General features: G+C 39.7%; 5 protein-coding genes across 8 annotated transcripts; 1 reads left to right on the top strand and 4 right to left on the bottom strand.

The window, feature by feature from the left end:
• Positions 1–2293: 2293 nt before the first annotated feature.
• On the bottom strand, positions 2294–16100 carry PIGA (phosphatidylinositol glycan anchor biosynthesis class A). 3 transcript variants are annotated; one of them, XM_016202961.2, is made up of 7 exons: positions 16053–16100; positions 13478–14253; positions 10796–10882; positions 8715–8847; positions 7818–7950; positions 7422–7628; positions 2294–4574 (listed from the first exon to the last, which is right to left on the bottom strand). In XM_016202961.2, exons 2-7 carry the CDS (start codon positions 14190–14192, stop codon positions 4308–4310), a joined length of 1542 nt encoding a protein of 513 aa, XP_016058447.1. In that variant the 5' UTR covers positions 14193–14253; positions 16053–16100; the 3' UTR covers positions 2294–4307. The 3 variants fall into 3 exon arrangements, with proteins under 3 accessions (XP_016058447.1, XP_016058446.1, XP_016058449.1); XM_016202960.2 differs by lacking the exon at positions 16053–16100 and having other exon boundaries at positions 13478–14414; XM_016202963.2 differs by lacking the exons at positions 10796–10882; positions 16053–16100 and having other exon boundaries at positions 13478–14406.
• Positions 16101–21460: 5360 nt separating this feature from the next.
• Positions 21461–50192, bottom strand: VEGFD (vascular endothelial growth factor D). Of its 2 annotated transcripts, XM_016202934.2 has the most exons (8): positions 49914–50192; positions 41023–41037; positions 37647–37848; positions 31345–31535; positions 28164–28312; positions 26849–26949; positions 22184–22379; positions 21461–21587 (listed from the first exon to the last, which is right to left on the bottom strand). In XM_016202934.2, the coding sequence occupies exons 1-8, from the start codon at positions 50004–50006 to the stop codon at positions 21461–21463; spliced, it is 1074 nt and encodes a 357-aa protein (XP_016058420.2). In that variant the 5' UTR covers positions 50007–50192. The 2 variants fall into 2 exon arrangements, with proteins under 2 accessions (XP_016058420.2, XP_087685538.1); XM_087829412.1 differs by lacking the exon at positions 41023–41037 and having other exon boundaries at positions 49908–50192.
• A 627-nt stretch (positions 50193–50819) lies between these two features.
• On the bottom strand, positions 50820–134566 carry PIR (pirin). Its single transcript, XM_016202966.2, has 10 exons — positions 134453–134566; positions 132986–133116; positions 122863–122955; positions 105255–105338; positions 103156–103362; positions 82893–82977; positions 72047–72091; positions 63447–63529; positions 55063–55129; positions 50820–51089 (listed from the first exon to the last, which is right to left on the bottom strand). The coding sequence occupies exons 2-10, from the start codon at positions 133079–133081 to the stop codon at positions 50977–50979; spliced, it is 873 nt and encodes a 290-aa protein (XP_016058452.2). The 5' UTR covers positions 133082–133116; positions 134453–134566; the 3' UTR covers positions 50820–50976.
• A 9187-nt stretch (positions 134567–143753) lies between these two features.
• On the top strand, positions 143754–186600 carry BMX (BMX non-receptor tyrosine kinase). The gene is made up of 19 exons (XM_016202935.2): positions 143754–143799; positions 151175–151321; positions 152175–152279; positions 154075–154156; positions 159107–159226; positions 161414–161478; positions 165613–165788; positions 168474–168545; positions 169253–169306; positions 169636–169690; positions 170960–171039; positions 172395–172522; positions 174747–174821; positions 175539–175710; positions 177635–177851; positions 178983–179047; positions 181139–181257; positions 183979–184136; positions 186165–186600. Exons 1-19 carry the CDS (start codon positions 143797–143799, stop codon positions 186237–186239), a joined length of 1968 nt encoding a protein of 655 aa, XP_016058421.1. The 5' UTR covers positions 143754–143796; the 3' UTR covers positions 186240–186600.
• Positions 186601–188542: 1942 nt separating this feature from the next.
• ACE2 (angiotensin converting enzyme 2) lies at positions 188543–228733 on the bottom strand. The gene is made up of 18 exons (XM_016202967.2): positions 228534–228733; positions 220241–220399; positions 216447–216540; positions 215867–216010; positions 214360–214472; positions 212312–212417; positions 209922–210019; positions 207618–207787; positions 204852–205078; positions 202675–202819; positions 200070–200168; positions 199219–199341; positions 198640–198809; positions 197695–197753; positions 195088–195188; positions 193562–193678; positions 191501–191695; positions 188543–189508 (listed from the first exon to the last, which is right to left on the bottom strand). Exons 1-18 carry the CDS (start codon positions 228717–228719, stop codon positions 189400–189402), a joined length of 2415 nt encoding a protein of 804 aa, XP_016058453.2. The 5' UTR covers positions 228720–228733; the 3' UTR covers positions 188543–189399.
• Positions 228734–230788: the final 2055 nt, after the last annotated feature.

Here is a 230788-nt window from a genome sequence, read left to right as displayed (position 1 = left end):
AGGCAGTACTGGACAGATAAACTTCTCAGATCCCACGGGGAACAAAGCAAGTTATCTGAAGTTCATACAAAGAAGTACAAATGCACCCTATGTTCTTGGTGGGAAGTACTAGCCCCTGGAACACTTCATTTTTCCTTCATTCTGAGGTTCAAGGGAGATAAAGCCCAAATCTAAACTATGAAGGGTTAAAAAAAGACCATTTACTCTAGGGCAGTATTTCTAACAGGCCCATCTTGGATGCCTCTCCAAGTACAAGTGTCGTACTGGAAGCGTTAGGCCACTTAGTAATCACTTCATCTGTGACAAGGTCCCCCTGTAAAGTTCCTGATGATTCACTTCCAATTTCAAGTGTCCCTAAAGGTGGTGCCTCTTTCTGGCGAATGTGGGCTATTCTTGATCATGGAAGAGTCCTAACAAATGGATGATGAAGCTGCCCTACGTTCTGGGTGAAGTACCCAGACTATTAATTGATACCTTCCCTAGTTGGTCAGCTGTAAGCCCAACTGTTCAACACGCGCCAGCTGGCCAATCTAAGTGAAAGGATTTATTTTTAATTTTCCACACCCAGGGAAATTAGGTGAGGAAAATCTAGATCTCCTCTTTCATGCTTGGCTATATTAGATTTCCTAAATTTCTACAACCAATTAGAAGAGACAAGCCAAAATAAAATCGTAAGAGCAGATGAAATAAATCTTATGTAATAAATGCTTCCTGCAAAAATACGGGAGTTTCTCCTAGCACTCAGACAAACTAGAATCGCTCCCTATGTAAGAACTGTTTCCCTATACTTTGTTAAAAGGCTGGTGCATGAGAATAGCCTGGAGTGACAAGACACAGCACATCATTTCAGTGTCCAAGGACCATAAAGACCTTGCGTCACTTCCATTCTCAAGAACAGGTATTAACATACAGGGTTGACTTTGCCAAGCGCCCACTGATACCTGGAAGAGTGCCGGTGTCTGAAAGTACGTGGATGAACACAAGTATTTTAGCTCTTTTCATGTCTTTCTTCAACTGTGCGCTATGAAAGTGATCATTTACTCACGTCAGCCAGCGATGTGTATTGTATTGTATAACATCATTCGATCTTGTTTTGGCCTTTTTATTTCAAACATGGCTGTACCTTCTGTTTTACATTCCAGAAAAGTTGGCCATGAGCAGCTCAACTTTTTTAAGCTTCAAACTATTTCTGAAAGACCATCTTTACATTTGAGATGGGCGTAAGACTCCTGAAGGAGTCAATTCACAGTATCTTTTACAGACAAACCCATCTGCAGTACCGGAGGCTCTCAGCCTCAACACTACTGACATTTTGAGCCAGATCATTCTTTGTTGTTGGGGGTGGGGGCCATCCGAAGGCACTGGAGGACACCTAGCAGCATCCCTGATCTCCACACATTCCCATCCAGTTGTAACAAGCAGAAATGTCTCCACTCACTGCCAGATGTTCCCACAGGGACAAAATCGCCACCCCTTTTCACCCCCACACCCAGCTGAGAACCACTGAGCCACAGCCAAACATAAATGATCAAGAAAAATGAACTCCCCAAAGTACTGATGACTACAAATCAAATTCTGTATAAAACTTTAACTTTCAGAATGTATTTTAAAAATCTAGCCACAGGATGATATAATATCTAGCCAATTCTTTTGGGAACACAGAAGAATAAAGAGGGCTTTAAAAATATTTCACAAAAGTAAACACAGGCCCATGATAACCTGACTGCCAAAAATAACTTTCGGGATAAGATAAATCAGAACGTACCAAGGTAGGTGACTGCTTTCCACTGTTTCCAGTAAAAGGGGTGGGAAAAGCTGCGTTTCTGTAAATAAAATCACAATTCAAATTTCTCTTAAAATAGCTTGCAAGACAATTATGTAGTTCACATACAGAACAGTTAATAGATGTATTCATTTGTCTCATGAGGTAACTCTAGTGCAGAGCAAAACAAGAATTTGTTTGGATCAGGAAACAAAGGCACAATTGAACTTGCTATCCCATGAGTAAAAGAATGTATTCTAGAAAAAAAAAAGATGACAGAGTAATTCATCATTGGAAGGATATTTCCTTTTTAACTAAGAGACCTAGCAACACATCAAATTGCACCGGAAAGATGGCGTATTATAGAACTGTACACCCAAAACCTATATAATTTTATTAACCAATGTCACCCCAATAAATTCACTAATTTTTTTTTTTTTTTTTTAAAGAAAGCACAGGAGGGAGGGGGTAGGGGAGCACTGTTCAACTAGTAAATAAAATTATAGTCATAAAAAAGACAAACTCAGAAAATTTTAAAAATTCATTTTGGTCTTTATTTTTATAGGATATGGAGCATGTTTTCATAAATCAGTTTTACGTGTGCAACTTTTTGTAACATCAAAAGAAATACATTTTTCATAAAATCCTCATTACTGAAAGTTCACTTTCAAATAAATGTAAGTTAGATGGTGGAACAATATGTTTCCACATATTGCCCAGTGCAACACTGACAGTTACAATTAAAGTATCCTGGAAGCCTGAAAATGAAGATCTATTAGAACAAGCAAATTTACTTCCATTCGTTTAAAAAAAAAAAAAAAAAAAGAATTTTAATTTGCAAATTACATATTTTACATGCAAGAAGAACTTTAATGCCTATGTCCCTCTGAAATAAATGACAATAATGATTTTGAAAAAAAGATGCGAAGAAACAAAAATATAAGAAAAAAATAGTATGCCTTTGAAAATTGCTGAATAAAACTAAATGTTACAGTTTCTCTTTTTTTCACAAATATTGGCACTGTTTATTCCATATTTATATAAGTCAGTTTCTGTGCATAAAAATCCTAATAGGATGTAATGGTTTGGGTCAGTCTATTTTTCTTTACTAAAGAACTCCTAACTTCTAGATTTTAAAAATTACGCTCTTGCATTTGTGTTTTAGTATGAAACACAAATATATTTCTTTATATCAGTGGCAACTGATTAACAGGCATGTTAAGATACTTTAAAAAAAGTCTTGTAAATATTATCATTTAAAAAAATCCTGCACACAATCACAATACTGCCAGGATCTATGTAGTGCACCCACACGTGCCTCTTTCTTTCTATTTCAGTCCTTTATCACAAAAACTTATTCGAAGGAGTTCAGTAAGACACACCATGTGGATAATCTGGGGTTTAAAAACCCATGGCTCTGGGCAACAATTACAGTTAATAACACATCCATCCTAAAATTTTCAGGCTCAATTCACCAGGAAAAAACATTCTGGGGTAACGACTTTTTTGCACACTGACAATACTTCTCAGACATCAGCTAGGCCACAAGTGAAGGGAAGTGACTTCTCTCAAAGGTACAGGGGAGCAGCTGAGTTTGAGATGGCACACCCCATACATTCTGCTCGGAAAACACGAAGGCATTCACAGAGAACTAAATTACGCGCTGAAAGATGTGGAAGGTTTGTCTCTGCACTCTCATCAACAGTGATATCGGTCCCTAGTAATTAAAAAGCAGAAAGCATTTTCATAAACACAACTGAAAAGGACGGCTCCACCCAGAATGCCCACCACAGGATCAAAAACGTGCTCGGAGCGGGCCGGCACCGTCGTCCTGGCATTAGAAGCGTGAGCATTTTTGGCATGCTGGATGTTTTGCCATTTCACGTCAAGTCACTACAATGAAGTGAGCCACTTGAGTGACAAACAGCAAATGCACCCTGGTCCTTCAGGGCAGGAAGTATCTAGCTCAATGTTCTACACATAGTAGGCGCTTAAAGCATGCTGGTAACTGACAGACCTTGTTACTCAAGAAACCTGCTGATTATATGTAACACTTACTGAGTGTACCCAAAAAAAAGGTTAAGAACATGACTTAACTATCTAATGAAGGTGCATGGACATGACTTAAAATAGTTCATAGAGTTGTGGTACTCCCCTAAAGGAAACTTGTAAACATCTGGTGAATACCTAATTAATGGCAGAACATTTAAATTGGCCAAAAAAAATGTCCAGAAAACGTTTGGCCCTTCAGCACCCAAAGCTCCCAAAATACGTGAAAACATCTCTGCTAGAGGAACTTCAGTAGTTTGAAAAATTTCATACCTGAGTGACTTAAATAGGTTCTCTCCTAAATTTTAAATAAGTGCAAGGAGTTTCTACACTCAGGAATTGCATAAGTTATTTTTCCTCAAAATAAAACATTGACTGATATAGAGGTAGCACAACTTACTAAATTAATTTTACGAAGGGAAAAAAGCAAGGTTATTTTCAATCATCTTAATAGAACTATTACAAATATTAAAAATCTTCCAATCTAGGCTTCCTTCTACCTGGTTTTGGGCATCTCATTATTCCTGCTCCCTTTTCTACTGCAAGGACACTGCTTAGTCCAGACACCCTTTGGCCCTGTGGCATCTATCGCAACATCAATGAGAGAATCCGGCATCATCCACCTCAGGAAGGTGAGGAAGAGAAAGTTGAATACAGCCAACAAAGCGAAAATGCAGCCTGTTACCGGGCCGCAGCGAGACATGAGCCTGTCCAGTCGCCTGTCCATCGGTAACACAGTTTCTCCTGCCACTCGGTTGTACACCTGGTGGGAGAGAAGCCAAGAATGAGGACCGTGATCTACAATAAACAGCGACCAGGAATGTTTTATAGATAGAAACAGAAGTCGCTTACGTGTCGTCGATGTTATAGGAATGATGTGGTTAATGAAATTCATTACAGTAACTTACTGTCTTTTGATTCAACACTCATGGAGGACTTATTCTGGACAAAACCCCAGGCCAGATGCCATGTGATACGGAGACGAATATGCCCCAGCTCCTGGCTCCCAGGGGATCACCACCGATTTTAACCCAGCTATGAGGACTCTAAAGCGCCGCGAGGTGAGAGGCGCTCCTCGGGTCCCGCTGCGCACCCATGTTTAACTCGGCAGGGGCTCCCCGAAGCAGGGCAGGCCTGCCGAGACCCTCTGCGCGGCTGAGCAGCTCTCCCCACTATCTGGCACGCATCAACCGCAATCAGAGTGACAATCTAGGGAGCTGCTTTCTGGGTACAGAGCAGCTCTTCTTTCCACAGCCATGGGAGACCATGCTGCTGAGCACGGATGGTGAGGAAATACAGAAACATTTCATGAATTCCAAATAAAAGGGGAAAAGAGATGGGGAAAATCTTAGTACATGGCATAGGGCAAACACTGGCAAAGAAAACAGAATTTACTGCTGAGAATTGGTAGTGGGTGGCTTGCTTTTTAAATCACTAAGCACTAAACTAGGAAATGTTTTTAAAAACAAAGATCTTTAAACATATTTCTTTTGAACACATCAAATGGGCCAGGATAATGTGAACTGCATTTGGGCATTGTGCCCATTCTCATGTATGAGATCTGTAAAGAATCTCCTTTTGAACTCAAGAAAGTTACAACGTGAAATACAAGTTCTGAAGGCTAATGGCCTTTGAAAGATACGGGATGTTTTCATCTAGCTTGTCTACCCCAAGGGTATTTGAAATACCTTTCAATCAGAATTATGTTGAGAATTATGCTGAAACTGATGAATCACATCTGTTCAATTTTCTAAAAAGCACAGTTAAACTAAGGAGGAGGGGTTGAAAGGGATCAAAATGTCCTGGGTGGGACAGGTAGAATTAAAAGAGCAACTACAAACCTATCTGTGTGTTCACCTTTATTTCTAGGTCAATTAATTTATGATCCTCATAATTTATGATCTTAAGCAACAAAGTAATTTACTACTATGAAGAGAACAACAGGTTAATCCATTATGGACAAAGATTAACTTTTTTTCTGAATGTATACTATAAATCACTATAGAGTATAAAATGAAAAAATACAGATGTTTCACTATTACTTTAAGCAAAACTAAAGGAACATTTGTGGTTTAAAAAAATCCTAATTAGCTCCTTTAACATATGTTGACATACTGTCACCAGAGTTCTTTGCCCCGAAATTAATATTTACAGTACCTCAGACTTCCAAGGTTCACAATGATGCGATCAAGAAAGTTAAGTCACAACTTACAGAGCTATGGTTATCAAGCAGAGTAAAGCATCACTGAAAAAAACCGTCTAACCAAACATCCCTAACCACCATTCCCAAATGCCACCTCTGCTCCTAAAGGGCCATATAAGAATCAAGGGGGCGGCTGGGGTGGGGTAGGCAGGGGGACAGGAGGATGCAATGGACAGCTCCTGAAAAGGCTTCCTACGTGATTCTGACGTGTGTTCCCGGCAGGTAATCAATGCTCCACTCCAACTCCCAAAGAAAAAGGTAGTTATTTCATATGGGTGGAGATATTGCAAAACTCCTAGAAGGCGAGAGTGCCTCAGAGACATTTCAGTCAAAACTGTTAACTCAAATATCTCACATTTCAATGGAAAGTGTATTATGACAATTTTTAGAGATAAGAGTTTTTCTGCACTTATATTCAAATGAGTTCATTTTATGGATGGAAATTTATAATTTAAACCAAATAAGACAGCCTTACAGTGGAAAGCTATTCTGCTCACTCAGCTGTTCCAACCTGCTCTCTATTTCTGGCTAGAAACTAGCTGCTCCACTGACTACAGTGAGAGCATAGAGTACTTGTCTAAACTACTATCTTCTCCATGCTCCCGAATGACTGAGCTTCTGGTTCACAATTTCTATATACCAAGCAGAGTGTTTCCATCCAGTGTGTTACGTGGCAATAAGAGGCATGAAGCAGATGAAGTTATGAGATTAAACAAAGGACAAAACCAAGTGGAATAAATGAAGTCCCTAAATTAAAACCAGGAATCATACTCTCCCACCTAAGGGTATTAATCTGTGTCCTATACCTGTCCTTTCGGAAATTCTCTATTGCTGCTTTTTGTGTATGATCATGCTTCCGACATCTGTCATGTGCATTTTGAATCCTAACTTACTATGTTTTGCCCAAAGATGCAAAAGTCCTTTTCCTGTAGAAAACCACAGTAGTTAGCAAGAGTGACAGTGTTTTAGGAAATAGCCTGAATTAAATATTTGCCAGTTGCTGCAATCAGACTAAGTAAAACCGTATCTTTTCTAACAGACCTATACACTTTAGAATTCTAAACAGTCTCAAGAAAATGTCTCACAGAAGATTTTAATATAACTTCTGCCTCTAATGGCTGTGACTTCTAGAAAATTCTGTAACTTCTTTATGCCCAGTTTAATGAAAGTGCAGACGGCACTACTGCTACTTTCAGATGTCAAATGCAACGATCTGACAAGAAATGTAATGTCTAGCACATACCACAAGCACACAGTTCACGTCTTTCATTTGGGAGAGACTTCACAAATAAACCTAAGCAATACAACAGAAATGGTAAACCTGTGTAAGAAAAAGCCAACGTGTACATGAAACATCAGGAATTCACACCCAATCTTCAAATACCCCTTTCTTGGCAGGTGACATACTTTTTCAGTTCTCTCTGCAACATTCCTCCAGGTGTAGAAAGTCTTTACTACGTTATGGATTTTTTCTGGAGCCGGCAGTGCTCCGGACTTCAGTTGGGAAATAGCTTTTTCCAGTCCCTCACACAAAGATTTTACAGAAGGCTCACATAAAATAATAAGATTTTCTGGAAGCACTTCGGGGATTCCACCAACCTTGGTACTTACAACCTTAAAAAGAAAAAAAAAGGAAAAAAAGAAAAAAGAAAAAAAAAAAACACAAAACATACGATCCAGTATAAGTCATATCTCAGACAAAGCAGCAAGACCAACTTAAAAAATTACTACAGAACGTGTCTGATCAGTTTTCAAAATATATGCACAGAAACCCCGACAATGTGAGCCCTCAAAGCTTTTTACCTGTAAACCACAACTGGCTGCTTCCACAATGGCCATGCAGAATGCTTCAGTAAGGGAAGTGTTAAGAAAAATATGTCCTTGAACTAAGACATTTCTAACATCCTTGTGTTCTAAGGCTCCCAAGAGACGCACTCTGATTTTTGAAATGAGAGAAGAAAGAGGACAGTGAAAATCATGCTACGGATGAAAGAAATATAATTTATAAGCCAAGCGTGCTATCCATTTTATGCTTAAATTCCTATTGGTTCTAATGCTTTCCATCTCAAAAAATTAATATTGCCAAATGCTGATCTAAAAGAAACAGTCTTACTGAGCTGGTTGGTTAAAATGCAGATAGCTACAATGGTTCTCACTTTCATCACACATATTAAATTTTACTGTTTCCAAAATGAGTTTGCATTGAATGAAAATATTCGTACCCTTTGATGAGTACATGTTAAATGCCATTCTTAAACAGGAGAACATCTCTTTTAAACTGATGTTCCATAGGCACACCCCTTGCATGTTACCTAAGTTACTGAGCAAGAGAAATGTTCACCTCTGTATGTGCAGAGCATGATCTGGGCCATGCTATTTGAATCACAACTCAGTATGGCTTGAAAATCTGTAACCATTTCCAATCAAAGCAGTTAGTTTTTCATGCCTTCCACAGTGCCTCCAATCACTGCCCCATAAAGTCAAGTAATATTGGGCCAACAGGAAAAAAATCAAATAAAATTGTGAGTTCTTTAACTAGGGTTTCCCACTTTATATAAATTTTTTAAAAATAGGCCTTACATTACATTTTACATCAGCTACATGTAGGAGAAGCAGCCCACTTAATGCAGGCATGTAGCCAAAACCAAATTTAGGTCATTGATATTTTCTCACCCAAGACAATATGGAATCCATCAATACCTGTCATGTAGCTGGTATCTTTCCCGCACTTCTTCCAAAATTATTCTCTTTGGTCCCTCTCCTCCAATTATAAAATTTAAATCTTGATATTTCTGACAGAGTTCAGGTATTATACCACTAAGCAAATCGGTCCCTGGAAACAGAAAATAAAGTTAAGTGTTGAAGACATTAATATTTAAACTTTAAAAAAAATCTACTGAGAATCCACTCACTTTGAAAAGTATTAGCTATGCCCTCCTTACATAAAGAAATGAATTCTCTAAAACCTTTCCTGGGAGGGTAGAATGGTTCACCCAAAAGCTGCGAATCCTGAAGACACACAGGCATGCACTGCTGCCTTCCATGCATCCAGTCTGTGCACTGTTCTGTTTCATTCCAGCATAACGTTCTTAAATTATTCACTCGTGTTTATGCATCTCCCACTTCTAGGAAAGGTATTTGAGGTAGCTAACATTTGAGTTCAAGTTTTCTACAGAGCAGGACGGCTGACTGGGGATCTAGATCCTGTCCCACCCTTTTAAGGAACAAGCTCTTTGACAATGGGAAAGTTTCCTGATGCAGAATATTAAGAGACCTATGTACCTAAAGTCCAAGGTCTGTTTCAGCTATCAAGTTCTGCTACCTACAGTTCCACTTCCTGCCACAGGAAAGGGCTACGCAACCAAGTATAACTGCTGTCTTCACTTTGTGCACAACGCAATTTATACCGAGGATTCTGTAGTCAATGCTATGGTATTAGCAAAATTTAAAAGACTAGTCCATCCAAGCTCGCTGTAGCCCACTTCCCCGAAGGAGAGTAAGTGAAGGTGGCAGGACCCATCAGCCAGACTGTTACATTCCAGAGAACAGAAAGATGCATCTTTGTACCCTTTTTCCTAATGAAATACTTTTCTTATAATATGTAAATACAACCTCAGGTAATGTAAAGCAATAAAATAAATCAGGCCCTCCTAGTCTGAAAGTAGCTATCCAAAGTGGTAACAATGTTGACACTATTTGAGAAGTTAATTCATTAACAATTATAAATTATATGCAGAATAAAAATGCGAAACATTCCAGGCAGTTTATTAAGAAATGAATACATACACACATACACCCCCCCGAGAATTGCACTATTGATCTCCCTAAATACAGGGTGTCCCCCAAAAATGTATACACACTTTAATAGCTGAGAGCTGTTACATGAAAATTAAATGTATTTTAATAAGCACTGCCTTTATAATTACTCAAAGTATGTGTCTACATTTTTGGGGGGACACCATATACAGGCAGATCAATTATAAAAAAGATGGTGGGACATATAATATACACAGGTCATTTTTATTGAAAAACTCAAAATAGAATTTAACTCTGCTAGTATTTTCAAAATGACCGTACTAGCAAACACAGTCATATGTGGCTTTTCTGAATTATGAAAGTTTCTCCTTAAAATCTTAGCTATCTTTGTTTCAAGTCTATTACCAAATCTATCAATAGGATTTCTAGTTAAACCAGAAGGTGGTTTAATCACTTTTAACATTTAGCCTCTTATAATTCTTTCATTTTATCTTTCCTTGCTTTTCCCTCTCCCCCTTCTAAAACAAGGTTAAGAACCCATTCTTCAGGTAAAAAAACAAAAACACACACAGAGTAATAATCATAACTGCTGATAATAGCTACCATTTACTGAGTGCTATATCAGGCAATGCACTTTAAATACAGCATGTCACTTAATCCTGACAAGTGCCTTATAAGAAATGGAACTGATTAATATAGTCAATTATCTATATTATTCTAAAAACAAAAGCCCCCCCCCCCCCCCCAACAACAATAAAAAATGTTCTGGTGCCTCTAAGAGTCAAACACAGTGGAACGTACAGAAGGACTTTCAATCTCCATAGTTACCCAAAATGGGCAAGGAAAATGCCTGATTCGAACTGCCTTTAAAGTTCAATTTAACAATATTTTAAAGAATCTTCTGAATCTATACCTAAGATAATGGTGACTGGGCTGGGGTGGAGGAAACAGGAAACTAACTCAGGAGGAGCTGAATTCACGTTTGTCATCTGTTACTTACTGTGTAACCTGAGCGAATTACTTACCCTCTCTGAGACTGTTTCTTTGTCTCTTACATGCAGAGAGCATATACCCTACAGCTGTTGGGTCAAGTGATGCACAGGCTCTATCAACTGCAGAACATAAATGTAAGCTGTCGTTACCACTACCGCCAGAACTGGGGCTCGCCTGCACATTCGCAGCAGCCCTGTGAACCCCAAACTGAACAAAAGGGGCTCAAGAGAAGAGGGAAGCAGCCAGCCAGGAGACCTGGGTGATAAGACTTTGGATTTATCCTGTCGCTTACTTAATACATTCCAGTGGGCCTTTCATATCTGGTCCAAATGAACACCTAAGAAAATTAATTTGTTAATCATTACTGGATCATTAACATAACTACTTGCTTTGGGGCTACAGATGTGGCCGTTCCTCCTCAGAATATTATTTTTTGCATGATCCCTGGCACATGGAGAGGGGTCGATAAGTATTTGTTAAATACTGAATTGATAACGGGAAAGGCTGTAACTTCACCCTGCTGGTAGTTAGCTCAGCTGGTTAAAATACCTGTTAGTGAAGTACAGGTAACAGGTTTAATTGTTGTACAAACAGTTAACACTTTGCTGACCAGGCACGAGTATACACGTGTTTTCGTGTCCGAACATTGCTGACCGATCACGAGATAACTCGTGTCTGCACTTACATTAAGTAATTTTAAACACCTTGCTGACTGGTCAGGACAGAATAGTCGGCCGCACAGGCGAGCTATGGCTCGAAATAGCCAGTCAACAAGTTAATTTTGCTCTGATCTTTCACCATGCATGCACCATACCTTCTTAGCTAGCTATCCCCAAAAGATTTACTATTTGATTAAGAAAACTTTTTAAACACATTTTCTAAGTTACAACAAACACATCAGCAATATCCCGAGGGATTCAGAATAGAGAATGCTGGTCCATTACATCTTCTTGGCTAGAGGATGACAGCAAGCCATTGCTTTCATCCCAGAAAATGCAGTTCAGTAAGTTTTATCACCAATCTCTGCTTAAGAGCCCAATCAACCACGGCTCTCCATTACAACGGCAAAGTGGACTTTAGGCCACTCCCTAGTACACTGGTACACTTCTGATCCCACCGCTAAGCTTCACACTTACCAAGAATCAGCTGTGTTGTCCCCAAATCTGTTCGATGCCAGCTGCACTTGTTACTGTGTTGGGTAATTTAATTAAAAGCACAGAAACTGACTTCCTATAAAACAAGCTGAGTGGTTTGAAGAATAAAGTCACAGGAAAAATCTCATCAGATTAGGGAGTATCCTAAACCACTGTATAAAATCAAAAACAAATGAAAATCTAGAAGCACGTTACTTCATATGCCTTTAAGTTCTCACCCCATTTAAAAGAAACCAAACTGGCAATTGTAAATGATGCTTTTTCAAGGTAACTGCAGGAAAGATGCAGCTCAAATCAGTGGACTAGTACTCTTAAGCCTGCAGGCCTACATCAAACTATTGGCAATTCAGTGCCCGTTAATATTTTGAATTGAACTCAAATATTTAAGGGGAGGTTATATATTACCTTTTTAATGATTCCTTACTTTAATTTTGATTACTGGATAAGTTTCCAAAGAGCATCCAGAACATTTATGTTTGGATTAAACAGGCTGTTTCAGACTTAGTAAATGAGGCTCTACAAATTCTATTGCAGCGACCATGAAGTGCTGCAGAGGCGCTAAAAAAGTCCTCCTTGCTCGGCCGGGCGTGGCTCAGCGGTTGAGCATCGACCTAGAATCCAGGCGATCGGGGTTCGATTCCCGGTCAGGGCACATGCCCAGGTTGCGGGCTGGATCCCCAGTCGGCGGCGTGCAGGAGGCAGCCGATCAATGACTCTCATCATTGATGTTTCTATCACTCTCCCTCTCCTTTCCTCTCTCTGAAATCAATAAAGATATTTAAAAAAAAAAAAAAGTCCTCCTTGACAACAGCACTCATCAAGTACAAACTGGCCTAAGGACTTCATAGGAACCATCACTGAACCCTCACAAGATTCCCACTGCTGCCCAAATTACACAAATGAAAAAACTGAGACTCAGAAATGTTATATAGCTTGTCCTCGATCACAGAATGGGACAGAGCCCGCCCTTTCCTTCATCACTTACCTGCCAATACATCACAAATGTCTCATCTATCATTAAATGAAATACGCAAGCTACAAAGTAATGTGCAGAATGAGCTCAATGATTGTGAATATTTGCACAAAAGACAGGAAAGCTATAAATTAAAATATTCACTAGTTATCCCTGAATAGTAACAGCTGATTTTAGTTTTCATCTTTGTGATTTTCTCAGTTTTCAATATTTGCAAAGACAAGACATTACTTTTGCAATTAGAAACCGGTGGTAGGCTTGGCCCTGTACGTCTTACCACATGTGCAGGCTTGTTTTAACTTTTAAAAACACCTGATGCTGATCTGTTACATGGCATCAGGTGGTTGTTTTTAAAGTGACTATTAAAACATCAAAGGTTGTGGGGGAGGTGGCATTCGCCACTGTTCCAAAAATTTTTTTGAATGTATAAAACAATATTCAACCTTTCTTTGCTATATTTAATGCAGTAGTCATAAAACCGTAATACAAAATAAAAAGGCAAACAATCATTATAAACAAGTATTCAACAGCTTTCTGTAGGAAAAAAAGTGTGCAGTGCAATTGTAGCTATCGTTTCATTTCATTACCTTTTCTGTAAACAAGTCTGCTGACAATAACAATAGTTATGCTATCATGCCTTCTAAATGGGTCTGGAGTGAAGTCAGTAGGATCTACAGCATTAGGAATGACGGACACTATTTCAGGATTCAATGCTGCTCTTAGCACAGTGTTTTCCTTACTAGTATAAGAGACACAAATTATGTGGTTTGTGTCACAAAGAGATACAGTTAGAAGCTTGTTTGTAAGCACCGAGCTGACATCAGCAAATCCAAAAAGGGAATGGTCCGTGAAGACTGTACGGAGCCCCATTGTCTTGGCGTGGAAGAGGGCGTCATGGGCCATGGCAGAAAAGGAGCTATGTGAGTGGACTATCGTGACTCTCTCCCGAACGAATATGTACCTGAGCAAAGGCAGACTGTGAAAGAGGGTCGTGGCTGTAGACTGGTTGTACATAACTTTCAGAGGCAAGTAATAGACTTTGAGGCCTTTGGTGAGGTAACGGATGCCTTTTCGATTTCCGTAAGCATGGGTGACAATTATGATCTTGTGTCCTCTTTCAATCAGGCACTGAGACAGCTGGTAAATGTGGCTTTCCACGCCTCCCATATTCGGGTAGAAAAAGTCCGACACCATGCATATATTATGAGCACGAGTTCTACATGTGAAAAATCTTCCAGGGCGTACAGAGTAGAGCGCAGCTGAGGGACCATGGCCATGCCCACCTCCTCCTCGACAGGCCATGTTGAGATGGTTTAGGCATTAGTCCTTTAGAGCAACCCAGTTAAGATATGTCATCTAGTACCTGAAAAAGAGAGTAAAAGAGGATCCCAGCTCAGAGAAATGCATTCCATATTCCAAATCTAGACAAAATATGGCTTTGACATTCATATAAATTTGTTAGCTTTTCCCCTAGAAATAAAACAAAGCATATCATGAATTTACTCGTTTGACATTTACCTGCTTAGCACTTGCTATGCGTCATACAACAAACTACACTCTGCAATGTCCTTATATCTTAATTTTGCTTTAAAAGACTGCTACACATAATTTCAAAAAAGAAGTTTGTTACACCATAGCATATAATAATTGGCCATGCTAGCAAATCAGTTCATTCTGATAATTACATATTAGGGCTCTTTACAGAAAAAGGGAGCCAACCCCACTCCAGAGCTTAGTCACTGATTCAGTGAATGTCATAAAGTTCTTCTAGTATTATGTTTGTGATTCACACTGAAATATACCTGGAGCTAGAGCTGTCTTTTTGAGAGCAGCTTTTTCAAGTGCCACTGGTAGCACATGCTGCAGACATCCGCATTTTCTCCTTCCTTACTCAAGGAAAGTGATGAAATCAAACTGTTCCCTTCATTTTCTTAACCTTTCTTTCAGTTTACTTGGGCCTTTCTGCCATGAGTGTCCCTCCCTTCAGTTTGGAGCCTGAAGATAAAGACTAAACTAGAGATGGGCTGAATCTGGGGCGATTTTCTACATCTAAAGTAGGAAATGTTTATCTCAAGGGGACTCCTAGATCCTTATCAGTGCAAAATGCCCACTCAATACTCAGTACTATTACAGACTTTTTAACTTTTAAAGCTAAAGAGCATTGGAAACCTACTGAAACTCTTCCTTAGCTTGACAAATGAGATTTCCATGGCTCCAGAAACTCCACTATACCATGGGAAGCCATCCTAACCGCCTCACTTTCCAATTTCATCTGTGAACTCAGAAAACGCAAATTAACTGCAGGTGAAAAGTCTTATCTATTCTCTCCAACAAATTCATCTATATTTTAAGTATATTCTCAGAAATACCCTACAAGTGTTTGTTGACCAGAATTTACTACTTAATAGTCAATATTATCAAATACTGAGATTCTTCAAGTTCGTACTTTTAAGTGGCTTCACTATTTTAACTGGTTTGTCACCTAAACCAGAATTTCAAGTTCTAGTCAATTTAAAAAGATCAATGATAACGAAAACAGTGAGTAATGAACCAAATGAAATCGGAGTTTTTCATCGACCTGTGAGTATGCCTACTTCCATCAGGTTCCATGGTGTAAAAGCTCAACAAACGGTACAACCACAAAATCTTAGATTTTAAAGCTAGAGAAACTAGAAGATCTAGTGATCTTACACCTCTTACTCTCCAAACGAAAAGCCTGATGAGTTGAGCGGTTTGTCCAAAGTCCTCACGTAGCCACTTAAGTGGCAAATGCGAGATGGCCGTAAATTCTCGACCCTGGCCAAGGAGTCCCTGGGCAGTCATGAGCAGCAGAGGTGCCCGAGGAGCCTTGGGGAGACCAAGCGGGGGCTCAGAGTCAAGAGGACGGTGCTTCCCCCCACCCCTGGGTACTGCCCCGGCTTAATTCACTGAGAGGACACTGGGGACCACCAGTGCCAAGGAACGGATGACCCTGTTCCACCGAGTCTGCTTTAGCGCATCCTCAGCCCTACTTGAGAACGGAGACCCTCGATCCCGGTTTCCAAGCCACAAGCCAGGCCAGCTTCGCCCCCTCCACCGCCAGCCAAGCTCCCACGGGGACAGCGCGGTGCCACCCGGAAACGGCCGACGGTGCCAGCTCAGGCAGGTCCGACGCGCACTTACCCGGGAGTCCTATGGCCGCCAGTGTCCGGACCTCCCGCGGCAGCAGCTGGAGTCCCACCCCTAGGCTCCCAAACACCAATCCTGGGCGTCCGCGCCCGAGCACCGCGCCCCCGGTGCGGCCAATGACAAAGTGGCCCCGGATCACGTGCGGAGAGGGCCTCAGTCCCCACTCATCAGCGTGCGTTGTAACAGCAGCGCGCAGGCGCATGTCTCCGCTCTGTTCCGGAAGAATTCTCCCTGTACTGAGAGCAGTAATCGTCGGCTTAACCTTTTATAAGAGTTCCTAACGCCGCGAACCTCTGAGAATCGGCCGCGGCGTCTTGTTGCACAAGCAACCCTCTAGGGCCCACCCGCACGTTATTGAGCCAAAATTCCCAGCGTGCCTCGCACGGACCCTTTCGCGCTGCCGGGAGTTGTAGTCCGGTGTCCTCTGAAGAAGAATCCGAATTTACAAAGCTAATTCCCAGAATGCCCGCAGTTCTAAACCTGGATCTTGCGCAGGGTCGGTCGAATGCTCGGGTGGGGTAGAACCTTCGTTGCCTAGTTACAGCGTCTCTTTTCTGGAAGCCTGTTTTCTCTGGCTTCGGATTGGAAAGACTCTGGTGGGAAGGTACAGAAAGGCGGGGCCGTGGTGGCGTTTTGTTTCTGATTATCTGTGCTACAGCAGAACCTTGCTGGCTCTCACCATTCTGGTAGCGTTTCCTGATGTAGCAAATGAAAACATACAAATAAATCAAATAAAGTCAGATTTTTTTTAAAAATTTGAATTTAACATCAATATTTTTTTTATATAAGTATATCCCAAATATTGGAAACTTTATAAAAAGTTATTCGTCGTTTATCTGAAATTCAAATTTAACTAGACATTTTGTGTTTTATCTTGCAACCATAGACTCTGGAGAAAAAAATCTGAGCTGAAATATCAACTACCACTCAAACTGGTTCAACTGGCTGTAGCGGTGCTTGGCCAAGAAGCGAATTCATCAGTGGGAGTGGTCTGATCCACCCTTCACTGTCAGTGCTTGAAGTTCCCCAGCCCTGCCCTGCATACTTTCAAGAATGAATGCCTTCCTTGACACCATCACCAGCGCCCCTTCGGAGCCTGTAGAAAACCTATTCATCCTGAAAATTTCAGCTGCTTTCTGATGCTCTCCCCGAACCTTCAGAGAGAAGCATATCCTCACTCTTTTGTCTTTTGATAGTACTTTGGCCATTTGCTGATACTGCTTTTATCAGGTGATATTCAAATTGTTTGCCTGGCTGCCGTCCCCCTTCCTCCTCAACCTGATCCTTGAAGATTTTTGTCGTCTTGGAATCTTACACGGACTTCTTTCTGAAAACTGACAATTGTATTTGCTTGTTAAATGTCTGCCTTCCCAGGCAGATAGTAAGCTGAGGCAGGGTCTGTTCCTGGTAATAGTGAATAAGTTTTAGTTGTATTAGTGAATTTCTTTATCCAATGCCAGCACAGTCCCTGACATATTATATACCCAATAAAATGTATTGAAAATATTTTGTAGAGCGTACCTCATAAAAATTACAGTGCAGTGATATAATTCAAATAGCGTTTTGGTTGTAGGATTTGAAGTGTATTAATGAGTTAACCTTAATGAGTAAGGCACAGGTAGGAATGGATATTCTGCTCTGTGTTATTGAAGCATCAGAGCATAAAAGTGATGAAGACTCAAGGATATTTATTCAAGCTTAATAATTTGCAGTTGGCTTCACAGATAACACCAATGCCAACAGATGGTATACAACATTGCTTTGGTCTCCTTTTCATTTTCGCAATAGGTTAAGACAAAGAGTGTGGGCAGACATCCTGAAAGGTATAAATGAAGGTTAAGCCTAATTTATTGAGCCCCTGGTTTGCCACTACAATAGTTCTGATCACAATACAATTTAGAAATTGTACCATGACTCTTTTAAGATCTCTATGCCAATACTCCTTCAAAAGAGTTATGATCTTTTTTCAAAGCAGAACAAATATTTTCAATCTTTATGATCAAACATTTACTGAGTGCCTAATCTGTAAAAGACTTTGTGGGGAATACAAGGAATATTAAACATAAGTCCCTATGTTTTAAAACTTTTTATCTTTCCTAGTTTTTATATACCTTTTACCAATAGTATAAAGGAATTCACTTTTCTTGAAAGGTTCTTTGTGTTTTAAATACTGTAGAACAGGCGGACCTTTATAAATAGATATTCATAAAGGCACACTGTTGCTGAGTCTCTGTTAGGGGAGGGGGTTGAGAAAACTTCAGGCTGTTCCAACAAAGTCTGAAAACATTGGACATTCATCATGCTCCAATATCTGACCTAGGCGCTGAGCACTAAAAGGCAAATAAATCATGATTCTGCACATGGTTCACAATCTCACGTGGGTGCAAGACTCCATTTATGATCAGCTAAACCTTAAGCAAAGGTCTCTATTTAAGGCTATTTTCTAAAAGTCAAAAGAACATTGTAGCAGCAAGATTAAGCTATAAATCTGGGGATAATTCTAATTACAGTATAATGTCCTGCCTGAGTGTATGGAATCAAGGTATGCCTTTAGAGAATTTTCTTAGAAACCACTAAAAGTAGACTGAAATACTTACGTGCAGTGTATTCAGATTACGCTTAATAAAATATGAGGGTAATCAGTAGTAGTTGTAATATAAAATGACCTATAAATGGAGAATGTGTAAAATAAATGCGGAGATCATCTTCCCTTGAATTCAGCTCTTTGTAAATACATATGTAAATTAGCTTCCTTGGATAATGTTGAAATGGAAAGGCAATGCAGTTGTATCGAAAGCCTGCTATCTGTGTCTAAGGCACAAGGCAAGGAACGTCTGGCATGAGCTTTACCACCAAGGAACCAAGACAGAGTTAAGGCATATGTAAATATCCATGATAAAAGGTGGGAAGTAATAAGTGCCATGAGAGAAATAAAAAACAAAACACTGGGAGTTCAGAGAGAAAGAGTATTTCTAGCTGCCAGCATTTAGCTAGTAGAAGTAAAGGTTATTTATGCATCTGTTGGGAGTAAGACCATTCCAAGAAAAAGATGATCAGGGTACAGAGACAGGTACTGTCTCTGACTGTCCAGTGGACACTGTTGTGTAATTATACAGGACAAGGGTAGGGGAAGGGCTCAGACAGGAGAAGGGTGGCATTTCCAGTGAAGATTGGAGCAAACTGTTAGAGGATCTTACTAAGAAAAGTGGACTTGATGTTGAGCCAGACTTCCAGCCAAGATGAGGTTTTCAATTAATATTTTGAGACTCCTCACTCACCATTCTGCTTTAAATGGAAAAATAAGAACTATAAGTGAGAAAATGAAAACATTACAGATATGATTTTATAAAGAACATAAACACTTCCATGTATCAGAAACAGAACCAAAATGCAAAATGGTAATGAGACCAAAGCCATGCAGATCCTGGACTCTATATGCGGAAGCAAGAAAACATGACCAGGATTCGGCTCTTGTAGAATAATAGACTAACAGGGCTCCATGTGTGGCCTTTGTGGGAGATTTACATTGGTGACCTGCAATGAACCACTTTCCAATACTCACACCCTTGTCTAAGCCCCTCCCACACTGACTCTGGGCTTGGCCATGTGACTTGCTTGGCCAATGGGGTATCAGTAAATGAGATACAGCAGAAACTTACTAAGTGCTTATGTACGGGGGCATGTCCTGTTGGAACCTTTCCACTTGAAAGCCAATAGCTAGGCTATGAAGCAGCTCTGGCAAGACACTTGAATGATGAAAAGCCAGATGGAGAGACCTTGGAGAATGAGAGTTCACCTTGGGTATTCCAGTGGCAGATGAGTTCCCATTCCCTGATCACAAAATCTATGAAATACTTCATTATGTATTAAATAATTATTAGGCACCTACTCTATGCAAAGCATTGTTCTCACCCTGAGAATTATGAGTAAATTAGACAAAGTCTAGCTCTCGTTGACCAAATCTATTAAGCTTACAATTTTAACCAGTCTATTACTTCCCTAAAAATCCTTAAAATGGATTATTTGTGTCATTTCCTTTATCAAGTATCTCAGATAGCATTTTAATCTCATCCAACCCTGGCCATTGTGCTGTTCAATCTGTTTCCATATCTAAATGGCCTCCCACCACATCACTTTAGTCACAGATTTATAATCTGAGCTGTCATATTAATAATTCTCTGGCCTTGTGTCTTAGATAATTAGGGATATCATACATCACTGGCATTTATTGTATTTGCTTTAAGCTCTTGGGGATTTTTTACATTTTGCAACAAGTTGAGAATTATCAGCCCACATACCAAAGCTATTAGTATGACAAATATTCCTGTATAATGACCAGTGAATTCTAATAAGGCAATAGGCCAGTTACCCCACCTCCACCCTGAGGAGCAGCCCCACCCCAGGTCAGACCTAGCCTCAGAACCCAAGTGCCAATCTCTTGGTGGTTATTGGGGATTGAGGAGGATACAGGGAGGGGTTTTAGAAGTGGAAAGCCAGATGGCAAATAGTTTTGCCCTAGCCCAGAATTCCTGAAAATAGCTCCACCTAAATGGCAATTAGCCAAAACATGGGTTGAGTTGGTTTGGGGATAGATCCAAAGATATCCAGGGGAGTCAGTGGGCTCTCCTTCCCCCTAGGATGTGGGTCAAGTTAAACTGAATCTCAAAGGAAAGATTGGTTTCCAGCTGATTCTTGGATCACATTTATTTAACCTTGTTTAGCATCTTAAGCCTTCTGAGAGCTACTCCTTAGGTTTTCCTAAACTGATGTCAAGTTTTGTTGAGCTTCTGTCTCTCCCCACATCCCCACTTCTAAATGCCTTTCTCTCTTCAAAACATTTTTTTCTTTAGCATAAAATTTAGAGTAAAGCAAATTAAATAACACACAATTCTATGGCTTGAATAATGGTGTTTATTTTCTTTAAATACACTTAAATATGAAACAACAGACAGGAGTTCGGTAAAGTCAAAACTACAAGCTGGACAGTAATGAGAAATTCAGTGCTGATCATACAAATCAAAATCTGCATAAAGAAGAAACAGAATAATTCACAAAAGAGTTGCAATTAGCAAAGAACTGAGAGACTATTCAAATTGCCTCATCTGCTGTGAGTAAATCAGTCACATGGCACTTGTCATTCCGTGATGATGGAACCTTTTTCATTCACCAAACAGAAAGGGTTACAGAGGCTCCTCTTCTCCACTCCTTGATGTGCAGAGGCACCTTCAGCTAAAAGACCTCAGCTGGTGTTTAATGGAAGGTTGTTCTGGATTCACCCGGTACTATGTGAAATTAATTTTTTCCAACACCAGGAAAAAAAACCAAAAAACAGTGACAGCAACTTGGCAAAGCGGCATGCTGTTTAAAATGACAGGGAGGGGGAACTTGGAAACAAAGCTGAATCAAGGATTTTCTTGACTGTGGAGCCCATGGGCAGGCCTTTTCTCCTTTGGAAAGCGGCAATGCTTTGCACAGGCTGGCTTCCCATTTGCACACATTCTGGTGTGAAAGGGGCATCCATCCTCACAGCTGTTGCAAAAGAAAATAAACATGAGAATTCAGAATCCAGGAGTATATTCAAAGGAATAACTCTGTTCTGATTTAATTAAGTTTTTAAGTAAATTTTCCAGATCTGTATTTAAAATGTCAATATAAAATCCTGAATGGTTATCCCACATGGATTCCCAGTCTATTAAAGTGCAGTCAGTAACCTCTAACTGTTCTAGTCATCAACAAATTTCTTGCTACATAAATCCAGTGACATCCCCTTCCTCAAAGAAAAAACAACCAAATAAACATATATGAACACTTATTGAGAGAGAGATTGAACCAAAGTCTACTGCTGTGAAACCCCCTACAAATAATTATTTACATCTCATCAATCTAGTTTTTTTGCTTAAGATCCATAAGCCAATAATATCAAGCGGGATTTTCTTGATTTCTCAATTAATCATCATTCTATATACTCTTGCTTATTTCTTAGTTGCCACACCTCTGTGTTACTATCAAAAAGGGGCTTGGGGGCTGAAAAAAAAAAGGCTTAATAAGGAATCCAACTAAATCAAAATGGCCTTTACATTAAGTGTCAATGAGTGGAGTTAGGCGAGAGGGAAAAAGCCATTCACCTGCAGGTGTCTGGGTGAAATACCTTGTGCTTCCGGCAGCAGCTCTCCAGGCTCTCTCTGCACTCGATGCAGCTGCAGTTCTCGGGGTGCTGGATGAGATTGCCCGGGCAGGGCGCTTTACACACGCACTCGCAACGATCCTCGTCGAACTTCATGTGTGGCCCACAGAGAGTCAGTTCCTGGAGGGGAGAGGGGTCTAAACAGAAACAAAAGTGTTGGTTGAATAGCTGTAGCATGGATAACGTGATCCCCAAAGTGTACACTTTACGTCATTCTCTATTAACTTGGATTCTCGAAATCTCCTTTCTTGTAGATTTTTCCCCCTAATCTTTGCACAGCGAAGGAGAGTCACCTCTAATTTCACAGTACGAATACAGAATTCATGTGGTCTCTTCAGTTTGTGATTAAAATGTTATAAACTGAATATTCTTGGTAACATTTTTTAGAGACTTTTAGGTTGGTGACTTGTTAAAAAGCTTATTACTCATACAACCAGGTATGAGTAATAAAATATAGGGTGTCTAAGGATTATGAGTCTAGTCCTTCCCAATTTTTAGGTGAAGATTAAAAGGAGAGAGGAACAGAAGTATCGACACTGTAGAAACACCCCTCAGACCTTCCAGGCTGTGGGTAGAAACAGTAATGTATTTCCTCACCACAGATCACAACACTGATACAAAAGATACAACAGTGACAATGAACTTGGAGTGCACAGACACCTGCTGGGAGATATGTTCAAGTGAGAGAGGAGGGCCTGAGAAGTTTTTGACACACTTAGCTGACAGACACTTCTAGAAAGTGTGCAATTGCTCCATGTCCAATTCTAAGCATTAAGATGAAATTCATTGCAAAAAGTGAAACTTTGGAATAACTTGACTAGATCACCTTAGCATTCTTGAAGGTTTTAGAGCAAGTAGAGGTTTACTTCCTTCCCCAGATCTGCTTCTCTCCAGTTTGCCTGATTTCAGGAGGGGGGCCATCACTCTTGACTCATCTGCCGTATTGAGCCTCATCAGGTCCACCCAGCTCTGAGCTCTACTCACCTGAACTTGTTCTTTCTTTTCCTTCCCCGCTACCACTGCCTCAATTCAGTGAGAACCTTGTACTTTTTGTGTACATGGCTGTCACTCACTGGCCAACACAAATTTTACCCCTTCGATCCATTCTCCATAAGGTTATCAAATGCAAATCTAGTCACTTCACTACTGCTTCAAGTACCTTAAAAGGTTGCCCTCTCTTTCAAAATAAGACAATTTCCCCACCAGGAATACAAGACCCTCTATGAACTGACATGAACCCTACACACCTCTCTCTCTCTCTCTCTCTCTCTCTCTCTCTCTCTCTTTCCCCTCCCCCCCTTATACATAGCCTATGTTCCATCCATAACAATTACAGTACTTTTTGTTCTCCTGATATGCCAGGGTCTCTCAGACCCATGCCGTTGGCCTTTGGTACTTCCCTCTGCTAGTAATTCTTTCCCCCAATATCTTTCTAAAACTCTGCAAGTTTAGCTAAGTGCCCTTGCCATGTGCATATTTCCACCCTGTCCATTTTTACATTTCCTACATTTGTCTGTTTATTTCTCTGTTTCCTCCATTAATAACAAAAAATCCTAAAGGTTATAGGAACCAGGTCTCATTGTTCTGGCATAAAATGGGCACTTGATAAATGTTTGTTGAGTTTATTTAGTATAATAAAAAGATCCCGAATGCAACCACATGTCATCCAATTTCATAGTTTTAACTGCTTGATAATTGATGATCTTGGAGGGATCATGTGAAATGGGTATTGGAAAGCTAGATCTGGGAGGACTCCACTCTGAATTGTGTGAAGAGGGAAAAGATGTGCTTTGTAAGCCATATGCCAAAGCAAATGCCACTTTGGAGCAAAATGCGAATAGCTTGTTAAAAGATAGTTAAAAGTGCTTACAGATTTGCATGGATCACAAGGTGGCAGTAGAGACTCATTCAGAACACTTCAGGCAAGAATAACACCATTCTTAGACCCATGGTTTAGGGAAACAACCCACTAGGTGTTCGCTGAACTGCAGCAAGGTAGTTAATAGAGGCTGCCTCAGTTCCTCTAGACAAGTTAAAGTAACGGAGATTGGAGATAGGAGAACTGAATGAAGCAGCAACGAGCTAAGGGTGATACCCTGAAGTCATATATGCATATATATGTGAAGTAATATTATTGTGGACACTATTACAAATGTCCCTCGTTTATGTCCACCTCCACCCAGCCCCTGATCCCCTCCTTCCCTGGCCTTCACGACCCTGTTGTCTGTGTCCATGGGCTATGCATATATGTTCTTTGGCTAATCCCTTCACCTTCTTTTACCCAGTTTCCCCAACCCCCCTCCCCTCTGACATCTGTCAGTCTGTTCCATGTATCCATGCCCCTAGTTCTATTTTGCTTATAAGATTCTACATATTAGTGAGATCTTATGGCATTTGTTTTTCTCTGACTCACTTATTTCACTTAGCACCATACTCTCCAGGTCTATTCATGTTCTGTTGCAAAGGATAAGATTTCCTTCTTTTTTACAACTGCGTAGTATTCCACGGTGTAAATGTCCCACAGCTTTTTATCCACTCATCTACTGAGGGGCACTTGGGCTGTTTCCAGACCTTAGATACTGTAAATTGCGCTTCTATGAACATAGGGGTGCATATATTCTTTCTGATTGGTGTTTCAGAATTCTTAGGATATATTCCCAGAATTGGGGTGGCTGAGTCAAAAGGCAGCTCCATTTTTAATTTTTGAGGAAACTCCATCCTGTTTCCCTGAGTGGCTGCCCCAGCCTGCATTCCTACCAGCGGTGCACTAGGGTTCCCTTTCTCCACATCTTCACTAGCACTTGTAGTTTGTTGATTTGTTGATGGAGCCATTCTGGCAGGTGTGAGATGACACCTCATTGTAGTTTTAATTTGCATCTCTGGTGATTAGTGATGTCGAACACTTTTTTCATATGTCTCTTGGCATCTGTATGTCCTCTTTGGAGAAGTGCCTATTCGGGTCCTTTGCCCCATTTTTTAATTGGATTGTTTGTCTTCCTGGTGTTGAGTCGTATAAGTTATTTATATATTTTGGAAATTAACCCTTTATCAGATGCATCCTTGGCAAATATGTTCTCCCATACAGTGGGTTCCCTTTTCATTTTGTTGATGGTTTCTTTTGCTGTACAGAACTTTTTAGTTTGATGTAGTCCCATTTGTTTATTTTTTCATTTGTTTCCCTTGCCCTAGGAGATATATTGGCAAAAATATTGCCTCAAGAAATGTCTGAGATTTTACTGCCTATGTTTCCTTCTAGGATTTTTATGGTTTCACCACTTACATTTAAGTCTTTATCCATTTTGAGTTTATTCTTGTGTATGCTGCAAATTGGTGGTTTAGTTTCATTTTTTTGCAGGTACCTGTCCAATTTTCCCAACACAATTTATTAAAGAGACAGTTTTTACTCCATTGTTTCTTTTGACCTTTTTAATGTGAGTACTATATAAAATGTAATTTATATATGTGACTCACTGTAATTCCATTGGACAGTAGTGCTCTGGAGAGAGAGATTTAGGTTCAATATAGTTTACTAGCAACTAGAGTGTGGCCAGAGTAGCTGCGCTGCCTTGGTCAGGGGTGACTTTTCCCATGACTGATGTGTAGTCTAGCAGAGGATGTCTGAGCACTTGGTAGGAAGGATGTAGATAACATTCAAGATCTTCATTGGCATTAAAACTACATGGACGTTAAGTTTCCCTTAAAACCTGGGTTGAGCTTTCATGCTGACAGACAGAAATATAGGAAGTAGGATGCTACTTATGGTTTCAAGGGACTGATTCCTTAGAGTTGAATCCTTACTGGTCTTGCTTGCAAGTCATAGTTTAAAACAAGCAAGGTTCAAATTGCATGATTCCTTGCATTTTTTTTTTCAGTGGAATCATATCAAGTTCTCTGGGAAATAAACAAAAACGCATTCATTTTCAGCCAAATATTCATCACCAAAAAGCATAGCATTATGAGATATGAACAGTGATGGTTGCCTATCTCATTTGGTTCCCAACTCTCCCTAGTCCAATAGCTGTGTTTTGCTTTTAGTTTGCTTTAGTTTCAGAAAAAGTTTCCTCTTTTCACCACCACTCCTTTTTTCAAATTATTGGCTTGTTTTCATATGACACAGTCAAAAGAAACCAAGAAATCCAAAATTACTTCATGTTCTGGTTAGACTTTTATACAAATACATTAGTAAAAATAATGTTTGACTGTTTAGTTCTAACGTGGCTTTCATTAAAGGTTACCATTCTCTTTCAAATTAAATGTTTCGGGATGCTCTAATTGCTTTGGGCTTTTCTTTAATATTAAAAAGCAGATGATGCATTAATGGGCTTACTATATAATTGAAGCACAGAGGGCTCTGGAATCTGACTGCTTCTCTCACTTTTAGCTGCGTGACCTTAAGAAAATTACTACACATCATGGTGTGTCCACTATGCAATTGTTAAAAGGGGGATAATAATAGTACATTATAGGATTATTGTGAGGATATAATGAGTTAATACATATAAAAGACTTACAACATTGCCTGGTCATATTAAGCACTCAATAAATGTTAGTTGCTATTGTTGTTATCTTTATTACTACTATTATTATTTCATACTGCTCTCATTACCTTCCATTCCAGAAAGTGGATTCTCCTCCTGTAAAACACATTTACATTTGTTGCTATCCCATAGCATGTCAATAGGACAGAGTTTCTTGGAATGGGGACAGCTAGGAAAAGAAATAAACCAGATTTAAAAGTTTTCAAGAGCAATCATACTTTTGGAACATTTTTTTTTTAATGTTGAATACATTTTTGAGTGGAGAATAGTTAAGAGTTTTAAAGAGATTAATTCATATTTATAAACTGCATGTTATTAGTAATTCTGTAATTACAAATATTCTATTTAGAAACCTTTAGAAGTAAAACTATAATTTTGGGAAATTATAATCTTTAAGAAGATTCGTGTTAAAACAATGGAAATTAACTGTCAACAGAGCCTACTTACCAAAAGTAAATATTGTTCTAACATAGTTCCTAAGCACTATCTTCTTTACAATAGAGATAAGAACATTGGCCACGACAGGAGGAACGTCTTGAGGATAAATGTCCCTTATATATGAGCTTTCCTTTCCTCTTAAGGGAGGTAGAGATGTTTTCTTGGCTCAGTGTTAACTAACAAGTAACCACCATCTCACTCCTTCACTTGCCACTCACACATGCGTTTACTGCTTTACCTTTGCAAGATCTAAGTATCCAACTTATTTACTTTATATTTTTATTCAGTGTTTGTAATTTGACCTTCATTTGTTTATCTTTTTTTCCAAATCAATGATTCTTATCCTTGATTCCAGAACACTTCAGGGTGTTAGAATTTGTGTCATAAAGAATCACCGAATACTCTTAAGAAAATTTCAAAGTCAAATTAATTTTAAGTCATTTTCATTTAAAATAAGAATTTTCCATTTGATAATCTCCAGAGGAAGGGTTAGAAAAATCTCCAAACTCAGATACAGATAATTTTGTCACTCTCCAACGACTCCAGGAATCTTTTCCCCACCCCTAATTTTGGGACTGAAATATATAAAAAGCCTAGAATGAGTTTTATTTAATGTTTGTTCTGGAATGAGGGAACATGTGCCAAACTTGAGGCTGGAAGAAAGTTTTACAACTGCATTAGACTATGTGTATTAAGAACAAAGGTACCCATCAGCAGACATACTGAGTTAATAACCACTGAGTTTTTTGACCCTACTGCAATACACATATAACACCTAATAAAAAATGTATTTGCCAAACAGTTATCACCAGTAGATCTGAGTTAGAAGCTAAAAAATGAAGAACCTGAAGATAAAGTGATGACTCTCTAATTAATGAAGTATTCCACACACACAGCTTTGGCAAAAGCAAGAACAAGTATTAATCATTTACAAGAAATGCTTACCGATCTTCTTCCGGGACCTCGATGGATCTTCTGATAATGGGGTATGGATGGCTGGGAGCCGTTGACAAGCACTTACAGCCTGTATGGTTGGCAACTTTAACAGGCACTAATTCAGGTACTGATGTCAAAGGTACTGATATTTCAAAGAGCTAGAGTAGAGAAAAATAACCACAATACATACACATTTAAAAGAATAATTTCTACAGTCTGCATTTTTGCCTTTGTCCTTTATGGTAGTAACTTTAGCAAAGTTTTCCATTGAGAATAGAACTAATAAGGATAAAGACTCACATGGTGGAAAGAATACTTGGCTGGGAGTCAGGAGACCAGGGGCTTATCCAACTTTACCAGGTATTTAAGCTTGGTTAAATCTCCTAATTTTTCTGTGTCACTGGTGTCTTTGTAAAATGGCACTATTAATCCCTGCTCCTGCTTTAAATCTGAGTGTAAATAGTAAGGATTAAATGAAATTATACCTACGAAGTTTCTTTGAGACCATGGTGAAGAGATTATTGTTCAAAACAATTTACTTATCACTTCTCATACTATCTCCATTGAAGGAATATAGTTTCCTGTTCTTTGACTTTGGACTTGGCCATGTGACTTGCTTAGTTAACAGGATGGTAGCAGACATGACACAACTACAAAACCAAACTGTGTATGCTTCGTAGGGCTTGTTTTCTCAAGTGTATGCAGTAGCCATGAGAAGAGCATGATCTAGCAGGCTTGCTGGTCCAAAGGATGAGAGGCACAGGGAACAGATCTAGGTTTAGCCTGTAGCTTGGAGTCAAACCCAATGGCAGCTACTCTAAACTAATTAAATCTCAGATACATGAGTAAGAATAAGTCTTTGTTGTTGAAGCCCCCGAGTTTTAGGATATTTATTATGCAGCATCACATAGTAATAACTGACTGATACACAATCATCATGCCCAACCACTTAATTAGAGGTAACATGAATGTCACTCTATGTTTCTATATGCCAGGCCCTGTTGTAAGCACTTTTATATTAATTCATTTACCCCTTATAACAAAATTATAGCATGGGTTTTTATTACCCTCCCCCACCCTCTATAGGTGAAGAAACAGATGTACAGAGAGGCTATATAACTTCCTAAGGCCACATAACTATTGATTGGAAGAGTGGGGATTTGAACTCAGGCAGTCTACTCTAGAACAAGAGGCGATACTGTTAAGAATATACTTTATTACATTTTGGAATGAAATTGCTGCAACCAGAAGGAGTAAGTTGGGATCTCGGCAAGTAGAATTTAGAGAAATGTCAGTTACTTTGTTTCTAGAGTGGTTCTGTGGTATAAGGATGCATCTGAACTTGACTTTAATGCTCTGTCCATTCAATCACCATTCCATGTAGCCTTGCTACAGAGAATTCATTTATTCACTTTGTTTCTAAGAGGTATTTCATGAAATAGTCCATAACTTTGAGATGAGAGATAGCTTTTTTTTTTTTTTAAAAAAAAGCACAATTAAAATGTTCAAGTATGCATATTTGGAAATAAAAACTGCTATACACTTACACTTAAGTACATTGTGTAAAACTAATCATTTGTTGAGTACAGCAGTCAAAATAAAGTACTTAACTATCTATTAAATGAAAACAATCCATTAAACTTGTGTTTATTCTGACCTTTCAATATGTAATGGAACTTCCATGAGTCTGAGTAAGAGAGTGTTTTTAGAGTGTTTACTTTGCATAAACTTTATCTTCTTGCGAAATTTTTCAGCTATGCTAGGGAATAACATGGTCATGAACTAAAGCCTTTTACATTAATGCAAGCTTTGTTTCTTCTGACAGCTGGTGCTTAGCCAGACATACTTATGTTATTTTTTTACCTGATTGTCAAATAGTAGAGGTCAGGATTTACAAGTTCCAAGATTCTCTAAAAGAATTTAGAAAAAGAAACTATACAGTTTAAGGGATATTTTAGGGAGTAGGGGAACAAATTTAACACATTGTATGAGGGAAACGTATTTATACGTTTTACTTTGACTGGTAGTAGAGCGCGCGATGAAAACTACCCGCAAACAATGTGTTAGGAATAAGTTAACTTATTGTCAAACAAATCAGCATCCCATTCTTCACATTAAATTAAGATAATTACCCAACATGGATATATTTGGTGCATATGTAATTTTATTATACTACTATTGTATATATATTGTACATATGTATGCAGAAGAAAAACTATATAGGCAAATGTGATAATTAAATGAATATATCAACATGCACAAGGAATTTGCAACATAGAGCCAAAAGGAATGGAGCTTGACTTCTAGTGTTTTAATATGTTTTCCTAAGTTTGTTATTACTGCTCTCCTATGCAACAATTATATTTTACAACAATATGATAGCAATGAAAAGAAAAACTTATCTACTGAGCAAAAAGGATTTTATAAGATGGAAAGGGAAGAATTATTTCTTTCATGGAGACTGCGGAATTCTTTTCAAAGGTCTTTTGTGCTGGATATTTTCCATTTGCTTTTCCAGAGATTCAGTCCTCTCGTTCCTTCCCCACTGGGCTCTGTGACCCAGGAGGCTGACCTCGTGGGCAGCATCTATAGGTCCTCTTGCCTCCTCCACGCCCTACCCGGCCCTGCTCCTTGCCAGGCTGAGGGGTGACAGTGGCCGCCATTCCTCCAGCCAGTCCCGCAGCCCTCTTCTTCACTTTCTCTCTGGGTCTCAGAGCTGCTCTTCACTCCAAGGGTGGGGGCAGGTCCCCCTTTTTGCTAGCTCTGGGCACTGCACCAGCCCTTCCTTCTTTCCCTCAGCCCATTAAACTCTTCTCAGTCACTTCATTTGAACAACATAGAGCCTAACTAATCAATAAGACAGTGCAGCCATCTTCATGCCTTTCGATGTCTATTCTAGTAACTTCCACCTGATTTTCTGATTCTTGACGTTATAGCATCAGAGAGACAATAACTGATACAAATCCAGGCTCTGGAGTCTCAGAGACCTGGATCTGAAGCCAGCTCTGCCCATAAGCTACTTCTCTGAGCCTGAGTTTTCTCATCTATAAAGGAAGATAACAAGATACCCTTTAGCTTGTTTCAAGGATTAAATGAGACAACGTGCATAGAGCATTTCGCACAGCGCTTGGCAAGAGCTCGGCGGCAGCTGTCAACACTGCGGGCCTCGGGGCCGCGCGGGGCCTCCTACCTGCTTGGAGACGTAGGAGGTGCTGGTGTTCATGCAGACGCCGCTCTCCTCGTTGCAGCAGCCGCCACAGCGGAACACGTTCACGCAGGGGGGCTTGAAGAACCTGTTGGTGCTGCTGCCCAGCTCGCTGGCCACCTCCACGCACGTCTCTCTCGGGCTGCACTGGGTTCTCTGCCATTCCTCATCTATAACTGCAGAGAGGGAGCTCATGGGGCCAGCAGAAGCAGCGGCCCTGGCGCGCACCGAGAGCCAGGGTTATGCTGGACACAGCTGTTTTCACATTGGCAGTGTTTGTTTGTTTTACTAGACGGATATGTTCTTTTTATCAGTCCTTTAACCAAAGATTGTTTTCAGAGAAATTAAAACCAAAATCTGTGTTCTTTCCCCCTTATACAATACCTAGGTAGAATATAATTTTATTTTTCTTTGGTGAAGAACACGATATCCTGTATACAACCACACTGGGTACATCTAGAGAAGCTGGCTAATTAGGGAGTAAATGGATGTGTGTACAGAAATAACAGGTAAATGTTATTTATTAAGCAACTCGCACAACACAGCTGACTCGCATTTATTCTACTTGAAGCCAGGAGTGGAGAGGTTTTAGCACTATTGAGGAATACGTTTTTTGTTGGTTGCTTAACTGGGTCCTGCCAACAACCACTAAGTGAACTAGAAGATACATCCTGCCCCAGCTGAATCTTGAGATGCCACCTGTGGTCCAAGCTGACACACTGACTGCATCCTCTGGAGAGGCCCAAGAGAGACACCCATCTAGGCCATGTGTGCGCCTATGACTCACAGAAACTGGGAGATTAAAAAATGTTGTTTTAAGCAGCTACGTTTTAGGGTAAGTGCTATGCAGCAATAGATAAACTCTTCTCCATTGTTACCCCGTCTTCAAAAACTGGTATTGGTCTCTCCCCAGCGTATTCTAAATTCCCATATATGTGAACATGTTTCCACTGGAAGAGACAGAAGAACTTCTGCTTAAAGCACACAAACATAATATTATTGTTGGAGATCCGACTATACTCTGTAAATTATTCCCTTAAAACATCTTTCCATATTCTTTCCCCCCCTAAATTTCAATTTTCCTCATATGTTGCTCCTTCAATCACTGAAAACACAAAATACAAGATGTTTGGCCAGCTGAGAAACATTGCATATACTAAACAACTTTCCTAAACTCTTGTTTTTTTTTTATAGTAAAATATTTTATCCTGATACCTTTTTAAATTTCTAATTTTGAATATCTATACAAAAAGCCTGAACTCTGTAAACATGAAAGGTAAATTGTCCAATTAGGTGTTAATATGGACATCACTTAATTCACTATTATTAATCATGAACCCTGGAAAAAACAAGTAATTAAGTTACGAAGATATTCCTATTAAATTATTAAAATTCTACTTAAATATTGTTTTCCATTTGATTTTTTATAAAACTTAAGTTTTGAAAGTTGGAGTGGTAAGGTTTTAATCAAAATTGAGTGGAACTATGACCAATGACACCGAGTAAAAGCTGCATAACTCCACTATTCTTTACTACTGCCCAGCAGGACTGTTCTGCCTCCAAGATTACCCTGAAATCCATGAGGGTAGAGTTGATAACAAATTACAAGTGATATACTACATCCATTTGATTATTTACTGCTTCGAAAAATAGTTTTACACTTTTATTGGTTTCCTCCTTAGGAAATGTCAATGTCACTGACTTGTTTTTAGATCACCTAATCTTGGTTTTATGGTAATGCTTGTCTACCTTGTCTTTTTTTTTCTTTTTTTTTCCCCCAGGCCTTTTACCCTCACATCAACCAGGTTTTATTTCTATTTTTTTAAAATTTATCTTTATTTTTGGAAGTATTACAGATGTCCCCCTTTTCCCCCCATTGATCCCCTCCATCCTGCATTCACCCCACTCCCAGGCCTTCCCCATAACAATGTCTGTGTCCATGGGTTATGCTTATAGACATGTAAGTACTCTGATTAATCTCTCTCTACCCACTCCCCCACCCCCACCTTCCCTCTGAGATCCCTCAGTCGGTTCCATGCTTCTATGTCTCTGGATCTATTTTGTTCATCAGTTTATTTTGTTTATTACATTCCACATATGAGTGAGATCATGTGGTACTTGTCTTTCTCTGACCGGCTTATTTCGCTAAGCATAGTACTCTCCAGGTCCCTCCATGCTGTCCCAAAGGATAAGTGATCCTTCTTTTGTACAGCTGCGTAGTATTCCATGGTGTAAATGTACCACAGCTTTTTTATCCACTCATCTACTGATGTGCACTTGAGAAGAATGTATATTCTGCAGCTTTGGGGTGGAATGTTCTGTAAATGTCAATTAAATCTACTTGATCTAGTGTGTCATTTAGGGTCACTGTTTCCTTTTTGATTTTTTGTCTAGAAGACCTATCCAGTGAAATCAATGGGATGTTAAAATTCCCTAGTATGACTATCTTGCTATTGATCTCTCGCTTAAAGTCCCCTAGAAGTTTTTTTAAACAAATTTAGGTGCTCCTATATTGGGTGCATATATGTTTATCAGGGTTATATCCTCTTGTTGGATCAAACCCTTTAGTATTATGTAGTGACCTTTCTTGTCTCTCATTATGGTCATTTTGAAGTCTATTTTGTCTGATATGAGTATTGCTACCCCAGCTTTTTTTTTTTTTTTCATTTCCATGTGCATGGGAAATTTTTTTCCATCCCTTCACTCTCATCCTGTGTGAGTTTTGTCCTGAGGTGGTCTCTTGTAGACAGCATATATTTGGGTCTTGTTTTCTTATCCATTCAGCCACCCTATGTCTTTTTATTGGAGTATTTAATCCATTTACATTTAAGGTTATTATTGATAGATACTTATCTATTGTCATTTTAATTCTTTATGCCTATGTTTCCTTTTCTCTCTATTTCTACTTCTAATTACAGCAGTCCCTTTAACATTTCCTGCAATGCTGGTTTGGTGGTGATAAACTCCTTTACCTTTTTTTTTTTGTCTGGGAAGCTCATTATGTCACCATCTATCTTGAATGACAGTCTTGCTGGATTGGGTAGTCTTGCTCTCAGATCCTTGTTTAGCATTACCTTGAATACTTCATGCCATTCCCTTCTGGCCTGTAGAGTTTCTGATGAGAAGTCAGCTGACAGCCTTATGGGAGCTCCTTTGTAGCAACAGCTTGCTTTTCTCTAGCTGCCTTTAATATTCTCTCTTTGCCTTGAATTCTTGGCATTTTAATTGTGATGTATCCAGGTGTGGGCCTCTTTGGGTTTGTCTCTCTTAAGACTTTCTGTGCCTCCTGAACTTGTGTGGCTTTTTCCTTCACCAGGTTAGGGAAGTTTTCTGCCATTATTTCTTTAAACAGGTTCTCTAACCCCTGCTGACTTTCGACCTATTCTGGCACTCTTATAATGTGAATATTATTATGTTTCATGTTGTCCCACAGCTCCCTTAAACGGTCCTCCTGTTTTTCAATTGTTTTTTCTTTCTGGATCTCTGACTGAGTGATTGTTTTCTATTCTGTCTTCTAATTCGTTGATCCAATCCTCAGCTACCTTTAATCTGCTGTTTATTCCTTCCAATGTATCCTTTATTTCTGCTATGTCATTCTTCATTTCCTCATAGTTTCCATATCTTTTTTCATGCAGTTGAGCATCCTTACATTCAGTATTCTGAACGCTATATCTGATAGATTGCTTATCTCCATTTCATTTAGCTCTTTTTCTAGAGACTTCTCTTGTTCTTTCATTTGGGGCTTGTTTTTTTGTCTCCCCATTTTGGCTGCCTGTTTGGGTTTGTTTCTATGTATTAGATAGATCTGCTAGGACTCTCAGTCCTTTTGGAGGGTCTCTTGTGCAGGCCAATGTCAGACACAGTTGTGACTGGCCCTGAGTACCCTGTTTGAAGTCTCCTCTGTTGGGGATGGCTGCTATTGGACAGGACCAAGATACACACCAAAGTCTGCTTTTCCAAGGCCTGGTTCCAGAAGCAGATCAGGCAAAGACTCACAGCACTCTGAGGTCTGCCCTTGCCTTCAAGTTGATTAATCTGATTCTGTTAATGAGCCTGAGGCTGTAGAAACTCCACAGGGTGGGGTGGCTTTTGTTATCAGTCTCTTGAGGAGCCTCAGGTTGTAGAAACTCCTCTGGGTAAAGTGAGAGGCTTTCCAGCAGGGTGGGGCAATTACCCCCCCCCCCCCCCCCCCCCCCCCCCCCCGCCCAGGCAAAAGCAGCAAATTGCCTGAGAAAAATGTCTTCTGCAGTATGGAGAAATGACTCGGCACAGGAATCCAGAGGAGTGCCTTCTGATCTAAATTTCCAGAGCCCACAACCCTAGATTCTCCTCACACAGCTCCAGTCCACTCTGCCCTACCTTTGCTGGAGCCCAAGGTGAGTGACTGCACACAAAACTTTGTGTGTTTCATCTTTAAGAGGGTGCCTGCATTTCCAGCCATCTCTCCCTGGAAGACAGAAACCCAGCTGCTTTTCACAGCCAGATGTTATGTGGGCACCTTTCTCAGTTCTGGTGCTCTAGGTTAGGAAGCCCAGTCTGGGGTTTAGGTTCTAGAGTCCTCAGTGGGAACCCCCACAGCTGAGATATCCCTCCAGACCTGCAGCTGCTGCTTGTGGGAGCCCAGACAGCCTTTTCGTGCCTCTGTACTTCCTACTAGTTTCTACGCAGTCTCCACTCTTCCTCCTTGGTTATGAGGGTGCTCTCCAGCTCGTCTTCAGTTGCAGTTGATTATTCAGGATGTTTTTTCTGTATTTTAGTTGTAATTCCAGTTTGGTCCCAGGAGAGTGTCAGTGTAGCTTCCACTCAGCCCGTTGCCATCTTTAATCCTTTTGTTTACCTCATCTTCAGAGAGTATCTCCAGGCTCACCTCAGGCCTTCATACAGGTAATCTGGTTAAGGCCTTGGATCTCAGGTGAGGTCTGACCACTTTGTTTTTATAAAGTCCAGGTTAATTTATTACATACAAACAACTAGAGCTTCAAACCTCTGGCTAAAGTGGGTTCTAGGCCATGGATCCAATGATCTCAACTCATTTAGACACACAGTCATACACGAACACAGAATCCTCTTCACACTCATGCCCACGATGCAGCCAAGGGATTTACCCCTATCTACGCAAAGCCTCCCCACAGCCAACAACAGCAGAGTGTGCAACTTCGTCATCTTTTTACAAATGGGGAAAAATAAAAATAACTCTAGAAAGAAAGAAAAGAATAATTTTGGCTTAGAGGTCAAATTGAATTATTGGATAGATATAATCCATTACCAGGTAATCATATCTTAATCAAATCTAAAATGCTAGGGCAAGAATGCCACAGCGGCTTCTTGCGTTGCTTTGACATGTCATAAAAAAAGTTAAATGCCTAATTGTAGGCCACACAATTTTATTTGGCACCCATTTTATTCATTACGGCACAGTACAGACAATGGATTTCTTATAAAGAACCACCACACCTTACTAGGGAACAATCATTCCATTTATTTCAAATGATGTTACTTTACGGTCTTGAGGTAAGATTATTTCATCTAGAGAATCCCCCCTCCATTATTCTCCTAGTAATACCAGTGTGCATTATTATAACTCAGCTTCCAACTTCTACTTTTCACTTTTCACTAAAAAAATAGGGCCCTGGCCGGTTTGGCTCAGTGGTTAGAGTGCTGGCCTGGGACTGAAGGATCCCAGGTTCGTTTCCAGCCAAGGACATGTACCTCGGTTGCAGGCTTGATCCCTGGCTCCAGTTGGGGCGAGTGTGGGAGGCAACCAAATGATGTGTGTCTCTCACATTAATGTTTCTCTCTGTATCTTTCTCTCTCCCTTCCATTCTCTGAAAAGCAATGGAAAAAATATCCTCTGGTGAGGATTAAAAAAAAATCATAGAAATTCAAATAAAAAAGTTATTAAGTTTATCCATGTACGTATAGCAGTAGAATGCTTCTTATTGATGAATACCTAGGTTGTTTTACTTTTTAAGTCAATGCAATGATTTTTTAAAAAAATTAAGAACCATCTTTCTAGTGTTGTTTTGCCCTCACATCTCTGAATTAAATATACTTCTATATTTTGAAGTGTTCTTTTGTGTTGATTTCTTATCTCAAAATCACACTGAATACATTTCTCTATGGAGTATATAAAGGAAACCAGGATTCTCCATTAACACCAAAGCTATGAGATCAGACCCCCTGTTCCTCTCCCTAACACAAGCTGCCCTGCTCAAACCGTGGGAGAGGTTGGTGCATTTATGACTGTGAGAAAGAGCAAGAACTGGCCTCCACGCACACACACCTACCTTTTAATGTTTCAATGTCATAGAAAGTTGCCGCAAACCTGGTGGACCGATGGGACGCTGAGCGAGAGTCCGGGCTGGTAAAACTCTTCAGCTTCAGTCTGCATCTCCACAGCTTCCAGTCCTCGAAGTGTGTGATCTGCAGAAGTTCTTCCAAACCAGAAGCCGCCCTAATCTGCTGTTCAGATTGTTCTAACATTGACTGCTTGGAAAAACAAACAAACAAACTACTGGTTTAAAGGCAAGTTACTCAAGTTTTACCTTGTCTGATAACATTCATTGCTAACACTTAAAAATGTAAACAGAGCTAAAAAGAAATTAGAGAGATGATTCAAATGTACAGCAGTACCTAGAGAAAAAACAAACTAGTATTTTGACTCACATTCTGCTCACTTATGATTGAATCAAAGGAATTACTTATTCCCCCTGGGTTCTCAGAATATTTAAAAACAGTGGTGGACTTCAAAATGATATGTCTACTTCCTAACCCCCAGAACCTATAAATGTGACTCTATTTGGGAAAAGGATTTTTGCAGATGTCATGAAGTTAAGGATCTTAAGATGAGGTCATCCTGAATTATCCAGGTGGGCCCTAAATCCAAAGACAAATGTCTTTATAAGAGACAGAATAGGGGAAGCCACAAACAGAAAGGGGAAGATTTTGTGGAGACAGAGGCAGAGATTAAAATAATGCAGCCACAGGCTAGGGATGGCCTGTAGCCACCAGAAGCTGGAAGAGGCAAGGAAGGGTTCTATCCAAGAGACTGTGGAGGGAGCAGAGCCCTGCTGACACCTAGTTTTCAGAATTTTGGATTCTAGAACTGAGAGACAATATATTTCTGTTGTTATAAACTACCAACTTTGTGGAAATTTGGTACAGCAGCCACAGGAAATTAATATATATTTTAAAATCATACTATTTTTGTGACAGGAGTCAATGACAATTGTTTTCACTTCTATTATTTGTTTGAGAAATTGACCCACAAAGTTCTGGGGACCCTGCCTACAGTCACACAGGAAAGAAGATTTTAAGATTCTAATAACTTGAATTTTCTGACTTCTAATCCTCTAAGCCTTTTTTCTTTTAAAACCTTTTTACTCTATGAAATCAATAAAAATATATTTTCAAAAAAATAAACCTGTTTACCATTTCAAAGATATGATGGTGGTTTTTCTCTGATAAAATACACTTCTACATATTATACTGAAAATTTCCTTTCCACACAGTTGCGTGAACTGTATTGATTGATATGATGCCTGGATTTGTGAGTAAAAATGATTCGGCCAATAAAAGATTTTCAATATGTAGTCTAATTGTTCAACATTAGGGGTGTGGTTATATAAATAATGATACATGCATACAATGAAATATTATGTGAGCACCAAATCCAATGATTTAGAGATATACTGAGAAAGAATGAATCTTCATTCAGCAGTGTTTTGAGTAGAATTTAATTTAGATATGACAATGGATACTGAGTGGTCCGGAAGTGGGTGCTCAGAAGAGCAAGCATGGTCCAAGCCATGCACAATTCAATTATATCTCTTTTAAAATTATTTACGTGTGTATAATGTGCATCATATATATAAACAATTAACCACTGCTAATTAGACTGGACTTTCTGTTTTCTTCACTCAAGTCATCTGATCAACTGTTTTCGGACCAGTTCTCAGCTTCCATGACTTTTCCAAGATTGAAGACGAACAATCTTGTTTTCCAGGCTAAACAGCCCAAAGTCGGCTGCCTCATGTGAGACCATTCCAGACGACAGAATAAACTGCTGCTCAATTTCCTAAGAAGCCCAAACAACTCATTTGTCAAAAACCGATTTAAAAATAATAGGTACCGCCTTAACCTAATGGAATTCAACAGGGAAGTGCAAATTATAATCCTTTTACAAGCTGGTCTGTAAAATATTTGGAAGAAGATATAAATGAGAATACAAACATGGACGCCAAGTGGAGGGAGCATGGCTTAGAGTACACGGCTGGCTTCCCATCTCGGCTCTGAGCCTTTCTTGGGCCATCCCAGTCCCATGTGGTTAAGAACCTTCTGTTCTGGACACGGAAAAGGAGATCAGCTTTGCAAGACTCCTCACTAGACCTCTTGAGAACCGTATCTCTGAGACTGTGTTTCCAAGCCTTTTACAAACTGTTGATGCTATTTTGTCAAACTGTGTTGGCAACATGTCTTCAGGAAGTTTGCTGGTAAGGGGGTGAGATGAATAGAATTTGTATACTTGGAAAATCCAGAAGCTTCCGTGTGAGCAATGGAAGGAACACATTTCACCTAACTTTCCCTAGGTTTGCTTAGGGATTTACAAGCATTGCCTGGGGCACAGTTCTTTGTAGTGGGTTTAGGGAGGCAGATCAGGTTGCAGCAGAAATAGTTCCTGTTCCCTCCACCTCTTAGCAACTTCCATTTCACTAGAAGCATTTTGCATTGCATCTTTAACTTGATGTTTAAGGCTTAGCCAGAACCACCAAATCTTCCCCGGTTTGGGGTCCAAGTTGTACCATCAGGTCCCCAGCTGTCCCCCCCCGCCCCTCTATTCCCATTTCTCACTCTCCCACCTGTCAAAAAATCTGTTCAGGTCATGTTAAACTTGTGAGTTCAAGTTGAAGTTTTGTGACTTTGCCTCCTGCAACTCCCAAGTGGAAATAACATCTCCCTAAAGGAAGCTTTGCCTAATACAATGAACCCCTCTGTCCTCTGGACATACAGCTATTGGGGAGGGGGGAGCATGGATTCGAAGTGTTCAAAACTGGCTTTGAATGCTACAGCACTCTGGAAAATGTGTGGGCAGTTGCTATGAAGTTCAACATACACTCACCATATGACCCAGAAGTCCCAGTCCTGGGAATTTATCCTTGAGAAATGAGGACTATGTTCACAGAAAAAACTTTACATGAATGTTTATAGTTTGGCTTTCTTTGTAATAGCCAAAATAAAATTGGAAACAACCCATATGTCATTCAGTGGGTGAATGGTCAAGCAAACTGTGCTACATCCATCCCACATAATACCACTCAGCAATGAAAAGGAATGGACTGTGGTACACGTAGCAACTTGGATGGCTCTCAAAGGCTTTGGGAGTGAAAGAAGCCAATCTCAAAAGGTTATTGATGGCACTATTCCATTTATGACAGTCTCAGAAAAACAAAATGATGGTGATGGAGAAGAGATCAGAGGTTGGGGGAGGGTGTGACTATAAAAAGCTAGCATAAACGAAAATTTTTCTGTATCTTGATTGTGGTGGTGATCACACAAATCTATGTGTTAAATTTCATAGAGCTGCACATAAAAATGGAATAATACTGATATTACTATATAGTAACTTTAAAAAAATTAACGAAACTGGCTTTGAATCCAAAAGGCACTGCTCCTTTTTAGCTGTTTGACTGAGGGTCAATTTTTGAACTTCCTTAAGCCTTGGTTTCCTCATTTGGAGATGGCAATGCTGATAACACCTCATAGAGCTGATGTGGCGATTATATGAGGTCATATGTGGGAAATGATCAGGTATAGAGTAGACACTCAATAATGTTCATTTCCTTTTTCAGGGGCAGGGCATCTGGCCCTGTGCTGGGGTTACAGATCTTTGTTTGATGGCCCTTGATTTTCCTTAGTAAAATCAGAGAGGTGGGTTTGAAAAGAGCAAGATGGGGCAACTCCGATTACAGTAAATAAAAACTCAAAAAAGAGAAAAATTTTCAAGGGTAAATCAAGAACACATTTCTTTCTTCTTTCTTTCTTTCTTTCTTTCTTTCTTTCTTTCTTTCTTTCTTTCTTTCTTTCTTTCTTTCTTTCTTTCTTTCTTCTCTCTTTCTCTCTCTCTCTCCCTCTCTCCCTCTCTCTCTCTTTCTCTCTCTTTCTCTCTCTCTTTCTTTCTTTCTTTCTTTCTTTCTTTCTCTCTCTCTCTTTCTTTCTTTCTTTCTTTCTTCTTCTTTCTTTCTTTCTTTCTTTCTTTCTTTCTTCTCTCTTTCTCTCTCTCCCCTCTCTCCCTCTCTCTCTCTTTCTCTCTCTTTCTCTCTCTCTCTTTCTTTCTTTCTTTCTTTCTCTCTCTCTCTCTTTCTTTCTTTCTTTCTTTCTTTCTTTCTTTCTTTCTTTCTTTCTTTCTTTCTTTCTTTCTTTCCTTCCTTCCTTCCTTCCTTCCTTCCTTCCTTCCTTCCTTCCTTTCTTTCTCTCTCCCTCTCTCTCTCTCTCTCTCTCCCTCTCTCCCTCTCTCCCTCTCTCCCTCTCTTTCCTTCTTTCTTTCTTTCTTTCTTTCTTTCTTTCTTTCTTTCTTTCTTTCTTTCTTTCTTTCTTTCTTTCTTTCTTTCTTTCTTTCTTTCTTCTTTCTTTCTTTCTTTCTTTCTTTCTTTCAGATAAAAAGGCCAATTTCAAAGTATCTACTCAGGCTTGACACATATCTTTTCTTCATAGACGGATGAAGGCAAAAATGACCCACTTCTTAAACCTTTATGTTTTCTTATATTAGGGTCTGGGCTTACCCACAAGAGATAGTATCTTAACAGTATGGGGCATACCTACTGTGGGCACTTGCTAATAATTACTGTTGTGGCTACAGCTGCTTCAGAGGCTCAGCTGGAACCAGCAGGAGGCCTGATCTCTGAAACCCACAAACCTGGCCATTTGGGAGGGGGCTGAGGGAGTGAGGGAGTGTGGGGGGACTCATGCTACCAGCAGCTCTTTTACTTATGCAGTTCTATATTGAAATGCGTATACAAGAGAAACCCAGGGTGTTTAATTAAACTTAGATTTAGGAAAGGAAGTATACACCCAGGGAAAATGTGTGAGTGTGAGTGTGTGTGTGTGTATGGTCATGTGCATACATATGCAAACATGCATTTCTGTGAGTGTGTCTGCATAGCTGTCTGGGTATTTTAAGAGGATACTAAAAGGCTAAATGCCTGCGACCTTCAAAGCCTCCAATTTGATGACTATTATTGGTGGCTTTCTCCCAACCATGTTGTCTAGCATTTGGGGAGATGTCTATGGCCCCCTATAAATGTTTTAAATCTGTGGTCTACTCAAATGCCTCTGCTCCCATTTGATGCATCTGTGCTTAGGAAATGTGGGGGCACACAAGTGTTGGATGAGTTTGAGTGGAAAAACTCTAAAAGGATGCTCTGAATAACCCCAAGAGAATATATATATATATATATATATATATATATATATATATATTCCTGAGTTACAGTGTTTATCACTGATCTCAAAGATGAAGGGTCCAATGTCTAAGGAAAAACCCAAAGCTTTATGGTAATTAGGTTATTATTAAAAGCAATTTCACTGCCTACCCCCCAAGGAAAGACTCTACTTCTCAGCCACATTGATGTTGGGACATGTGACCAGCTTTGACCAACAGGACAAGGCATGATACAAGCAGAGGACTGAAATGCACTTATGATTGCATGGTTCTCCTCTATTTCCGCCACCATCTCAAGCACCTGCCCCTGCTAGCCCACTGATCCGAGGAGGAGGAAAGACATATGGGGCAGTCCCACACTCAGCCTATGGCTTGAGTCTTGACTCCCAGCTGACCCACAGAAACATAAATGAGAAGAGATTTTTGATGTCTGAAGCCACTGAAATTTGGACTGGTTTGTTACAAAACATTACTGTGGCAATAATGAACTGCTACAATCCTATTTCATCCTACGTCTAACACAATCCATTGGGTGGGCAGAGGATCTGGATGCAAAAATGCATTGTCCTTTTCACAAGGCAGCCCTGTTGCGCTGCTGGCAGTCCAATATGCCCGCTTTCACCTTCCTTCCCAAAGATGCTCTCCTCCTCTTCCTCACCAAATCCTCTGCATTGTCTAACATGCCCCATGATCCCGAGTCTTGCTTTGATGGTGTAGTTAGGAACTAGCACACCATTACAAAGGCTGCTTTTACTTTATCATCCCACTCTGGTCTTTTTGGGGAGTCTCTTATTCAGGGTATTCATTCAACCAAAATTATACTCCTCCTAACTCCAAAATGAAACAGTACGCAACAATAAAATATTTGCCATAGCAATATTCAACACATGTCATTTTCTCTCTCCAGAAACAATTTTAGCCAAACCTAGATTTCAGGAAAGCAATACTTTTCTCCATGTGAATGTTATAACTATTTAGGTAACAATGAATGACAAAAAGAGACTCATTATAAAAAGTTACAGTGTTACTTAAAGGTTTCAGTATTAAAATGAGCCTTCCCACAGGCCAGATTGAACTCTTTGGCTGTTGGTAAGACACACAAATAACTAAGACCTCTTTAGTTTATAAAAAACATCACTTCCACTCATGTGCCTGGCACATAGAAGACATTCCACAAATGTTTACTGAACTGAATGTACAGCTTTCCTTTTTCAGGAAGAAGGAGTCTCCTGAGCAAAAGAAATAACCCTGAGTATCTTGCTTCAGCAATTCTATCCCAGTGTCCAGCATGGCTGTTTCCCATCTCAAAGATATGTTCAGAAACACTTAAAAGCAACTCAAGTTGTATGCATTAGTCATTAATACTGTTCACCAAATATTTGCAGGTCTCTACCTTCTGAGCACATGGAAGGATTGCACTTCTGGGCCCCTTGTGGTTGATAGGGTGGTGGTGAGTCAAGGGCCTATGACCGAAAGTGATGTGTGTTACTTCCAGACCAGAGCATTTAATTGTCAGGGCAACACTCTCCAGGGCTCTCCTTCCTTCTGTCATGGTGATTAATGACATTCAAGACGTGGATGCTCAGCCAGTTTCATCCTGACATGGAGTTGACCCTGGACAAACCAGGATGGTCATGTGGTATGAGCAATAAATAAAACTCTGTTGTTTGTGAGTCCTAAAGATTGAGTTTGTTATTGCAGCATATCCTGGCCTATCCTGACAAGGTATCTGACCAGAGTACTTTCCCATAATTTACCACACCTTCACAAACCAACTGGTGTAAGATAAAAACATGGATAACACTTCTCAAGAATCTCAAAGATGAAGTTGATCATCAGTGTGTCCAAGTTTTAATCAGATCTGTTGTGTGGTCAGATGCTGCTTTGCCCATCTCTCTTCCTGTGACTGCCAAGCTGGAATAATGGGTTAAGTTAACTTTCTTCTATAGCTGGCTCCTAGAAGTGAACACCTTATAGGATAGCTTATGGCTGCAAGGACAAGGAAGGGTTCTTTGATACTTCCACCCCAATCCTCTCTAATCCCCACAGGAAAATAGCCCAGGGTGAGTATATTGCCTTATAAAAAATGCTTTAGGATTTAAAAAAATGAAATCAGACAAATCATGATAAGAGTAGATGTTGGAGACTGTTTAATGCAGTAGTTCATAAACTGGGTATCTCAAAATCGTAGAAACCTAGTTCATTAGTCAGTCAATAAATACTTTTTTTAGTATCCACTCTATTACAGGCTTTGCACTAGGTTATTGGGACACTGAAGTAAACAAGACAATGACAAGTCCCTGTTCTCAAGAAGCTTTCATTCCCATAGAGGGTAACAAAGCAATAAGCTTAGATACAAGCAAATAAAAATGTCAGGTACTGATATATACTATGAAGGGGACAAAATAGTGTAATAATATAGATCAGTGTTGACAAACTAGGACCTGTGGGCCAAATCCAGCCGTCAGCCTCTTTTTGTATGGCCTATGAGCTAAAAATTATTTTTGACATTTTTAAATGGTTGAAACAAATGAAAAGAACATTTCCTGATGTATGAACATTATATACAATTCAAATGTCAGTGGCCGTAAAGTTTTACAGCAACACAGCCATACCCTAAATGATCTGCCCTGGCTACTTCTTCAACCTCAACAACTGCAGTGCTGACCTCCACTCTCCCTACTCTACTCACACTGGCCCTGACTAATACCCGAACACCCTAGTCACCTCCCTGCCCTCACCATGGCCATTGCACAGTGGTGGCCTCTGCCTCCCTTACTTCCTTCAGGAGTCTGCACAAAGGAAACCGAATTGGAGAAGCCTCCCTCATCCATTACTCTGCGTCTCCTTCCCCTGCTGGATTTTCTTCATGGCATTATCACCCCTGAGTTATTATAGACTCATGTATTGCCTGCCTCCACCTGCCACACTTGGAATATAAGTTACATTCCAATTGAATTGTCTTATTTCCTGCTGCATTTCCAGCACTGAGATCAGTACTAAGATATAGTAGGTACTGGACACACAAAAAAAGAATTGTCGAATACTGAAAAGTTCTAATGAGAGACAAGGGAGAAATCCTTTATGAACTAGGACATCACAACCACTCAAGGCTTTCATGATGCAGGGGGGAACCTCAGAGTGTTTTTGCTTTATGAAGTCCTAGTATCTTGGTAAAGACTACAACTAGTGGCAGAAAAGAGAAAAGTGGACTTGCTACCATAAATGCACCTGAAAAGGAAATGTCTCATCTCACCTCAACTCAACTGCTAATCTCAAGTGGTAGGAAAGAGCTGAACTTAGAAATGTGCTCAGAAACACATTTTACTGTCATTTTTTTTTCTGTCATTTGTGTCCCTATTTCTCTAGCACCTCTAGCCAATTGTGATAATAATAAATGTACCTGCGAGTTCCAGATCTTATTATGTCAAGTTCTACGTGGGAGCATCCATGTGTCCAAATACTATATTTTCATTCTATAAACTGTCTTTACAAGCCTGTCCCAAAAGGGGTTCCATAACGGAAGTTGTTCAATATTCAGCTTTAATGTTATTTTTTTCTAGAGCTCTTAGGGGTCTAAAGATTTATCTACAAGCTGAAATCAGGTTTTTAAACTAAAAAATAAGTCATACAAAGTACTATATTCAAGATATAAGATACAGGTGGTTCTATTATATGCTAAATACCAATAATATGCTAAGGTTCAACCACTAGTTAAAAGTGACTAACTAGGATAGAACAGGTCTGTGTATAGAAGCATGTAATTCAACACATTCAACTACAAGGTCATAAATGAAGAAGAAATTAATGGAAAGCATGTCAATGTCTTTTATGCCAAGGACTGTGCCTGATAGAAAAGTGGACAAGAGCTTGTGGGGCCATTTGACTAACAACAAAGTCAATGGACTTTCCTGGGCATGACTTTGGAAGTAGGAATAGGAAGGGGGGGTGGGGATGGGTCTGCTTCCCGAGTTAAATATGGAAAGTGCACCTCAGTCTTTGTTATTCAATTCACTTTAGAGACAATTTCAGGAGCAGGCAAGTGAAGCAAAGGTTATGAAGTGTTGTCAGCCACGTGGCTTTCTCAGGAAAGTTAGTTTTCCCACATTCCGGTGCACCTTGGACTTATTCCAGTCTCACACAGTGTTTGGATGACTCCAACACCCAGCAACAGTGTTCCACCAGTGAAGTTAAGAAAGAAGGGGCTAAAAGGAAGTGTGGTGAAGGAAACAAATTTTGCCAGAAAAGAGTTGGGCAAGCCTAAAATGACCTGGAATTATTTCTTCATCACTCTATTGATATGTCTGCATCAATGACTTTAAAAAGATTTATGGAGGATGGCTTCCCCTAGTAGCTTATCAAATAAACCAGAAATAGTGCTGGTCAGAAGATCAATATGAATGACAGGACAGTGAGGTTGCAGATATTTATTTACCAGATGCCCCAAGTGTCTATACTATTATACTCAGGACTCATATACAGATGTGAGTCTGTGTGGATGGAGCTTCCTAGAGCTGTGCAGTGCACACCCTGTGCACCTGTATATGAGTATCTTACCTTTACTTAGAAAGCTGAAGAAAACAGACACGGATGGTTAATCTGATTATATTATTGAATCAAAAATAGACAGTAGGTTAACCTTATTTCTAGAAGAAAATGTGTTCTGCTTAGATTGAGAAAGTTAGCAGCTAAACAGTACATACAGTAGATTTGAGTTGAGATTTTCAAAAATATTTATCTCAGTTCACAAATTCCATGCAGTTTACCCCAAACAGCTCCCGTGAGTACAAGTGGAAAGGCTAATGAAATTAGGATGCCTTACACTTAAATGGCATTAGCACAATTGTCCAAGGTATTAGTAGCTGTTTACATGGTTGGTACAGGAAAAAAAGTGTTCAGAGACTCATGTAACTATAGCAGAGGCAACTCTAGTCTAAGCTGAAAAAACAGGAGATTGTTCAAGGCTAGAAAGTGAGGACTACGGGGGAAGGTAATCTAGGGACAGAACTGGCATCGCCGTCCATCCTGAAAGAGGCGGTTAGAAGAGGTTAGGGTGGAGAGAAGAACCTTCTCATGGACCTACAACTAAGAAGGACCCCGAAAATGTCTTAAAATAAATAAAACATTTTCATGTCAAAAAGCAAAAAATAAAATTCATACCCCGGTGTCCAAACCACTACTATCCTGAATATGCTTTCATAGTAAATTTTAATTTAAACAAGAATAGCATCAACACTAAGAAACTTCTTAGATTTTTTTCTTAAGAAAAAGTTGGGAGCAAAAGGAAAAGCATTATAATCAATATGATAAACCTCCTTTCCCTCCTTTACCACTCAGTCACATCTATACCCAAGCTTCTGTTAACTATAGGCAACCTCTTCTTCACATCAGAGATATTTAATTTAGCTGGGGATTGGGTGGATATGTAGCTTTATTTTTAAAGGAAATTCTAATATGTATGAAGAAAATCACTAATAATATTACTAAACATATAATGCTGCACCTTCCATATGTAAGGACATGTTTTCTGTCACATGCAAATTCAGCTGCTTTCCTTCATTGCCCCATTAAATAAGTTTATGTGTTACCAGTAAATTTGAAACATTTAAAACTTCACTGTGCCGAAGACACCTAAAGAATTCTTGGTGTATGCACTCTTTAAGGGTTGAACAACCTCAAGAATAGTACTTAATTACAACAAATTAGTCTCTTCCTGTCCCATCAAATACAGTGATGTTTTCAAAGTATGATGGAAACATTTTTAAACTCCATGCAACAATCCTGGGGCAGGGGTGTGGGTGCAACTCCATGAACTCAGCACATCTAAACTCAGATGTGATAATAACTCAGGGGTGATAATGCCATGAAGAAAATCCAGCGAGGGAAGGAGACGCAGAGTAATGGATGAGGGAGGCTTCTCCAATTCGGTTTCAGATGTGCTGAGTTCATGGAGTTGCACCCACACCCCTGCCCCAGGATTGTTGAGCCTGAAAAGTCTTACTTGCTTCAAACAAGTCAGCTTTTTTTCCCCCTCCTGTTACAGATTCCCTCCTCAAAATCAGATTCCTTTTCACCTGTAACCTGGCATTGAGATCCAACACCCAGGTTGGTGGCAATGAAGGGGAACTGAGTAACTGTGACCTCTCTCCCATGTGCATTTGGAATCTGCAAAGTTAGAAAAGTGTAAACTGCTGGACAAGGTGACCCTCTACCCCTAACACAGAGTCCAGCCCTTACAGATAAATTGTATATCTCTTTAAGTTACTGCATGTTCATCTGTGCTTTCAGCCCCAAGGACCTATTTCCCCTGTTGGGGGCACTATCAACCCTGGTGAAAACGCACGTCTTAACAACAGCTACAAAAACTCAAGTCCATATTTGATTGTCGGCTCATAGCCAGAAATTCCTAAATCAATAATGATTTAGCACCACTTCACTCATAACAATTATATCAGAAACATTTTCAAAATAAAAAGTAGAAAAAAACCCAATATAATCTATGAAATACATAAAACTGGGTGAAATATTGCTCAGTCAGTAACATCCTGGTTAATTTTTTTTGCATTACTCTCAGTCTATTGGAGTAATGTTTGCTCACAGAACCAAAGATTTAACTACTGTTGATTTTACATGCTTCAAAGAGCAAAAAAACCAAATTAACTTTCGAGAAAATATTTTCCTAGATGGTATCAATGAGTAATTTGGAAAACTGGATAGAAAACTTCTGTGAAGAGCACATAGGTTTTCATTGACAGAAGTAATTAACTAACTAAATTAACTAACATATGCTGCTCACAAACGACCTGAAAATAAATGGCCCACAAAGTTACATGTGTCACAAAAATAAGTCAGTGGTTCATTAGAAAATCACTATGCCATCCACATATACAACTGAGGGGAAATTTCCCCATCTGAAAAGATTCCAGAATATATATTTATATTCTTTTATACCTCCAAAACACCCCTCAGCATTTTCAAACACTCAGAGCAAGAATCATAGGAAGACTAGGAAACAGAACACTCATTAACAAATGGAGGATGCAAAAAAGGAAAGTCCTCTGTGTAAGCCAATTAAAAAATCTGCATCATATTAAAAATTGAGCTCACCTACCTTCACTGGTTCATGTTCATTACTGGAGTCTTGCACCAACTGCAGGTAAAACATCATGAAAATATTCACCACTGCCCACTGTCTGTGCATTTTGAACATTTTAATATCCACTGATTACCAAGGAGTTGACATCAGGCAGCTAGAGAAAACTGTTTCAAAAGGCATTCTCCAGAAGGAAAGCTTGAAACCCCAAGATTTCACGTGGAAAAAACAATCAGTTGTGATCAAAATCCAATGAAATGACTTCAATTAGTCAAGGTATGTTTTTGCACAGTCTTATGCGGACAGAGAGATGAAAAAAAAAATTAAAATGTTCTCATGCTCCAAAAATAATCAGGAGGTGGACATGTTTTCCACTGGCAATGAGAAAGCACTTTAAATCCATTTCATAGCCAGCAAATGAAAAAAAATCTCTCTACCCTATGCCCCAGGTTCTAGCTCCTTTGTAAAGAGGTGGTGTGGCCACCAATGTTTGCAGCTACAGAAAAGCTGGAACCCAATTCTGGATTCCAACTCTTTTCACAACCCTCATGGAAGCTTGTGGGAGCATGTGTCTTAAATCTGACACAGATTTTGGCAGAAAATGCAGGGAGGTCTTGGCTGTAATCCTGTCACATCCCTACCAATAGCAGGGATGTTTTAAAAACTGACTCAAACACTCAGGACTGCTGTTATTTTAATGCAGATAACCTGTAATGTGAAACCTCTGCATGCACATAGGCATGACTGTGGATCGAAACTGCAGTGCTCAGGAAGGGACCTCGGATGCTCACACATCAACTGCCAGTGACACACAGAAGAAATCAAATATGCTTTAAAACCTCACACGTTCACAAAAATAACAAAATCTCCACACACACATGAAAAGCAAACAAACATAAAATAAAGAACACCGATTTTTAAAGAAGCAACAATTAGGTTTATTTGCATGTGCCAGGAAATACCTCACGTACATTTCTATAAAAACCATGTTGTCACTTTTGTGGAACCCTTTGGAAGCACTGGCTAAGTCAGCTTTGGAAACTGAATGCATTTCCAAAAGCTTCGAGACCAGCTCCTGGGCTCTTCACTAGTTTCCAATCTTTGACTTCCAGGTTTTGGCTCTTTCAAACCCATTTTTTGCATTTCTGAAATCAAGAATGGCCTGAGAAATCTCTTCATTGGTGTTCATCACAAATGGACCTAAGCAAGAAAGAGACATTCAGAAAGTTCTGGGTGATGATAACATTTTCTTCTATCCCTAGAAATGGTACGTGTTTCTGTAGTTCTTAACTTGAAACAATTCCAGGCATATCTGAACAGTAAAAGGTTATTTTTGCAGCACCCGATCACCAAGGATGGTAATACAAGTTTCTTGACTAGATAAAGGCAACTGCATCTCATTCATCCATTGCAGGTTGTCATCTTTACTCAAAACATTCTTAGGTTTAGTTCTATTACAACCATTTTGTAGTTGTTAGGCTTTTTTTTCATTCCTTATGTCTTGGAGATATAATTGACATGCAACATTGTATTAGTTTCAGGTATAAACATGATTTTATATTCGTATATATTGCAAAATGATCACCACAATAAATCTAGTTAATACCCATTTTTTATGATGAGAATTTTTGAAAAAAAATATTTTTATTGATTTCCGAGAGAGGAAGGGAGAGGGAGAGAGAGAGACAAAAACATCAATGATGAGAGTCATTGATCGGCTGCCTCCTGCACGCCCCTCGCTGGGATCGAGCCCGCAGCCTGGGCATGTGCCCCAACTGGGAATCGAACCATGATCTCCTGGGTCATAGGTCAATGCTCAACTGCTGAGCCACGCCAGCCAGGCCAATGAGAGCTTTTACTGTAGTGCTAGCTTTGTACCACTAGCTACTGTCAAGAACTGAACCAATTTGGTACAAAGAATTGACAAATCTCATCCTAATTTGGTGCCTACATAGTATATGAGACTGTGTATTTAGATGACTGGTCTAAGTCATTTTTGAAGATTAATAATGGTTCATTGAGAATAAACAGGAAATTACAAAAATTTCAAGTCAAGAAAGTGTCATATTTTGGATTCTCTAAGGGCTGGCCAACTTTCAGTAAAGAGCCATGTAGTATATTTTTTAGATTTTGCGATTCAATAGTCTTTCTCAACTACTCAACTCTTTCATTGAAGCACAAAAAGAGCCACAGGCAATATGAAAATGAATAGGCATGGCCGCATTCCAATAAAACTTTCTTTATAAAAAGATGCAGTGGACGGATTTGACCCCGGGGTCAGAGTTTGTTGGTCCCTTTGCCTAATTCCTAGGTTTGAATTAGGGTTTTGCTAAAAGTGCAGAAGTCTGTAGCGCCTGTTTCTTCCCTTTTCTTCACATATTACAGGGGCAAAGGGACACTGTCCTGGACTGTACACTACCAAGATCTATTGGATAAAGAAGGCCAGCTCCTGTATGGCATTTGAAGTGTCTCAAAAGCAGTTGACAGATTTGTCCATTCAGTATATTTCTTCTTCCAGTATGCAGAGGTTCCTGACATTCCTTTTATAAAAGCTCATCTAAGAGGCTTTCTCAGAGAGAACCAAATTAAAATAGAACTGTATTACTTAGAAGAAATCACACATTAGAATTTCTTAACAACTGTTAGCATATCAGGGCTTTGGCACTCACTATAATATGCTTTGATGATGTTGAGGCCTTTTGGGATGTTGCATGGAATAGGGTGACTGTACAAAGTGAAACAGGCAGAAAGCCTCTGAATTCATTCATTAAATTACCTATCTATTGAGTATTTATTGAGTGCCTATTAAAGGACAAACATTGTGCTAGGAGCTAGAGACAAATGACACACTCTCTTCTCCCAAGGACCTCAAATCTATCACACAGACAGATATGAAAACAAATTATTACAGGCAGTGTGATACATGAAATGATAAAAGTATGTAAAATGTATGGAGTCCGTACAGAAAGGGGAAGAAGGGTCCAGAAAAGGCGTTTTGGGATCAGCATGCTGGAGGGATTGAGAATGGGGCACAGTGTCTCAAGGAGGGATGGGAGTAGAAGAAAGAATGGAGGGAGGGATCTGATGTGTAGGAAGAGGCGAGACCCCTCTGGGCTTTGGATTCCATCTACTGAAAGACGTTTGGACATAATTCTGCAAGTGATCAGGAATCACAGAAGAGTTAAGTAGAAAATAACGTGATCTGATTTGCGGCGTTTGAAGACTTCGGCATCAGGATAGAGAAGATGTCTGATGTGGGAGGCTGGCTGATGGTGGAATTGTTAAGGGTAATTGAGATACAAGCCTTGGGGGGCTGTAGGTAGAGCAAGGACTTCAGTTCTGGATATTCTGACATGAAGGTGCTGGAGACAATAAAATGGCTTCCTGCCAGAGGTGCTTAGTACAGTGTTGGAAATATTCATCTGGGGCTCATGGGAGAATTTCATCTGGAAGTGGAGGTTTGGATGTTATCAGATAGGAAAAAGGGAGAGAGCCTTCATGTGCGAAATAAATAATAAACCCAAGAGGGCACCCTGGAGAAGCCAACTTTTTAAAGGACACATGGAAGAAAGGGAATAGAACTTGGAAAATGAGAGTAAGTACTGAGCCAAGGACAGATTTCCTGCATGGCATCATTGTGCTATAGTTTGGATTTATGGAACACTTCTCCCATACCCTAATTATACTTCTGTAAAAGTAGTGCACTTCTGGGCTTCCATTTGGACACTTTTCTGGGGAATTCTGCTGTGCTTCTCAATTTATAGTGTGCACATGAGTCATCTGGAATCTTATGAAAAAATGTATATTTTGATTCCAGAGGTCTGGATAGGGTCTGAAACTCTGCACTTCTAACTATCTCTTGAGAGATGCTGACGCTGCTGGTCCACAGGCCACACTTTGAGAAATATGGGAAGTATTGGAAGCTTGGAGCCCTCCAAAGCCAGGTTGGGGAAGCTCATCTCCTCAAATCCTCAAGAAGAAAAAGAAAACTGAAACCAGAAAGCAAGTTTTGTTTTTCCCTTTTTCTCATGTTCTTTTATTTTTATTTTCTTGCTATTACATTACCAAATTTATTTATTTTTTAAAATTGAGGTGTAATAGGCATACATTATACTATTTGGGTGTTCAATATAATGATTTAATATGTCGATATTCCAAAATGATCACCACAGTAAGACTACTTAACATGCATTACATACATAGTTACAGATTCTTTTTTCTTGTGATGAGAACTTTTAAGATTTACTCTCTTAGCAACTGTCAAATATGCAATACAGTATTACTAACTATCATCACCATGCTGTACATTATATCCCCCAGAAAACATGTTTTTAATTGATCAGCTATAAGGGTTATAAACAAGAAAAATGTTTGAGAGTTGTCAATAATCCCATAAATCCTCTTTCAAACTACAGTTTTCATCTCTTTAATTAAACCTTTCAACTCCCTGCCCAGTAATAAAAATGGCATGAGTTTAATGTCTCCTGATGTAGAACCTTGGTATAGAGGAGAGAGCACAAAACATGGGGTCAGGGGTCAGTGTTCGAATCCCAGCTCCACTGTCAACAGTCATGTCCCATTAGAGAAGTCACAGGGCAAGCGAGCGGCACCTGGCACTGTGCAAGGCAGAAAGGTGGGCTGCTTGGAAACCAGACAGCCTGAGTGTGAACCCGACTATGTGGCTGTAGGCAAGCCAATGAACCTTTGCACCTCCACTTCCTCATCTGGAAAATGGGAATGAGAGAACCTACCTCATAAGGTTGTTCTGTAGATTAAATGTATTAATATTTGGAAAGCTTTTCAATCAATCCTAGTAAACAGTAAATGCTACCCAAGGATCTGCTAAGTAAATAAGTAAAATATTGAGATTTCATTTTCCTCATTTATAAAAGGGACATGACTACATCAATGCTAAGGACATTCGCTATTCCAATAATCTATGACATCCTGCGCTTAATTTGTGGACACATAATTAAGGACACTCCATGATAAGAAAAACAAAGGCCTTAACTAATTCATTCCGAAATAGTAGATAGATGATTGTGGCTGTCTTTATACATGAACAGGTAATAGAATAATTTAAATGTCTGAATTTTTAAAAGTTTAAACAAACAAACAAAATGCTTTGCTTCTCATTAACTGAGATGTCAAGGGACATATCTTTTGGGCTTACCATGTTGGACAACTGGTTCTCTTAATGGCTCTCCAGCAATTAGGACGAAGTGGCTTCTCTCAGGATCCTAAAGTCAAGGAAGAAAGGATCAATCAATAGACATGCTTTTTTTGAATATCAAATTAGGAATAATTTGAAGTTGACATGCTAGACAAATGGACAAAGTTCCTAATTCTGAACATAAATTCCAGAAATATTATCTGTGCAGTACTCAATATGGAAACACTTATTTCTTAAGATGTTTGGTAGCATTTAGAACATAAGGCCAGACCACAAAAATATTAACCTTCTCAAATAAGGAAGAATTTAAATTAAGATCTTCCTTAACTGGAAACATCTTTAAGATAAACTGTGTGACTGACCTGACTATGAACTGACTGTGTGATTATAGGATTTGTAATTTCCTACTAACAATATAATTTTTTTCAACACAACATACCTCTCTATTTCAAGCCGGATGTATACAGAGGAAAACATGGCAGACCTCAGACTTATCTACTAAACGTTCATCTAAGAGTCCACTTCAAAGCACTACTTCCTGGTAACTTCTCAAGTCACTCAGTTGCTTCCCATACAGATGGAATTTGTCTTTAAAGTAGAAGCACTTCAAAATCAGGTTATTTTCAGACAGAAATCAGTCCTCTTTGTGCCCATTCAAAAACAATTACTCTAAGACTGTAGCAGAGAATCTGAAGACATGAGCACAAGGAGTAGAACAAGCTGACGTCAGATCTGTGTTAAGGTCATGAAGGTAACTTTAGGCACAAGCCAACTTCACTTTTTAAATTTATTTTTATTTTGTTTTTAATTAGAGCATACATTCAATATTGTTCTGTATTAGTTTCAGGTGGACAGCACAGCGGTTAGACCATTATGTACTTTACGAAGTGTTCCCCCTGTTACTTCAAGATCCCACCTGGCACCGTATATAGTTATTTGCACAGCAGGGGAAACCATCAACAAAGTGAAAAGACAGCCTACTGAATGGGAGAACATATTTGCCAATATCCAAAAATTACAAAGAACTCAAACAAATTGACACACAATACCAAACAGTCCAATTAAAAAATTGGTACTTCTCCGAAGAGGACATACAGGTGGCAATACACACATAAAAGATACTCAACGTCACCAATCGTCAGAGAAATGCATATTCAGACCACAATGAGATATCACCTCGCACCTGTCAGAATGGCTCCATCAATAAATCAGCAAATGAATGTTAGCAAGAATGTGGTGAAAAGGGAAGCCTCGTGCAGTGTTGGTGGGAATGCAGACTAGTGCAGCCACTGTGGAAAACAGTATGGAGTTTCCTCAAAAAGTTAAAAGCGGAACTGTCCTATGACCCAGTGATTCCACTTCTGGGTACTTATCAAAAAAAACCCAAAACAATAATTTGAATGAATATATGCACCCCTAGTTCACGAAGCATTATTTATAATAGCCAAGCTATGGAAGCAACCCAAGTGCCCATCAACAGACGAGTGGATAAAAAAGTGGTGGTACATATATGCAATGGAATATTACTTGGCCATAAAAAAGAATGAAATCTTCCCATTTGTGACAACACTGACGGACCTAGAGGGTATTATGCTAAGTGAAATAAGTCAGATAGAGAAAGATAAATACCATATGATTTCATTTATATGTGGAATCTAAAGAATAGAATGAATGAACAAGCAAAATTAAAACAGACTCATAGATACAGAGAACAGACTGATGGTAACCAGAAGGGAGGGGGGTTGGGAGACTGGGAGGAATAGGTGAAGGGGTTAAGAAGTACAAATTGGTAGTTACAGAACAGTGACAGAAATGTAAAGTACAGCATAGGAAATACAGCCAATGATATTAGAATAACAATATAATTTTAAATGAAAGATTTATGCAAATCCAAAAGTAAGATTTTATTATTTTTGACATTTATTACTATTAATGTAAAATATGCTCCAGAAATATTGCACTAAATGGAACCTTATAAAAACATCCAAAGGGATATCTGCTCAGGCAAATTTCTCTCCAAAAGACTCCTATTGTGCTAAAGTCTCTAAAAATTTTTGCTTAGAATTAAGATTTTCCCCCCCTGAAATTGAAAAAAATATAATATCCAGTGTTAATGCAGATGCAGAGAAAGGTACACTTTTATATATCATTTGAGAGGTTTTAAATGGGTACAGGAATCCTTCCAGAGAGCACTTTCACAGTGACTCCAAACTCCCTCCACTGCTGATGTCCTCTGACCCAGTAATGCCAGAGAAACCAGCAGAAGAACCCCCCCACCTCACCTGTGAGAATAGTAAATAACTGTTTTAAGCCACTACTGAGTAGTTTGCTACTCATTAATAAATAACTGAACATTATATATTTTTTGAGGCATCTCTTAGGTTTATCTGATTTAGAATAAAACAATAAGTAAGCCCATAATGATTGGATACTTTAAAAAAAGCCTTTACAATTTTTTAAAAACTTCACCCATATTCTAATAATATAGCATATTTATAAATATGTGATAAAATAATGTTATATTTATATGCTTTTACTAATATAAATCTCTTTAATTAGCAATCATTATAATGTTATTAGTACCAGAAGAGTTATCACTGGATTCAATAAAAATGAATAATGAATTCTTTTATTTTCCATGCAGTTAAATTTATTTCTCCTTCTGCCTCCAACTTTAAAAAATTAAAAGGGAATTTAGGGTAGATGTTTTCTGCAAAAGTTTTCCACCAAGTGGATGATTTAATCATTTCTTCATGTTTAAAAAAATATGTTTAAGTATTCCTAGGCCTACATTTATTTATATATCACCACCTTACCTATCCATAACACAATTTTCTGTCAAAATTTGCTAATGCGAACTCAGTTGGAAATCAAAGAGTGAGCCTAAAAAGGCTTCTGCTAATTCAAATTTTAAACATGTCATAAACCACATACACTAAAGATCAGTGCTTTAACTTTAACACAGACCCTCACTCAATTCCCACTTACTCTTGCTTTATACACAATGCTAACGATTAGTCTCTGCGGCTATCAGATCTATAAGACATTCAAAGCTAGAAGACAGAAAAGTACTTCTGGATAGCAATACAAGAAAATAGCTTAACATCAGTGGTGGAAATGAAAAAAACAAAAAACAAAAAACACCTATATAAAACAGGCACAGAAGCTTAAAAATTAGTCTAGGTCCACTTACATCATACTTTATAGCTCACAACAATAACTGATACACATACTGATGTCCCAAGGTCATGAATAAGTGAAATTGTGCATGACAGAATCTAAGGCCACAGGAAAGGGGCATGTTTCTCTCTGAAAAGATTTCTTTTTCTTTTTTTCAATATCATGTTTAAGTGACTAAAAACTCAACTTAAAAAAAAGCAGTTAATTTAAAAAGGTTTATTTCCTAAGAGCGTTAGAATGGTGAAATTTTAGTGTGAATCAATAGACATGTGAAAGAAAAGCATCTTAGAAAAATAGTTCTGATAATTGGTACTACATTATCTCTAATTTAATCTGAAAGAAGATATCCCTGAGTAGTGTTTTGAGGTGTTTTTTTGAAAGGGAGACACACTTGAGTTTTAGGGTCAGGAGGCAGAGAAGAGGGTTGGGGGTTTTGAGAGAAGGCAAGAAGAAAGGCTGATCTCCTGTGTCACGGATGCCCTGACTTCTAAGACTGTAAGTTTTTAAGTTGAGAACATGCATCTTTTGTGAGTAACAAACTTGTCCTACAAGTTTATACATTTTAGAATACTAATGTTTTAAAAATTAAAGTTTTGCTCCTTTTGATATTACTCAAATCAAATGATGACTTTCCATTTATAAATAGGACAATAGGATAAAATGACACTTATATTTGGTCTGAAATGAAAAATGATTAAACTGCTGGGTGTTGAGGAGTTCAGGGGTTTGGTTTCTCACTTCAAAAATCTGAAGGATGGTTCAAGCTTCTTTTAATGACTTTTCCACAAAATTAACCTCCGAGCTGCCCCTTCTGCACTAACCTAAACCAGATGTGTCTTTTTCTTTTTTAAGTGCATCTTTTCTTTTTCCTTAGCTCACCTTTTTTAGTGAAAGCTGATAATCTTTCTGGATATTTAGTAGGGTGCTGATGTGGTTGAAAGTTCCAGTTGCTGTTATCCTGAAAAATCCTTACCTATGGTGAGTGAGTGACCTTGTGTACCACATCAAATGATGGAAATCATGCAAAAGCAGAAAACAAAAGAACTACTTAAGACATGAGTCCCTGTGTCAGTCTAAGTCAATGCCTTTTTGGGGTTTGATGAAAAGACCCCACACAAAGGTAACAGAGGCCCACTTACTGCTTCATGTATAATTAGCCCAACTAAAATTCATGATCTTTTTGGGCCCAGACCATGTCCATTACTTTACATGCTTTTTGTTTTGTTTTGTTTTGTTTTTCCTTTGCTGCACATTCTTAGAGTTCCTGGTTCAGAGTTAGGCCCTTCTGTGTTTACTTAATAATTTATTTTTACAAATTGCTCTTGTTATTCCATAAATCTTATTGCCAAGACACATCTTGGGTTCCACTAATACCAACAATAAATTATCAAAGCCTAGATGACGGCTCTATGATTCATTTAAGGTGGTGATAACTTCTACACTATGAGTATGTACTCATAGTTTGATTGATTAGACTTTGGGAATGAATCTAAGGGCACGCTTTTGCTTCAAGAACATTTATTATAGTGATATATTATTACCTGAAAAAATTACCAGAAAGAAACTCAGTTGTAGCATGACTTAATTGCATGCAATTGTTCTAACTAGATTTCATTGTTTAAACTTCTTAGGCCAATTGAAAGGCAAAACAATGAACTATTATCAGTTTTTAAAAACTAATGGCTTGTCAATATAGAGACAGACTCAGATAGAGAGCAAGCAGACAGCTCTGGTGTGGGGGGTGTTGGGGAGGTGGAGGGATTGAGCAAAAAGGAAAAAGAGAGAACTCATGGACATGGACAACAGTGTGGTGATAGTGGGGGGGGGGAGTTGGAAGAGGGCATAGAGGGATAAATGGTGACAAAAAAAAAAATAGCCCAGCCAGCATGGCTCAGTGGTTGAGCATCAACCTATGGTCCAGGAGATGCCTGGGTTGTGGGCTCGATCCCCAGTATGGGGCATGCAGGAGGTAGCCGATCAATGTTTCTCTCTCATCAATGTTTCTATCTCCCTGTCCTCCCTTCCTCTCTCTCTCTTAAATCTATAAAACATATCTTACTTTATTTTATTTTTATTGTTGAAAGTATTATAGATGTCCCCCTTTCCCCCTCCACTCGGCATCCACCCCCAGGCCTTCCCCACGCTGTTCTCTGTGTCCATGGGTTATACATTTATGTGTGTAAGTTCTTTGATTAATCTCTCCCACCCACTCCCCACCCTCGCCTTCCCTCTGAGATTCGTCAGTCTGTTCCATGCCTCTATGTGTCTAGATATATTTTGTTCATCAGTTTATTTTGTTCATTAGATTCCACATATAAATGAGATCATGTGAACATATTTTTAAAAAATAAAATAAAAATAAATTTAAAAAATTTTAAAATAAATGAAAGTTAATGGCTTGTTATGAATTTTTACACATAAATAAGCAAAAAAGTTGTCTCTAGCTTTAATAGGGTGTTTTGTTTTATTTTTGTCTTTCAAATATTAATCTGTATTAATTTAATGAATTTCCCATGAATGGTACCAGTTAAAGAGTACCATTTCTCTCAAGTATGGTTTTTATGGCATGCCATGAGGAGCTGATTGTCTACCTTGACAAACAAGTAAGTTTGCTAATCAATGAGGCTTCAGACCTTCTCAATATACTAGTATAAACATGGGGCTGAAGGTGAGATCAAGCCTTCATATCAAAGCCCTGTGCGCCTGATCATGGAGCCATCCTGGCAGAGTACCAACTGTGAGCCAAAGCAGCACAGGGAGCCTTAGCTCTTAAAACAGAGGCTGTTCCAGGGTGACCAGTCCAGTCCAGCCTCTGTTTCAACAGCCAAGGCGCCCTGTACTGCTTTGATTCATAGTTGGTACTCTAAAAAAGTTAAGGCCATTTTGAAGCCATTGTTGGGGTTTGGGCTTCCCCTAAGAAGTCCAAGGGTGTGGCTTAAAGACTCTTACAGTATCTAGCATAAACCAAGCCCCTTGCAGTTGCTACCTGCCATGGAAGACTTCAGAGTAATGGTCACAAAAGAGAAGCTGCCCTATGAGTGCTAGAAGGAAGCCAGGGAGTGTATCAACTCCTCATTCTTGACCGTAAGTCAGTACAAATGGGATTAGGGGGAGCACTAGGAAGTCACATCTTCCTTCTTTATCTAATGCTTAGGCTAAGTCTAGTTCCAAGTGAAGATAACCTTGGCCTGGAGCCTGAGTGAATCAAGGTCCGTTAGGGCCTTTCTCTTGCTGTAGAAACTGTTATGTGTCCTAAACCTTAGGGCCTAAGGCATGAATTCTCATTAGGTAACATGTATCTGGCATGACTATTGGGTAAATTAGGTGTTTAGATCAGTGAACTTTCCAGCTACCATTCCTGGGTACCCACTATGTACTATACCAAAGATCAGCAAACTTTTCCTCATAAAGAGCCAGAGAGTAAATATTTTAGGCTTTGTGGGCTACCTGGTCTCTGTAGCAACCATTTAACTCTACCACTGTGCTGTGAAAGCATCCATAGACAAATGGCAATGAATGGGTGTGGCTGCCGTCTGATACTACTTAATTTACAAAAATGGGTTTGAATTTGGCCTATTGAATATAACTTATTGACCCCTGTGCTAGATCTGGAGTCAACTCTTGACATAAGTAATCGCACATATTCTTTCTAACCACACCACGCACTCGGTGTCATTATTTCATTTGCAGACAAAGAAACTGAAGCTCAGAGAGGTTGAGAAACTTGTCCAAAGTCACACTGCTAACAAGTGGTAAAGCCAAGATTTGCACCTCTTCTCTGTTGTAATCTAAGGAGGACTTCCTACTTTTCATGAATATAAACAACACACACCCATTTAAATGTTAATTTTCTTAAAAAATAAAATGTTTCATAGAAATCTTTGTAATGTGTTGATGGCTCAGACTATGTGTATACACAGCAATAATTACACAAGTGCATATAACAGAATGATGCCCCCCGAGCCAGGAGCGCTGCTGATCAATAAACTGATGGTTTCTGCCGATTCTTTTGTACCCCGGCTGCCTTCCATCCTTCTGGCTCCCCTCAGTACTTCTTTCTAGTGTTCCATTTCAGCTTCCAAATCCTTAACATTTGCAATGTGCCCTCTGCTATGGTATAGAAAGAATTGAGGTTATCGAGTTAAACCAGATAATGCTACAAACTAATCTGCTATCAGTAGGTTCTGGCCTATGTATAGCTTCCATGCTTCTTTCCTGCATTGGGTTGATATAAATAGAATAGCAATTTTTGTAGGTCAAAAGTGGCAGTTTCGTACAGTTCAACCTAATAATAGTGTAGACACTGAGATATGCATTTCATCTGGTGCTCATGAGTTTTTCTTCTATTTACTTCACAGTTCATGGCAGTGTTACAGATGATTAAGGCAGCAGTTGGTAAGCTGCCAGAAAGTGGACTGAGAGAATATTTCCTCAAATCCATTGCATTCTTCAATGCCAGGTTCAGCGGGCCAGAAGTCAGTGAGATCGCCTCCCTACCAGTTACGTTCACACTGAAATTGTTTTTATTCCTACTTTTCAAAATTCACCTTTTCAGGATCTTTTGAAAAATTGTCTCTTCAATTCTCTTTATTAGAATGATGCAAAGCAGTCAGATTGGCTTCATAGGCTCACAAGATAGTGGGTGAGCGAATCACCCAAGGGAATGAAATAGACAAGGGAAAAAACTTGGCAACCTGGGGAGGTGGGAAACTCCTAATATTCCTAAATATCAGAAACTTTACTTAAAAAGAAGGGCTTCAACACAAAAGGAATACGAAATGCATCATATGTTCCTCTCAGTTCAAAATGGGGACAACTTCCAAAGGGCCCTCTGTGAGTATGTGTGCACATTGATGTTTATACGCCTAGAGGGCGATACATTTTCACTTACACTAAAAATAAAATAAGCGAATTGTATAGAGAAAGTTAAGAGACAAGGAAGATGTGTTGTCTCCAGATTCAATTTTCTAGGGATAAACAATAGGGACATAGATGATTCCTGGAGATGGGCAATCAGTATTGATAAAACCTTAAAATAAGCCAACAGAAACAACAGAAGTTAATGAAAGGGGTTGATAAACGTGTAGCATACTATTTTTGCCCATGGAAGAGAAAATTTTCTAGCTACACTGGAGATTCAGGCATTTTCCTGGAAACTACTAGCAAGTACAAGTTAAGAAAAATTAAAGATTTTAAATATTTACCTTGTTCTCCACCTGTACACTGTCACCTTCCCCCAGCACTGCTGTGTGATGAGGTTCAATTTTTCGTTGTGCGTCATCAGGCCCTAAAAAAAGGTGACCCACTAAATGTCATACTCATCACAGTGCATTTATCACATGGTTACAAATCTGGTTAAGTACATAGCACCATAATATTCATTTAACTTCAGAAATAACAGGCTTAGTTATCTTCTTAAATATCTTGGTTGATTAGTTGTACAATTACTAAAGTCTGAAACTGGCCGGTTTCCATTGTAGAAGAGAACAGGGAGGTGAATTTTACATTGTGTTTCCATTTATACCTTTTATATCATACCTAATAGTTCAATTAATAAGTAAACCCTTGACATTACATGCTAAGAAGGGTTGTTTCCTTGAGTAAATCATAAACCTCATAAGATTAAGCATATTTAGGAAAATGAGTAAATGCATCATGAATTTCAACAAGTATTTATAGAACACCTATAATTGCTAGTACTGAGAAAATACACATAAATGCAAAGCATATTTCTTGTATACAAATAATTCAAAATCTCATTGGGAGAAACTAAATAATATTCACAAATAATCAGAGCATAATTCAGTTGAAATAGAAGTTGAATAGCTAGTGAACTATGAATGAGGCCCAGTGCTAAAAGCTGTGAGGGGGGATCGTCAGGATGGGTACATTACTATCCCTTCTATACTGAGACTCACAGATGAAATAATACAAATGAAATTGTGTCTTAAAGGCAACAATAAATAAGCAAAGTTCAATGAGAGAACAGAGACTGTAAGGCTTAATTCAGGTCTAAGGACCCTATGAGTTTGTTGTGGAGGAGTTAAGACTTGAAATGGTCAAATCTGTATCTTGGAGAAATAACTCTTGGAGCAGAGCATAGAATAAGTTGAAGGGGGTAAGACTGAAGTTAGGATAGCCTATTTATTATAACAGTCTAAGTGAAAGTGAATTACAGTCTGAACTGAGAGAGTCAGCACATAAAGATGGGGATGGATTTGAGAGGTAGAGCTGAGAGAGAATCTAAAGGATTTGGCTATAGTGAGAGAGAGAGAGGAGTCTAATATGATTCTCACTAGGAGCAAAATAATGCAGTGACCTGAAGATTACAACAGTGGTTCTTCAAGAGGAGGCTAGAGAACGGAGAAGCCAAAGCACGATAGAACAGCCACGTGAGTGGACAACAGGGAGAAGATTCTAAGCAGGGTGGGAAGCCCGTAAAGATGTGCAGGAGGATACATGTGCAGGACAGTAATAATCAATAGGGAAGTGTTTATGGACGTAAAGACAGCAGCTTGGGGAGTTATTATATGAACAGAAACATAATTTGTGAATTTTGTGAATACTGCTTGGAGTCCAAATATAGCTATCTTTTCTAGAGAAGTCCTCCACTTTGCAGATAACTTATATGAAGTAATAAGGTTCATTGTGATGCTCACAAACATGAAATAGGATTCTAACAGGGCAGGAGTTCTTAACCTAAAGTCAATGTGTTCCCAAGGGGTCTGTGGATAGAATTCAGAGCAATCATGAACTTGGATGGGAGAAAAATTACATCTTTATTTTCACTAACCCCTAACTGAAATGTAACGTTTCCTTCAGTTACGAATGTAGCCAACAAAGCACAGTAGTACTAGCTGGACCAATGACTTTATCTCCAGTAGAAACCACAGATGTTTTCATATCATATTACAGTGCTAAAGATATCTCAAAATATAGTTTATGTTAATCACTAATTAGAATTCAGAGTAAAGCGGCTGCTGGATCATGTTATTTCAAATGCCATTAGAGAAGCACACATATAACTATATCTCAAACTTGTTCTTTTAACATTTTTTTATTGTTCAAAATATTACAGATGTCCCAGTGATCCCACTTCTAGGAATATATCCTAAGAATCCTGAAACACTAATCAGAAAGAATCTATGCACCCCTATGTTCATAGCAACACAATTTACAGTAGCTAAGATCTGAAAACAGCCCAAGTGCCCATTAGTAGATGAGTGGATAAGAAGCTGTGGCACATTCACACCATGGAATACTACGCAGCTGTAAAGAAGAAGGATCTCGTACCCTTTGGGACAGTATGGATGGACCTGGAGAATATTATGCTGAGTGAAATAAGCCAGGCAGCGAAAGACAAATATCACATGATCTCACTTTTATGTGGAATCTTTTAACATTTTAATAACTTCACTGAGTTAAAAAATATATATTGTTCACAAGTGGGGCCTTGGCAAATGTCAAAGTGTCAATGGCACAAAAATGATTAAGAACCTCTGTCCCAGAGGCGGGGGTGTGCTAGTTAATGTTTAAAACTAGCTTTTGAAGACAAGGGGGAGAACAAACCTGATTTGTAGTGTGTGCAAATTTCCGTGGTGTGAATGCTCCCATTCTGGCCAGTTTCAAGCTATGGATGTGAGGTCAGGGAAGAGGTGTACAACCAGCTCCTGCAAGCTGGCAGGAGCCAGTCCCAGCGCACCACTAAAGGTTGCTTTGCCATCCAAGATTTAGGTCAACAAATGCCATGGAAGTGAATGATAGAACTCTGTTGATTTTCTACTCATGCAAGGGTTTGGCAATTAAAGAGATTTCTGGAAACCTAAGAATAATCTCACTTAAAGTCGGGTAATATTTTTAACTGTGATATGGAGCAGCATTTTATTAAGTGTGCTTTATTGAGATTCACTGGGAGCAATGAACCATGTCTTTACCTTCAATTAATTAATACATAACACCCATTACTCACATGGTCTACTCCTGGCCCCTCATTTTATCATGCAGAACAGTTCCTGATACATAGACCCAAACAATTTTATAGCCCCTTCACTATATTTTAATGGAGTGAGCTGGCAAGAGGCAGCTCTCAAAAAGAATGGTGGACTGGGATTTCTCTGCATCTCCTATCAGGGTCTTGCTTGACTATGGTGTTCATTGGTCTGTGAGGAAATCTTTATTTAGAAACAAAGAGTTCATGTTTCCCTAAGAGCTTTCATTCTAACTTTACATGAAATGCCATTTCTGCTCACTGTCCTTGCTGATCCAGGAGAGGAAGCACAGTGTTGATTCTGAAGAGTCCATTGGAAATGCTCCCCACGAAGGGAGACCTTTCTTACAGACAGTACTGGAGTCAGGTTTCCAGGTTAATCATTCTAAGTGTATCTTAGCTGCTGTATTCTTTTATGAAATATTTATCACAAAAAGCAAAGACTGATTCTATCTTAATGTAATTTCTATGCTATTTAACATATCTGGTTATCTCCTGAGAATGAAATAAGTCTCAAAGAAAATATAGTTTATTGTTTCTGACTACTTTCAATTATAAATAGAGCCAAATCAGATAATAAATAGTTTCCATTGAAAAGCTTTGCCAAGAATGTTAAATCTAATAGTGCAGTTAAGGAAAATTTAACTGAAAACAATTGAATTACAAATATTTTTGTTTGCCTAAAAAGTCATAAAAGGGCAAAATACTTTAAGACATATTTTAAAGTTAGTGCTGTATCTACAGTGTGTGATGAATTGCTGTGCAGCTCCCCCTCCTGCCCCCCCATGCCAGCTTTTCTTTTTCTTTTTCTTCTCTTTGTAAGAACTGCTGTCCCATTTACTCTATTCCACACGCTCTGGTACTTCCATCATAGATTTTGACAGCATCAATTTTATACATACGGTTGCAGCCTTATCAAATTCAATCAAGATCATAACTGAGAAAGACAAACTGTCTTAAACATTTTATTTTAAATTAAAGTGTAACTATGCCTTCATTCGGCAATTTTTAGAAATAAAGCCAAGGCAGGTCTGCTGATTGGATTGAAGCACTGCCTTTCCTTATAAAGCATGCACATAATGGGCCACTGAAATTCTTCTAGATTATTACAGCCCCCCCCAACCTATTAATGTCATCTCTCCCATACTAATTCAAGACTTTTCTTTAATAATTCATGTTTGCAAAGCAATTGACTTAGTTGTTTTAGAAAAACGAACTCTCTTTTCATACTACTTCATTAATTAACCTGCATAATTGCAATTATTGGTGCAACTGGCATAAACAGATTTGAGAGCAATCATAACTGCTGAGTTCACTTGGATTTGGCTGGAGGGAGTAGCAAGGGGCAGGTAGCCAGGGGAGTTGATCATCCTGGTGTTCAGGCACCCCACTCAAGGTATTCACCGTGGAATGAAGCACACAGGCTAGTCCAGTTCATTTTGGGTACATGGAAGTCAATTTGGAGGGCTTCTTGTGCGTTTCCTCACCTTTATTGAGATCCAGGAGGCGTGTCAAACTTCTTAACACTACCCAGAGCCAGAAGCAAAGAACCGAGCGCAAACTAAGCATGAATAATTACTCATTTAAATAAGTTTGAAACATTTCACTACCCATTAAGCCAGTTAGATGTCAGTTCAGTAACCATAGACAAATATTTTTAGATTTCTAAATATATTTTCTAAGCCCCAACAGTATAGTTGATAATGGTCCTTCTAGGGGACTGGCATCCAGGTGGATAGACAATCCCAAGCTTCAGGGATACAGGATCTAAACTTTTCTATCCTTTTGATTCCCATGTTAATGTGTAATATCATTTTCACCACAGCTACAAGGTAGGGGTTCAGTGCTAGTACCCTTGGGATATATTGCTTTTCTGAGCGTATACTTTTTATTTTCTTTAGAGTTTAAAAATCATATACTGCAAAGATTTCAGCTGAGGGCTGGTCAAAGGACTTGCTGCCTCAGTAGACTGTATCAAAGGTATTTCTCTCTCTCCTGTACAATTTTTAAAGCTACTATTTAACCATCAACTTAGAAGACTTGAAAAAAACAAGCAATGTATCAAAAATTAGGAAGATCACAGAGGAGCATAAGACATCTCAAACGTATACTTTTTAAAATAAAAAAGTATTAATTCTGCTCAACTTATTTTATTTCTGTTAACTCCTCTTCTTCAGGATTTCCTTAGAAGGAAATTCCATGGCTTCACCATACTTGCCTTGAAGTTTAAAATATCAGATTAACTTAGACAGCTAGTTAATACCCAGCATTTTCTAAACTCCACCTGTCTGTGCTCAAACTAAATCTACTGATGTTCATCTTTTAAGCACTTCCTGCATCAATTAATATTTTTAATAGTCCTCCTAAATCTCCATTTTATGGAATCTCCCCAGATTATTTTCTGAGCCCAAAGTGTTGTCTATTTATTCCAGTCCAATACACGAAGTATGTACGTGTGTGTGTGTGTGTGTATAATAGCTATTTAAATAAAACAGAGGTGCTTGACATTTTGAAAAGGATTATCACTTGCTTATCAGCTTCTACCACCTGTGGCTGGCAGGTGCCATCCTGGTTTTATAAGCAAGATAAAATTGAGGCAGTAAGGTCAGAAAGCATTTTTGAGATTCTCTCTATAGATTTTATAAATCAGTACATATTCAATAGCTTTTCTGCTTTATCATTTCTTTTTTTCTGGTGATTTCTTCTTGCCCTTTTGTTTTCTCATTAACATCTCTATTAGGGGATGGGTAGGAGGAAAGATGAGGCCATCTGGCCAGTCACTCATTGGCTAAAGCAGAGTCCCAAGAGTCCAGTTTTATAAGGTGGATTCTCTCCAAGGTCCAGTTTACTCTGGACAGATGCAAGTTCACTCCCACGCTATAGACTGTGACCCCATTTCCTGCCAGATGTTTTGCACTTGTGGCTCATGGTCACAAGGGGGGACCAGACCAGTGAGAAGAGATGACTCAGGAAAATGTGCCTCACCTACAGAAAAATAAATAGATGTATAATTCATTCTTCCCCCTTGAACTGTTGAGCTTTTTACCTGTAAATTCTTGGACTATTTGTCAGAAAACAAGGCTGTAACTACTGATTAAAACAGGTTTTGAATTACTTATTAATTTTTCTCCTCTTTATCCTTCCAACATTTTATCCAAAATCAAATGTCACTTTTGTACCACCCACTGTTTAAGAAAGGTTTTTACATTTTTAATTAGTTGAAAAATACCAAGAGTAGTATTTCATGATGCAACTGTGTAGGAACTTCATTTGTTCAATATGACCTTTTCTCCTTTCTTTCCTTTTAATGCTAACTGGCCTCATCCAGCCCCTGACTCACCTGTCTCCTTCTACCTTGCATGTCTACTCCCTTAACCATTGAGCCCTCAGGACAATGAGGTCCTGGTCAGCATCAAATACACTTAGGAACAAAGCCTCGGGTCTGTTGACCCCAGAGACAGTTTCAGTCAAACTAGAGATAACACCTAGGCCTCAACTGTGTTTCAGCTCCGGGCCCAGGAAAGTGGCGAAACCAGATGACAGGGAGCCCTGGCTGAGATCTGGATCAGGTGCACTGGTCAGCTACCCCCCAGCCTAGTGCTGACCAATCAGTAGAGACCATGATCCTAATTTAGTCCCCATGATTTTCCCCCTACAGAACCCCAGAAGCCACAGGGGAGCCAGGTGTTAGAGAACTGGCTCACCTGTGCCTATGGACTTGGTGCCATTTCCTTAAATAAACCTTTACTTTCTTTGCTGCAAACTCCTGTTCACATCTTATTGGGCTTTGATGTGTGCAGGCAAACAACCCCCTTTAGTTCAATAATAATACATAAAAAATATGTGAAGTTCACATTGCAGTGGCCATAAATACAGTGTTTTATTGAAGTTCACATTGCAGTATTTTATTGGAACAGCCACCCCAATTGTTTCCATATTACTTGTGGCTGTTTTTATGCTACAAAGGCAGGAATGTGTCATTGCATCTGAAACTGGATGGCCCACAATGAAAATATTTGCTATCTAACCCTTTACAGAAAGTTTGCTGCTCCTGCCTTTTCTCATTCTACACAAACATTTCTGCAATCCTTAGCACCTTAGGAATCATGTGCTTTATTACTTTCCATTTGTGCAGATTATTTTGTTTCTCTTGAAATCATAAGTCTGAGGTCCTACCTCCAAAAAAAATGGTTTGTACTCTCTATTTTTATAAAGAACTACATGATATGCAAGATTTTCAAAAGATCATAAACACAAATGATGTCTCATCTCTTCCAGATGGTTAATATAGTTTAATGTGTATGCACATGGGCCTGTGATACTACTATAAATTTTTTCACATTTTCTCAAATGCTAAAATAAATGAATTTTGCTTCTGACCCATAACTGAAATGCTATTCAGTGAAAGAGGGACTAAGCCCATTTCTACTGTATAAAATCAAAATACATGGATTTGTGTTACTATGATTTTTTCAGAAAAAAATAATTTCAGACAATTGAACATCCCTTTTGGAGAAGATAAAAAATGGCTCAAATGGTTCTGGGTGTGTCCTTTAAGCCCTGAGCAGATGTTATGAGGAAGCCATCTGTCCAGGGCTAGAAGTACACTGTGCAAGGAAGAGGTCACGTTAAGGGCCCCAGAAAGTTCAGTGTTGAGGAGGCCAGCCTGCTGAAGTGGAGTGGAGAGCACCCAACTTCAAGAGGGTCTCAGAAATGGGATTCTTGGCCTGCACCTTGGAGCAGTCAGATGTCCTGCCCCACCCCCATCCACACACACATCACTGTCTGTGAGGGGCAGGGGAGAGGGGAGGCTGGTTGCCTTACTTTAGGTTTCCCCAGAAGCATAGCTTTACATGCATATCTGAGTATAAGGAGTGTATTTGGGAGGCGGTCCTAGGAAACACCAGTCCAAGAAAGTTAGGAAAGGGAAGGCAGACAATGAAGGGTGTGTTAGCAAGCACATACCCACTGTGGGCCGCTTGAACATAATCCCACAGGAAACTCTAGGAAAAGGCCTCGCACACAGGCCTCAGAGTTATCCCACAGGAGGGGTGAGGTAGCTTCCAGGCGTGTTAATTCCCTGGCACTGACTGGGCCAGAACAGCTTTCCTAGGTTTCAGAGAAAGTCTCAGGCCAAGAGACACAGACACTACTGGCAGTTAAAAGTTGGTCAGTGGGCCCTGAGGAGCTAGGATGACAAGCTAGATGGTATGGTCACTGCATTGTCATCGTACAAGAATATGGGGTGGAGTGTAGGGGGTGAGAATGAGGAGCCCTTAGTTCTGGTCCTGGGCCTAACCCTGGCAAGTTAAATGCCATTCTTTAGACTAAATTTACTTTCATCATCTATAAAATGAGAGTCTTGAACATCCCTTCTAGATTAGACTCAACAAGCGACACATATACAACCCTTAGAAAAAGAGACAACCTCCTTCCACCTCATGGGAGATAGATTCCTGCTCCCCTTGGAGCCTGTTAGAGCTCCATCCCTTTATCAGTACGGAGGTGTCAACATCTTAGCAAAGCGTCAACCCACATAATTGTGCCTGGACCTTATATCTGCACCACACAGGCCACAGTAAAATGGCTGATGTCATGACTGGTGTTTGTATTCTCCTTCCTCTCAGAACATACTGGAAACTGAGAGGTGACCTACCCTGGGTGTACGAGGATGTACTAGGATGTAAAGAGAGCTGGTGCTGGACAGGAGGAGTTGTAGTATTCAATTACATAAAAAGGTTCATATTATTCTTTCCTCCCCTTCAGTAGTTTAAATTATATTGCAATTGAACCCAAAACAACATACACATCACTTACCAATATATGTATTTCCAGAAATGGTATAAATGAAGCTTGTCCATCCTGAAAAGGGACCAGAAACATTAAAAGGTTAGTGTCCATAATACCAAAAGAAATAAAGATATAACAATATATTTAATAATATCTGTCTATATGAAACATAAATCTATAAATTTATGTAACAGATATAAAAGATAAATTTGGAGATGAAATACTTTTCTTTTAGATTATATTTAAAAATTTAAGTTCTGTGAGCTGTATAAAACACACAGTCACACATGCACACACACACACCACTAAGCCTAAATGACTTGGCCCCAAATGTTGTAGAGCCACCCAAGCAGAGTCTACAGTTTGCTTGGCTATATCTCTCTCTCTATATATATCTATATACCAACTGCTGTATGCACAAACTGCTCCTTCCGGTTCTATGATCATGCTAATAATTACAACCACCAGTCTGGCAGTTCATTGTGCTTCTTTCTCTCCAGGAAGACAATGCTAGAAATATGCTTTTCTTCACTTAGTTGCACTTTAGTTTCCAGTGAACTCATTTCTTTTTATCTACCCTAGCAAGAGATCCATGGGTGCATAATCTTTGGGGGCACAAATGGATGGCCTTTGCATTCCCTGGAACTGTCCCCACAATTTCTCCTCTATGGACATTTTTCTGTGAAGAGGATACAAAGCATTCACCAGATTCCTACTGTGACTCATGGAGCCAAGAGCTCAGAACCATGGACCACCTGCCATTAGCTCTTTGAGTTACCAGCACTGGGTTTTCATGGACATTTATGTATTGTGCCCACAGCCCAGAAGAGATGCTATGGTGCCGCTGAGAGAGATGAATCTAGAAACGGCAAGCTCAAAACGGAATTAGGATGTCACTCTGTGCCTTCAGTGGAAAAGGAGGGAGCAAAAAGGGAGAAAATGGGAGACATCTGTAATACTGTCAAAAATAAAATTAAAAAAAAAGAAAGAAAAAGGAAAAGAAAAGATCTAGGAAGTGAATGCAGGGCAGAGCCTGTGTGAGAATCAATGTGATGACACAGTAAACAAAACAAAGGTAGGGGTGGAAGGATCAGAGAGGACATCCCTAGGCATGTGGATGTGATGACAGGTGGGGTGGAATGTGCAACAGAGGCACCAAAGAAAAGGTATAACTGCTAAAACTTAACGTAAATGAGTCTGTTTAAGAAAATCAGAAGGATGGCAAAAGATTTTGTCATCCACTTGGGTGGGTGCCAGAGGATATTTTTCACCTTCGTATTTCAGTTTTTCCTGAGACTTTACTAGACTAAGTTTTAAGGCCTCTGGAAGTAACGCTATTTGCTCATAGCTCACTCACACCTTTTCTCCCTTACTGACCCACTCACTCAGTCTTCTGAGCTCAGTCTACCATCACTTAGTTAAATTTTACCACTCACTGTAGGTGGAGATAAGAAGATGAATAAGGCACAGCCAAGTTTTCAAGTCATGAGATTATGGGGAGGGCGGTTCTTAGCAGATCCTGGAAATACATGCTAACAATTCACAGCTCCATTCCACGTGTCTTATCCCAATGGGCTGACTCTATTAAATGACTTCTCTCTCTGCTTTGTAATGGATGCTAAGCTGCTCTAGTCCTATTTAGCCTGATTTATAATAAAACTCTGCAACAAAACACTTTCCTTAGCTGCTTTTTAAATTTTTTCACCATTGAAAATTGTTTAAATTTCTTTTTCAAAGTGTAAAGATCTTTATTGATTTTTCCATCATAAAAATACACATTAACTTGAAAGTACAGGGGTAGGAAAAAGTAGGTTTACAATTGTGAATGACATTCTTTTGAGTTAATAAAGATAACAATCATAACCTGCCTGTCTTTTTCCATAGGAACAACTGTAAACCTACTTTTGCCCAGGCCTGTATTTTAAGACTGTGAATGTGTGTGATGTTATATAAACAGAAAATCTTTCTGCAACATTTGTACTTACCCTGACATGAATATTGTTAGCAATTCTGTATTTGCACTTTCTGTTTCTTTTATCTTTTATACTGTTTGCTTAAAAACTAGGATTAACTCAATGATCTGTTTGGATACCTTTCCATGTCAAAAAGTAGAGAAATAACTCATCCTTGGGCAAGATTACAAAGCATCCCATTGTAAGGACATGTTGTAATTTATATAAGGTATTTAAAAAGGAATGGTTTCCGAGTCTGACAGAACCTCAAAGTTCTCAATTGCTCAGTTGGGTTTTTATTTGGGATTATTTTGATTGTTCTAATATCATGTCTACTCTAACCCCTTTGCGTTATTCCTACTCACCCTCCAAGCAGAAAACTACTTTATACACAATTGCCTGGGTCTGTATTCTTTCCATTATCTTCTTACATGATCCAAAAGGACCAAACATTTGCTTAAAGGAATGGCCAAGTCAATTTATTAAGTACATTCACCTATTTTTGCTCTGTGAAAAAGCCTTCTATTAGGATATAGAGTCCAACTTCATTAGTAGTAACATAATTCATGTTACTGGTTGGAAGGCACAGAGTTTAGGGGGAATGCTATAGGAACAGGGGGCAATTTCCTTTTTTCCCCCTTCTTTTTAATATGTTGTCCATGTGCGCTTGCTTCTGTTAAGCTTTGTTTCATTTCCATCAAGCATTGTTTCTTAAAGCTACAGCAAAAAGAGCCAAATTGTTTAAGACCCACCACATTTTATTAGAATTCCTTCTCGGCCTTGCGTTAGCAAAAAGTTCTCTTGTGAGATTTTCAAAGCCTCCACTCTCTATCTCCCCCCACCTCTCCTTCCACTTTTAGGTCCTGCACCAGGAATCGATACCATCCCCACATTTTTATTGTGCCATCAGAGGTCACTGGTCCTACAGTTTCCTGTCTTCTGCAAATGTTCTCTCCAAGCTACTGGCTCTTTGCAGCGGGAAAGCTCTTCCCTTCCCTTGGGCAATAAGAAAGAAAATGAGTTGGGATGGAAGTCACATTTTACCTCTGTCCCTGTAGGACAGTTTAATGAGTAACACATTTAAGTCAGTACTCCCTTAGTCAAACATAAAAAATGTAAAACTTTTCTTTTAAATATGTAAATCATTTTCTGTGGCATTTGCTCTCATTTCCATGGAGGTTCCCAATTCTTGAAAGGGTCCCTAGTGAGAGCTTTACTTGGCCTACATTCCTTGGCTTAAGCCAGCTCATTCTCCTCCGGCCTCTCAGTCTTGGAGTTCATTAGTTCAATGAACTTTACAACTACTCCTTACATTTATGGGGTGAGCATAAGTAGGTTTACAGTTGTTCATATAAAAATAATTAATAAATATAATACAAGGAAAGAAAGAATAAACTCTGTGTTTCATGTACTCACAATCGCAAACCTACTTTTGCCCTCCCCTGTATATGTGTGGAAAAGTAGAAAAACATGGCCTGGTGACACACCAAATCCTTGAAAAAGGTAAGCTCTGGGGAGAGAAAAAGAGAAGGAAGAAGCAAAGGAAACGGGGCTAGGAAGGCAATGAACCTCTGGATCACAAAGATGGCCAGACCCCAGTGCTGGTTTCTAAGAGCCCTGCAACTGTGCTCAGCATGGCACATAACCACAGAGAGGGCCCCATGCGTCCCGGCTCACTCCCCTCAGCTCCAAGACAACTGGTCTCCTCGCACGCTACACTAGACACTGAACAAATCTTGACAGGATCACTGTTTCCCAAAATGTAGAGAACAGATCCTTGCTGCCCTCTTCAAGAAACTTCTGGCACTTAGGATGCTGTCTGTGTCCCAACAAACACTTCAGTCTATAATTGGTGACATAACGTGGGCTTTCTGATCATACAGCAACTGACAGTTCAATATAAGATCTCTAAACTGGCCAAGCACAGGCGTTCAATACCCATCTTATAACTAAGCATAAATAGCAAGAGAGAGGTATCAGTTTTGTAGCTCTGCCATCTGGACAAGAGACAGGACCTTGTGAAAATTCCGTCAAGAGAAAATGCCCATTTTACTAAATATGGTGAGTGACATCAATAATAAAATACTCAATGATATTGCATAGAATGGCACCCACACTAAGACACTTGAGAAGATTGACCAGAATAAAATATACTCAGAATGTTTCAAACATTCTAGAATGATCATATGTCTAATGGTCATATGGTCTGTGTTTATAACCCATGGCCATGTAACATTATAAGCTGTCTCTGAAGATCCTATATTTTAAGCAACAATAATTGAAACCTACAGGAAAACCTTCCCTATGGGTTGGTCCACATTGATAATACTGAACATTCATTGCATCAGAGACTAACAGAAAAACTTAGAAATTCAAACTTTTGAACAAAAAAGTATATTGGCAATATAAACTCTTTGGAATGTAAACTCTCAGAAGATAGTCTTCTGCAAACCCAGAATGCAGCCTAGCCCTCTAAGGGACAAACTCCATGGATTATTTTCTTGCTTATAAGCCTACATTGAAGTTTTTCTCAGCAACAAGACATTCAATGTGATCATTTAAACTAAAATAATATTTGTTATTATTATTTCTTGGCTTTATTTGAACAGATCTTTTCTCCTCTTCAAATATGTTAGTATTCATAATTTGTTTTTAATTGCTGAGAAAAATTCAGAAAATAATTAAAATATGTAGTTACAGTAAAACAATTATATTTAGGGCTGCAAAGTAGAAAAACTATTTTAGGTGTTTGAACTTAGACTGAAGCCAAGGTGATAGACAATTTAGAACTAAAGTAGAGAGGCAGAGAATGTCATAAATACTCCTAGGATTATCATAGGACCTATCTAGGCACCTAATTGGTTTTAAGAGAAAAATATTTTTAAACAGGACCTGGAAAATATTGAAATGTGTTTCAATTCTTAGAATAGTTTCTTACTTTACATGGACTCTTAATGTAAGAGTAAATTAAAGATGATTAATTCTCTTAAAGATGATATATCAGAAAAACAGAATACAACCTTCAAATGGATGAAATTATTCATTTAAAAATTTCAAAACTAGTCATTTTTACAAACTATCTGCAAAATCTTGGGTTTCTTTAGTCATATATCCAAGGCACTAACAATAGGGTATTGGTCAGTAAAGTTCCATTAATTTGTCTGGACCTTAGTGGTTAAGAGCCATAGTGAAAGTCAAATTATATGGGTTAGAAATCTCAGCCTTGCCAACACTCACCAGCTAGTTGACCTTGAGAAAGTTACTTAACATCCTTGTATCTCAGTTTCCTCGTTTAGAAAATAGGATAGTCACAGTCCATACCTCATGAAGTTATGAGGACTACAGATATTAGTACAGGGGAAGTTCTTAGAGCAGTTACTGGCAAACAGTGGGCACTTAATAAATGTTAGCGATTATTATTATTATTATTATTATTGTTACTACAAGATGACTCACTGAACTGTGAGCTCCTAAAAATGTTCATGATATTTCCCATCATGAATTTTTTGCCATTTTTTTCTCTTTTTCAAAACCACATTTTAAAAAATGCAAGCATACCTCCCCATGGAAGTCAATTCCAGATATAGACATTTGAGAAAAAAGGAAGAACAAGAAAGCATCTATAATAGAGAGAACATTTTCATGATTTGGGGTTCGGAGACAATTATTAAAGAAACCACAGAAAGCACTAACCATTAGAAAATAGATTGATACATTTAAAGAATTTTTGTTTATTAAAATTGGAAAACAGGCAAAAGAGAGAAGATATGTAACACAAATAACTGAAAATTACTAGTATTCAGAATATATAAAGAGCTCCTACAAATCAATGTGGAAAATACAGACAACCCACCCAAAGGAAAATGATATGACCATTTTATATTTTAGGCTCTGGTTCATGTTTACCACTGCTCTGAAGACTTAGTTTTTAAAAATATATCTTTATTGATTTCAGAGAGAGGAAAGGAGAGGGAGAGAGAGAGAATCATCAATGATGAGAGTCATTGATCGGCTGCCTCCTGCACACCCCTGACTGGGGATCGAGTCCGAAACCCAGGCCTGTGCCCTGACCGGGAATCGAACCCCGATCGCCTGGATGCAAGGTCGATGCTCAATCGCTGAGCCACGCCTGGCTGGGCTGAAGGCTTATTGATTAACATCCATAACTTACAAGTATATTCTAAGTATGAGGGGAATTGTGGCTCAACATTCTAATGTACTACCGGTAGATAACAGCTTTGCAAAAATTACCCATGAATTAAATCATGTGTTGTATATAGTGAACCAAGTAAAAATCACTCGTCTCTATGAAAACACCTGAAAATCTAAAATTCCACATGAATCATTCATGTTGGGAGCATTCTCCTCTAAAAAGCAGATAATGAAAATAGATTTAGGCAGGAACTCTGAAGAGAATTCACCATGTATTTCTCCAGGCTTACTCAATTTTTTTAAAAAATCACCAACCAGAGAAAAAAAATCACCACTTCATTTTTGAGTTGTTGATGATATGGAAAAATGTGCAGCAATTTGAAGCAAGATCATAAGCTTGGTGAGTTGACACTAAGATGTCTTCTGCCTCCAGGTATTCAAACCCTGTGTAATCCCCTCTCTCCAAGTGTGGGCTGCGCCCAATGACTTGGTTTTAAGAAGAAGAAGAAGGCAAAAGTGATGGGCTGTCACTTTTGAGATTAGGTTATATAAAAACTTCCATCTTGCTCACCTTTTTTGGCTCTCTCACTGGCCAGCTCAGATGAAGCCAGCTGTCATGTTTTGATCCGCCCTACGGAGAGGCCCATGTGGCAAGGAACTGACAGTGGACTGCAGCCAACAACCCTCAAGAAACTGAATGCTACCAACAACCACAAGACTATGAGCTTGGAAGTGCACCCTTCCCATTTAAGCCCTGGGATGACTGCAGCCATGACCAACACTGATTGCAGCCCTTGTAAGAGTCCCTGAGCCAGAGGACACAGCTAAACTGTGAGCCACTGTAAGATAACAAATGTTTTAAGCCACTAAGTTATGGGCTAATTTGTTATGCAGCAATATAGATAACTAATACAATGAGACACATTTAAACATATCCTAATGTGATTTACTGAGTAGCTACCATATTCGTGGCATTAAAATCTACTTTCTAAAAAAATTGTTTTGAAGCATTTATTTCTTTGCCCCCCAGCTTTATTAAGATATACTTGATGTGGTTCCTTGCCTTTTTTTCCCCTTGAAGGTAAACAGGGAATCAAAAATATATTAATAATTTAAAAGGGAGCATTAGTTTCCTATTGCTGCTGTAACAAATTGCCACAAACTTGGTGGCTTAAAACAAAACTTTATTATATTACAGTTCTGGAGGTCAAAAGTCCAATAATGGGTTTCAAGGGTCTAAAATCAAGGTGTTGGCTGGGCAGTGTTCCTTCTGGAGGCTTTGGGGGAGAATTCGTTTCCTTGCCTTTTCTATCTTGTAGAGGCTGCCCCTATATCTTAGCTGGTGGCCTCCTTCCATTTCAAAACCAGCAATTGCATCACTCTGAACTCTGCTTCCATTGTCACCTCCTCTCTCTCACTCGGACTCCTGTCTTCCTCTTTCATTTATATAGATCCTTATGATTATATTGGGTCCACCTGGATTACCCAGGCTAGCCTCCCATCTCAAGATCCTTAGTTTAGTCACACAGGCAACATCCCCTTTACCATGTAAGGTAACATATTCACAAATTCCAGAGATTAGGGCATGGATATTTTGGCAGAGCCATTATTCTGCTGACCACAGAAGGGTAGGTTATATATTTTCTAAAGAAATTTTGTTGATTGATATACAGATACTGTAAAGTTAAAATTTGAGGGATGAAAAAAAAAAAAAAAAGGCTTATAAAATTAAGTTTTTCCATACCTTTAACATTCCAGAGCATGCTTTTAAATACCTAGTAGCAGAGGTACTATGGAGGAAGATGGGGAGAACAGAGTGGTTGTTGAGGGCCAAATTTTGATGCAGTCAGAAGACAAAGGGGACATGAGGACCAGAAGCCACAAATTCCTTGGAAAAGATTGATATTTTCCTAGAAATACAGATTTATGTCCTTCTTAGTGAATGATAACAGTGCTATCTGTATATCAGTTTACAGCAAGGAAAATCAGATTGCTCAGCAAAAGATGGCAAAAGTCATTGCAAAAAATGAGAGAGTGAGAGAGACAGAAAAAGAAAACAACTACTTACTCTTATTTTAGCCAAGAACTAACATGAAAAACGTGTGGCGATTGTGAAAAGAATCTGGTACTGTCAAAGACATGACAAATTGGATTATTTGTAAGTGATGCAGCATGCAGCTCCATTCCTGACATTAACTGCCTTCCAAATCATCACTGTATGAAACATCTGTTTTCTGCAAGATTAGCACAACTCCACAGAAACATGCCTCGCCCAAAGGAAATAAAGAGATGGCAAAAATCGATTCCAAAACTATTTATGGGAAGGAATTCAGAAAACATTTAGTCTGATTCATGAGAAATGTTTCCAGTATCCCTTAACTGGACATCCCTTGGGAAATGTGCATTTTCCTGGTATCAGGAATGGGATGTAGCACTGTATGCCTCTATTTCTAGCCCATTTGTTTGGTAACGATACAATGAAGTCAACATTAAATTAGTTAGATTGCAAAGCATATGCCAAAAGCCAAACATAACCCAGAAATCTATGTCACGTCCATTTACCATGAGTAACAAAACAATCAAAATGTTATAAACAAAACATGTCCAGGGTCCAGCCAGTGACCCAAACATTTCAAGGAATATTTGATACAGCAAAGCACCAAAATGAAATTAATTTAGACAGTCCTTGGATTTTATAATGGAATTTGAACTGGACACAGAGACCAATCTGAGAATGAAAGATACACACAGACTAAAAGTAAAAATATTTCATGCAAATAGAAAGGTGGTTTAAAAAAAAGACAAAGGGTGACCTTGACTTCAAATGACGATACTGAAATTTATACAGCATAATTTTACCAACTAACATGTCTGCTTATAGGAAACCAGAACTATCAAGTCTGCAAATAATAAGTGCTTTATAAGATTTGAATTGTTTGTCTGGTACTGCACAGAGCAGCCTCAAACTTTGGATTCGTCACCTAAAGCAAGCATGAATGAGTGTGTGTGTGTGTGTGTGTGTGTGTGTGAGAGAGAGAGAGAGAGAGAGAGAGAGAGAGAGGGAGGGAGGGAGGGAGGGAGGGAGGGAGAGAGGGAACTATAACTATAAGCGATGTCTTAGAGAAAGGTTCTTTTGCTTCGTAGTTGGGTTTATAAAACCCGTGTTTAAAGTGGGTTTCAGTGCCTCAGCAATAAACATGTATTTCTAAGTTACTCGCTTTTGTTTCCATCCAAAAATGTTTTTGAAAACAAATCTCTGGTTTAAAATTCATAGTGACAAAATAATACAGAAGTATAGCTTTGTTAACTGACAGATACGCATTATCTCACGAGGCAATATAGGGTGGTGGCTAAGAGTAAAGCAAAAATTGACATGAACCATACACAGTGCTGGTGGGGTCACAGAAACTGGTCCTCTCGTACATGGCTGTCTGACAATACCTTTTAAAATTAAACATGGATAGACCTTGTGACTATTCCTGGAAACCTGTCACATCGAAATAAGTCCCCATACGGCAGGACATGTGTACAGGGATGCGCACTGCAGACCAGTATGCAGTAGCCAAGTGCAAGGAACAAAGGGAGCGCCCAGTGACAGGAACTGGCTAAACGCACTGCAGTCAGCCCACGGCACAGAACACCAGCATTTAAGAGCCACGTGAGTAGACGGAAGGACTTCCAGGAGGTAGTTTGGTCAAAAAAGCAAGATACAAAAACGTATTTATAATATGATTCTATTTTAGTAAAACAATGACAAAATAACCCCACATATGTGTCTATTTGCATGCATATATATGTCAGTGTACAAAAGTAAGTGTGGAGAAAAACACAGCAAGATCTAATTCAAGGATGCACCTGGGATTTCTCCTAGCTCTGGGATATCTAGAGAAGGTACTGCTATGGGCTGACAAGGGAGGAAAAGGGAATGCAGGGGCACAAACTCAAAAGTAAAAGAAAAAGGTTAAAGCATATGCGTCACTACACTTATCGTCATAAAAATTATGCATAAGAGTAGGGATATGTTTAAGTGAATTAATTAAATGTTTTTCTATATTTAGAGCATCATCCCGATACACTAAGGTTGCGGGTTCAATCCCTAGTCAGGGCACATACAAGAATCAACCAATTAAGGCATAAATACGGGGAACAATAAATCTGTCTCTCTATCTCTCCCCTCCTCTCTTTTTAAAATTAATATATAAAATAAATTTTAAAAGACAAAGAAGAAAATAATGGGTCTGAGACTGATGCCTAATGACCTTGTGTGTAACCATATTTAAAAATAAAATTGGCCTTAAATGCTTGGGAGCTTTCTAATTATTCTTTGTATTTAAATGTCAACCTAAAGGTAAATCTTTCATGGCAATGCCTTTATCAAGAGATGCATGTATCTCAGTCAAGGATTCGCTTGTTCATAAGTAACAAGGTTGGAATTTGCCTCCAGGAACACTGCAAGTCAGTAGTGGCCAGGAAGTCAGGACATGTGAGTCCTGCCTTGTCTTGCCTTTACATGGTCCTGACACTTGGCTAATTATTGGGCCTTAGCGTTCATACCTGTAAAATGACGGGGGTGGCCCAGAGGGTCCTGCCCTAACATTCTATGATTTATGTAACTTGAAAGGCCCCATCAATATTGGCTAGTTTAAACATAATTTAGCATAAACAAAATTCATAGAACTTTGGGCTCAGGTTCAGAATCAAGAACATTCCAGAAAAATTACCCCCCTTTTTTTCCTAAAATGATCACTAAACCCCAGAACCCATCATACCTTTAGGAATAGGCTGGGAATGCTTTGCTCCTTGGTCCAATTTGAAATCCAAATATAAGGTTGGTGTGCGAGTGTAAATCTTGGACTGAAAAGAAAGGAGAAACCATCAGCATCTTTCCAAGAATAAGATTCTTCTTTACTTCAGAATGGGCTGGGGCCTGAATCCATTATATGTACAATTCCTCCTTTGGAAGGCACTGTTAAAGCAGGGTGGGGGTAGGGGGCTGGATGGTTTGCCAGTGCAGCCCCCTCTTAAGGGTCTAGGTCTAAGAGTTAGCCTTCCTAGCTTTACAATATGGTTGACAAGCTATTTCAGGATGACAGCTATCTCCCAACAGCCATTTCTTAAATATGGTCCGATGTTAATGGCTTACTGGGCAATAGTTAATCTAAATTTCTCACTTCCAGTCTTCCACTTGATATGGTAAGTTATCTCTCATCCAAATGTATGCTTCTTCCCAGGTCTCAATAAAGCTAAGTGAGTAATTGGATGGGGTTCAAAACGGGGCTTTTGGGGCCTGACAATGTTCTGTTTCTTTTCTTTTTTTTACTTTTTCATAAAATTTATTTTTATGAAGTTGCAACTTAAATACAGTGAAATGCACAAATCTGAAATATACAGTTTTTTGCTACATTTTGTTTTTTTGCCTATATACCCATATCAAGCCATAAAAAACCATCACACCAGAAGGCTTCCACATGTCCCTTTGGAGTACCCTCAAAATTAATTTTTCCAATAAAAAATATTTACAACTTTTGAAAGATATAATTGATAGACAATAAATGGTGTATGATTTGATACATTTTGACATATATAAATCTGTGAAAACATCAGTCAAGATAATAAGTATATCTACCACTCTCAAAAGTTTTCTCATGCCTCTTTGTAATCCCTCCATCGCATGCTTCCTTACTCTCTAATCTCCAAGTAACCATTGATGTACTTTACTCAATTTTATATAAATGGAATCATATACATGTAATTTTTTATCTTGCTTAATTTATTCAATAATTATGTTCTGTGTCTTGACCTGGCTTCTGATTTCATGGCAATGTTCACTTGATGAAAATGCTCTGAGCTATACACTTGATTTATATACTGTTTGTATATGTGTTATATTTTAATAAAGTTTACAGTTATTAAAAATATGAATGTGTGAGTAGATCAAATGAGAGAATCCAGAGCTCAGAATTATTTTTTCCTTGATAAAGGCATCATTTTGCAGAGAATAATTATGTAAACTCCACGAAACACATGGACATTTCAGCCTTTTTCACCCAGGGCCAACCCACTGTGCCTGTCACATAGTAGGTGCTCAATAAATATTTATTGAATGATGTTTCCTAATGGAAAAGCTCATGTATAATAAATTTATTTATAATATACACAGGATATTCATCAATATATTTACCTACATGTAGCAGAATGCCTCTTTTTCAGGAAGGGTGATTTAGTATGGTCAAAGTGTACATCTGTGCATTAAATTTTGGAATAGACAATTATAAACAATGCTATCAGAAGACTGTTCCCTTTCCTATGAATGTTTCATGTACTGAAGAATTGGGCTTTAAGTGGTCTGGTAGGTGGTTTTACATGGCTTAGAAGGTCAAGATGCATCAATATAGCTTCAAAGACAGGGAAAGCAAATCCCCTTGTGCACACATAAATGAAACCAGAAAGACCTGTGACATCAAATGCAGCCTGAGGCCAAAGACTGACAATCAATCTGAAGAGGTTGAAACATACATAACACAAGGGCAGCACCAGCAAGACACAGGAGCTGATTCTCTAGAATTATTAGGTGTGTAAGACACCATATGGAAAGAATCTGGTTTTGTCTAATGAAGACTTCCAAAATTACCTTTAAAAAGATCAAGGGTAAATGTCACATAATATCAGATGACTCCTCTATATGGGCAATGTTTTGTTTTTTTCCAGAAAAAGAACCCCTGTTTGCTTTAACCGTCTTTCCTAACCTCTGCCTCAGGGGCAGATGCAGCATCCCTGCCAACAGCAAAGAGATTAATCACAAAGAGGTTCTTAGTTTAATTTTTACTAATATTCTCCCAGAATGCAGTCATAAAAATAATTTCCAACTGGAAACCAGGAGTCTTTGATGCTAGGATTGCTTTCCTGCTGACTAGCAAAACACCTTTCTTCTTCTGGGCCTAGTTTGCTCATCTGAAAATCTTTTCTTGAAACTCCCTGATGCTGAAGTCTATTTCTGATTCTGAAATTCTGAATCAGAAAATTAATGTTTTCCTCCATGTTTTCATTTTTAAAATTCCCTTCTGATTTCTCAGACAAGAGCTATAGAAAAGTGAGATGTGGCTGCAATGAGGAGAGCAATGAGGCCTATGGGGAGAGAATGGGGAGCCGCTGATCAATTCACTCTATTCTTGCCTTCAAACTCATTCACCAATCTTGCCCTCTGGGCTAGCTTTTATTTTTCTTCCTGTCTCTAACTTTTCAACCTAATTCATGTTGTCCAAAAAATAGTAACTTATATCTCTAAGACTGCAACTACATAGATACATGTGTGTGTGCGCACAAAACACACACAGAATTCTGTACTTAATGTATTCATTTATAAAACTTTAAACAGAAACCAATCAGGGACATCACAACATTATAAAGCCACAAATATACCCTATTGTCTTTTGGCATGAAAAGGGTTAAAGGGAAATTTTTAATTCATTTTGAAGGTATTTTTCACCACATCATTAACCTAAAATAGAATTCTGATTCTAATCTCCTTTTTATATTGAAAATCAGATCACTGAAGGTTTCAATACAGCACACGTCTTGAATAATCAACTACCCCAAACCTAAACATACATTATTCTATTTCAATTAATCCATAATAAAATAAACCTCATTTTGGAAGCCGTTTCCGTGTGTGTGTGTGTGTGTAGGGTGTGTGTGTGTGTGTGTGTGTGTGTGTACACGCGCACGCACACACAGTTTTTGAAAAGCAGGTAGATTTTTTTTTTTTAATTTTTATCTTCCATGGTAATTCTGTTGAAATAGCAAATATAAATTATATTCATTTAACTCAAGGATGATAACATCAGCCTCGAATACAGTTTAGGCAAACCTGTTTAGGAAACCAGTTTAGGCAAATTTTTCTATTACACACTGCTGATTTGTAAAAAATAAAGAAATATCACCAGAAGGCACATTCTTTTCTGTGTTTTGTTTTGTTTATTTTTATGTATAGTATTAAACTATTAATACACCCTCAAAATAGAATGTGAATTTAAGTAAACAAATCATTCTTTTTTGGTTAAAACTTAGCTATATATCTATTTCCATAGGGTTAAAATAAATTGGTACATTACAACCTAAAATAAAGCATTCCTCTACGGATGTTTCAGCATGAACAGAACTATCGCCCTTCAGTTACATCACTGAAAATTTCCCCTTCCTTTTCTCTGTTTTGGCCCTGATTAATAGTAATGGTGCAGGTACTAAAATCCAAACTATTCTTCTTTTGTCTTTATTCTCATTTCATAATTCTCTGTTTAAAGTATTTAGAATACTTATCTTTAAGGGCTTTAGTCTGCATTTGAAAAGGCTAATGACTTAAAATCTTAGTTCAAATATCAAGTAGGGCGAGGCTTCTAGAAGATAATAACTCTTCATAAGAGGTTAAGGGTAAATTTTGGCTAACCAGCAATAGGAGTGCCACCAAATCCATACAAGTCTTGTCTCTCGTTCTCTATAAATGTGTCAGAATTAAACCCTTAATGAGTCAAAAACACCACTCCAATAATGACCAGAAAACAACCAAGACCAAACAGGGTCTACAAAACCACTTCCTTCCGAATCCCAACTACCTTCACCTTATATCCTTCAAAGGCTTCCTGCTCACCCTGGCTTCTGGTGTGATACCCTTGTCAAGCTGGCTTCCTTCCTGTTTTTATCTGTAAATGTGATCGTAATTAGGAGGTGAAATCACTTGCACATGGAAAGCATGTGGCTTACACACATCTCCTGGGAGCGTGCTACGTTGCTTGCTATGTGTGAGGGTGGCAAAAGAAATCTCTTTCATTTTGCCACTGCGCCTTTCACGAGTAACTGCCACCCACTTATCCCTGAACGCTGCTCATTTTGCACCACGCTGGCCTTCTCTAAAAGCAAGTGGCAGCAATTTGCCACGTGTCAGAGCTGTAATAAATGCTTTTACATTTCTTTTGGGGAACAATTTCAAAGACCCTTTATGATTTAGTGATTTTTCAGGAAATGCACTTAAATCTCAATCTTACTATATGTTGCTTAAGCAAATTATTGTAAGCAACTATTAACAAGTGTGAATCCTCAATATCCAATAAGAAAAAGAAAGTGTTTCTACCTATTCCTGGTTGCTCACTGTCATGTTGGATCACCCCCCCAATGCTGAACATTATATATATTTTTCTTTTGCATGGTTGCAAAAAGAAAAACTAACTTTTGATGAAGACCTTTGCAGATAAATCTCTGACCACATTTCTATTTTTTTCTTCACAGTGAAATTTTAGGTCTAGAAGTCTAGGTATTTTAAGCACTCTTGATAGATCTGTAGGTTTATAGCTAAATGCAATGTGGCCAAAAGCAAATTGGTCAACATGATCATGTGATAAAATAGCAATTCTGCTGAACATGTCTACCGCTAGTCATTGGTTTTTCTAGAGTTGGTAATTTTGCTACACCACAGGGCAGTTTTTCAACTCAGTATGTGCTTTACATATTGTTTTCCCCTACTTAACCCCTTATTGTTAGAAAGTTAACTAATCCCCTGTTGTTGCCCATTTAGATTTTTTCCAATATATCCTTGCCACAAACATAGAAAGGAAGGATTAATTGCTGAAGAAAAAAAAAGGAAAGGAAAAGAAAAAATATCTGAGAATCTGAAAAATGGACAAGAAAACGAAAAAGCTTAACCTGAAAAAAAGTTTAAAGGCACCACCTCCATAGCACAAATAGCAATGTTTGAAAAGCCATTGTCTAGCAGTGTTTGTTTTTGAACAAAAAACCATTTTAGTCAATTGTTATACTAACTGACTTGCTTTCATCCAAATTTTTTGTCAAATCACTTGGTAACTATCTGTAAAAAGTACCCATCTCATCAAAATGTTGACCATCTAATCTTTTCAATCTTAGCTAATTTAAGGAGCAGAAATTGATATCTCCTTACTCTTTTAATTTGAGAATCAGTTTAGGTGACAATATTAATTTTAATCTGCCAAATACTATTAAATATTATTAATATAAGAAAACAATATCTAAACATATTAAGGGCTTAGTATCTAACAGGCACAATTCTAGGTGCTTCATGTATATTAATTAGGCCACTTGTGTTTCCCTTTTTATAAACTATCTGCTCACTAACGTATTTAAGTTTTTATTCATTATTAACTAGCTCCCTCATTTGAAAAATACTGATAGAGAGCCTGTAGTGTGCTAGTCATTGGATATGTATATTGATGAATAAAAGATGTGCTCAGACTTTGTGGAGTTTACTTTCTAGTGAGGAAGACAATTTAAAATATTAAATATATAATGATACAGACTGTAAAAGCAATAAATAGCATACAGAGAGAAAATGAAATGGGGGATAGAAGGTCTCAAATGAGAAGAGGTGGGGGTAAAATGTTTCTAGGCAGGGAAAGGAGGAGCACAGTATGTGGAAAGGCCTGGAGGCAATAAAGGACTTGGAGGATTCAGAAACTGAGAGGAAAACAATATGAAGACACAAAGAAGTTGCTGGAGAGAATGCCATGAGGTGAGTTCAGAGAATTAGAAAAGAACCATTCAGATATAGACCAGAGTAAGGTATTTAGGATTTCTTTGAAGTACAATGAGAACACATTGATCCAAATTTATCTTAAAGAGATGTCTCTAGCTATCATGTGGAGAACTGGAAGGGAGTAAGAATAGGAGAGAAGAGCCCTCTGAAGATGCTGCTGCAATGGACCTGGCCAAGGCTGGGCAGAGATGGGAGAGAGGTAGATAGATTTAAAGTCTATTTTGGAAATAGAAAGGTTTTGCTAATAGACTGGATGTGGGTGGGCGTGGAGGACTGAGATCCAGGGAACTTGAGTATTTTAGGGGCCTGGTAAAGGAAAAGGTACCTGCCTTAGAAAAGAAACTGAGAAGGAGTATCTGGAGACACAAGAATGCATTATCTCAGAGGCCAAAGTAAGGACAGAGAGTGTGGGGCCTGGAAGAGTTAACGTTAGGGGGAAAAAGAAACCTCTGGGTTTGGCCACACGTTAGGGGGAAGTCAGTGGTGACTCAGAGCACTGACGGGGGTGGCTGTCATGTTGAGAGCACTGAGGAAGTGGGGAAGTGGAGATAATGTGTGCAGACAAGTCATCTGCAAAGTAGGACTCTGAGAAGGAGGAAAGAACTGGAGAGTGTGGGATCAAGGGGTTTGGTGCTTCTCTTATCAATTTATATGAGATATGTTTTTTAAATAAAGTAAGGCTGCCCTGGCCAGTTTCGCTTAGTGGTTAGAGCCTCGACCCTGGGACTGAAGGGTCCCAGGTTCAATTCCAGCCAAGGGCATGTACCTCGGTTGCAGGCTTGATCCCCATGTGGGAGGCAACCAATCGATGTGTCTCGCTCACATCAATGTTTCTCTCTCTCTCTCACTTCCACTCTCTCTGAAAAGCAATGGAAAAAATATCCTTGGGTGAGGATTAAAAATAAAGAAATTAATTAAGTAAGTAAGTAATGCTATTAGCCTTTAATAATATCTGCTATAAAAACCTCCCAGTTTGTTTTTGGTCTTTAATTTTATTGATGGCAGTTCTGATATGGGTCAGATCTAACAATCTTTTCCTTCCAATGCTTTTAAACTTAGAAAGTCTTTCTCCATCCAAAGATGAAATTAAATATTTGCCTATATTTTTCTAGTTCAACACTTTAAGCATTTAATTATTTGATCTGTCAAATTGATTTCACTGTGAGGTGTGAGATCGCAAGGTAAACTGGTTTCTCTTTATGAATGGTTAACCAGTTGTCCCAGCTGACTCTTTCCCCATTTGATGATAATCTTCTTTATCATTATTAAGTATGCATATACACTTGGGTCTATTTCAGGTAGGTTCTGTTTCTGCCGATCACACGGAAGAGCCTCAGTGGAGAAAACTTCACTACCTAGCTCAGGAACCCCAACTAACAGAGGAAGATGCATTCCAGAAGGAGTTCTTGTCGTCATCAAGTACATCTCCCATGGGGCTTCCCAACCTCCTTGTCTTCCTCCCACCGCTTTCCCACTCTCATGGTCTGCTGGGCTTTGCACTGAGGAGAAAAACCATCAGCACAGCCCCATTCTCTCCACCACTTACACATTTACACACACTCAAGAAACTCACTACCACACTCAAGAAACTCACTACCACACTCCTTTCGTGCCTGCATGAAGAACCATGCCTTCCTCTTTTTCCTAGAGAACTTAGAGCTTTGAGGAATGAAAAGTTGATTCACCACATTATTCAAAGTTAATTTGCAATTCTCATTGTTTAGAATAGGCTGATGCTCTTCAACAAAACGATGTCTTCTGTCCCCAATCCAAAGCACTCTGATTTTGGAATTCTTGGTTATTTTAAAGAATTCTGATAAAGAGTGGAAGAGATTAGTTTCCATCCCCAGTGCCAAAGGTATCATGGGAAGGACTAAAACCCCATAATCATATTTTGACATATACATGAAGTGCTACCCAAAGAGAAAACAAGAAACTCTTAGGCAAAATGCCAATGGCTCTGTATAGGGTGAGAGTTAGAGAGGGCCAGACAACATATTTAACTTTTGTGAACAAGAATGATTGTGAAAAATCCTGAGCATCAAACTGTCCAGCTAATCAAGAATTTTGGACACAGCCAAAGTATCCTACAGTCCAGTCCTACAGCATCCTTTTCAAGTGGCACTTTAATTAACAGTAACACTCTAGTCCCTCCCCTTCTCACCTTTCCTTTTTTAGGGGAGGAGTGGCGAGAAGAGAAGAGCTAAAGGGGAAGGAGATTTCACAGTCCTGAAATTTAAGCACAGACATGTAAACTGTGAAACTGGACTTGGATTTCTTCACCCTTTGAGTCACCATTCTTGACTGAAGTTGGTTTACAAATGTTCTAATTTTTTTGAAAATTAAAAACAGAGAAAGAACAAATGTTCTTTTCTTATATGACCAATCCATCCGTAATCCTACAAAGGCAACAGTACAATAAAAGCACAAATGCTCCCCGAATATGCCAACAGGGAGCCTTACTTTCCCTTATCACCCACGCATGGATAATGTATTCCAAGGTTGAGTCGGCAAATCCATTAACCAATGCTAGAATATTCTTCACAGGGCTTTATAATATTTTTAATTTCTGTTAGATTTGGTATTTACTAAGATGTTTTTACGAGTTCTTGCAAGAAAGTGCATCAAGATGAGAAACTATTTGGCAAAGATAAGATTTCATAGAGCTCTGGAGACTGATAACTTTGTGTAGATCCGATTAAGGGGGAATTTATTATGGTACAGGGCTTCTCCTGTGTAATCATTTGCAGGACATTTTGACATGGTCAGGGGTATGTTCTTGTACAGACATGAAAGTACCCTTTTGGTGTAGAGAGGGGGGTTTCATTCTGAAGCTTCCTGCCATGAAAATAAGCTACAGCATTGCCAAACTAGAGAGACACACTCAGCGAGTTTAAGTACAGGGGCTGAATGGTATAAGGCAGGGGTACTGTGCAAATAAAATGGGGCAAAATTAGAAAACCTGGGTGTAGGCCTAGGTTCCTTCTATAATGAGCTGTCTGACTTTGGGAAGACTTTTTTGCCTAGTTGGGTTGCAGTGTCCTCATCTGCAAAGTGGTGGAGTTGGAGAGCTGATCTCTCATGTCTATTGCTGCCTGACATTCTGATTCCAATAGAAGTGCCAGAAGAAAAGGGAAGAGTAGGTCTTGGTCGGCTCTGAAAAGCATCTCATACTATTAAGAGCGCTAGACTAGTGCTGCCCTAAGGACTTCATTCAGATCTTAATACCCTGTCCATTACAGCAATGGAAGAAATAAATGAATGGAGCAGTTCCTGTCCAACAGTTACGTAAATGGGCCAGAGATAGCACCTGTTAATTAGGCAAAGTGGCCCCATGTTGTTTACTTCTTCACAGCAGACTAGGAGCTTCAGCCCAAAGCCTGCTGGAGCCCAGCTCAAACTCTCATATATCCAATTGCTTTAAATATACTCCAAATTAACATATTTTTAATCATTTTTGAGCCTACCTACTTTACATACCCTGTGAAACTGCACCCAACATCTGCTAGCCATAAACAATGAACCCTGCAGCCATAAAAGACCCCAAACTTGTTGCTGCGCTGGAGCTCTCTGATCCAGAGAGCCTCTACCTTGTTGCTGAGCAATATTACCTAGACAGGTAAGCCTCCTCTCCAATTTCCCTGACTCCCCCTCTTGCCTAATTCCCTTTTGGTGCCACTGGCTCTCAAAGGTCTCCAACTGTGAGGGAATTCCCTTCTCATGCAACTTGTCCAAGTACCACCCGCATAAAGTTTCTGTGTTACCGCCTCTCAAGAGCCTGTCTGCTCCTTGATCAATTTGCTGTAGGTAGAACTGCTCTAGAGCTTGGAGATTTGCTTGTGCAATGAAATCTCATGGAACTAGGGCTGGTACTATGATAAATGTGTGTCTTGTTACCTTTTGAGACTATTTTTAAAGTGAGACATCTGCTTTTGTCTGGCTGACAGACTGTCAGTTAAAACCTATGAAAGTATTTAATCACAATCACCAGAAACTCTCACTCAACTTCTGATTAGTAACAGAAGACCTTAAATCAATATCTGACACTGGGAAAATCTACCAGCCAAGTCGTGGTAGTTACTGAGAGACACTCAAAGTCTCCAGGACAGAAAAAAAATGTAGGTGAGTACTGACTCCTGACTAGCAGAGCTGCCGAAGCCACACTTGGAAGCTGCTGGGAAAAGAATGCAGCCAGGAGGACTCAACTGGCAGAACCACTAATTGGTGATGGGGTGGGGATCTACAAGAAAATCCTCCGGTAAAGAAAGGATGGAAAGGCACAAAAATCAATGCTAAAGGAAGCAAGATGGAGTAGAAAAGGTATTGGGTTACTTTTCTTCCTCCTTTTCATAGCCCAGCTCTCCCTTCCACTCTCCTTCTTGTAATTTGGATCAAATTATCATTATTTTATTTTTCGTGAACCTGGATGAGCTGGATTGTAATCAACTCATGTTGGGTTCCAAATGTACGTGCTATCTTCTCAACATGGATGACTCCCATAGACAGTGACATAAGAGCATAGTATCTTTGGAATTTTGCACTGTTTTCATTTTGGTCACTCAGAGGGAGAGATAAAGGCAGAGGAGGCAAAAGAGCAATTATTCCAGCTGAAATATTACTGGCGTATTGAAGATAATTCTAAAATGAAATGAAATTGAAAACTTAAAAAAACACACAGAGAGAAATTACCTGAAAATTTTGACATGGTAGATACGATAACTTTTCCAGGTTTCATGCTTAAGACAAGGAATACATGTTTTGAAGGCTTTCTAAAAAGTTGGAGTTATTCCCCCGGACATTTTGACACCTCTGTGGAGTAACACCTCATAAATGGAGATGGCTTCAGGCTGCCTCCTTCGCGCTGCCTAGACTCTTTCCACCCTTCTTTGCTCTTTTAGACTTAGGCCTGCTTTTCCTGAACCTCCACATTGGGCTGAGCCTCCTATCTATTCTCTCCTCCCCTAAACCCACCATGTTTACTAGACTGGTGACTGACCATAGTTTGGTAGTATTAGCAGCTGATATGCCTGTCTCTTTGACTGTGGCCTTTCAGCTCCCTGATTTTGCCCCCATCTTTTTCTCCCCACCATAACAGGGTCTTGCACATCGTTGGCACTCAGTCCATATTTGCTGAGCTCAACTGAACTATAATGGCATAGATACCTTTCTGGGAAATCCTTCTAATTCCTCACAATATCCATGCTCCTCCTTTAACAGAGTAATCCATATCGAGGACTTAGAGCCCATTTGATTTGAAAGTTTTAAATTCTTATCTTAGAATACTTTGCCTGTCCACTGGAGCACAATTCTTAATTAAGTTTTAAGTAATCAGAATTATATCTGACACCAAATTTTCTCACATTTTAGTGTGTTTGATCAAATTTTTAAAAGCTACATGATCCCAAGGATTTATGCTTTAGTCAAAATAAAGAAATATGTTTACAGCTATCAACAGCATATGTGCCAGTACCAGTCTTTAAAATACTGACGTCTGTCTCATTTATATCCACAAGGGCTCTGCTTTCAATGCAACATGCAAGACCCTCTGCAGCTCCCTGAAGCTGTCCTGCATATTTAACTGTGGTTAGAGACTTATTATATCCAAAAAAATACAAGCCATGACAGCCAAAAAATACAAGCCATGACAGCCATCAAGGACAACCACTGAAACACAAAGTGGTCACTCACCTTTATTGAAGGTGACACCTTGTGGGGTTTTTTTATAGCTTTCATTATCCTCTTAGTCAAAATTTCCTTGCTAATTTTTAATCCTGATTACTACGAACAATGATGTATGAATAGCACAGAGGTAACTTCTGGTTTAAAAGTGCACCTATCCATTCTTCAATTACTGGCGGGGGGGGGGGGGGGGGGGCTTGTCAACACCACTGGAATGTACTTCCTAGGTGATTAGGTCAACAGGGACATCTTGAAGGAATAAGAACATCTGGCACCCTTTGTGCACACCAAGAATGGTATTTTTGGGGTGAGTGGGCTGCCCTGGGCAAGAGAAAGCTTTTGTACAGTTGATCTGATCAGATGCTGACCACTGTTTATTTGAACATTCCTCACTGCAAATGAAGTGCCAACTATGGCTGCCTACAACAGGACAAGTCTTTGAAGTGCTGGGTGCATTTCTTTGGTGTCCTCCTATTTACAAGAAGGCTAACAGACTTAACTGTGCCTCTTCTTAACACTGAATCAGAACCAAGTTCTGCGCTTGTCTGTGGAATGACACTGATCATCTGCTCAGGCTGCATGGTCTGTGTTGGGCAGGTCCCATAGGATGAACTGCTTTGTGAAATTCAAGATGAGACACAACAGCACACAGCACCCCTCCCCACCTTAACTCCGAACCATGCTATGGAAAACCCTGGGAGAGAGGGGCGCAGGAATACGCACACAACCCAGGCAAGCCTTAGGCAAAACCCAGGAGTAGACAAACTTGGTCTTGGACTTCCCTCCAGCCCAATATTTTGCATCATTTCCTTTTCCCCTGTCATAACCCCACCAGATCCGGTTGCCTATACAGCCCCCCTTCCCATCACAGTCCCCATACACTCATTACTCTACTACTATCCATGCCCCCTGCCCCCTCTTTTCTCTCTTTCCCTCCCTCCATCCACACAGGCAAAATCAACTCGCCCTCCTCCTCCAGACTACCCGCAGGTTTGGCATACTGCTGTTTCAGCATTTCTCGTACCACATTATGCTTCTGAGGTTTGCCAGTTTCTCTCCCTGGCTAGACTGTGATCTTATTTGACAGCAGAGGTTGTACCTTATTCATATTGTATCTCTAGGGCACTGCGCAATGTGCACACAGCAGGTGCCTAATGGCTGAACACACAGAGCTCACAGAGAAATAGGACACGTGAATTAAATAACTGCCAGTCCAAAAACCTCATGTGTTGGTGACAGATGGCTGTGCGGATCTAGGGCAGCTGAGAAGGCTTCACCAAAGAGGAGACATACTTTGGAACTTGGTGAATAAGTTCCAAGGAGACAGAGAGGCAAGGTGTTCAAGGAGACAGGGATGGTGACATCAGCTCCACTTCTATTTTGCACTTGACAATATCCCTTTCTCTCAAATGCTCTATGTCAAAGGGAGCCCAGAAGGCTCTCTGCCTTATGCTGGTATTTCCTTTCCTCTCTCCCTACACCCACCCATTAAAATACATTTACTTAACATCTTAAAAGGGAAATTCAGCCAGAATTCATTGGGTGATTGTGACTTTCTTAGATGGGGCTTTTTTTTAAGCATTCCTCACAACATCTAATTAAACATGGACCATAAAAGAAAAATCAATGGAAATAAAAACCAGAGGAAAATGAAATTATTGTCAGAAACATAAAATTGCATTGTTAAAAATCTTGGATTCCTAAAATGATCAAACATACTAGCTCTCTAGAAACTGACTTATAGAGATAATAGCCATCTATTTTTTTTATGTCCATTTAATGTTTAATGTAACATTGAATATTACAGTATTTTTCGTAGCTCCAAAATCTTGATTCCTAAAAATATTAACAAGTTTACTCATTTGTTTGATTTTAAAACTGTTTTAAAATTGTAATGCTGCCCTGGCCAGCGTGGCTCAGTAACTAGAGTGTCAGCCCCCACACCAAAGTGTCTTGTGTTCAATTCCCAGTCAAGGGCACATACCTGGGTTGCAGGTTCAATCCCCAGCCCTCTCTCACATTCATGTTCCTCTCTCTCTCTCTCCCTCTCTCCCTTTCACTCTCTCTAAAAGTCAATGGAAAAAATATCCTCATGTGAGGATTAACAAAAAATAAATAAAACTTATAATAGCAACACGAACAAAAAAAAAACTAACAAATTAGAAACAGTCTCATAGATAGAGAACAGACTGACAGCTGTCAGAGGGGAAGGGGGGATGCAGGGTTGAGCAAAAAGGGTGAAGGGATTAAGCAAAAAAAAACCTCACAGACAACAGCATGGTGATTACCAGAGGGAAAGGGGCGTTGGGGGAGGCAGAAGAGGGGAAAGGGGGAATAAATGATGATGGAAAAAGACCTGACTTGGGATGGTGAAGACATAATACAATATATAGATGATGTATTGTAGAATCGTACACCTGAAACCTATATAATTTTATTAACCAATGTCACCCCAATAAATTCAGTTAAAAAAACCCATGAAGTTAAAAAATGTTGTGCTGTTCTTTTTGTCTTTAGAATATATTCCACTAAAAAAATGTACACTCAGAGGACTATTTTTAAAAGCCTTTAAAATAAATATTTTCTCTGTGTGGTTATGTTGTTAATATCTTTACACAAATGTTAGGTTCTTCATCTGTTTCTGTTTGTTTTTAATTTTAAAATTTTTTTCTGCTCTGGTTTAACTTGATGTTTTAAATATGTGTTTCCATCTTTCAAAATTAAAAATAAAAGACATACTGAGAGAAGTCTCAGGTCCATCCTAACCCAACCCCTCAGCTCAAAGGGAATGTTTTTAAAATCTCCAGTTTTTAAGTCTATCACAGAACACTCTGATTTATAAATAAAATAAATTAACAGAGAGGCATTTGGAAGGGAGGATTCCTTTCTGAGCAAGGGTTGTTTTCCCTCTGCTTGCTCTTTGGGACAGCTGGAGCCTGTTATCTTGAGCGCCCTGTCACAAACCTACTGCCTCCAACACAACCTCTGCCTTTAGGAAAATATCCATCATCCTTTTTCAAGCTAGACCCATGAGCTTGCTGGAATACTTCAAAGGCAAAAAGAGGGGAAAAAAGGTGTGCCTGTGCTACCTGTTTTCTTGATTTAATCATTTTTAAATGTTACTTTGAGAAGTTGTTCTTTCAATCTTAGGGCCAGCTCTCCCCATATCACAAAGTGAACAGAAGCAAACTTGGAAAGGCAGGCGAGGGGAAGAGTTAAGAATTTGGGGTCAACAGTAAAGTTAGCAAGATCTATTTAAAATGTGCAGCGTATATTCAAAGAATCCAAATTTCCCCTGAAATAGAGAAATAGGTACAATGCAAAAATGTTCTAAGTTTACTCTCCAGTATTATGATTGTCAAAAACCCACTACCGTTTGGACATGTTATAAAGGTATTTCCCTGAAAGCTACATAAACTGTAACTTCCAAATCAAAGTAAGGTAGAAGGAATACTGACAAATTATATATTGGGAATAAAGCATTTCAAATGAAAGCAAAAGCTGGAAAATTTGGTTTTCTCTCTGGTTTCTCAGGTTGTTTCCCTTTAGTTCTGGTCTAGGACAAAGTAAGAGAGAGAGAGAGAGGGGGAGAGAGAGAGAGAGAGAGGGAGAGAGAGGGAGAGAGGGAGGGGGAGAGAGAGAGGGCGTGTGTATAGGACAAAGTGTGTGTGTGTGCATGCACGCACGTGCACACGTGTACCCATGTGCGCACCAATGGCCTTCCACAGCCCGGAGACTCCATCAGCTTTCTGAATCAGAGGTGACAATCACAGATTTAGTTATAAATCTCATGCCCACCCACAACCAACACAGGCTGCTTAAGTGGGCATGTTGGTTTGGGGCTGGGAGAGAATTGCCTGAGGGACACAGGGTCTTCCAATGCCTGCCACAGCTAAACCAGGGTACAGAAAAGTTATATACAGCAGGGACACATTGAGAGCTGGTATGTATGCCCCCTACTTGAGATCAAGCCACACCCTTAAAACCCACAGGAAAGATGCTAAAGCAGACAAGACGCCTGCCTGCGCACCCCACGAGATCCAACCCTCTGCTCCTCGTTGTCATTGCTTGAATTTCAGAAACCTACAGGAAACAATCTGGGTCTTGAAAAACAGTTTAGCATTCACTTTTAAAGAAAAAAAATCAGTCTGGTTTTTATTTCCCTACTTCTTAATCCCCTAAATAGTTTACTTTAGAATATACTTTAGCTAATTTTATTGTTCTCTCAACTCTTTAGTTAGCTCATATGAAGCTTATTGCAATAATCCCTATATTGTCTTATCTTCTTACTACTTTGCCCTCATTTCTCTCATTCCGGCATCATTTACATTTTAATGATAATATTTAGTGACTGTTTTGTATGTAGCGGGCACTGAATCAGGCCCTAGGGGCACTGCGGTAAGAAGATCTGAATGCTTTACATGAGATTCTTTTGGAAACGGAATTTTTAAACTTTTGGTTATCTTCCAATACATGAATATAGTCTCCCTCAGAAGGAAGATTCTTTCGTTATATTTGTAAGTCACACGAACACCATACAAAGTTTTTGTAAAGAGGTAAAAAGAGCAGCCAGGTATTGTTCTAAGTTACGTACACATATTAACCAATTTCATCCTCCCAGCAGCCCTCTGGGTCATTTAAGTACCTCCATTTTACAGATGAGTGCCCTGAGGCCCAGCAGACTTTAGTGATTTCTTTAAGTTAGTCAGTGGTGGAGTTGGCCTCCACCCAGGCAGTCTGGCTCCAAATTGCCTTTTTCTGACCCCAGTGGGGCCGAGGCCTCCTTAAGGTTTGCTTCTGACATAATGGAATTTAGAACAGCAGGAGGCAAGTAGAGGAGTTTGTTGGAAAAAGAATCCTGTTCCAGAGAGAACTGGCAGTAAATATTGCTGATTGGCTGCCTGATAAGAATGGAATGGGGTTTGGAGGATTTCAGATTCTCATGAAATAAACATGTGATTTTGACCTTCCAAAAGTGACAGAAACTATTCTAAGTATCTCATCTTTCTCTCTCCCCCCTTTCAGCCGTCACTTGGGACTGTACTCTTCTGGCAAAATCTTGCTCAAAGTTCGTCGTGGCTTCCCAAGGGCTGAGACACATACAAACTGAGAAACAGGGGCACATCTGTCTTTGGGAGTATCAAAAGGACATCTGAGTTATTTGCAAAAGCTAATATAGCATCTTGCACAAAACCCCCTCATCTTCTTTGTGGATGTAGGAACTGAAGTCCAGAAAGATTAAATAAGATTTGCCAAAAGCCACACAGCTGGACCCTAACATCTTCTATAGGCTCATAATCAAACTGGTCCTAATGATGAGTAAGCCCCCGTCTTGGACGTCATGGTCATTACACACATTACTAATAGTGGCCCCCAGACCACAGCCTCAGCATCACCTGGGAGTGGTGAGAAATGCAGACACTCAGGCCCCACCCTGACCTGCTGAATCAGAATCTGCATTTTAACAAGACAGTCAGGTAATCATGAATTTTGAAGTTGGAGAAGCACTGAAATGATCACTAATTCCATTTTCTAGATATTTTAGCTGTAGGGATGGGAGTTGCTGTTGACTCTACATTAATTATAAGTACATCAATCTCTTGAAAGGTATATTCTCAGCTCTACCTGGTAACTTAACATAATATTATCTTCAGTGTGTTTTGTGGAACATCTAGACTTTTAAAGATCCAGTCATTCCTCTGTGAGCTACAGATGTAGAAAACTGTTTTTATGAGACCCAGAAAAAAATGGTCAGTAGTCCTCCCATCTTTACACTGACTCATGCTGGTGTCTTTTCTTCAGAGCAGGTCAATTACCTGTCCCAAATCCCAGCAAGTCCCTAGACAGTAAACATAAATCTCAGCCCACCTCCTACCCAAGTTAACACAAATAATCAAAATAATAATAGTAACAGCTACTACTTATGTGGTGTTTGCAATGTGTCTAATGCTGTTTTAATAGCTTAATGTATAAAAAACTCACTTAATCCTCTCAGCAATCCTATTTGATGGGTGAGAACACTGAAGCACAGAGGTTACGAGGCTTGCCCAAGGCCACACATGGTGGGGATTATAATCCAGGTCATCTGTCTCCAGACTCCATGCTGGTACCCACAACAACACACTGCTTCTCAAAATTATTCAAATTAATCCTAAACAGGGTTGCACGAGTTCCTTATTAAAAGGCTCTCATAATGAAAACTGATCATTAATTTAGGGGAATGTAATTCACTTTAAAGATTTTACTCAACAAAAATAAACAACTTAGAGGCCAGCAGCTACTAAGACATTACATTACAAAGTTAAGACATTACCTCCAGTCTCTAATTCTTGGTTGTAACTGCAAGACTGTGCAGTCTGCTGCTTGGAAATGCTTTAAAATGTCATTGTGCCTGTAACTGGAATTGGCTCTGACATTAAAATTGCATTGTGTCTTCTATAAATGAGAAGCAGTGTGAGCTCTGAGGATTCGTGATATTGCTGGCTTTGCTTACCTATTAAATCAGTGATCTCATTTCTCTTTTCAGCTGCAGACAGCTCAACTCTTTTTGTCAAGGAATGTTAAGGACAATTCCATAAAGCCTTGTGCTCTGGTTGAAGTGGATAGGGATCTCTCTCTCAACACGTCTCTAGAAAGTTAAAGTCCTGGAAACACAGAGTGCAAAGCCCCCCCTGGAAACAGAGCAAGCAGCTTCTGGGGTGCATGAATTCAGCTCTCCTTAGACCTCCCTAACCAACTTCACACACAGCAATGTCCTTTGCCTTATGCCAAGAAGACCCCACCGTATCTGAATTGTCCTCTGTGCTGCTGAAGGGAAGGAAACTCCGGCCATACAGCTGGAAAGGGCACTGCCCAATGCTCGGCGAAACAGAAATGGGTCACAGAAACAAGATGAAGTCATGTTTCCAACTGCGAAGTACGCACAGAGAGCAGGCAGATTATGTGCTGAAGAGGGAGCACATTTGGATTACTTCTTTTTGCACCAGAAACACAAAGCAGAATAATGCACATGCCTAGGCCTGGTACAGGTAAAGAATTGTGGTTATAGTGTAGAAAATATAAAATCCGTTAAGTTCCGCCTGGCCGGGTGTGGCTCAGCGGTTGAGCGTCGACCTGGGATCCAGGAGATTGGGGTTCGATTCCCGGTCAGGGCACATGCCCTGGTTGCGGGCTCGATCAATGACTCTCTCATCATTGATGTTTCTATCTCTCTCTCTCCCTCTCCTTTCCTCTCTCTGAAATCAATAAAGATATATTATAAAAAAAATCCATTAAGTTCCAACCAATAATCATGAGAAAACTGTTACCATGAAATGCACCCCACTGAGTGGCTGGCTAGTAGCCACTGCCAAGCCATTGTCCCTGTGGGTGTGTCTAAACACAATTTAAATTTATATAAATTAGTATGCAAAATAGTTTGAAGTGCTGGCAGCTCACAGGGAGAATGGCAAAGTGGTTCCTAATTTCTTTCTTTTTTTTAAAAGAGGTTTTCATTCTTTTTTTTTTTTTTTTTTTAATAGATCTTTATTGATTTCAGAGAGGAAAGAAGAGGGAGAGAGAGATAGAAACATCAATGATGAGAGAGTCATTGATCGGCTGCCTCCTGCAGGCCCCTGACTGGGGATTGAGCCCGCAACCCGGGCACATGGCCTGGCCAGGAATCAAACCTCGATCTCCTGGATCCTAGATCGATGCTCAACCGCTGAGCCACGCTCAGCCAGGCGGTTCCTAATTTCCTGATGCTCTCAACTCCTGTTGGCATGTGTGGAACTGGGTGTCAGGGCCCCTCCCAGGTCCCCTTGGATGCCTTTTAACTGTTTCTGTGCCCTCCACCCCAAACTCAATGGCTTGGGATAACTAATGACTTGGGATAAGGGAGCATGAGGGCCCAGCTGCCTAGCCCTGGGGTGGGGTGGGACAACTCAGAGGTGGACTGATCCTTGAGTCCCCATCCTCTTTGGGACTTTATCTGAGATGATACATTTGCTTGGGTCCCTTCTCTGTCCCAGTTCCTTTATCTGTCCCCGAGGGACACTTCCTTTAAAATCAGTTGCACATGAATTCTCATCTTGGGTCTGCTTCTGGGAACCCTACCTAAGAGACCACGCTACGACAGCTAACTCCCTAGCTGGCCGTTACTTCAAAACTTGGCCTCCCAGCAGCAGTTCTGGTGCACAATTAACATAGTACGTACCATACCCTTTTCCTACCACAAATCTGTCCACAATCTTTAGCCTCAATTGATCGTACTGGATTAAAATGGTGGGACCCTAAGCTGAAATATTATAGTCTTATTGAGAAGAATGTACAGGGTATGACAGGTATGGGATAAATAAATGTTCAAATTAATTTAAAAAACATTTCTATGATGCAGTAGTGTGTTTTTCTTACTAAGTTTGGCATAAATAATTTAAATAAACCTTCAGGGAGAGGAGTTGGTTTTGGTTTGTTTCTTAAAGTTCGTGATCTTGCAGTTCCAAGGAGCTATACAATTGCATGAGAAGCAAATGGAAAGAAGATAAATCTGCACAAATTAAAATTTACCTGGAAAATTTCTTTTTGACCAAATTTTTAATATGAACTTGCTTTCTTATGATTTTTCTAACTCTCTGGGTTTGCATGTGGCAAAACATTCTGAGTCTCCTTAGGTTTCACTGATTCTGTCACCTCTGAAGCAAGTCCATCCCACGGTACATGAACTGTGACAAACCCAGTGAGAACTGACGACCCAGATGGGGCCAGCCTCATGTCACTGAGTACCTCAGCTTTCCGACACACATAGTATCATGGCTCACCTTCACTCCCAGGGATTCTCCAGAGATGACAGCAACAGTCACACCATCCTTACTGGGTTTAGGAATTTCTTTACTTTTCAGTTCCTGGTACTGAGGCTCCACCATCTTCTCTGAGCTCCTCAAATTAACCCACAGTTGTAGGCCATGGGCTGGCTCCTCTGAGCATGGCATCTCGGCGTGCAGAATGCCCCGGCCTGCAGTCATCCACTGCAAATAGCAGACCAACAAGAGGGAAATGTAACTCAGACTCAAACAAGTCTACAGGTGGGACCATTATGTCATGGTAACTGAGTGATGTACCTTACCAGGCATCATAAGGAATAAGAAAACAACAATGACAACTTCTGGAACCCTTTCTAGTTTTCCCAATGCATCCCATGCTTCCCATTTGAAATCAAAGCATCAGATCTGAAATTCACACAAATAGAAAGAGCCTCTCTTTGGTAGCCCTGAGTCTTCAACTGAGCACTGAGATGAGAAGATACAGGCAGACAATATATTGGGGAGTGCTCTTGGGAGCATCTTAAAAAGTAAAAGAAAAAGCCTGATTGGGTAGGGGGAAAAGCTAGCCAGCAATGCAATTACAACGAAGGCCTTAACCAATCTAATAGGGACGTCTGGAGTTGAGTAAACCTTCAGAATTGTCCCAAATTAAGGTGAGGTAGGCAAGCTTTTTTATCCCCACTTCAGCAAACCAGTGCGCCACCCCCAGTAGGGAGCACAGAGCCTTGGAAGAGGCAGTTCCTGCTGCAGAGGGCAGTGCCCAGGGCGGGATGCAGCTGTGAGCCATCAGCAGCCAATGTCTGCAGCAGCTGGAGAATGGGTAAGTGTGAGGGCCTAAAGGTACATGTGCAGGCTCCACATGGATGGGTGATCTGAGTCTCTGTTTGCTCAATTCTAGTAATGGAGTCCTCGCTACCTAGAGAAAACAGTCATTGTTTCCACTGTTGTAGAGATTCTTCAAATATTTGTTTATTTCTTTATTAAGAGCATATTAGGGATGAAGAGATGGAACATGGTAGATTCCCTGCCTGTCTTAGCTTGGGTTCTCCCACAGAAGATCCTAAGACAAGGACTTCTGTGCAGGTAGTTTATTTGGAAAGTGATGCAGAAAGCACAAGTAGGGAAGAGTAGGGAAGAGTGAGCTAGGCAAGGGAGAAAGTGAAAATGGGGTTAGTGAGCAGGTTACACCTGTGGGCACCTGGAGCTCAATCACACTGCGATCCACAAAGACATACCTTAGAATCATCACATGGAGGGCAGAAGAATGGCCACTTCCCTGTTGAGCTCACAGCCAGTCATCACATAGACCTTCCAGGCCATCTCTACTTTATGTTCTGCTCCAGTGAAAGGTTACTGTTAACTTTTGGCCACAACTCTATCCTTTTGCTTTTTTTTCCGCCTTCAAATTCCATGTTCATTAAAACACCATGAGTCAAATATTTGCAGTTATCAATCTGCCAAGTATGTAAATGATCCCAGAAAGTAGCTGATATAAAGTTCAGACTTACAAAATTTGCAAAGATTACCCAAGAATTTCCTGGAGATTTTAAATTCTAATACGTATCAGACAAGTCTAGGATGGTGGCAGGGTTTGGGTCATTGTCTTAAGCGACAACACCTACCCCTTCAAACGAGCTGGAAGATAAGTAGTAAGTTGTTTCAAACACAGCAGAAAAGTCTATAAAGATGAGGACCGAAGCTGGAATGCTGAATTTGGCAACTGGGACATCATGAGTGACCATTACCTGAACAGCTTCAGTAAATGTTTGGGGGCTGCTGAGAGGCCAACACTGATTGCAATGAGTGAAGGATGAAATGGAAGATAAAGGAAATTGAGACTGTTACTCCTCATTACTCTTTTGATAAATGTAAGAGAAAGACTAGGTGGTAGCTAAAAAGTGATGGAGGGGGTCAAGGAAAGTATGAAAGAGGAATGTAAGAGACCCATGCAAGTTTCCAGGCTGAGTGAAAAGATACAGAAAGGGAGAGGTCAAAGATATGATAGGGAGGAAAATGTGAATGTACTGGCAGTGGGCAGATCAAGCATGCACAGCCAACAACTATTAAACCATCAGATTCCTTGTCCTTGGCCATACCTGCAAGTCTCCTGGGTTCAACTGACCAACGTGTCCACAGAAGTCTTCATGGGCCATGCTGCCCCCTTCCAGGAGGTAAGATACCTTTGAAAAAACAAGCAGAAGAAAAAGTAGATGTTGGTTAGCTGTGAAGAGTTGTTTATTTTTCCCACAGAAAATGTGTTGAGGAAAATTTCAGGAGCAACTAAGACAGTAGGGTTAGCTGAGGGAATGAACCTCAGTGAAAGGGCTGTGCTAGCCCACACATCTTTGAAAGAATTTCACACAGGAGCCCCTTCCTTCCAGCAGAGGCAGACCTGGTCATGTCAGAGCTCACAGCCCAGTGAGAGGAGCCCCCACTTAACTCCTTAGCCCCATAGGCCATGGTCCAGCCATGGTGGGTCCTAGAGCTCAGGGTGAAAGAGAAGTAGCTCCTGTTGAAACAACTGGGGCCTGGTGACCAAGTGTGTGTGGTCACTCAGGTGTGTGGAATGGCAGACCTAAAAGGTGACTTGAGAACTCTAAAGGAAATGTATTTCTGACACCAGGCACACAAACTAAGTACTCAATAAATGTTTGTAAAATGTGTCAAATAAATTCATATGAATTAAAGTCAACTTTCCAGAGGCAGGTCCATACTAAATCTAAAAGTGAAAAGAAATTCTGGGCTGTTCAATAGAGCAGCCACTAACCATGTGCAGCTGCCATTTTTGATATTTCCTTCCCCGTGGAGGGTATTCCATTAACATCAATACTCCTAGGCTCTTGCTGTCCTTCACCACCCCTGGGAAGGAAACAACTTAATCTGATTGGAGGACATGAAAGCAGAAACCACCTGCATAGCTGAAGCCCTGCCCCTTTCCTTCCCTTTGGGGAACCAGCCTCCCTACAGAAAGCAAGTGTCCTCTTTAGCTCTCTGCCTCTGTGAGCTCCCTGGTGGTGGCCTGCAGGATTCCAGCACAGCCAGTGATATCTGAATAATGTCTGCCTAAGTTTCATGTGCAGTATTCAGAAGCAGTTGCCTGCAGATATAAGCCACGTTCTCCAATCTCAGCTTCACCAGAAATAAAGGAATATTTTGGTCTGCCATCTTTCTTACTCTTTTATCTACTCAACTTGTTCAGAATCCAGGCTGGGAAAACAGGCAGTTTATTCTGCCTCCTCATAATTCAAACCAAGGACAATGAAAGACCTGATACTGTAATACTGTTGAAATCTTATACTGTACCTTTATAATAAACCCACCTCTTCTTCAGCTAACTATTGGGTGCCAGCTTCTGAAACCAAATGTTTATAGAGAACTTACTCCAGTGCAAATCAGGGCTAGCTGACAGGAGGATTCTCCATGTGTCATCTTACAGAGCAATGTCACTGAAGTATACAGTGTACGGAATGTCCTCTGCAGCAAGTGACAAGTGACAGGCAGATGGCTACAGAAACTGGAGTTTCTAGGTTGTGGTGGTTAATTTTATGTGCCAACTTGACTGGGCTAAGGGATGCCTAGATAGCTGGCAAAATCTTATTTCTGGGTGCGCCTGGGTGAAGGTATTTCTGGAAGAGATGAGCATTTGAATCCATAGATTAAAGAGGACAGCCCTCACCAATGCAGGTGGGCATCATCCAATCCACTATGGGGCCAAACAGAACAAAAAGGTGAAGGAAAAATCAATTCTTGCTCTCTTTTCTTCAAATAGGACGTCTATCTTCTCCTGCCCTCAGATCAGAGCTCCTGGTTCTCTTATTTCAGACTCTGGGACTTACACCAGGAACAAATTCCCACCCCTGCTTTCAGGCCCAGGACCTCAAACTGAATTATATCACCAGCTTTCCTGGTTCTCCAGCTTGTAGATGCCAGATCATGAGACCTCCACCTCCATAACCACGTGAACCAATTCCCATAATAAATTCCTCTTTATACCTATCTCTATATATCCTACTGGTTCTGGTTTCTGGAGAACCCTGACCAGATTTTAAGTCTAAAACCTCCATCTGGGAACTTGGTATAGTAATGGCAACAGTGCAACATTGGCTTGGAAATAAAAGAGACCCATTTGTACAGAAAATTAATAAACACTGCCTTTATAATTATTCAAAGTGTATGCATACTTTTTTTGGATTGCCCTGTATGGTGACAGTCATTTCAAATCAATGGGCCAAGGATCCATTTTCCAATAAATAGTATTGGAAAAATTGGCTGACCATATGAAAAAAGAGAGTAACTCCCATTATACACAGAAATATGTGCCAAATGGAAAAGGGATTTAAATGTAAAAAATACACTTCTAAGATTTAAATCTAAGGAGAGAATATAGAATGTCTATACAAATCTATCTTTGCAATGTTTATTATCATAGCAAAAAGACAGGATAATCTGGATGATGGATTAATAGAATACATTTAGCTAAATTATGGTATAGCTATACAAGGGAATATTATGCAACTGTTAAAAGTAATATAAATCTCTATTTACTGAAACAGAAAAATGACATTATTTAATTTAAAAAAAGCAGGTTACAGAACAATAATTTTATTTAAAGAGATCATATACAATGATCCATCTAAATGGGTTCATTTAAATAACATTGGATCCAGTTACGTCAGGGTATGCATGGAGGTACTGTTAGTGAACTAAAGGAGTTCATTGGCCTGTGAACATTAAGGCCTAATCAAACTCCACCAGGAGTTTGCAGCAAAGAAACTAAAGGTTTATTTAAGGAAATGACACCAAACCTGAAGTCACAGGTTAACTGTTATCTAAGACCTGGCTCACTGATGGCTTCTAGGGGATGGGTTACATAGGGGAAAACTCATTAATCATGGTGGAGTTAGGGTCGTGGCCTCCGTTGATTGGTTGGTGCTGGGGTAGGGGTTAGTTGAACTTTGTATCTGGTCCTGATGTCAGTCATGGTATTGCTCTATATGGTTTCACAAGGGTGTGGTCAGTGGGGTCTTTCTGGTTTTCTGGACCTGGAGCTGAAACACAACTGAGACCTTGATGTTATTTCAGTTTGACCAAAACTCGTTCTCTGTGGTCAACAGACCTGAGCCTTGGTTCCTAAGATTATTTGATGCTGATCAGAACCTTTTATCCTGAGGGCTTAGTGATTAAGGGAGTGGGCATGCAACAGAGAAGGAGGCAGGTGAATCAGGGTGCTCCTAGGCTGGGCACAGCCAGTTTGAATCAAAAGGAAAGAAAGGGAAAAGGTCAGACTAAACAAATGAAGTTTCTGCGTGGTTATAGTGCCTAGATGGACACACAGCAAAATGTGAACTGTGATCATCTCCAGATGGTGGAATTGCATCTGCGTGTTGTGACCTTCTTTCCACTTTTCTGGTAGTTTGGGTGTTCTGGAATGAGTACTTTACTTTTTTACAACAAAAACAAGTCATTTATTGTGGGAAAATATAATGCTGCTGCTGCTAATAAATGAATGAAAGTAAGTGATGTGAGTTGTTCCTTGTTTTGGTGAACTGGGGCTGGGCAGGAAGGCAGTGAGACATAAGGGAAAACACTAAGAATCAGAAGAATAACTCCATGTTACATGTGAGGACAACAGAGCTAGCTCTGACTTTAATGTCACTAAGTGGAAAAGACCTGGAACTGCTATAGAGGACATTCAGGCCAAAATAGGAATTAAGCACTTAGGACTCCACACAAAGCTTAAAAATTCCAAATTACAAAGCAGCAGCCCAACTACCAGGAGAAGTGTCTAGAATTGCTTTCCTTTTCCTGTTAAGCATGCATTTTCAATTAAAATAACTGCATAATAAAGGCGATTGTCATTCTGTTTGGGCTGAAGCTCTCCTTTAGGTTCTCAAAGGAGTCTCTTTCAAATCATATTCTTTCCATCCCCAAAGATTTCTCAATTATCTAAGCCTAGGGGCTTTCAAGTTGTTAATCACCTCAAAATATGTCAGGCAAGTTTATAATGTAAATTGTGGTGAGCATGACTCATTTATTTTATTTTATTTTTTAAATACATCTTTATTGATTTCAGAGAGAGGAAGGAGAGGGAGAGAGCGATAGAAACATCAATGATGAGAGTCATTGATGGCTGCCTCCTGCACGTCCCCTGACTGGGGATCCAGCCGGCAACCCGGGCATGTGCCCTGACCCGGAATTGAACCCCGATCTCCTGGATCCCAGGTCAATGCTCAACCACTGAGCCATGCCTGGCCAGGCAAGCATGACTCATTTAAAGATGAATATTTATGGTGGACACCAAGAGGCTTGTTTTATTTTTTGTGGGGTTTTTTGTTTTGCAAATTTTATTTTAGAGAGCAATTCCAACACTATTTCTAAAAGATTGAGAAGCCAATTTATCCCCCTTCTCCTCTAGTTTTGAAATAGGAATGTCCTCTTTTCTCTGCTAATACAGAAATAAACATCACTTCTCCCATCCTAACACTTTAAAACCTGTATCAGAGAAATCTGGTAAATGAAGATCTGCTGAATCTGTAATGCCTACTTTTTACTACTTACAGCAAATGTACTTTCAGCCTTTGGGGGGAAATGAGAAACCAGAGAAATGACTCTTTATTATTATTATCTTTTATTTTTTATTTATTTTTTGCTTAGTGCTATAAATGCTACACTGAGACCTTAAAAGTCTAAATGAATGCCTGCAAATTTTTTTAAAAACTCAAGCAGTACTTTGCGAGTTGACACAATCCAGATGACTTTTTCAGTACATTACATAATCACAAACACCTGGACTGCCGTGGGTGGCTGATGGATTTGGGAGTGTTATGTTTAAACTCAAGAGTTGCATGTGTCTAATTAAGTAAGAAATGTGTAATCGGAAACAGGTGTTTTCTTAAAGGACTTGCCATGCTTCCTGGTTCTGCTCATCCTTTCCTCCTTCTAGTCCTAAACTGCTCATGGGTCTCTACTAAATATTTTAGTTTCCTTGTCAGTTCTTATTTCTTTTTGTATTTTGTGTGTTTGTATTTGGAAGGAGAAGGGTACAAAGCCACAACAATAATGAAAGAAAAGTGGCACTTGCAATGTGAAATTTAGGAAAGGTATACCTTGAAGAGCTATAAATTAATTTTGCAGAATTACAGCACAAGATATAATATAGTTTGTTGTTTCTTTCTGGCTGGTATTCAGAAGGAAGAGTGTGATGATGACCTCATTTGATATTATAGATACAAGGCTTATTCTTTAAAGCATAAAGTCTATGTTATAGATAAAACTATGTTTTCTTTTCATTTCTATTTGCCCTCAAATGGTGGGTTTTTTTCCTCTTGGTAGCTGAGTAGTAAAAAGAGAAAAAAATGAAAACATGAGTTGAGGTCATGGCTGATGAGAAAGGCCAGCAAGGAACATGTCGCATCATGGAAGCAGCTAACTGGTTTTCAAGAACAGAAACATAATGTTTGAATTTATGAAATTTAAGAGCCCAAGTTATTTTACCAAAAAAAGTTTTAATTACTTGAGTAATCACTGAGAAAGCTGAAAAATCACCCCACTAAAATGGCTCATCCAATCCCAACCCCATGTCACACCTTCACACGTGCCAAAAGGGGGTTTTAACAAAAAAGGAGAACATAACCAACATGGTTTAAGTATTCAGCCAATGGATGAATCTAAATATTTTAAAGCTCTAATGGTTCCAGCCTTGACATTTCCTGCCACAAGGCTGCTGAGGCGCCAATGCTTCAGGGACTCCTGCCACACTGCCCCCTGCTGGCGGGCCCTGCCTTGGGGAGCCACTCAGGCTTTGGGGCCCTAGTTGGAACCTCGGGTTTGCCATTTACCAGGTGTGAGATGTGGGGCGAAGTCCAACTTCTTGGATGCTCTTTCTTCATGTAACAACATGGACCGAGGAAATAAGCTCACCAAGTGCTGGGTAATGTGTGCAAAGCGCCTGGCACATAAAAAGTGTTCAGCAAGTTCTAGAATTAGAACATCTACCACACATCTAGGGGCAGAGATTTCATTTGTAGATCCTCCCTCAGGTCCTCATTCGTGCTTTCTGGTGTGTATTTAGCCCAAATCCTCACTTCATTCAGGCCTCTGTTCAAATGTTCCTGCCTAAGAGAGACTGCCCCCAACCACTCCATCAAATTGGTCATCCTATTCTGATTGGTTTCTTCTTCCTAGCCTTTTCATGAAGGGACACTCTATTACATAATTATTTGGTTATTCATTTACTGTCTGTCTTACCTCTTAGGTAAGAATGTTACCTCCCTGAAGGCTACAGCATATGGCTGGCACTGAAGATTTGTTGAATGAATGAACGAATGAATGAATGAATAACAGCATCTTGTGTTTGCATAGCATTTAAGCATTTACAAAACATCTGATCCTGGGGCTATATTATTATCTACATGTTATTAATGAAAACTTGTGGCTTAGTCTGATTATTACACCATTAATAGTAGCAGAGTAAGGACTTCAATTAACATGTTCTATCTCTAAGAATAAAACTATTTCACCCTCCCATGTTGCTGCCATCCCGGCAGTAATGTATGTGTTGTGAGCACAGAGCCTGCCTTCAAGGACAGATCTGATGGGAGTCTCAAGAGCAGCCAGGACTGCCAACTTTGAGGGCTATAGGCAAACTGGCCACCTCTAGCAAAGAAAGAGTCCTTGCGCTACGCAAATAGAAAACTTAGGCCCGACGATTCCTGGGTGAAGTAAAGAAGAGACTGATAGAGGCACAGGCAGCCACTGGCTGCTGAGATGAGGTGATCAATGGATCCTTTCTTGGTGTGGACATTGAAGAGTTCTGCCCAACAACATCAAACTACACAGAAAACAATGAACTGAAAGGCAATTTTACTTTTATATTTGTCTATCACTCCCATTCTCAAAGATCTCCCAAATCTACTAATTTTCCTTTCACTCCGAGTAAAACTTCTGACATACACATCAGGTTCTGATGACCATATTCCTAAATCTATTCAGGTGAACTGAATTGCAGACTCCCACAGAACCTTCCAGCTGCTTCTAAAACCCCAGGGTGAGAAATACCCTTTCTCTTCAAACGCCACTCAGGATTCAATCTTTTGGGGAATCTCTTCAGACAAATGCCCTATGGTCCTCATGTAATACCATCAGGCCAGCTTCTTAACTGATATCACCTACATCTTCTAAATCCGTAGTCAAGGTGTTCACGTTCATTGTTTTATTTCCCGTTATATTGAAGGACCCTCGAGAGAATGGTTTGCAAACTCCTATGATTAGCCACATTTCCCACATACAAAGTGTTGTGTCTGCACCCAAGGGGAAAGTGGATGCTTAGAAGTACTTTTGCTTGAGTGCCCTCTGCTGATCCTAAATGTGTGCTCACTGTTTTTCTACAATCAGACCCTGTGTCCTTGTGACAGGTTGCCATCTAGTCATAAAAGGATGAGCTGTGTTGCAGTGTAGAGGGAAGTTTTTCCACTCAGCAGTGCCTAGTTAAAAGCTGTCAAGGCAGACACTTTAGAATGAAGTGCCGGAAAATGCTCCCTTGCACCCGCTGTCCCAGGCAGGTTTGGGGCTCACAGGGCTCTTACAGAGAAAGAGAGGGGTTTAAGGGAGCCATGTCGAGTCCCCTCTTGTTTTAATATTTTGTTAAAATTCTACTATATTTAATTAAGCAGATATCTTTTAACTGGTACATTACTGTTATTCCCTGATTTAATTTATTGTAAGGATTTAATTTCTCAGACTTTTATTGAATGTATTCATTGTACTTGATGTTACTGGGTCACAGTTCTCAGAAATTTGGACTTCAAGAAGAAATAAAACATTTTATAATAAGTGGGTTTGCTGTAGGGATGCCAATTTTTTATCTTCCTCTTTTTAATATAAACTTTAAATTTTGGAATAATTTTTAATCTCTCTTTCTCTCCTTTTTTCTTTCATTTTTGCTTTCACAAGGAAAATGTCATCACAGACTCATAAGTAGAAAATTAGAAATCACCCAAAAAGAACACAATGATCATCCCTTCCCCACTTTCAGGGAGCTACCAGGGGAAACACTACTAAACTATCAAGGTAAATGAAGTGAATACTAAAGAGAAGTACCATTAGTCCCTGTGGAAACACAGAAGAAAGGTTAATTTTGATGATGAAGAATCTGGAGGAATGAGGGAGTGATTCATGAGGGAGGGAGCCCCCCAGCTGGTCCTTAAAAGACTGGAATATTGGGGGAAAGCTGGAGTGGGGTGGGGCAAAAAGGGATATAGAAGGAGGAAAAGAGTTTTTAGGTTGTAATAAAAGGTCATAAGAAATTAAAGCATGCTTTTATTAATTACCATGTTATTACCAGATTACAAATGGTCTCTTTATGGCTTCAAGAAGTTAAGTGATTGTCCTCAAATATCCAGGCAGTCAACCAACCTAACCCATTTCCTCATTATACTGGAAGTTCAGAGAAGTGAGAGCCTTACTTTGCACTGACAGGTAGGAAATTTTGTATCCCTCAACGATGAACCATGAAAGTACTGAGTCCCACTGTAAGTGAGTAACAGCAAGAGTATGAGGTGTTCAGTTTGGGGATATGTATCGCCTGTGGAATCTCATTTCCAATGCTACTGTGTCAATGTATTGAGATAATATGAGATGTACAGAAAGGCAACTTTGTCCCAGAAGGAGTGGGAACATGGAAGAGTGGTCAGGTGTGGGTCTGGGATCAGATGGGCCAGCCCAGGCCTGCCCTGTATGGGCTGTGTGAGCTTGACAAGTCAGCACTTCGTGGTGCCTCTGTTTCCTCATCTGTAAAATAGGGACTAACAATTCCTACTATTCAGGGTTGTTAGTGAGACTTAGAGGTAATATACAGAAAGCAGGTGAAGCTTCTTATAAAACTGGTAGCTAATGTTACTGCATGGCAAGTGTCCTTCGGGTTTAATCCTATAAGGTCAGGCATTTCATTTTAAGAGTATATTGCTGATGCCCGCCCAGGCGTGGCTCAGCGGTTGAGCACTGACCTAGGGTCCAGGAGATCGAGTTCGATTCCCAATCAGGGCACATATCTGGGTTGCGGGCTCGATCCCCAGTAGGGGCATGCAAGATGCAGCTGATCAATGACTCTCTTATCATTGCTGTTTCTACCTCTCTCTCACTCTCTCTTCCTCTCTCTGAAATCAATAAAGACATAAAAAAGAATTATTTTAAATTCGGTGACATCAAAGAATATTTAATGACTGGTTTATAGTCTTTATTGCATCACCCCTCCAATTTGTCTACTTAAGAACTCTAGGAAGGCAGTCCCTCGGACAGGAATAGTTTCTGTTTGTAATCTTTACTCAGGTGGGGCAAAATGGGGAAATTTGTTGGGAATTTATATGGACTGCTTTCAAGGAACATTTCCGTTAAACTGCTTTTCCTCACGCCTCCTATGCCCATTGACAGAGCAGGGCTTAATCTGCTGTGGGAGCTGCCTGCGCACTGCAGAATGTTCAGCAGCACTGCTGGCCTCTAGTCACTAGATGGCAGTAGCATCCCCCAGTTGGTATAACCAGAAATGTCTCCAGAAATTGCCGCATGTGGGCAAAATCACCTCCAGTTGAGAACCACTCACATAAGGCAATCTAAAAACTGAACTTTTAGACCAAAGATGGTTCTAATTTAACATGATTGTATTAACTTTGGAGTTTCAGGATATAAAATTTTGGCCATTCATTCATAAAGAATGAGTTCCCCTTTCAAGGCTTTCCTCAGTAATGGCCCAACCTATAGCCTTAGTCCCACCCACCCCACACACGTTGAATGTTTACGTCTGAATAAGCTACTCACCATTCAGTCTATCCCCATACTATGCCCCCACCTTTCCCCTGACTGTCCAGAGAGTCATATCCAACTTATTCCTTAATGTTTTACTAAATGGCCAAATTTTCCCTGAAACCCTCCCAGAGCTTTCTATTAGAAGTGCTAGCTTCCCCCTTAGAACGTGAAACTTCTTCAACTGGCCATCTCTTACTCCTTCTTAATCACTTTCTAACTTTCTTGCAAACTAGAAGTGCTCCACCTCCACATCTAAACTCACACGTGCGCACGCGCGCGCGCGCACACACACACACACACACACACACACACACACACACAGGATTTTAATTTCCATGCTTAAAAGAGGAGAAAGTTGTGCTTATAAATTGAAGCACTCTTTTAAGTTTCATGGGAACCTCTAATGGTCCACAAATACTTCTTAGAGGAAGCTGCCCCTAGGTCACCCTCCCGTTAAGCATCGCCATATGTTATTAGCTTATCTGGTTGACTGGAATAGAACACAAACTGGGTCAACTTTATGTGGAGGAAGCAGACCCAAGCTGAAGGCCTCAGCAAGAGTTCCTGGTGAGCACCAGGAGCTTCACAACCATGAGAACACTTTTTACCTTCAAATATGGCATAAGAAGAGGGCATTTTGAAAATATTAATATTTTAAATAATTAACCAATAGGCATAGCTCAAAACTCTGAAAATACAAAAAGAAAGAGTTAGAGTGAAAATTAACTCTTTCCCCGTCTCCCTCATCGCCCAGTAAGCAACCTTTCCCGGGAGGTGCATTATCAATTTCTTAGGTTTCCTTTTAGAGGTAATTTAGGCATACTAAGAATAAAGGCATAAGTGAAAATAACCCATGTCCATCAATAGATGACTGGATGAACAAAATGTGGTATGTCTATACAATGAATATTATTCAGCTATAAAAAAGAAATGAGGTACTGATACAAACTACAACATGGATGAACCTTGAAAACATTATGCTCAGTGAAAGAAGCCAGACATGAGAGATTACATATGGTATGATTCCTTTTATATGAAATGTTCAGAATAGGCAAATCGATAGAGACAGAAAATGTGGTTGCCAGAAGCTAGGGGAAGTAGAAATGGGGAGTGACTGCTAATGGCTATGGGCTCTCTTTTGGAGGAGATGAAAATGTTCTGGGATTCGGTGATACTTGCACAATTTTATGAATATACTAAAAAACAATAAATTTTTGAAAAGCTTTGTGAATATATATTTGTATCTGTCATAATGTGTTTGTTTTCTCTCTAAGCACCATCTTCTTTTGGCACTGAAACATGAATTTGGTAATTTTATTTTCTTTGCATCAATGTAGTCTGTGGAAATAATCACTCACTAAATTAGCTGGTCTTCACCACAATAAAATTGATAATAAACCATTTAAAAAGAATAAAGGTATAGTCTTTCTGTACCTTTATATTTGCTTCTTAAACAAATCCTATACTGCCAATCCTGTACCTTGCCTCTGTCACTTTCCCACTATCATACAGATTGGTTCTACATTACGACATACCAAGCTGTGCAAATTTCCCTAATGGCTGTGCAGTATACCCTTGTATGGACATATATATTAAACCACTAGTTCTCAACTGGGGCAATTTGGTGGCCCCCTGCCCTGCAACAGACATCTGGCAATGTGTAGAGACATTCATGGTTGTCACAACTGGAGGGAGGGGGTGCTTCTGGAGTCTAGTGGGTAGAGGCCAGTGATGCTGCTAAACATCCTACAGTGCACAGGACAGCCCCTTCACAATGAAGAATTATCCACTCAAAATGTCAAAAGCCAAGGTTGAGAAACCTTGCTTGAAAGAGTCCATGAGTAATGAAAATTTAAGTTATTTATAATATTTCTTTTATAAAAAACCCTGCATAGTATTCCATCTTCCAGACTGATAATCATTTCCTTACATATAGTTTCCAGATATACAGTCATTCCCCTATTATTTTGGATACTTATTTTATTCCTTCTTTTCAAGTTTGTAAAATTGCACTGCATAAATATTTGTATAATAAGCCTTTCTTCTTACATTGACATTTTTTCCAGGAAATTATTAGATTACTGGAAGTAGGATTCCTGGGTTAAAGGGGAGTCACTTTCCCCTGGGATTATATGGTGATCTTATCGCCATTGTGAATGTGATGTTCCCATTACATCTGGTCAGTGCTTTTATTCAGGAAAGTAGGTTATTTTTACATATTTTATATCCAGGTTTTAATGGATATTCTTAGCATGGTGGTGCCAAGGGATGTCTTGGAGGTGAGGGTGGCTTTAGCTTCCTTCCTATAATCTGTTGGCTTCACCCTTCAATCATGTCAAATAAACATATAAGCTAAAGTCCATGTGCTGACACTGCAACTGTCACTTCAGGACAAGTTCTATGCCCTCCAGTCACATCGCCACCCAAAGTTGGATGCCACCACTGTGGGGTTTGCTTTTAGTAGCATATTACCTACAAATACATATTTTTCCCTCCTCATTTCCAAAGTTATAACTATTATTAATAGCTTCGAAGCTCCCAGAGCCATTTTAAACTGCAATGGTGCTGGTAGATACTTTATTTTTTTCTCAAATTAACAGGATTATGTCTAATATCTCAGTGTTGGATGTGACATAGGATGTTCATTGAACCATACAGTATAATGTTGAGAAAGTATCCTTTACTCTTAGTTTTTCTAGAGTATTTTTCCTGCCCCCCCAAATGGATTTTAATGTAATCAAAGTTTCCCCCTCCCAGCCTTGATTCAGTAATACTGTATTAGGTTTTGAAAATACACAGCAAGCTAGAAAAAGTAGGCTGTGTGGGAGACAGGAGGTTTGAATGCAGTGTGAGTTTTCGTGTGAATCACCAGGACCCTTCCCTCCCTCTCCAGGATGTTGCTCAGGCATTGCCTGCAAACGCTGCTGACTGCCAAACAGTTAATACTAGTGTGGCTGTTCTGACGGGCACCCCTTGGAACAAAGGAAGGTTTGTTCTCCTGATCAAAGAACCTGCTGAGGCTTGCAGTGAAGAACTTTTAAGACAAATCTAAGCCCAACTAAGAACATAATGGACAAAACCATCCTAAAATGTCCCTGAGAAAAAGGCATGACGTTATGCCTACCAGTTCTTAACTTTAACTAGGCAGGAGTGACCAACCATCCGTTTCCCCAGGATTAGGGGGGGTCCAAGGGACAAGGGATGTTCAGTGCTAAAATCTGTAAAGTCACGAGGCTGTAATTTGAAGGAAGACCTTAAAGGCATAAAATACATTTCTTCTCAGAGTAGGTGAACAGTTCATTAACAGTGTATGAAATTTACTGGTTTTTCAAGCTTAACTAATCCTCGGCAAGGCATGGATTAAAATGGAAGAATGTTACCCAATTTTCAGATTGTTCTTTGTTTCTGATCATTTACGGTTGCCCTAAACAAATCAAGATATCAGGGAAAAAACATATATCAGGCCTGACCAGTAATAGGCCACTGCAAAATTATTCCTTTACCACTCAGGCCTTTGGAAAACAGTGTTCCCCAGAGTCCAAACTCCTGGCAGGAAATACTGAGCAAATTTTCCCCTTTGTCTTGTGACCACCAGCTGTGCCTCCTTCTCCAGGGCATTCCTTCCTCCTCAATTTTCAGGCAAGTTTTTTACAGAAAATATACAGCTAGCCAAGCCAAAGAGCTAAGTTTTTAAAAAAACGACTAGTCATTAACCAGTAAAATCAGGCTCTCACTCTTATCTCATATAATATTTCTGGTTTGCAAGGCCATCTAGTAGAGTACCTCTCAAATGTTAACGTGCACATCAATCACTCAAGGATGCTCTTAAAATGCAGATTCTGATTCAATACATCTCAGGAGGAGCCTGAGGTTCCAGGTGAGACCACTGCAGGTACACCCATCACACTTGAGGTAGTAAGAATTTTGTAGAATAATATTCTCCATATTTTTTTAAATTGTGCATTACTATTAGTTTAAAAATGTGAGCATGCACTCAATATATGTATATTTATATTTTATATTCACATGTTAGTACAGCATAATTTCATTTTTATTTTAAAAAATTCTTGTGAACTCTATTTTTTATTCCAGCACAACACCAACTCATCTAGTTCACAACCATTTTGAGGAACATTGAATCTGGTAACACACACATTATGTTAACATTCAGTGTATGTTCGTATTTCCCCAGAAATAAGAAAATCACTTCAACTCAGGGAGGCTGTTCTAGCTCTGCATAATGAATTGTTATAAAGTCCTTCCTTCTTTTGGTTTGATTCTATGCTTTGTATCCAAAGGTTTACCTTTGGGGGTATGCAAAACAAGCCTAAACCCACCTAACATTATTGCAACTCCTATCACTGAAAAGCTCCTGATTTCCTTAACGTAAAAAGAGTATCTATAAAATAATAATACAAGCAACCCAACAGAAAAAAAATAGGGCAAGGACATAAATATGTATGATGAACAAATATCTAAAAGTGAAAAGTTAATCATTCTCACTCAGATAAAAGAAATGCAAATTAAAACTAAGATGAGGCACTATTTTTCACTTGTCAAAACAGCAAAGATAAAGAGAAATTGGGTAAATATGTTGTGTTAGTGATGCTGAGGGAAAATAGGTACCCTCATACATCGCTGCAATAATGTCAATTGATACAACCTTCATGGCAGATGTTTAATGAAGCCAGTAAAGATCAGCTTTTTGAAGAATATTGGGAAAATGCTGAGTATAATGTTAAGTTTTAAAAAGGCACAAAACATATACAATATAACACGAGAAAAAAGTCCTGGAAGAAAATACATCAAAACAATAGCAATACCTATTTCTGGATGGTAAGACAACTTAAGAAGTGATTCTAACTTTGTTCTTTATGCTAATTAGCATTTTCAAAATTTATAACAAGCCTGTAGAAAATGCTCCAGGGATGTACAGAGCAAGAGCAGAGCAGACTCGCTGGACACCATGGACAATCCAACATGGAGTCAGTGAGTCCTGACAGTCAAGTGCCATGCCAAGGCTGAGGTGACGGGGTGTAACGGGCATGCCTTTGGGAGGGCCCAGGATGCCCCACATCCCAAGTCTGGGCACCTGGATAAGGACTCCATCTGGACCCATATGAATGGCTCCTCCGCCCCTGGTGGGCTGCAGGAGCTCAGAGCTCCAGCCGCCCGACGCTCGAGCCCGGCTGCACCCCGGGTCACCCAGAGCCCCGCCGGACTGCAGCTCCACGGGGCGCACGCTGCCGCTGCCGCCGCCACCGCCACAGCCCGGCTCGGGGCTGCCGCCGCCTCTCCACCTGCAGGCGCCACCAGCGACCAGGACTGCGCTCTGGGCACTCGCTCGGCTCGCTTCCCCTCTCTGCGTGCAACCCGCGTGAGACTCTACTGGCTTATTGGGGGGGGGGTCTCCCTAATAAACCTGGTATTGTGGAAAGACACAGCCGTGTAACTCCTTTCGAGGGTGCTCCCTTGCTCATGACAAAGGAGGTGATGCTAGCCTACAAGTGGACCTTGTTTTAAATCGCAGACTTTCAAAGTTCACAGTAAGACAGAGCTGACTCCTTGGCTTACCTACACTCCCGGGGGAAACTGATACAGTTGATTCCAGTTTCTTGTGGTACTTATGTTCTATAAAGCTGCCAAGATCACTGACTTAGCGACCTGTGGGCCACCGTTTCTGGAGAAATACAGGGTTGCCACCCTGCGAGCTTTTGGCCACATTTTCATCAACTGACCAATACACAACCTTGTTTTATATTTGTTTCTGTCTAAACTCACCTTACTTAACATATATTGTTGATTAATTAACATTGAACTCACAGCCAACAGCACTGTAACTCATGCCCAAAAGAAGCTTATGTAACACACTTATTTTCTCTATAACACACATCATAGCCTTTCCGCACTTAGGGACACCAGATAGCACTTCAATTGGGGGCCATTTTAAGCAGTGAAATCACCAACAAAAAGCACTACAATGTGAAAAACATCACACCAAATAGGCCTCAAGGAGGATACTTGTTTACAGCACGAGAGCTGGAACAGGAGGCAGAGCCCTGAGTTCAGCCTCAGCCGGGAACATGCGCCTTGGGCCGGTCTGTGCAAGCCCATGAATCAGAAGTGTTGATTCTGGGATTACAAATAAATTTAGTGAGTAGGCGAATCACAAATACAGAATTCACAAAATAATGAGGATCAACTACAATTATGAATCTAGTTCTAAGGAAGACTCTTACTCAAAAGAAAAGAGTCAAATGCCAATATTCTACAGCTGAACTCCTTCAGAGCAGTTTAAAGTTGAGTACCTTACAATTTACAACAGTCCTCATTTCTATAATGGAAAAAAAAGCAATGTATTTTGTCATCCCTTTTATATACTCATTGTCTTCAGGAAAAGCCAACTCTTTTCACTATCCAATTAGATTCTGCCAGTAGTTACGGAGTATCTCCAACTGGAAAACATGGAGATGTGTGAGATTACCTCAGCTGAAGCAATTTATAGTCCTCTTGAGCATGGCCAGGGGAGGTGGCGGCTGAGGCAACTCCTAAGTCCAATTCAAGACAGACAGAATATGACTGAGGCCACCATAGAGGTCTAATGTTCTAATGTGTGTGAGCCTGGTAAAAATATAATGCTAAGGGGACCAAATGAGGGAGCAAGTGCATCCTCTTGGGATTGTCTGGAAAACTTGATGGAAAAAGTGATATTTGAAAAGACCATGAAAGATTAGCAAGTGGTAACTGGAACTGTGGGATGGAGTGGTGAAAATGTCTTCATACCAGTAGCAAAAGAGCACAGTGAGAACACATGATTTGGAACTGGGTCAGAATCCAGAATGAGACAACTGGAAAGCAAATGGCTAAATGACAAAGGTTCATTCCACCTTTACACTGCAATGGTCAACTGTTTACCTGTCCATCTTTTGCCTCCTTAACTAGACAGCATACTGGAGACAAGCAGGGGTCAGGCCTCATTCTTTGTTAGCCTCCCTCCCTCTGCCTTCTTCCCACACTCCCTGCACACACCCTAACATACAAAAGATTGCTCAACACCAATGCCTGCATGTCACCAGCTTTCAATAAATATTTACTCATTCAATAATTGGCTTGACAAACTAAGTCTTTAACAAGCCCTGGTGTGTTTACTAAAATTACAAGTTCTTCTCAAGGAGCAGATGGCTAAACTTTGTAACTACGAATTAACTGTCCCTGTATTTTCCCAGAATGTATGTATGTGTGGGGAACAGGAATCTTTGAAAGTGCCACAATATTATATTACACATTTTTATTTTTGTATCTAAAACTGAAAACAAATGTGCAATAGAATCTCTGTAAATTTTACAGTTAAATTTGTAAATGGATATGTATGTCCTTAAAATTCTAATTTTTAGGCTATGTTCTATTTCAACCCCCTTGATTATATACAATTCCTTAGAACTGAGTTTAAATACTAATAGTGTTCTTGGACTGTCTTTGAGTTTAAAATATTATATTACATGAGCTTAACCATTTCTGAATATTCTTAAAGAGAAATAAGCTTTCGATAGAAAATTATTTTAATCACATGTTAACCTTTTTCTTCCATCTCCAATAAATTTTAATTAAATAAATATTTTAAGAAGTCAAATCTTGCTCTTAATTAACTGCTTGAACAGAAATGTCTCCAGTGGCACAAATTCAAAGAATATTAAAAACAGTAAATATTTCCATTTGAGTATACTTCATGTAAAATAGATATTAAAATTCTCTAGTAGCCAGTCAATAGCCAGGAACTTATAAATTAATTTTTTACTATTATTCACTGCTTCTAAAATTGAATTTTCCATTAGAAATGATTAGTAAATCTAAAAACAGAGGCAAGTTTTAAAATATACACTTTTGGAGTAAAATTATTTTACTTACTGTTTCAAAACCTCGATGTGGGTGATCAGGAAATCCACCTGGTTTACCACCTTTAAATTCATCAAACAGTAAAAACGGATCCAGATTTTTTAACTGAAATAAAAATAAAATTCAGATTAGACATGTCTTCTACACCACACTACTAGGGGCTATATTCATGAACAGATCTAGCAGAACTCATTGAAAACTACACAGCCAATGAACAACTTTCTGAAATGAAAATTGCTTTCAGGCAAGAACTCCTGACCCCCCCACTCCCTCCACACACACTGATTCACTGATTAAGTTAGTTAACATTTTATGAGAAGTGTGAACAGTGGACAAACATTTCATAATCATCTAAGAGCTAAATACTCAAGCAGAAACTAGATACAGTCTGTATCCTAAGCAGATTCATAATCTCATGGGGGAACAGACAAGGGAGTCAACGATTGCACTGTGATGATAAACACTCTGGAGGAAGACACGAACACGAGAGTGGGGTAGGGTCAGGGAAGGTGTCACTTAAGCTGGGTTTTGAAGTACACGTAGCACTTAAGTAGAAGAGGGAGAAGGAAGACTGTTCCAAGAAAAAGAGCAGAGACACAGCATGGCAAGCTTGAAGAACCGCAAGGTAGCTGCTCTACAGGGACAAAAGATGCACATAGAGTTACGATGAAAGATAACGTGAGGAGACATGTCAAACCTTAAAGGAGTTTGGGTTTCATCTTGAAGGGATGGATTTTAATAGAGGTTGAGACGATGAGATTTAGAAAGATCACTCTAGCATGAGGAAGATAGTTTGGAAAAGGAAGAGAAAGGAGAAAAGGGGTATTTAGAAAGTCACATCAATAGTCTGGCAGGACAAAGGCCAGGCCTAAGGCAATGGCAGTGGTGGCGGAGAATGGGGAAAAGGGAGAACAATAGATAACTCCTAAACTTCTAGCTATGGCGCCTGGGAGGACGGCAGGGCCATCCAGAGGCAAAGGAAGACAGCAGAAGCAGCCATGGCCACTTCAGTTTAGTTCACTTTGAGTTTGAGATACCTACATAAATGTTACCTGTATAAATAGAACTTTGAGTATTTAATGTCCAGTATATTATACAAAAGCTAGAAGGCAACTGAAGATAAATCTCCAGCTCAGATGAGAGGTAGAAACAGGTTGGAACTGCTCTGAATCTATGAACCAATTTGGAAAGAATGGACATTTATGTAATATTTAGTTATCCCCATTCATTAGGTCTTTGAAAGTGTCTTTCAGTAGGATTTGTTGTTTTCTCCACAAAGATTTTGCATAATTTTCTTCTAGCTAACATAATTTTTAAAGGTATTGTAAATAGTGTTTTTAAATTATGTTTTGAAGAGTTTGCTGCTGGGAATTAGAAATGTGGATAGAAAGGCAATTTTGAACACTTCTAAGTTCTTATTAATTTTAATAATTCATCTGTAGTTTCTTTTGGGTTTTCTTTGCAAACATTCACAGCACCAGTGTATTTATCAATATGCTTTTGTCCAACAGCTTACAAACAACTTTTTTGCTTGCATTAAAGCTGTGGCAGGCCGCTAAGTTTGGCTGGCTTCTACATGTCTTCTTACTCTGGGTCCTAAACTGAAACAGTGGCCACTATCTAGAACATGCTTTTCTGATAGACAAGTTCAAGAGCAAAAATTAGCCAAGCCAATCATGCATAATCACATTAACACATCTTATTGGTCAAAGCCTGTGACATGGCCAAGGCCAAAAGTCAGGGAGGAGGGAACTTAAACCCTCCCACCTATGGGACTCGGGGCTAATGAAGCTAAAAGTGGGTGGGGGTGCATAATCCCATTACAGCAGTGATTGTGTGCAGAAAGAATGTTTAAAACATGCAATACCTGACTATTTAGTGAGGAGCACTGACCTTTTTTCCCCTAGATTGTCAAATAAAAAAATGACAACAGCCAGAACAACAATAGCTGTCCAGTGTAAATGAATCAAAATAATAACTATTTTTTGGTCGGATCCACAAAAAATATTTTTAGTGTGCCACAGAATTTTAGTAATTAAACTAATTAATGTGTGCCATAAGATAAAAAAGGTTGAAAATTGCTGCATTGCAGGAAGGGAGTGTATATTCCAATTAACACCCATCAGAAAATAACATTTTTCCCTCATTTTAAATCTTTATACTTTCTTTTTCTTGTCTTTTTGCAAGCTAGCACCTCTACAACAATGCTGAGTAGAAATGATGTAATAGACATACTTATCTTGTCCCTGATTTTACAGATTGTTTTTTAAATTGTCACTGGTAATCAGGTAGTTTAATGCAGGTTTTCTGTAGATTTTCTTCATAAGGTTAAGGAACTTCCCTTCTATTTCTAGTTTACTAATTTTTTTAGCATAAATAGATGTTGAATTTTATCGAATATTTTTAGTGCGCTGTTAAAATGTTTTTTCTCCTTTAATCTGTTAAATTGGTAAATTACAGAGATTTTCTAACATTAAACTAAATTTGCTTTCTTCATATAAACCAAACTTGGTTATGATATATGTTTTTCATATATTGCTGTATTTGGTTAATACATTGTTTATGATTCTTGCAAATATATTCATAAATGTGATGTAATTATCCTTTCACCTGCTGTTCTTGCCTGGCCTTGATATCAATGTGACGTCGCTTCATAGTTATTTGAGGACTCCCTGGCGCTTCATCTCCTGAAGAGTTTGTGCATTATTGGAATTACCTGTACCTTAAATTTTGGTAAAATTTGTCTGTAAAATCATCTGGATAAACTTGTCTTTGTGATAAACTTTTTTGACAATACTGATTCAATTACTCTAATGGCTCTGAAAGTGCTCAGATTTTCAATTTCTTCTTTCTTTCTCATAGATTTTGGACTCTATGGATATCTCTAACTTCCTATCAGATCAGCTAATTAATTTTTTAACTTTATTTTTCAATTATAGTTTGCATTCAACATTATTTCTTCTTTTTACATATTTATAATATTTTAATTATTTTCTATTACAGTTTACATTCAATATTATTTTGTATTCATTTCAAGTGTACAGTATAGTGGTTAGACAATCACATACTTTACAAAGTGTTTCCCCTGATATTTCAGGTACCCACCTGGCACCATGCATAGTTATTACAATATTATTGACTACATTCCCTATGCTGTACTTTACATCTCTGTGACTATTTTGTAACTGCCAATCTGTACTTCTTAGTCCCTTTACTTTTTGCACCCAGCCCCCCAAACCTCCTTCCTTCTGACAACCACCAGCCTGTTCTCTGTGTCTATGAGTCTGTTCGTTTTGTTTGTTCATTTATATTGTTCTTTACATTCCACATATAAGTGAAATCATACGGTATTTCTTTTTCTCTGTCTGGCTTATTTGGCTAGCTAATTTTGTTATTTATTTTTTTATTTATTTTTTTTTTCAGGGTATCTACTCTGTCATATTGCTAAAAATGAAAGAACCACTTTCTTTGTCTCTCTGGTTTTGATTATTGCTTTCACTATCGATGCAAACACACACAGAGGTGCATACACCTCTGTGTGTGTGTGTGTCTGTGTGTGTGTGTGTATTGTACACACACAGATTCAACAATCTACTGCAAGTTTTTTCACCTAACCAAGTCTCAATCTCTTCACTTTAAAATGTGGACTGTGGCCCATATAAAGCTGGGCAAGGCCATCTTTTGGTGGCCCATCTCAGCCTAGTGTTTCATAAAGTCCAATATTAAAAAGTAAATGAAAAACAAAATATTTATTGAAATCTTTCAAAAATGCCAAGCAGGGCTTCAACTTAAAGATATGTTTAAAATCCCTGTTATTCCTCTCCAATATATACCTGTATCTTCTTCAAATCTTCTCAAACCATCTGGAGACCACTCTTTCCTTTTCTTCCCCTCCCCTCTCACCTGAATCTACTCTTTTTCTTCCACTGGAAACCCTGCTCTTTCCAGTAAAAATCAGATCTTGGATCTTTGGATTTTATCCTGTCACTCATAACTCCATTTCACCTCAAAGAAACGTCACAAATGGGACTGGGGTTGCAGGAGAAGACGTTGAAAATTCTCATACCTCATTATATATGTTTTTACTTCTCAGGGGATAATATATACCTTGAAGGATTGGAAACAATGAAAGTAGAGCACCTTGTCTGGTGCCTGAAGCGCTGTAGGTTCTACATAAATGGGTGGTATCTGACATATCGCACTGGTTCTATAAATCTCTGAGTACAACTTACCCAGGTGCCAAACAAAGGGTTTAGAGCTTTAAGATGGCCTTTCAGTTCGACACTGTTGTAGTTCTATGGTATTAAAATATGGGTAAAGATGAGATAAAGAAATATTTATTGCTTCTTGGTGTCAAAGAGTTTCAGATGAACAAATATGCCCTGCTATTAAATAAACTGTGAAAAGAGGTTCCCTCTTTCCAATCCTATCCTCATCATGATCCATCATCCGTGGAACAGCAGTTATACATTATTTGGAAAGTATTATTTGTCATATATTGATCACATGTTTGATCCTTTTGATCACCAATCCATGACATATGGATACACACATGAAGGAAGCTAGTACAAGGAAAAGGCTGCAGAAGACAGGGGGCTGGTTGAGGAAAGAGTCAGAGGGATTACCTGTTTAACTGGCCAAGGGATGGGGGAAAGTGTAAGAGACAGTCTTCCTCCATCAAGCAAGAGTATCTCGCATTAGACTACTGAATTAAAGTATTATTTGCAGGCTACATATTAGCCCCCATCAAAGTTACTAATATTCTCTAAACATTTGGCAAGTATTCAACATTAGTAAAGAAACATGTTATCTGTAGACAAGATGTGATTTATATGAGAGCTCTGATTTCCTAACGTGTTTGACTTGGTCACCAATTCATCCACATCTTTCTCTATATATTAAACTGATGATCTTTCAAAATTTTTAAATCATATGGGAAATTCTTTCCTTCAAACAGTGACAAATCCTTTAGTTGCCCCATTCAGGTGTCAGCGTCCAAGCTTTTTGTTTTGATCTCTTGAGAAGGCAAGCCAAAACCTGTGGCCACCACCCCTCAAGCCCAGGGCACTCCCATAATAAAGCTCCAACAGCCTGACATTTTTTAGTCAGGAAGCACTGGAAGTGGCTACCAGGAATGTCAATTCCTTAGGAATAGTGCCGACTCTATGGTTTTTTATGATGCTCCATTGAATCTAGAATAATTCTGAATACATAGAAGATACTCCACAAACATCCTAAGTGGTCCTGTGTTAGGTCCCTAGTTTCCTTTGCAACTAGGTGTGGTCGTATGACTGAATCTTGCTAAAGAGAGGTATGTAGAAGTTGCTGGGTTGGACTTTTAGGGAAATCCCTTATAAAGGGATTAGCAGCTGATAGATATCCTTTTGCCTTTCCTTTTTTCCTTTCCTTTTTAGTATCCAAGGGTAAATGGTAGGTATTGCCCTCACAGTTGTCTTGGGCCATAAGGTGATGTACTACAAATATACTAAGAATGATGAACTAAGGTAGAATGAGTGTGGGTCTCTGGTAAGTGTGGAGCCTCCAGGCCCACCCTGGACTACCTACTTTTGGGTTTTCAAAAGAAAAACACAAATCCTTACATATGTAAAACACTGGTTTTAGAGAATTCTTTCTGTTATCCATAGTCAGACCTATGCATAACTGATATAAGCACAGTAAGGCCTGTGGCAGCAGCCTAGAATCAGGTGACCCCCACCCTCCCAACACCCCACAAAAGACCAGCCCACATCAAGACAATAAGGCACCAGCGAGGCCCTTCAAGGGCAGCTCCCACAACTCAGCCTACCTCCTGGACCTACTCAGCCTCTAGACTGGGGCCTGAGGATAATGGTGAGAAGGCAGAAGGAAACTGCCAGCACATGGTCCAGACTGAGATCTGGATACAGACTGAATGGACTTCAGCTGTGACTCTATACGCCTCTACCTTGACTCACTATCTACAGACCATGATAATAGAGACTGCCACCTACAGAGACTGTATCAATCAGAACCAAGGTTATTTGATGATATTAAAAAACTCATAATTTTTAAGTGTGATAACTGGATTGTAGTTATATTTTTTAAAGATCTTATCTTTTCGAGTCACACATTGAAATATTTATAAAAGAAATAATTCAATTCAAAATACTCTGAGGGAAGAAATGGATCGGGATATAGAAAAAGTAAAAGTGCCCATGAGTTGATCACTGTGGACACTGGGTACCTGGAGATTCAGTATACTAGTTTCTCTATTTTTGTATGTTTGAAATTCTCAATAATAAATAAAAAGAAATATGAGTGGTCCCAGGAAAATCACAGTCCACCAAGGAGTGTCTGGTGGAAGGGAGAGTGGGGTACACAGGCAAATGCAGATGAGTAGTGGGTTTCCCTCCTGTTGGGAGCACAGACAAATCACCTGCTATCATTCAAATTCCAGCCTGGCTGGCCCAGGCCATGTACAATTGTAATGAAAAGTGTGAGCCAGCCCCAATCCATCTCTTCTTGATCATTCATCACCGAAAGGTTCAGTGAGCACTGTGAATTCCCATACTTCCACATTTATGGTCATAGGGAAGAAGTCACTTAGGGCCACTGATGCTAAACACTGTTGTAAATTCTATGCTGAAATAGCTTGGGCTGCACAGTTTATGAGATGTACCTTCAATGACAAATCCTTGGTGCGAAAAGTTTGAAAAGTAACTGCCTTGAAGTTAGACAGATGCTTTCCTCCTCTGCTGACTAGAGGGTTAGGTGTCTAACTTCCTGGCAAGTTGGAAGTGTGCAGAGTACTAAAATTATGATAACAATCTAAATGACCAAAAATAGGGCCATGAGTAAGAGAATGGTATGCCCATACACTGGAATATGTCATAGCTATTGAAATGATGTTTATGAAAAATTTATAGCAGCATAGAAAGTGCTTATGCTACCATGTTAAATGAAAAAACAAGAACACAACAATGTATATTCTATGTAATCCCATGATATAAAATATATGATTATATGTAGAATATCAGGGTCTTTAAAGCATAGGTTGTCAGCCAGGGTCTCTTAACTGGGCACCATGGGTAGAATTCAAGGTGGCTGTGAACTTGGCTGGAAAAAAATTTACATCCTTATTTTCACTAACCTCTAACTGAAAATTTTTTCTTCTGTACTTTTTGTAGTAAAATACACATAACATAAATTTGACCATTTTAACCATTTTTAAGCATCAGTTCAGCGGCATTAAGTACATTGACACTGGTGTGCAACAGTCACCATCATCCGTCTCCAGAATGAAATTTCACACTTCCTTCAATTATGAATGTAGTAAAAGAACCACAGTAAATTAACAGTACCTGTGACTTTGTCACTAATACAAATCAAAGCTACTTTCATGCCACATTATAGTTGTTGCAGGTATACTAAATTATATTTCATGTTCCTCACAGCTTTGAAATGAGAGAATTGCTGTCAACTCTTGTTTAATGTAAAACTATTAGATTACAATTTTGTTCTGTAATATTTTGCTAACCACATGTCAATATAGTTTTCTTCTGTAATTCTATATATTTTATTGTATGCATTTAAAAAATACTATTCTGCCCGGCCGGGAGTGGCTCAGTGGTTGAGCGTCGACCTAGGATCCAGGTGATCGGGGTTCGATTCCTGGTCAGGGCACATGCCTGGGTTGCGGGCTCGGTCCCCAGTCAGGGGTGTGCAGGAGGCAGCCGATCAATGACTCTCTCATCATTGATGTTTCTCTCTCTCTCTCTCCCTCTCCCTTCCTCTCTCTGAAATCAATAAAATATATTTTTAAAAAAATGTTAAAAAACCCCACAATGAGATGTTACTTCAAACCTGATAGAATGGTTATCATCAAAAAGACAAGAGATAACAAATAATGGCAAGGGTGTGGAGAAAAGGAAACTGTTGTGCACATAATGTTTATTGATTTCAGAGAGAGGAAAGGAGAGGGAGAGAGAGACAGACAGAAACATCAATGATGAGAGAGTCATTGGGAATGGAGCCCGCAGCCTGGGCATGTGCCCTGACCGGGAATCGAACCTCGATCTCCTGGATCCTAGGTCGATGCTCAACCGCTGAGCCACGCCCGGCCGGGCAACATACATTTTTAAAAAAAAATATTATTCTGAGAAGGAACTGATAGGTTTCACCAGACCACCAAAAGGGGTCCACAAGTCAAAAAAAAAAGTTGGAACCCTCAGCAGATATGTTCCTGACAGATGGACTAATTAAAGTATTAGCTACCCTCAACAAACAATAATGGGTTTACTGATGGGTGTCCAAATTCTTTACAATTGTGCTATTGGTGATATGGCCTAGTAGACTATGACACCATATCCATCTGCATCTCCCAGCACCCACTGTGTATTTAGCCCTTAGAATAATCCTGTTTGCATCCATCTTTTGGAAAATAATGTTGATGGATCTCAAAAGATATTCATAGTTAAAGAGGAAGCTAGTGATAGAAAGAATATGAGAATATCGGAGCAGATTTTAAGAAGAGGGACAAGCATTCAAAACAAATCCATTTCCCTAGTATACTTCTTCCTTTACTTGCATTTCACAACTCATCAGGAAAATGTAAATCAAAACATATCACCTCACACCTGTTAGAATGGCTATTATAAAAAATAAAAGAAATAACAAGTGTTAGCAAGGATGTAGAAAAAGGGAAACCCTTGTGCACTGTTGGTGGAAATGTAAATTGGTACAGCCACTATGGAAAACAGTATGGAAGTTCCTCAAAAAATTAAAAGCAGAACTACAATAGAATCCAGGAATCCCACTTTTAGATATTTATTCAAATGAAAACCCTAACTCAAAAAGATATCTGCACCCTCATGTTCATGACAGCATTATTTACAATAGCCAAGACATGAAAACAACCTAAGTGTCTGTCCACAGATGAACAAAGAAGGTGTAGTATATATATGCAATGGAATATTATTCAACCATAAAAAGGAAATGTTGCCATTTATGACAACAGGAATGGACATTGAGGGCATATGCTAAGTGATATAAGTCAGACAGAAATACAAACACTCTATGATCTCATTTGTATGTGGAATCTTTAAAAAAACAAAAAACAAGCTCATAGGTACAGAGAACAGATTGTCGGTTCCCAGAGGCAGGGGATGGGGTGAGTGAAATGATTAAAGGGAATCAAGAGTTACAAAACTCCAGTTATAAATGTCATGGGATATAATATACAGTATGGTGACTAGAGTTAATAAACTGTATTGCATATTTAAAAGTTGCTAAGAGATATCTTAAGTCCTCATAACAAGAAACCATTTTTTGTAACTGTGTACGGTGACAGATGTTAACTAGACGTATTGTGGTGATCATTTCATAATATATGCAAATATAAAATCATTATGTTGTACACCTGAAACTAATATAATATTATATGCCAATTATACCTCAATAAAAAAGTACTTTAATCTGGTATGGTGCTAGGCACAGTACTCCCTGAGTTATAACCATCATTTAATACCTTTCTGTGCATATAAGATTTTCTTTTCCACAAGTCCTACATCTCCCATAATTTTCAAATGAAAGAGCTTCTAATGTTGAAAGATGTCTACATAACCTACAGTTGCCTTCTCTGATAGCCCCTACTTACCCCCCACCACCACAAGTGGTTCACAGAGTTGTGTTCCAGCGGTCTCCCTATGACCCCAAATCCCCGGCAAAGGCTAACTGTGCAAGAGTAATAGACCTGACCCAAGCCAAGCCAATCAGGTTCTCTCTCTTAGGAATTTGGAATTGAGGCCAAGTTACCTCCTGGTACTTTCATTTGTGGGCATGTAAACTTGGGGGCATAGTATGGGTGTGTCTGGTGATATGTGTGCTGAGGCTGATGGGATGTGGGTGTGCAGAGGTGTTTCATGAAGCTCAGCTGCACCTTCTGCTCAGGATGTCTATATCCACAATACAGAAATCCCCTTTTGGCTGGAGCTAGTTAGTCTGTGGGGGAACACAAATGCTAAGTTTATACTTGGCTCCTATGGCCCCACACAGAACAGCTCATGATGGTCTTGGGCCCTCTATTCCCAAGTTAGCCCTCAGTGTCCCAGCAGTCCCTTCCTCAAAAAAGCACAAAACAGCCACCAAACCAACATACCTCAGGTCTGCCAATGCTTCTGCGGACCCTTGCTCCAACCCCTTCCGACTGCTCCTGGCTGAGCACTGAGAGGGTGACCTTCTTGGAGGACACCATGTTGATGTTCGAAGAGAGACCGTTCTGATGCTGAGCTGTAGAGGTTGGAGGGCAAAAGGAGGGAAAACAAAAGAGAAGTCACTAAGCCCTAAGTCACATCCAAGCACTACAAAATAAAGGATATTAAAATCAGACTTGCCCAAAACACTAACAGCTACAGTTCATTGATTTCTTACTATGTACGAGATGTGGGTTAGGTGTTTTAAGCTGCAGTCATGATGGTGAATGTGTTTGAGTACTTACTTGGTTCCCAGGCACTAATTATTTACAATTGTTATCTCATGTGATCCTACAGCCATCTTCTACAAGGTTTAGCAATATGGGTACTTCATCTGCTTTACCTCATTGAAATGTCTCAGCTTGCCCCTCCCCACCCCCCACTGCCCCATGAAGCAGGTGCTACCAGTGAGGCTGAGAGAGCATTGCATGGTGACGTAGAGGACATGGAGCAAAACAAGAGGTCAGTCACTCTCTCTAGAATCTGAAGATCATGGCATTGAAAGGGATCTTTGAAGGTAATCAAATTCAAAGATACATTTATTCCTGAAATCCAGGACCAACTTTTCTGGCAAGAAATCTTTGCACTTTCTCATGAAGTCTTCAAGAGCACAGGAAACTCCTGGAGGAGGTGCCCTTGACAATGCATCCCAGATTTCAGGACTGAGCACAGAACAAGTATAATCAGTCCCTTTTCATCTTCAAATGCTTGCAGACAGTTAACTGCAATCCCTAAAGCTCTCCTTCAAGAGAAACATAATCTATTCCTTCAAAGATTCCTACCCAAACCAATAGATGCTTTAGCAAGAAGCATAAATCCTGGAGCCAGACAGCCTGGGTTTGCATCCCAACTTCCCCACGTACCAGCTGTGTGACCTGAGGCCAATTGCTAAGTCTCTCATTCCTCAGTTTTTCCATCGGTAAAACAGGGGTGATAAGACTGCCTTCCTCAAAGGAGTGCAGTCAGCGCTCTGAGGTCAGCTGTTATTATTCAAAGCACTCTACCTGGCAACGCTCTCCCCATCAGTCAAGGCCCGCTGTAAAGAGGAGCAGGCAATCAATATTTATTGGATGCTGGACTGTGGGGCACAGAAATAAGCTCAAGCTTCGAAGCCCTACAGAACAGCTATCACCTACAAACAAGCAATTCGAAAGTATTTTGACCCCATCTGGACTATTTCTGGGTCCTTCCAGGCTTCTAGAATTCAGAAAGAGAAGCCGGCTACCACTTTCACCAAACTGCAAAGGACTACTAAGCACCTCTTGGCATCTCCCTCGGAGACTCCCGTAGGAGTCTGAAGTAGGATGGGGAAGGCTGGGTGCTGCTCCCTGAAGCCGGACCCCCCCCCAACCCGTGAGCGCCCCAGTACTCACTCACGCGGCGACGGCTGGAGTCTGTGCAGCGGTGCGGGCTCGCAGCGGGCAGGAGCGCAGGGAGGCGGGCGTGGAGGGCGCGGGGAAGCAGCCTCACCGTGACTCAGCGCTTCGCCGCAGCGCAGGGAGGCGGGGGACCGGAGTTCACCCGCGGCCCTGGGCAGGGGCGATATTCGTTATTGACAAGCGGCTGTGCCGATGTTCTAGCTCCACCCTTCCCGCTCCCCAGCCCGCTCCGCAGCCCTTTCGCCGCGGAGCCCCGCCCACCAGGAAGAGCAGCGCCTGGGAGCCAGGAAGGGCGGGGGGACGGGACCCCCAGAGCGGTGTGCGGGCAGGCGGGTGCTCTGATCTCCGATCGTGGTGAGGGTCCCAGCCCCACTCTGTACGAAACCCGCCTAACCGGAGCCTGCTTGCCACGCCAGCCGCAGAGCCTGGCTGCCCAGGTTTGAATTCTGCTCCACCGCTTTCTAGCCCTGTGACCTTTCGCAGGTGGCTCAGCCTTGTTTCTTGCATTGTAAAACGGGGGTGTTGTTGATTATATAATACAACCTCCTAGAGTTGTGAGGAGGGTTAAGTGAGCTGGGCAGGTCCTAAGCACTACACAATTGTTTGTTACATAAATAAGCTGCCTGCTGTTTGCCCCTTAGAAAGGCTGGGCTGAGGCACTGGAGAGTTTTCCCAAGGGAAGGTGGAGTTACAGAAGCCAGTGAAGGGAGCTAGTTAATTGCTAGGATTCTTTTTTTTTTTCCATTGCTAGATTATTTTTTCTTTATTTCTATTATTGACACTATTGCAACTGTCCTCATTTTACCCCCCTTTGTCGCCCACCTCCACCCAGCCTACACACCCCCTTTCCTCTATCCATCACCACCCTGTTGTACGTGTCTATGGGTTACATATGTATGTTCCTAGGCTAATCCCTTCACCTTCTTTCTTCCCGTTCCCCTCTCCCCCATCCTCTCTGACAGCTGTCAGTCTGTTCCATGTCTCCGTGCCTCTGTTTCTATTGTTTGTCAGTTTATTTTGTTCATTAGAAGCCACATATGAGATCACATTGCTAGGTTAGCCAGGGGTACCAGGGATATGTTTCTGTCCTCTAAACACCAGAAAAGGGTGTGGCTGTTTCAGTGAAACCTTAGTTATGGATACTGAAATTTGAATTTCGTATTATTTTCACTTGTCAGGAAATGTTATTCCTCTTTTGATTTTTTATTTCCACCACTTAAAAATGTAAAAACCATTCTTAGCTCACAGGCTGTGAAAACTAGGTAGTGGGCCAGATGTGGCCGTAGGCCTGGATTGCCGACCCCTGCTCTAAAAGACATTGGTAGTAGAAGCAGGACATTCCCCTGGATTTCTTATGTCAGTGGGGCTTAAAACCCCTCCCCATCTACTTAGATGACTCAAGGTCAAGTGAGATAATACACATGAGCATTAAAAGTGCCATGAAATAAAGTATTGTGTCTTACATCATCATTATACTCACTTCTGCAACTGTCTCCAAATAAAATAGAAGCAGGGGCACTCTGGCACTCTGCAATCTTTAGTACAGTAAAACCTCGATACAACAGGCTAAATGTGGCAAAGGGGTATCCATTACAGCCAGAAGTCCATTATATAATAAAGTAGGTTTTCCAAATGAGTATGTTAAAAAATAGACAAATTAGCTTACCTGTTTTTACTTATATAGACAGGTTTGTGTAACTAGAATTAAGTATGTATGAAAAGTTAAATTTCACAGAAAAGTTTTCTATATGTATTACTATAATTTTACTGTAATTTTAAATCAATACTGAATAGGTCTAGTAAATGTGTGCATTCACCAGTCACCAGGAGTAAACAAAAGCACACGGCTGGGGTGTGGCTTAGCATACCTCAGAACAATGGAGGGCGAATTAAAACTGCTGCATAAAGTCACCCCATGTGACAACAGGACCAATTACCACTCCCACAGCAGTGTGATCACAAGCTAATCCACCAAACATTGTTTTTAGGAGTAACTTTTGGATTTAAATATGTAGACTATAGTTGTAGATACGTAATATTTATTTGTCAGTGAAATTACTACAGTGTTTTTTCCAACATATGGCCTATTCACTAAAATTTGTTAAAAATAAGTGAATTAATAACAAAACAAAACAAAACCTGTTAACTTAATTATAAGCAAATCTTGGTTAAGAGCATTTTAAAATTAATAGGATGTTAATTTTCACATATGACATATGGACTGGAAATTTTGTCCATTAAATCCAGAGTCCATTAAATTGAGGTCTGCAAAACCAAGGGTTTACTGTAAATGCTTCTGCCTTCCTTAACAAAAAGTTCAACATTTGGCCCAGCCGGGCGTGGCTCAGCAGCTGAGCGTTGACCTGGGATCCAGGCAATCGGGGTTCAATTCCCGGTCAGGGCACATGCCCGGGTTGCGGTCTAGGCAGCCCCATCAATGACTCTCTCATCATTGATGTTTCTATCTCTCTCTCTATCCCCCTCCTTTCCTCTCTCTGAAATCAATAAAGATATATTTAAAAAAAAAAAAAAAAAAAAAAAGTTCACCATTTAGCCAGTTGCCTGAGCCTGAAATGCAAGCTTTCTCCTCACTCTTTCCCCTTGAAATCCTATGGATTCTGATCTTAATCTCTTAAATACATCCAGTCTTTCACATTTTGACTGCCACCATCCATCTTCTCTTATAGCCATCCCACTCTTCTTGCGTTCAGGCCTACCACTGGACAATCCATTCTCCAAGTCTTGGAGATATGGAATAACTGCCTAAAACCTTCATTGACCTTAAGAGAAAGTCCTGGGATGTCATTAACCTGGTCTCACCCTCAACACAATGATACCTGTTTAAGGACTGACAAACACACACATGCACACACACAAGCAGCCCCCCTTTCCACCATGCTGAACTTCTTTTAGGCTCTGGAATGTGCATTCTCCCTCTTGTTGGCTTGCTGTGACTCTATCTGGAACTTCCTCTCTTCTGATGTGGCTTATCCCCATGCATCTTTCAGCTCTCAGCTGGGATATCACTCCCTCTGGGAAAACTTCCCTTTCTGTCCCTTCAAGTCTGGGTGAGATATTTGACACAGCAATCATCACACTTATTGTTGACCAGAGTCACTGTTTATCATCCTTTGGAAAATTCTGTTTTCCTAAGATGGTCCCAACAGTATTTCCCATCACACCTGTCTTCTTCTGCAATGTGACCTTGACACTCCCACCCTCCCATCACAAGTGGAATTTACCTCTCTTCCTTTTGAGTCTAGGCAGGGCTTGTGGCTGTTTTACCAATGCAACATGATGGAAGTGACACTGTGCCAATTCTGGGCGTGGTACAGAAATGGCCTGGCAGCTTCTGCTTCCTGCCTCTTGGATGCCAGATACACTGTAAGAAGAGCAATGGCTCTGAGACCACCATTCTGAGAGAAGCTCATGCCATATGGAGGAGAGGTCCTGGAGGAAGAAATGCCAGGTGAAGAAAGAGGCAGAGGCCAAAGACACTGAGAACCCAGACATATAGACAAAGAAGCCATCTTAGGAGTGGATCCTCTAGCCCCAGATGACGCAGTTAATGAGATGTGAATGTCCAACTGTGTCCTTCCCAACTTCCAGACCCACAGAATTATGAGCAAATAATTTTTTTTTAAGCCACCCAGTTTCCAAGTCATTTGTTTTGTGATAATAGATAACTGGAAAATAAGCTTTTTATAGTGATAGGAGAGATGAGCTGGATTTCCAAAGCTCTCTGGGCTAAAGGAAAACTTTTACAAATATTTACCCTATTAGAAAGCAGATATGTCAATTTAAATGTTATTACCAAGGCAACCAGCCATCCAGCAAGATCAACAATTATTAAACTAGACTTAAGAGATTAAATGTTGGATCCCATAGGCCATAGCAATAACCTTGTGAGTTCAGGTGTACCGAAAGGCTCCTCTGTTACAAGTAGCATTCACAGGGGTAGCTTCATAATAAAAGAAAACAGGAGAGAATGACTTCGCTTTACATTTTTGCCCACTTCTACAATGTATGTGAAATACTCTTGGGGAGGTTTTCAGTTTATTGCCTTTTCAAATCTTCCTCTGGGCCTCAGAATCCCCTCTACTTTCGAAACTGTAACAGGAGTGAGAGCTTCCCTTCCTTCTTCTCTTTGAGAATCCAGTGATGGGTAGAAGCTAAGTCCAAGGTCATGCATTGTCAGGTCTGAAAAGCTAGAAGACGTAACGTGAGGAAAACAAAGCTAGGAGGGGAGAAATTTTTACAAATAGAATATGGAGCATGTAATGTTTCACTATAGGAGGGATCATTTTTGAGCTGAGAAATGTGACATAGAGCTTTGAGCACTTTTCTCCCTATCATTTGCCACCCAGATGGAGATGTGAAGCAGTCAGCTGGATATATGAGTGTGTAAATAGACCATCGATGGTCTTTGGAATCCTGGGAAACAAAGAAAACTCCATGCTGATAATGACAATAAAGAGAGCCTTCAAATAACACCATTATGATCTTTAAAGATACCCACATAAACAGATTTTATTTGACATTTTTCTCTCTTTACTCAAAAATTATATTTTTCTCTTCTGTATGACTAACTTTCTTCTGAAAGATATTTTTATAGAAATATATGGACATCTTGCACATTTCATTATTTGCAACTTTTTTCCTCCTTCAAGTAGTCAACTCAAAAATACTTTCTTGCAGATTGGTTAGGCTTTGGTGATGTGCCTCCCAGGGCACTGTAGCTGCTGTTCATTAAATGACAAATATCTCTGGATTTTTCCATATTAGGGATTCAAACTCACTAGAACCAGGAAATCAATTGGCTCAAAGTCTGGGACTGATACTTTTGTTTATGAAGTTTATGAAGGCCATTAGTGTGTTGGTGGTTGAGGACAACCAAATATATCCAGAAAAAATGAGAATATGTGACTCCCATTTCCACCCTCTGAAAGCAATCTTCACAAACCTGGTTTGTTCCATCGACCACAGCTCTGGCCCAGAAGCTACATGTAATCAACTGTTGCACAAAACTCGCAACTGTGTTCCTGTCTTTCCCATGGGCTTTTGGCAGTGTGCCAGAAAAAAATGGCTTAAGACCCTTTCTTTTAAGCAACAGAACTTTCCTAGAATTCAACACAAGCAAAACGCTCTCAGCCCTGAAAGGCCAATTCATCTTTGAACCAGGGAAATACAGAAATTTAGGTGAATGATTCCCTTGATACTTATCTCAGTTGCCATGATAACCTTTCTCATTTTTCAGCTTTTGTAAGATTGTGTCTTCTGGCCAAATGAGGGCTGCTTTCAAGATCATAGTATTGTAGTTGAAATAAAGGCTAATGTGAATTAACCTCCAGTTAATAGTTTGTACACTGTGGTGTTTATGGATGAAGTATACTGAGTCCTGCAACTTACTTTGCACCAAAAAATAACAATACTAGTAGTAGTAATACCAATAAGGTGGACAGATGGATGAATAGAGAGGTGCGTAAATCGCTAAATGACAAAGCAAATGTAAAATGTAATTGTAGAATCTAGATGGTGATGTATACTCACCATACAATTTTTTAAAACTTTTCTGTATTTCAAAGTTTTCATGATAAAATTTTGGGAAAAACTAATTTGAATCAAAGTAGGAATCATGGCTGGAAGGGTTTAATAAAGATAACCCTTTTGCTTACCTTCTTTGCTTCCAACTCTGGGGCCTTGAACACAGTACAATTCAGTGAGTGTCTGTTGAACTGAGCTGTTCAACTAAATTCCAAGCTATTAGGTCACTTCCACAGCTGGCAGGAGTCTTCTAGAGCATGAGTTGGCAAAATTTTCCTGTGAAGGCCAGATAGTAAATAGTTGAGACTTGTGGACATATGATCTCTGTCACAACTACTTGAGTCTCCCATTGTAGAACAAAAGCAGCCACACACAATACGTAAAACAAATGGCCAGGGTTGTGTTCCAAAAAATATTATTTACAAAAACAGGCAGTAGTCATAGTTTGCCAACCCCATCTAGACCCCAAATCCTTACCTTCCAATAAAAAGTAGGAATGAAATTGACCAAATGCCAACAGTCTATAAAGATTTCAGATGTCAAGCAAGGTCATAACAAAACAACAAACCTTTTCGTGTCCACCTCCACCCTTCACTCACCCATCTCCTTTCATGAGGAACAAGGCTATTTGTTCCATTGTCGAATCTGAGGTTTAACATGCAGGCACCCTTACGAGAAGTGATACATTAATCTTCAATGCTAGTAAGCGTAAATGATTCGCATCAGATCCCAACCTCCAAGTTGATTATTTTAGCACCAGAATGAATAAGTGTAAGAGATGATGGAGTGAAGCCCCCAATGAAGAGATTCCTGTGGAAAAAGCTCAGGCTATGGGAGATTCCTGTGGAAAAAGCTCAGGCTACGGAGAGAAGCTATTGGAGCCCTGTGGGCTTGCTCTTTAGTGAGGAGAGACCAACATTAAAGGTAATAAACAAGTAAATTATGTAGTAGGTTTTAATTGCTGAGTGGTAGGAAGAACGAGTAGAACTGAGTAAGGGAGATTGGAGCACTAGTTAGAGTGAGGTTGTAGTATTAAGTAGAGAGGTCCGGGTCGGCCTCATTAGGAAGATGCTATTTGAAGCAGAGCCTGGAGATGAGGAAATGAACCAGGCACATAGCTGTGACAGTTTGTTGAGCAGAGAGGGCCAATGCAAAGGACCTGGGGCAAATGGTGCTCAGAATGTTGTAGAAGTAGCAAGGAGTCTAGTTTTAGGAGTGGCTATGTGAGGTAGAAGAGTAATGAGATGTAAGAGATGGTACTAGAGGACCAGAAGACAGGGGGCATGGGGCACTGAAGGGTTCAGACTAGAGAAGTGGCAGCATTTGACTTACATTTAGAAAAATCACTCTGGCTAGTTAGTGGAGAAGACTGCAGGGAGCAAGGGTGAAAGCAGGGAGAGCAATATTCCAGGTGAGAGATGGTGTCAACATAGACCAGTAGATAGCAGTAGAGGTAGTAAAACATGGCCAAATTTGAGATATACTTTGAAGATCATATTTCAACAAAGACTGGATGTTGGGTATGAAGGAAGGGTAAGAGTCAAGGTTGATTCCACATTCCTTGGCCTGAGCAACTGAAAGGATAAAGTAGCTATTAGCTGAGAAGTGGGAAAGCTGTAAAAGAAGCTAGTTTGAGAGGCTAGTCGGGAGGTCAGCTTTGGATATGTCAAGGTTGACATGTGTATCAGATATTCCAAATATAGATAGATAAGTTGACCATCAAATACAAGTCTGGAATTTAGGGGAGAGGATCTGACTGAAGTTTGGAATCATAAGCATACAGGTGTTATTTAAAGCCATGAGTCAAATGAATTGTTTTAAGTGAGAGAAAAATAGAGGTAAGCCAAAAGAAAGTCCCTCTCTCTCTCTGTCACTCTCTCTCTCTCTCTCTCTCCTCCCACCACACACATACACACACACACACACACACACACACACAATGGATCCTATCAGATTCTTTCTTATTCTAAAAATATAAGCACTACTACTCTCAAATGAACAAGCTTGTTTATGTCATGAAGTCAAATTATCTCATGCTGCATCCTTATGGAAGCTTGTTGCCTGCTAAAGACTTGCATGAACAAGCTTTAGAGAAAATTCCTAAGGGTCTTGCTGGGTAGAGGTGACAAGGCTGACTAGAATTTGAGCAAATGAATTTTGTAATCGAAAGAGCAGGTTGACATAATAAGTTAGAATTAAACTAAAGATATGGAAAATATGGAGTCAAAGAAAGGCTCGGGAGAAGTGGTAGAGGAAGTGTATGAATAGAGAATAAGTAAATAAATCTTGACATTTTAACTCAGAGGAAACCACTCCTCCCAGCTGCCCTTGAGTGTTTCAAGGCCCAAGAAGGGATGGGAATCCCAAGAGATTGTGGCAGGTGTTTCCACAGTTCAACCACTTTGTCTTTCCCTGAATCCCAGTTTCAAATAGAAATATTAAAAATATCTCTGCAAGCCCTGGCCGGTGTGGCTCAGTTGGTTGTGCACAGAAATGTTGCAGGTTTGATTACCAGTCAGGGCACTTGCCTGAGTTTGGGGCTCGATCTCTAGTAGGGGGTATGCAGGAGGCAGCCAATAGATGTTTCACTCTCACATCCCTGTTTCTCTCTCTCTCTCCCTCTCCCTTCTTCTCTAAAATAAAATAAAAATCTCTGCAAGTTATTTTTTCACACTCTACTGTAATGGAATCCTTACTTGCAGTTCTTTCTCTACTAGACATAAGCCCGCTGAAGATGTGAGCTGTCTCTGTCGTGTTTATCACTGTGTCTCCAGCCCCTAACAGATTGCTTAGCACATGGAAGATTCTCAATAAGATTTGACTGGCTGAATGGATGAAATAAATGATGCTAATCCTGTGTCCACTCAAAAGACTACCTCACTGAATGTCAGTAGCTTCACTTTCCTCTGCCAACCCAAGATTTCATCACACCATAGGTGTTTACCAATAAGTTAAAGTAGCCAAAGATTTATAAGTAAACAGTGGGCCAATGCATGCCAGTAGGATGATTAATTTTCTTGGCTGTCCATAGCAGAGCATAAAATAAGGCATTAGATTTATTTCATGTAAACGGCCAGGGTGCACCAGAGAAAATGGAGGAAAGAATAAAGCGAAAGCTGTGATGTTGTCATAATGATGTCAAGTGACAATCACACTTTTTCATTACAATCTTGGTGCATGGTACATCAGCAAAACTTATCTCTTCTCCATTTCTGGATTTTTTAATAATCTAAGCAGTGGAAATGTGCTTTTTCAGCCATACTAACTGCCCTTTCTCATATATTCTCCCGCCTCCTTCTGTCCAGTGTTGAGTTGAAGTTTTCATTGCTTGTCCTCTGCGCACTTTAGCATTACCTCATGGTTTCCTGACTTATGTGAGAGAAGTCAGCGTCAGAATGGGGTTTTACAGAAATATTTTCTTTTCCTTTCCAGCATCGAGTTCTATAAACAAAGGCAGGGTTATCACATGTACCCGAGAGCTGCCTGGGAAAAGCAGGAGCCGTGGTTATCAAAGTTGGAACCTTTAAGAAATATGCTTTTGTCTCCGTTTTTGTTGCATTCAATCAGATCAACAAGTGTTGGCTAAGTGTTGAGCGTGGTTTCCTGTGGGATTGTGTAAGGCCTTGCAGGACAATAAATGTTTTGGGGGCACTGAGTAATGTAGCCATTTCTGACCCAGCAGCCGGGAAAATGTGAGACAATCTGCTGCTGCTAGAAGGAGGACAACTGGGGCTGTGTTCCTGCAAGAGCAGACTGACTTTACCTCGGTGGACCGGGCGGCAGGACAAGCCAAAATGGTGCGTTTAATCAGCAGGTGCCTGTGCAATGTCATGTCATACGGGAACACAGGTTTGAATACGGGTGTTGTAGAGCCTGAAATTCACAAAATTTGGGAGCCAGCTTTTAAAAATACAAAAAAATATTAATATGAAATTGCTGGGGCTCCTCCAGGACTTTGGATGGGGCCATGTAACGTGGGGGTCCCTGGCTCAAAATCTTGTTCAGGGCAGCTGTTACGTTGTGTGTGTATCACCACCAGCTCCATCTAGCTTTGTGTTGTTTTGTCTGATTTTCTCCTTACTATATATTAGGCATCACCTTTCAATGACTTTTCATATTGGCTTCATAACTGCTTCTGAAAGGCAAAGAAATGTTAGTCATTCTTTCTTTTCTCTTTCTTTGTTTTTATGATATTATTTTAGCTACAGATATCTGTTCTTGGGTTCCTGAAGTCTCCCTAAATCAACTTAGGGGTATTTTAGATGGAGATAGAAAGATGGGAGGGAGGTGAAGCCTAAGCTATACCCACATCCATATAATTTTGAAAATTCTTGTGGACTGTGATGATTTCATTAGATTTAAAAATTAGTACACTCTAATGTGGTCTAGGTCAGTGCTTTTCAACATATCCTATGCACACAGATCACCTGGGGATCTTGGTAAAATCCAGATTCTGATTTGGTAGGTCTGGGTGGGAACTGAGACTCTGCATTTCTAACAAGCTCTCAGGTGATGCTGACACTGCCTGTCCAGGGAGTACACTTTGAGTAACATCTTACATCGGTTTGTGAGAAATCTGGTGACACAAATACACAGTCACTAAGGGGCTGGCTCAACCTGATTTTGAGGTCCAGTTCCAGGATTGAAAGCTTGTAACAGATCTGCAGAGCAGGTGCTTATTGACTAGAGAATGCATGGGGACATTTCCTGCCTTCCATTATCTTCTATCCCCAGGAGCTGGGGGAAAGGGGATGAGTACTGAAAGTTTATGTTGACGGTCACTTGGTTTTTAAACTTTGCGATGGTCTTTTTAAAAATTTTCCTATGGAGTAATGAGAGGAAGGGATATGAGTTTCTGAAACATCTACCAGTGTGCTAGGCATCTTACCGCCATTTTCTCTTGACTCCTCCTAACCCTTTGAGGTGGTTATTTTTTTTTTTCTACCTTTAAGATGGGGAAGCTGAGGTTTAGCAGGGTTAAGTAACAGCCAGGTTGCATGCAGACAGAGCAGGGATTTGAACCCACCAAAGCTGGCTGCTTTTGCACATACCAAGCTGTATTCCTTCAGAAGTGCTATGTATTAAACTAATTCAGCATAAGGTATTAGGACACAGATTTATCACATTTTGCTTTTCTCCTAAGTAAGGTACCCAGAGGAGTGCCCTGGCAAAGGGGAGGGAGCAGAAGGAAAGAGGTAGCTGAAAAGAAGGAAGGGCTTAGAAAAGCTCTGTGGGACTTTTTCAAAGATGAATTTCACATCTAACACAAATTTTACCTCCAACAAAAATGGAATTGGAATTCTCGCTTTCTTTGTGCAAACAATGGGATTTCCCCAAATATCTGGTTTTCATAAATTCATTTTGGAGCAATTAAGATATGGTGTTTCAAAATGCTGAGAACTTGAGTGTCAATGTTAAAGGATTTCTGTCCATATCATGCCAAGACAATTGTAGCTTTCTCTCTCCTTTATAACATCATGTGAAAGTGGGATTTGGCAGGTTCTTTGGAGCTGGTACTTGTCTTTGGCCAGCATCTTAAGAGTTATACTTTTGAACCAGTTTACCTAATTCTGAGTTTAGCTTTTTGTTCCTGTTTAATTTACCATCATATTTTGTTCAGTTATTTAGCAGGAAGGTAAGCAAGCCTGGCCGGGGCAAATATTTGAAAATTAGCTTTGTCATAGCCACTGCCAGCCCCCTCCCCCATTCCTCACTGGAAGCATCTTTCCTTTCCTCCCCAACTTCGTCCGCTGCAACATGGATTATTTTAATATCTTGACACCTACCAAAACCTTTAGCTAGCCCCAGCTGGTGTGGCTCAGCTGGTTGAGCGTTGTCCCATACACCAAAAGGTCGGCTGCTGGTTTTCAATTCCCGGTTGGGGCACATACCCAGGTTGCAGGTTCGGTCCCAGGTCGGGATACATGAGGGAGGCGACAGATCAATGCTTCTCTCTCACATCGATGTTTCTCTCTCTCCCTATCCCTTTCTCTCTCTGAAATCAATAAGAAAACATTTTTAAAAACACTTTAGGTAAATGGCATGTAGGGCAAGAAAGGATAACTAAATCAAGTAACAGAGTACGGAATTGCTACTCTCATGTCTCAGTTCTAAAGAATAAAGCCTTAAGGGCACTATCCTGAGCCAGTCAGGGAATATGCTTTTTGGTTGATGGAACTATCCAATGACCCCATTTAACTGTATATGCTTTTCTTCCTTCCTTTCCTGTCTCCTGCCCCATTTCTGCACAACTTAGAATTCATTCCAACTTTTTAGTTGTATGTTCTTACCTATTTTCAAAATGTGGGCTAGAGTTTTGCTATTTATCACCCTTAGAGGTTCCTGCTGAAAGATTATTTATAGGTCACATCTTTCTGTTATTGCCAATAAAATGTCCCTTGCATGGGTCTGTTAATACTCAAATTTATGCAAGACTGTAGTATGTTTAGCTGAACACACAGATCTCTTTTAGTCTATTTACTGCCATGATGGAGTGGCCAGTGCCCCAAACAGGATACTAGAAATCTGGCTCCGAGTTGTGTCTCTCAGGTCAGAGCTTTGCAGCTCTGGCTAAGTCACTTAGGCTGCTAGGGTTCCTATCAGCTTTGATATTCTGTGGCTGCCTTCCTGCATTAGGTTAGAGCCTTCTCTGATTAGGAGGGTTACATAGCTGGCAAGTCCTTCTCTAACATTAGCATCATGGTCAAGAATATGTGCTGTGGAGTTAGGCTGCCTAGATACAAATCCCAGTTCCACTGCACTAGCAGTGTAGCATGGGCAATTTACTGTCTGTTAAATGAGGTTGCAACCTACCCCACAGGGGGACTTTGTTATAACTCACCCCATAGGATGGGGGTGTTCTGACCGACCCCATAGGGTGGGGGTTTCTTGGCCTACCCAATAGGATGGCTGTGATCAGTAAACAGAAGCGTGTTTTTTAACTGCTTTAAGTAGTGCATGGCACACAGTGATCCCTCCTTAAATGTTAGGTAAGATTATTATTACTACAATCACTCATACCCTTCAAGGTCCAATTTTAATGTTCTCTATTCCATAACATCTTTCTTGATTATCTTAAGAAAAAAACACACACACACACACACAACTTTTCCTTTCTCAGGCCTTTCGTAGCAAAGACAACAGACTCTGCTCTAGCACATGAGTTGTTTCCTTCCACCTTCTTTTTAAATCGTGATTCCGTGCCCACAGTGTGCCTGTTATTTTCACATAAGATTTCTCATTTAAGTCACATAAACTGAAAGAGCTGTTGCCCATCTCATTTTACAGATCAGAAAACTGACATCTGTAGCAGGGAAAGGGCTTGGTCAGGTGACACAGCTCACAAATGACAGTACTATCATCTCCTCCAAGCCTTTGGAGTCTCCCACCCTACAGCAACCTTCCATATTAACCAGTTATGAAACCTTGGTCTCAAACCTGCTCCTTGTCACTTTGAACACACTGGAGGCTCAAATTCAAGTGTGTTGAATAGATCTGCAAAGTTGAACTCCCTACTCTCATGATATCATTTCCTTATAAATACTAAATAACCCTATTGATTCCAAGTCATGTTAATTCAGCATGCATCCTTTATGCATGTTATAGGGTACGCAATGGTTGCTGGCTTCCTTATAGAGAATAGTATATCGATTTCTGTCCGTTTTTTGCTTTTGGGGTTTTGTTTTTGTTTTTTTGCCTCCCTGCACTTAGTCTCTTTCTAGTTTCATGAGCTTATGGAAATAGGTAGCCTGGGCTATTTGGTAGGCAAATTGATGTGTCTCTTTTATGTAGGTGGTGATATGAGATTCCAGCCAAATCTTACCATTTCCTCTATGAAAATAGATTTCTGGTTAATACAGACTAGCTTTAAGATCTCATTTTATTTTGAAAGTTTTTGTATCTTCCCAACTGAATTTCCCTAAAATAAGGATAGATGGAGCCAACTTTGCTAGTCTTTTGACAGACATTTGAGTCATCACTGATTATTACCTCCTATATGAAGGGAGACTACAGAAATGTCTTCAATTTAGAATCTAGACTAATCTAGGAGAAGAGAGAAGAAAGGGACAGAGGCAAATAGAAGGAGAAAGGCAGGTTCAAGCTAGAGAAGGAACTAGGTATTGCCTTAAAAGAAACTGATCTAGAAATGACAAAAGTGTGTCATCCAAACAGGGTTCTTCAAGTTTCTTAGGAAGCATGAGTATAGCTTCAGCAGTGGAACTTCGAAGGACTTCAAAGACATGTGGCTCCAAGTGTTTGTTATATGAGAACAACAGATTATAGACCCATATACACAGTATGTGAGGGGTTTTTTAAATCCTCATCCTAGGACATGTTTATTGATTTTTTTTTAATTTTTTATTTTAGAGAGACAGGAAGGGAGAGGGAGACAGAGACAGAGAGAGAAACATCGATGTGAGAAACACTGAGGTTGCCTCCTACATGTGCCCCGACTGGGGATCAAACCCACAACTTAGGTGTGCGCCCTGACCAGGACTGGAACCCACAACCTTTTTGGCGCACAGGGCGACACTCCAACTGACTGAGCCACCGGCCAGGGTGTGGACTCATTTTTGTAAAAATAAACACATGCATGTATATACTTGAAAAAATCTAAAGGAATGTTCACCAAAATGTTGACAGGGTTTTTCATGTGCTTGTCTGTAGTTCTTGGCTTTGCAGAATAAACATATATCACACATAATGTTTAAAATGAAAGCCAAAGAATTCACAAAGAGCATGATTTTGGAAAGAATAATTTTGTTGAAATTATTCTTGTGACAAATTATATTGCTTCAGACACAACATGTATAAATCCTTGGAGATTTATTAGAGAATGTGCTTGAGAACTTGGTACCTTCCTTTCTAATCAATGTTCTTCCCTTCAATAAACAGAAGCAACTTTGTGAATTTCATTTGTCAGAGGTTTCTATGAGTCACCATATTAACTTTTTCGGTGAAATTCCCCCCAATGCTATCTTCTTTTTCAACACTCTTTAATGTGATGGATGTGAAAGGTCTATAAACACAAAAGTGTGTGAATCATCATGCAGGACTGGGAAAGGCTGATTACTACCTTGGATGCTAGGATTTACATTTCCAAAACACTGTTCTTAATGTTACAAATTGATTCAGCAACTGAAAAAATTTGAAAAGTAAACTTTCAATTCTACTAACCAGACCTATTTAACCAGCACTCTGCTTTGAGGAGTAATATATTAGCTGTGGATATAAAAGACATTTGAGAAGGGTTTTCAGTTTTCCCTTTTTGCTTTGTTAGTCACTTTTTAAATGGAGAAAAGTAAAAGGCAAAAGTGCCCTACAAGTATGCCCAAAAGGGGACTTTAACTCACACAAAGTAGACCCTCCATATTTTTAATAAGTCGTCAAGCAAATTCTCTTTCAGCCATGGACTTTGGGTATAGAAAATAATCTTAGCTGAATAGGCGTGTGTGTAGTCTCTAATAGAGACAAAGGTGAAAGGTAGATGTGTTACCTGCATCCCCAGGTCCTGCAGGGTTTACTACACCCTGATCTCTGCCCTGTTCAGGGCAAAAATAAATAAATAAATAAACAAACAAACAAACAAATAGTGACCATGGTAAATAGTAGCCATTTGTGCTCAAAATAAACCCATTCTACTTTTGCAAAATAATTTTATGGTGCTTTTTTCCTCCCCAGATAAAACAATATTCAAAACAAAAAGTGACCATATTTAATGGATAAGATTCCTGTTTCTACTTCTGCCTAGATTACTACTTCTACGTATAAATCAAATGATGCCCTTGGAGAATATCTGAGAGATTAATCATCTTCTGATCTATGTAAATAAATAATTAAAGCTGATTTCTTGGATTCCCTGATTTTCTAGAGTGGCATGGTCCATAGCAAAATGGAAGCTGGCTGGGCCTGACCATGGTTTGTTCAATGCCAAGCTGTGTTTCTTAGTCTCCCATACTTCCCACTTCCCTGCCACTGTGGGCTCACCACATTCCAGGGCCAGTGAGAACTGTCCATTAGTAATTGGACAGGTTCACTTGGCATCTGCCTCCATCCAGACAGAGCAATGCCCATGTGGGTGCTTCCTGATCCAGAGTGATAAATAGTATGCAAATATCTTCTTTCTAATACATGACCCTGGCATAGCCAGAGGGAATATGAGTGATGGTGCTTCAGAGCTGTAACTTTTTGCTTAGAGCTTGAGAGTTAAAATTAAGGAGCCAGAAGCACACTTCATCTCTCTCTAACGTAAGGTAAGTAAAGTTAATTACTTCAAATTATCAATAAACAAAGAAAGATGGTAATTACTAGGCATGTGACTGCTAATAATGATGTGATTTCACAAAGCAAAGAACATAAAGTTTCTCTCTTGTGGCCTATTGCTTGCTGAACACTACTTTTCATGATCAGACCTGATATCAGACTGAGGGTTGAAGCAATAATTTTAGTAGCACCAGAAAATTAATGCATTTATTTTCCAGAAATTCTTTACCTTTTAATGTTGCACATGGTTTGGGGAGGAAAAGAGTGTTTTTAGTTTTTAAAGTACCATTGTTTAGTTTTTTATCTCTTTTTACATCATTTAAAATGTTTTATTCTCAGAAATATTGAAGAGTAAACCCATGTCCTTTATGTTAAAGATCTGATCATGATCAGGGACTGTGGGTGTTATTTAAAATGATATCAGTCTCACAGTGCTTTGGATAATTTGGTCAAACAACTGGTCACGTTAATAGAGAGAAATTTCAGTTGATCAGTTACTTCAGACATGGTGAGCTGTGTGGAGTTCAAATTTTTAAAAGTTTGATTCTATTCAGTTCAATTCAACAAATGCCTAGAGAATGCTCAAGGAATAAGGAGAATTTTGATGAGATGGTCTGGAAGGTAGTATGAAGATGGTGAATTTATGATCTAGAGTAGGAGATGAGTAAAATGCATAAAATACTATAAAAATTAAGCATACTTATAAAAGTCAAAGCCAAAGCAATAGGGAAAAACCCAGGTACGTGTTAAGAGCCTGCTTAGTTACTTTTCCTCTATAAATCTAAACCTAACTTTAAAAATTATATTATTTATATTATCCCTGAATGAAAAATCGTTGAATGAAAATTATGAAAGTAAAAGAGAACCTAGCTAGATGATGCAAATACTCATTTTAATTATTTTATTTAGGACGACAGTATGGATACAAAATCCATTCTAGAAGAACTTCTTCTCAAAAGGTCACAGCAAAAGAAGAAAATGTCACCAAATAATTACAAAGAGCGCCTTTTTGTATTGACCAAAACAAACCTCTCCTACTATGAATATGACAAAATGGTGAGACCCTATTTATTCCATTGTTTTTATACTATTTATTTTTCTTAAGGCTCCACAAAGTGCTTAATTACAATGAAACAGTATCAGATTTCTTAGCCTACACAGTAAAGATCAACTTGCGCTCATTACACTTGTCTTTTCTTAACCAAGGTGTAAGTAATTCAAGAATAAAGGATTTTAAAACATTGGCTCACTTTACAAAGACAAATTACAAATCACATTAGAACAGTGGTTCTCAACTGAGGGTGCTTTTGTCCCCCAGAGGACATTTAACAATGGCAGGGGACATTTTTGGTTGTCATAATTGGTGGGAGTAGTGTACCACTGACTTCTACTGGGGATGCTGCTAAATATTTTATAATGCACAGGACAGCCCCCACCACAAAGAATGATTTGGCCCCAAATAGCGCTGAAAGTGAGAAATCCTGCCTTAACACAACGTTGGGAATCAGACTATTTCTATACAGTTGAGAATTCTGCCTCAGTAGAAATACTGAAATACTGTCTTATAATTGAAACAAAGTGAAGATGCTTTGTGGAGTTAAATCTTGGTTTTCCTGAGCAGATTAACAACATTGCAGCTAATTTGAAATGTGTTTCAAGATTATCAAACAAAATTATTAAGTGCTGCCTGAAGACTTGCTTTGGGAGGCATATATGAGTTTCTGTTCATACTTGAAAATATATTCTTCTGTAATTGGATTTTGACTATTATAGAAGAATTGGAATGAGTCTCACATGCCTACTGCATTTCCCAATCCCCCTCCCAAGCATAACCTTAACTTTATGCTTTTCTTTGTGCACCATTGTGTATCGCACAAGGCAGCTTATATGTTGTTGCTTTTTCATTCAGAAAAGAGGCAGCAAAAAAGGATCAATTGAGATTAAGAAAATCAGGTGTGTGGAGAAAGTCAATCTCGAGGAGCAGACCCCTGTGGAGAGACAGTACCCATTTCAGGTAAGGGGAGAGGCAACATTCCATTGGATGCATGGCTCTTCTTTTAATATTTGGTATTATGAAGCCAATATAGCGGGGATAAATAAAGATGTTGCAAATGATTCATTAAGACAATGACAAGGCTTGGGACATTTCTAGATAGGAGCTGGGCAGTTTGCTAAAATTCTATGTACCCATCTGCCTTCACTAGAAAGAGAGGAAGAAAAGTGAGTAAGCCCCAGTGGCCTGACTTGCCTTGGGCTCTGACAATCTCTTTCATCAGACATTGCCGGGCATATCCAATGTGCTACAAGGTACTAGGCACACTATAAGAAATAAAATGTCATCCCTGTTCTCAAGGCATTTACAGATCATTATAACACAATGAGGGTGAGTGTTAAAGTGAAGGTCAGCAGAGTAACCATGGTGCACTAGGAAGCAAAAGCTTCACTCTTCATTCCAAGAGGTCAGGGAGACTTTCTACTGGAGGTGGGTGGGGAAGAACCCAGCAAAAACAGGAAGAACAGTGAAACAAAAGAAACATCAGGTGTCAAGGCATCTTGTCATAGATGTCATAGGTAAAACAGTATTACAGGTTTAGAGAGCTCCAACAGTATTTATGAATAAAGCAGCCCTGCAAAAGAGTGAAAGAGATGAATCTGGAAAGGTGGGCAGGGCCACATCAGAAAGGCTTTGCGCAGCATGCTAAGGCATTTTAATTTTACCCTGAAGTATTATCTTAAAATGGTATGCCATGGAGAGTGTGCCTACAGTACCCTTGGAAAGTGGCTTGAACTAAGTCAAGCCCTACTTTTATTATACCATGAATATTTATCTTTCTGATCTAAAGGCAGATGGACTGCCCTTCTGATGTTCAGACTATCCTGTGCTAGTGAGAAACTACTATGCCCCAAAATGAAATAAAATAAAATAATCTGATTGCTGAACAATCTGTACTTCCCACTTTAAAAACGATCATCACCCAATTGGGAGAAACCAGGGGAGTGTGTGCTCATGGAAGAACACAGGCCTTGGAGCCCCACACAGCTCCTAGCCGCTGTTTATATTTGTTTAACCATAGACAACATACTCAGTTCCTCTCCGAATTTATTTTTCATTTGCAAAATGGGCATAATCATATATTTTTCACGAAGCTGAAACAGGATTAAAATATTTAAGCATCTAGGAAAGATTCCCAAAACTAGTAGTTATTTAATAAATGGTCTGTGTTATTTCCCCATAAAAGTGAATAAACTAGAGAAGGATCTTGGGAGACATCGTAATCCTCAAACATTTAAATAAGTGTCTTAAGGAATAGAAAAATGACTTATGCTAGGAATTGTTAGGGTAGGACATGACTCAAGGGGATAAGTTAACAGGGATGTAAGCATGAATTATATAATGATCGGAATATATGAAAATTGGCAGGGATGGCATAGTAAAAGTGAAGGACATTCTATCCCTGAAGGTATTTCTAAGAATAGAGCAGATAAACATTTTCCAAATGGCTGTAAAGAGAGTCATGCGCTGGGTAGGTAGGTAGACCAGAACACTCCTAAGACACCTGTTATAGCTAACATTTTCTAATTTTCCAATTCTCTGCTGTGATTTTCCAAAGTGTAGAGGTTTCTGGGATAAAAAAAATGAAAGGTAGAGGATAAAAATAACTAGATTTTTTTCTACCTAATTTCAGAGCTAATGGATATATTATATAAGCAAACTCAAGGTTTCTTTTGGATAATAGAAAATTTGCAGTTGCACCAGAGTGAACTATGATACAATTAGAGGTAAATGCACCAAATCTTCTCCTTTCCAGATTGTCTATAAAGATGGGCTTCTGTATGTCTATGCATCAAATGAAGAGAGCAGAAGTCAATGGTTGAAAGCATTACAAAAAGGTAATTTCAAGTAGTCATAAAAGGTAGTCACCAATTGAGCTCTTTTGAGGGTTGGTGGAAGAAAGACATGACAGTAAAAGGACTCAATGCCAGGACAGAATCTACTGATTTTCCTACCAACCTCCGAGAATATGCCGTGCTTATCCTCATTTTGCATTCTCATTGTTACATAGGGGAAACCTGGGTATCAGATACCCTTCCCGCCCCCTCCCTGCCTGCAACAGAGCAGGCTATTGTCCTTCCCAGCAGCTTGGAGGAAGCCAGGCCACCTGCTCCCCACCCACTGTGCTTGCCTTTCCAGGGCAAAGTCTAGTCTAGGTCCTCTTGGGGTTGTGTCAGGTCCTGTAGTTACTGTACTTTGAATGTTTATAGAAAGTTATAGGTAATACTTATTAAACACTTATCATTTGCCAGCTACTGTATCCAGTACTTGTAAAACATTTTCTTACGTAGCCCTCTTGACAACTCTGTGAAAACAGGTCATATTAGCCTCCATTTTTTCAGATAAGTTAAAGAGACATGGCCAATGTCACACACCTAATAATGGAGAGCTCATAATTCAATTACCCAAATCCAAATTTTTAACCAGTACAGTATAAATGCAAGGCTGCTGGGAAAGCTCAAGGTCAGAAACTGTTTTATAAACTTAACTCATTGTGGTTTCTGTAATAATTTCTGTTTAATTCTCATTAACAGTAAAGTTTTTTTAATGCTGGCCTTTTCAGGTAAGCTGAGCTGAGTTAAACTAAGGGAATAATATTACTAAAGCCCACTGCTTATTGAACACCTACTCTGAGCCAAACACTGTGCTGGATGCTTTACATACATTTTCTCATGTCCTTCCAGTGACACAGCAAAGTGGTTATTATTCTCTCCATATACTTCCCTGAGTCAGGGTTGTAAAGGAGGAGCAGAATTCCCCTCGGATCAAAATAAGAAATCTGTAAGATGAATAAAAAATCAAGAAGGAAAGAGTTGAAGCCACATGTAGAACCAACCCTCTCCACCTAGAGACTCTTCTTGAACTACTCTCTACTAAGACCTTGTAGGTTTCTAGGCTGTTTCGAGAGACATTAGTTTGTTGTAGACACGGTATTACACTCGGATATTACAATTTCATTTCTTTGGATTTTTTGGTCCTATTCCCATGGGTTTTAAAATATGCACATATTCCTAGAAAAGTAGCCCCATAAACCATCAATTCCTTAGTATAAACAGGTCAAAGTCATGAACAACAAAGAAAGAATGAGAAACTGTTCTATATCAAGGGAAACTAGATAACTAAAGGCCATGACTCTGGGTTGGATCCTGGATTAGGAGAAAATGAATGATTATAAAGGATATTGTTGGAACAATTAGAGAAAATGGAATATGACATATATATTAAATAATAGTATTGTATTTGTGTTAGATTTCCGGAATTTGATCATTGCATTATGGTTATATAAAGGCATGTCCTCGTTAACAGAAGTTACATGCTGAAGCATTTGTGAGTGACATTACTTAGGTTATAATATTTGTACTTGCTCTCAAATGATCAAGCAAATATAATAATAAATTTAAAATCTAAAAAAATAATAATGTGTATGTACAGAGAGAGAAAGAGAGAAAGCAAAAGTAGCAAACGGTTAAAAATGAATCTGGGGGGCTGGAGAAACAAGATGGCGGCGCAGGTCACGGCTGCCCCCGCCGCCTCCCGCAACCACATCAAAATCACAACTAAAACCCAGAACCACCGTCCCTCAGAGCCTCCTGAGACCCAGCTGAACAGAAGCCCCGCAATCAGGGGGCTGAAGCAGCACCGAGACCGGTAGGAGGGGGAGACGCGGGCGGGTCAGGGTTGATTCAGAGACGCGGCCGGGCCCACACCCGGGGCCGCGGGGAAACCCGGGAGGGAATCTCGGCGGCGGGGGTTTCCCGGAGGAGCAGGGGTCCCAGCCCCACAGCAGGCCCCGGCCCAGGGCTCCAGGCCGGGAAGAGACGTCCCCACACTCCAGGCTGTGAAACCAGCGGGGACTGTCCCTGAGGGTCACGGAGGCCGCAGGAGCCCCAGCAGCTCCTCTCAAGGGCCCGGCGCGGACTCACTCGGACGCTCCCTCTGAGCCCAGCGCCGGGCAGCGGCCTGAAAGGACCCGGGACACTCGGGGAGGGACTGACCTGCCTGAGATCCGGGCGAGAGGCGGAGGGCGGCTTCCTCCCGGGCAGGAGGGCTGGCGGAGGCCATGGCTCCTGTGGCGAGTCCTCCCCGCACAGCCGGCGGGCAGGCGCCATGTTTGAGTCGCCAGCACCTGACTCACCGTTGGCCCCGCCCCGTGATTCCCGGAGGCCCCGCCCCTCCCCACCTGCAGCTCATCCGGGCCATTTCCAGGGGCTTTTCTGTGCAAGTGGCCCCTCGAATCCCATGCTTAGGACTTTCCTACAATCTCTCAGACAAGCAGCAGCTGCCCCATGCGGCTTGATAAGCGGCCCCAGGCCTGGCACTAGCGGCAGCTGCACTGGCTCATAGCTGGGCCTCTCCTGGGCACCTCCAGGCCCAGCACAAGGAGCAGCCAACTACGGTTTGCTGAGTAGCTCATGCTGGGGGGCCCTGGGCAAGGCACTGGCACAGGCTGACTGTGCCCTCCCGGGAGGCCCCAGAGACAGTGCACCTGGGGGTCAGACTCGACCACGCTGGATTACAACCCTGCCACATCCACGAGTGACACTCAAGGGGCGCCCTTGGTGAACACCAAAGCCCCACTGAAGTAAATCCTGCTCCATGGGGGTGTCTCCAGCACAGCGGCTCTCTGGCTGTAGCTGCAGCGGGTCCTCACAGCTGACTGGCCTGGGGGTCAGTTCCTCCCAGGGACGCCAACAGCAACCAAGGCTCAACTACAACAGGACAGTGCACACAGCCCACACAGGGGAGCCCCTAGAAGGCCCAGCTCAGGGGACTGGGGAGGCTGAGCCACTGGGCCCTACAGGACACCTACTACACAAAGCCACTCTACAAATTCCAGGAGACATAGCAGCTCTACCTAATACATAGAAACAAACACCTGGAAGCAGCCAAAATGCGGAGGCAAAGAAACATGTCACAAAGGAAAGAACACAAGAAATCTCTAGAAGAGGAACTAAATGAAATAGATCCAAGCAAGCTAACAGATACAGAGTTCAGAATTTTGTTTACAAGGATGTTTAAGCAGACTATTAGGGAAATAACTGAGAAAGTCGATAACATAATAAAGTACCAATTTGAAATGAAGGCTACACGAGCTGAAATGAAGAATAAGTTATAGGGAATCAACAGTAGAGTAGAGGACGCTGAGAATCAAATCAGCAATTTGGAACATGAGGAAACAAACAGCACCCAACCAGAAGAGCAAAAAGAAAAAAAAATCCAGAAATATGAAGATAGTATGAGGAGCCTCTGGGACAAGTTCAAGAGGCCCAGCATTCGTGTTATTGGGGTGCCAGAATGGGAAGAAAGAGACCAAGAAATTGAAAACCTATTTGAAAAAATAATTGCAGAAAACTTCCCCTACTTGAGGAAAGAAATAGACTTAAGTCCAGAAAGCACAGAGGGTCCCAAACAAGAGGAACCCAAAGAGGCCCACAGCAAGACCCATCATATTTAAAATTCCAAAGGTTAAAGGCAAAGAGAGAATCTTAAAAGCAGCAAGAGAAAAGCAGATCCCTACAAGGGAGCACCCATATGACTGTCAGCTGATTTGTCAACAGAAACCTTGCAGGCGAGAAGGGAGTGGCAAGAAATATTCAAAGTGATGAAAAACATGGAACTACAACCAAGACTGCTTTACCCAGCAAAGCTATCATTTAGAACTGAAGGTCAGGTAAAGAGCTTCACAGATAAGAAAAAGCTGAAGGAGTTCATCACCACCAGACCAGCACTACAGGAAATGTTGAAGGGTCTTCTTTAAGAAGAAGCTGATGAACAAAAGAATTTGACGAACTAAATGGATCCAGAGACATTGACGCAGGCAACAGACGATCATATTTCAGAGGGAAGAGGGAAGGGGGATGGAGAGTGGGAGGAGATTAACCAAAGAAGTTATATGCATATATGCATAACCCATGGATGCAGACAATGACGGGGTGAAGGCCTGGGGAGGGGGTGGGAGTGAAGTGGAGGAGGTCAATTGGGGGGAAAATGGGACACCTGTAATACGCTCAACAATAACGATAAAGAAAAAAAAAACAGAACATAAAAACAAAATAAAACAAACCAAAAAAAAGAAGTACAAATTGTCTGTTACCGAACAGTCCCGGGGTTGTAAAGTATAGCATAGGGAACACAGTCAATAATATCATCATAACTTTGTATGGGGCCGGGTGGGTACTCGAAACATCAGGGGGACCACTCTGTAAAATACATGATTTTCTAACCATCGTGCTGTACATCTGAAACTAATACAGAATAATATTGAATGTAAACTGTAATTGAAAAATAAAAAATATATATATATAATGTAAAAAAAAAAAAAATGAATCTGGGTAAAGGGTACCTGGACATTCATGGTACTATTGCGACTTTTCCGTATGTTTGAAATGTTTCAAAATAAAACATGGAGGGGAATATATATGTTTATTAGAACCTTCTTCCCTTTTTGCTAAGATCTAGTCTTACCCTCCAGCCTCTTTCAGCCACAAGAGCACAACATGCATGTGCTGTAACCCACTTACTTCCTTTCTGGATGTATTCTAAAATCCTAACACCAAGCTGATCTGTATATGCGTTTTATACCAGTTTTTTAAAAGACTGATATGTTATTGTGTTGTTCTCATTATATACATGGTTAGATTTTTCTTTCTGGCTTTTGAACTTCAAAGTGAAAGATATATCCTTTGGGAACCATTTGCTCTTACCCTGGTTGCTGGCAAAAACGATGTCTTCATTGTTCTGTGATAACAGCGCTTATTGAATGTGTTTTCTTCCTGCCTGCTCCCCAGAGATAAAGGGCAACCCCCACCTGCTGATCAAGTACCACAGTGGGTTCTTCGTGGATGGGAAGTTCCTGTGCTGCCAGCAGAGCTGCAAAGCAGCCCCGGGATGTACTCTTTGGGAAGCATGTAAGTGACCCCTCTACTGGGTGACCCTGGGTGGACGGTGCCCCATTAGGCAAACCTGCCACATGCCAGAACAGCTTGCCAGTTCAGGAAAACAAGATGTGCCAGACTGGTTGGCATCATGAAATTTCAGCCTCAAAGATGCTATCTGGCAAATGAAGTCTAATTCTAGGGTCAGTTGAGTCATGTTTATTAAAATAATAACAATTAACATCTGTCATTCTCTCACTCCGTGAGAAATATTTTTCAAATTTCAATCATGAATCAAGCAAGGAGATGCTTATTCCCTCCTATGATTCTTACTGATTTAAGATAAACTCCAAATAGGTACAGTGTGGTGAACATATCACCGTGGTTCATAAATTAAATCATAAACTAAAAATAAATTATTTTTAAAAATACGTCAATGGATAAAATTGAAGTGACACTTTTAATCAGTGTATATGATAGATGGCCAAGTTTGAAGAGATATATTTAAAGCAGCTTGCTATTCTCTACATATTTGTTGATTTCTTAATAACATCAGAGACAGTAGTGAAGGGTTCTATCCACAGTTATATTCCCAGGGAAATCTGCCTGAGACTTTATCTGGGGATAGAAAAAAAGGCTTTGAAGGGATAAAGGGGGGAGAGAATTATGTTGCTTTCTCCTTGTGCCCTGAGTCCCAGTCCTTCACCAGGATACTTACATGAGGCAGTCTTATATATATATTAGTTTAGTTTATCATTGTTGACTAACATGAAGTTGTCAATAAATAAAAACAGTTTTAGCAGCCTGGACAAAATTTGCTTGGATTACAATGTCTTTAAAGAAATGAATGAGATCAGCTGTGTGATAACACTTCATAAACTGTAAAACACACAAAGATATGAAATGTTATTTAAATTCACTTCACAACAGTATTGACATCTGATAATTATGTTAATATTACTGCTGGTTATTTTACAACAAAATCAATGAATATGCATTGTGTTTTCTATCTCAATTAGACTACACAATGAATATGTATTTAATTAGATCACATTGCCCTTTATACTCTTGAATTACAGTAATTTAATGAAACTATTCAGAACTTACGGTATGTAGATCTTCCCTCCACTGTGAGGGGCTGAGGAGTAATGTCTTCTTACAGCATTAATCATTTCCCACAATTATTCTGTCCATGGTCTGACATCATTACCCAGCAGGACAGATTGTAGCTGTGACCATGCCCTAACTCCCAGGGGAAGAGCAGGAGAAAGGCCACAGAGAGCCCTGCCTTTGGACTATCTTCCTAAACTCGGGCTGGATGCCACCTGCCATGTGTCTTAGGTGCCACAGGCTGTTTGCCAGCCTCTGAAGAAAACTGCAGAATATAGAGGTATTATGGCTCACAAGCAGCTGTGATATTGTTTATCTGCCCAAGTGTAATTTACTCCCTTGGCCTCCTTTGCTGAGCTACAGGGAAGCCCACGGGCACAGAAAGGAAACAGTTGAGTGTCTTCGCTTCCTTCTGTCTCCAAAATGCCCTGGACCACCCTCTTTCCAGGGTACGTGTCCTACAAGTAAGTTGACCATACACCCCCGTTTGTTTGGGACAGTCTCATTCTGCAGCTGGTGACCTGGCATAATTATATGAAAAGCCAACTTATCACTGTCAGGGATGTTACAGTTTGGTCAATAAACGACATGGCCACCCCATTTATAAGGCATATAATGACTTCACACTCACAGCCTGGACATCTATCTACATATATGAGTAGAAAAAGAAATCAACAAATATCATAAGAACAGAAAAATGCATGAAATAGATTTGTTTTTTTATAAGTCATCTATTTATAAGCATCTTGTATGATCCAATTAAAGATAAGTCAGACATGGATTCTGAATCCTAGGGTCATAGGTCCTATCCAAGGGATTAGATATATGCTTCTCAAATGCAAGGTGGAAATGTGGTATAAATTAATAGTTTTTAGGATTTAGAGGAACTTGACCATTTTATCTATTTTGGGAGGATATTGGTGATGGTGGAGGAGTGGGGTTTTCTTTGGGTGTTACACAGGAAAGCAACAATCACTCAAAATGTCGTGCCTAAATTTATTTAATCTGCAGTGTTGCTTACATAAACTAGTTCTTTTGATTCATAACATTGGATGTTTTGCTTTGTTTTATTTAAAGTTCGTTCTGATATTACTTGGTTTTACTTTTCAGATGCAGATCTGCATGTTGCAACGAAAGAAGAGAGACTAAGAGTTCCCGCCTTCCCAGAGAGACTGGTAAGTCAACATTTCATTTTTCTCATGATGAGGATATATTAAATAAGTTGAGTTGTCAGATTCAAGACTAGAAAATTGGTCTTCCTTCAGACTACCAGCAAAGAGAGAAAAACTGTGAGGTATCACCAATAGCAATGGCTATATTAAATAATAAATTCAAATACAGAAACATTTAGCATTTTGTACTTTTATATTTAATAACGACAATTTTCTAACCTGTAAGCACATAAATAGTCACTAAAAAATGGTGCATGTGAGAGATAGCATCCCATATAAGAGGCAGCTGTTACTAGCTGTCATTCCTGTCCTACCACCAGTATGGCCAAGACTGCCTCATGAAGTATCCTAGTGAAGGAATGGGACCCCATAGGGCACTAGCAGAAAAGAACATAATTCTTTCTCTCTGTTATCCTTTCAAAGCCACTTGATGGACTTTGTTCTAGTCACTCTCAGATGACATAAAATTTCCCAATTACCAATAGTAATGAGAACAGCCTCTAATTGTCCCATCCAGTGCTATAATCACACAACTTCAAGCATCTTTCCCCCTTCACTGAGCTCAAGTCTGCTCAGAGGATAGCCTGCTTTGGGGAAAGGGTTGTGGAGAGGCTGAGATTTCTGACCCTTTCAGGGTTGGTGCCCAGGAAGAGCAAGTCTACTAAAAAAGAGACAGTCATATATGGTTGGTCTCATCATGCTTTGGTAGTGGTGGCTTCTTGGTAAGACAGTTTTCCAATGCTGGTTTTTCTAAAAATATGTTTTTATTCCTTTTTTTAGAGAGAGAGAGGAAGAGAGAGGGATAGAGAGATAGAAACATCAACCCAGGCATGTGCCCTGAGCAGGAATCGAACTGCAACCTCTTGGTTGCTGGGTTGACGCTCACCCACTGAGCTGCACCGCGGGGACCTGATTCTTTATCTTATGGGAGACTTTCATGGGTTTCCCATGGGGGTGCACATCCAAGTGTTGTTTTATGACAGAGGAAATGTCTTGACCCTTAGCTGTTGGGATTTTAGCCCTCAACTTTTCTGCTGGGTCAATTCACTAGTCTTGGGCAGAGTTTTCAAGATGGCTCCCAGCCAACCCTCTCCCAAGGGTGGAGTTGGCCTCCAGAAAAACAAGCAAAATCTTGACTGCTTTAGTTAGTAAAACTGTATGTGGCTTGCTCTCATAGTACAGGCTGCTGCTCTCCTTGTGCTCTGCTTTTGGGGTTCATAGCCATAGTCTCCTGCTTTTAGGCTTCCCAGGCAGGGGTCACTCTCCTCAAAGGCCAGGAAATACATAAAATGGCCTCCCAGTGGTTCTCTGAAAGCTCACATGAAATCAAGGGATCATCTCCACCCATCCATCAGCTCTATGGTGTTTGGGGTACTTATTTTCAGTTGCACACAATTACACACACTTACTTCTATCTTTCTAAGTAAAAACAATATAATTTTTGTGAAGCAACATGAAGGGCAAAAGTAAATCCCTTATTATAGTAGGTTGAATTGTGTCCCCTAAATTTCATGTTCACCCAGAATCTCATAGTGTGATCTAAACAGGGTATTTGCAGACATAATTAGTTAAGGACCGAACTGAAATAAAACTGGATTAGGATGGGCCATAAATCCAACAGCTGGTGTCCTTACAAGAAAATGAGAGGACACTGAGGTACAGAGAAAAGAAGGCCATTTAAAGACCTAGGCAGAGATTGGAGTCACACTCCCACAAGGCAAAGAATGCTTAGAACCACGAGAAGCTGAAAGGGGCAAGCAGAGGTTCTCCCCTAGAGCTTTCCAGGGGAGGATGATCATGCTGAAACCTTGATTTTGGACTTGTAGCCTGCAGAATTGTGACAAACTGTTGCTTTAATCCACCGAACGTGTACTAATTTGTTATGGCAGCCCTCAGGAAACTAATACAATTATTAAAGTTTGGGTATTGTTGTTTTCTGTTATCAGTGACATTACTGTTTTGGTTTGGATGCATATTCAAGTCCTGAAGCTTAAAAATTATGACCTTGTGAAACACCTAAGAGCAATGTCCAGACTCAGCAAGTCTATAGAGACAGAAGGTCAATTAGTGGTTGCCTGAGGCCAGGATGGGGATGGGGATTGGCTGCCAATGGACACTAGGGATCTTATAGGGGTGACACAAATGTGCTCAGACTGGGTTGTGGCACTAGTTGCCCAACTTGATAGATTTACTAAAAGTCACTGAATTCTACACTTATAAAGAGTGAATTTTGTGGTATGTAAATTATACTCCAATGAAGTTTGCTTTAAACAAATATAACAGTAGAGTATAATTTAGGAGCCAGACACCATTGCATCTAGTCTAGGGCAAAAAATTCTTTGGGAAATGTGTTGAAATTATCAGTCAGCCAAGTCAGTGGTCAAGGTCTGTTTTGATTATAAGATGCCCTAAGGGATCAGAGAGAGTATTGTGAAAAGTAAGTTTTCCTTTGTTTTGTTTTTATCAGAGCATTCAGTGGAGGACTTACTGAGCTGAGGAAAATTAAAATTTGCTTTCTAGCTGTTCTGTTCAGATTTCCTCTTAGGGAACTTTCCATTGCATTTATCTTTAGAGATAATCACTACACAGCTCATAAATTGCAGTGTCCTGCCTAACTAAAATTTCCAGGATGTTACTCTCTGGAAAAAAGTAAAACACAGTGTGGAAAAATTAAATTCAGAGCATACACACACACACACACACACACATATATATATACATACATATATGTAAATTTCTAATTGAAGTATAACATGCACTTAGAAAAGTATAAAAATCCTAAATGTTCAGTTTGATAAATTTTCACAAACTGAACACATCTTTATAACCCATGTTCAGATTAAGAAACAGAACATCATAGAAACCTAGGGGTACCCTCATGTTTCCTTTCAGTTATTACATCCCACCAAGAATAATCACTAGCCTGATTTATAGCATTATAGATTTTTGCCTGCTTCTGACCTTTATATAAGTGGAATCACATAGTTATATATTATGTGTCTTTTGTTCAATTTATGAGATTTTCCCATTTTTTTAGTATGTGGTTATAATTTATTCTCATTGCCATATAGAATTCCAGTGTGTGAATATGCCACTGTATTAGTTTCTTATTGCTGTTGTAACAAATTACCACAAATGCAGTGACTTTAAGCAACACAAAGTTATTGTTTTATAGTTCTGAAGATCAGAAGTCTAAAATGGGTCCACACAGCTGTGTTACACCTGGAGGTTTTAGGGGAAAATCTATTCCAGCTTCTAGAGGCTATTTGTGTTCCTTGGTTCCTGGCCCGTTCCTCCATCTTCAAAGCCTGTAGGGTAGCATCTTCTTTCCTCTCTGATCTCTGTTTCTATCCTCACATCTTCTCTCTAATCTCTGAGTTTCTTGTCTTTCTCTTATAAGAGCTCTTTTGATTATATTAGACCTACCCCCAAAATCCAGAATAATCTCCCCATTGCAAGATCCCTAAACTAATCACATCTACAAAGTCCCTCTTACCATATAAGGTAAGGGACCAGGGACCAGGACATGAACATCTTTGGTGGGACATTATTTAGCCTACTACAACCACAATATTTTTAATATTTTATCCTTATAATGGGCATTTAGATAGTTTCCAGTTTCTATCTAATTGAATAATTCTGCTATGAGCATTCATTTACATGTCTTTTAATTTCCTTGTTGGATATGTATATAGACTTTCTAGATCATAGGGTTATGTCCAGCTTTAATAGATTCTGTAAACAGCTTTTCAATATGGTTCTACCACTTTAAACACCAATCAGCAAAGTTGAGAGTTCCTTTATATTATCCTTTTTTTCCTTTCCTTTCCTTTCCTTTCCTTTCCTTTCCTTTCCTTTCCTTTCCTTTCCTTTCCTTTCCTTTCCTTTCCTTTCCTTTCCTTTCCTTTCCTTTCCTTTCCTTTCCTTTCCTTTCCTTTCCTTTCCTTTCTTTCCTTCCTTTCCTCTCTCTCTCAACCTCTCTCTCTCTCTTCCCTGCCTCCCTCCCTCCTTCCTCCTTCCTTCTTTCTTTACTTCCTTTTAAATTTAAGAGCAGATATAATTTGGTTGTTAGCTCCAGGTACATGAATCTATGTGTATGCCTCACTGTGATCTATTAAAATATCTTGTCCTCCAAAGCTGAAGATTCCTCGAGCAGTTCCTATTTTCAAAATGGATGAACCATCTTCAAGTACCACTCTAGCCCAGTATGACAGTGACTCAAAGAAAAACTATGGCTCCCAGCCAAATGTCAATATGCGGTATGTTCCAAGAGAAGATTGCCCTGACTGGTGGGAAATAAGAAAACTGAAAAGGTAAACCTCAGCTCTTAGTGTGGCTGCCCAGCATGTAAAATAAACATTACACCACTGCCTTGGACCTCAGTCTCAAAGATGTCCACATAGGCCTTAGCTGAGATAGGTTTGTCCCATCAGAAAATGCTCACTGTTTGAGCCAGAAGCAGTGGCCCCACTGGGACTGTGCAGCACAGTATTTCCATTTAGACTATTCAATCTCATTTTTACCTAAAGCATATGCCTCATTGTACCAATGATACAGCCAAGGGGCTATATGGAACTTGGAAGAATGTAAATGTATTCCTGCTATTGTTTTCAGTATAGCAAGTCATGGTAACTTTCATTCCAAAGTGGAGATACAATCCAAGTGTACTAACCTATAGCTGATGCCTGAGGACAGAAGTTACATTTATTTGCCTGAAACCCAGTGTTCTTGGAAGGAGACAATAAGCCCAGATTCAAGGAGGGTGAATGTCTTATCAACTTTGTGTCAGGTGCCCTCCCTGGCGGAAGCCCAAGTGATTCATCGAGGGGGGTATGCAGTGAGATGGACCAGTATTCAAATAAGTAGTCAGCACTATTGATTCACATGGGGTTGCTGCAGAGCTACCAACTCATAGATTGCCACATCCTATCTTTTTTTTTTTTTAATATGTTTTTATTTATTTCAGAGATAGGAAGGGTGAGAGAGAGAGAGAAACATCAATGATGAGAGAGTCATTGATCGGCTGCCTCCTGCACGCCCCCTACTGGGGATCGAGCCCGACCCAGGCATGTGCCCTGACTGGGAATCGAACCTCGACCTCCTGGTTCATGTGTCATGAACCATGCCAGCGAGGCAGCCAAATCCTATCTTTATTTAAAATGTTGATATTTTGTTCATCATGGATTTTTGCATTAATTTTTATTTTAAAAAATATTTTATTATAACACTATTTATTTGGGTTACTGAGTTTTTTGACACCCCCTTAGATTTTTCAACCAAGATTAGTCCTGACCCTAGATTTTCCCCTAGAACTTCAGGAAGCTAGTTATCTGAACAAAAGATTGATTAATCACTTCTTAACACGAGCAGCATTATATCACCTATAGTGAATTCTAATACTTGCTAAGCTAAAAGGTCTTCATGGAGCTTTAATTGTAAAAATGCAGTCATGATTCTCAGCTCATATAAGTACATATGACTTTCTGTCATTCATACTATCTTTGCCTGAACTGCTTTTTAATCTTTATTTTTTCTGAGTAGTAAAATAATCCATATTCTAATTAAAGCATTCAAATATTGCAGACTCTTCGATGTATATTCCTCTAAAATGCTTTCTAGGCACATGTTACCATATGTATAGAATTATATAGAATTACAAAATCAGGTTCTCATCATACAGTCTTCTTTGTCACTTGCTCTTTTTACTTAACATCTTGGACATTTTCCCCATTTGAATACATGAAGATATACTTAATTTTTAATTTTAAGGCAGAGAAAGACAAACATCACATGATCTCACTTATATGTGGAATCTAAAGAACTTAATAGACTGATGAACAAAATAGATTCAGTGCCATGGAAGCACGGATCAGACTGAGGAATCTCGGAGGGAAGGTGGGGGTGGGTGGGTGGGAGAGATTAAACAAAGAACTAATATGCACATATGCACAACCCATGGACACAGGAGGGGAGTAGGGGAGGGGTAAAAGGGGTCAATAGGGAGAAAAAGGGGACATCGGTAATATTTTGAACAATAAAAATAAATAAATAATTCAATAAAATTAAAAAAAAATTAATTGTGGTAAAACACAACAAAGTTTACCATTTTAGTAATTTTCAGTGTACAGTTCAGTAGTGTTAAGTACATTCATATTGTTGTGCACCCTACCTGATTATTTTGAATGTCTATATAGCATACCATTATATGGACAAAATTTTTAATTGAAAGTTTTTAATTGAAAATTTTTAACTATATTTTTAGCATTTTAAAATAAGAGTTTTCTTATGAAGAGATGAAGTGAAAAAACCTGTGCTAGTGAGCAAGACTGTTTGGGAAGGCGGAGAGGGAGGCACTCCTTGAAATGGAGCCAGAGGAACATTTCTTTGTTAAGGAAACTTGTCGCTGTGAAGTGTGGTTTTGAATAAGAGCCTGGGAGAGGAAGGCAAACAGGAAATAGGTCTTACATTCCAAGTAAAACAGCCTTTGAACTTGGAGAGGTCCTCATGCTCTGCTCAACACCCAAAATGAAAGAGAAAATGATGGATGACAGAGGATGATGAAAATCTTGCTGAGCCATCTGTGTCCACATGGAGTTAAAAGTTCAGTATTTTCAAGATTCAATTGCAATCACAACAGCAAAGAAAAAAATAATCTATTTTAAATATGTATGTGACAGAATGCTTGTACATCTACAAGAAAATTAGGGTAAACCCAGTCAAGATTATTTATTAATCTAAATTTTCTATTGTTTGGTGCTGTTATGAGGCATTATTAATAACTTGCTTTTGTCTATGAATATTCTCAAACTACTGCTTTTTATTGGAGTCCCTGCAAGGACAGAAATGTGAAAATGACTCACTAGCTTAAATTTCCAAACCAAGTGAAACTCATGGGTCAAAATGTTCAATAAAGCTAAAACATATCTAACAAAATTGCTTTTGCCATTTAACATTTATAAGTAAACATAAATTCATGAAATCTATCTCTTTCTTTATAGCAGTGAAGATTCTGCATGCAGCAACCAAAGAGAAAGAAATGTTGGGGATCACAGCGCCTCAAAGATGTCATGGTATATCAAATTCAGATAGTCCTTTACACCCAGGATTTGCTTCTATTTGCAGGAAAACTAACCAAATTTCCAATAATTTTGCAACTAGACTTTACATTTAAAGTAAATATAACCCCCCCCCCCAAATCTATGTAGTTTGCCTCTCTGAACCCGTAAGTTGGTCTGAATTGATAACTTGTGGGTTACTGTCTCCCTCACTCTGATTTTTCCCATCCATCATTCACGGTATATACTGATGTTAGCATGAACACTAATATGCCTGGCTCAGACATCTCTAGAAGGAGGAAAAATAACCTAGAGTTGAATAACTCTTCTCTAAGAATAGCTCTAAACACAACCCAAGATTTTTTTAAAATTTAACTTTATACTACAGCTACCCCTGAAGGCATCTTCATCTATTTCATGAGCCCACTTTTCAGAAAGACTCAAAGAAGTCCACATTCCTGGGGGCCTGCTGGGAATTTCTTGTATCAAACAGCCATTTTCTCATTAAACTGAGCATGAACTCAACTACTGAGTCAATCTCTCTCCACTTTGCTGATACCTTCCCAAGTGCAGAAAGGGAAATCTCACAGTCTACATTTTATTTACATGCATGAAAGCAGGGTGGGATTTGATACTGCACTGCTAGGTACTTGGATTATTTCTTGTGTGTGTGTTCTTTGTGTGTGTGTGTGTTTGTTCATGTTGATTCCTCTCTTCTTAAGGGGAGTCCCTGAGTCAAGTTCATCTGAAGAAGAGGAAAACCTGGATGACTATGAGTGAGTTTTGAAAGTTCTCTATGTTCCTCTAAAACTAGACGGAGGTGTTTCTATTGTATTTTAGAGATCACCTAGAAGGAAGTCAAAAGTTCTTAAATAGCATCCCACTTAAAATACAGATATGCAGGACCCACCCCAGAATCATAATTGGGTGGTGGAGATTCAGGAATCAGTATTTTTGAAAAGTTCCTCAGGTGATTCTCTGGAGCGGACAGGTTTGAAATCCCTGATCTAGGCCAATGCTTCATTTTACAGGTTAGAAAGCTGAGTGACAAATTTTGTAATTAAACATTATTAACTGATGAATATGGAATTCTTTCCTATTGCAGCTGGTTTGCAGGTAACATCTCCAGGTCACAATCTGAACAGTTACTGAGACAAAAGGTAAATAATCTGGTCTTTAAAATACCTCCTAAGGATCTCTTTCTATTGTTGGGTCCAGAGGGTAACTCACTTCTCATGGAAACCTTAGTGCTAATTATACAGTCACACCATCATAGTGTTGGTTATCCAGCGTAGAGGTTACCAGGCCCTTCACATATAGCCGCTTCCTCTGTTTCCATGATCTATTTCTGTATAATAACCACTTTAAAAATTAGTGGCTTGAAACACTTATGACTTCTCAAAATTCTGTGAGTGGTTCAGCTGGCTCAGCAGTTCTTCTGCAGGTGTGGTGCAGGGTCACTCGTGTGGCTGCACTAGGCTGGTGGGTGCAGTCACTGGGAGGGGAGGTCAGCTGAGGCAGTCAGCCTGGGTGCCACAGTTCTCCATGCGGCTAACCTGGGCGTCCTTCCAGCATGGCAATCTCAAGGCAGTGGCTGAAAGGATGAGTCTCAGTTCAGCGCAAGTACTCTCAAGTCTCTGTTTTTGTCATGTTTGCTAATGTCCCATTGGCCAAAGCAACGGCCCAGCCAACAGGCACTGTGGGAGGGGACTACACTGGGCCTGGGTACAGAATGATGATTTATTGGGGGCCATCTATGGAACAGTCAACCTCAGCCCCATCACTTCTCATTAGCACCTAAACTACGATAAAGCAGATGTAATAAATAAATCTACATGATTTTATTACTAATTGTTATGGAATTATCAATAGCAAACTCTCTTGACTTACAAAATGACATTTTGATATAGTTCAACCATATATAACTGATGAGAATGTGATGACCTCACTAGCTTGGTGTTTTGTCACAATCCCAGTTTAGTTTATTATCTGCTCTTTCTGAGTTGGGATCAGTTTAGAATTAGCACAAGTCATTAAGAAAGACAAGTTGAGCATTGAACTTAAATAATTAGTTCTACATCTTTGGTTTTCTAAAACCTTCTAAGAGCATGATATTATATGTGGTTTTAAATTTTATTCCTGAAAAATTAAAACATTAGGCTTACATAAATACAAAATAGAAAAAATTATCAGAGAGGGATAAAAGTTAACTGGAAAAGAAGAGTTGAAGCACATGGGGGTAGATCTGTAAAGAAACAGAAAAAGAAGAAAGCTAAACTGTGGGTTCCCTCTGTGCCAGTTTTAATCTGTACCATCAATGAGATTAAAGTGAATCTAAAACATCTATTTTCCTACCACCTACCAGGAAAAGTCTCTTCAAGGATAATAAAAATGTTTTCTCTTTCTTCTACATTTGCCTTCCTTTTCAGGGAAAAGAAGGAGCATTTATGGTTAGAAATTCCAGCCAGGCGGGAATGTATACAGTGTCTTTATTTAGTAAAGCTGTGAAGTAAGTATGACATGATTTATTTCTTTATCTTCTCGTGTATTCTTTGAATATGCTGGTCATTTAGTCATATATGTATTTTTGTAATAATTAAGGGATTAAAAAGTTATTTTATTTTGAGAATTTTTTTAACAGAATACCTGTCTCCAATCTGAGAGAATAGGATGTATTCTAAGCAGTGATCTGGCATTTTCCAATGCCAGAAGCCATGTCCCCAATGCATCTCATACGCTAGATTGCACATCTGGACGCTGGATAAAGCCAACCCAGTAAGAACTGGGAGAAGACTTGGTTCACTGAATATCAAAAGCTCCGTGGCCCTCTAGCCCTGCAGTTTTACGCAAACCGGATATCTGACGTCTTCCTAGTCAAATTTCTTGACACCAGATTTATTTTTGAAAGTGGCCAGGTAGAAAAATCAGCAAATGGATAAGTAATCAAATGAAAATAATCCAAATCAATGAATACGTAAGCCTTCTTTTATGAAACACCATCAATAGGCTTGAGTGAATTTTGTGCTACACCAAGAGCTGATTAGCCATTTGCAGCAAGAAAGTACCCTTTCTCTTTTTTATAACTGCAGTTTTAACTAGTCTGGCATTATAGCAGCAACAATTTATGAACAGCTTCTTATGTGCCAAGCATAGTGCAGATTGATATGTATATAATCTCACCCAGACTTTGTAACAACCAGATAAGATAGCCAGCAAGCAGTAGAATTGGACTCAAAGTCCAGCTCTTAACATACTCTCAAGTCTAAAACAGACATATTATTCCTGGTTAGCCTAAATCAGAGGGCATCTATTCACCACTATTTTCTAAAAGTAGAACAAAAGAAAAAAATGTTTTATGTACAAAAGGTACAATTTCACATGAGGAATTAAAGGACATCCCACCCACTCCATCCTGCTTGTTCTACTCCCCAAAAAGCCTCCTACCCTTACTTGGGGGAGAACACCCACGGCCTACTCCCCATTGCCTCCCACATTTTCATTTTCATTATTATCCTTAAAAAGAATTGATATTCAGAATAATGATCGTGAAGAATTGCAGGGCTTTCAATCATCAAAGGAAGACTCCAGCTTTATACTTACTAAGAAAGGAACAGTCTAGAAAGTTGGAATTTGATTGTATATGAATTCTGCATGTGCACAAAGGATGTGTTGAGCTCAGAGGGGAGTCCTCTTCCGTAATTACTGATTGTCACGGATACCTCCAGGAAAATACCAGATATCAAGACTGAGAAGCCCTCTCTGACTTCCCTCTCTGAAATCTGCAAACGCACCTAAAATAACCATTACGTAATGAAGCTTCAATTGTTTATTAAAAACATCCTAACAGTCTTTCTTTCTTACTAGTGATAAAAAAGGAACCGTCAAACATTACCACGTGCATACAAATGCTGAGAACAAATTGTACCTGGCAGAAAACTACTGTTTCGATTCCATCCCAAAGCTTATTCACTATCATCAACACAATTCAGCAGGTAATTTATTTTAGTTTTTCTTTTATGGGTCCTTCTTGATACATATCAATTTTCTTGGATATTACTGATTCTCCTAATATTCTTAATAATATAGGGAACCATGAAAGTAAGAAAAAAATGTTCTCAAGCCCTATACCTGCTGTTATTTTTAATCCACATTTCCTGGAATATACAAGGAACCTGCAATGCCAGAAAAAATTACATTGCGTGAGCTGAGTGACTTAGAAGTAGAGATTTTCTTTATAAAAATACTTGCAGGATTTTTTCTGCCTATAGAAGTTGATTGCAAAATTCAAACATTATAATTATGTCCATGGAGGTTATCTCTCTAGTGATGTACAAGTTGGTATCTGCTCTGACAGATTTTTTTCTATGCTGACATTAACACTTATTATTCATTATTTATGTATGTGTATATACATAAAGATATATTATATTTTTACTGAGATGAGATCATTCTCTGTGTGCCACTTTCCAGCTGCTTTCCTTACTCAACATGTCTAATAGGTCTTTCCATGCAAATACGTACAGCTTACGTTGGTCTATTTAAGAGCTACAGAGAATCCTATTATTGAATCACTCTGTAAGTTATTCACCTAACCCTGTACTGATTAGCAGTTGGATCATATCCTCAGCTTTCCCATTACAGTTGATGTTTTATTGCAGTCCTGCCCGCATAGCTCTGCGCACCAATATGAGTGTTTCTGTAGCCAAATTCCCTAGAAAGGGCATTTCTGAGGTAATGGTTAAGAACTTTTAAAATTCTGACCTTGTCAAATGCTTTTCAGAAAGGTACACTCCCATCAACAGCAACAGCCTTCATCCTCACCAGCACTGTGTACTATTACTCTTTTTAAATTTTGCCTAATCGACTGGCAAAACTGTATATAGAAATCCCTCTTAATGGAAGCGTTAACTAACCTGACTGCGGTCTTTCACAACACATACATGCCCCAGATCAGCACGTTATACCCCTTAAAGTTACATGTGTTATATGTCAGTAACATCTCAATAAACATAGAAAAAAAGAAGCTAAAAAGAAAAAGAAATGCCCTCTGAATGTCTTTTCCAGACTAGTGCCCCTTATAGGCAGCGACTGGATGAATTTCCAGCAGTGAGTAAAAATAAGCTGTGGGCTCAGAGTCAAATTCGTGCAACTCTGCCTAACCTCACTCCTCGCTTTGATTTTGGTTCCTACTTGTATTTTTCCTTTGTCCCAATTTCCTCAATTGTTTATTTTAACCTGTAGTGCCTCAAAAGTACCCCTTGGAAAGGAGTTGGATAAACAGACATCTCCAAGTGGGATGATTCCACTCCAGAGCATGCACGAGCAAACCCACAGGGTACAAGAAAACAGTAAAATGTTTATTTAGATTGGATTTTTAAATCTCATTCTCTTAACTTTTCTATTTGTGAGGATATTTCATGATTCACATAATATATCAATACAGCAGTAATTGTATAGATACATATTTTGGAGGAGTGCACTAATTTTTTTGCCAGTTAAAGGTGTAGGATTTAAAACATTTGAGGACCACCCATATAAAAAGTAAATAAATAATCTAGAAAAAGGAAGGAAACAAAAAGGACAACTGTGATGGTTCTCAGGCCTTGGAAAGCATCTTGCATTTAATTAAAGCAAGAAAGATATTTTTTGAATGAGTTCTTTCAAGCCACTATTAATACAATGATTATTTTATCCCAGTTTTACTATAACTTGATGTAAATAATTAAAATGACTTGATTATTTAAAGCAATTTTGCAATAGGTTTAATTTTTAAAAATTCAAGTGGTTTACTTTTTATTTTTTATCCTTCTGTACTGCTTGTATTATTGTTTTCTTTTTACCAAATATGTGTGCTGTGTTTATACATATTTGAATACAGGACTATAAAAGATAGCAAAATAAAAATGAGAAATGTTTTAAGTGAAAGATTCTATCAAGCAACTAACTTTGATGGGATTTTCAAAATCACATAAAGTGGTTTTACTCTTTTAATTTTTGCTTTATATTGAGCTAATTAGTCAAGTCAAGTAAACCAATATAACTACAGGATGAATATGATCAGAAGGGATTCTCACTCTGCATCTCAACATGCTGAATTCTGTGCTTTTCCAGCTGCTCTGGAGAGAGCATAAGCAGAGGTGTGAACCGATGTGACGTGATGTGACGTGACGTGACGTGACGTGATGATGTGATGATATGATGTTGATTCTGTTGCAGGCATGATCACACGACTCCGCCACCCTGTGTCAACCAAAGCCAACAAGGTCCCCACCTCCGTGTCCTTGGGAAGTGGTATGGACATACCCTTGGGCTCTTAAACTCTACTTCCCAGCATTTTTTGGTTAAAATATACATATATTGCTAATTCACTGAAAGAAAAAATAGGGAAGAAAGGAAGGAGGTCCTTGTAAGATTGTGCCAGGGAGGGCTTCAGCTCTCATATATTTGCTCATTTGCTAAAAACAAATAACAAAAACAAAAAACAAAAAACCCTCTTCTCTCCTCCCAACCTAACTCTGTAATCTCTCCAGAATTTGACAAAAAGATTGCCAAAGTTTTTCTCTAATTAGACCCGATCATCAGCCTCTAGAACCCCATTGCCTGTCCGTTCTCCTTCCAGGATTCTGTGCCTGCTCAGGGGAGCCAGTTTTCAACCTTGTGTATTTAGGATAATGACATCCACCCAGGTCACAGTTTAATTTGTTTTATAAGAAAATATAATTATATTTTACCAAGCTAAGAGCATCAGCGTATTTTGACACTGAGCCTTTCTTTCCTGTTCATAACTGTAGCTGCTTCAGGCCAATAATGCCCTGTTGGTATTATCATATGACCTAACAGGCCATAAGACCACATCACCAGGGGTTTTTCAAGTGGTCAACTTAAACGAAAAAGTCCTGCTGTTCTTCATATTGTCGGTGTGATGCTCCTGTTGGGGGGAGACCGCTGGGAAGCTGTTAGCCCCGCACCTCCTGTTCCCACCCTGAAGCGCGGGTCTCGCCTCGCCAGGAGTCTGGGAGCTGCAGCGAGAGGAGCTCGCCCTGCTGAAGGAGCTGGGCAGCGGCCAGTTCGGGGTGGTCCACCTGGGCAAGTGGAAGGGGCGGTACGACGTCGCCGTCAAGACCATCAAGGAGGGCTCCATGTCAGAGGACGAGTTCTTCCAGGAGGCGCAGACCATGATGTGAGTTTCTCCGGGCGAGAGGCAGGCTAGCCCGCACCGTGGGGGCGCTCATGCCAACAGGCCCGGAGCGAGAGTCCGCGTGTCATAGATGTAAATGCTTAGAAGTTATAAATCAAGTTAGCACACTATTAAACGAAATCGGCTCTGTGCCCCTCCTCTGACGAGTATACCTCCGTAACAGCCTAAAAGGCTATATTGGAATTCAGAATTCTGGAGACTACATGGCCCCCCAAAGTCCCCCACTCCCCTTCCTCCTCCAGACCTCGGCTCTGTGCAAACATAGCATTCCGTGCATACAAGAGCCCTCTGTGTCAGGTAGGCACACCAACACTGAGGCTCTCTTCTGGGGGACAGACCCTAAAAGAGTACGCACAGGTCCTGGCAGAGGCCTCAGGGCTATGTGGACAGGAGATTACAGAGCCCGGTACCCCAAGGGTGATGGGGAAAGGGATGTGTGGGTTCCGAGCGAGCATGTCTCCTTGGCAGAATTGTCGGGAAGCAGAGGAACTATGTGAATATAAGCCTTTGGCTAGGGCTGGCTTCATGCGCATGCAACCTGCACAGTGTTGAGAGCCCCGCCCTTAGAAGGGCTCCGTGCTTGGTTTCGGGCTCTGCTGTTACCATCCTGAAATTCTTAATAATTCTTAAATAAGCACCCCTGCAATTTCACTGTGCTCTGGTTCCTGCAAATTATGCAGCTCATTCTGCTTTTGGCAATTCAACTGTTACAAAACTGGCTAGGGGGCCCTGATGTCCTCTTTTTGTAGGACAGAAAAATCTGGCAGCAACTCCCTTAGGCTCATGGTGTAACCCCCATGTCCTGGTGAAACTTTAAAACACATTTTTTGCTATTAGAGGTTAGTAATCAAACAGAATCATAAAAACTCATTAACAAATCACCTAGTCATATAAAAGAGGTCAAACTATACCACAAGGGAAAATGTTAAATCCCACATGTAATGGTCAAATGAGGCCTATCAGGTTGGGGGTACCAGTTGGCATGGTGTTCCCACCATGTGCCCCCTGGTCAGTGAAAAAATTTATTCAAGGAACAGCTTTTATTGGGTGATGGATCTTTGTCCTGCTACAAGCCTTCCCTCTGAAGAGAGAATTGCAGAGTACTATGCAGGTCTCTACAGTTGCTGAAAGATACATAACATAACTGGGTTCATTGCCCTGAGTAAATAACTAAATATTTAATAACCTCTCAATTATTAAAACATTTAAAAGTTGACGTGTTAAATTTAGGTTTACTTTGCACATCTGTACATTAAAGAAACATCCTATAAATTGATAAGAATAAATTACACAAGTACAAGTTGATGAACATTGTAACAGCTTACTGTCCATCCATCATGACCTACCAGAAGTGCTATGTCATGTGGTTACTATTTTCTAAATCTATTACTGAAAAAATAATGTAACAATAATGTAAAATGAAAAATGACACCTAATCTTATTTCCCTAATATGGCAACTATTTTCATTTTGTCTATGCCCTTCATATTCAGATACAATTTCTTTTAGAATGAAATATTTAAACATGAAAGGTATATGCTCTTATATGGAAGTGTGCAATCTTAGGGTGTAGCTTCTTCCAAATCAGTCATGGAAGTTCTTAAGATGCCACTAGACTAAACAGCATTTCCAAAGCACCAGACCATTGGTCTGTAAACAAGTTGAACACAGCACCCAAAACCATTAAATTGCTACTGGGGTTGTCAATGTCCAATATGAGACAGCATTTTTTACCTCCAAAGGCTAATGCTTTCAGAATAAGATCCAAAACATTTTCCTCTTTTCTCTGTTCAAGTAGAAGGCGAGAATTGAAATGAACAAATATCTGAGAGTGAATCTTTTTCAGGATATCTGGAAAATGTAGTGTGGAAATTCAATACTTAACTTTGAAAATCTGTTGTTTCCAGGAAACTCAGCCATCCCAAGCTGGTGAAATTCTACGGAGTGTGCTCAAAGAGATACCCTATATACATAGTGACTGAATATATAACCAATGGCTGCTTGCTTAATTATCTGAAGAGTCATGGGAAAGGACTTGAACCCTACCAGCTCTTAGAAATGTGCTATGATGTGTGTGAAGGCATGGCCTTCTTGGAGAGCCACCAGTTCATACATCGGGACTTGGTAAGCAAAGCCACTGGAAACTCAAAGAAAGGAAAGAAGGCAATGCACAGTTCCCGCCTCCAGCAATGATGCCATTGGGAGGAACGGCAAGGGGGCTACTTTTGCTTTTATTTTGCTCACTGGTGACTTGCTTAAGCACATGACACTTTTATGATAAAAAAAAAAATCACAATTTCAAAATAAAATATTTGAAGTAAAGAAAGAATAGAAAGAGTAAAAGAAGCCATCAAGATCTATGTAGTTGTGTCGTGGTTTGAACGAAGAGATGGAAAGGAAAGACTTTGGTCAATTTAGTGTTTCTCAGAACCATTAAACTCAAGTTGACCCTAACTCTGGGAAGCGCTTAGTGCTAAAGCAGTCATTTAATACAATAACTGAAAATATAAAAACAGAGCCAGAAGGAAATGAAACTTGTGTGTGTCTCTGGGTCAGAAGGGGAGTGGGAAGTGTTCTGCTTGGTGTGCACTGGTATTTAGCTTTAGAGATTTTCTTGTGTTGAATAACAGACATGCCAGGCACACTAGGCAAGTGCATTCTGAGTCTCTGGTGCAGCATTAATACCTGGAGAGCGCATGTTACTGCAGGGTATCCTAGTGGTGGAGAGGGAGCCCCTAGAACTGATTTTTTTTCTTCTCGTTGAGGAGCTCAGGTTCTGTGTTTAATGTGTAATACCTTTTGTGTTTGACAAGGATGGGTGCCTGGGTGAAAATACTTATGGGAGCACATATTTATTTTGTAAAATTGAAAATTGCAAAGGGAATAAAAGACAACTCCTCAGCATTTGGGGTTTTGATAGACAATCAGATTTTCCTGGGAATTCTGCCAAAGAGAAGAAAAATTTCAGATTTTGTTTTTTATTGATTTCAGAAAGAGGAAGGGAGAGGGAGAGAGAGAGAGAAACATCAGTGATGAGAGAGTCATTGATCAGCTGCCTCCTGCACCCCCCCCCACTGGGGTTCGGGCCCACAACCCGGGAATGTGCCCTGACCGGGAATCGAACCCCGATCTCTTGGATTCTAGGTCGATGCTCAACCACTGAGCCAAGCTGGCCTGGTGAAAAATGTCAGATTTTGATGTCAGAAGATTCATGGTCACTTTTACTACTTGGTAATTTTGTTTTTTTCTCCAAAGGCTGCTCGGAACTGCTTGGTAGACAGTGATCTCTCTGTGAAAGTATCTGACTTTGGAATGACAAGGTAAGCCAGTTCCAAAGGGGCAACCAGTGAAAGAAGGATTCCCATTCTCATCTGCATGCCATCATAATTAAAGGCCCTGTGGAGATACAGAATGTGCTCTGAATTGGATGCTTAGAAACCTGGATCCCTCCCCCATACTACCTCTGACTAGCTATGAAACACGTTTCATATATTTCGTCACCTGTAAGGTGAAATTGTACTTTAGAATTAATGCAAAGCCCATTAGTTCTTTCAATACCCTGATAAATATCTTCTAAACTTAGAAATAAATTCCATGAAAGATCCTAAATATTTAAATATAACATGTTACAGCCAGATGATTTGGATAAATAATATGTGTAGATAGATAGATGATAGATAGATAGATAGATAGATGATAGATGATAGATAGATAGATAGATAGATAGATAGATAGATAGATAGATAGATAGATAGACAGATGATAGACAGATGATAGATAGATGATAGATAGATGATAGATAGATAGATAGATAGATAGATAGATAGATAGATAGATAGATAGATAGATAGATAGATAGATATAGATAGATGATAGATAGATAGATAGATGATAGATAGATAGATAGATAGATAGATAGATAGATAGATAGATAGATAGATAGATAGATAGATGATTGATAGATAGATAGATAGAGTCAATCAAGGCTCCTTTAGCCCTGTCTGATTTTTTTCATAATATATGTTCAAATGGGTAGAGCATTAGCACTAGGAAAATTTTGTTGTCATTAAATTTTCTTTATCACCAAGTAAGGCATGAAAGTAGACTCTGAGATTCTCTTGATGGGTGTTCTACCACCACTTCATCATTTGGAGAATCATTTTGATTATGATAGTAGCTTAAAAGAACCTTCCGTTCCCTAATTCTGAATCCTTATACTATTTAAGCCTTAAAGCCAATTTGCATGATTTTACGTAGAAAATGAAAACTTACATGCTGGTCTTTCCTTTGAACAAACGTTTATCGAGTTCCTACTAGACTCCTTGAGCTTGTGGGACATACTGATATGAATGGGATAGTTCCTGCCCTCAAAATGCCCATGGTTGGTCTAAAGGGCAAGCTCCTGACTTTGAGACAAAATACAGCTGTAAAATTGTTCTGACTCAATATAAACTCACATAATTCTGAGGAGGAATAATCTAAGCGATCTGAAGAGTTGACCAAGGCCGGCTCTGTATTTAGCAAACAAAGCCCTAAAACACCGTAGGAGGACCTGTTTCTTTACGTCTTCTCTAAAGTTTAGTATTAGGAGCTGCTCCTCTTCTGGGACCCTAAATATTGCAAGGTATCCCTTTAGCTGTGTGCTTCCCGCCACCACTGCAACCGCCGCACGCTGAGTCTCCCGCACTGACATTCCGAACGCGCAGCTCTCCCAAATGCAAAAGAGGCTGCTCTCTGTTCCTGAGGGCCGGGAGCAGCTCCCGGAGCGGGGCTGAATCCTCACCTTATTCTCAAAGTAGGAATATTGGCTATGATGCCAATATGTAGGGAATATACTTCAAGTTCTTTGTTGCTTAGGAAAAGGGGAGCACAAGCTCTTGCTTTGAATAAAGAATCCTGGGGGCCGTGCACCAGGCCCTTTTGGTCACAAAGCTGTGTGTCACATCATTCAGATGCCTGTGACTTAACTTGGTCCTGATGATTTGAAGGAAGGGTTAAGCTGTTAGCACACCCCAGCTGGGGGGTGCCAGTGTAGCTCTTGGGTGTCTTGTGGTGTCTGTAGAGCTGGAGAGGCCCAGGGAGGAAAGACCAGAAGGTCCTGTATATAATCCTATGAAGTTGTTATTCATTATTACTATTATTAATATTTCAAAGAATGACTTGCCAAACCAGCATTTTCTGACATTTCAAATTAACGGTAAAGTATGGTAAATATCTCTAACACGTTTTGGTGTGTAAAGTTTTCCTATAAATTATATCTAAAATTTCAGTTTCCTTCATTTTCATTTTCTTATTTTCTTATTTATGAGTCATTATTTGGTTTTCATGGGCAAATGTGTAGTGGCGAGCAGAGGTCTTCCCATTCTGCACAGCCAAGCAGCTTAAAGTCTGTGTTGATGTTCCCCCCACAGGTATGTTCTTGATGATCAGTATGTCAGCTCAGTAGGAACAAAGTTTCCGGTCAAGTGGTCGGCCCCAGAAGTGTTTCACTACTTCAAATACAGCAGCAAGTCAGACGTATGGGCATTCGGTAAGAATGTGGCCACACAGGCCCCGGCCCCATTTCACAAGCTGGCTTCCACAACAGGAAACCACAGAGTAGCAACATTCATTTTTAGCAAAAGCCCTGAGCACTTACAAAATTACCTGTAGACAAGCAAGAGGTAGAAGATGATGATCTTTCCTTGGGTTGGTATTATGATGTCTGCTACATGTTCTATAATTTCCATCCTGCTACCACTTATCTTATAAAAGCTCTTCTACTGAAGATTTCCAACAATTTTTAAAAAGGAGTCATTGAAAATGAAAACTGTGTTTGCATGAAGTCCAAAACACTGAAGGGTTTACAACGGAGTCATCAACTTTCGGCATGAAAACAGCCATCATAACCATTCCCTTCTGAACTGACCAATTTAGGGGCCATGCCGGATGTAAAAACCAAATATGACTCAGTGCTCTCTTTGGCCCATACCAATTTCAACTAGTGTCCTCATTAAAATTCATAATTTAGATCAGGGATGAGCAAGCCACAGCCCAAGACCAAATCCAGTGGCCAGTTTCTGTAACTAAAGTTTTCTTGGTGGCCGGCCATGCCTGTTTCTGTATTGTCTCTAGCTGATTTTGTGCAACACCAGCAGAGCAGAGTAGTTGCCATAGATACTGCATGATCCCCAAAACCTAAAATACTCCCTATGTGACCCTTCGCAGAAAAGATTGCTCACCTCTATTTTATTAAAAGATCTATATTGAAATTTAGTAAAGGTAATTACAAAACTGAAATAATTCTTAAATTGTTATTTTGTACATTTGCTGATATTTTTCTACATTGTGAAGGATGTCAGAACTGTTTACAATCACTGTCAGATGGATCCTGAATAAATAATCCAAATTATTATCAAGCTTAGAATGTATTAAATCCAACTAAGACCTATTTCATGCTTGTCTTAGTCCTTAAGCCTAAGTTGACTTTCTACATGACATCTATAAGACTGCCTTTAAAAAACAACATTTAGTCATAGACACGGACAGTGTGGTGATTGTGGAGGGGGAGGGGTGGGTAGAGGTGGAAGAGGGTATGGGGGGGATAAATGGTGATGGAAAATGTGAAGAAAAAAATAGAAAAAAAGAAACAAAAGGATAAAGAAAAAATTTTAAATAAAAAGCAAAATTTAGTTAGGCATTTATTTTTCTATACGACAGAATTTTTTTAAAATAATTATTCCTTTAGTAAAAGTGGTATTGTTCATTGTAAAAAATAATAATAATAATCATCCAGTGTATACAGAAAAAGGAAAAGCCACAAAAATAGCATTTTGGTGAATACTTGATATCATTTTGTGATTAACTTGTCAAAATTAGTTTCAATCTCCTTGTTACAATTGATATGCCTTGTGAAAGATATTTTTAAAAATCAGTATGCTTACTCAATAGTCCCACTTCGTTTTTGACCAAAAATTGCACTATCTAGCTTGATTACTCATCCTTACACCAGAACTTGGTTCCCAACATTTTCTGGCAGTTTCCAAAAACTAAATTCATTCTTAAATAATTTGTCCCCAATAAAGATATTCAAAATGAACCAGTTGTGGTTCTAGAACAATTTTCTTCCTTCTTACATATAGGATGTTCCAAAAAATGTATACACACTTTGAATAATTATTAATTCCAATGGGTTAAATCTTAAAAGAAAGAAATATCCATCGAGCTATCAAAAGTATTTGTGTATACATTTTGGGTGGACACCCTGTATTTCTGGTTTTCCAACAGTCAGCCAGCTTCAAAACCTCGGCTATGAGGATGATGGCAAATGGCCACCATTCAGAGAGCAGTTAAAATGGCCTGTGCTCTTTTAAGTGCTCTGCATGTTTTATCCTATTTAATCCTCATGGTGACTACACGGTGTGCAAACATCTGCATATGATAGACAGGGAACCTGACCGAGAAGGGTAAGAAACTTGCCCGCCCTGTAAGTGGCAGAACAGGGCCTCAGAGGCCATGTCTGCCTGACCCCAAGTGCCAGCCTGTTGACCACCATGACCAGATCTCAGCTATGGGGCCCATGATGCTGTTGATGGGGGACTATGGACACCCCGAAACCAAACACAGAGACGCTGTGCATCCATTTTCCCAAGGGAGAGCCAGTGGCTTTTATCCCATCCTCAGAAGGATACCTCACTCACAAAATATTATGAACCACTGTGGCAAAAAGAAAAGGAGAAATGCTCTCGATTTTATCTTTAAATTTCCACCGAAAGGTGATCTGATTGTGCAATGAAATTGTTGCCCAGCTGCCGAGGCAGAGAGAAAGGGAGGGCGATGGCTCCAATGAGCCACTCCTAAGGGCCGGAGCAGGATAAGTGTGTGGCTTTGCCGAGGCCCCAGCCGCTTCCCTGGAGCAGCCCAGGAATGTTGGCCCCAAGTAGCTCCCCCGGCAGCTGCCCTTGATATGTCCCCGTTTCCCAGCCGAAACGGGCCAGCGCATCCCCGGAAACGCGCAGTCCCCGGGCTCCAGTGATGGTCCAGACGCGCCCCCACGCGTTGTCCCTCCTGCCGGGACTCACCTCCCAGGGCCCCTCGCTCTCCGCGTGGCCTCGCAAGCCGGCCGGTGGGGCTCGTCCAACAAACCGCGCCTTCTCACGTGCCTTCTCACGTGCCCTCTCACGTGCCTTCTCACGTGCCCTCTCACGTGCCCTCTCACGTGCCCTCTCACGTGCCCTCTCACGTGCCTTCTCTTGCCGGCTGTGCGCTGCAGGGATCCTGATGTGGGAAGTGTTCAGCCTGGGGAAGCAGCCCTACGACCTGTACGACAACTCCCAGGTGGTTGTGAAGGTGTCCCAGGGTCACAGGCTGTACCGGCCCAAGCTGGCGTCGGACACCATCTACCAGATCATGTACAGCTGCTGGCATGAGGCAAGTGCACCCCGGGGCAGCTGGGGGCCGGGTCGCCACTACACCGAACACTGTTGAGGGGGCACCGGCTACGGATCCGGGGGCAATGGCCCTGGGCCTCTGCTCTCAAGTGTTTGTCACTGAAAACAAGCAATGCAGGTGCCAAGGATTTAACGAACAACTTACGTTCAGCACCGTGTACAAACCTTATAAATCTCAGCCTGTTTGTTCAGCAGGGAGCACGCGAGGAGGTAGGTGCTGCCGTCCCGGCTCAAACTAGCAGGAGAAACAGACCCAGAGACGGCAAGTGGCTTGTCCAAAGCCGCTCCAGAGGCTGGCTGGCCACGCCTGGACTCACTTTTCTTAACCACACTATGGGGTCTCTCCTCCAGTAGAAAACGTGGAGAGCTTATAACCACGTGCAGAGAACATATAAGGGACATGATTCCATTCTCTCCCACGCTTCCCAAATACTGAATGGGAGCGCTCCATGCCGAATAAGAGTATCTTTTGGGGTACACATGGAGCTGAAATGGCAGATTGATTTGGCCTCGCAGAACTCAGTCTTTACACACACACACACACACACACACTGTGGGACTGAAAACACCGAGCAGCTAAGAATTATACATATTCTACATGCACAATATAACCACAGACAAGCACAGGACTTACTGCCGTCGCCTGCCGGTTGAAGAAGAGTAAAGAAGGGGTGTTGAGTCAAAGCCAGGCTTCCTTGGCCCTCCACACTCCAGCTCCAGGGCCCAGGACTGCCCCACCAGGCGGACAGGGGGCCCCGAAAAGGAAGGAGCTGCCTCGTTTCCACAGCCGCCCCGCACAAGCCTGTGAATTACGGCAGAACCCATGGGGGGGGGGGGGGGTGCGCAGACATCCCCAGGTGAAGGTTCTGCGTATAGTGAGCATTTGGTAAATGCTACTCTCCCCTCATTTTTACATTTCATTTTGCAACTTTTGGAAAAACATTTGACAACTTTCACTAGATTCCAGTTTATCTTCCCTGTACTTCATCGCACCAAAAATAAGCATGTAAATATTTGTATGTGGTTTTTTAATCATTATTGTTGATTTCAGAGAGAGGAAGGGAGGGGGAGGGGGGAGACATCAGCGATGAGACGGGGCCATCGCTTACCGGCTTCCTGCACGCCCCCTACTGGAGACGGCCCGCAACAGCCGGGCCGTGGGTGCGGTTTAGTTTCCCTTCTTACCCGAAAAGCAGCAAATTGCTCTCCGCACGTGTTGCTCCTCTAGCAATGTGCCTGTTTTCCCACAATCTCACCACACGGACCATTGTCGAGCTTCTGAATTTCTGCCCATCGCAGAGATGAGAAATGGCACCTAGTGCAGCTTTCACATGCCGCTCTTTCATTATAAATGAGGTATATTTTTAAGGGCATTGGTATATCTTGCTGGGAACTATGTGTCTTGTCTTCGCTCTTTTTTCTATCAGGTTTTTGTTTGCCCCACCTCAACTTAAAAAAACCCTCTATAAAGTGATTGTATTTAGTTTATATTTTAGTTTGGCAAATTTGACATCTTTATTATACGGATTTGTCCTATTCAAGAACAAGCAATGTTTTTCCATGTGTTGAAGTCTGACTTTGTTATTTTTCAGCAGTGTTTAAAAGTTTTCTTTATTTAGGGGGCACATTTTTGTTAGTGTTTTATTTTCGTGTTCTTGCTACTGTAAGTGGGGTTTTCTCTTTCATTATATCTTCTAATTGGCTATTGTACATACACGTGAAGGATATTGATTTTGTATGTTAATTTTATATACTGCTCTCTTGGCGAATTCCTTTATTATTTGGGTTGGTTTTATCATTGATTCTCTTGGTTTTTCCAGGTATACAATCATATCTTATGCAAGCAAAGATACTTCCACTTTTTATTTTCTCTTTAGTAAAAATGTCTGTAGTGTTTCCATCTTTTAAAAGTTGCTAGCTTTAGAACTCGAGTATAAATATTTTATATATTTTACTTTTAATCACAACCTTCATAAACTAAACCAATGGATATTTTTCTTTTATTTAGCTTCCAGAAAAGCGTCCCACATTTCAGCAACTCCTATCTTCCATTGAACCGCTTCGGGAAAAAGACAAGCCTTGAAGAAGAAGCTGGGAGATCTGATGAGAATGAATATAAATGTTAGTCAACATCTTCATTCTTTTTGAGGAAAGTAGCAAGGCACAGATAACGTAATTTAGCTAGTTCTTCTTATTGGTATTCTGTGTGCGGTTTCTCTGTTATATTATCTAGAAATGAGCAAAGTAGGAAACAAAAGATTTCCTTGAAATTTAGGTCAAATTAGTAATTTCGTTTATGCTGCTCTTAATACTCTACATCCAAGCCTATAGCAGAAGCACATTTTCCGATTGCAATAGAGAGGGAATGTTCCATGTGTAAAGATTGAACAGAACTGAAAAGTTATTTGTTGGACATTTGTTCTTTTCCTTATATTGTCACTCATGATAATTAAATATGCTATTGCCTTCATGTTTCAGCGTTCTCAATCTTTAGCATGCATGAGAATCCAGTGGAGGGTCTATTAAAACACAGGTTCCTAGGAACTACCCCAGAGATTCTGGTAGAGCAGGTCTGAGTGCAGCCCGAGAATCTGCATTTTTAACAAGTGCCCAGATGTTCCTGTGCAGACAGTCAGAACTGCCCCGGGGACCTCATTATTAGCTGGTCCATAACTCAATCCAAATAGCACAATTCTCTTCTGATATCCAGATTAGAACAATGACTCTTTATGGCACCATGGACACAAATAGAAAACTAAAGTTCAACAATATTATTCCACAATATATTAACTATGTTTCCCATAGAGCAAATTTTAAAAGATGCTAAGTTATAATTCAGTGCCTTTTTCCTTACCCTTAACCATTAGCAATCTCAACTCAAGTGTAACCATGATCTTACAGCCAGAATTGATTAGATTGTTGCTTTCTATTCATTTTAAATCCTTGAGTTTGGGGCCCTGGGGCTTCGGGCCAGTTTTTAACTGATGTTTCTATTTCAGTCTTCCTTCTTGACACAGAGGTACAGAAGTATGAGTTTAGTTTCTCATGGCTATTATGAAAACATACTTTAGCTTTAAACTCTTCCTGGGAATGCCCTCCTTCACAGCCTGCTGCTGAACCCATGGGTTTTCATCTGTAAGTTAACAATCTCCCTTAAGAGACATTCACACCCTTTCTTACCCCACTCACCCCCTCACCCCCCAGCTATTTCAAATTATCCCTCTTAGTTATGTTTCTTGACATTTAAATAATGATTATTTTATTTTCAGCACAATGACTTATGATAATAGTCTTCTATTTTTTTACAGAGGTACACAAATCTCAATTTATAATGAAATGGAACTTTAAAAATAACCACTAGGATATTTATACATTCAGCAAGCATTTATTTAGCATGTTCTGGGTGCCAGGTTCTTTCCTACCGGAGGGGAAAGAAGGAACAAGTAACAGCCCCTCCTCCTCAGTGGCTCACAGACAGGTGGCAGTGCCAGCCTTGCTGGGCGCTCTGATTTTGTCCACAAGGGACTGCAGCACAGGCTGTGACTCTCCCAAACTAGGTCTTTCTGCCCCCTACCCCTTGAAAGTTGATTTCCTTTTTTCTTTTTCTTTTTATGTATTGGATCTTCTAAAAATCATCACCCTTACATGCTTGTTGCAAAAATTCAAACGATACCGAATTGTCTACTATGAAAGGATGCCAAAGCCTGGCCTAGAAGCCTGGCTCCAAAAATCAAGGCAAGGAAGATTTTAATGTAGAGGTTTATCAGAAAATAACTCCAGTGATACTAGGGGGAGCCAGGTAAAGGAATAATATTCATACTATTTAAAACATGCATAATAACTTTTAAATGCTTTTTAACTGTGTTTAGTGGTGATACCTGGCATTAATTGTTGTTTTAAACCAGGGAGCTGCTTACACTTCTTGGAAGTGAAGAAAATGTTCATTCTCCCCTGACTTGGCTAACTGACTCACATGTCTATAGAATTATTAAGAACAAAGTTATCTAACATTATGCTGATCACCACGCAGAGTGAGTTGATGGGTAGAGCTTGGATATTTCCATCTATTTAATCTATTTTAAATCATTCTGCAGGTATGCAGTGTCTGCTGTGCTCAGTACTGGGCTGGGGCCCTGAGATATATGTAAAAGCAGCATCAGGTTTGGTTCCTAACCTAAGGGTGTGTATCATCTTAACACGACTCTTCTTAGACTGAACTTATAATTGCTTCATACAATAAATAAATTGAAGAAATTGGGATACATTCCAAGACATTTGGGAGGCCAAGGGTCCCAGACATTCAAACAGCAACCTTGTCCCTAGAAGTGAAAAGCAGACAGAATCCACAGAAGCCTCAGTACATAAGAACCCATGAGACCACAGGAGTGTGCAAATCTAGTATTTATTGAGTGTCTACTTTGTGCTCAGTGTTACTCAGACATTGTGGGTGAATACAAAAGATTTAAGAGGTTGGGTGCCCACTTCAGAGGGTCTCATGCAGTTGGGGTTTCTATTCACTCCACGGTTAGAGAACAACGGAAGTGAGTTTGTACCAGGTGTGCTGGGTGGAGGGCGTCTTGGAGGCCCCGGGAGATGATGAAGTAGCTTGGAAGTGAGAAGGCAACGTCTTCCGACACGCCCTGGTTTCTTCTCTCTTCTTTAGACTTGTCACCCCGAGGAAGACATGATCTAGTCCAATCATCACTGGGCAAGTCACTATAGTACTTAGATTAAGTTGATGTGAAGAGAACGTGTCATCCTTTACACTTGAATTAAAATAAAGTTGACAATGTGTGTCATTGTCAATCCCTGCGGCTCCATCAGTTCAGTGGACTGTTCTGAAAAGCCAGCCAGCCAGACTCCATGCAAGGCTCTTACACTGAATCCTCCCGCCCTATAAGCCTTTTGGGTTTTTATTCAACTCCAGCAACACAACAGATATTTGCATTTCCATTACCCCTGAACAACCTGGGAGGCCAAAGACACACTTTCTCTATTATTCTCAAAGATAAATCTCTCTTTTAGGAAACAGATGAGAAGTGAAATTTTGAGACAGAAGTAAATACTGTACTAAAAGCAATGCAAGAGGCCCTCTCGTCAGCGTGTCTTATTTGGACAACCTTCCTGAACAGAGGCATGGTTTTGATGTTTAATGACATCTTTATAATCTCATATTTTCTGTAATGTGAAATTAACATTTACATATAATAAAATCACCTTAAGGGGAAACAAAATTGATTTTTCTAAAATGAAGTCTGAACATCATCAGCACTTTGGAATCCTGGATTATTTTCTCCTTTACTCAGATTCACAGAAGAATAAGGATTTTCTTCACTTCTTGCTTGATTTTTCCTGTTAAATAAAATGAAGCCACCTTAATATAGTGATGTTAGAATGACAGTGCCTCCTTTGGACCCCCCTGGGTCCAGGCACCTTTTACATCTCAACATCACTGGTATATTTGTTTGTGTATCAGTCCCCTATTGATGGACTATAAACACCTGAAGACCATGGGGTTCACTTCTTTAGCTCCAAGATTGTCACCTTGGCTGGCAGAGTGTGAGAGACTAGTTAGGATTTGAACTCTGGAATTAGAGAGAGGAGGTCTCTGTGCTTCAGTTTGCCTGTTCAGGAAATGATGCAATTATGTGGAGACAATGAAATAATGCTGGCACATCACTGACAGTAAGTACCTAGCATATAATCCTCAATAAATATTAACCGCTACTGTTATTTTTAGGAACTCAGTAGTCATTTAGCAAATCATCTCATATTAAAGAGCTTCCCTGCTATATTAGCAATTTCCAAAGTATAAAGCTCAGGGTAGGGCGCTGGCCAGTCTGGCTCAGTTGTTAGAGTGTTGGCCCGCGGACTGCAGGGTCCCGGGTTCAGTTCTGGCCAAGGGCACGCGCCGCAGTTGCAGGCTCCATCCCTGGCCCTGGTTGGGGCACGCAGGAGGCAACCAGTCCATGTTTCTCTCTCTCTCTCTCTCTCCCTTCCACTCTCTCTGAAAAGCAGTAGAAAAAATATCCTCTGGATGATTTAAAAAAAAAAAAAAATCAGGGTAGGGCAGCTTTGCAGTATAACAACCAGCTTTGGAAACTGGGTATATATCCTAATCTGTTACTCATTAGCTGTGTAAACTTGAGAAAGTTACTTGGCTTTTCTGAATCTCAGTTTTACATATACATGGAAACAGTTACACATTTACATCACAGGCTTGCTGAAAACATCAATGTACGAAACTACTAAGCAGGGTGGCCGGTCTTATTTTTCTGTGCACCTTCTATTTACATAGTGTGTGGCATGAAGGAGGTGTCCCCCAATAATGTATTTAATGAATTAACTTTGGAATAGTATCTCATATGCAAATTTTCAGTATGTAGAAGAGTGCTTCTCAAACTCTACTGTGCATACAAATTACCTGGGGGCATTTACTAAAATGAAGATTCTGATACAACAGGTCTCCAAGAAATTGATAATTTTGGTTAGCTTTATAAAGGGAACTTGGAGGCAAAGAGTGACAGAGACTTTAAGTATCCTTTTGTATTTTTAAAAATTTTAACCATGTGGATGTATTCTATTTGATACTTAATTCTTTAAATGCAGCTACTTTGGGGAACTAAAAAACTCTGTAGTGAAGAAAAATGAGCGAACTAGATTAATGCATGTAAAAATCCCATCATTAACATGTTTAAACAACCTGAAGCGTACATAGACTTCTATTAGGTGCTACAACATGTTATTAACCTTAATTACATAAGCTCAACAAAAGTAAATGATTTCTCAAGACCAGGAAAAAATCTAGTGGCAGAGCAAGACTATAAAGCAGGTATTCAGTGATTAAAATCCTCAGTGAACTTGGATCTTCAACTCAAGAACTAATTAGCGGGTACCCGACCCATGAACTAAGAGGATGATAGTGAGTCTGCGCTACCCGAGGAGGAACGGAGATGATTAAAGAGTAGCTGTTCGAAGCAAACCTCCGAGCTCATTCCTGAATGTTGCACAGTTCAAACCTATCACAAATCCAGCCTCTAGGGTCATGTCTCGACCGAGGGGGGCCTCATCAGTAAGGATAATCCCCTGAGCTAGCCCACAGCTAAACTTGCAGTGCCTCTTGGCAGCAGGAAAATTCTGCTGTGGCCGGGATGGAGTTGGCCAGGGCCTGCTGGTGAACCCCAGGCTGGACCTCTGCTGTGTGGCAGGCCTTGCTAGGAAGGTGAAGCGCTGACGAAACGTGGCAATCATCCTGTACAACCTACCACTTACTGCAAAGTTTCCAATTAATTTTCCCTCAACTTTTCTGTTTTAGGATAGGTAAGTCTAAGAAAGGTCACTTACTTCTTTCGGTCTCTGATTCCTGTGAAGATGAGCGCAGCAATACCAATCACTACTACTCCCATCACGACCCCAAAAACAATCAGCCATATGGTGACAGGTGGCTGGTAAGGGGGTCCCAGTGTAGGCTGAATACCCAGAAACTCCAGGCTGTTGTCATCCAGGCGAAAAGCATCATTGATACGGCTCCGGGACATCCTATTCCCAAAAGCAAAACACTTAGGCAAAAAGGAACACTTAGGCGAAATAAAATGGTATGTAATTATTTACTCCTTATATCACTGCTCCTGAAAGGATTTGATAAGGCTTATCCTAAGCATGTACACCTTAAATAGCAATGAAATCAAAGCAGATCACCAAGTCCAAAGAAAGATATGAGTTTTAACAATTATGCACCTTTAATATCTTGCAACCTGGATTAGGTTTGGAAACAGCTTCACTGGATAATTGGTTGCAAGTGTGGAAACATGTAAATGGCTGGCATTTGTTCATTTGTGATGACTATGTTGCAAAGGCAAAGTTAGTATATTTAGCAAGAACTTCCCTTCTGTCAGGCTATGTCTACAATGACTTTATATCAAATAATGGAAAAGGGCAATTGACTACACCTCTTCTACAAATGAATCGGGTCCGGTACCCAGTTGTATTTTCCAAATAAAAGGTGTAGACGTTTGGAAGCAGCACTGGGAAGGAACGCAGGAAAGGGGATGGGACATGGCTGAATTTTATACATAAAAAAGGGTGAAGATTATTTTTAAAACAAAACAAAAAATAGTGAAGTGGAGAATATTCTGGATCGAAAACCAAAGTGTCTGGCATCGCAGCCTCCTACCCTTGAGTATAGTGCAGGTCAGGACATCAGAGCCAACCCAGGGAAGAAAAGAGGTCAGAGCAGAATTTGTTACAAGGGTTGCCATGTAACCCTTGGCAGCCTTAGCCTGAAGGTGTCTCAAGTCCTTCTGGAAACAGGAAGTGGGAGGTCCCCTGCGGCTCGCAGGAGCGCTGGGCTCTTTCATGATGATCTCAGCAGCACTTTTCCCCCAAACCGAGACAAGTCATTTGGAGGCAATCAGTGAGTCTCTGGGTGTGATTAGGTTGTACACCCACCTTAGCCAGATTTTCTAGGCACGGACACTGCCCAGCAGGTCTTAGTTCTGCTTCCAAAGATGAACAGCAGCTCAAGAGGGCCACCTAGCGAGTTTCCCCCTAGCAGGGTATCCTAAGCTTTTTAATATACAAGGGGAACCATCTACATCTACCCATTGAAACAGCTCAGGCAAATTGGGCAAGCTGTGCCTTCTAAATACTCACTGCCCACAGCGAGTCCCTCTCCACGTGTGGAGGCTAACCAATGTCTAAGGAAACCTATGCCTGCCTACTTTGTTTTAGACTTCAGTTAGGCAAATGAATCCTACATCAAAGTCCCCGTAGCAAATGATGGCAATACCTATGTCCCTTCCGCACTTAAACCATTTTCCATGAGTGATGGCCAGGCTTTCTTCAGCCAGTACCTGCTGCCTTTGCCTTAGGGAATTCTCAGGCCACAAGATTCTGCCCTGCTTGCTGGCTAGAAATTCTGGGGAATTCATATCATCTGCAAGCAGTTCTCAACCAATGACTGATGGGAGGTGGCGAATAAATACCCCAGCTCTGCTGGGACAATTTAGGTGCATATTCTACAGTCTCCCAGAATACCTCAGCAAAATGGAGCTCTAGTTGCCCATGGTGGTAACTTGCTCCATAACATGTGATGTGTTATCTTCCTTGCATTCTCTGTCTCCTGTCCACATTTCTCTACCAGTGCTTTTTGAGACCACCTCCCAAATAAACTACTCACACTCAAATCCTTGTCTAAGGGCCTGCATCTGGAGGAACTGAAATCAAGACAATTCCCTTGCTATGAGATCCTTCTGGAATAAAAATCCAAGTTTTTAAGATGAGGTAAAACATGTAAATGACTCAGACCAGTGCCAGGAACACAGTAAGAGCACACTCAATATTAGTTATGGTTGTTGTTGCATTTGTTAACCCCCTCAACCTCATAGTTTGAAAGTAAAATATCACCTGATGGCATCTTCAACTTCACTTCTAGGAATGAGGTCAGACACATTTTTAGGTGAAGTCACAATGAACTTGAAGGAGATTCTTGGTTCCTTATCAGTCACCCGCACGTCCTCTGCCCTGTGGAGAAACAAAAGAAACATCTTCTTTTGTAGCACAGAGAACACAATGAATAGAATGAAGACTTCACTGGTGAAAAGCAGATTAGCAGAGGACCACAGGGTTAAGCAGAGAAATATGGGTCAGGGCAAACAATGGAAGGATGTAATTGTCCAGAGAGCTTAACACTGCCCCAAGCACATGAGCTCAGCTCCATAAGCTGTGATAGCTTGTCTCGGCTCTATTTGTTCTGCCACCATATAAAAAACACATTTTCTTCAATGATAGAAAAATTCAAACTAAAAGCACCAGAAGAATCAGTGAAGAATCACTGATGACTTGGGATTGTGATAAACAACATGGTGGGCAGCGACGGCTTAGTAGCATGGACAGAGGTGGTGTGTTTGCATCCTGCAACCTTGCCCCACTCAGCAGACCTGTCAGGTTAACCCATGGGTGTGGGTAAGGAGAGAGGTTTCCAGTACAGTGTGGTGAGACTGTGCTCTCACAGCTGCCAGAACGATCCTACTAAAATCTAAGGCAGATCATGTGGCTCATAGCCCTTCTCAGTCGGAATAAAAGCCAAAGTCCTTGGAATGGCTTGTGAGGCCCACATGAACTTTCTTCTCCCCTTCCAACCCCCACGTCCCAGTACGGCCCTGACCACAGTGCCTTCTACTCGTCTTCTGTTAGCTCACTCTGCTCCAGCCACACTGGACTCCTTGCTGTTCCTTCAACAGGTGAAGGATACCCATTCCTCAGGCTCTTTCCACCTGCAATTTTCCCTGGCTGAAACGTTTTCCCCCATTGTCTGCATTACTGGCTCTCTCTCCTGCTTCAGTTATTTGCTCAAATATTAATGAGGTTTTTTTCTGATCATTTTAGTTAAAATTGAACTTTCTCTTTCTCTCTACACACACACACACACACACACACACAGCCCCCCCCCCACACACCAGCACTCCCTAGCTCCTTTCCTGTTGTATTTTCCTCCCTACACTTATTATCTAATTCTGCTTTATTTCACTTATATATTTTGTTGATTGTCTATAAAACACAAACATATCTATTAGAATACAGGCTCAGTGAAGGAAGGTTTCTGCCTTTTTCTTTTGGTGTTGAAGGTGGATAAGAGCATTTGGGGGAGGGAAGGGGAGAGGAAAAAAGAAGAGAGGAGGGAAGGGGAGGGGATGGGAAAGGAGAGGAGAGGACATTTAATAAGAACAATGCTCTTGCAATCTACAAATCAAATAAGTCACAATCATCCCTAATTAGAGTGGCCCGCACTCTAGGATATAAAAGAAGTTTAAAAGTTATTGGAAGGGTTTTTTTAATTTCACTTGATTAAACGGTGAAGCATAATATCTTCTCAGACCCAAGAATAAGAAGTACTGGTTGGAATAACTTGAAAATACAGCAAATCAACTCACGTAAAAAGAATCGTCTGGTTTTTCACTTTGGAAAAATATGCCCTCATGGCATATGCAACTGATGACTGGAACAAGTACAGTTCATTATCATTCCATTCATACTGCAAATTCAAAAGAAAAACAATGCTCAGTAGTGATCACAGGATACATGCAAGGCTTGATAGCCCGCAAGCATTAGTTTTAAATTTTCTAATATTCCCAAGATTCTTGTTATTCATGATGTCAGTGACCTTTCAGTTGAGTGCATCATCACCATCTGGAATCCTTGCTGAACCGCTGCACATGGAGCCCCCCGGAGTTGCAGCTCTAACCAGTTCCCAGGCGGCACTGCTGCTGCTCAGACAACCCACTTTCAGAACCACTGGGTCCACTGATTCTTTACCTTGAGTTTCATGTAACATGAAATAAACACTCTGAAGGCAGCCTTTTAGAAGGGAGCCACGGAAGTTGTAGGTTTTGGTTACAATGTCCATATATTGGAGACAAATATGCCGAGTCTTTACTATTTTATATAGTAAGTTATCAAATATGTATAGTGTAAAAGAAAAAGAAACGAGGTTCAAAGGAAAAAATAATTTTGTGAACAAGGTAATTTGTTTGTTCTTGTTTTTCAGTGCTAAACAAATGTGTATTTTCATAGTCTATGAAAAACTAGTTAAAACAGAAAAAAGCATTCACTCTTTCCTCCAGTAGTTGGCAGTAGAGATTAATGAATGGCACAAATTTTGGATCTCGCCTTTCTCTTTTAAGAAAAACAAAAGATTTCACAAAGAATTGTTACATTAGTTTCAGCTTGATATCAATCAGGTTCTGGAAAAAGTTGCTTTAATAGTATTAATATTATTAATATTTACTACTAATAATATTCTGGTTACTATTTCCATATTTTTTTAAATTTTCTTTATGGTCGAAAGTATTACAGATGCCCCCCTTTTCCCCCCATTGACACTCTCCACCCCACTCCCCCCCCTCCCCAGGCCTTCACTGCACTATTCTCTGTGTCCATGGGTTAAGCATACATGCATATAAGTTCTTTGGTATATAGGATGAGTTCTCAAAAGATCCAACTGAACTTTGCCATGAAATAGCTTGAACTGGACAGACATTGTAGCCCTGATGTGTAGTAGATGTGCTAGAAGTATGGTTCTGGTCTCATTAGAGGAGGCTTTTGCTCAGTGAATCAGCCTCAGAATGTTCAAACCCTCTGAAGACTACTTACCAATACCTCACTGCATGGAAAGAGCACATGGGACAGATGTTTAAAAAAAAAAAAAAAAAAGAAGAAGAAGATAATTGAAAAGGAACCTGATCTGCTGGAAACTTTAAAGTGATTAAAATTTATTAGGTCAAGGGAGAGCTAATAATGACACACAGAGAAAGAATCCCAGAGACACTTAATGATTGTTAAGAAATAGGAAGTTGATCTTTTAGGGTTTGAAAGTGATACATCTCCATCTTCATTATTTCTTTTTTAAATGTTCATTTTTACTCCTACTATGTTACTTATATTTGGATGTCTTATTTATGAAAATTACACTACAACTAATGTGGAGTCGTGGATAATATTTAACCTCCCAGGCAAAGTAAGGGGATAGAAATGTAATCTTTGGATCTATCCAGTGAAAATAACAATTTACTACAGCAATTTGGACTGTTTTATCCAATAGTCCCAGATTGTCCTCTAATCCTGCAGTCTTCAGGGTGCCATTCCCCCACCCAGGCCTTTGATCCCCACCTGCCTGAGACAACATTCTCCTCTTTCCCAACCAAAGCCACTACTTCTTCAGACTAGATAACCTGACACAGGTGTTGAGAAGAAAACACTAGCTGATTAAAATAACTCACAAGAGGGTGTAAGTAATATGCTTTTCTGTAAAACATTTTGTTATTCCCAAAATGCACCTCTACATCAGTGGTTCTCCAACTTCGCTGTAATCAAAATCACTTCAAAACACTTGATGCCCAACTCTTGATGCCACACCCCAGAGCAATTAAGTCAGAATCTCTGCAAGTGGGACTCAAGCATTAATAGTTTCAAAACATCCCATCTGACTCCAATGTGCAGCCAGGTTTGAGAAAGTGTTCTAAATCAGCACGTCCCTGTCTTTATTGTGTATACGAATGACCTAGGGACTTGTTCAAATGTAGGTTCTGATGAGGCAGATCCATGGCTGGGGCCTAAGATTCTGCATTTTTAATAAGCTTCCAGGATATAGATGATTGACTAAAACAAAACAAAGCAAAGCTCCCTACATTACTTCTAAAAACAATCTCTCAAAATATAACCATGTTCTCCTCCTCAAATACAAGTAATGGTGATAAAAGTCAATTGTAAGGGTGGGTATTTGATATTTTTTTGGATATTTTCTCATTGGTCTTCATAACACCTTCAGAGTAACAAGGAAAGAGTAGACATAGTCAATCCAATAAGGAATGTGTTACTGAAAGTAAACAAACAAAAGCCAAAGGGCAGAATCTGGGACTTGTAGTTCCTAAGAGAACCATGTGAGCTCTCATCAAGTAGTTGACTGCACTGGAATGGGCTTACTGTGTCCTACTTAAGGGGGTGCACTGAAAAGTCATGGGCGCACTGCCCAGAATACTCACTGCTTTGTCTCCAAGAGCTGATTTTAGGCTTATCCTCACTTTGATGCTTTGATCAGCATCTGATTAAAGAGAAATCACAGACTGTTGTTACAGTGATAGATTAACCATGTGTGTTTCTTTCCTTCCCCTCCGAACATCCCACTAAAATGATAGTAAAGGAATTTTTAAAAAGATATAAACACACTTCTGGAAAATGAGAAGTGATGGAGGAGTGGTAAGCGCTTTCTCAAGGGTCAGGAAGCCATGGCCTGATGTGTACACAGAGGCAGTGCAGACCTTAAAAGTCCCAGAGAATCCCAGAGAGGCTTGGGATTCAGGTACAGCCCAGGGGTGGAGAGAAGATACCAATTATTCCAATATATCTATTCTTTTCAATTTCAGCCCTTTGCTGCTTTTCTGGGTTGAATCCACTGCCTCCTGGATTTTATGTCTTCTTTCTTGAATTAACTCTTTTTTCTGACAATTACTTTTATATTTATAAACAATTTGTTTATATTGTTATTTCTTTGTTGGTCAGTTTTAGACATGCACTTCTGCCTACTCTTTCACCTTCCACAAAATAAAGGATATAAAATTGTATATTACTTGGCTCTGCAGACATAATGATGTAAATATTGATAATTTCTTTACTAAAAATCATTATTAATCTTTATTGTCTTTGAAGAACAGGATAGATTACAGTGGGTTGGGGGCTATTATACTCTTTTATTTTAAATATCAAGCTAACAAACCAGGAGGGGGGTAGTTTTCCCTGTACATAGTATGTACTCAAGAAAGAGTTTCCTCCCCAATAAAATGGCAGTTGCCACCATAGCAGTAAGAAGCAGGGTCTGCATGGAGTAAGAACATACTCTGCTGTGTCACAGCCCCATGAGACTGGGGCCAGAGAAGACTAGGAGGAGCAGAGAGAGAGCGATTTGATATGTGCCTACTCAGTGAACTCACATGGACTCCAGTCAGAGCGCCATCCCACAGAATCCCCATTCTGTTTTTTCAGCCAGGTAAACAAAGGCTCAAAGTAGTTGAGCAGTGGTTTTGCATCCATTTTCTTTGTTCCTACAATCTTCTCCAGTGCTGAGGTCCAGGGTTCTGATTTTCCAAGTTTCAGCATTTGGCTACATGAAAAAAAGGGTGGGGTAAGTTCAGGGCCTTTTGAGGGATTTCAATTGTACATATATTTACATGTATGATCTATGGTTTCTCCTCTTTGGCTAGGTAAGTTTGCTCCTGGCAGATAAGAAAATAAGGCATGTTAATGGATGTATTCATCCTTCAATCTCTTCTCCCTTCCAATTACTACAAAGGGAACTCTGTAGTAATGACTTGGAGGAAGGACGTGGCTTGTTCAGGCATCACATGGTCTAGGTCCCTGTGTGACCACAAAATAAACATTTAATTAGTGGGTGAGGACATTCTGAGGTGAAAATTTTTCTTTTTAGAAGAAAGAAATCAAATTTAAACCTAGGCATTGAAATGAGTAATTTTGGATAGTAGGAGAGGTTCAACATTTTGAACATTTCTTACAGCAGCTTATTCCCAGCATCCGTGGAATTTGAGATATCACATTTATGCAGGGGACCTTCATGTTTAGCTGTTTGACAGAGGGCTTCTTGAAACTGGAATTCAAAAATGGTCCTTGTGAAATAACTGTAAAAGAGACCAAGAAACAAAACAAGCAGGCCCATGTTTAGTTACTGTGGTAGAGTCATAGATTGAGGCATATATTTAAATTCTGAGGCCCTAGTAATCAAAGAGATACTCATCAAACCTCTTTCCCCAGAAAGATCCAAACATGAACCCTTACAGACTCATCATAACCTACTTGCATTTCTGTATCAGCTGATAAAAAAGGCAATATTGTTTTGTTAAATGTTAGCTCACATTTGTATTGTGTTTTACAGACTAATAGCCCTTTCAAATAAATGTTACCAATCAATCCTTATGGCAGGTCAATAATATTATCTCCTATGTACAAATAAAGAAACTGAGGCTCAGCAAATTCAAGATCTGGGGCTAACAGGTGAAGAACATAGGTTTTTGCACTTCATGTTACAAATGGTCTTTCTATTACAATCACTCTGAACTCTGCCAGTAACAAGAAGGCAAACAAAAATACTTGTTTGTTTTTATCTCAAGGATACTATAAATTCCTTGATGGAAGAGAAAAGATCTCACACCATTTTATATAACCCAATAAGTTGTGTTGAGTTAAATGGAATGGAAATTGATCATCTATTTTGAGGTATTAGGGGGGATGTGGGTGGAGACAGAAAGAGAAATTCTAGCCATTGCTTCATAGATCCCTATTTCTCTGCCATTAGTACAGCTGTCCACAGACCCTACAAGTTAAACAGTGAGAAGAAACTGTAATTTACCGGATGAATGAGTAATCATTAGCAACATGGAAGAGAGATGCAGGGTCACAGTATGTTTCATCATGCGGCACAGGTTCCACCACCCCGACTATATCTCGCCTTTGGGGAAAAAAGAAGATACATTAGTTGTGGGCCACTCACCATGAGAAGGTACAGTTAGTGCCATTTCATCAGCCAGTGTATTTATACTAGAATTGGTTGTCAGGTGAAATAGAAACAGTGCCAAAAAAGACAGACTACAGCCCATTATGTGGTTATCTCTTTCTTTTTCACTTTAGCCAGACTATACCATTAGAAAATAATTGTGTCTTCAAAACACCACTTTAATAAAGTGCATTGCATGGTCAAAAACACAGTGAAAGTCCTAATAATTCCTCTCTGGCACCACAGTTTATGTGCACACAGAATTTTGTAAAATTGAGATCTTACTTATTCCTCAAGGCTAGCTCAAATGTCCCCATCTTTGAGGCCTGCCCCTGTTCCCACCCACCTGGCAACACAGTGAACCTCTCCAGCACCCTTAGCCTTCTCTAGCTGTGCCTCCTTTGCCACTTCTCTCTCCATTTTATAATTATTCACGTACAGCTCCTTCTTCCCCTGGAGACTGCAACTCCTAGAGGGCAGGGCTGTGTCTTGGTCATCTCTATAGCTGCAGTGTCAAACATAGTGTCTAATGCTAAGGAAGGACATCATGTGTATTTCTTCAATGAACGGAGTAATTAATGCATGAATGAACCATTTTAAGGGTTTGATTCCATGTACCTTTAGAAACAAACTAAAAGGAGTCAATGGGGAAAAAGGGGGACATCTGTAATACTTTCAACAATAAAGATAAATTTTAAAAGAAGAAATAAACAACAAGGAATAAAAAAAAATAATTCATTTAGAAAAAAAATAGGGCAATCATGCATTTGGCATTATTTAAACTTAATACATTTGTCCTATCTGATTGTGGGATCATTATAAACACAATTTCAGTAATACTCAAATGCTAGAAATCCCAAGTTGAATTTATGTTAACAAAGACAATTTTGGCAAAAAAGTGGCACTGACTTAAACTTATGGATATGGGGCTGAATCATACATAGGTAGATCTTCTCTACAAAAAAGAAAAATAAAAACAAAAAAGACATCGATAGGAGTCTCACTAATAGATAGTGGAGAAAATATTTCCCTTCCTTCTTTCCTTCCTTCTTTCCTTCCTTCCTTTCCTCTTTCCTTCCTTTTGCCCCTCTGCCCTGCCTTCCTTCCCGTCTTCTTTTGTAATCTTTCATCTAAAACCCATTTATTTCATATCAGGATGTGTCAGGTGCTGTGTAAGGCACTGAGAAACAGTGACAAATAATGTAGTGCTGAAACTATTGAAAGGGATCATCATCTCTTGCCCAAACATGCCAGGCTCTCTCTAGCTTGGAATTCTCTCTATTCCCCTCTACATGCACCTGGTTAACTCCCACACCTTTCTTGGAGCTCAGCTTGGAAGCTTCTCTTCATCTGACCCATTAGACTGGGCCTTGGATCTCCACTTGGCTGTTTGTGGATCCCTATTCCTTCCCATCACAACACAACATGTTGCAGTAGTTTCATTTTCCACATCTCTCCATAGACTAAAGTTCTTTGAAGTCAAGGATAAAATCTGAAATGGTCAGCATTAGATCCCCAGGGCTTTGCCTAAAATGTGCAGTCAATATTTCTGTTTAAAAGAATAAATTCCATGAATAAATTGATCACTTCCTAAATAATATCACAGTTTAATGGGTGACCAAACACTTAACAAGACAGTGTGAGAAGTTGTATCAACTGATTCTGCTTGGGTGGAGGAAAGAGCCAAAAAAATGTTATCTGAGGAGAGAGCACCCAAATAAAGACGTTAAAAAAAATGGAAGCAGCCTGGCCGGTGTGGCTCAGCAGTTGAGCATCAACTTATGATCCAGGAGATCGAGGTTCAGTCCCTAGTCAGGGCACATACCAGGGTCGTGGGCTCCATCCCCAGTGGGGGGCATGCAGGAGGCAGCCAATCAATGACTCTCATCATTGATGTTTCTATCTCTCTCTCTTACTCTCCCTTCCTCTCTCAGAAATCAACAAAGACATTTATAAAAAGAAAAAAAGAAGAAAAAAAAACCAAGCCCCCTCCTTCCCCGCGAAAACAATGGAAGCGATTTATACGTGTTGTTAGTGGTGGTGATGGTGGTGATGGTGATGGTTGTGCTGTGCTGTGTGTGTGTGTGTGTGTGTGTGTGTGTGTGTGTTGTGTCTGGTAATGGCATTTCCCTAGCCTAAATGCACTTCTCTCTCATTTTCACGTGTTTGGACCCACCTCAGCAGATCTCAAGATTTAACTGTTGAAATCCAACTTGTTTTTACTATAAAGAATTCTCTGAGAACCCCAATCCTGGTTGTTTTAGACTGGGTTACCACGGAAGCAGACAAGGGCCTGAGAAATGACCCCAGGAAACATTGGCAAAAGAACGAGGGAGTGAGCCAGGGAAAGAAAAGCAACCCTTAAAAGATGTCTTATCAAGCAAACTACCAGCCAAACACTTTCAAGTAAACAGCAAACTCCTGAGAGCCCGTTTCGCCGACTGCATATTCATGGACTTACTTCATCTCCCACCACTTTTTCATCCACTGCTCCTTAGGAATTTCACCCCTGAAGACCATCCACCTCCACTTTTCTAACATGTAAGTGAACGGCAGGGTTCCAACAATAGTAAGGGCTTGCTTGAGTAGGAAGTTTATGTCTGTTTCTGAAAGTAAAATGGAAAGGATAAATATCAAAATGAGGATGACAGATGGTTTGTGATGGATAATTTCCTAATCTCAAAATACTCCCCAAGATATAGTTACTATAAGGATGATTACATGAGAAATAGTGACAGTGGACATAATAATATGTAAATATTCATTTTCTCAGCTAAGGTATTTGGAATAGAGTGAAGTCTTAGATAGAATCGATAAGATAAATCCACAAGTAACTATATCATCTACTTTCCCAGTCATGCTGTTTATTTTTGTAAGTTCCACGAAGGCAGTGACTGGTGAGGCTTCATTCAAGACTGTATATCTAGCCTAGTGTCTGCCACATGATGCCCTCTGTTTTTGTTAAATAAACAAATAATAAACAGATGTGGCCAAAAGCCAGCAAACCAGGCAATAAAACAAACAAACAAACAAACAAACAAACAAACAAGGACCTCCTTAGAGGAAACCATCTACTGAATAATCAGAAGTACAATGTGCTACAAATGTACTGACATTTTCCTTATCTGAGTTTAAAATGCTTTAAAAAATTATGTTATTTCATTTATACTTTATTAGTGATGTAAAAAAGCAGTAGAACTCATTCCAGTGCACAAATGAAGCTCACTGAAATGTAACCAGGGGTATATTATCTATTCGGCATACCACTCTATCTCTAGTGTCTAGAAATATCTCTTGCACATAGTATGTGCTCAATAAATATTTTTGGAAGAAGAAATGGAGAGAGAGATTGGGAGAGAGGGAGAGAAGCAATGAAAGAACTTATTTGTTTAACATCATTCACCAGTCAGGGGCAGAGCCAAGAAAAGAAGAGGAGTTTTTCCAACCCGTGGTTTAACCGTGTTTAGCACTGTCTTTGTGATTCAACCATCTTTTCTTGCTGCCAGGGAATATTTCTTTTAATGATAAAACAAATAATTGTCTATTAATTCACTTGAGAATGATATTTTAAAATTAGGAAACAGGCGTGGTTATTGTGAACTCCCTTTCCTTTGTTGCTCCCTTCATGGGAGGATGTCTCTACTCGTCTCCTGCCCACTGGGTCTGCTTATGGTAACTTTTCAGACATAATGATGGCTTTACGCTGACCTACTCCCAGTCTCTCATGAGATCACTAAGGTCTCTAGAGCGAGAAATCAAGGCAAAGTGAATTGCCCGCACAAGAATGGAGCTCATGACGACCTCATTGACCAAAACTTCCAGCCAGCGGAGCTGATGTTCATGTCTCAAATAACTAAAATGAGAGGACAGAAATACTTAAAAGAAAAGAACATATTTGGCTCTAAGTGTCTTTCTTCTACAAGGAAGAATCAAAAGCCATGGCATCCTCACTGAAGAATCTGGATCTTGGAACATTTGTCCTGTTCTGTCAAGTCTAAGCCATCCAAAGATAAACAGGCAACCTCAAGCAAAGATGTTGAAAAATAGCATGGATCTGAAGGGATGTTACAGGAGCAAATGCATGCTTCCTGCAGTATCTTTTACTTTGCATAATATTATGGGAAAAGCTTTAGATTAGGGATCTGGTTCTGGTTTGGCTACGTTGCTTCTTTACCTTGGCCTGGTTACTTTTCCTCTCTTGTCTTCAGTTTGCTTCCTCTGCAAAATGTTTTTTAGAATTTGTTCCCTCTAACATTTTGGGAAGTTTTTACCTAGATCCAGAAGGATCTAGTCAGAAGTCTAACACTAATTAGCTAGGTAACCTTAGATAAGTCATTTCAGTTCTGTGGGCCTGTTTTAGCATCATTTTAAAAATCTCTTGTTAGGTGTTTCTTAGAGTCCCAAGACCATTCATTCAGTTACCTTCTCTTCTGCCCTCTTCAAACATACAAAATCACAAATTGGCATGTCATGATAAATACTTAATTTTTTTTTTTACCAGTAGCAATTTTCAGTTACCCATAAATACCTTATGCTTTATGTGGCAAAAATTAAATGTATCCTATGCATGATAATAAATATCTTTCTCTACATTAGACTAAAGAATCCCCAAAACAAGTCATGAAAAAATGTCTGTACCATCGTCCTCAGAAAAATCATGCGACAGAAGACCCATGCCTTTCAGATGCTTAGGTGTAGCTACAGAAAGTGACATGACTTCCCCAACAGCTTCATGGAACCCTTCATTAGCTCCATTTCTTAGTAGGTAGGGTTGTGTGGAATATGCCATGTCATACTGGATGTGTCCCATCTCATGATGGGCTGTCAGGAAGTCGTCCATTGTCACCTTTGTGCACATCTTGATCCTGCACATAAATGGAGAAGATTAAAATTAAAATGAAACTCATTGAATTTCATTTAATCATCACAATAGAGTTGTATGGGAGTTTGGTAGCATGGATCATCTTTACAAGATTCATTCACCAATGAATCTTGGGGACCTACCTTTTAGGTCCTAGAAACTATAGTAGGTGCTAAATCCTGTTCTCCTGCTCACAAGCTAACAGAAAGAAAAATAAGCAGGGTCTTCTACTACAAAAACTCTGAGACAAGTACTCTATAAGTGATCAGTAGGCATGCTTTGGACATAACAATGAGTGAATGTAGGCACAGTGTCCCAGATTTACTAAGGGCATAACTGAGGATGCAATAATCACACTGGACCTTGATCAGCATGCAGAAGTTTCCCAGGTAGACGGCAGGGAGGGACAAGAGGTTGACATTCCTGGAGGTGCTCAGTAAGAAAGACTTAAGAAAAAAAAAAGTGCCATTTAGGACACTGCAAGCAATTTGGTATAGTCAAAATAGAGAAGTAGTTGGAGAAGGGGCTGGAAATTGACTGTTGGGAATAATTAGCCTGTGAGTCAGCGAGTGGATGTGGTGGCCCATGGAGCAGGTATAGGTAGAATGGCAAGAAAAGGAAGGCCAAAGACAAAGCCTTAGGAGGTCCCAGTATGTACAGAGTGGGGAGATAAAGATGGTTTGAAGGAGATGGAGAGAGAAGTCAAAGAAGTCCAGAAGAGGATGACAATGCAGAGGCCAATGAAAAATAGCATTTCAAAGACAACTTGTAAATGTTATCTAATGCCGCTGTGGCCCAATGAAATAAGGACTGCATTTGGCAATTAGGTAGTGGTCCTTTTCAACTTGGCAAGAGCAATTTTATTCAGGTGAACGTAGGGGGTCATATTTCAGTAGGATCTCAAATTAATTTTCTTACCCCTCTGACCATATCATCTCCCTGATGAATATCTTTTGGACTCCCCACTGCTTAAGAATAAACTCAACCTTCTTTATACATCTCAACATGACTTGCTTTTCTAACCTGGTTTTTCTCCATTCTCTTTTGAAACAATGATAAGAATAGCTACTGTATATATAATGTCTACTAATATGTAAGACCCTGTGCTAGGAAACTTCCATATACTTATTTTTAAGCCTCACTCTAGTACTGGAGTCAGTAAAATATGGCCTGGGGCTGACCACCTGTTTTGATAAGTAAGACTTTATTGGCACAGTCACACCCATTTGTTTATGTGTTATCTAGGGCTGTTGCAACAGAGACCTGTAAAACCCTAACTATTTACTATCTTAGCCTTTACAGGAAAGGATTGTCAACTGCTACTCTAGTGGATGCTGCTGGGGTCCTGCCCATATCTACTTTACCAGGCACACCCACCCATCTCCTAGCTGCCTGAGGCATAGCCTTGAAAGGCCAATTGTTGCTCCCTTCTTCACTGGCTTTGGCTGCACGCGAGGTGCCTCCACCGGGAGGTTATGCCCCGTGCACACACTCAGGCAGTCCACAGTCAGTGAGTGACTGACATGGGAGTACAGATTTGTCCATTACATACACCTTGTCTCAGGGCGTGACCAACTCAGGTACAAATCATGCTGCAGAGAGCCCTGTGGGATGAGGCTGAGGCCCGCCCCCAGCTGAGACCACATCCTTACTCAGCTCCTTCTGCAGCCCCACCTGCCTGCCTTCATTCTCCTTTGCCTGAGAGCTCTCCCTCAACACAGAGCTTGCACAAGAATCTCCATCTCAACCTAGGGGATCCAACCTAAGACACTCACAAACCTGCAAATTGAGAATTACTATTCCATTTTATACATAAGAAAGCTGAAGCGCAAGAAGGTTGACGAGTCATTAAGTGGCCCCTGGGATTCAAAAGGCTGTGCTCATTATGCCCTAGCGCAGACCATTCCTCACAGGCCCTTTATTCTAGTCCAGTCTAATTTGGCTGCCATATCCTGCCTCTCTGCCTTTAATCCTACTCTTCTGGCAGCCCAGTGGACTCCTCCCAGCTCTGTCTGTCCGAACCCTTCTTGTCTTTTAAGCACAATTCAAATGCCACCTGAAAAGCCCTGTCCGATCCTACCTGCTATTTCCGGTGCGGTCAGTTCTCTTCCAATTCCCCCACTGAGTATTCTGTTTCTCTTATGACATGCACCACTTTCTTTTAGCCCAGCTTATTTACTCACCTGTCCTGTCTCACTCGTGTGGAGGGGAGGATCAATGCCTGATTCACATATCCGCCTTCCACAAATCTTAGCACCCAAACTTTCCTAATGAGGGCACCACTATGCCCATGACCATGCAACTCTAATGGGTGCATATTATTTCAAATGAGGCAAATCATCTAAAGGTTCAAGTTAGGGCCTGCTGACAATCCCCTTTTCCTGGGAAAATCCAGATGTACTCTCATGGACTCGCAGCCTTCGTTAAAGGGAAGTTCATTCATGTTTTCTGTGCTCAGAGAAGCACAGAAGGGATCTAAACTCATCCTCTTCTGTGCCTCCATTGTCTCCCATTTTGGTATCAGCTGTTATCAGCCTCCCTACCTGAAGTCACCTTTCCCCAGGTCCCAAGCTGTGGGGTGGCAGACTACTTTCCGACCATCGCCTGGCTCAGTTAGCATGGAGTTTTTCCAGAATCCTTCAGTCATATTAGGAAGGCCAACAGACACATAAAACTTCTCAGCTTCTTTGAATATCTTCTCTGCACTCCAGGACTGGGGGGGAAAAAAGAATAGCATTTAATTCTAGCATTAAAACAATAGCATTCTTTCTGTTGGATATGCACATAGGTATAAACTTTCTGGATGGTAATTTTGGTGAAATGTGTAATCCTGTCTCTAGAGAACTAACCTAGGAACTTCTCAGAAATTAGGTCAAAGAATTAAATTTAAAATTATTTTCTGATTATTACTGTTTTAAATTGAAATATATTTTACATATAACATTGTGTAAATTTAAGGTGTACAACATGTAAAATGATTTTTAATAAGGAAAAAGTAGAAGCAACTACTAAAATGGTTAAATAAATATGATGACTTTGCAAAAATGGAAGGTATAATAAATTAGTAAGAATATGTAAACCACTTATATAGTATATAATCTTGATGAGGAAATGCACAAAAATATTCACAGACTGGATGACATTATGTGTGATGTATTTTCGTCTTTATTTTTTATATTCCAAGCATAACATAAACAACAATGGCCTCTTTCCTAAAAACTATTTAACTCAAGCCAACAATCATTGATTGAGCTCCTTCAAGGAATAAGACCCTGGAATTAGGCTCAGTGGAAGACATAAACATTAAGGTGGGCATGAAGTCATAGGCTTTTGGAGCCAAAAAGGCCTGCATGTGACTCAGTAGCAAATGCGTAGTTGGGCCTTGGCTTATAGTCTGTGTGGGAATCCAAAGTTCAGAATATTCTGGAACCAGACAGAGGCAGCAGTAGTCTCCCATCCAGCAAACTCTTCTGGGAACCAGTTTCCCTAGAGCTGACTTTTCTTTGGAGATAAGGCCCACATCAAGAAACTAAGTTTGTGTAATTGGCAGATACTTCATGAATCACTTCTAGTAATACAGAAAACTTCCTCTGATCTCCAAGACCAGCCAAGTCTGGTTTTTCTCCTATGTCAGCCCTGGGGATATTAAACAGGATATGACACTATGGCTTTTTTAAACTATTGACCTATAAAGGCTTAATGTCAGGCAATATTGGTTTTTAGTATGGCATTCTTGAGCAGAATGAATGTATACCAAAACAGTGTAGACTAGTAAGAACAGTTAATATCGGATCATTAAAAATTGAATGAATAGAAAATAACACTGGAAATATTAGGAGCTCTGAGTTCAAACTTTAGTTGCCACTGACTGTCTTTGTGACTTGGGCAAGTCGTTTACCTCAGCCTCAGTTCTCTGACCTATAACATGGAACTATCACAATACCTGTCTTGATAGTCTCATAGGTTTACTGTAAAGATAACATTAGGAGATATGGAGGGTGTAAAAACACTATAGATAGGTTAAGGGGGGACATAAAGGTAGGCCTCTGCTGCTGCTCAACTACAAAATAGGGTTAGAACAGCCGCAGGAGTCTGGGGACCCTTACAGCTTCATGTTTTTATTCAGCTGTGGAGTTTTCCCAGGAGTATGTTATGTATGTGAAGATGTTCATTGCATTGCTGCTTATAGATTTAAAACTATTAACAAGCCAAAAAAGTCCAGCAATGCTAAAATGTAAATTATGGTATAACTATCTGAAGAAATTTTATACAGCCAATAGAAGTATGACTATGAATTTTCCCAAAAATATAGACTAGTATCTGAATTTAATAATATATTATAATGTCACCAATGGAAGAGAACACAAAGAATTTAAACAATTATACCAAGATGGCAAGAGAAAGGAAATTTAAAAATTATTTTAAAGACTCCTATAATATTTTTAACAATAACAAATTTTAAATATGCAAAATCTTCTAATGATATCCCTTTTTCCACCATTCATAGAGATTACTGACTGATTACTTAGTAATTACTAACTTTGGAAAGAGTTCGGCCAACCAGTTGATAATTCCACATCTCACTGCTTAATGGGAAACTTAGGTCCTCTCTATTTTTAATATCTCTCAGTAGAATCGATACCCTACCTGTTATTCAAGGTACTTGATGTCATTGACATTATAAACCACTTTTCCACAAAAAAATAGCTACATAAGGAATAAAACTAAGTTAGCTTGAAAATTTTTATTTATACAGTTTCATATACAACAGATAGAAAAAGAAAGATGGCCTAAAAAGAAATAAAGTTGAGGATTTAGATTTGGTTTTCAAGGCCTCTTCTTCCTACCTGTTTCTGCATTTCATCCGTAACATCTATGTTTGGTTTGTGTTCAAAGGGGACTGTCACATTGTAGAGATTTGTCCAAAATCTACCCCACATATCACCTATTCAAAGAAAAGATTTTGTTAATATATGAAAAAGACAGCAGAAGTATAGACCTGATATTTACATAGTGCATGAGGTAAGATTGATAAACAGGCCACATAATAGTTTAGATTTAATCTAGTTTCTGTGCTTCCTTTTCACTACCTCTTTTTCTCTTCTCTTATTTTAAGGTTTCAATACTCCCTTCTTTTTCCCTCTCCTCTAAAAAGTTAACATGGCAGAAGATTATTTGGTTAGGCAAAACTTGTTAGGAAATCATCCTAGTTTCTCCCATTTAAAATTAAAGTTCAAAGGCACAATTTGTTAAATTAATGGAACATCATAGCTAATATAGATTAGAAATATATTCATATAATCCACCATCCAAGGGGCAAAATATTACAAATTAAACTATTAGTAATCCCTAATGTTGGATTCAAGGGAACTCACATAGGATCATCATTCAGGAATCTCTATTAACTAGTGACTAAGTTTCACTTTTATTACTATAATATAGAAATACATTTAACTGCATCTCAGTTAAATGTTAAGCATCTCAAATAAATGTTAAATTTGATTTCAAGGCTAGACCATAAAAGGGAAGATGGATCTAGAAAAAGTCAATCTAATAGCAGGACCAGAATCTTGACACCAAATAGGGCAATGTAACTACACAAAGAATACCCCAATGAACTCATGTTTTTAAATAAAAATATATCTAACCACTATGGAACTATGTGATGTGTGACATCAGGCTGAAATATAGTCCACATGTAAAAGATCAAAAGGGACCCAACAAACAGTATGACATTGCTTTCAAAACCCAAATGTGACCTTAACCTAAATGAATAGAATTATAGTGTTTCAAACAAAGAAATCCATAGTACCATCTTTACTCTGTATTGGTTAAACCTCATCTGAAATAGCTGTTCAGTTCTGAGCATGATATTTGAAGAGCGACATCAACAAAGGATAGCTTGTCCCAAGGAGAACATTAGAAAAGTGACATTTTAAAGAATGGTTAAAAAATTCTGTGCAGGATATTTAAATTAAAATAAGAAAACAGTGTATACATGTTGATAACAATAATACCCACACAAATATATTGAGCACATACTCTTGTGCCAAGTACTATGTTATGTCTTCTATGATGGTTATTTACAAATATCTGGAAGGCCATCTTGTAAAAGAAAATGGATATACCTTAGGTAACCTCATAACATGGAATTAGGTGTAATGAATGGAAGGCATTAGGGGGTGTTGATTCAGTTCCACACAACGTGTGGAACTTTCTTATAATTAGTGCCATGAAGCAATAGAATAGTCTACCTTGGAAGGAAGAAAAAGACACATCATACCAGGCAGTTTTAAGCAGTAACTTAGTTACTGAAGGACTCCTGCCAAAGACATTATAGAGAGTATTTATATATTGCTTTAGAATAAAAAGTCTCCATAGGTCCTTTGCCCATATTCTCTCCTGCTGAGAGAGGCTTGGCCTTGGAGGAGAATTAGCTGCCAGTAACTTAGCTTAACTGTAGTAGGAATGCTATGTATACATGATATGAACTTTTCAAACACATGCATTTTATTTGGCCTCAGCTTCTAGGGAAATGGAGAAGGAAGCGGAGGATACCAACTTGCTGGAGGAAAATTAGCAGGTTCAATAAAGGGTGCTAGGTCTTTCATGGTCTACAAAGGCTCCATGGCAGGATCCAAAGTTTTAGAAGACTGATTTTTCTCCTAAGCTAAACATCTTCCTTCATGATGAAGACTTCATTCATTTCTTATATGATTCCAAACCAAGTACTTTCTAGAAAGTAATTACTACAGTTAAGAATGAACTTATTAAGTTTTAACTCAGGCTATACCTTAATTCTAGGAAGCCTTTCTCTCATGGCTAACTACCTCCAGCCTACCAAGCTTCTTTCCTCTGACAATATGATACTAAAACCCCAAATTCCACCTCAAGAGCTTAGCAAACCAACTTGAATAGCAAGACTTATTTTCCTCCATTTACACCCTCATTTGAACTTGGAGTTCCTTCTCTAGTTATTTTAAATCACCCTTTTAGCCTTTGGATTGTAGCCAACATAATAACTGTTTATGTACAATATAAAGTAATGCAATACAGAACGATTTTTAAATGACTTTTCTATTGAAGACAGTGCTTTCAAAATGTGATTTATATAATGCTACTAATTCCATTCACAGAATTTTTTAAAAGTTTTATGTTAGGCCTCACTCCAAAAAACAACTTTATTGGTGGAAATAACATAGAGCAAAGTACACAGAGAATTTGTGGAGTTTCTTACCAAGCAAATGGGCAGGGAGGCATCCAGTCGGACTGATACGGGAAGGGTAGGTATTCATCAACTTTGCCCTCACATAAGCATGAAGATGTTCATATAATGGTTTAATCTGAAAGGCCCAGGAAGAAAATTTAAGACTAAGAGAAGCCTGGTCTGATTTCCAATCCTCAACACTAAAAATAGAAGCTTTTTTAGACAAGTAGAATTTCCCTAAATTCTAATTTCTTTTGCCCTCAAATATTCTGGAGAGTTTGAAAGCATTCCTTCTTTCCAGATGCTGATGATAACTAGCTCCATTGTATAAAGCAATAAACACACCTGGAGGAATACAGGTTCCAAAATGAAAGCAGATGTAAAAATATTAATTTCTAAGATGCTCCCTACTTCTTTGTTTTCAGATTAAAATATCATTTACATACCATAAAATTCACCCATCTTTAAGTGTATAGTTTCATGACTTTTAGTAAATTTATATTGTTGGGTAACCATTACCACCACCCAGTTTTGTAACATTTCCTTACCCTCAAAAGTTCCTTGTGTCCATTTGTAGTTTATGCCACTCCTACCCTCAGCCCCAGGTAATCGCTGAACTGATTTCTGCTCTATAGTTTTTTCTATTCTGGAAATTTCATATAAATGAAATCATATAATACGTGACCTTTTGTGTTTGGCTTCTTTCACTTAGCATAATGTTTTTTAGGTTCACCCATGTTATTACATGAATCAGTAGTTCATTCCTTTATATTACTGAGTAGCATTTCATTGTATGAATACATCAAAGTTTGCTTCATTTAATATCTCATGGATAAAAGTCACCAGTTGTGAAATGACTGGGTTGTTTCCAGTTTGGGGCTATTATGAATAATGTTTCCATGACATTCATGTGTAAGTCTTTATATGGATATATGTTTTCATTTCTCTCTATAGACACTTAGAGTGGAATACCTTAGTCATATGGTAAGTGTGTGTTTAACTTTTAAGAAATTGTCAAACTATTTTCAAAGTGGCTGTGTACCATTTGACACCTCTGTCAGCAGTGTATGAGGGCTCCAGTATCTTCATATCCTCAACACTTGGTATTGTCAATATATTTTTTAATATATTTTTATTGATTTCAGAGAGAAGAAGGGAGAGGGAGAGAGAGAAAGAAACATCAATGAAGAGAAAGTCATCATTGATTGGCTGCCTCCTGCACGCCCCCTACTGGCGATCGAGCCCACAACCCCGGCATGTGCCCTAACCGGGAATCGAACCTCAATCTCCTGGATCATAGGTTGATGCTCAACCACTGAGCCATGCTGGCTGGGCTGTCAGTCTTTTTTAATCACAGCTATTCTAGTGGGTGTGTAGTGGTTTTTAATCATGGTTTTAATTCTAATTTTCCTAATAATACTTTAGTTGCTTATTTTCCATTTCTTTAATGATGTACTTATTCAGAGCTTTTACCCACTTCTTTTTTTGGTGGGGAGGAGATGTTTGTCCTGCTTCCATTTTTTATAGCTCTGCCCAACTATAGCTAGACAGAGTAGCTACACATAAGAACTCTGAAGGCACAGGAGTAAGGGAGAAAATGCGGGGATCAAAATGAAAGAAGAGGGAGACATTAAGAAGTGTCCATGGGACTCTTTCTTTCCTATAAAGACTTCCTTAGTCAAAGACAAGGAAATAATAGTACTGATTGTCCTGAAAAAGGAAGCAAAACCAATGGCTCTGCTAACTGAGGAAGACAGTGCTGGCCCAGGTAGTTCACAAAGACCATGCCTTTTTATAATCTAAAAGACTGACCCTTCCTATAATCTTTCCTTCTTATAAGCTTGCTGTTGGTAATTGCTGGTTAGTGGCTGAAAGGGGGAGGAAAGTAGAGCAATTCTGATCAGCTGTAGGAGTTGCCCTGTTATTCTTTAAAATGTTTTTAAGCTCTAATATTACATAACTATGAGGCATGGGAATGGCTGACCAGTGTGTTAGAACAAGCCACAATGCCTTTGGTCATCTTCCCTTCTTCCTGTGCACTGCCCTACATCTGTCTCTGGGTACAATTTTTCGATTACCTCTAAAAAGATGCGGTCCACATCTTCAATCAACTGGTTGCGGCTATAGTTATAGCCATTTCCCCCTTCTGTTTCATAATCTCCTCTCCAATAGTCCCCATAGTCCTCGTAACCTGTTTAGAAGAACATAAGGGAAAGAAGGAGTAGAAGTACAATATACATAGATTAGCCTTACCTGGAGGTTAAAAAAAAAAAATCAAAGATCTGTCACATTTTTATTGCTTTTATAATATCAACTAAAAGGAATGCAAATAATAACACTAGCTAATGTCTGTTAAGCACTTGTTCTGTGCCAGAGATTTAAATGCATTGTCTCATCTAATAAACTCAAACACTCTACAAGATTGACATTATTATAATCCCCACTGTACAGATTAACAGCCTGCTCTTAGACGGTTAAATCATTTGTCCAAGGTCACACACTGGTAAGGTGCAGAGGCACACTTCTACTCTACTAACCCTGGGTCTCTACTCTCTCCATAGATCAGCTTGCATCTTCAGCTGTAGAACACAGAATTGCATCTGAGTTTTTAAATTCTCATTTTTTCAGGGCCTTATATTTTCAAATCCAATTCAAATTAGATGAAATTTCCACAGTGGGTCTGTACTTATTTGCAAATCACATGTATATACAGTACATCTCTGTGCATTTCATGTAGTGTCTCATCATCAGGAAACACGAACTTGTGTTAGGGTTTTAGCTAATAAAGGTTGCAAATATACATTAATAATTTCTATTTTTACAGGCACAATGGCAGTGAATGATGAGGAACATGAGATAAATAAATATTTGGAGGGAAGGATATGGTGATGAGTCACTGTCTTCAGCTTACCTACAGCTTGCGAATACGAGTTTAAGTAGCAGATGAAAAAAATTCTTCCTTGCTCAACCCCAGGAGGCAGTGAGTCACCAAAGCATAAAGTTATTCATAATATTCATAATGTGTGGCTTCAGCTCATTACTCAGGCAGGAGAGTAAGTTAAGAGATATGGGAATTCCTCCCCATGGTTAGACTTTTATGACCACATGATTTGAGTTATGATTACAACTGTAGAAAATAATGGGTTTCCAGTCTAAATTAATCTGATTTGTTCTTTCTGTGACACCACCATGAGGTAAGCACACAAATGACCTTTGAGAATGAACTAGATGGGAAGTTAGGTGAGATGGGAGTTTAGGTGCAAGACTGCATCTCTGTCTCTCATTCTTTCTGAGAAACAGAACCCCTACTCAATCCCCAGATGACCTCAGGAACCTCGGGGGCCTGAGACCTTCCCAGAAAACAGATGTTTGAGGCCCTGTAGTTGAGCTCTTTCACTGTAGAATGTCAATTCACCTTTCCTTATTCCCTAGTAGTTTCTTTGAGACAGGCCACATGAATTGTTCAGAACATGATCATTAATTTACAGATACACGTTATATCAAAGGGCAGCCTTGGTGATTCATGAGAAATAACTCCATGGCCTCAAAGAGAGCTTCAGGACCTCTACAGACCAAAAAACTTACTGTTTCCTCTTGCCATCTCATTTTTCAGGGCCACATACTCTTCATATAATGGCCTCAGCTGCTTGCCGACCTCAGACCTCCAGCCTTCCCAAGCCCAGAGCCTTTGATTGTAATCCTTGCTATTTTGCATTATGTCATCCAAGCCTGTTATTGCAAAGCACCCAAAGGTAAATAAACATGCATTTTTAAATTTTTATTTGTAAACAATTACATGAACTTTCAAGAATTAAAAGTAAGGCTGGCAGACATCAAGCTCATAAGGTTATAAAATGAAATCTCATGATTCATTAATTTCCTCACCCTTATTATAGTTCCAAAATATTTTTCAGAGAAAATAAACCACTGACATCACTTAACTACTAACTTAATTGAACTACTTGAATGTGACACACTTTACAAATGTGATTTTTGTTAAATGTTAAAAGTTCATCTTTGTGCTGAAACACGCATATTTGGAATCTTCTCGCCTTTCGATTATCCATTTGGAAGGCACAATGTCATTATCTAACATCAGTTTCATTTTTAAAACTTGGAATAAAAAAGTGAATTTCATAATCACTGCTCAAAATTACTAGCTTACCTGGTTCAAGTGCTAAGCACTCCTGTGGATTATTTGGGTTACAAACTTTTCCAGTACTGTAGATGGTGCTCATTGTACTTAGAATTGTGTTCAACTGCAAATTAAAGATAATAAACACTGTTAAAAATGGAAAATATGCTCAAGAAAATGCTAATGTAAAGAAGTCCTTTGGGCCATGTGATTTTTATGCCTCCAAATACAACAGTTCACATCTTCTTTGCCAAATATCTTCCTTTATGTAGAGCAGGGATATCTCAGTTAAACCTCCCCGCATTTAGCTAGCACAGAGCCTTATAAGCATGTAATAAATATATGTGGAGTGACTGAAATAGACAGATCTACCAAAGTCCCCAAACCATTTCTCACCTACATGAGCACAAAGTGCAACTGTTGTTTCATTCAGCATTCATTGAGTGCACATCTATTGAACAACTACTATGTCCTACATTCGGACAATTCTGACATGAACAAGTCACTGGTCCTCAAGGACCCCACAGTCATGGGACAGTGAGGGAGCCATGTTATCAATAATTACATAACAGAGTGATAAGGTCTGTAAGTGTCACCAAAAAGTTATGTGACAGTATAGGGAGGAGATTCAGAAATGGCTTTAAAGAGGAGGGGACAATAGAGCTGTGTCTTGGAAGAGAAGCAGAAATTGGTCAAGAAGAAAAGAAAGATGGATGGCAGAGCCTGAAGGTGGAAGGAGGCTGGGAAAGACACGGCATTTTCGGGGCATGAAGACATGTTGAAGGAAATGAGAGTAGTAGTGCTGGTTGGAGAAAGGGGAGGATGTGGGAAAGGAGAGGAAAGCAGAAGCCAGACCATGAGAGACCCTCTATACTGTACTGAAGTTTAAACTTTACCCTGTAGTTAGAGTTTAAAGGAGAGTAAAGATATGAGGGTAAAGCAGTGCTACGTGAAGTATGGTCCATGAATCAGTGCAAGTCAGCAAATGGTTTCTTTCCATTCTGAGATGAGTACGACAGCTGAGAGAATAAATGTTTATAAACTTTTAAAATCATTTAATATTTCCATGACATCTAGGCATGCGATGGATTAGTAATTAAAGACGAAAAGAAATGGAGGAAGGGAGGAAGGAAGGGAGGGCTGGTTCTCTCGCACAGATGATTTAAGAAACACCAGATGAAAGGCCCTGTTTCCCCTTTTCCTATTTCCCACTTACATTATTCTTTCACTCTGCTACAAGTCATTATCCTAAAACATAAAATAGATTCCATACTTAAAACTTCAACAACATTCCATAGTTCAAAAGAATCAACCCAAATTTCTTACCATGGCACAAAACCCCTCATGGTATCGTTCTCTGCCTGCTTTTTCATTCTCCCCCTTCTTCCTCTCCCCTGAATTCATGCATCTTTGAATCTCCCCTCTTCCCAAACATTTCAGGTCTTACATGCATTTCAGTGGTTTTCAGTCTCGGCTGCACACAAGAATTATCTGGATCTTTTAAAAATACAACTAGGACAGACGAGGCCAATGGACATAGTTTCACATGGTATCTTTGTGGGAAAGATGGGGAAGCATGAAATGGATGAGATAATGTGGATTAACACCTAGTTAGATCAGTAGAGCCAAAGAATGCATAATAATAAATATCAACTTGAAGGAAGACAGGGGCCACAGGTTTCTTCTTTCTTCTTACCATGCATTTTTTTCCTTTTATAGATACAGATTAGAACACAAAGTTTCAGAGGATAAGCAGCTAAGAAAGAAGACTTTGATGTTAAATAGCCAAATATTTTAGACAAAAATATTTCTATAGCTTAGATGAAGGGTCTGTAAACTATAATCTGAAGGCCAAATCCTATCTGCTTCCTATTTTTGTAAAGTTTTATTGGAACATAGCCATGCCCGTTAGTTTATGCATTAGCTATGGCTGATTTCCCACAACAACAGCAGAGTTGACTCTGTGACAGAGACAGTATGGCGCACAAAACCTAAAATACTTGCTATCTTTACCTTTACAGAAACAAGTTTGTTGACTCCTGGACTAGGGAGATGGAATGAAGGGTGAATGTAGGCTTTCTTGAATTTGGACAAACTAGCTACCTAAGAATAGAATTTTAAAAGGTATCCCTATAGCCCTAGAGGGTTTTGCTCAGTGATTAGAGCATCAGTTGGCGGACTGAAAGTCCTGGATTCTATTTGGGCCAAGGGCATGTACCTTGGTTGCAGGCTTGATCCCCAGCCCCGGCAGGGGTGCGTGCAGAAGGCAAACAATCATTGTGTCTCTCTCACATCGATGTTTCTCTCTTTCTCTCTCTCTCTCTCTCTCTCCCTCCCTCCCTCCCTCTCTCTCTCTCTCTCTCTCTCTCTCTCTCCCTCCCTCCCTCTCTCTCTCTCTCTCTCTCCTTTCCACTCTCTCTGAAAAGCAATGGAAAAAATATCCTTGGGTGAAGATTTAAAAAATAAAAAATAAATAAAAGGTATCCCTACATTTGGAGACTTCATTGACAGTGACGTTGATATATTGACAGTGACACTGATATGAGACAACCATGGAATTTGACTGTCAAAAAAACAACAACCAAACAACAAAATCTAATATAGTCCTAGACTGTCTTAGTAGGTGTAGAGCACAGGCTGCAGAATGTCACATTGCTATTCACCTCCATGCAGACTAGAACCAACTCAGGGCACTGTGTTCCATCCAAGGATTTGGACAAAATGAAGACAGTAAGTAAGACTCAAAACCATTGTATAGGGGGAATTGACAGAGCAAACCATGTTTAGCCTAGAGAAAAAAGACTCAACTAGTTAAAAAAATTAGCTGCCTTCATTTATTTAAACACTGCAATTTGGCTTTAGAAGACAGAACAAAATGGAGGTCAATCACCGTTCAATGGAGGGAATATTGGTCCATCAATTAGAGGAACCTATATATGAAATTGATGTCTTGGGAACCTATATATGAAACTGATGTCTTGGAAAGAGGTGAATCACCAAACTCTAAAGCAGTTTAAGCTGAGGTTGTTAGCCATTTGTTAAAGCGGTTGCAGAGAAGAGTCAAGAATGAAAGGGGCCCAGCCGGGCATGGCTCAGCGGTTGAGCGTTGACCTAGGATCTAGGAGATCAGGGTTCGATTCCCGGTCAGGGCACATGCCTGGGTTGCAGGCTGCAGCCGATCAATGACTCTCTCATCATTGATGTTTCTACCTCTCTATCTCCCTCTCCCTTCTTCTCTCTGAAATCAATAAAGATATATTTTTAAAAAAATGAAAGGGAGGAAGGATTCGACTACAATACGAGGCTTCTCAAGCTTGGCACTATTGACATTTTAGACCAGACAATTCTTTGTTGTTGGGGCTGTCTTATGCATTGTAGAATGTTTAGCAGTGTCCCTACCCGCTAGATGCCAATAGCACCCCTCCCAAATTGGGACCACCAAAAATGTCTTCAGCCATTGTTAAATGTCCCTGGGAGGCAAAATCAACCCCAGTTGAGAACCACGGACAGAGACTAAGTGTATTTTTCAGGCTGCCTGGTCCTCAGGAAGGTAACCTCTGTATAGGCTGTCCATATACACTACAGTGCCCAGACAATCCCAGTTTAACTCTGTGTCCCAATATAATTACTATGTGTCTTCTTTAATTCTCAAAAAGATTCTAGTTTGGATGATAAATTATTTGGTCACCCGACCTAAACCCAGAGCTCTGTTTAATGTCAGCATGCCACTCTTTGCAGATAAAGGAAGCAGCCATGGGTGATATTAATGTTTAATATTCCCAAATATTTCAACTCTTGAGATTAGTGCTAGAATGTTCACATACTCGTTTGCTCTTGTCTTCTGTGAGCACTGATGCCCCATTCTGCTGAAGGATCTGCAATTGACGCTTGGTTGAAGAATTCTGAATTTCTTCTAGTGGATAAATTTTGGCAAGCTTGGACTGTTCTTCATAAAAGGCAGACCAATTGCTGGCAGCCTCATTCTGAAATGACAAAAAAATAAAATTAAAGTCAGAACGACACTGCTTGAACAGATAGAACAGAAGACATGGTCCAAAGAACATCTGCTAGAACATCTAATACTTCCTAAGTGGTTTAGTTCTCTACTTTGCTGAAGGTCGAGGCTTAGGTTAAGAGTGATCAGGCCACTCTTGGTCACTCTCTCTTTCTGGCCCAGTGCCTAGTTTTCCCAAGAGTCTTGTTCCTAGAACTGGAAGTGAATTCTCACAAATGATTCACATTGTAGGGTCCTGGAACTTATAGCCTTAGCACTGTGACATGGGTGAGTTGATCAGGATTCAAGGATGAATGTTCTAAAGGGAGAGCCTGGTAAAGCTTAGCATGGACGTAATGGAAACACAGCTCCTCATGACTGTGAGAACCATGAGAAATGAGCACCAGTTTGCAGTAAGCTCACAGTGCTATGACTTACCAGAGATTGTGATCTTAAATTATGTTCCCCAAAGAAGGTTGCCCAGAATATGGCCATTTGGTAGCCATGGTGAATTTTTTACCATCAAAAGAAACCAACAAGCACATGATGATACCAGTACTCACTTCTCCCCCATCCTGAACATCAGCAGGCAAGTGGACTCCTCTAGACTTCTCTAGTGCAGTCTTCCCTCAATGCACAATTTTCCATTTATCAAAGATTAAGTAAGCAACTACTTCATACATTGTACTTTTCTAGACCATATAAAAGAGGTAGCATATGAGACAAGTAAGAGCTCCATTCCTGGAGTCAAACACCTCTGACTAGCAGTGTGACCTTGGGTGAATTTCTTAGCCTCTCTGAGCTGCAGTTACCTTATCTGTAAAATGAGAGTAATAATAAAACTTATTTCAAAGGGTTGTTTTAAGGGTTAGATGAATGAACAAATAAGAAAATGCTTATTAGAGTGCCCAATGCATCCTATGCATTCAAAATAAGTTTGCTATTTTATTATTTATAGAAAAAGGTCCTTGTTCTTCAGTTGCTTTCAGTTTTATCAGACAGATAAGATATGCATCGTGAATTTTTCATTAATGACACATAACAGCATATGATAATGTATAAACTATGAGTAAGCCAAGAAAAGAGAGATTCATTCAGACAACTAGATTTGGCCAAGCCCTCATGGAAAAGGTGGGGCCTAGACAGACCTTAAAGTAGATAGGAGTTGGATGCGTGTAGAGTACTTTGCAAAATAATTTACCTCATTTGATCTTCCTAACAATCCCATGAGATAGAAAATCATTCTGTTTCCATTTTCATAGGTGCATAAAGGGGCTAAGAGAAATAAATAGTGGAGTTGGCAATCAATTGCCAGCATCTGGATCTTGGATCCTGTGGTGGACAGACTCTAAGATAATTCCCACGATCCCTACTTCCTAGTGACACACATTTGTGTGATCTCCTACCCTTGAGTGTGAGCAGAACCCACTTCTAACCAGTAGCACATACCAAAGAAGACAGGATGTATATGTTTATGTTATATAAGATTATAATTTTTATCTTGCTGGAGGACTCTGTCTCCCTTGCTGACTTTGATGTTGCAAGATGCCATGTTGTGAGCTATCCTGTGGAAAGGGCCACATGGCAAGGAACTGAGGATGGCCTCTGGCTGACAACCTGCAAGAAACTAAGGACCTCAGTCCAGCAGCATACAGGAATCTGAATGCTACCACTAACCACATTAGCTTGGAAGTGATTCATCCCCTGTCAAGCCTCAGGTGAGACTACAGCTCTAGCCAGGACCTTGCTTGCAACTAGAGACTCAGAAGCAGAAGATATAGCTAAGCTTTGCCTGGACTCCTGATCCACACAAGCTGTAAGTTAATAAACGTGTGTTGAAAAAAATAAATAAAATAAAATAAATGTGTGTTGCTTTAAGCTGCTAAGCTTGTGGTAATTTTTTACACAATTGATAACTAATACAGATTCTAGGCATGAATGCACTTTTCAGACCAAGTCACACCCATTTATATATTGACTATGGCTGCTTTCACACTACAGTGGCAGAGTTGAATAAAAGTGAGAGGGCCCACAAAGCCTGAAATATTTATCATCTGGCCTGTTACCAAAAAAAGTGTTCTGACCTTTGCCCTAGATCTATACATTTACAGGAAATATGGGAAACAAAATAGCATGTAAAGCAACATTAAGAGGGCACAACCAGCAAATCCAGAAAGTGGAAGTTTCTATAGAACCAGCAATGCAATTCCTACACAGATAAATTGTGCAAAAAAAAAAAAAAAAAAGCAAGGGCGAGGCTTTATAGATTAAAAGAGACTTAAAGTACATCCATCAAAACTATTGAAAGAAGAGGACTTTGCTGGATTCTGATTCAAATAAACTAGCCGAATTTTTTTTTTAAATGAGACAGGAGGGTGCATTTGAATATTGACAAGTTATGTGATGAAACTAAGGAATTACTGTTAAGTTTTTGGCATGGTAGTGTTATTAAGGTTGTTGTAAAAATCTTACTTTGAAAGTCACAAAGTGAAATATTTACACATAAAACTATATGATGTCTGGGATTTCCTTCAAAATAATTCAATAGCCCAGCCGGGCGTGGCTCAGCGGTTGAGCATCGACCTACGATCCAGGCGATCGGAGTTCGATTCCCGGTCAGGGCACATGCCCGGGTTGCGGGCTCGATCAATGGCTCTCTCATCATTGATGTTTCTATCTCTCTCTCTCCCTCTCTTTTCCTCTCTCTGAAATCAATAAAGGTATATTTTTAAAAAAAAAATTCAAGAAATGTGGGATCAGGGGAAAAATTAAAACAAGATTGGCCAAAGTGTTAATTGATAATTGGTGAAGCTGGGTGATGAGTATTAGGAGATTCAATATACTAGTCCCTTTTTTTATACATGTTTCAAAATTTTTATGATAAAAAGTAAAGAAAAATCCATACAATGAAATGCTATTTGGCAATAAAAGGAACAAAATAATGTTACATGCTACAGCATGCAAAGTGAAAGAAGCCAGTCACAGAGACCACCTATTGTATGAGTCCATTGATAGGAAATGTTCAGAGCAGGCAAATCTGCAGAGACAGAAAGTAGATTAATGGTTGCTTAGGGGTCAGGGTGAGAGAAAGTGATTGCTACTGGGCAGGTGGTTTCGTTTGGGAGTGACAAAAATGTTTTAAAATTAGATGGTGGTAATGATTGTTCGATTCTGTAAATATACAAAAAAAGCATTGAATTGTGTGTTTTAAATTGGTGAATTTTATGGTGCATAAGTTATAACCCAATAAAGCTGCTGTTTAAAGCTTGCAATAGTAAAAGTAAAGAAAAAAATCACCTTATTCCCTAAGTCCTATAATGAGATCTGATATTCCCATGGAACTGGTCTAAACCAAAGGATTTAGTCAAATTAGTGTAATGCTCTTTCACCCAATTACTTGGTGCACACTAAGAAACAGCGGCAGTTCCTCACCACCAAACTACTCTCCCAGGGTGTAGCTGGTGGTCTCCTTGCATCCTTAGATCAATGAATAATTGTGCCAAATCTGGCTATATTTAACCACGTCATTTTGAATTGCTCAAGCTTAATTTCGCCAAAATTACATCACTAAACTGGGACATTATCAAGTTTTCATGACAAAAGGAAACTAGTAAGAACAAGGCCTCTAACGCACTTAACCCACGTTAATTGTCTACACAAGGAACTTATCCATTCACAATTGTTACCTACCTACCAATGTTGGCTGTGCCCATCTACAACCTTCCATTTCAAGAGGCAAAGAAATAAATATCACAACCCAAGGTATCACAGCTGGCTCAGAAGAGTCATGAGAGCATCAGATTTCCTGAATTCCATTATATTTCCAGCACAATGATCTTCCCCCACCCAGTACCTATGTGTAGGCATTTGTGTGTGTCGGGGAGGGTGGAACAGACTCACTGGAGACAGGGATGAAGTCTACATTCTTCCCTTGGGTACATAATAGCAGTTTAAAACTCCCCCGTTCTAAGCTCACTGTGACGCCAGCCCTAAAGGCAGAAGAATCAGGGTTTAGGAATCAGGTGTGCCCAAGGACTCTAGGGGACGCCAAAAGTGAAGGGCTGAAGAATCCCTAGAGAGCACCCAAAGGCTAAGTATGGGCCTCCTGCTCTCTCTTCACAGTTTTTTACAACTCACCGAGAACTATTTATTAAGTGTTCTCGGAGACCTTTGAGGCTCCAAGAGGGCATTCTTCAACACCCGCGTCAGCTGCCTGGACAGGAGTTTGGGGCAGCTCTAGTAGTTACTGACAAACACTGGGACAATGAACCAGGATGTCTCTGTCGCAATAGGATTCTTTTGCTGTCTTCGAGGAACAAAACTGTCCAGGGACCTCCTATATTTTAGAGATCTTCTGACTTTGCCAAAAAAAAAAAAAAAAAAAAAAAAATCCTTTTGATTCAAAATGTACCCTATTTCAAAAAGCCAACAAAAAACTTACAACGAAGGGACAATGTAAAAAAAGTATTATCATCTTACTGAGAAAATAAGTACAGTTTAATTGTGAATATTTGGTCTCAAACATGAGAACTGTATTTGTTGTAAAGTAAGGGGGCAATTTATTATATAGTACATGACAAGTGTTTGGTAATTAATTTTCACTGAATTTCTGAACTATTTGGAAATCTGTTTTGAACCAAGCTTTTCTCTTTATCTCTAAGGAGGGAGTTTTTGGGACATTACACTGATCAAGTTTTGTTTTTTTAAATACAAATTTTTTAAATCCTCACCTGAGGACATACTTAGAGAAAGAGGAAGGGAGAGAGAGAGAATAAAAACAACATCGATGTGAGAGAGAAACATTAATCGGTTGCCTTCCGTACACAGGTGCCCCAACCAGGGATCAAACCCACAACCCAGGTATGTGCCCTGACCTGGAACGGAACCAGCAACCTTTTGGTGCACAGGATGACACTCAACCAACTGAGCCATGCTGGCTGGGCACTAACCAAGTTTTGACGCCTTCCATTGTTTTAAGGTATGTTCACACAACTTGATCTAAAAATCTCTATGCTAGGTCAGATCCATAGGCAGACAAGCCCCATATTCTGACTCTGAAATACGACCCAAATTTCCTTTACCGTGCTACCTAGTGCTATAATAATACTACATAACAAACAACCAAAAACCTTAATGGTATAAGGGTTTATTGTTACGAGCCTGGAATCACTGGAGCTTGCGAGGCAGCTCTGCTGATCTTGACTAGATTGGCTTACAACTTTGGGGGGTTGGTTTTTGCTGGGACAACTACTCCATGTGTCCCTCATTCTTTAGCTGGCTAGCACAGGCATGTTCTCATAACAAAGGCAAAGGAGCAAAGGACAAGCCCCATTGTTCAAGTTCATTCCAAGCCTCCACTTGCATCATGTCTGTTAACATCTCTGCTCAAAGTAACTTACATGCTGAAGAACACAGTCACATCACCTTCAGCGGGGTGGCACTGCGAAATTACATAATCTTGGACATTAATATAGGGAAGAGTAAAGAACTGGGTCCATCAGTGTACCTGACCATAATTCCTTACCCTGAATGGATCTACAGTCCTTACATTTGCTAAAATACTTCAAGAACCTATTTAGAGTTTTTAAAGTCTCACTTTTTCAGATTAAAGAATGGCCTCGTTTTTATATTACTTGGCAATAAAATAAAAAAAGAAATCTTGCCATTTGCAATAACATGGATGGACCTAGTGGGTATTAAGTGAAATAAGTCAGAGAAAGACAAATACTGTATGATTTTACTTATATGTGAAATCTAAACATAACAAAATAAAAACAGACCCATAGATACAGAGAACAAGTTGATGTTTGCCAGAGTGGAGGGGGGGGGGGGTGAATGGCCTAGTTCTACAAGTCTTACCAGTTTTACCACTTGTGCTGTAAATAGCACCTCCTTATAATTTGTTGTAAATTTATCTCTTTTGAGCTTTCAAAGGCACCACATTTCTAGTATGAAGAGATTTGGCCGATACAATTGTAAACACACTATCCTTTCTCGTTTCTCTTCAGACTAATTTTTTTTTCATTTTGAGTTGAGTCAGGCTTTGTACAACTAATTCTGCTTCCCCTCCTAACTCTCTCTGATACCCTTAAATCAGGGGTGGGGAATATTTTTTTTTTTCTGCCAAGGGCCATTTGTATATAACACCATTCTCAGGCCATGCAAAATTATCAACTTAAAAATTAACTATGAAAGAGCTCCTAGATTTATTGATTTTTCAGTTCCTCCTGCGGTTATCTTGGCAGGGCCAGCCCAAAAGATTTCATGGGCTGTATACTACGGCCAGATGTTCCCCATCCCTGCCGTAAATCATTCCAGTTGCTCTCTTCGGGGGAACATTCTCCATTTCTAAAGTGGCCACCAGCAGCATACCATTTCTAAGCATCCGTTCATCTTAGTTCCTCTCATAGCACCTGCCACTGTGCCTGTTTCATGAGGGGATATCAATATATGTAATAAGAGAATAGAAGAAAGGGTCATTCCCCTCTCTGCCCATTGCCTCCCTCCGCAGGTAGACTCACACAGGTACTCCGAAGTGCACTAATGCACCCTTCACCACTGCCTGAGGAAGGAGATACTGAGCCCCCTCCTTGCTTCTCACATCCAAGTATTTTCACTTTCCTTTAAAAGGCTCAAACTTTCTGAAATTTGGCCACACTTCCTGATTTATATTCTTTCATTTTTGGCCTTCACTCTGATCAACCAGTGTAATTCAAAAGCAATAGCACTTAGTGATCGAGGGATGATTTCAGTAAACATCACTACATATCATTCTATAACAAGCCTTCTCAGCCTCTGGGCAGTCAACATAAGTGCTACAAGTCTCTTCAGCAATTATAACTCCCTCTCACACTAACGACAATGCTACCTTACTGTTCTCCCATGCTCACAAGCATTAAGTTCTATTCTGGTGGTTTTGTGTATTCATTCGGTCTTCACAGAGACCCTATGAAGCAGACATGAAAGCTATGTTATTTTTTACAGATGGAAAAACTAAGGTGCAGAGAGATTCATTAACTAGCTCAAGTTCAACCAGCAAGAAAGTGGTAGATCCAGGATTTGGGCTTTGGCAGTCGTTTCAGAGCTCTTAGGCATGATGCTGGTACACCTTTCCGACCAGCTACAGGACCATTCAGTTGAGCATAGAAACAAATACACAATACACTACAGGCACCTCCAACAGAGATCAAATAAAAAGTGAGAAAAAAGCAACAATGAAGAGATGAAAAGAGATAAGCAGCAAACATGAGAGAAAAACATGATCTTCTATGACAACACTGTGCTGTCAAAATCTCCTGGATTTATTTGAGCTTTAGAAAAATAGAACAAAAAAAACCTCTGTTGGCAGATTTCAAGTGAGACACTAGGTCTCAGATTTGATCTGCCCAGCGAATGGCAGTTATTTAATTTAAACATGCAAGCTACTAATCATTCAAAAAAATAAGCTTCTGTACAAGTGCCACACACACACACAAAAATCGTTTCTGAGATAATGCTACTCAATTTCCATCACTAAATGTGGAAGGATGCTTCTTTGGGACCTGTAGGAGAAGAAACCTGAAACCCTTGCTCTCATCAAACAAAACATCTTGCTTTCCCAGAGCATTCTGAGATTTGTCAGAACTGTTTTAACTTTGGTTTTTCTTGGAGGGCTCTGCGTGGATTCTGTGACCTTTGGAAGTCCCGCAGAGCTCTGTGACAGACCAGTTGTTAGATAATTACTAGCTAGCTCTTTCACTACGCCTCCAGTTGCATTTTCCAGTTAATATACTATTTTAGAGAGTCTTTAGATATTCCTTTTTGCATCACCAACTTATGGCATTTCCATGAAATGCTTCGAAGCCCTGACTATGATGAGAATTATGGTGGCAACTTTATAAAGCATGTTCACTGGTTTCCAAGAATCTGGATTAAGACCAGTGGATTATTTTGTAACACTTTTCCAAATGAACCCCAAGTTCAATTAAGTTTAGTCATCTGGGACTCCAGAATCAGAAATACCAAGGCAAATAAACATCCAACCTTCCAGCTCAGAGTTTTTCTTTGATTTCCCTCTTCAGTTGTATGGGTAGTAACCCAACCTTTAAGAAGCAACAAATACTCATGTAGCCATGAGCACTCACCATTTTTTGGGCATTCTCGTTGGTAATATTGGTGTTATAATCCCAAGCAGCAAGTGCACTTTCAAAAGACAGGTCTTCGGCTTGTGAGTTAAAACCCTCCAAAAATTTCGTGGCCTTTTCCTCATTGGGGGATTGAGCAGCAGTTACAGCCACAAGGCTGAGAAAGAGCCAGGAATAGCCTGACATCTTTCCCTGTGCGACACACTCCCCCTCACTGAACAACTTTCCCTAGAGTAAAACCTCCTCATGAGTTTTTCTCTCTCGTCAGCCTTTGAACTTGGGTTGGGCACGAGCAGGGAAGACAGAAAAAAAAAAAAAAAAAAAAGGAAGAAAAAACAGTAAACAATCTGATGAACCAATATAAAGTTCACCCTGGAGAGGACAGATATGTAAGCATATTTTAGAATGATTTTTTAAAGTAAATCAAATAAACAAATGTTATTCATTAATCCAAGAGAATCATAGCTCTCCTAGCTTTTATGGCCAAATCAAAACTTGTACATTTGGTTAATAAGTTCCTAAATAGTTGTTAAAGATACACTGAAGGTGTTATAATTTTACAATAACCAAAGAAGCCTCAAATTAAGGTTCATGGGGGTAATGTTATTTACCTGTTTTTCAGACAATTCCATTAACAGTAAGTTATCCCTACTTTTTTTATTTAAAGCTCATATTCACAAAAATTCTCTACTTGGTTAACATTTTTCCTTCCCAAATAAATGACTTATCCCTTGTCTTTATGGAATTCATTTCTTTCTGATAAATTTTCATTTTCATGATCATTTTTTTAAAATAAGACTACCTCCCACTTCACAGGTTAACTCTCCAGATCTAGCATGGGAAAACTTTAAAAGGTTCATTTTCTATTTCTGAGATGATCATATTTAACACTGGTTGTATGGCTGACTTCATTGTCTGCCTCCTCCCCTTTCACTTACCTGTTCAAACCTCAGGCAAGGTCACAAGGAAATAAGAATGTCTCTGCATGGTATGAAATTCAAGGTGTGTCCATGTCAAGCTCTGGTCATCTTTGGCTATAAGATGATGGCAATATAGAGTTCAAAGAATCTTCAGTGGTTATCCTGTAGAATCTCAAGAGCTGGATCAGTGACCTTAATCCAGGATGTCAGTATTCATGTCACAAATAAAAGAGAGGAGCCACTTTAAATGGGTAGGCTCATGGGCCTGGTTGACTGTGATTATGAAACCTTCACACACGGAAAATATTTCTTCACCTAGAAAAACAAGTCTTCCAGGTCCAGGTGACATGACAGTAACCAAGCCTTTAAAAAAAGTTTGCAAGACTTCCCCTTATTCCAAAGTTGTACATATTATTGTAGAATAGGAAAAATAATTAAAAGCAAGTCCTTTCCATTATGTTATTTAAGCATTATAAAAAACCTAGAGGTAAATATTTTTACTGCCATTATACAGATTATAAAACTGAAACTCAGAGAACTTAAATTGCCAGACCTCACTCAGCTAGTAAGTGGTAGAGCTTGGACACAGATGCATGCAGCTTGATTCTAGAGTACAGGCGTGTAAGTCGTAGTCAGCAGTCTAAGGGCAATAATGGAGCAGCAAAGGGACAGTGCTCATGCTGTGTCTCTGTGACGATGATGGATTTTGGTTCCACTACATCAAAAGGAGGTGGCTTCTTACTGCCCTTGATGTAACTCGTAATACATGAATCTTTTAAGAAATAAGGTATTGTAATTTAAGTAATTACAATAACGAACATTAAAGAAAGTGAGATGGGGGGTCATCGGTGAAATTTTAGTAAGGCTCCTACCACATGTGAGGAAGCTGAGATCCACTCGCTTCTCACAGGCATTAGGAGAATAACCAGTCCAGAGAAGGGAACATCACATGAGGCTCTGAACAAAGAGCTGCAATGTTACTTTAATAAAACCTGAAACAAAACTCTACTGAGGTCACTTCCTCAATGAAGCTCTTGGGTTTAGAAAAAAAAAAAATGGGAGTAGTCCAACTTCAATCCCCTGAGGCAGAAAATAAGATTAACGTTATCAAATTAAAATGGAGAAAGCAGGATGTAAACTCTGAAAGCTAAAGACAGATGGACAAGGAACCCGAGATAACAGTGAGGCAGGAAAATTCCGGAAGCCAAGAAATTTTGAGAAGCAGGGGAAATAGGTAAACTGTCTACAATAATTCTGTAGGAAAACAAGCTCAATGATGGCCCACTGCAAGCAGTGACTGTACTGGTGGAATTATTTTCATTCTCCATTGAGAAG

Source organism: Miniopterus natalensis, chromosome X (genome assembly GCF_054644295.1).
Source record: "Miniopterus natalensis isolate mMinNat1 chromosome X, mMinNat1.hap1, whole genome shotgun sequence".
NCBI lineage: Eukaryota > Metazoa > Chordata > Mammalia > Chiroptera > Miniopteridae > Miniopterus > Miniopterus natalensis.
The sequence above is the reverse complement of the archived record's forward strand: the minus strand, read 5'-3'. Positions and strand labels throughout refer to the sequence as shown.

Coding starts and splice junctions, on each gene's coding strand:
- PIGA (XM_016202961.2), bottom strand. CDS start 14,192: ATGGCCTGTCGAGGAGGAGGTGGGCATGGCCATGGTCCCTCAGCTGCG. Junction 8,848..10,795: donor AAGAAACAGTCTCAGAGAGG/GTAAGTAATTCG, acceptor TTCTGTTTCCAG/GGACCGATTTGCTTAGTGGT. Junction 7,951..8,714: donor AGATACCAGCTACATGACAG/GTATTGATGGAT, acceptor TTCAAAAATCAG/AGTGCGTCTCTTGGGAGCCT.
- VEGFD (XM_016202934.2), bottom strand. CDS start 50,006: ATGTTCAAAATGCACAGACAGTGGGCAGTGGTGAATATTTTCATGATG. Junction 28,313..31,344: donor CCTCCTACGTCTCCAAGCAG/GTAGGAGGCCCC, acceptor TCTCTACTCTAG/CTCTTTGAAATATCAGTACC. Junction 21,588..22,183: donor TTTCACCCAGACACCTGCAG/GTGAATGGCTTT, acceptor CTTTTGCAACAG/CTGTGAGGATGGATGCCCCT.
- PIR (XM_016202966.2), bottom strand. CDS start 133,081: ATGGTGTCCTCCAAGAAGGTCACCCTCTCAGTGCTCAGCCAGGAGCAG. Junction 122,956..132,985: donor GAAGCATTGGCAGACCTGAG/GTATGTTGGTTT, acceptor TTTTTATTTCAG/TTAAAAAATCTGGATCCGTT. Junction 103,363..105,254: donor TGAACCCAGGAGACTTGCAG/GTATGGCCAAGG, acceptor TGCTATTTGCAG/TGGATGACTGCAGGCCGGGG.
- BMX (XM_016202935.2), top strand. Junction 151,322..152,174: donor ACTATGAATATGACAAAATG/GTGAGACCCTAT, acceptor TTTTTCATTCAG/AAAAGAGGCAGCAAAAAAGG. Junction 181,258..183,978: donor GTCAGACGTATGGGCATTCG/GTAAGAATGTGG, acceptor TGTGCGCTGCAG/GGATCCTGATGTGGGAAGTG.
- ACE2 (XM_016202967.2), bottom strand. CDS start 228,719: ATGTCAGGCTATTCCTGGCTCTTTCTCAGCCTTGTGGCTGTAACTGCT. Junction 214,473..215,866: donor TGAGATGGCAAGAGGAAACA/GTAAGTTTTTTG, acceptor TCTTCTAAACAG/GTTACGAGGACTATGGGGAC. Junction 193,679..195,087: donor AACCAGACGATTCTTTTTAC/GTGAGTTGATTT, acceptor GTTTCTCCACAG/GGCAGAGGACGTGCGGGTGA.